Here is a 283661-nt window from a genome sequence, read left to right as displayed (position 1 = left end):
AAATCCTCCATATTCCCTCTTCCTCCTCTGAGAAATGCTACTGGATCCCAGCCAACTATCCCAGGAACTAGCTTCTACTGTCAACATCTTCATCTTGAGGGAGGGAGAGAGAGGGAGACAAGTGGGGGGGGGGGTTTGGGGAGAGACAGAATAGAAAGGTGTGCGGAGGGACATAGACGGGGCAGGCAGGGAGAGAGAGAGAGGGGTGGTGGGGGGGATATAATGTCTTGAGCAGAAGTGTATGGGTTGACCACATTTCCCTATGGTGCCGTCAGATTTGAGAAAAACAAAGCAGCAGTTTGCCAAAGCTAAAGAAATGCACAGGGAGAAAAATAGGAAGGAGTAACTTATGTCCAGAGCAGCCTTTGCTTCCAGACCAACAGTGACACCCTTTCCCGGCCCTCTAGTCCTGACCAATACTGACAGAGGCAGGACAGGGAAAAACTGTCAGGCTGCTGTGTGGATCTCACCGTCAGACATGAAGGTGACCGAGTATGTTAGAGCAGTATGTTAGAGCAGCCTTAGACAGACCTCACGGGCCCCTATCTATGCTATACTGTAGTATCAAATTAGTACACTGTGATGTGTGGATGTGAATGTTACTCTGTTCTGCTCCATTTTCTCATTCCCATGATGGGGAGATATTTATTAACAGTGCAGAGCCTGTGTGTGTGTGTGTGTGTGTGTGTGTGTGTGTGTGACATCTGTCTCTCAAGTGGAGGGAAAGTGGGTCATTATTATTTCATCGCCTGCCACGCGTTCAGACACAACACGGAAGCGCTCGCCCTGCCCAGGGCGTGAATAATTCAGGCCCTCCTGGGTCTGCCGGACAGGCAGGAGCAGCGGTGCGGAGCAGGTCAGGGTCGTTCAGGATTTCCCCGTCGTCGCTAATACCGAACCTGTGGCCCAGGTGAGTGCGAAGCCCCTGCCACGCTGCAGATTCTACACTCCTACACTTCCACGCCCCTCGGCGCACCTCCGCAGGGATGAGAATGTCAGTCCACTCCTCACAGAGAGGTCAGGATCAATGCACAAAGCACATGTGAACAGGGTGAGAGTCAGGTGTCGTCACGGCCCCCTCCACGGGTAGAAATGACCTGTGACCTGTGACCTGTGACCTCTGATATGAGAGAGGACACAAAAAGGCTCTGTGAGAACGAGCAGTCTGCTCCTGCTGCCCCGGGGGCTCGTCCGCACAGGGGCCTGAGAATCGGACGTGAGCCTCCTACCATCCTAACAAGCCCCCAGGTTTCCTGATCAGCCCCCAGGTTTGCTTTCTTTTCAGTTCTTTGGACTTCAGTGTTCCTCTCTTCATAGGTTTGACATGTGTCATCCGGCCTTGGGTGAAGGAGTCCTTTCATGAGAAAAGGCTTTGAGGCTGAAGCAGGGGTCTGGCCAGACGGCCGCTGGAGTCAGATCATGAACAACGGTGCACCCAATGGCCTGCATCCATATTTCTGCTCCCTCTCACAAGTTCCGATTCACCCTCATCTCCTCCCTGCAGCAGAGAACAGCTCTCACGCACGAGCTCAGTTTTAACGCTGTGGTCATGGCGCCCCCCTCTCCTCTTCTCAGAGGCGTTGGTTGTGTGTTTTGGGCAGTTCTCCCAGTGATGTAACACAGAGAGTGAGGCAGGCAGGGAGAAAGCTGTTCGCCAGCTGACATGTTCGCCCTCAGGTGTGGGTGGTAAGATGGCGGGCATCCCCTGACACCGAGAAAGAAAATTCTCCCAGTGGTAGAAGTCTTCCATTACGGTAATGGGCCTCCGGTGTGCCCTCCCTTTCGCTCTCCCCTCTGCCTGGATCAGGTCTGAGTAATGGTTCACATGCCCGCCAGCAAAGGCTCCAGGTGCGCCCGTGGCTCCATCCCCACCTGTGATCACCCCACCGCCCCGGATCTGCAGCTGAAGGCAGCCGCCTCCCGGGAGAATCAGACTCCGTTTACCTTCCCCAGCAGCACTTAGAAAAGCAGGGAGGCTCAGCAAAGCAAGGCATGACAGTGTTGTCCCGGTGGTCCTGCAAGAATTTGGTAGACTATAGACTGGAGTTGTTTTAGGACACACCCCTGTAGGCTCTCTGTGATGTTGTAATAACATCCTGTTGAGGTGCGCTCCTCACAGGCCTCAGGTGTGGAATGCCCTTATTATCCGAAATGGGGCAAACGACACCTGTGCTGTCCACTGAGCGGAAGGCGGCTGAACACGGCCTGTGCTTAGCCACCACACCTGCCACTGTGCTGGTGTTTCTCCCCTGGATTAAACCCACAGCCAACGTTAAACATTCACGCCGCAAGGTTACAGATGCCAGTGATTAAGGGCTTATCCCCGAACCATCGCTACGCTATCATCATCCATTACCGTCACTTTCCTGGGCAGCTTACGTTTGGTGTATTATCAGTTTATTCAGCAGATATTTGCTGAAGCAATCCATTTGAAGTGTCTCACTCAAGGTCACCACGGCAGTGTCCCACCAGAGAATCCAACCTGTGGACGTTTTGGCTACAAGCCCAGTTGGACTACACCGCACTTCCTCCCCATGAGGAAAACGGCATACCACAGTATGCAGAACCTCTGGAGCCGTTAATTTAAGGTTGTCATGTATGAGGAAGTGGTATAGGAAATGAGGTGGAGTCAGTGGAGGGTGAAAGACAGTGAAGACTGCTCTGTATGCTTAATGCTTGGGCCTCTGTGCTCTCTGCTGAGCGGGTGGGGGCACGGGATGTTGGAAGGGAGAAGGTGGCTTTGTAGATTCAGACGTCAGGGCTACGTCAACAATGCTGACAGCTACAGCTGTCGTGATGATGTCATTGGTAGCTGCTATGTGTCCCTCGATGGTACAGTAGATGTAACGGTGAGAACAGCCGCAACTTTGCGTGTGTGTGTGTGTGTGTGTGTGTGTGTGTGTGTGTGTGTGGTATGCGGTGATGTAGGTCTGTGTTCGTCTGTGTCTTCTCTCTCCGCCTCCCGGTAGAGACACCAGAACAGAGGGAGTTAGTTTGTCAGAACCTGGAGCACTGTCACTGGTGGTTGTTACACTGGAGTTGGACTGTCAGGGAGAATCACACATCCAGTGTCTTGTTCCTCCAGGCCGCCCCCCACGCTCACACTGTGTTAAATGCTCCAAGCTGCTTTGGATTAAACGCACCAGCCAAACAAGTGTAACTGTTGCAGAATGTCTGAATACGAGTAAATCGGAACAATGAGGATTACATGATGCTCAGAACAGAATGTGAGAGGTTTATTAATGAGAGCGGTTTGAGTTACAGGCAGCAAAACACCAGAGTGCATGTTGCAGAATAAATTCAAACTTTTAACTTCAGAGTGTAGCATCCTTTGTGAGCACCTGATTGGGTGGGAGGTGTGTTCTCAGAATGTCTACATCTGACAGTTGGGAGATGATGTAAGTGGGTTTCTAGCAGCCACACACTCCCAAGCACTATTGTGATGATGCAGTCTGATGTGCCTGCGATCAGATGCCCCGCGCAACTCCCATGGACAGGCCTACCCTGGCTTCTCTTATGTGTGCTCTTTGCTTGTAGCATATTCTGAAAGGGAGGAGGTAGACAGAAAAGTACATCTTTCAAAACTGTCTGATAACTTTTTGGCTCTTGCTCCATGTTTTGTTTCCAGCACAGAGGGTTTTCATTATTCTTTTTAGGTCTTACATTCACATTTGGTCTTTTGGCAGACACTCTTATCCACTGTGACTTAGCAAACTGCATTCAATATGGTTAGGCAATTAGCTGCAAATATACTAAAGATTAGTGCCATCCTTGAAATTTGGTGCTATTGTGTTAAACTTTGCCATAATGGGATTAAGTGCTGTTAAAAAGATGTGTAACCTTGAACTATTCCTGTACAAAATTAATTTTAAACTATACAGCCTTAAATGTCCCAGGTCTGTATCATCACTACACCTTTGCAGCTGAGCTTATGTTACAGCTAAAGCTGGAGGTGCCACAACGATTTTATCTTTTTGGTAAAATCGCAAGCAGTTTTACAGCTACTAGCCGGTGTTAGTATTAGAAAGGGGGGGAGGTTTGTTTTTGGTCTGCGATGGAAAGCGGGCAGTGAAATCCTACAGTTCTGACAGGAGTGGAGAGCTTGTTCCTCCACTTGGGGGCAAGGGTAGGGAAGGAAAGAGCTGTTTATGTCTGTTACGGCATGCGGCACCATCTGGCGCGCGTAGGAAACTCCGAGGGGCTCTGGCAGTACAGCAGGTGGATCTGCTGTTCGCAGGTGCAGATCCGCTGTAGGCAGACATACAAAAATAATGCGCCGGATTCAAAAGGATTTGACTTCCTTTCCTGACCTCGCTCTGTATTATGGTCCGAGAAGAATAACACAGAGTGTCTGGCAGCTTCCTGTATTTTCTCGGTATATATCGTTGCGAATGGGGCGGATGTCTGAGAGCGCAGAAGAGGGATCAAAGTTAAGGAGCTGCTGGGGGCGAGGATGGGGTGAGCGGTCGCCATCGCTCTCACGGGGCGTGACCTCGGGAGGCCTCAGGGCGAGGGGGGGTGGGGGTGTTGGGCGGATCACTCCCGGCCCGCTGGAGACATCCTGTCTGTGGGAGGGCTTCAGGAGGCCCGCGTGGGCCTGGGAGGGCGGGAGGAAGCCTTCACACAGAGCGTGTTGTTTTTCCCGGAGAACGAGGGTCGGGCGGAAACCGCAGCGTGGCCCCGGGGGGCCAGGCCTTGCTCAGGAACTGTCCCCGCACACATGTCCTGCTTGCCTCACCTCTGTCTCCTGTGGGGCCTTCCTCTGTGCTTTCCTAAATGCGTCCCTGTGACTGAAGCCCTTGGGGAGGGTTATGGATGTAAGGACTGGGGGAAGAGGAGCCCCCCACCCGCCCTTTACAGCAGTGGTCCAGGGCTGGCCAGCTGGACCTGGTGTCATAGGATCCCTCTGAGGCCAGCTTTTCTCTGTGTGCGACAGAGCAGGTCTGCCCCTCCCCTGCCTGCTCTCTCTCCTGAGACAGCACTGAGAATAGCTCTCGTGTGTGGGGGGGGGGGGACAGGGGCAGCGTGACGGGGGGTCACATATCAGTGCTTGTCATCTCGTCTTCCTCTGTCACCCACCAGAAACGGAATCCATGATGCATGCGTTTTTGAAGAAAAGGCCAGGGCCTGAATCTGCCTCAAACCCATCTGTTGGTGTCTGACAGTCAGGTGACTCTGTTTCCACTGAAGCGAGGCCCTGCTAGTATTCACACGGCTCTCATCTGGTCGATCTCAGGAGTTTGTGCACACCCCTTTCACGTGTTGGAGACATTTTCATTTGATTAGTTAGTAAAGCGATAAGTGTATTGGATACAGAAAAGGGGCAGTGAGAGCTAGCATGACAGCCAGGCAGATCCTACTCCTTAATGATGCAGTCCACAGCACTGGATCTCTGGGTTGACCAGAACCCCTCTCTCTGCCGTCTTTCAGGTTTTCCATGCTAACACAGACCCATCAGAAGTGGTTCTGAACCGCATCCCCCAGCCGGTTCTGGCCCGGTTCGTGCGCATCCGGCCACAGACGTGGAAGAACGGTATTGCCCTGCGGCTGGAGCTCTATGGATGTCAGATAACAGGTACGTAGAGTCTGAACAGGTGTTACAGTACCTGGCAGCATGCTGGTGTCCACTCTGAGATGGACAGGGAGCAGCTTTGGTCCATAGAGTCAGTGCCTCGACATCACAGGAGACGCTTCATCAACAAACTTATTTGTCCTCCTTCAGAACGTAATTGAGTTTTTTTTCTATTTATAGTATTATTGTGAATACTTACTTGGATATAATTGAGTTTGTCTCTCTCAAGAAGAAGTGAAAGGGATATTTAGCACTGATGCTATCAGCAGGTCCAGCGCACTCAATCATTATTATATTAAACAGCTATTTGTGCTGGTATTTTTCGACACTGAAGAGGATGAATGTGCTTTTTTCGTCTCCAGCACAGTGGCCAGAGGCAAATAAAATACAATACCAGCCACTACACTGCCCCCCCCCCCCCCCCCCCCCCCCCCAGTCCAGATAATCCAAAACCCCCATCCTCCTTCACCACCCCCGCCCACTCAGAACACAGGATACCGCTTTCAATGAAGGATACTGCTTATAAAAGCTTATAAAAGCACACATCAAACACCCACGCTCAGACTGCAGTAGGAAGAGATTTAGTTTAATCAAAGTTGTATTTCTTTCTTTCATTTTCTCTGTCTTTCCCTATCTCACTTTCTCTTCCTCAAGTAAAAATTTTTTCTGCTTTTGCTGTTCATATCGGGCCTCCTTTCTGCGCTTGGCTCTACTGAGTTATGAACAGAGTCCACAATCTATCATTTATTGTGATTGCTTTACTTTTTCACGCCTTATGTCACCGTGCTGTGTTTTAGATGCATTGATGTGCATTTAATTTTGCTGTGGGGTGTGAGGGGGTGTGAGGGCTGGGTAAGTGTGGTCCTCTCAGCTGCGGCTGAAGCCGCGTTCGGCACACGCTCCTCTCCTATTCAAGGGCACATTTGCTGGCTCGCTGCCACCGCAATCACCATAACACTGTTCCACCTCACCACCGCGTTCAGACCACGCTGTTCCGCATGTCCAGAAGCCTCCTCCGCCTCCTTTTCATCACGCACAAGCCATAAATACACTCATACACGTGCACACACGCGCACACACGCACACACACACACACACACACAGGCACACAGGCACACGCACACAAACACACGCATACGCACACACACACGCACACACACACACACACACAGGCACACACACGCACGCACACAAACACACGCACACGCACACGCACACACACACGCACGCACACGCACACACACACACACACACAGACACAGAAGCACTCAGATAGCTATGAAGCTAGATAGCTACACAGATGCTCACAGACACAAACACATGCTCTCACATTCACACATACACACACTCATATGCACACACACACACACACACACACACACACACACACACTCACACACGCTCACTTACACACACACAAAGAAGCACACAAATAGCTAAGCACATGCACTAACACACACACATGCTCACACATAGACACAAACACTCATACATGCGCACACACACACACAGGCACACACACACACACACACACAGGCACACACACACACACAGGCACACACACACACACAAACCTTCCCAAATATACCGCCTTCACAGACCAGAGTGAATGTTTCACTGTTGCTGTTTATTTATTATTTACACCTCTGGCCTGTGTGGTGACATAACGCCATGAAACATTGATCTCTGTAACCTTAAAATGTCAATCTTCCCTCCATCCACCCTCACTCTCTCCCTGTATCTCCCCTCTCCTCCCCTCACCTCTCCCACCCCCTGTTCCACACAGACGCCCCATGCTCAGAGATGCAGGGCATGCTATCCGGCCTGCTCCCAGACTCCCAGATTTCGGCCTCCTCCGTGCGGGACATCCACTGGTCCCCCGGGGCGGCTCGGCTGGTGGCCAGCAGGTCGGGGTGGTTCCCCAGCCCCACGCAGCCCGTGGCTGGGGAGGAGTGGCTGCAGGTGGACCTGGGGGTCCCCAAAACGGTGCGAGGTGTGATCACCCAGGGGGCACGCAGCGGGGAGGGCAGCACCAGCGCGGAGAACCGGGCCTTCGTCAGGAAGTACCGCCTGGCCCACAGCATGAACGGCCGGGACTGGAGCTTCATCACTGACAGCAAGACCAGCCTTCCCAAGGTGAGCCTTCATTTCAGTGAATCTGCAGAATAATGTATGCATTAGAATCAAACTGAGAGGTGAATGCATCAGAAATTTCTTCATGTAGTTTACAGTTGTAGGCAGTAAGCTGAAGCTCAATGATCCAAGCTAACATTAACTAACACTAACATCTATACCATAATTGTATCAGAACCAAGACCGAGATGATTGTTGAAAGACTGTTGTTGATTGTCCTTGCACAGATCTTCGAGGGAAACACACACTACGACACCCCGGAAATCCGCAGGTTCGAGGAGATCCCGGCGCAGTTTATCCGGATCTACCCGGAGAGGTGGTCTCCGGCCGGCATCGGCATGAGGCTGGAGGTGCTGGGGTGTGACCTGCCAGGTAAAAGACACTACTCTCATCCAATCGGGGCTCTGTCTGTCTCTCTGTGGGGGCATCCGACTGAGCCATTTACCCTTGTGTATCTTATCATGCATTTAGTGGCTTGGTATCATGTTGTAGTATGCTGATCCTCTTCATTTTAGTCACAGCAGCCATTTTGCCTGTTTTTGCTCTTTTTTCGGATGAGCTGAGAGCACAGATGCAGCAGTCTGCAAGGTCCTATCAGGTTTAAAATGCCCTTCCTGCCTCTATGTGTCATACCCAGTGGTGTGTGCACTAGTATTCATATGACACACCTCTTACCTGGTCACTATAGTTACAGCTCACCTTCCCCAAGGAACAGGCTAGTCCCTGTCATTCACAGTCTGTCTAACTCGGTGTGTGTCTGCGTGACAGCAAGGTTAAAGGCTGGCTATAAAAAGGTATCCCCAAGTGCTTCCTGTGTGGGCTGTAGCCCTAATGTGTCACATTAGCTCAGAGCAAAGCTTGGCGAGCAGCTCCTTTGCGCCGCCGGGGCCTTGAACTTGGCAGAACCGGGTTAAACATGCAGCTCTTGGATCCGGAGTGGCTCAGTCAGCAAGGTGCTCATCTCGAGCGCAGGCTCAGCCCTAGAGCCCAGGTTTGAAACCTGCTGTGTCATTGGCTGACAATGACCTGGAGCCCGCATCATCCAGAGTAATTGGCTGAACTCTGCTGGGGATGGTGTTGGGTAAGTTGTTTGGGATGTTCTCGTTTCTCCACCCTCAGACACCTTGTGAGTCTTCAGGCACCTGCAAGTTGATTGGATGACATCAGTAGAGTAGCATCTATCGTCCAATCAGTGCCCACTTCACTGAGGTGCTCTGTAGGACCTTCAGTAACTGTTTTGGCTTGTGTGTGATTGTGTCGGATGTTTGCATTCATCTCACTTGATTGCTCCAGCAAGACTGCAGAGGTGAGAAGAGCTTAATGTGCTGGTGCCAGTGCCACAAAATGGTAGCATAATGAGAAGAAAAATAAATGACAGCAGCTCTCTGCAGAACTGTGTTTGAACAAACAATGGACTTTAATGATCTGTCACTCTCTGTGTGGACACTGATAGTGGCGACCTAAATGTACTTCCTTTTTTGATGAAGCTGTGTTGAGTGTAAAGACAGCATATCAGGACAGGCTTAAGAGGTTTGGTTCACTTCCCGACAGTGAGAGAGAGAGAGATCGGAGGGCCAGAGCTCTGTGAAGCACCATAGGGCAACCGAGCCAGTGTGGAGTGACCTGCTGGTCTGGTCAGGCCCGCTCAGCAGATGTGACAGAGGCATGAGAGACAGACTTTCCAATTTGGACCACATCTATGGACAACTGTCTAACTGTCACATCTATGGACTCCAAGTAATGAGGCAGAGAGGCTTCCACTCGATCGGAGTCCTGAATGCACCACAAGCTTAAAGCTCTGCTCTTCCCCCCAGTCACCCTGCAGACAAGACCTCTGTGGCATAGCTGTTAAACATCTCCCTACACAGAGGACTGCCCGGGCTGGTGTTCAGGGCAGGAAGTGACCTCAGTGTTCCACGTGCATTCTAGAACTGCGCGTAGGGGTAGTCGTGCAGTCCTGCGGCTTACCGTTAGCCATCAGGAGTCTTGAACGACATGTAAACAACATCTTGTTTTCGCTCTGGATTCGTATACCTGGGGGAGCCACTGGATTAAATATTCAGAGAATTGCATCAGCTCCAGACCACTGAACAGGGCTGCTTGCTTCCAACAGACATCTGTTATCTCATTCAGCCTCCTGTAACACGCATTAGCTCCCATGTACAGGGCTAACAGTGGGAGAGAAGCCAGTCTTTCACACGTACCAGCCCCTTGGCTGTGGCCAAGTTCACACCCTTCCCAGACTCTCCATGCCCCTCCCCTCCAAAGGAAACTGCGCCCCACCCCTTCCGCAACACACTAGATTGGTAAGGGAAAGTCCGGCGTGCACAGCTTGTGCAAAACCGAGCGTGAAAGGCACACAGACCTCAAATATTCCAATCAACCGAGCTTTTCTATTATTCATCATTGCGCTGAACGCTGAGGGAGGGGTGTCACGCTGTGCTCACCCGGGAAGGGGATGGGAAGACAGTGACCTCTGCTGGGGACAGCGGAGATCACTCCGGGAGCGCCCCCTGAGGCGATGCGGGACAGCGTTGTGCTGCAGTGCGCTCCGAGCCTCTCGGCCAGGGCTGACCCTCTGCGGAGACTGAGCTGCAGGCTCACCTGGCCGATGATGCTGCACTGTACCAACTGCAGCAGAAGGTGGCAAAGTTCCATCTTGAAAAGCAAGATGTTCTTCTGTGAGAAAATAAAACCCGGGGAAAGTGTTTATTTGTGTGTGTAGTGCATTTTAGTTTGTTAATCAGCCTCATAAGGGTAATTGGCTTGGCAGGTGCTGGGTATGTCCAATTGAGCTCTTTATCTGGTGTTATTATTCCAGTTTAAGACTGCATGATGCATTTTGCAGGAAATCGCACTTTCATTTCCAAACTGGACAAACAGTTTAAATTATAACTGTGTAGTAGAGTACCAATTTTTTTTAAGAGCCCTATAAACAAAGAAAGAATAAAAAAGGCAAGCACAGAGTGTCCCAGGACTGTCTCATTGGCTGATCTTCAGCTGTATATCCTCCTCTCCTAATCTGTCTCCGGGAGTGTCACTCCTCCACGCCGGCTCCAGGCGCAGGTTCACACAGCTGAGCTGAGGATGCTCTAAAGCACACATCCTCACTGAGCCGGCCCTGCTCCTCACTGCCTCCTGTTTGCTCATAAAACACACTGTCTCTCCCTCCGCTGTCAGTCAAAGCTCTGTCTCATTCTCTTTGGTTTTTTTTTCCCCTCTTTTCCAAGTGCAGTTAGAAGCCCAGCATGACTGTATCTCATCTGTGGAAACTGGCTCAGTCAGAGACCTGAAAAAAGCTTCATTATTTTAGCCTTTCCTTGCAAATATTTTGGAACATATTAGTGTATCCATTTTTACATATTTAATACATGTGGTGGAAACTCTATAACCCATTACTCTGTTAAATAATGCCATTGAATACCAGTGAAATTAAGCTGGATCATAGGTACAATCAGCTGTTTTCAATAGCCATCATACCAGTCGCATGCCAAGTCAGTTTGTTTAAACCCTTGCAAAACTTCAGTAAGGATTTTGCCACCATTCTTTTTTTAATGTCACCTAAAAGTATCTCTGTATTTATGGCACATGTCAAATTAGTAGGATTGAGGTCTTGTAGATTTTTTTTCTGTGTCACTCTGTGAACAATTCATTAAATATGTATCACCAGTAGATAATTTGTTTTTCTGTGAAGCTGTGGGGAAAAAGCTCTTATCTCAGGCAAAGTAAATGTGTGAGAGAAATTAGTGGCAGTGCCTCAATCTTCCTGCCGCTACATGTTTTCCTATAGGAGAAACCAGTTATGGTCTTTAACTGAGAGTAAAGAATACAAAAGCACGATGCTGCTGCATAATTATACCTTCTCTTTAGATAATTAAAAACTAAAGCTATAATTGGCTTAGTGTTTACTGAAAATAGCTTTATTGTTCTGCATTTCTGAAGGGCTTTAGTCACATTTTTTAATGAAATGCTGAAAACACATTTTGTTTACTTGTAAATGAATGCTCTACAGTGTAAGTATTTAAACTCTGTACATACTGTATGTGGTTTGTATGCCTATGTGCATTTGTGCATCTGTGTGCCTGCTTGTGCGTGTGTGTGTGTGTGTGTGTGTGCGCGCGTGTGTGTGTGCCTGTGTCCTTACATGCTTGAGTGTGTGTGTATTTTTGTGTGTGCGCGCATGTGTGTGTGTGCGTGTCTGTGTGTGCGTGTGCGCGTGTGTGTGTGTGTGTGTGCCTGTGTCCTTACATGCTTGAGTGTGTGTGTATTTTTGTGTGTGCGTGTGTGTGCGTGTGTGTGCGTGCGTGTGCGTGCATGTGTGTGTGTGCGTGTCTGTGTGTGCGCGTGCGTGTGTGTGCGTGTGCGCGTGCGTGTGTGTGCGTGTCTGTGTGTGCCTGCTTGCACACGTGCGCGCGTGTGTGTGTGTGTGTGTGCACCTGTGTCCTTACATGCTTGAGCGTGTGTGTATTTTTGTATGTGCGTGTCTGTGTGTGCGCATGCGCGTGCGTGTGTCTGTGTGTGCGCGTGTGTGTATTGCATCGCACTAGCCGTGCATCAGTAGCGTGCCTCACTCCTTCCTCGGCTCCTGAGCTTGTCCCCGCTTGCGTCCTCTGAAACTGCAGGCAGGCTGGAAAGCAGCGCCCAGCTTCCCAGCATTCCTTTCTTCCCAGCTGCTGCTGCCAGATATACTGAGGTGTAGCGCCTCTGCCAGGGAGAGATTTACACAAAGGCTTTCTACATAATTGAAGGGGTTTTTTTTTCTCCCTCTAGCCCTGAAGTGCTGCGTCAGTGGGTTTGGAGGGAGATGTGGCCCGTCTCCAGTGGGGGAGAGAGCGGGGTTGAGTGGGGGCTGAGTGGGGCGGTGAGAGGGAGCCAGGCTGAGCAGCGCAGGAGCGTACCGCAATGCCTGCGTCTGCTGGCAGCTGGAGGCTTTACGACCCAGAACGGGACATGTGTTTCCAATCGCATCTCTCTCGCCACAACGCGGGCTGTGCACTCTCGGGGCACATTTTTGTGTCCCAGGAGGAAGACAGGGAGCTGGCAGGCCCCCCCCCCCACAACCCCCAACCCCAGGGGGGAAGAGGAGATCCGCAGGACTCAGGTACAGACAGTCCACTGCGATCAATCAGCGAGCGTGCAGCTCGTTGCCTTTTTTACTTCATCTAAAATGAATCTCGTTTATGGTCCTATTTTTTTTGTCCAGGCTGGAGAATGGACTCGGTTTTTTTTTTTTCGTTACCAGCAATCAGAATGTTGAATTGCTGCAATTGAAGGTAGCTAATCACCTTCGGAAAAAGGACCAGGGCCTCCTGCAAATCTCTGGTTACCGGTTTCACTCCAATTCAGGAAGTTGGTTCTGTATTCTAGAACAGGAAGCAATCAAGTTCCCGGGAGCTGGTTTCCTGCACAGGAGGACCTTTCCCTCTGGCTGTGGAGAGGGACCAGGACACGGGAGAGGGTCACAGCGACTCCCCTCTCTGGTCTCCCCTCTTGTCTGTCCCCCTGTTTCAACTGCCGAGGCCAGTGCCACTGAAAGGTCAGGATATTTACACCGTGACAAGGACTGACCTTTAGATACAGAGGGAAAGAGTTCTGATGAATCCTAATGGAGGCCTGTGCGTGAGAGAAGGGGGGGGGTCTTGTCTGTCTTTGCTAATTGTGCGGAGAGAAAGAGAGAGAGTGAGAGAGAGAGAGAAAGTAGGTAAGAAAAGAGGGGGAAGGACAGGGACAAGCCCAACGGCTGGTGAGGGGCGAAGGGAGACCGAGTCCACAGCGACATGGGGCTTGCTGGGGGGTTAATTGCATCGGTAAAGGGCACGACATTAATACAGTTTAATGTCAGAAATATTACCAGCTGGGGCCTCTCTTTCATGTGTGGATTTATGGACATTTATATAATTATATCTAAAGCCTTCTCTTTTCATCCTCGTACGAAGTGGATGGATGGTGATTGCTCCCCTTCACGTTTTTTGCCAATTAAATTTAGAACTCTGAAATATAGTGTCGCTAATTATGCTGACTACTCATAATCACTACCAAATTATTCCGTATTTTATATTTAATATTTTCCTCATAAACGTCCCTCCTTAGCGATGGAGACGTATGAAGACATTAGCATTTCCTGGTTTGTGCAGGTGCGCGTATGCTCACTGAGGACTGTATGTCCATGAAATGAGTGATGACTTACGTGTGCATTGCCCCCTAGCTCTGAGATGAAACAACATCCCATTGTTTTTAAATCGGTATTGATAACGTTGAAAAGCGTCGGGAAGGCGTCCCATGCGACCTCTGCTGGAGCCCACATTTCCTCCCGCCCCGAGGAGCGTCGGCATCTCTCTGTAATGAACGCTTTCATCTTCCGGGAGCCTCCGAGCCAGGCTGCGCTCGCGTTTCATTGGTGGAGGAGCGTACATGGGTCATGTGATCAGTGAGACACAGACGGACCGTGAGCAGGAGAAGCATGGGTTTAGTGTCTGCCAGCAGGGCCTGTATGAGAGAGGCGGTGGTTGAGAGACGCAGGTTGTGATTTAGGTGGTGGTCAGAGGCCCAGCAGTGGTGCGGTCGGTTTCTGATGGGTTATCCACGTGCCGCATGATTCTGAAGGCTCTTCTTTCCCTTACATCACCCCCAGGGCATGTCTTCGCCCTCTAGGTCCTTCTGCTTCCAATAACTGCTCTTCTCATCCCTGGCAAATGTTCTTTAAACTGTTTGCAGCGCGCCATGTGTTTTGAGTAGTTTTCCAGCTGTGGTGTGTGTGTGTGCGCGCGCACATACGTGCGTGCATGTGTGTGTATATATGTGCATGCCTGTGTGTGTGTGTGTGTGCGCGCGCGCATACGTGCGTGCATGTGTGTGTATATATGTGCATGCCTGTGTGTGTGTGTGTGTGCGCGCGCGCGCATACGTGCGTGCATGTGTGTGTGCACGTGTGAATGTGTATGTATATATGTGCATGCCTGTGTGTGTGTGTGTGTGTGTGTCCACGTATGTGTATGTGCGTGGTTCACTTTCTCTCCACATTGCCTGGGCATTTACTTGCTTGGTAATTACAGAGTGTGCTGTAGAAGCAGTGATCTATGATAGGGGAAGGAGAGTGACGGCCCTACAGCATGTCACTGCAGAGGCAGGCTGTGGGGAAAAGCGCTGGAGTCTATGGCTTGGCTGTATGTAATGGAGCATGCTAAGGTCACTGAGACTGCAACATCCATCACTGTGGGGAGCTCATCACTGCGGTGCCAGGCCAGTACACTTAGAAACACAGACACAAGCAGACAGCTCTCTCAGAGCGAATAGACAGAGAGCTGTGCAAACTAGCCAGCTCCCGGATGTGTGTTTTGTTAATGGTAACATCTGACAGGTGCCATAGGATCAGGTCCCAGAGTTAAGGCTCTTTTATTGACCTGGGTTTTGTGTTCTTTCCACAGAAACCACCTCCCTCGCTAACATGGCCACTCCCACACCCACATTGCCCCACCAAACAGAGAGTGCAACCCCCCCAAGAGTGGAGCAAGGTGAGTTATACCTCATTCCCAAAAGCCACTGCGGTGTGTTGGCCAAGATCAACTCTCAATCACTGGGGTGTATGAGCACAGTGTGAGTGAAAGTATATTTACCATGGTGTGAGTACATTTACAACAGTGAGTGAAAGTATATTCATTGTAGTCAGTGCATCTCAATGGTGAGAGAGTTACGCATTGATGCCACTCTGGCTGATCAATACCTGTCTGGGCCTGACACTGAGCAATGAGGGGACACAGACCTGGGAGGGTGCTTGTTTTTTCGATGAGCTGCTTTGGTCCTGTACCGCCCTCAGACCTGCGTGGGACCCAATTCATTTAAAAATGGAAATTAAGCCCTGCAATGCCAACGCAGAATTGTGTGTTTTTGTTTTTTTTTTCTTCCAAAATGGCACTGTTTGAGTAACTCATAGCTGAGATACAATCGCAAGCATCTACAGCGGCTATCAAAAGCAGCGCATGCAGGGATGGAATAAGTAAGACACCTTTAGCGTTAGCATAATGCGCAATGCGCACATCTCCTTCCCTCTCTCCGGGTTTAAATCGATAGCTGATCTGGGACCCTGGACGCGAGGGGTGTGGGGCTCCATGCAGATGAGGCCAGCTCTCCTCTTTAATCTCTCCGCTATCTAACACGCCGAGCTGGCTGGTGACAGGGCTCAGCGTAGAGGTGTGGCTTTGAATTCTAATGACCCCCCCCCCCCCCCCCCCCCACAAGCAGCTCAGGAGTCGGGGTGTGAACGGCAGCTGGGCTGGGTTAGAGAGGAGCAGACTCCGCCCACCAGCAGGGGTAATATCAGAGCAAGACAACTCAACAGGACAAGCTGTGGTCAAACAGTACACGTAACCTGTGGAGTCACAGCGTACAAGACCGCAGTTTCACGTGTCTCACCAGTCATCATGCCAGTGCCAGTCATGCCAGTTGGGCATGCCACTCGGGCAGCAGTGTAGTGTAGTGGTAAGAAGCAGGGCTAGTAACCGGAAGGTTGCTGGCTCGATTCCCCGCTGGGGCACTGCTGTTGTATCCTTGGGGATTTACTTAACTCACAAATATCCAGCTGTACAAATTGATAAAGTTGTATTCTACGTAAGTCACTCTGGACAAGAGTGTCTGATAAATGACAATGTAATGTATTTTCAGTGGGAATATAGATGTTAGGCTCTGGTCAAAGTGCTGAGGTCTGTTAATAGATGTCTTCTCTCCTCCTCTGTGTGTTTGTGGTTTCTTCTGTGTAATTTCTGCTCTGTTCTGTGTGTGTTCTGCAAGATGGCCGGATGTAAGGAGTAATGGAAATCTGTTTCTCCCCCCCACAGTCCCGGTCACCACCCCCTCCTCTCTGAGCGGCCTGTGTGACTTCGAGCAGAGCCTGTGCGGCTGGACCCACGACCCCACGGCCGACCTCAACTGGTCCCTCCACAGCGGCGGCACTGCCCCGGGTTCGGGACCCAGTCAGGACATCTCAGTCGGCTCTGAGGGTGAGTGTCACCCACGGGCCGCGTCAGTGCAGAGACTGCTTCACTCATGCGTGGTTATTTTAATACGCTTGAGTTCAGCTTGGATTAGAATGGACTCTAAGGTGTCTGGTGTCCCCCCTGTCCCCTCTTATACACATACCCTCACTCTGCCCACGTTTGCTCCTCCTATAGTATCATTCTGCAGTAGTGAATACAATAACTGCTCCCTGGAAACTGATATCTTGAACTCTCCCTCTCCCCCTCTCTAAGGCTCCACAGTTAAACTCCCATGGTGCTCTCGGCCATCATTCACTCCTTGCCGTCCTTGCGGTAGTGAATGTGTAATGTCTCTTCTGTGACCATATTAAAGAAGAGCTGGCCTCGCTGTCTTCTCTTCTCTGTTATTCTGTGCTCTGCACTGCTCTGCTCCGGGGCCTGTGTCCTGACTCCTATCCCTGAACTCACACCCTCCCTCCCCCCCCTCCCCTAAAAGAGAAAAGAAGCAAAGTCTGTTTTCCATATGTTTGGCTTAAAGAGAAATCCTTGACAGGAAGGAGAAGGAATCTCCTTCTGTTATGTGTTTCGCAGGGCCAGCAAGTGCAGCACATGCCATCCAGACCACTTCTAGGTCTTTTCCCCTCTGTTCTCTGTGAAACATGTAGCTCACAGCATGACTGGACCTTGGATCACCATACAGCTGTGTTCCCACTGACATGGAGGGACCCAGGCCCAGATTCAAACTACAGTGCGCGTCACCCTTATTCTTAAACATTCACGTGTTTTTCATATAATTTCAACGGCTGCTGAACTTGTGTTGTCATTTGCAGAAAAACAATCATGTCATAAATCTCTCGTTCAAAGCTTACGGACAAAACCCAGTGTGGTTATATTGCGTATGTTCCCTCTCTCAGTCTCTCAGCTGCAACTCGTTTAGACCCGGTTAGCAGTGAGTCTGAGGCTGATGAGGCAAAGAGGGAGCTATCTATTTGGGATTCAGCTCAGACTATAAACCCCTAACGCATTATCCTATTTCTTTGTGAAAAGTGGCTCGCCTGCCTGTCCAGGCTGAAAACGTTAATATTCACACTATGGGGTGTTAATGTGCGGTAGCTCTAATTAACTTCAGTAGAGTGGATTCCAGTAGAGACCCATACTCCCAGCGGGCCCATGCTGCCCCTTAGTTACCTCTAAGGCAGATCACTGTATGCTAAGCGCAGTTCCACGTACTTAAAGTCTCCTTGAAGAAGTGATTATTAATTTCCACTTCGTACACATCCAGGATCAAAAAGAAGAAGAAGAAAAAAAAACTTACCACATTAATAAAAGATGGGATTTATTTAGCCATTTTCACGGTCAGGACGAAGGCATTGTTATCCCAGTGTTGTTTAAAATTCATTTGTTCTGATATTTTTTTTAAATGGAGTCTATGAAAGATTTAGCAATCCAAGGCAACAGCTATACAACACTGTCAGCCATTCTGCACTTTTCCTTTCCCCCAGAAGGTTGGAGATGTGTGGTGACATCCAGGTATCAGATAAGAGGGTGCTGGAGGTAGAGGCAGTAATCTCTGCTGCCAAGATGAGCCATCAGATCACTCAGAAAGTTTTTCTCTCCCGCTTAATAGTCTTGTTCCCGGCATTGAAGTGTCAAGGATAACGATGACAATGAAAAGACAATTTAAACCAGCAAAGCATTTATACCCACACAACAAGAATAATGTTTATGGTTGTATTTTGAGAGCAGGGCCTTTTCTTCGGTTGCTGGGATGAGATGGCAAAAGTTATTAATATTTTATTCACCGCTTAGAATAAACACGTTGGAGACTTCCTCTTTTGTGATCTCTCTGCTGAACAAGCAGTGAACAGTAGGTGCATTATAAATAGAAGGTGGCATTTGGAGTTACCTGATGTGTTCAGGATGGAGGCTTCCGGCTGCTGTTGTTTCTGAGTGCATCTGGGTGAATGATAAACTGCTTTTCAACACCGCGGTGGGCCTTGGCCTACCACATGACCGCAGTGTGGTGCCGGCTGGGAAGACTACATCACAATCACCCCACAACTGTGCCCTCAGATAGATTGGCTGGCAGCACTGAAAGGGAGCTGGAGGAAACGCACACACACAGGTGTTTTAAATCAAAGCTACATTATTATTAAACAAACATATGTCAGGGTCAAATCCCAACAGTGCATATAGCCTATTAACCAAACATTCGGGTTTTTGGTTTTTGAATGAAATGATTGTACATTCTTAAGTCATCAGTTTTGCCACATAAAATAACAGTCGTCCACTGGTAAGTTCAATCAAGTTCACCCCAATGTGTTTTTGACCTCGCTGGGGTGCTGTGTATCTCCGTGCAGATTTCGGGAACTACCTGTACATCGAGGCGAGCCCCAAGACAGAGGGGCAGCGGGCGCGGCTTGTGAGCTCGGAGGTGGGGCCAGAGGCGGGGCCAGTCTGCCTGCTCTTCTCCTACCAGCTGCGGGGGGAGGGCATGGGTACCCTACGCATCCTGCTCCGTGACTCTGACCAGGAGGAGACCCTGCTCTGGGCCCTCAAGGGGGACCAGGGGCCCGTGTGGAGGGAGGGCCGCACCATCCTGCCCCGCTCGCCCAAAGAATTCCAGGTACTGCGGCCACCGTCGAACAACTGGGAACAGACAGACGAGCCGATAGGCATCGTGACAATGTTGATGGCTGATTTTATTTTAGACTTCTACTTATTTTTTTCCATACTGACATAGTTATTACTGTTAACTCCCTCTTCCAGAGCACTGACAGATTTTCCTTTGAGGGAGGCAGTGAGTTATAAAGCAGAGTCTTTGGTTATAAAAATGAAGGACAGAAAGCTGTCTGCCTCACTGAGAAAGAGTTGTGTTCTCACAGCAAAAGAGCTGTGACCTCACAGAGAATTCTCTTCCTCTCCACTGGCAGGTTGTCATGGAGGGGTACTTTGACCACGGCAACAGGGGCCACATCTGGATGGACAACATCCACATGAGCTCCAGCACGCCACTGGAAGAGTGCACTCGTAAGTGTCCCCCTCCGGAGGGTCCCCCTGCCTCCCCGCGTGCCCCTGCCCAGAACAGCACACTCTGTCCAGGGAAGATGCCACTCACTTCTCTCCCCTCCCATTCTCAGAGCCAGAGAGACATTCACACCAAAACCTTTCAAAGGCAAATTAAAAAGAAGAAAGGAGGAGATGAAGGCTCTTAATGTTTTTCTTTCACCAAAAAAAAAAAAAAATAGAAACTAGGCCACAGATGCCCCGTGGGCTCTGATCCTAATCTATGTTTCATTAGATTTCTCTCCCTCTCCTTTCTTATTTGTAAACAGAGCCTTCCAACCTCATCAGAGGGAATTACTTGACAGCCTGCTTCCCAGCCACGGCAAGTGGCGCGCTTATTATTTAAGCAGAGCGGGCTTTAAAGTCTTAAAGAGCTCAGTGCGGGGCTTTGCGTTTCCAGCCTTTAACAATAACGTAGAGCAGGCGGTTTGAGCGCCGCGTGTCCCGGGCCCCACTGCACAGCCCATTCAGTGTTTCCGTCGTCACATGTTTGTCCAGAACTCAGCCGCCGCTACCGTGGGGCCCCCGCGGTGCTCTGAGGTTGTGAAACTTCGTGCCGGCAGCCGCCGTTCGAGCACGAGCTCCGCCGCGATCTCGGGCCAGCATGCCAGCTTCCTTCCACGGGGGTCTGCTGGGAACGCTCTTATCAATTAATGCAGTTCGGGCTTGCACACAAACGCCAGAACACTCCTGCCAAAAGAACTCCCCGGGTTCCCTGCTCTGTTCTTTTTTAATTGTCTCCACATTCCAAAGATTCTAAATAAGCATTCTATTTTCTGTCAGGCTACCCTGCTCCCTTCCCCTTTCCCCTCGCAGTAAAAAACAGCTGGAAATCGCCGTGTTTTGCTTGCGTCCCTGGAACACACAGCGCGAATAGCTCCGATTAGCTCCAAGAATGACAATTCCAAGTTTGTTAGGATTGCGGTTAAATCTCAGAGTGTGCCGACTGAAACTGACAACACGGGCTTGACAGCGTATGTGTTGGCGTGCTTCCATTGAGTTTCCATTGAGTTCCATCGACTCCTCTTCTGAGTGCCGATGAGCAGCAGTTTAGCTCTTAGTGAGAACACTTTTGCCAGAATTGCATTCGGGGTCAGGTTTCACAAACAAATTACCGTACAGCAACATGGTGCCCGCAGCTGTTCTGGAAAAGCCATGTGTTGCTGAAGTACAACTGCACAAGCCATAAATAGTTTGTGTAAGAAGAGAGATGCAATGGCAGCAACACAAGAAAATCAAGGGCAGAAGAAGTTGAACATGCTAGAAGGCTAGAACAATAGTGTTTATTTGATCCATCCGCAGACATGACAAACCATGACAAACAACGGAAGCACAGAATGTGGAAAGAAGCAGCTATTTGGCTTCATGGGGACTCTACAATAGGTGATTTTGAATGTTTGGGTCTTGCACTTCCTACTAGGCCAGCAAAAAAAATTGTGAACTCGGCAGCTAATATCCAAAGTAATATGTGTAGCTGCATCTTGAGTTGGTGGCACGCACTCATAACTAACTTGTCTCGTTTAACAGGTGCGTTCACAGTACGCTAGCTTACAGTTTTCAAAAACTACGATCGGTGTTTTAGGCTTTACAGCTAAATCACTAGAATACAATAATTTTTTTCTCAATTGAGTCCAGTCCTCACAAATAATGCAGTTGAATGATGTAAATACCAATCAACAATATCCCTCATCTTCCTCTCTACCCTGATCAGTTTCCCCTTGGTAAACATCAGTGTGAGAGGTATTTACTGGCAAAGGGGTTGTGAATATTTCTGTTCATTTGCAAGCATTGATTGCTTATGTTTTGATCCGCAGACAATTACAATTCTCTGATCTCTGCCAGTTCTCCTAAAACCTGTTTATTTGTCTTCCCCCAGAACCCTTCGCTGCCTTCCCTCCAGACATGACCGGTGAGTCTGACCTCTTCCCCGTGTCCTGTCCCACTTCCTGTGGGAATGTTTGTGCGTCCTGCTTGGTGCGCATCGCAGCCTCCAGCATCTGACAGGGCCTCCGGCGCTTTGACCACGGCCAAGCCGCGCACACCGCTATGCACTCGGCTGCCTGGCCTGCACAGCTGCTACAGCTAAGCACACACACGCGCGCGCGGGCACACATACACACACAGAGCGGACTGCCCAGCTCCGCACCGGGCCGAAAGCAGGCTCAGGATGCGCGAGAGCTGCTCGCTGATCAATTGATGCTGCCGTGGTGACAAATTAAGAACGGCACCAGCGACATCAAGGCTCGGAGTCCCCAGCATGCATCCCAGCACGCATGACTTCAGTCACATTCCGGGCTCCCCCGCTGGTGTTGTTTTTATTCCTTTAAAGGTCAATACAATGTTAATTAAATAATCATAAAGTCCGAAGGAAATTGAGTTTGCCTTTCATGCAAAAAAAAAAAAAAAATGGTCTGGACGAGATTCGGTAGGGGTGTTTGTGCTGTGTTGTACGTCCACCAATCGGAATGGAGGATTGTGAGCATGTGCATTTGTGAGGTGTCGTGGTGTAAGAAACTCATTTATATCAGGTATAAATCCCCCCCCCCCACTCCCCATCTCCTGTGGAGGTGTGATCAGTCTGAGAGACTGAGCAGCACATCCACAGTTTACATTGGCCTGCATCTAATTAAGGAGTAGAGTAACAGGTATCCAGACGTTTCCATCCTGTAATTTCTTATTCCTTGTGTGTCATCTTTCACCCAGCTGAATTCAGCACCATACATGGAGCCATTTGCTTCGCTTACTCTACCAGAATAAAATGTGGAATTGGTGCCAGTCCAAGAGCTGTTTACCTTTTTTAGCTAAGTGTGCTGCATGATCTCTGAAGGATTGCAACAGACCCACGGAAGACAAGGGTTATATCTGAAATTATGAGCTGTTAGATAACAAGACTAGATCCCAAAGTGTCAGGTCTTAAAAGGTTTCTTTTTGGATGGGTGTATTTTGTGCTGTACATTGTGCTGTACTCTGTGAATGTGGGATGGGTGCACTGAATCCCTGTGGAGTGCTGTTGGGATTGTTTCCATGGAGAAGCTTGGCTTGAGGCGGAGGAGGCTGGTGGAGAACCATGCATGCAAGACAAACATTTCCCCTGAGAATGGCCGTGCCAAGAATTCACTCACAAACAACCATTCCTGTCCTCACAGACACAAACTACCCATTGTCATCTCACCCTAGTGTGGAGCCATATCACCTCTTCTGGGCAGTCTCAGTCCAACCCAAGGTGTAAATAGGGTCTCTAATTCTTACAGTATGCTTACAGCTGGTGAGGCTAGCCCAGTTCTATGCAGTGCTTTGAGTCTTCCCTTTAATATAGGGATGCAGCCGGGAAAGGGCTTAGGATCCTTTTCTGAACTGTGATGCTATATTAAGGGGTGTGTCTGGGCTTGTCAATTAGAAATGGTTAGCAAAGACCCAGTCTTCCAGTTAAGTCAACCTTAAGTTCAGCAAAAAGGTTGGTTTTTGCCTAAATCTCTAAAACAGGTCACACATTGAAAGAACTGTGTCTAAATACAAAGACAAAAGACCTCTGTTTTTATCAAAACAGTTTCATAAAATCAAATATATATGGAGATTTAAAAAAGCTTTCTCTCAAGACTCTCTATTTGCTTGCACTACCCCCCCCCCCCCCCCCCCAAAAAAAAACAGATTAAGAAAATCCAGCATGCATGCCTGTCTGCATGTCTATGTGCAGCAAATGTCTGTTTTGTTTGTATCCAAAACAACAATAAGTTTGAGAAATTCTCCGTGCCTCCCCTACGCAAGCCAACTCTTCTGTGTCTCTCCACCAGGGGGAGCCCTTCCTGGCGGGAGTGACCCCACAGTAGACACGGTGTCAGTGCAGCCCATTCCCACCTACTGGTATTACGTAATGGCCGGCGGCGGTGCCCTGCTGCTCCTGGCTTCTGCCACTCTGGTCATGGTACTCTGCTGCCACCGCTACCACCTTGCGGCCAAGAAGAGCCAGCACTCGGTCACCTACCAGAGCTCCCACTACCCCAGCAGTTCCACGCCAGGGCCCGGAGTGGAGCCCATGCTCACCATTAGGCTAGAGAAGGAGGACCGCAGCTCCCAGTGCTGAGGGCGTAGACAGCCGCAGGCTCCCCTGACAGCTACAGAACTCACTGCGACACCAAGAGATCCGCTCCCACACACTTGCACCTTTCCGATTGCTTTGGAGGGGGAGCTGGAAGGAAGAAAGGCTGTCTTTTTTTGTGATTGATGCCACATCGGAGAAAAAAAAAAAAACACACCTAAAACAATATGAATGAAGGGAAAAAAAAAATGTGTAATTTGGATGTGGGTTTTTTGGGCTTATTTTTTGAGGGAGAGATTTTGACATCCTTATGTTTAGTACTCTTAAGCTTGTTTACTAGAGAACGTTCAACCAAAAACCCCGGGTGCTAACGCTCCCCTGCGGACTTTTCTGGAGGGCTGGGATACGGACTCTTTCTGGGGGTCTTAAATCTTAACTCGTCACAAATCCAGCTGGAGGCTGAAGTGGAAGCTCCCATATGTCCAGAGCTTCAGTGAAGGGAGGTGGAGATGGACAAGAAGCAGAGGGGTGGGGTTTTGGGCGGGGCCATCCCAGCCGTTCATGTGTGGAGTGAACCGCCCTCCGGTACTCCTGATTTCCTGCGCCAGCAGGAAGCACTCAGATGTGGAGAGGTTGTGTCCATGGCGCTGGGGGTGTCTTCTTCTGAGAAAGAGAAGTATCAAAGCTGACCCAGCTGTAATAGACTGAAACCCCCCTGTTCTTGAAGGAGAGATCCACATCTTTACACTTTTTTCTGCTTGTTGTGGCAGGATGATCAGGTGTCTGAATGGACAGAGCTTTATACCGTCAACATCCTTTTTTCCTCCCTCCTTTAGATTGTAACTGGGTCTACTGTGTGGGGGCTGTTTGTTTTGGAATGAATATTTATTTGTTGAAGATCATTAAGCAGTAGGGAGCTAACCCCGAACACCTGTGTATCAACCATCATGACTGTGAAGAAGGAGCAGCTCCTGAAGAACTTGTGGAATAGAACAATTCTCACAGTGTCTGGGTGACCTTCCCCCTGCGAATAAGAAATTTCTAACGACTGCTAGACAAGTGACAGCCATGGCCGTGTGCGCACACCTGTTGATGGGGACGTTTGCTTTCTGATATGCAAAAGGATTCTTAACTTGCCTTATACAGCCTGACCTGCTACTCTCTTACATTGGCCTTAAAACTTGGTGGGATGGGAAAGGACAAAGTCCCTTTTATTTGGGGTTTTTTTTTTTCTTTATTTGTGTTCTTACCTTTAATTATTTGGAATGTGCAAGTGGTGTTCAGTAAAGAAGGACATTGTTTCACTAGCTGAATCGTGCCATATCCACTGTGTAGAGACCATCTTATTGGTTTGTTACAGTAATGGTACAGAGCAGGAAGTGGTTCTAGAACTGAACTAAGAGCTTTAGAACCCTCTCAATGTATCAGGTGGTTGGAACTCTGCAGTTAGAGATGCTACACTGGGAGAATGGAGGATTCAATAGCTACCGTGGCCTAAATCTGGCATCTGGAGTTCTATCAGAATATGAAACCCACAGAAAGTGTTTGGTTGGGTTTACCAAACATTTATAAATCTGCATTTTACAGACTATTTACTTGGTGTTGACATGCCAACTAAACACTTTCCATGGGATATATTTTCAAATGCATATAGACTTTTTTTCCCAAAAACTCCAGATTCATTTTTAGGTCCAATTAGATAGGCTGTGCTTGTTACATAATAATTGTCAGGTAAACTACTGATTAATTTTTTCAATGAACATCTTTAGCTGCCCTCCTCTCCCCTCTCCGCTTGTTTTAGTTTCAGTTCACGTTTAGCCTATATACTGCTCATTCTACCTGTTTATTTTTCTCTCTTGACAGTTTGAATGTCAGCTGTGTTTCTAAACCAAGCTACAATGTGCAGTCCTGAGAGACAGGTGATAGAGTTAAGGATCTCACTGTCTGTTGGATAGTTTGTGAAAATAGTATTCTTTCATAGTATTCAATCACGCTGTGGTGCTGTGATTGTCGTTTGAGGTTTTAGCATTAGAACCCATCAAGGTTCTCATGGAGCACAGAGCAACGCTCTCCACAGTCTGTAAAACGTTACTATCTTGGCTCACACTCACATCCTGCTTTTAAAGGAAAACAGCTCTGACAAAGGCACATGCATGTGTAAAATGACAAAAACACAGGTATTCACGAGGCAATTCTTAAACACGCCAGACAAGGTTGTGCTAGAACCGAAGGCCAATGAAAAGCATTTCATAAGACTTTTTTACAAGACAGTAGTTGAGGTGCAATTCCAGCCTCTCCGTATGGCCTTTGAGTTAAATCCACATATTCTATCAAGGGGTCTTTTCAGTTAGGGCCTGTTCAAAATCAAAATCCCGATATCTTGTTATGTCCTACATCTGGCAGTAGGTGATGTTAATCCCCTATCATGGAGAGTTTGGCCGGAATTCTACCTTTAATCTGCTGCTCACAAAAGAATATGTGAAGAGATAGGGAAAGATCAAAGAAACCCTCTCTAGAAATAGTCTTTTTCTCAAAAGCTCAGATAAGCTTGGATCTTAAGTGGTACGTCTAAAATACAAAAGCACATCAAGCCCCTTTCTGGCAGACAGAGACTACCTGAACCTCCCCCCACCACCTCTAATTCCCCCTCCATGAAAGACTCTTTCTCTGTAATCCTATACAGAGCACGTAACTACATTACTGCCCCTGTCAGTCACCATCTCATAATGAAACCAGCCACACGTCAACAGAAACACTCACACAGTTAACCTGTTGCTTTGTGGGTAGGGAGTTAAATGCATCAAAACCAGACTGTGGTAAAGAGTAGTGAATTGCTGAGGTGGACAATAAATGCAATCAACTATGAATGATCTAACTTCATGGAAACCGTTTAAAATTCAGCAGTTGCTTTGTCAGGCAACAGTAGATTATAAACATGTTTTTACCAGTTAACCGATAATCTTTACCTTTGGTCAATCCAAATTTACATTTCTCATGGTCACTATTTTATTTTTTGCAAGGTGCAGATTGTCTGCTCTACACAGCTCTGAATGCATATTTCCTGTACAGGCTTTTTGTTGCGGTACACCTGTGCGGTTCAAACTATCCTAAATTAATATATTACACCCCCCCCCCCCATTCACTGCTCCCAGAGAACTGTGTATCACGCATCTGCAAGACTGCTGGTTTAAACGTGTACAGATGTTTCTGAGCTCTCTCACAGTGGGGGAGTCTGAGAGGCTGAGGTGGTTGGACAGTTTGGCATGTCCTCACGACGGGCTTTTAAATCAGCTGTGGGTGCTGTGCCGCTTGCTGCAGATTCTTGCAGAGCTCTTAATATTTTTAATTAGTTAATGGACCAGAAAAGCATTTATTAAGCCTCCGCTGCAAGCTCTCTTTTGCAGCCCTCCTGCCCCCATCCCCTGCTGTCCCAGAAAGAAATATTAATGAGCAAAAGCACTCAGAGGGTCGTGAGCTCCACGGCGAATGGGCCACTGGCCAAACGGCCACTCCTGGCCCCGTCCGCACCAGACGGTAACACACAGGAAACAGAGGCGCTGTATTCATGCTGCTGCTACAGCACAGACTGACTGGTGTGTTTGATTCATGCCACTCAAAACTACCCCCAGCTGACCTCACCCGCGTGGGAAGAGGGTTTATCTGTTCCTTGTACAGCAGAACCTTCAAACAGAGAGGACTCAGGCCTTTTCCCCTCTTTTTTTTTTTGGCTTTCACGTTTTGTTGATTATTATTTCATCAGATCAACTTTGATGCGGTCTGTTCTGGTTTGGAGAAACGGTGAAAGAAAAACGACCCGACTAAACGGCACTGTAGCTGAGACAACCTAAAACCTCAAATCGCATCTCGCTCTGATTGTTCCGTGGTGAGCCGGCGTAGATTCCGAGCGGATCTGGATTCCGGCAGGTTTCTGTGCCGTGTGTGTTCTTTAGGTTCTCTCCGTGAATGTGAGGCTTTGACTGTGACTGTCTCACAACGTGAGCCGTACTCATGCTGCACCCCAACTCAGCCTGTTTGGAAGATAATGGTAAAAAAAAAATATATAAGGAATATTTTAGCTTGTGCAATTTCATGTTATTGGAAATATGTTGTGCGGAATGTAATAATAAAATGATATTTTTCTACAAAGTGGTGTTTGCGACCGTGCTGTCAAATCTATTGTTGTTGTAATGTGTCACTATCCACATCTGAACAGGAGTCAATGATGTTTGTTCAGTGAAATTTATGTGTTATATGTTTCGTCAAAAGAATTTCAATTGCATAAATCACTGTAAGTATTTTGAAATGATAAACTGTTGGTTATGGCCTACGTATGAAAAATTTACCACTTGTAGCTGAAATGATTTTAGGATTGCATAATCTGTGTCAATCCTAAAGTTTCATTTGGGTAGTGTTTCCATCTGTCTAAGCAAGCAGGATGTCCATGGTCCTATGCTCACTGATCACCATGGATCAGGAACATTTCAGGGCACAAGTTCCACGTGTCTTTTTTTCTCCCTTTCAGATCGGAGACTTGTTGACTTCGGAGACGAACGGCTTTTGAAGAGCAGAGACCACACAGGAGAAGGTAAAACAAATCTGCACTTGGCGCCATTTATACACTAACCCTAAATCTCTGCTTCTCTGGAGGTGTCTTGTGCACAGTTTAGTAAACTGCTCACACCTGCAGCTTCTCATCTGTGTTACCAACTAAGGAAATGCGGCTCTGATTTAGAGGTGGAGGTGGAGTCAGTCACGTTGGCCTATCTGCGCATTATTTTCCCTAATATCCTGAGAGGAATATGAGCAATAATCTTTGTTTACGCCCTCCCTTTGGATTCATTTCCACCGCGCGCAAGGGCTCTCCTGTCGGCTTTGTTTATCAGTCCTGTTCAGGTTTATAAAGACACCATATCGCACACTGGAAGACCATTGATGTCTCATAAGTGCATTTTGTCCCTGGAAAAAGAACAGCGAAACTAATCACAGACAGGAATCACATCATGTCCTTCTTCATCACTGTCTTTCTCTTGCGCTTTCTTTAAGAAAATAATGAAATAATCAGAGTCCTCTGCTTCTTTTGGCTGCTCTTCGCTAGATGACACATGTATTATTGCTGCCAAAGCTAAATTAGCCCTAAACAAGTGCCAGGGGTGTTTTTATTACCTTTGGCCCAATCATGGGAGTGCTGTGTTAGGTATTGTACTGAAGATGAAACGGCTGTTGTTGACCCACCAGCCTGATATCAGCCTAACACAGAGAGAAAGAGTGTATATGAAATTCCAGAGCGCAAACAGTAGTTCAGTCACATTTATTATTTCAATTTAGCGTCCTGCTGTCCAACTGTCAATCATCTTTTCAGCTGAACAGGAGACACTGTTCAATAAACGTTGCTACAGAGCCGTCGAGGGAGTTCAAAACAACTGATCTGACAGCGATGTGGAAGAGTTCATAGTGTTTTGATGACTATAACACTATACAGTTGTGTTCAGTGGTCCTTCTTGTTGAACGCTCTTTCGGTTAGAGTCGTAACTGTTAAAATATCAAAACTGTCCCCTCTTTCTCGGCCAGGTTTCCCCTTCCAGGAGTGGAGCACGCCTGGCCCCTCCTCGGACCCGCCCGTGACCCGGGTGTCGGAGAAGGACAACTCGTGGCTGTACACGCTGGACCCCATTCTGGTGACCATCATCGTCATGAGCTCCCTGGGGGTGCTGCTGGGGGCGGTGTGTGCCGGCCTGCTGCTCTACTGCACCTGCTTCTACAACGGCTTCTCCTCCCGCAGCTCCACCACTCTGGAGAACTACAACTTTGAGCTGTACGACGGCATCAAGCACAAGGTCAAGATCAACCAGCAGCGCTGCTGCTCAGAGGCCTGAGGGGGGTGCCGTCGAGTCTGCGACATACCGCGCCCGCTCACGCCGAGCCGAGGTGGCTCCTCCCACTCATCTCTCCCTTCACATCTCTCTCTCTCTCTCTCTCTCTCTCTCTCTCTCACCTGCGGGAGAGCACCTGTTCAACAGAAGACAGAACCAACCACACTTACACGTGCCGACCCAACCGCTACTGGAGCGGCGACGGGCTTTTTGGACCGGAACCGTAAGAGATGAGGGAAAATGAGGAGCTGCTCCCAGCACACTGCTCTATGGATGCTCCGAATAAAAAAGAAATCAAAACATATCAATTTAATGCCTATCCCAAAAAATTATTATACGATTATAGATTTTTAAGGATCTACTTTTTAAAACAGGTGACTGAACTGTAATGAGAGACACTGCGCCTTCTTAGATGGGTGGTCACTTGTGAAACCTTTTCCTTCATTGCGTGAAAACAGTGGCCTAGGATTGTTACTTTGTGGACTGTTGAGTTTAGTTTTAGACCCGTGTCTCTGTAACGAACCAGCTTCAGTTTTCCGCCATGCTGTTGTCCGTGCTATTTTTTTTTTTTTTTGCGATCATTCTCTTGTGCGTTGGCCACCAGTCTTACTGCTCTTTAGTTCAGAGTGTTCGTAATATTCGATGTTTTCGTTTTCTGGACTGTTGCCAGTCTTTAAAATAAGAGTCAAGTATTTTGTCTAAAATTAGAGACAAGACGTTCGGTTATGTAAGATAGATTTAGTCAAAGGATTGTCTTTGGTGTTTAATTTTTTTTAAAGAAGGATGAACACGCAGCCTAATGCTTTGTGAACCATGAAGTTTATTTCAGTGCAACCTATGGATTGCGGAGAGCTGGGGCCACAGAAGGGTCTGCCACCGATCGGTCTGCCACGTGTTTCAAAGGATGGAGAGAGAGACGCTGCTTTTTGCGTGGTGAGACATCATGGAGGGAGTCAACATCCTCATTCCTCTGCACCTCGAACACCAGCTCTCTGTGTGCCAGAGGAAAGAACTCAGAAACAAAAAAGAGACGGTCAATGGAAGCTGGCAAATGCAGCCGATTTCCTGGACACATTATTGAGCCTTAAAGGAACTGCTTTGGGAGGAGAGCCATTGAGAAACACCAGTTCCTGGATAATAACCACAGAGGCCTTGGAGGATTAGGCCTTATGCTTTCTTCATTTCACTTTTTGACTTTTTTTTTTGTTCTTACTTCAGTGAAACTGAGGGTGGAGTCTTACACCAGTTTGCATCTGGATTTCTTACTTTGTCAAAAGGAAAAAAAAAAAGGTGAACTGTCAGTCTCTCCACGGTACCTCAGCCTGGGTCTCACGCGGTCCCCCTAAAACCAGACGGGGGTGCGGTGGGCTGAACGGGCGCAGAGGTCGGGACGCCGGCAGTCAGATTCGTGGAGGCTGACTGCAGGGCGCTGAAAGACTCTGGAGGCGAAGATTGCGCCACTGTCTTGGCAGAATTGGCGCATTGCTGCTCCTTCTCAGCAGTCCCCCCCAACTCCACTCTGCTGACCCTTTTTCCAAGTGCCTTGGAGCTCACCTGATTTAACTTTCGTTGGGAGCTGAGGGAGTATTACCTCTTCTGTCTGGGACAGGGGGCAAAAACAGAGATGTGAAAATCCTGGCACTGCTCAGATATTCAATTGCTGTTTATAGACTTTGTACAGAAATGTTCTTTTTTATCGTTATTATTTAATAAAGGATTGGTAACATAGTAACGTGTGTTTTTGTGTCTTCAGTCATTCCTTCATACTTCCTACACCATGTGCCTTAAGTGTATAGGAGTGTGGAGTGTGTCTGTATTCTCGCAACCCTGGTTTGAGGTTGATTGCTGGGTTTGCGTTTTGAGCTGGTGCATTTGCCCATATTTAGTTCAGCACAGTTTACTCATACTCACACACACACACACACACACACACAGAGCCACAATGTCCCTCTCATCTCCCCATGGGGCCCCATTAGCCAGGACCTCCAGTCGGCTTCATTTGGGAGCTGGGCCTCACTAGATCAAAGGTTTGATGTGCCCTACTGTTCGTCCCCACATCCCCCTCCCCCGAATTCACCCACAACCCCTCCGCACCATCCTGTGTACCACCAGTGGGTCTCTGCTCCCTTGTGAATTTCTCTGTTCTCGCTCCCAAAACAGACTTTTAAAGTATCGTTTAACCATTAACACCCTGTAACCATACTGAATCTTAACAGAATATCTGAAAATAAATGCTGGTGCAAGCAGTGTGAGCTCTGTTTGGGTTGTTATTGGCTATTCGATGGGGTGAGGAGTTGCACAGTGTCCCAGACCAGACCACACAGGATTTCAGTTAGCAGACATAAGCCTCCAAGGGGATTTGGACAATAGACTAACATACCCCTTACACAGAACCCCAGGTTAATCACTGAGCTGTGACATAATTACTTTCCGGTTATTAATGATATTAACTGCACTCACAGTTTCCCCCTGGGAGATAAGTGTGTTATGAATGACAGGGGCAGAAAGAAAAGGAGCTCTCCCCAATCTCTATTTTAGAAATATGAACATAAGATTAAAATAATTTGGACATTAAGTATCATCATGAACATGAATGAATTAATTCGACAACACATTTTTTTACCATTGCACCATTACTATTTTACCATTGCAACACTGCATCTTTACCATTACCTCTCTCTTTGAGAAGAGATTAATAAAAAGTAAACAGAATTTTTACAGGCAATGTTATTCGTAAGTACATCTATTACACAAAATCTGTAATATAGTACAACACATGGACACCTGTGCTGTATGTCTTTAGAGAAACATCTTACAGAAGTGGCATCTGTTCCGGGAAGCTTTCAGACGGACATTCTGATCCGATTTAGAGAACTGGGTCAGAACTGATGGAGATGCAGTTCTGATTCAGCCAGAACCACGTACATCCATGACGCTGTTGTGTCCGTCCCGTTGTGTAACATGAGGATGTTACACGTCATTTAATGTGAGAGTCTGTGCCTGACTTATTAATGTGCCATCAGCGTCACTGGACCTTGAGGGTCCCCGCTATGTGGAAAAGCAATGCATATCTGCCATCTGTGCTCATTAGGCTGTTGATGTTTTCTGTTACAGAAATCTACCGAGCATCAGATGCACACGCAAATCAAATATGCAGCAGGATCAGTGCGTGAGAACAGGGAGGCTCTGGGCTCAACAGTGGATGAGTGCTGCCTGCCTCTCCAACAGTCTGAGTCGGGTCCAGCGCTTATCCTGGAGCTGAAACAAAACACATCAGGGCCACCAATCAACAGCTTGGATCACTCCTCTCACAATTATGTGGTGGAACGACAGAATGAGAACAGTGTCAAGTAAAGGAATCGGAAATCTGTGCCAAATACCCGAGCCACTGTATATCATAATTTTATTGCATATAAACTTTGTTTATGCAAGCAGAAACCAATAAATGAGTGTTTCAAATATAGTTTATTTGTTCTTTGTAGATTGCAAACTAATGCTCAGTGGGGCTTTCCTCAATAAGATCAAAGACTTATCATTCTGTTCATTTAGCACTAGTCATCAAAGCATTGGCTTTTCATTTATAATTAGATGTAAAGATACTCTTGGAGTTAGTTGCACAAACACAAGAGGAAATGTGGCAAACACTAACCTAATTACTGGAGAAATTATGAGACGGTTATTAGCAGTACATTGCTTCAGAGCTTCAGAGTTCTTTTGTGGGGCGTTTGCGGAGCATACACGGCATGAAATGATTCTGAAGGAAATAAATCATGAAGAGCTTCCCCCGTTAGATGAATTCTGAGAGTGTTGCGTCTCTGGACGCATCCGACACAGATGGCTGAGAGACAGATGATCCAGAGACGAGGGTGCGGGGATTGGACAGCTAGTCTGGGAGTGTTCTCCGGCCCCTGAGAGAGCCGAGGCTTTCAGCTGCGTCCAGGCCTGTCTGTGAGCTTCCTGTCCCCCCACCCCCACCCCCCAACACCCCCCACAGCAGCCCCAAAGCAGCCTGCAAATCCAGGACAGATCAATCAGAGCAGGCCTGTCCGTCAGCCCTGCTAGGATCTGAGAGCAGTTATTTGGGTCAGACCAAGAAACTCGGGCCCTGTGCTCCCAGTGAAAGCTGACAGCATCTATCACCGCTCTAAACATTTACGGACGAGCTGTTTCTTTGCTGGAGATTTATTTGCGCTTTGGCGCAAAAAGATATCTGCTCTGAGAGACAATGGATAAATAAAATGAGAGTGAAAACAAACAGCGTGTGTTTTCAGGCTAGCCTGGCCTCACAATGTTGCTACGTCCGATGTGGCGACGCTGTTGGTGCTGACAGGGAGAGTGTCTACTTGATTCACATGGTCTCTTTCCGCCCTGTTTGTTCTGAAAATCTCACAGCTCCCTCCTTTCCCAAATCCTGGAAAACAGACCCCACTTCACTTAACACCCTACCTAGTATCCCTGTGGTGTTCCAATCAGGTCACCTGTCACATATCTCTTCACAGACACACTTGTTCTCTGCAAAGACTAGGAATGACAGTTGGGTTCTGTTATGAGTTTATAAGCTGTTAAGCATTTTTATTGTACCAAAGGCCTAAACATTGCATGTAAAATGAAAAGCACCCTCCATATACTGTTCTGAGATGACTGTTGCTCCTGACATGCGAGGGCTGGTATTCTCATCTGGCTCTCTGATGGTCACTGTGGACACAGCACATCTGAACTGTGCCTCGTAAATATTCAGCCCGCTCCAACTTTAACAATCCTCAGATGACGTTTTACCAGAGAACAAATTATGTCCATTTATTAGGCTTATCTATCCACTTTTTACATGTTCATAAACTCCGCCTGGCGTGAGAGTATTACTGTCACATTTCTTTTTGATTGTAACGAGACCCATACAAGGGTTATAATTTTTAGCCAAGGCATCTGAATAAATTTAAAACACAGACTCTGTTGAATGTAGTTTGTTGCTCCATTGTCAAGTTCAAAAACACCCCAACAGTGACCTGTTTTTGTTCTGATGATGGATTGGTGGCAGCGGGGTAGGCATGGGTCCATGGTTTGCATTCTGTATCTCTTCAATAACACTGGACTGAAAACTGTATTTTCTGATATGAAAGCTCGTGGCTGCTGGCAGCAAACCCCCAGACATTTGTATAATATATTCCTCACCGTGGCCGTGATTCAGACAACAAAGGGGAAGCTTTTTAAGCTTTGCTTAAAAATACATCAGATTATTTCCACGTACTGTAATGTCATTTTATTATTCATATTCCCTATATGCAATTTCTGTTGAAAATATAGATCAGTTAAAAGCACCCAGAATGTTTTTAAGTTGAAGATCTGTTTTTGCAAGATACTATCAGTCACTTTTTATTATTTGAAAAGCAATGACTCACCAGTACTTCCAGTGTGGGCTTTTTGTTATTTATGTATTTCTCTCTCTTTTTTTGAGAGAAAATATACAGTACATAAAATATGATTTCCAAAACTGACTCTGACAGACTGTAAGAGGTTTTCAGTTGTGAATATTCCCCATCACATGATTAATTCATGTTTCATTTCTGACTGTTTATTCACCAGACAATCAAATTTAATGGTGCTTCCAAACTCAGCCAGTCCTAAATAAATGTCAAAGGCAAAGCTGGTGAAAAATAAAACCCTTAAAGGATAACTAAATTCATAGGTTTGGGTCCTCTTCAGAAGCTAAGCATCTAACATGCTCTAAATACCTGAATCACTTTGAGATTGCAAAGCATAGAGAAGTGGACTCTTCTCAACACAAAAAATGACATCCAAAAATATGTTCAAAACATTTTTTTAAGCAATAGTAAATCCAATGTATGAAATCAAAAGATACACATGTTCGCTCCAAGTGGGCTGAGAAGCATGAGCAGGAGACCTACCTGGACAGAAACTGCAACATCACTTCACACTGACACTGAAAAGTGCTGGAGAACACCATGCTTTGATGATTCATTTGTCTCAGGGAGAGAGTGAAGCTGATGTATCACTGTTGATAGTCAGACTAGCACATAGCTACAAACACGTATACACAGATGACTGGGGGATAGCTGAGTTGAATGCAAAATTGTACAGTCTATTGTTATGCCCACACAATTACTGTGAACACTAACAAACACACAATTTCTATCATATACTTAAATATTTAACTGTAGAATATTAAAATTCAGTGCCTGCTGGAACGCTTCTCTGACTGAAAAAGAGATCCTATGGGAAAGGATGTACACCCATATAATAGTTGTATGAAGCATATTATCAGACAACTGTCAATGAGCAAGAGCAAGAGCGACCGTTCTCATAGACAGACATTTGCGATGTGAAAATTAATATTGGCCTCCTTCTTCAACCATAACTGTACCCTAGACTTTTCAGCTTCATTTCTGCAGTCAATTAAATGTGGGCTCTAAGCATGTTAACATTCCCTCACTCTCTGTGTTTAATGCCAACATCACCTCTCACTACTGCCCTGGATCTGACGCAGTTCTGTGTGTGTGTGCGGAATTTTGAACCCTCTGAACAGTTGAATGCTGTGTTCTCTGTGGGTGGACACAGTCTCTCCATCCAACATTTTCTATTAAGCTGCAAACTTGATTTAGGAACACCTGTCCCTCCTAGTGATTATCACTATGGCCCACTGCTCACTCAGACATGTCGAAACAATGAATGAAAACATTTTAAGAGAACACAGAAATGGAGCCGGATTTGGCATCGGCAGCCTGCAAGACACGGGCAATATTTCAGAACATGTCAAGAAATTCTACATCTTGTAAGCATGACTGGAAAAAGCATTTGTGCTCTGAATTGATGTCTCTGTGCAAGTAATCCCTCCTTTGAAATCGCGCAGTCTGTGAAGGAGAGATGAAGGGGTTCAGAAGAAAATGTCATTCTCAGTTTATGTCTTTCCTTGGCTCACGGTTTGTTTCTGATGCCTTAAACCCTCGTCTCACACAGAGCTGGAAGGACACGAGAGCAGAGCGCTCTGAAGGAGCGCGGCGTACCTGTCTCCGGCGCGGATGCTGCTCTCTGGTCCTGAACCAGCTGCCTGTTGGACCTTGTGGTGATCCACGCCCCTCTGAAGATAAATCTCAGAAATAGAAACAATGAACAGGCGCTTGGGGAGGGGTGCCCTCTGCCTGCCACTTTGATCTGCGTGGGTGGTACTTTATGAGTTCCTGGCAGAGCTGGGCGGATGCCCGCCTTGGCCTCGCTGGGCTGTTGTGTTGGCACCGTGACCCTCTGCCACACAGGGATACTTACAGCCCCTCTGCATTGTGGGTAGGCTTGCATGTCTCCTGCCCCCCCCGGCTCGTCTCATTGTCCCTCTCTCCCTGCCTGTCCTGCCAGGGGATCGGCCCGGTGCATTCTGAACAGTCGGGGGAGGAGTCGGGGGGGAGTCACAACGCAGCCCCAATGACCCGTTCCCAGCGGTAGCGCCCAGCCCTCCGTGCTGATGTCAGGCACTTCCAGAAGGTTCTGTTGCTCTCTCTTCTCTCTGCGTTCTTGTAAACCCATCACCGTGGCAGGTCACGGGGGGGCCCGTGCGGGTGAGAGTCCCAACACGGCAGCACCTGTGCATGACACAGGAGTTAAGCCCCACCCCCCCCCAGGGCACTTGAGTCCCTGACCAGACACAGCGGAGCCCGAGGTGTGTCTGCCTCTCACAGCCATTTCAGCCGCTTTATGGATTCATTTCTTCCATTGCAATGACTTACCCAAGCTGTGGAAAGAGCCACCAACACAGCCCATGCAGAGTGCAGCGTAGCTAGGAGTAGCATTACCTAACTCCATGTGTTATCTATTTAGAGTGTGGGGATCACTGTAAGAGACATCCTTTCAATCAAATCGTCATCTGTACCAGTTTGTGGTGAGGAGGGGAGGGGAATGGAAGTGGGGGGGGGGGGGGGTGTTGTTCTTTGGCAATCAGGAACAGTCCTCCATGAATTAAACATGAACCCCAAGCAGTGGAGGAGCTGCAGTGTAATTATGGATCTGTGTGAGCTCGGCTCATTATTGATTCCCAAATGGAAATTGAAAGATTGTTCTTTATGTCTGGCTCAGAGGTATGGAATGGCGCTGGGCCTGAGCGAGGTTTTGATTGCTCTCTCTCTCCTCCTCCCGGCCCCTGTCTCTCAGACGACACTCTCCGCGCCGCGTGTTCCTGTAAACCTCCAAATAACAGCCCCCATGGGAGGCGGGTTTACTGCCCTGCCCAGCTGTTCCAAGCTTCGGTTTCATTCCCACCCCCTCACACACACTCCCATTACCCCCAGCACCTTCCTCAGACACCTTCCCCAGCCTGATTAACTCCTCATGATAGGAGCTCAGGGACCGGTAGTCTGGTCAGTCCCAATCACCACACACACATGCACACACACACACACCCACACACATACAGTTTCCCTAAATACACACATAAAACACCTCGAATGGGTCAGAAACATAAGCGTGCATACCGAGGGCCACATCATCACCGCTGTGCCTTCTGAGGCAAATAGAGATATGCTGACACTGTGAGTACCACATCCCCAAAGAGCTCTTCACCTGTTCCCAGACCTGCTCATTTTAACAATCTTTATTCCTAACTTGTTGATTGTTTTGTAAACTGTGATGTTTCTCTGTTTGCCTGTGGGTCCCCTCTGTTCATTAATTTCCATCTTCCAACTTTCCAAACAACAGATTTCCCTCCTTCTTTATTTACGTAAAACTGGATAATTGTTTGTTTGAGGTTTTGTGTCAGGAAGCCAGCTATTAGCTAATGAGTCCCACCTGTCTGAGTGAAATCTCATTTAATACAGGTGCGTGGCAGGAGAGTAGGATGCAAGTGGCTTTGTTCAGGCTGATTCCTGTGCTTTCAGTTTTAAGATAAACTGTTGGTTTTTTTGTGGTTTAATGTGTGCTGCAGCAGCTGCCGGCATCAGCATCATTATGAGAACCCTCTGAGAAACAGAGCTAAAGCCCCTGCATTCTTCCCCTGTGTGTGCCTGAAGAGCGATCATTTCCTGCATGCACTGGAGTAGGTGGGGGAATAAGACTGCACTGAATGGTCTCTGTGCTTTAAAACACAAATGGCCTCTTTTATAATGCGTTGCGTTTTCAATAAGAATTGAATTAAAAAAAAAAAAAAAAACAAATGTTGAAATGCCAGTGGCACATCAGCCATTGTGTTTTGGGCTGCATGCACCTCGTGTTCTTGGATACATGCAACATAAATGTGAGCTTAATGTCAGTGTGTGGTTTAGTCCCAGTTGACATCACAAGCTCAACTCTCTGATACTGAGGAAATTTAGCAGAGAGATGGGTGGGAAAAAATACCAAACTTAAAGCTGCGAGAGAAGAAATCTCCCCAACCAGGTGAAGATGGAAGTAGATGAAACGGTCCTCTCTCATATCCGGTTCATCAGTCCAGGCTGTAGGCGCCAGCACATCTGCAAGTATGCATATTTATTTCATTAGCCATGACGCATTGTTAATAGGAGGCATTAGTGGAGCTGGGGCTGGGTCTCTTGCAGAAGGAGAGAGAGAGTGTAAAGTCACAGGCCTGGGAGGCTGGGAGAGAGAGCTTGGGAAACCAGATGCAGCTCTCTCTCGCCTCATGCCTTCCTCCATCAGCAGCTGAGGGCTGCGCTGGAGGTAAGCGTGTCTCCAGGGCGCACGCATGTGGTCCGCACATTAACCAGAGCCATTTCCCACCCTCCTTCATGCTAACTCCTCTTTCCTCTTCCCAAATTCAGTGTCTATTAAACACAGCTAGGTGCATTGTACTGCATTGTGGGACGGTGGAATGTGGATCTGGGTAAAAAAGAAAAAAACAGTTTTTGAAATTACATTATTGTCATTTAGAAAACACTCTTATCTAGAGCAATTTACATAGATTACAATTTTTTACATATTAAGCATTTATACAGCTGGATATTCTGAGTTAGGTACCTTGCCCAAGGGTATCACAGCAATGCCCCAACAGGGGATCAAACCAGCAACCTCTTGGTTATGAGCCCTGCTCTTTAACACTGTCATCCATCAAGGAAATCAAGGAACACCTGAGGTTATTGCTAAAATAAGACAGAGTTGCCTTATTCCTTCATCTTGTTTTTCTCAATGATTATGAGTGATAAACACTTGTTCTTCTGTTGTTCTTTTTGCTCTTTTTTGTCACTGAAGCAAAGACACTTATTTTGGAGAAACAAAAGCAGCTAAAGTGCTAATTAAACTCAGCGGTACTTAGCGCAAGCTGTTCAGCTGAAGGCATGAGAGGAAACGCAAATGATTAATGCTGGCATACGGTCTGTGAAAACTGCCTTCTGCCTGGAACTTAAGACCCACCAGAATAAAGAGCTGCGAACTGGGACATGGCGTACATTACACGGATGCGAAACCAAAATAACGTGGGAAAACGGCCAGCTCTGAGCAGTGCCGCGTCGATTGCGTGAGCATGGCTTCTCCTATATTACATTCCGGTCATTTACCAGACGCTCTTATCCAAAGCAACTGACATAGTTTTTTCTTTTTTTTTCCATGTCTTTCATTTATACAGCTGGATATTTACTGAGGCAACTGTGGTTTAAGTACCTTGCCCAAGGGTACAACAACAGTGCCCCAGCAGAGATTTGTACCGGCAACCTTTTAGTTTACAAGCACTGCTGGTTACCACTATGCTACACTGCCACCGTATACTGAGAACAATTGTGTGCACATGATTCGGAAGAGGTCTTTGCAGAGTGGCCTGGGTTGTAGCACTGTTCTACAGGGTAGTATGTGGCCTCACAGTAAGTGAAGTACACGTGTGTGTGTGGAAGCCAGTCAGACGTGGAATCAGAGGTGCGGATAGAGGGGAATCGGAGGGGAAAACAACACCATAGGAACACGGCGGTGTTGTGCCTGGGGACGGGGGAAAGAAAGGTCAGAGGTCACACACACCTGCAGACCTGTTTCTGTTCATCAGTGCTGTGGGGTCATCCCATGGTCACCCCGCACAGCAACCCATTGCAGACGATACAGAAACAGATAAGAGATGAGGGCGGAGAGAGGAAGCCTCTTCCTGTCCTGTCGATGCATTTTATGTATGGATGCATGTTTGTGTATTTATTTGGAAGTTTAGTAGTTTAGTATGTCTGTTTATATTTGCCTTTGGCAATGCTGTACACCTGCATGGTCATGCTGATAAAGCTTGTCTGAATTTGAATCTGTGAAAGAAAGTGAGCGACAGCACCATGGAATTTGCGTGTGTGTGTGTGTGTGTGTGTGTGTGTGTGTGTGTGTGTGTGTGTTGTGGCTGCATCATTCACATCATTTCATTTTGAGAGGGATTCCCATTAAATTGAAATTTAAGTCGGTCGGTGAACGCATATTTAATTATACTCTTTAGTCATACTCACAAATAAGCATAACAGGCTACCTTAAGGTAAGCAACTTAAATCAGATTAGAATCAGACTCAGTGATTGTTATGTGCTGGGAGATCATGCACATATCCCATTACATTTCCATACTGCACCAGCTCTCTGCATTGCAGGATGAGGTGTTGTGAAATAGCCAGATAGCTGTGTCTGGAATGAGGGCAGAGGCATTTGAACTTGTTCTTTATCTGTGCAAATTCCAGGACTTCCTTGACTGGAAGAGTGCCGTACTGCGTGGGTGATGGGAGGGATAAGAGAATCGTAGGGGTGGCAGTTTGGAGATCCACCCCTGGTGACCTTAAATCCTTTTTTGCCCTGGCTCTGGCACAACAGCTAAATGCTTCCTAACAGCTCCGCTAAGACGACTTACCAGTGGCTGCAGTTGGCTGCATAAAGTTATCTAAACAATAACAATAATTCCACTGATGGATGTGGCACCAAACATAAGTTCCAGCGCCAGAGTTTTAGTAGTCGGTCTCCAGTCCTGGTGTTTTTTACCTTGCCACAGCAGCGTAGGTGAATATCAGGGCCTGTCTGTGGCTCATGCTTCTCCCCCATTGGAATGAACATGGCTCCCTGGTGATTTCTTGACCTGGAGGTGATGGGGTAATCAAAATTCAGTACAAAGTCTCTCTGGAGCGCTGTTCACTGTTGATCGATCATATAGTGTGTCTGACTGGAGCACCTGGTGCAGACTGTGTATTAGGAGCCCGCTCTCTCCACACCTAGCTGGGCCTGTCCTGGGCTGACTCCAGTACTCTTTTGTCATTGAGGTTGCTGTTCCATCAGATGGTCACTGCCCCCACTAGATGATGTTAATGTAGGTAATGTGGCCTTTGGTTCATTGTGTACTGTTGCCTTTGCTGAGCTCTTTTTTTTCCCCATTCACTCTACCATTCCCTGGTGAAATGCACCTTACAGATGATCAAGAATTCTGTCTCGTTTGCAAAGTTAGCTTCTTTTACCTAATCAAATGTCCTTTGTTTGAGCCCCGGGTAGAGGTCTTTGGGAAGCTGTGGACTGTGTGCTACAAGTAACAAGTTCCAAAAAAACTGAAAAACACAGCCTCTCTTAAAATCATTGCAAAATATATCCATTTTAATATCTATGTCAGATAGACATGATGCCAATGCAACTTCTGATATCTTGTGGTAAAGATCTGTTAATGCTGCATCCCACAGATGATTAATAACACTGTATTTGACATAGAGGGCCATAGAGGTAAGCCAATAGTCTTTGCCCTTTGATTGAGTGGTGGCTTATGAATGATAATTTACTTATACATTACAGAAAATTAAACAGGACCAATACAAAAAGTTTGGGTAATCCAATATAACATGTTACAATAACATGAGAAACATGATGTGTCAGTTGAAGTATTAGCTTTTATTATTGGTAGCGTAGTGAAGCTCGTTCCTGGTATGTGTGCTTGGCCAGTGAAGAAAAAGCCTCAGTAAGGTTTTTTTTTTTTTTTTTTTGGCAGCCATTTTGTAAACAAGAAGCCTCTGTACAGGACGTCTATAAAACAGACAGGGTGGATGTAAATGAAATGAGCCTGTGTTCTATAACTGAAGCATTTGATTAGCTGATGGTATTGGTGAAGAACAATGTGTGTCAATCACTGTCAGCGCCGGCCCACACAGGCTGTAGCTCCACCCACTCGGTTCTGTGCCGGCTAAGCTGGGCGATGACCTCAGCGCTTCCGTTACAATTTACGGGCCCGTTTCTGAGGCGCGCGGCACGCGGGGTGTGTCTCTCAACGTCAGGGCGGGACCCGCGAATCCCACCTCGTCCCCGGGCTCTTCCTGCGAACTCTCTCCTGCCGTGCGCGCAGCTGTTGAGGTCAGGCGGTGCTGTCACATCGATCACACAGCAGCTAAGGGATGCAGCGCGAAGTAGCGGGGAGGCTAGGCTTGTAAACAGCGTTGCAGGTTTGTGTCTCAGAGGGGGCCGAGATGTTGCAACCTTGAGCAAAGGTGCTACAGCAACGGGTAACAGGCGGCCCAGCTTGCCTGAACGATCTGTGCTGGGGCAGCAGTGTAGCACAGTGGGAAGGAGCAGGACTCATAACTGGAAGGTTGCCGGTTTGATTCCCCACTGGGGTGCCGCTGTTGTACCCTTGGGCAAGGTACTTAATCCAGAACTGCCTCCGTAAATATCCAGCTGTATAAATGGGTAACGTAAAAAAAAACTGTAGCCTGTGTAAGTCTCCCTGGATAAGAGTGTCTGCTAAATGCCACTAATATAATGCAATGCTGTTCATATGGCTAAGCCAGTTCAGATCCTGCTTATGTACACAATTAGTTGTCACAGTGCAATATAACAACGTTCATTCCAGCACTATGACAGATGTGTTTCTCAATGTCATGGGTCATTAACTGGGCTGTTCCCCAAGTGGCTGATGGAAACCATCCAGGGCAGCTACAATATTGCCTGTGCGTGCAATGGGGGAACAGAATGGATGATGGTGGCCTTAATAAGTTATGAGCATTGTTATGTCAATACCCTTTGATGTTTCGCAGTATATTTAGCGTGTGTTTATCTGCTATGGCGGGCCAGCCATTATGTTACAGCACATGCTGCAAAGTGGGAAAGGACATGGAATTTAAGCCTTTTATGGCATTTTTTTTTCTCTTGTACTCATTTGAAATGCATAGGCTTTAACCTCTGCCTGTAAAACATTTAACAGTGAAACATTTCACAGCTTCTCGAAAGAATGCAAAAAATATCACGGCTTTTCACATGCGATTCTGCGGTGCCATTCGCATGTCAGACAGGATTGTTCGGGAGCAGACGGTCGATATTTCCCTCAGTGTGCTTTTTTTGTGTGAGGGGAAAGGAGGGCTGGCGCTCCACGCTAGCTTTGGGTGTCCATTAGGAGAAGAATCGGGGAGAGAGAGAGAGAGAGAGAGAGAGAGTCGACCACTGTAATCACAACTGACTATTAGATTGATGAGATTGCGCCGCGGCTCTTTAAATATTTATATCTGCCGCTGAGGAGCGGCAGAGAGGGGAGAATGGCATGTGCTGGCGATAAAGGGAGAGAGAGAGAGAGCGAGAGAGAGAGAGAGAGAGCGCTTTTCTCAGGCTGCCTCGGCCTGGCGGGAATCACTCAACGCCGCGGCGTGGCAGCTTTCTCACTCTCCCCTTCCAACGTCTCCGCCCCCCTTTCTCCTCGCTCCATATATGGCGCGCCCTGCTCAAAGGAATTATTATGTTTAAAAGCTGCACCGCTTCAGCGTCCGGAGAGAAAGAGAAATCGTGCATGCCGTTTTGCCCCCTTTATATCGAATGTATCTCTGCTCCCTTTTTCGCGGAGATGGGGTGGGGGGGGAGAGGAGGGGCCCTTTGATATTTATCTGTGGAGCGGCCTGGCACTCTCTCAGACACGCCCTCAAGGCAAGGCCCCACTGTCACCCCCATGCTCCTTTCTTCTCCGGTAGCCTCTGAGTCCCGGCTCTGCCAAAGGAGTCGAACCTTTCTTCCCCTCATATCCATGTCCTTTGTATGCAGTTAACTCGGCCTTTTAGAGTGGGATTGGGCATGCTAGGGTGCGAGACTATGCCAGTTGGCTTTGCTTAATGTGGGTGAGTTGGAGTTGACCGGGGGGTTCAGTAAAAGCGTCAATAGCGGAACGTTCGGTTTTCGCTTGCAATAAAGGGGGTTTGTCATGGTGAGAGCACTTACCCACAACCCCTTGCTCTCATGTGAATGGCAAATTTGGTATCGCCAACAGGTGGCTGAGAACCTCGCTTCACCTGGACGCTTCACATTGCACAACAATGCAGTTGCTAAGGTGTTGTGCTGTTAATGAGATACATTTTCTACGCTCAATTTAAAAAAAATAAAAAAGCTTTTGAATGTTTTTGACGCTTCCTATCCGGACCACCTCCTTTGTGCCAAATTTACCATCAAGTCGAAGATCAGAGAGCGGTCTGGGAATGCGCTGAATGGATGTGCGTCTGTGACAGTCGCAGATGGGTTAGACGAGGGAGGGGGCAGTCTCAGAGGGAGGATGCGGTGACTGGAGGGATGAAGTTAGAGAAATGGCTGGAACAGACGGCAGCCCTATTCTCTCTCCCGGGTAGCGTTGGCCGTCCTTTTGTTACATCGTTTCTTGGCCCGTGACACTGGAACTGCTTGTTGCATTTTGTTCCATAGCTTTCCCACTCACTACCCAGAATGCACTGGTGTTGCGGCTAAGTAAGATTATTTCTCCTCTCCTGATACAGATCACATCATTCGTGAGCACTGGATAGTGAAGGTAGTGTTACTAAAACTCGGGAGGCCAGCCGTGCTTGTTTGTCTGATATTGTTCGTCAATACAGGCCTGCTGCTTGCTAGGTGCAAAAACAAAGCTGAACTGGGGCACTCTCCCCAGTTTTTCATAAACATCTACTCGCAAGATAAGCAAACTGCATAGACGCACTTCCTTTTACAGCTGGCCTTAGCACAAAAGAGTTTCCAGAGTTTCCATAAATACACACAAGGCCAAAAAAGAAACCAATAAACACTTGGATTTCCCAATGTTGTAATAACACAACAAATGTCCTAATATTCTATAAATTACATTAATATCCGGTCTTTGAATGTCAACAATTTACGATTCATCTCAAAGATTTTTTTTTTTCCAGAAATTGCATGAGTACCCAAACCCTCAAAGTCCCTAAGGGGAGATAAGGAGAAAAATATGTATCTTGATAAAATAACTTAATATACTGAGAGATTTATTCATGCATTAAGTGGAACTAAATGTCTCATGTACAACTTAATACAGACTTCATGTATGGTCATTCCATCCAGACATGACGTCATTCCATTGATATATGAATGTCATTCTTTTGAGTTATTAAATGATTTTCACATGAAATTTAAGTTCTTCCCATGATATAAGGATGACACACCCATGAGATAAAGATGCTGTTTCCTTAAGATATTAAGAAGTAATTCCCATGAGATATTAAATTGTTCCCTCAAGATAAATAATTTCTTCCTAACTCCATGTCCCCTTACAAAGCGTAGGTCTTATGCAAAAAAATTCTTTTGTGGAATCCCCTGTGGCTCACATGGTGAGCCCTGTTCTACCAAAGCCTCATCTAGTTTTCCACACTCGCAGAAGATTGTGTGTCATCCTGATGTTTACCCTGTATTTTCTTCACCTCTACTTATTTTAAGAGACCCATTTTTTTTTCCAAGAGCCTCTTTTATTTCCACACAGTATTTTACACCATGATTAAAATTCATGAAATCATCAAAACACACTGATACCTATGTGTCACCAAATGTGGAGTCCAAATGATGTGCCCTTGACTGGTTGACACTTAACTTCCCACAGAGATCAGCAGTTGAATGCAGTCTGGTAAAGGACGTGAACTGTGCAATGCATGAAAGTCAAGATCTCAGACACAAGATCTTAATGTTGCTTTGGCCTGCAATGACAACGTTTCATCAGCATGAGCTCAACCTGCAGAAAGCCAGTCAGGGGAAGGAGCAATGGTATTCATTTCAATCTACCCTGTTATTTTTATTCAGATGCAACTATTCACTGTTAATCTTTAACTCATATGGCTGTTGTGTGAGATCCAAGAGAAAAATGTTCACTCCTACAATTTGACATTTTAGTTTTTTTGTGAACACACGGGATTTGTGTCAATAAATGCACAGCACTAACAGTGGTTTTCTGGTGTTTCCATGAGTACATAGATTTCTACAATATTGAGGCATTGGATATCATTTTCAAGCAGGACAGATGACCTGTCAGCACCAGAATAAAAGATAAGGCCTCGTTCATTAGAAAATTGCCAGCTCACTTATTGCAAAGGGGCTTGTATACAGGAATCATTTCTGAAGAGACATTAGAGTGAGCTATCATTTTGATAGTGTCATGTCAGTGGCAATGATTTTTTTTTTTATATATATAAAAAAAATACATCGTGAGGAAAAAGCCTTCACATGGTATTAGCCGATGTGCTCTCGGTTAAAATGATACATTGGTGACATTACCCAGTTCATCACAGCGAAGAGGTCTTCTCGGGGATTGTTTTCCGAGTGGCACACACTTCTCTCTAAATCTTTGATGCTCAACAGATTGGAGCCGTCTTGACGGTGGTCGTCATGGAAACGGCAGTTGGTTTTCGCTCTGGCACAGATGTGTGAGAGTGGAAATGAGACTATGGCAGCCTGGGAGGGACACACAGGGATTCCGGGGATGAGACAAAACGGCATGGCAACCGGTGGAAATATGGGGGGGGGTGGTGGCTTATAAGGATCAAAGAGGTGATTGTGTGGTTTTCCTGTATTATTCTTCTATTTTAAAACAGTCTAATATGAATATGTGAGAAATTAAATCACCTATGCCAAATCCAAGGTTAAACAAAGACATTATTGCTCTGTAGCTGGTTCACGTACCATGGGACACAGAGTATACAGCCAATGCAAGTAGGGAAAAATTTTAATTGCCATACTGGCAATTACATCTTCTTCGGTTCTTTGCATCATTTCCCTGCACTGATATCACCATAATATCGCCATAATGCACAGATATCATCCCAGAAAGAAATGCCATAATATCATCACTGGAATAATGCACTAGTGTCATTTCTGCCAGGACTCACCGATGTCATGACTGGTACTGCAAACCTAAATCATCCCACCGACAGTGCAGTAAAGTCATCCCCTGCAACGACACACTGATATTATCCCACACCGATACGGTCCCTGCCACAGCTTGGTGATGTCAACCCTGTTACTGTGCGCTGACAGCGTTCCACGCCGATACCTTCCCTACCACAACAGGAACAGCAGCAGCCGGTCCCCAGCACCGCCCCCCCGCTGCACTCAGCCTACGGCACCGACAGCGCAGCAGCGCGGTCTCCCCGAATTCCTGTCTGCCTCCTGACTGCGCAGCCCCCTCCTGTCAACAAGCAGCTGCCGGCGTGCTGTAGTAAGCGCTCACACACACACGCGTACACGCTGACGCACACACAGGCACCCCACCTCCGATGGATCTGGTCTTTTCTATAGAGCCGAGGAACACGTTAGAAAATAGCTGCTCTGAAGATGCCTTTTGTTCTCCGGCCTACCTGCTGAGAATGGATGGGCCGGCTCAGGAAGCACAAATATAGCCTTGGGGTGCGTTTCCTGTGGGAGGCGAGGGGGAGTCGCGTGGTGCGCTCGAACCTGACGCGCATCTGTTGCAACTGAGCGAACGGAAGAGGCCCCGCCCATGCATGTGTGATCCGGTGTCATTAGCACTTCCCAACCTGGGAAGGAAATCCGGATGACACGGATAACATAGTCACAACACGGTACTAAACTCTCAGATATGAGATGTTTCCTAACCAAAATAATATGCTCCGAGTCAGACCAGACAATATATTCATTTACATTTTCATGGGAATTTGTGTAACTACTTAACATTATTAGACTACTCAGAAACTGGACTGTCAGGTAGCAAATGTTATGTGCTACCTTTTACACACACACACACACACACACACGTGACTCCCACCCCAAAGACCACATCTGCCTTTCCCCAACTCAGGAACAACTGAAAATGGGCCATGCAAAGAGTGCCAAAGCCGGATGGCAGTTTTTTAAAAGGATAGAATTTTAAGAATGACCATTGTTATTGTAATCCATTTCGGAGGTGTCAAGCCTAGCAAACACCTTGGGTGCTGGCATATTGGAATGTGGCCCCCACAAATGTCAGCGTCATCTTTCAAAACGTCCAAAAGTGGCACATTTCGAATGTCGAAAATAAACAAAGAAATAAACACATACGTGTGAATATGCCTCTCCTCTGTGTATTGCATTGTTATGATTAATGTGGCGAATTCAATGGCGCTGTCATTTCGGCGGACAGGCTGACAGCGCTGGTGCGCTGGAGTGATTGACTCTCTCTGGCTCTGACAGCGGACCCCGCTACGTTATCATCGTGACCCACGCGGCCACTGTCAGTCAGGGCCCTGGCAGGGGGCCAGGTGTCACTCAGACAGACGGACAGCAGTCTGCGGGGGCACGCGGAGGCGGGGGCGGAGGGGGCGTTGGGGGCGGGAGGGCGAGGGCAGCGCCTCTCTCCCCAGGAGCTGGTGCCGTGGTCAAGCTAGATAGGTCAGAGGCGCGAATGAAGAGATGGGGAAGTGTGTCTGAGAGGAGCTCTCCTCTGGGAAGCAGCAGCTGCTTATGGGGACGGAAAGAGTGACGTTGCTGTCTGCTGCTCTGTGTAAGCTCTCCTTTAAAAAGCCTGACCAGTTAAAGCATCCGTCTCAAAGAAAACCTGAGCAGTTAAAGCATGTATCCCAGAGAAGACCCGATAGCCATATAGTTTTGTCCGCTCAGAATGTGGCTTTAGTTCTTATTGACCTCCCCATATCTGCAACAGTGCAAGCCGTTTTACTATAATACGTAATCCTGTACAAATCTAACATTCTGTGAAAATATCTGACCAGGGTTTCACTGGCACAGCCACGCCCTGGCAAACTACCACTGCCCATCCTAAGATTCAAACCCAGAGCTTGAGCTATGTTTAGTGATTACTCATCTGTATAGCTTTCCCTACCCAGGGCACTGTGTGTGTGTGTGTGTGTGTGTGTGTGTGTGTGTGTGTGTGTGTGTGTGTGTGTGTGTGTGTGTGTGGATGCAAAGAAAAGCTGATTGTTTTCAAGGTGAGACGTGTGTAGAACCACGACGCTCTTGATCTGTGTGCTGATAAAAGTGGGGTCTCACTGGCAATCTGTGAAGCTTACCCAGCATGCTCTGCAGTGTGTGAGGTGGTGGGTGGGCAGAGACAGAGGAACACTTTGTTCAGGAGTCGGGATGTCTCTCACTGAATAGGCCGAAGACTGCATGTCATAATCACCAGCATACTACAGCCACTGAGCATGAAGACCCAAGAATCTTGAACATTCCATTCAAACGTGAGAAAGAACAATATCATCAGCAGCAGAAAATCAAACTGGAATACTTATAACTCTTTTTCAGGGGCAAAGGTTTGCCAGGGGTCAGGTACACTATGGGATTTAACTATAGATCTTTGCTATATAGTGTGGCATTGTCCCCCTGCTGACCAGCTACCAATGGAGACACTGAGAGTCTGAACGTAGTTACCTGGAGCAACTTGAGGGAGTGTGTGTGTGTGTGTGTATGTGGGAAAAGGGGGAAAGACTGTGTATATGTCCGTCTGTCTGTCCTGTGCCTGTTTGTCTACCTGTGTGTGTGAGAGAGAAGCAGAGAGAGTAAGAGAGCGTGCCTGTGCCTGTGTGTGTGTGTATGTGTGTGAGAGAGAGTGTGAGAGGGCGAGTGTGAGTGTGAGTGTGTGTGTGTGTGTGTGTGCGTGTGCGTGTGCGTGTGTGCATGTGCGTGTGTGTGTGTGTGTGTGTGTGTGTGTGTTTGTGTATATGTGTGTGGGTTGGGTGTCTGTCTGTGTGTCTGTCTGTGAGTGAAAGACGCAGAGAGAACTGATCAGACCCCCGTAGCTGTGTGTGGAGCACCAGCCGGTGTGCTGCTTCAGGGAGGAATGCTCTGCTGACGGATTGATGCTCGGCGGTCCATGTCCCAGTCACCGCTGCAGCGAATCCAAACAGGAGGAACAGGAGGAAGAGGAGTGGGACCAACAAATGTTTATTTATCAGAAACCGGCTTTGCCGGAATTCCCACATCTACACAAACAGCAAATACTGATGAATATTTATGCAGATCTCTGTCCCATCTATCCTCTCCAGATGTTCAGCGTTTTGTTCAACTTCAACGTGAAACTTTTCAATCAAAAACTCAGAATGGAGAAAAATGGCCTGCAAATGATCTTCTATTGATATGAGGAATGGCCCTGGGTCATTCCCTACTTTGGGCTCATCTGTCTGGGAGTTCTGCCAGAAGTATTCAAACTCTAATATTTGTGCACGCCGATTTCCAAACTGATACTTGCTAACCCCCAGAAACATCCCACTAGACCAGACAAAAGTTGGCCCAAGGCAAAAATCTACCCCTTATAAGAAATCACTCTAGGCCCACTTTCAGTGTTACCATCATGAATAGGACCGCAATGAAACTGTATAGCCCAGGGGTGCTGCAAATATACACCCGATGATTCCAATAATTTTTTCAACGGAACCATAAAATGTAGAATACAATGTTGTATGTTAAGTTTGATACCCTGGAAAACTGACAATACAGTCACTTTACTCTTCCTTCTGTGGCATGAGTCCTTATCGACACTGATAGACAATCTTTAGCTTGCACAAGCCTCCGTTGTCCCCGGTTCTATGCAGTCATCATATTGCTGTTGAGTCCAGCTTGGTGTTCTTCAGAGCAGGGAGACAGAGAAACTGACATGAATATGGAAAGACGGCATCCTTTTCCCTTGTGTGACTCCAGCACTGTCTTCAGGTTCATCAGCCAGCCCTTCCAGGACGTTATGGAGTTAGTCACCCTCTGAGGGGAAGCAGCAAAGCGTCTCATGTGCCCACACGTGGGTTTAGATTGCCCCCTAGTGAGCTACATGGTGTATTACATGATAGAGCAATGAAAGATTACGTTCCTGTGAATTTCCCTCTTTGGTAGAGATACAGATGCAGGGGTCTCAGATGACCACCACCTGTGAGAGCTCTCCTCACCCCCACATTTCTGCCTGTTGACCCGTTGCCTGTCATCCCTCAGGCAACAGCACCCTGACTCTGACACAGAGAGGGGATGTATACTGGCCTTTGCAGGAGCACAAAAACCCAATTGTAGGAGTGAGCAGATGACTGTTGTGTATCTCTGTAAGCAGTCTCTTTGTCTGTCTTCATTCTCTCTCTACCTCTCTCTACCTCTCTCTCTCTCTCTCTCTCCCTCGCTATCTCTCCTGGATGTGTTAATAAGGGCTGTTTGTGATGTTATCAGTGCCTCCCAGTGATGTTCGGAGTGCGGTTGAGGCCGGGACAGTTCATCACCTGTAGAGTGGGGCCCCATTGTCCTCGGCAGAAAGAGCTTGACTAACAGAGATCTTATCGCACCTGCTCCGTACAGCACGGAGTAACGCCATGTACATGGGTGTCCCGGGTTCACACTACAGTCACCAGCAGCCCAGTACTCACCGGCTGCGACTACCCGCCCGCTCGCCCTCACTCAACGCCATCACGGGAGTTTAAGCATCTGATAGGACAGAGAGGGGAGGGGTGCGCTGGGTTTGGGGAGAGCCCACACCAGGGTAACAGCGCTGTATTGTAAAACGGAGATGTTTTGATCTTGACAGATCTGCTCTCCGCACCATGAACCGCAATGCGAGGAGGCCCAAAAGGAACAGGGGGTGCTCAGGCTCCAAATTTCTTCCTCTATTTCTGTGCCTATCGATTGCTAACCATCAGGCGAGGCAAACATCTGAGAGCTGAAGAGCCAGTCCTGTGAGGGGGACAGTGACTCGGTCCTGTGTGCTGACACATTTCACGCTCACTATGCTTTTACCCTGTGTGTTCTCAGACACACACTGCTCTCTGCACTGACTGTGCTGAGACCTCGTCCGGCCTCCGGCCTCCGCAAAACACACCTCCAAACCTTTCCGGCATTTCCAGCCATGTAGCTGTGCCCTCATGAGACTGTAATGGCAGGGCAGACATGCCCCTGAGCTTGTTGAATTGGGGGAATTTTAGCAGCACGGTCAGTGTTGAAACAAACAGAGCTCAGGTTCCTCGGGGAATCATCTGCCGGCCGCTCTGTGGGTTCATTTTCTCCACACCTCTTCCCTGCCCACCAGGAGAGTGATGGGCCTGTGATGAGTGCCTCTCTTTCAGAAGTGCCTCGAACACAGACAGACAAACAGCGCGATGTCACTGAGGAAGAAGAGGGGAAGGGCCCTCTGTAGTGTAAATGCCACAGAGTGAGGTAAGCCGGTGCAAGTGGTGTAAATATAAACGTGAGGGGGAGAAAGAGGGAAAAATCATCTCAGAATGGACAGAGAGAGAAAGGAGAGAGAGAGTGCATACGGTTGAATAAATCTCCCCTCCCTTTGAGACGATGGCGAATCTAAAATACCAATCATTTCCGAGAGGCTCTGCTCTTCACTTCCCCCGTCTGAGGCCTCTCCCGAGGATCAGATTGATGCTTTTTTCCCTACCTTTTTTTTTCAGTCCTCTCCACCCCTCTTTTATAAATTGCGTTTTCTCGGCTCGGACGGATTACAAAGGGAAAACGGGGGGCTGCGAGGGAGACAGAGAGGTAGCACCGCGAATCGCCGCGGTCCCAGCGGGCCGGGGCGGCGAGGCAGGAGAGCGGAACAATGGGCGAGAAACGAGCGCCGTGACGGACAGCTCTCCGCCACTCTCCGGGACAAAGCCCCTGGTAACGAGCAGCTGACAGGCAGAAGGTCCATTACCGCCCGCACAAAAGAGGGGAAGAGATAAACCAGATCGGCCACTGTCCTGCCATAGAAACTGGCCCATTGTTCGGCGGAGATGATAAGATTTACCCTTATGGTCCCTGCCACACACACACACTCGCGCACGTGCAGACACACACACACACACACACACAATTTCTTTTTTATTTTCTTGTTCTCTTTCCCCCCCCCTTCCCTTTTGTGCAGCTGAAGAGTGGCAGACGCATTCCCTGAGTGGGATGATAAAAGAGCTGGGATTGGAAAAGTAAACTGGAGAAAGAGCTCTCGGGCTGGGCTTTGTTGTGGGAGCTGGGAGTGAAAGCGAGTCTGCTGTTGTTCCCTTTTTCACAGAGATTACCACTCTCGCCTGATATAGGCTCTCAGCGCAAACAATGCGCAACGGTTAAAATGCAACACAACCCGCTTATTTTCCCTTCATGAGGCCCTCATTTGAGCCTGTGTGTGTTTGTGCGTGAGTGTGCTTGTGTATGTATTCACGTGTGTGTGTGTGTGTGTGTATGTGTGTGTCACAGACAGGGAAAGTCTGTATGTGTGTATGAATGTGTGAGTGAGTGTCTGTGTGCAAATGTGTTTGCCTCGCACCAGAACCTAACACTTTCTTCATTTATTTCTAAACCATTGATAAATATGATTTATAGAGAGCTATAGAAAGGCTATCAGAAGCATCTGCAAATGCTTAACAGTGATGGGCACTGCTGAACACTGTGACTCAGGAAAGATACAATACAGTGTGTATGCATTCTGGTACAAACATGTAAAATCTGAGCTGTGATCTTCCCCGAGTTCTAGCCCTAATAAGGAGTCCTGTTTACAGCCTCGTTATGACTAAAAGCAAACGTTTTTGGTGGTGATTTATTTTAATATTATAATGGAAACATTTGGAGGAGCTGTTGGTGAGAATATCTCATCAACATCGGTAGACTGTATTATGTTATGTCTTTTAAAAGTATTTTCTGTGCCGTTTATGACACCTTTGAATGGCCATTAAACAGTCTTCAGTAGAACAGGTTGAGCTTAGGCAGCAGGAATAATGAGTGCAAGAACAATCAACAAAGAGTTTTAATGAGCAAGGCAATTGAGCTCATTTCCAACACTCACAACACCGTAATGATGGTTCCATTATTTTTATTATGTATCTGTTTGTTGTTTTGAAACCGTGTTTAAATGATGAGCTCATCTTCGGCTTCTGTCCCTACGGAGGTCATAATAACAATAACACACAATAGATAGGTGTCACAATACAATTCATTTCAGTTCACTTGGCAGGTGGAGGAAGTGAGTGAGAACATCATTTCCATTTTAAAAGAGCAACGATAAGATCTGACGACCAAATTCTGTGGAGATGCATTAAAATCACGTTGTAAATAAAAACGATAAAAGCGTTTGGCAATATAAAGAGAGTAGAGGGAACCGAGAGGGAGGGGGGCTTGGGGGGGGCAGATTAGAAATCTTTGGCAGGTAATGACTGCAGATTTGATGGACCTTTAACTGTGTTTCGAGATATTGGAGGCCTTTATGTCAGTTTGTGAGGAGTTCCAGGGAGTTATGGCCCAGAATACTGATTGTGCAGTGCTGCAGTTCCATGCACAATCACCCTAGACTGACTGTCTGAGTTTCTTTTCTCCCTTTTTTTCCTGTTTGATCTCATCATACTTGGTACCCAGTTAATATCCATCCTCTCAAGTGTTGTTCACAGCAACAGTTATGTACTCTTTTGAGAAATTACAGAAAACTCATCAGCTTTTAAAAATGGTAGCTATGGTGTCATAATGTGGTTTGCAAAACTTATCAGGATTGCTATGCATAAATACCTATATGTTGGATCATTGACACTTACTTCAAGAATTAAGGCATTCAGTTCTGTTTATTCACTATTTCTTAATCAGTCATACTGCATTCTGGTTGTGGAGCACTATATGTGAGTTAATTAAACTGTGTTTGGCAGTAGCATACATTTAAGAGTTGTTCTTGTTCCTAATTCTAATTTGTTTTTGATCAGAAAAGTCATTTCTGCATGTATGTATTACTTCAATACTACATATGTATTTTGATAGCATAAATATGCTACAAATGAAACACAATTCTAAACACAGTTTAGAGTTTATGAAAGCACTTTTGGAAAATATTAAATGCTATTTTGTTTGCAGAGGAATGTCGTGTGTTTTCTTGCAATAGCAACATTACTCCACGAGGTGGCAGCAAGAAACATTTACCTCTGCTGTGACGAAGAACAAAAACACCTATTTCCAGCAATACCACATACTTACACTGGGTGTCAGCACACAACAGTGTATTTTTAATGTAACTCCTGGAAATTCATAACCAGATATCATCCATTCATTTCTTTTTCCCCCATCGTTTTCCGAGATCATTCAAGAGACCTTGGCGTTCAATAGCCTACACTCCCGCATTTTATTTAACTATTTTTAAATTTTAAAGCTGCATTGTCTCTTGTTACATTTCATTTTCTACTGAAGCCACGAACTAACCGTAGGCCTACCTTCCTATTTTAGGCTCTTGTTTTCAAATTTCCTTCAATTCATAATTTCATGCATCGTAGTTATTTTCCACTTGTGTGTTTCTATCCAGTACACTGTTTAGTTTGACAAGCAGTTGTCCAGTTACATTCCCTGGAAATTTTTCAGGTTTAAACCTGATGTGTTTAGAACTTGTGTTTTCAGTCTGTTTGAACACATGTACATGACATTCAAGAACAGAGCTTGTAGAATGGAAAAGTAAATTTGATCAAAAAAGTAAAGTTAATGTAAACAACAACCACAATGTTGCTACTACTACTACTACTACTACTAATAATAATAATAATAATAATAATAATAATAGGACTCTTATCCGTTGCACGTTACAATGCTAATAACGTCACAACCGGAAACATACTATTACAGTGCATAAAAAAGAGACTTCATCGTTTTATCACACAGTCATTTATCTGTGTGTTTTCTTTACTTAAGGAATGACAAGACTAGACAAGACAGGATAAGACAATTGGTGGATATTAGGACCCAGGAACATACTAGAAAGTTGCGTAAGTGTCGATTGCCGAGTCATTGATGGCGCCGGCCACAAGGTGGACTGAAAGTAAAGGGCACATAACGCGCTCGTTTTGCAAGATGTTTCTTATCACGTTTTCATGTTGCGTCCGGGTTTAAATGGATCACATAGATGTTATGCATTTTTAAAGGACTGACGCGGTTTTATTGAAGGATTTACTAAAATAACTTATCTCTTGAGAAGGTGAGTCTCACTGCATACCAACAACATATAAACATTTGTTAGCTAGCGTTCAGGCTAAGTCTGTTGATAACTGCAATAGCTAGCAAGGTGTGTACAGCGATAAGATAATCTGCCTGGTTATTGCTTTGCCCGTTGCATCATGCTTTATATTCCAAAACAATTAGTATTTGTGTGATCATCGGTTTCGAATGACAGATTATCTCTTAATGTCACCAATAACTTAAAGAAAAGCTCTTCGTAATTGTGTAACTGCGTTGCTTTTGGGTCGCATGTTGTGTGTTATTACTGTGCACGGTGGTCAGCGCTGCTTCACAGATCAGGAACGATTACGTCGTTATTGTTTTCAGAATGATGTGCCTGTGAAAGCAGAATTATGTCCTGCGTTGTCAGAATGGGACAGCTGAGAGATATTTAGCGAAGCCCCTCTCAGCTAGTGCAGATCCGTGTTGTGAGTCATAGACTGAGAATGGCAGGGAAAGATCACTGCCCGAATTAGAAAGGAAGCAGGCGGAATCACGTACTCAGCTTACTGTACTCGGGGCATGTAAACAGACCAAACACACTTAGACTAAATACGCTGTACATGTGAGTTGAAGCTGTGGTCCAAAGCTATGCAGCTTTTTGTGTTTTATTACAAGGCAGCGGAGATGGTTGCCAGGGCAAAGTTGTGATGCATAACATTGTAGGGAGATGCGTTAAGAGAAAACCTTTATATTCCAAGTGTGTAGACATCACCAAATAAGGAAACAATCCTTTCTTTGTGCAGGACTTCACTTAAGTTGCATTTAATGTATATGTTGAAATGTATATATTGAAAAACAGTGACACACTTTTGATCTCGAAACTTTTCTCTCCCTGTGTGTGTGTGCATGTGTGTGTACATGTGGTGTGTGTGTGCGTGTGCGTGCACATTTGTGTGTGTGCGTGTGTGTGTGCACGTTTGTGTGTGCACATGCGTGTATGTGTGTGTGTGTGTGCGTGTGTGTATGTGTGCGTGCGTGTATGTGTGTGTGTGTGTGCGCGCGTGCGTGCGCGTGTGTGCGTGTGTGTGTGTGTGCGCGCATGTGCGCGTGTGTGTGTGTGCGTGTGTGTGCATGCATGCGTGCGTGCATGTGTACATGCGTGCGTGTGTGTGTGCGTGTGTGTGTGCTGTTCAGCCATGGCAGTCCTGGGGAGTTACTGCGGGGGCGATGGCTCGATGCGCGAGGCCTGGCTGGACGGGGGCCTCTCTCCCTGCTTCTACTTCACCCTGGTGCCCACCGTCCTCCTCACCCTGTCCTTCTTCTTCGGCACCTTCCACTGCGTGTGCTACCGGCGCTACGGCACGCCGATGGAGCCCAAGTTCATCCCGCGCTCGCGGCTGTACGGGCTGCAGCTGGCCGTGTCGGCGGCGCTGCTGCTGCAGTTCGTCGGGGGCGTGGCGTGGCGGGCAGCAAGGGGCGGGGCACTGCCCGGGTACGTGCTGCTGTATGGGTGCCTCTCCGTGCTGGGCTGGGCCTGGGCCATCGCCCTCCTCAGGCTGGAGCGCCGGCGGGTTCTGGTGCGAGATCGGACCCGCGGCCACAGCACTGTTCTGCTGCTCTTCTGGGCCGTGGCGTTCTCCGCGGAGAACCTCGCCTTCGTCTCCTGGGCCAGCCCCCTCTGGTGGTGGGGCCTGGGAACTACACAAGAGCAGGTAAGGGTGACAGTCAGTTTTTACAGGTTGTTTTTTTGGGTAACGTCAGTCTGTGTCATGATTAGTCCGCAAAAAACGGGGGGGGGGGGGGGGGGGGTGTTTCTCAACTGAAGCAGTTCCCTTTGGAACAATGGATTGTTCCTGGTTCACGTCAGGCTACTGTTGACTACTTTCTGAGCTCATCATTGTCAGTTTTATTCGGGGACAAGAGGGATTTGGAACATGAGGCTGAATGTGCACTTTGCTGAGATGTACGTGTACATCAGAAACATTTTGCAGTGTTTCTCATGGCCATCAATACCATGAGCATGAAAAAGCTTTGTCAGAATGATATATTATTATGACCAAAATGAATTCACTTATGCATTTTAAGGGTGTGGTTTCTGTTGAAAAAAGGAAAACAATGTGGGGAATGCTAACCCTGCCTTAATGGGCAAGAGAGCGGCAGGCTTTGGGTGGGATCCCATGACAAAGCACAATGGGACACAGCGTGACAGAGAATAAGCATATCATATTGCTGAGTCACAGGCTGACATCTCATTCTTCAGCGCCCCTCCCCTTTTTTTCTGACTCCTCCCATAGAATGCCTCTCCATTATCGGTTGGCTAAAGCCTCCTTGGAAACCACTCCCCCCCTCTCTTTGCTTTCTGGTTCAGCTCAAGGTTAAAATGTTGTTAATAACATGTTGGTTACCCTGTTTCTACTGCCCTTGTCTCCTGCAGTGTGACATCATGTGTTCTGTAACCCAGGGTCAGCTAGAGTATTGAAACCCTTCATGGCAGTGACTTATTTTCTGTAAACTATGTGCGTATTACATTCCACCGGAAAGTGAAAGTTACCATAGTGACATTGTAATAGCTGTAAAAGGAAGAGCACTGAAATATTGTGCCATGAACATGACATTTGCCTGTATAATAACCATAACGAGCCTGTAGCAATAATTTGTTTAATGAGTAATGGAGTGCAAGGCACAGCACAGACTTAATTGCTGCCCATTTATTTTTATTTGATTTTTTTATTAGACAGGTATTGATCATCAGAGATACCGGCTTTTAAGTTTATCCAATGAGACCATTTGTGTAATACATACAGTCCCTTGTAAAATTATTCAGAATCTTGACCAGTTCTCACATTTTACTGAATTATGAGTGATACCTTGAAAGTTTTTGTTAAACAGAACAGTGTTTTATCGAGAAAATGTGAGTTATTTTATTGATTCATAGGTAGAGGCCAGTAGGAAGGCAATTGTGTCCTCATTAGGGCAGTTTTTTTCAATTATGTCCATTTGTAGCTTCCAGAGGACAGGGGTGGAATGCTGATTTATCTTGATATATCTCAATCTGAGCACCAGCGTGAGTGGTTGTGGGTATGAGTCACACCTGTGGTGTTCTAAGTTGAGGGGCTTTTTGTGTTACTCCAGGTGGACTTTGCTCTCTGGTTGGTCCGTTACATTGGCACAGGGACCCTCTTCATCATTGGCATGAAGGCTCCAGGGTTGCCACGGAGACCGTACATGTTGCTGATAAATGAGGATGAGCGTGATGTGGAGCATGGACAGGTAACTCACCTGTGTTAGTTTAGAGAAGTCCAAAGTGCAGGTTGTCATGCAATGTGTGCATTGTCTTATGCATTGCTTTTCTGCATGTTAATATTGTTCACTTAAGGAAAATTAGAGGCAAACATGCCGCTAAACGGATAGGAGCAAAATAGTTTGTTAGCTGCAACCTTTGACATGTGAAATCAATTCTGTATTGAAATAAATGCGTTTTTACAGATTTTGTAACCACGCTGTATGTAAAAAATTTTAAGCATTTCAGTCTCCTTGCCTTTTTGCCTTGACATTTGCTTGTCATAGATATGCTTTGAATATTTGAACATACCTTAAGAAAGTGTCAGTTTAAATTTGATCAAATCTGTATTAAACTGCAGGTAGGGTTTCTATGTTTTAGGCAACCCAATATTCCGTTCTTATGGATTTATCTTATTAGAAAAGCTAACGTTAAGTTTTTCTTGGAGTTTGCCCAATCCTTATTTCACACTCAAATGTTTATGTTTGCATAATATTTGCTCGTGTAGAGGGAACGGCCAGAATGTTAACATTATGAACTACACTCATGCAACTCGAAGTGTCTGACAGTTGGGTTAACTGGCTGAAGCGCTAGGGTGAACCTCATTTTTAATGTATTTATTTTTAACTAAATGCGCTTTTAAGATGTAACAGAGGACTCGGCACAAGCAAATGGCGTTATCTCTGCACGTACTTTTGTGAATGTATTTTGGGAAGAGTGCCGTTTGAAATCGCGCTCTGGGAAACACGCTGACGTCTGCGGTTTACAGCGAAAGCCTCGAAAAATCTCTCCACATTCATTTTTACTGACTATTACAACGAGCAAAAACAAGTCGAGGGAAATGCAAGAGAAACAGTGATAGATCTCTGCTTCGGAAATTCGTGCCACACGTCAAATGTCTAACAAATTCTCAACAAAGGATGACGTTGTCGATTCATCTTTTAGGCTGAGGATAGAGGTACTACAACGCTCGATTTTATTTATTTATTTTATTAAGTAAACAGTCTATATAATATTGTGTTATGTCGACACGCCAGTGTGGTGTTTTCTAGTTTTTTTCTGTAGACATTGGCGGTGATATTTGAGCCACAGGCCGTGAATAGTGAGGTGTCGAAGTTTTGGGACCGATGTAGTTAACGAATTGGTGAAACTATGTTATAATAGTGCAATTGTGTTTTAAAATGCATGATTTTTAAAGCGGATGTTTATATATGTTTGTCACATAACATGTATTTCTCAACGTTTTTAGAACCGATTTATGGATCAATTTATACCAGCATTGCTACTAACTCAAGATAACAATTATTAGCGAATTATTGAAAATGCATTCAAAGAGTATATCAGCTGTGTAAACAAGCAATTTAAGGCATAGTGTCATCAGCCATTTGTATTATTTGAAACGTTCTACTGCCACCCGAGGTCTCCTGTTTGCGCTCTGTTCTGTGGTGTAATTTCATATCAGCTATGTGCCCTTGATCCCGTCAGTCTAACCTCTGAATGTGTATCGCAGCCACTGCTGGGAGGGACGGAGTCCCAGTCCACATGGAAGGATTTCGGGAAGAAGGTTCGCCTGCTCGTGCCCTACATGTGGCCCCGGGGGAGCATCCTTTTACAGGGCGTGGTGCTGATCTGTCTCTGTCTGCTGGGCCTGGAGCGGGTCATCAACGTGTTCGTGCCCATCTACTACAAGAATATCGGTGAGCTCATCTTCGTAGCGCGATGGGAATAATGTTCCAGCTGCCCTGCGTCTCTATTCCAGTTTGTTGTAGTGCTTTTATCTGAATCGCATCTATGCCTTAAAACGTGCTGTGCATCGTGCAATACCCGTTTTGGACAGCAGGGAGCAGAATAAGATAGCATATTGATGGTCCGTTGGTATAGCGTCAACAACTTCGTATAAAAGACGCCACACAGATAACCACACTACCAAGAGGTCAATTTCTTAAGTAGAAGCAGGTCTACTTCTTAAGAGTGGAACATTAGTGTTACAGTTACATAGCAGTACTTAGTGCACAAGCAGAAACAGGGGAATTACGGATTATGGATTAAAGGATTACGTGTTACAATTCTGCATATTATAAAGTTAATAATTGAAAATGAATTTGGAAGACTGTATGGCCGTAGGAATGTTACTAAGATCCTTCACAGATGTGTAGATATAACAAATATGGTTGTGTTTTCTTTGCAATGTACAGGACATCAGGTCACACAACCCATGCCACGTGTTAAGTGGCAGTTAGGTTTAACTATACAGAGATGACTATGACTACCATAATGCACCATACCTTTATTAGGTTAACTGAACAAAACAAATTGGTGTTGTTGCTAGAAACTAACAAGTGTTTTTGAGGTGCACGCCCTGCTCCTCTTTTGCATCATCCTGTTAGCCTGCTCTTCTGGAGAGTGGAGAAGGTGATACGCTGTTTGAGAAAAAAAGGTTTTACTTCAGGATGTATGATTGTGGTTTTCTGAATCATAGCGATGATGTCATGTTATTGTGAAATCATCAGCTGAATCTTCAGTTTGACAGTCAAGAGAGTGCTAAACCATGGTAGAAAACGTGGTGTTTATGAAGACTAAAGTGTATTATGAAGGTGTTAAGAAACGTTCAAAGTAGAATTAAAGAACACTGTTACTCTCTTACTGAGTTTCCTCAATACAGAGCTCAAATGCAGGGTAGATTGCAGCTTTGTACACCTGTGCAGTTTTACTTAAAGTACCTGTGAATACAATTGTGGCACCTCAGTTGCAAAGACTTTGTCTGGTAATGATTATGTTGAAATTGGGGTTGTACAGTAATTACTATTTTCACTTTCTTTGTTGTAACCCAATAGAAAGTTTTGCAGTTCTGTTGTCCATCTGGTAGTTACAATACATGCTTTGTGCGTCTCTCTTTTCCGTCAGTGAATGAGCTGTCAGATGGAACCAGCTGGAAGACTCTGGCGACCACCGTCTGTGTGTATGTCCTCCTCAAGTTCCTGCAAGGTGGTGGAGCAGGTAGGCCAGGAGACACACTGCTGTAACCATTCTAACCTGAATGTTCTCGGTTTCCCATGAGCCTCTGCGTTTGATCATTATTAAGGTGTGCTTGGGTCATCCTTTTTTATCAACTGATCTGACTCTTGTCTCTGACTCTCTCTGACTCTATCTCTTTCTGACTGTCTCTCTCTTTCTCTCTCCCTCCCTTTTCTCTCTCTTTCTCTCTCTCTCTCCCCTTTCTCTCTCTCTCTCTCCCTTTTCTCTCTCTTTCTCTCTCTCTCCCTTTTCTCTCTCTCACTGTCTCTCTCTTTCTCTCTCTCTCTCTCTCTCTCTCTCGCTCTCTCTCTCGCTGTCTCTCTCTCTCTCTCTCTCTCTCTCTCTCTCTCGCTGTCTCTCTCTCTCTCTCTCCCTTTTCTCTCTCTCTCTCTCTCTCTCCCTTTTCTCTCTCTCTCTCTCTCTCTCTCTCCCTCCCTCCCTCCAGGTGCCTCAGGGTTTGTCAGTAACCTGCGCTCCTTCATGTGGATCCGGGTGCAGCAGTACACCAATCGCGTGGTCCAGGTGCGTCTCTTCGGCCACCTGCACTCCCTATCGCTGCGCTGGCACCTGGGGAGACGCACTGGGGACGTGCTGCGCAGCATAGACCGCGGCACCTCCTCCATCAACAGCCTGCTCAGGTGAGTCTCCTGCTTTCCTGTCCTCAGCCCCCTCTGCTGGTGGGTCGGGGGTAGATGCTATCGCGGTTGGGTTAGCGTCAGCGTCGTGCCATTGTGCCTCTCTCCCGTGTCTCCGCAGCTACATCGTCTTCAGCATCTTCCCCACCATCGCCGACATCGTCATCGCCATCATCTACTTCATCTCCTACTTCAACGCCTGGTTTGGCCTCATCGTCTTCATCTGCATGTTCCTCTACCTCAGTGAGTAGCATGGTAGATCTGGAAACAGGGAGAATACCTGGCTCCATGTGACATGTGTTGCTTACTAACGGGTCATATCCTCACCCCCCCCCCCCAGCTCTTACCGTCATCATCACGGAATGGAGGACCAAGTATCGGCGTGACATGAACACTCAGGACAACAATGCCAAGTCCAAGGCTGTGGACTCCCTGCTGAACTTTGAAACGGTACTGAGCCAGGCCTAACCTTGAATAGCACTTTAGGCAGTATTATGGAAAAAATGGAAACTTCGGAGCGTGTGTTTTGGCATGCAGATTTTTGACGTTCCCTGACTTTGAATATGCTTGGCGCATTCAATGCAACACTTACCCTGGGTTTATTGCAAATACATCATACCCTGTTACAGAGGAAGTATTATTCACTGCAGCTGCCAATCAGATAGAATTAAACATTACCTGAAAGGTAATCCTGGCTGACCTCCTGTAACCCTGCTCTTCTGTTTTCTCACTTTTTTATCCAGGTGAAATACTACAATGCAGAGAGTTACGAAGTGAATCGCTTTCAGGATGCCATCCTCAAGTATCAGGTACCAGGGAGACCTCATGAGGCAAAATCATCTGAAAGCATATGTACGGCATGCGTATCTATATATATAATTGTCAGTTGTATTGACAGTTATCCCTGTCTCTCCTCCTTCAGGTCTCTGAGTGGAAGACCAATGCCTCCTTAGCCTTGCTGAACCAGACACAGAACGTCATTATCGGGGCTGGACTTCTGGCTGGGTCACTCCTCTGTGCCTACTTCGTCACGGAGAATAAGTTCCAGGTATATGCCTCACCCCAAGACCCCTGTAGTCATACCCTTTGTCCTCTTTTTTTTCTTTTTTTCTGGATGCATTTTTTTCAGGCTGCTCCTTGTAAACGTTTGTTTTCTTCCTGAAGCATTTTGGTGCTCGGATACCATCTTCCTTGGCCTGTTTCTCGCTCATCTCAGCCTTGTAGCTGTTTGCTTATGCTCATCATGTTTGTGAGTGAGTGAAGTATGAGTCAGTACGTGAGTGCGGAAGAATTTCACTTCTCTGTGTTTCACTCCAATGCTCTCCTCCCCAGGTGGGTGATTATGTTCTCTTTGGGACTTACATCATCCAGCTGTACACCCCACTCAACTGGTTCGGTACCTACTACAGGTGAGAGGCCAGAGACAAAAAAGGTGTTCCTACAGTGACAATGCAAACGGAGAAATAACCTTAACATTAAAATGAATGTTTATACATTGTTTATCGCACAGGATTCAGTGTTTATGAAGCATCAGGCACAGAACTGACAAATTAAACAGCTTTAGCCTGCCCTCACATCTAATGTGAAATGCAGTGAGTTTCACACGGGGTAACAGGAAATTGCCATTTTTTCTGGTATCTATGGTAACTAATAGGTGAAGTACAAAGGAGATGTTAGGGAAAAGAGAGACAAATGTAGTATAGTGGGTTTGCTGTGACATCAGAAGTCTACCTGGATGGATGGATGGATATGTGGCTACACTAGAAGCACATGTTCTAGTGTAGAAGTTGTGTCACTAAAGTTGCCATGTAACAGAGTTCACTGTCTCTACAGAATGATCCAGAATTCCTTCATTGACATGGAGAGCATGTTTAAGCTCTTCACAGAGGAGGCAGAAGTAAGTATTTTCTTTTCTTCTGGCTCTCATGTGTAATTTTGTGTAAGCATTATAATGATTCATTGAAGGAAGGAAACCTTTTAGTTTGTTTTTGGGTTTGTAGCGCATGTAGGCTGAGACAGCGCACTATGATTATTTGGTTTGATACAATGAGGAAGAGGTTTGTCCCACTGCTGTAACTGTGTTTTGGAGGGGAGTAGGGTGGGTTGCATTGCAGACAGCTGCTCCAGTTCTGCCCTCAGACTGGGCCAGGGCAGGGATCGTCTGTGGAAAAAACTCCCTCAGACACCACACGCTCAAGATCCTGCAAAGCACTCCTCAATCAAAGCCTCTTTATTTCCCCTTGATATGTTAATGGGCGCAAGAATCAAAACAAAGGAATTACCGGATGTTGAGATCTCTCCACTGCGTTTGCTTTGGAAAGCTGCTGCCAGAGTTTGATGTCTGGGTGGGTAGCTGAGGGGTGACCACATCTCTCATCTCAAGGTGGAGGCATACTTTGATCGAAACTTCAGGGTGGTCGTGAGGTGACCCACGCACACACACGCAGGCACTCACACACTGTTCTGGTCACGCACAGGTAGTTTTCCACAGGTATCTCCTATATCACCCCTCCATCTCTCCCCAGGTGAAGGATGATGTCAACGCAGGAAACTTTCTGTTCAAGCAGGGGAAGGTGGAGTTTGAGAATGTGCATTTCAGTTACGTTGACGGGTAGGTCATCACCGGAACTGAACCCTCATTTGTCACGCATTTATGACCTGAAAACTCTGTTAACATGGAGACAGATTTGCTCTACTAATGTCATGTTTAAGTCTTGGAGAGATTTTCAAGGTCGTTGTGCTTGCTATGTTGGCTGCTACACATACGCTCTTTTCTGTTAATTATTTAGTTCTGTTGCATCTCATTGTTGCAGGAAGGAGATTCTCAGGGACATTTCCTTCACCGTAATGCCTGGCCAGACTGTGGCTCTGGTAGGTCCAATGCATCACTGTTCTCCAACCTTCGAGCTGTGTTTTTGTGAAGAGCAAGAAACGCACACATGGCAGTTGCTCATGGCAGTTGTGATAAGAGATGTTTTTTAAGGGCTCCGTGAGGTTCAATCTAGTCATCAATCCATTTCTGAAGTGTTTCTCTGTTGGCATTTTCTAAAAGCAGTAATAAGCTCTTTACATTACCTTACATTACTTCCATTTAGCAGGCACTCTTATCCAGAGAGATTTACATCGATTACAGTTTTTTTTTACCCATTTATACAGCTGGATGTTTACTTAGGCAATTCTGGGTTAAGTACTTCACCCAAGAGCACAGCAGCAGTGCCCCAGCGGGGAATCGAACTGGCAGCCTTTCGGTTCGGAATCCTGCTCCTTAACCACTATGAATGTTGCGGGCTGTGATCTAATGCGCTTTTATTTGTAGTCTGTGACTTTTGACCACCTGTCTCACCTGTCCATGTTGGTCGTTTCCAGGTCGGCCAATCAGGGTCAGGTAAAAGCACTATCATCCGACTGCTCTTCCGTTTCTATGACGTCCACGGGGGCTGCATCCGCATCGATGGCCAGGACATCTCCAAGGTGAGTGGGTGGGGCTGGTGGAGGGCCAACTGACAATAGTGGGGCTGTTCCTGGAGGAAGCACCAGGCATGTCAGACTTTCCCTGTGTCACTGTGTGTAGTTTAGCCATTAATGTTGCCCTGCTCAGAGCTTAGGGTATCAGAGCAGGTAGGCACTGAAAATTTTTGACTGATGTGTTGCTTCTGTATGTATCAGTGAGGTATCGCTCATTATTTCTCTCACTAAATTGTCTGGGTGTGTATTTTCTGACACTGATTAAAGTGTAGCTTGCTGACATTTCAAGTAATTATCCCACCCAGTAATGACTACAAACCTTTTTTGTTTTTCCTGGTTGAGTTTCTGTCTTGTCTTGTGGAGGAGGAGGGGGAGGGAGAGTAGGAGGGGGAACTCCCTTTCAAAATTTAATTGGACATAATCTTTTTTTGTGTTCAGATCAAATGCTCACCACATCAAATGGTGAGAATCAGGTTAGCCTTTGAAGCTGCTTCCGATTCATTCAGCTCCCAGAACATTTCCGTCTGGTGTGATGTCTGTATTTAGTGTACATGTATAATTTATCAAAATCTTCCATTTCTATTTTCTGAGCATAGTTTTGAAATTGGTCTCAACTCCATTATTTTATGTAATACCAGGCAAAAAGTCTTGTACATAGCCATGTCCAGCGAGAAATTCACAACGAAGTTAGCGCTGTAGTGAGTACTGTCAAAGCTTTACTGCTGTGATTATTTTGCATGTCCAAATTACTGCCAGGTTGATGAATGGCATGAGCTTCCTCAACTAAACCTGAGAGGGGCAAGACAGCATCCCTCATGTTGAAGAGTCACTGTGTCACGTGTGCATAAATCATTTTGAAAGCCTGGCCAATAATGAATTGCTAAGTTTGGGAGGCAGCTTCTGTTTCGAAGCTTTGAGGAATTCTGAATCCATCACCGTGCCATGGGTGGCAGTGTAGCATAGTGGTTAAGCAGTAGAACACAAAACCGAAAGGTTGCCGGTTCAATTCCCCACTGGGGCACTGCTGCTGTACCATTGGGTAAGGTACTTAACGCACAACTGCCTCTGTAAATATCCAGCTGTATAAAGTGATAACATTGTAAAAACCTGTAACCTATGTAAGTCGCTCTGGATAAGAACGTCTGCTAAATGCCAATAATGTAATGTATGTTTCTGGGAAACTTTGAGTCAGTGTGCGGTGAGAACACTTGTCACCCTGTATGAGCTGGTTGCTGAGGAATCATCGGAGTCTGGGCAGACATACCACTCTGATTCAGAAATTGTGGAGTCATGGTACCTCAGGGTGTCGCTTTTGTCATGAGTACAGCATTGGCAGGGCTCCAAGGGTTTTGCATGCCAGTCTACTCAGCGTGCTTCTGCCTCCTGTACAAGTGCGGCGGATACTAGGTGTGAGGCTTGCTTCATGTACAGTTGACAACTACAATGTAAGCATCATAATGGGGGAAAATGGGGAAAAAAGAGGACATTTTTCCAGGCTTGCGATTTTCTGATATCACTTACTGCTTCTGTCAGTTACATTACACGATTATACTGTCATCTTGAGACCTGTGTCATCAGCAAGACTGAAGAGTTTCATAAATCTGTTTACAAATGGAGAGTGAGGAGACCATTGTTTACGGTGAGACCTACCTGTCATGGAAGATTAGAGACTGGAACTTTGTGCTTTATAATTACAAGGCTGAAAAGCGCCTAAATTACGCAGTGAGTTTAGCGTTGACACGCAAGTGAAAGAGCTGTGTTTACACACCCGGGTATGTTTTCATTTCGGTGGATTTATGGCTCTGTAAGTCGGATCCCTTTCCAACTCTCACATCTCTCCTTTCCTGGAAAAAAACCTAAAAAACCTTTAGCTGCAGGTCTGTGGTAATTGCACTTGTTTTTGTAGCAGTAAAGAGGTGTGGGTTTAGGTGGTGGGGAGTGAATAACATGTTGTCAAGTTGGTGGTGCCGAGGGTGGTTTTGCGGGGTGTGGAGGACGTGCTGGTGGCGGGGGAGGGGGGGGGGGTGTTTTGGAATACTTGGCTCACTGTCATTGAACACTTCCACACATCAGCCACATTTCTCTTTAATGCTTTTAATGTGACAGTACAGCTGAGAGGCCTGCATGGGTAGTCAAACTGAAAGCTTCCCGTAAATCACAGGACATCACAGGATATTGTGTTTGTGGCGCTGCATTTTATGTATTTACTTTGGCCTCTGCGGTGGCGGCTGCTTTGTTGAGTCACTACATCACTTTTTATGGGCTGTGTTGTGTTACTGAAACATATTAGAATGATGGTATGTGTGAGGAGTCAGGAGTACTGAATGCCGTTGCTGCCGATTGGAGAGAGGAGAGCTCACAGTGTTGTACACAGTGACGCACCTGGCTGACCTGGGCATTTGTCATCACATCCCAGAGGCTTTTGGACACTAAAACGCGTGTTCATGTAATTAGTGGCGGTTAGTTTGTGAAAAGTGGATTGTTGACTTGACGGTGCCCAACATCTGACACTGAAGAAAGCCCCTCAGTGGGCTGCTGCCCACATGGGATCACATTCATCCCCTAAAGAGGTCTGTCAACATACTCCCTGCGAAAAGGCCAGCAGAGAGTGCGTGATATGAAGCTTTGATGTGTCGTTTAAGTAATTATTTCACAACACGATGTGGTCTATCCTGTCTGTGACTTACGTGGTGAAGCAGACGCGTGTCGTAAAGGAGGTCAGAGAAGAGGAGGTGCGGTGACATATTTCTTTTGAAGGGGTTTGCTGGTGGTATTAGGATGAAAATAGTCATTTGGGATGTGAAGATAAGACCCTGTTTTAGAGGCATGCTTTTCCAGAACTGAGCCCCATAACTCACTGGGTGTGAGAACAGCGTCCGTCTGAAACAGCCCCAGCAAGCAGCCGGTTCCGAGACTGTTGCAGATAAATGGCGGCCCAGAAACAATAGGGGGGGCAGGTCAGAGATCGGAGCGGCACGCTAACGAGGCCGGAGATGAAAGGAGCGTGAAATATTTAACATTTTTATATAAGAACGTCGGAGGGTCATAAACGTTGCCTTTCAAAGGAATTACTCGGGGCCTTTTGATGGTGGGGAATCAAAGTTGTTTGGCATGGTGCTGGAAGGGGCAGCCTGCTGGGCCTCATTGATGTTGTTAGCGATGTGCGCGGAGGAGGCGGGGCTGGGAGCTCCCATGCAGGCCGCTGACAGGCCACATGTTGGCTCCGCACACGTGTGCGTCTGCTGTCCCGCTCTCTCCGCGGCGCACCCACGCCGGCAGCGTGGCTAAACGGCTGGGTGGAGGAGGACCCTCGACCCTCCGCTCTGCTCTGTACTGCTCTGGTCAAAAATGTGGAAGGTTCCCTTGGTTCAGTGGTTCACAGTAGCTTCCATATAGTGACAGGTAGGAAAGTAACTCTGTCCATTTATGCTTAATACGGAATGTGGAGGAGAACATATCTAGCTTGTGGGGATACAAGCCATAGCTGGCCAGGTAGCTGTTTGTGAATATAGAGTCCTTAGGTGGGATAATAACTGGTGTGTGTGTGTGTGTGTGTGTGTGTGTGTGTGTGTGTGTGTGAGGAACAGAGACAGAGAGACAGTATGTGTCTATGTGAGGAGGGGGCAGTTTGAGTGTGTGAGGGTGCGTTTGTCTGAGGGGAGAGGTCAGTGTGTTTGTGGGTGAGTCTGTGTGGGGTTAGAGGGCAGCGTGTTTGTGTGAGGGGAGAGGGCAATGTGTTTGTGGGTGTGTCTGCTTGTGTGAGGGGATAGGACAGTGTGTTTTTGGGTGTGTGTGTTTGTGTGAGGGGAGAGGGAAGTGTGTGTGTGTTTGTGTTAGGGGAGAGGGCAGTGTGTTTGTGTAAGGGGATAGGGAATTGTATTTGTGTGAGGGGAGAGAGCGTTGTGTGTAAGAGCACTGGGGTAATCCTTGACAATGCTCCACACTAAGGCTCATCATTGTTCTCAACCTGCCTTTTCTCCCTCAGGACAGATTGAGTGCAAGTGGCTATAACTGGCACATTGATGATAGCCATAGCTCTTTACATTCTCCACAGATGTTCCGTAGCGAAACCACCCCTCAGATATTGCCTGCATATATCAGGCTTTGACGTTCTTCCACCCCAGTACAGCAGGAAGCGTATCGGAGAGCTGCCCTATTTCAACCCACGTCTGAGAGGTGCTGCGCTTTATTACGCAGCCCTTGATTTAGGAAAGAACCGAGGGAGCGGGGACTGGAGTCCATAACAGGTCTGTGAAGTGCTAAGCAGAGCAGGCTGTGGAGATTCATGTAAACAAGATGCTTTGCATACATTTGGTCCAGGTTAGGCACACATGGGTAATGTGTGTGTTTTTTTTTTTTTTTAACTTCTGAGCCCTTCTGTCCATGGAAACTAAATGGTTGCAGCCCTGGCATATGCACATCTGGTCTGAAACGCAGACCTAGAAACCAAAGGATGGCTCTCGCCAAATGCGTTCGGTTTTATTACATTTTATGACTACATGCATCCACTTTTCCTTTCTTTATGAAGCATTGCCATCCTCTGCAACATTGACCTCAGTGAAGGAGAAGAATTATATGCATAGATCTGTGTTTTCATATACTGAATGCAGATTTGTGTAGTCTTAAGTGTTGTTAAGTGCTGCCAGGTATCGAGAGAGATTGCACAGTTTTGCCATTGTTTTGTTGTAGGTTTTCCAGACTGAATAATTGCATATGAGGGTGTAGATTTGCATTTACCTGCCATCCCTTCTTGTGTAGCATAGGATGAGGGCATGTCCTAAAATGACATCATTACACACTTCCCTCATCCTTGTGGGACAGGTGTGGGTGGCCTTGAAAGGGGTGTTCAAATGCACTGCTGCTTCCTTATCGCAGGTTTAACTGTAGACACATTGGAAGAGACCAGTCAGTCATTTCTAGTTGAAGTCTTTGCCCCAAGGGAAATGCCAAAGGCAAGCAAAGTCAGGTTGATATGAAAGAATTGGGAACATAAGAGTCATAAACGTATGGGTCGTTCGTAGCTTTTGTTTCCACTTTTGAAAATATCCATAGCTGGTCTGAATAGCAGTTTGAGGTACTGAGCAGACAGTGAACATTGACAGATTTTGAAACCAGCAGGCCAGATCATTTTTTTCAGTGAAATCATAAAATGAAGGATGAACAGTGTACAAAGGGAGGATCAGGGGGACTATTCTTACACCAAATTATGTATGTGTCATAGTGTTTTATAATGCCTTACATGTGAGCAAAGGTGTCTTGGCTTCTGCTGTATATCAGGGATGTTACACAGCACACCAGCTTGCACCATCAGCATTAGTTTGCAACTAACAATCTTTAGTCTTTAATTAATAAGTCATTCATTAATGTGAATAATAACAGGAAATAAAATCAAAGCGTGCCCAAGTCTATCGAAGAAAAAAGCTTCAAAAGAGGCAGATGACCTGTTTGTGAAGAGCTCTGTAGAGCCCATTTGTTTTTCATTTGCTTTTCTGTAGGCCCCATCTTGCCCAGCTCTGTCTGATGTTAATTAATTGATAAAGACATTGACTTTGAGGGAAGAGGCCCTGGGAGGGAATGAAAAGAAGAGGAATTAAGTGTCTTAAAAACACACACACACACCGAGGCCTTCAATGGAAAATCTGATTCCCCAGCTGGCCGTTAGAAGTGGGAAGGCCACACATAAAAGTTGGGTCCTAACACCGCACAGATCGCCGTTGGTGATTTCTGCCAGGGACCAAAGATTTCTCACAAATTCACTGCTGAAGTATGTGTAGAACCAAGACCCCTGTGCTGCTTGGTGTTTTTAAAGGCCCTATCCTTGTGCAGTGCTTTGTGTGTTTGGGCAGTTAAGGTTGTAATGGATCACCTCTGTCAGCAGCACCCTGTATAGTACATAACTGCGCTAGTGTCCCATCAGTTCTTGCTGTTGGCGTAAGAATGGTTGCATTTGACCCATTTGTCTTCTGTTGTAATCTCTTTTGGAAATCGCAGGTTAATTGGATATTGACCGTGTGTGGCGTTTCTTTATTCCAGCTTAAGAAATGTGGCAACTGAGCGAGCCCTTTGCCTCTCGATCGATACTGTAGATAAGGAGCCTCAGCACCACGCTTGTCAAAAGAGGGGATAACCTCTGATTTTAGACTGTGGTGCACAGTCACAGGTTTCTTCATGTTTATGGGGAGCCAACATCAAATGCAGCCCACCTAAAGCCTGTTTCACTGTGGAGACAGGCAGTTTCTCCACAGCAATGAATACACTTAAAGGGCAGAGAGATGTTTCAGTGTAAAGAGAGAGGGGTCTGTCCTTGGTAGACCCTTAGCAAGTGCGAGAGCCTATGGAGGACAGTGAGGCTGTGCTGTCGAGTGCCAAGAAATTTCTCTCTCAGTCTATTTTCATCCACCCCTATTTATTTTTGTTCATGTGGTATATGTATAGTATGAGTGTACCAGCTGACATGAAAACTGACATCTATAGTAGGTAATGAATGAAGAGGACTGCATTGACCTTAAATATATGGTCAGGGTACTAGTAAAGGTTGCATGAGTGTAAAGATAAAAAAAAAAAGTAAAAACCTGGAAAGGTGACAGTTTTATTCTGCCATGAGTTTGTTGTTTAAGCACGTGTGTCAGTAGTGCACTGTATGTACAGTGTGGCTCAACAGTCCTGGAAGCATGTCCCACATCACCACAACACATGCAGTGCTGAACGGGGGGAGAGGTGGGCCATCACATCAAAAGGTGCTTATTAGAAACAGCCCATCTGTTTTACGCTTCTGAAAATGTGAAAAGTATCCAAACGTAGGACGTTGATGTTGTTAGTGTAATGATATTATTTATAATGTCACAGAGGATTTTGTGGGCACGATTTTGCCTACACAGATGCTGTTTAAGTGCCAGCTATGGAGATATCTGCATAGTGATGAACACATGGGGGTGCACTGCTCATCCTATAGGTGAATCAGTATGTTAGACTGTAAAAAGCAAGAGTTCCTGAAGTCCATTTGTAACCAGTGAGAGGGGCAATGTAGTGATTTCACATTATCATCAGACTGCCCACATCTTCACCTCCAAAGACTTCCTCCCAAGAACCAGCAATTGCAGCTCCATGTATAGGGAAGCGTTTACTCATTTGCTTCTCAGTGTTCTGTCTGACCCGCCCAGTGTCTGCCTGCTCTCCTCTCTGTTCTGCGTCCAACCCTAAGCGTTCTGCCCACCTCGGTGTTTTCCCCATGCTCCTCAATGTCATGTCTGTGATCCTTAGTGTTACAGCTACACTCCTCAGTCTTCCGTCAGCCCTCCTCAGTGTTCTACCCTTAACCATTCAGTGTTCCATCTACGTTCCTCAGTGTTCTACCCCTACCATTCAGTGTTCCATCTACGTTCCTCAGTGTTCTACCCCTACCATTCAGTGTTCCATCTACGTTCCTCAGTGTTCTACCCCTACCATTCAGTGTTCCATCTACGTTCCTCAGTGTTCTACCCCTACCATTCAGTGTTCCATCTACGTTCCTCAGTGTTCTACCCTTAACCATTCAGTGTTCCATCTACGTTCCTCAGTGTTCTACCCCTACCATTCAGTGTTCCATCTACGTTCCTCAGTGTTCTACCCCTACCATTCAGTGTTCCATCTACGTTCCTCAGTGTTCTACCCTTAACCATTCAGTGTTCCATCTACGTTCCTCAGTGTTCTACCCCTACCATTCAGTGTTCCATCTACGTTCCTCAGTGTTCTACCCCTACCATTCAGTGTTCCGTCTACGTTCCTCAGTGTTCTACCCCTACCATTCAGTGTTCCATCTACGTTCCTCAGTGTTCTACCCCTACCATTCAGTGTTCCATCTACGTTCCTCAGTGTTCTACCCCTACCATTCAGTGTTCCATCTACGTTCCTCAGTGTTCTACCCCTACCATTCAGTGTTTCATTTACGTTCCTCAGTGTTCTACCCCTACCATTCAGTGTTTCATTTACGTTCCTCAGTGTTCTACCCCTACCATTCAGTGTTCCATCTACATTCCTCAGTGTTCTACCCCTACCATTCAGTGTTCCATCTACGTTCCTCAGTGTTCTACCCCTACCATTCAGTGTTCCATCTACGCTCCTCAGGGTTCTGTCTATGCCTCTGTGTGTCTATAGAAGCCTGGACAGAACACTGTCAGTGATGCTCCTCTGTGTTCTACCTGCAGTTGTCAGCGTTTTGTGTGAGTCGGGAAGTGCTCTGTTTCGGCTCATCATAGTGGCCTGCCTGTCCTTTGCATCGTACTCCTTCCTGTTCCTCTGGGGCCTAAGTGGAATGCGATGAAGCCGTAGTACAGCAGGCACTGCTGGAGAGAAAGGGAGAGAGGGAGGCAGAGTGCAGCTGTTGCAGCCTTGTGGCCCAGCCCCGCCCTTCACCACCCTCTGTGTTCAGCCCTTGATGTCACCTGGCGCTACCCTACAGCGTCTGCCAACCTTTGGATCTCGGCAGGGAACTACCTTTACACCCCTCTTAACACTCCCAGCCAGCGAGTGCACCGTTACAACTTTGTCATCATGCGTCATAATTGGGCTTCAGATTTTCAGGGTTCTCAAGCTCTCCTTTTCTCCCTACATTTAGCTTTATGTTTGAGAGTTGAAGCAGAGAGCCTTCTGAAAGTGTGTATCTGTCTTCATGGCACCTGTTGGGACTTCATTGGTCTTTGCAGGAGTTTGATTTGATTGTTCCTCAGTTGCCTGAAGTGGTCTTGGTGACATACATGAACCTGTCAGCCAGATTCAGAAATGGCAGATGATAATTGTCAGTCTTCAGTCTGTCTGTCTGTCCTTGTCCCTGTTATAGGTGAAACAGTCGTCTCTTCGGGCACACATCGGCGTGGTCCCCCAGGACACCGTTCTCTTCAATGACAACATCCGTGACAACATCCGCTATGGCCGTATCACCGCTAGCGACCAGGAAGTGGAGGTGGCTGCCCAGGCGGCAGACATCCACGACAAGATCTTGGCCTTCCCTGAAGGTATGCAGCTTCCATAATGCTCGTTAAATCCTACATTATTGATTTTAGAGCTGGTTTTAGTTGTACAGGATCTCTGAAATATGTATGTACAACTGGCTTTCCATAGCACCTGTGGAGATGGGTGTGGCATTGCTGACACTGTCTCTGTCACTGTCACCCCTCAGGGTATGACACCCAGGTGGGCGAGAGGGGCCTGAAGCTGAGTGGAGGAGAGAAGCAGAGGGTGGCCATCGCCCGGACCATTCTCAAGGCACCTCAGATCATCCTGCTGGATGAGGTTAGCATGTGCAAAGGAAGCAGTTTTTTTTCCACATGTTGTCCATTTATACAGCTGGATATTTACTGATGCAATTGTGGGGCAAGTACCATGCCCAAGGGTGCAGGAGCAGTGCCCCAGCAGAGAATCAAACTGGCAACCTTTTTGTTTTCAAGCCCTTCTCCCTACCACTGTGCCACACTGCTGCCATGTCTTATCAGTCATGTCAGTCAATGAGGTTGTACTTTTAGGGACTCAGAAAGTAGAACATAACGCTCCCCTTTGAATGCGCCTCTGTCTGGAGTGGGTTGTCACTGTGATGTTCCCTCCTCGCAGGCCACGTCCGCCCTGGACACACAGACAGAGCGCAACATCCAGGCGTCCCTCGCCAAGGTGTGCGCCAACAGGACGACCATCGTGGTGGCGCACAGGTAAGGCTCCAGGGACAGCATTGTGGTTGGGAGAACTGGTCCTCAAAGGGATGAGGTCATCCGCATTTTGATGCACACAGCTCTTAGTTACACCACCTTAAGAAGCCCCTATGGTTGTCCTCTGACCAATGATCTACGGTTTACCATTCATTTTGTGTGTCCTCTACAAGGTCATCAGGAAGTGGGAAAATGAACCCTGGGGAAAGTGCTTATTTATATGTGGCATGCGTACACCAGGCCAGTTACTCAGACCTGATTGATTCAGATCTTTCTTTCTATTTTGTATAGAACCACCCAAGGTGATTTTAAAATGAACAGGAAGGAAAAAACAAATTTAGACAAAGTTACAAAAGACACATTTTCAAGTCGTCAGTGCTGCCAGACAATCCTACAGCCTCTAGAGCATTAAAACATAAAAGGAATACAAATAGAAATCACTTACTTAACTGCTTTAAATCCCCAGCTTTATCTGACAGATAACATCATCTATTGATGGAGACTTCAAGGATACCATCTCTGGATCTTTATTGTTGTTGTTAAAGATCTTCACTGCTAATTAAATTGAAGTGCTTGTCCTTGCACCACCGTGAAAGGTTGATGCAAAGTCTTGAGTGTTTGATGTGTTGAACAAGGCATGCGTGGATATGTCTTTAGCTTAGGTACTGTATGAAGAAACTCGGAGCTGTCTGTAACGGAATGTACCCAGCCAAGCCCAGCCTCTGATTTTGTAGTTCTCACTGTTATGACTTCATCAGCGTCAGTCATTAAAGAAAGTTCATTAATATTTTACACACAGCTTCGACACCGTTTCACTTGGAGTCCTCAACGCAAGTCTGGCACTTCAACGGAAAACATGTGTGTGCCTGCAGGTTATTAGCGAGGTGTTATTTCGCGTTTTATTTTTATGAGAAGGTTGAACGCATTTGACACTAACCGCCAACAGCCTGAGCATTTCTCCTCCCTATCTCTCTGTATCCTTTTTTTTCCCTTTGTCTTTTCTTCAAAAAGAACATTGTAAACACATCCTGATCCAAGCGCCCCCTGCGCTTTGATCCCATGCAGCTTTCTGGGCTCTGAGCTGCTCTTTGATCTGGGAGGGGGGGGGAGAGAATGATCAATAAAGTCTCCTAGCTTTGTTTGAAGATGAAGTGGGTAGGGGTGAGGAGGTGGCCTGGAGAAGAGGTGGGGTGTGGTTTACAGGAGGAGGGGAGTCGGGGTGGTGGGGGGGGGGGGTTTGGAGGAGGGTGTGGAGTGACTGTGCATGAGTAAAATTACTGTAAAACAAACTCTTAGCCCTGTTTGATACTGTGGTGCAGACGTGTAACTTAAGAACTAGTGGGATTTCCATTTGAGAACGAAGCTGTTGGGTCAGTGTAAATTCGGGTTCCTGACTGTCTTCAGAGGCTCTTGGGTTAAAGACACAGAAGACAGGCGTTGATGTTAGAGCAGAGGTTTACACAAGTGAACCCTTCATGACAAAAACAACTCCCACGTTAATCTGTGAGTCATCTTTCCCACAGACTAACCTGCTCTAATGTTTCAATTCAAATGATGGGTCCTGGGGATATGATGTTCCCTGTGAGGTACCAGATCTTAACAGTATTGTAATAATTATGAATAGTACTCAGTTTATTGTTTTATTAGTCATTATATTATGAATAATAAGAATAGATATCAAAGTGAAAAGGTATGGGTACATCATGTGAAGGGTACTAGATTGGTTCTATGCAAGTATGTTAGCACTTTTTTGTTCTTTCTTAATAATGAAATAGCATGCTGAGTTAAAGTTCAATATAGTACAATAGAGGTTTACACAAGAGAACCACTAATTAACCACATTACTTCATTAACCCCTCATTCTATATCAAAAAGAGCTGTCCCTTTAATCTGCAAGTACTCTTAAGGAACACCTGATGAGGAAACGGGAACATTTAAACCTTGCACTCGTCAAAAAAAGTCAGTGTTGTCAGTCACCAAAACCATTATGAGATTAAATTAAACCGGATAGTTGTGGAAATAGCAGTTTAGCTAATTAAATGTCCCTCTTACTGTCCGATCAGTCTCCAACAAAAATGCAATTACTTGTACTTTTGTTGCTATTAACTTTCATATCAACACTTAAACAGGTTCTGGACTGCTTTATCTGTGAGTTAATATACCTTGATGTTCCTGTGTATTAGGTGTTGTAGTTTTAGGCACTGCATTTACAACGCTCATCAGGAGTTTTATGTTCAAAGATGACTTCCTGGTTGGTCTTGTTGAGGACGCTGTTTGTGTGTTTCAGACTCTCCACTATCATCGGGGCTGATCAGATCCTGGTTCTGAATGAAGGCCAGATTGCAGAACGAGGGCGGTGAGTATCAACGAGTCAGGCAGGTGCAAAAAAACGATAAAACATCTCACTCAGTTACTGTTTCCAAGGCATTCATTCAAAGAGGTTTTTCAGACTGGTTCAGTGTAGTCTTTTCAGTACCTGTAAAATGTTTAGACACACTTTACTTTCTTTGTTTTTACTATTTTCCACAATTTAGAATAGTAGTAAAGACATCAAAACTATGAAATAACACCAACAGAATTATGCAGTGACCAAACAAGTGTTAAAAACAAATCAAAACAATCTTGTGTTTTAGATTATTCAAAATAGCCAGAAAATATTTTAAGTTAAATGTTTTTTTGGAAGGAAATTACATAGGCATCAACTTCATTATTTATTTTTGTCTATGGAATTTCACGCATTTAAGCATAAGCCTTCAATCTAAATGTCTTTGAATGCATGTTTCCCATTATCTTAATCAGGTTTGTCCAAAGTTTTGACTGGTACTGTACGTTCAACAGTCTGAGGATCACCAGTATTCGGGTGACACAAAGTGACATGAACCGTAAAAGCGTATAGATGTGAAATCAAAGAAAAACCGTTTCATTGAATGCGCACATGATTGCCTCCGGCTTCCTCAAAAGGAAACCTTCCAGAGGCCTACCTATAGACCTGCCTGGGAAACAGGGGTGAAATCAGTATCCTGAGTGCCATCATGCTGTTATCAGTGGATCAGTGCCTACCTCAGGGGCTGTCTGCGTCTGCACTCATCTTCAGACAGGATGTGTGCTTTTTAGCGACCATACAGATCACTCTCCCCGGACCCGTCTCCTCGTCAGCCCCGAGGTGCAAGCCCCCCCACCCCCCCACAGCTAATGGCTCCTGCCCATTTATCTGGCCCGGCTGAGCTCAGTGTAAACAGCACACTTGAGCCGGCAGTATGCTTCCGTGCGATTGGGCCTTTGATATACGAGCCCCGGCATACGTCCCTGCGGGCCTCTGTGGTGTAACCCCACACCAGGTCCATTCAGCCCTGACTGACAGTGAGGCACAAGCACAACGCACAGACATTTAACCTGGAGGAGCAGCAGCAGCCAGGGGTGCACACGCAGGAAGAGACGGGGCCGTGGTGACGAGGGAAGGGTGGGGCACCAAGATGCTTTTAGAGGAGGCGGTCTGAATAGCGACTTTTTGTTCCTGTCCTGAGGCTGTCTCTTGGTTTTATTTATTTAGCTGTTAAGTCCAGAATTTAAAGCCTTCCCAGTACATCCCTGCATCCATGTTAATAACTCCTGCTTGGATTATTCATTTGAAAAGGAGAGAGGTCTGCTTTTTTCCAAGACTGTGAGCTGAGAGAACTTGCATGGCTTTAGTGACAGGCACACAGAGATTTGCACATAGCACTTATTTTTGTGTTGGGTAGCAGTACATTGTGACTGAGGGAACTTTACCTCGAGTGAACTTTGGCAGTTTAAAACGGGAACAAGTGTGACAGGGCAAGTAAACAGGAAGTGGAGTTAAGGTTGTAGAAGTGATGTTTCATTGTAAGGAAAGAGCTTTTTTTCACCCTCTCTTCCAGGCATGATGAGCTGCTGGCAAAGGGTGGTCTGTACGCCGACATGTGGCTGAAGCAGCAGCAAGCCCTGGAGTCAGACTCGGCCTCAGATACAGAGGCCAAGGACCGCCAGACCGAGAAACTGCAGACAGCTGCAGGCCACAAGAGTCACTGAACGGGAGTAGCAGTGGCCAGGACTGAGGAGGGGAAAACGCAGGTTGATTTCTGTATATTTCGAACTGACAAGGTGCCTACTGAGAAGTTGTTTGGACTAGTTTTGAGATTTGTCATTGCGTCCGTTATGTTTTGATCAATGTTTTATCATGTATTTATTGGGTGTTTTGTATGATTTTGAAATATGTTCACCATGTTCTTATTAAGCCAGTTTTTTTTAAAGATGAGGTCTTAACCTTGTCTGCTTTGTCTTGGGATCCCTCAAATATATACAACTGCATTTTATTCTGGAGAGATGCATACCCTGAATGTATTCTGGTCTTTGATCTAGAAGACAGCAGTGTGTTCTTGATCGTTTTGTTGAGCGGCACATTTGATTGTCTCATTTTGTTTGGTTTGTGAGGAGAAAACCATAAAAAGGTTTCATTTTTGAGCCAAGCTGAACATGTTCCACAACCATAGTGGTGTCCTGAGAAGCTGTGCACTTTAGAAGGCAAACCTGAGGAGGGTAAGATCTCTTAGTCCCTTGTTCAGCATTGTCTATCTGAATTAAGACTTTTAACTCCTCAAAAAGTGAATTTTGTTGCTTACTCTTAGCTTTCAAATATAACTAAATGAGGCAATAATGCAAAAAGCATTATTTGGTTTCTTTCTGGAGAAGGGAAGAATCAGTCAGCATTTTGTACCACAGTTCTTCGGTTCAGATGTCTCATTCCTACTCCTAGAGACCCACTGTGGGTGGTGTCTGTCTACAGACTACAGACTACAGTCTGGGCCTTGGTCAGGCTTTTTATTTTTTTCCTTAATCGTTTTAAGGATGATTTAGGGAAATTTACGCTTTGAGCAGTCTGTCAATTAAGAAGTGCAATTAGTTCTTAGATTTAAGAATAATTGTTGAGAGAGCAATACAGTCCAGCCTGAACATGGCTGTCTTTTTTTGTGCAACAGTACTCAAAATGTCTCAGGCATGTTCAGGTGAGTGCTGAATTGTAGATCAATCATAAGTATAAAGGAATATAAAGGAATCACTGTCTATGTTGTACTATATAATGCTGAGTGACAGGAGAGTCAGTGTTGTAGGTGTTTTAAGTATTTTATATACATTTTATTCGATGGCTATTGAGATTCATTAAATAAAAGGTTTGCAAAATTTAGTTTCAGATAGACTGACATATAGAGTTGCCTAAATATACCCTTTGCAACATTCCAAGGATTAAAACGTAACAGTGAAGGAGATATTTCTAATAATCAATTTATCTGAGGGAGTCTAGAGTACAGTATGGTATGACTGGTAGCTAGCATGCAGTAGGCCTCTGGGAGGAGGATTGTGAAGGACTTTCTTAGAATTGTGTCTCGGTGTATAGTCAGAATGCTTTCAGGAATCACACATATATATTTCATAGGCATCCTTTGACCTGTGATGTCTGTCGACAATGACTCCTCCTCAGCCTTGACCCCTGACCTTTGACTGGGTCATTTATCACACCTACATCAAGGTTAGGAGGAAAGCAGGAGCTCTCGTTTGGGAATGGACCTTCTGTTGTGAGGTTTTCCGCATTCTTTATGTTGAAGAGTGGGAGTGGCAACATTGTTGTAGACATTTCGAAATGTGCTATTCAGTGTTCGTGTTCCTGCCTCGCTCTACAAAGGCAACATGGAGTGTGGAAGTGTACATAATTATAGTGACTTACATTATATACCTTTAATAAGTAGGTCCTCAAATAGCTGCAAAGGGAATGTCAGCACAAAAGTAGTATTCATATATTTATAGATTTCTTTTCAATAAGAATGGGAAATGAATATAGGGTTTCTTACAGCTACTTGGGGCAAAGCACTTGTCTTTTTAGTCTCAGGGATGGGACAAGATGGGGCTGCATTTTGATCATTTACAGAGGGAGTGATGTCAGCAAAAAGTCAGCAAAAAAGATTGATATGGATGTGGTTTGAATATTGTTTCATGTACTCTTTCTGGTAAGTTCTCTCCAAATATTTGCTTTAGAAACTGTCAGTCAATCAGACGCTTGACGTGTAATGGTGATTGACAAGCAAACTGCCAATGAAATTGGCAGTGTGTACATCCTGTCGAAGCTGTTAAATGATGCACTGACATCACAAGAGGATTATCGTAATAATTTGGTAAAATTTTGTAAGGTTATAATAAGCTGGGAAGAGACCACAGGACTCTTGAGTGGCCTCTGATTTTCTGATTTTCATTGACTGTTCATTCTTTAATGGATAATTGCTCTTGTGCGTTTCAGGTTGCCTATTTTGTCTGAAAGGGAACATTTGTCAGGCTATCAGAAGTATTGCTCTTAAAGGTTCAATTTGACACTCTACAATGACTCTTTCTGCTGCCTTCGAAGCTAGGTTCTATGAATACTTGTCAGCTTAAAAGGTTTTATTTATTACATAAAAAAATAAACATGTCATTTTGAAATGTTTTTCATGTGTGATTATTTATGGACTACTTTGCAAATTATGTCAACCAAATTTACAAGTTATGTCTCATAACTTGAAAATTTGGTTGAGGAAAAACTTTTTGTTTTTGTGACAATTAGGAAGGTTTGGATATATTAGCAGCACTTTGCCAAAATTTAGTTTTTAATTCTACTTATGCAAGGATGAGGTGTGCTTGATTTGGAACTTGGGAATATGTTTAACAAGACATGTAACTCCTTTCAGACATTAATCCCCTGTTATCTATGCATTTTAGGCACTTTATACATATGCATGGGAAGAATGCACACATATATGTACAAAAGTTAATTTATTACAAGTATGTACAGCCGTCTACACAATTCCTGGTTTAAAATGTATAGAGTAATGATTATTATTTTGAAATCCCATATACAGTAAGCAATCAATTAGCATTCAAATAAAAATATGATACACAACAACAGATATATATATATACAGAGTAGAACATGATACATTTTATAACCCGTTAACTCATTTTCAACACAGTTGCAGTGCTTACTCCATTTGAGTTTCCAGAACACCTTGGATGTTATATTGAGCTCAGCGGGTGGAGCTCTAACAGTCGGGGTGTATGGCAAGAGTTTGGCGGCAGAATTACAGGGCATGACTGACTGACTCATGTGTCTGTGAAATACCGCTACACCACAGAGATCTCTGTTGCTCTCCATTCCCGCAGCACAGGCTTCATGGTCAGTCATATCCGTTGTTGCTGTTCATTGTTACTATATATGTATATATATATATATTTTTTTTTTCTCTCTCCTTCACTAGTGTGAGGAAGGGGTAAGGGTCTGGCCTGTGAGTCTGAATGCTGGCCTTCAGCAGTCTGGCACTGCAACAGAAAGCTTTTTTATTTATTTATTTATTTATTTATTTTGTCCGGCACCAGCCTGGAGCACACTCCATAATCATGATTAAATCATGGTGATGTCATCAGGTGATGGGGCATTATGGGAAGGGGAGGTTTGTCCTGGGATGTTAGAAGGTACGCGGGGAGTGGAGAGGTGTTGTCACCGCTTTCCGCGCCTTGCTCAGTGATCCGGGAAGAGCACTCTTTCGAAGTGAGACGGCATTGCCCCCCAGCTGAACCCCCCCCACAGGTACCGCCGCACTTGTACCTGACAAACCCCACGAGACACCCATTAACTCAGTGTCACCGGTGCTAGAGGGGGTGTGCCTAATGCGGTTTAGAGAGCGGATATCAGAGACACCCTCTGCTCCAAAGTACACTTTTACGTCTGTGTCGTTGCATCAATATCCAGTGGTGTCGTTAAAGCATGTCAATAAGTGCACACAGAGAAAGAGGGAAATACGGTGCAGAGAATCCTGTGTGTTTCCTTGCTCTGAGCTGCTGGATAGTGGGGTTGGACAGTGATCATCCTTGGTTTGTGCATTTGGTATTTGGTATTTGTACTTTGAATGACAATGGTAAACAGGAAGGGTGTCCTTTTAAAGCTCCCCTTGCTCCCAGTCCGGTTATTGCCAAACTCATGATGTGCAGCCGCATGCTGGAGTGATGGAGACATGTTATAAAGTGGGATTGCTGAAGGAGTATAGGCTGTGTGCCTTAGTGCCACTGTGTGTGTCTGTCTGTGTGTGTGTGTGTGTGTGTGTGTGTGCGTGTGTCTGTCTGTCTGTGTTTGAGGGTGTGTGTGCATGTTTGTCTGTGTCTGTCTCTGTGTACGTGTGTGTGTCTGTCTGTCTGTGTGTGTCTGTCTGTCTGTCTGTCTGTCTGTGTGTGTGTGTGTGTGTGTGTGTGTGCGTGTGTCTGTGTGTGTGTGTGTGCATGTGTCTGTCTTGTCTGTCTCTGAGAATGTGTTCATCTGTCTGTCTGTCTGTGTGTCTGTCTGTCTGTCAGTCTGTGTGTATGTGTGTATGTGTGTCTGTCTGTGTGTGTGGGTGTGTGTCTGTCTGTGTGTATGTGTGTCTGTCTGTGTGGGTGGGTGTTTGTCTGTCTGTGTTGTATTGCTGCAGGTGAACACAGCCGCTCAGCTCCTCCCCTCCTCGGGCCGGCGCCGGCTCTGGTACCAGAGAGCCGTGGGCAGGTTCTGGCAGCCCATGTATTCCCTGCGCATCTCGGCCTCGGTCAGAGGGGGCGTGGCATTGCAGGGCGCCCCAGCAAGTGTGACGTTCAGGAGCTCCGCAGCAGGGCCACCAGGGTGGGGCACTGTGGAAGACTGGGAGGAAGAGGAAGAGATGTGTGAAAAGGAGGGGAGGGGAGAGAGACATGATGGGCACATGATACATTTAATCACATTTTTTTGCATGCGCAGTTTTACATGTATGTCATTGAGCCACATGGTGTGTTGTGTGTGTTTTTCACAACCATGCCCCATTCTCCAGTACCTCTCCCCTCTCCTCACCTTACTGAGGTGGTCTATGAGACACTGCGCAGGGTGCAGAGATCCCCACATCTCGGTCACCCCCATCCAGGGGACGCCGTTGATCAGGACCACGTTGAGGTGTTTAAGTGACCCCTTCAGTCTCTTGCCCAGGACGTTGCTGTAGCTCTGTTCCACGAACAGCAAGACCCGGCTCGCCTGACACCCCGCCAAGTCTGCCAGCAGCTCTCCCACCGAGTAGCGCTCCTTGGAGTCCGCCTAAGGGGAGAAAGAAATCATAGAGGGCTGGCCACCTCACAAATGGAGGCGTAGCATTCTTCTCTTTCTTATAGTTCCTCCTGCATACAGCTCAATTGTAGCTTTACAGCAACCTCCAGCACAAAGTGGTCTGGGTACCAGTTCTGAACCATGCCTGTCTGATTTATATTGAAATAGTGCTAGAGGAGTACATCAGGTTGCCTTTATGGAGTCTAAGCGCGCGCACACACACACACACAGTTTCAGTGCTGTACTGTCTGATGCTCCTTATCTTGCATGGTTCTTGTCTCTCTACGCCCTATTGTCCCTCCCTGCTAAGGGATCAGGTTCTTCCCTGTGTCCCTGGAGGGTGTGTGCTCATTGTTACAGGGGAAGGGTTTACCGCCGAGTTCAGTGACTCCATCTGGACTGCAAAGAACATATGGCAAGGATTACCGAGCACCTCTGGAGAGGAAGGTGGGATTTTGCCGAACTGAAGTGAAAGGGGGGAGGTGAGCGCAGTTGAAAGACAAGAAGGCAATATAATTAAAAGTTAAGGCATTAGCAGTAGATGAAAGAGGGATTTTGAGGATCTCGGTGAAGGTTGTCAGTGGGTGAGAGTAGGATGTGTGCATGTCTGTGTGGTGGATTGTTTGCTCTTTAAAGAAACTCCAGGCTCAGTGTAGCTTAAGAAGTTTTTCACCTTGTCATCTAGCTCCACCCCCCTCTTTTTTTTTTCAAAACAATGCAAAGATGTTCGCTGCCTCTGATTATCTGAGCGATTACGGGGTGATCCTGGGTTCACATTGGGGTGTAATTATCCAATAAATAGATTGAACAGACAAGAAGGAGGCGTTAACTCCTCTTATGTGGTCAATCGCTTCCTTGTATCTTCTTTGATTTGTTGGTAACAACTTTGAAGTGGTGGTGATGATTTATACGGAGACATCGTGTTTATTAACAGGAAAAGACCGTCATTCCTCCATCCTGGTGCTCAGCCCATTGATCTCCTACCCGTGCTTTTTGCTACCTCACTGTTGGACACGATCACTTACGTCCACCTACTCGCTGGTTTCAACCGTAAGGTGAACAAGTTCCGCTGTGGGAGTACTCCTGCTTTGATGTATTGTGAGTCATGCGGGGGGGGGGGGGGGGGGGTCTGGTGGCGCTTTTGTGTGGACGGTCGCGTCCGTTTGAGGGGGCACACTCACGATTCCGTTGTAGTTGCTGTCCCAGAGCAGCATGGTCCCGTCGTTCCGCGTGGGGCTGTTGAGGTACAGCACCAGGGAGTCGGCGCAGTGGTCCTTGCGGCAGATGTAGGAGATGTGGTTTCTGATCACTTCCTTCTCTGTGGCAGGGTGCACGCCCTCTGCCTCCTCCTCTGCAGAGACCCGGGAGATTGATTAAACAAAGACAAAGAGACACGTAGAGGCAGCGTCTTTCGCTGTGAGTTTTGGTGGACTTCCTGGCCGCTTCTCAGTATGCTCATATTTCAAGTATGCAGTTGTTTAATCAAAAAAGATGTGGTTTGCTTATATTTGTCCTGCATTGAGTTAAGCTGGCGTTTCACAAAGTGGGATTTCCCACAATGTGAAGGGAGAGCTCACAGCAATGCAGTCAGAAAAGAAAGGATTTAGATGTATGGAGAGGAAGAGGAAAAGGGAAAGGAGGAGTACACAGAATACAGAGAAGAGGGTAAAGCAGAAAAACTTGCAGTATGTTTTTTTATGAACGGTCCTAGCTGCTTCTCTTAATGACCTCTTTCCTTCCACAGTAAAAGTAAAAGCAGTCAGCATTCTCAAAGGCCACCTCCTCATTTCATCCCCACCACCATGTCATATCGGGTGATCTATTGGCTGTCTTCTCTTCTATCTTCTCTGTGTAGTCCTCACAGCGACAGGTAGGATACAGGAGGGGTATTGTTTTGTATCGTCTTCTCACCTTGTACCTGGCCGTTGCCTGCAAAGAAGGTTTTGATGTGGTCCTTGTGGAACCCGTTATTCCTTAGCATCCTGTAGAACACCCGCAGGTTCTGCACATGGTATTGGTAGGTTATCTGCTCTTGCCAGCCACCTTGGACAAACACAGAAAAACCACGCATCAGGGAGAAGCACCCCCACGTGGCTTGGATGAGCTGTGTCACTTTACCTGTCCGCAGTGCACCTGTGCACCTGTTGACCAGGCCTACCTGAGAGCAGCACAGCATGGTCGCAGGTCTGGTACAGTCGGCAGGACAGGTGGGAGGCCAAGGGCTGCTGGTGGCAGCGACGCGTGTTTTTGTTGAGCTCACAGCTGGACGTGGGGAGGCTGGGTTTGGAGACGGGCAGAGGCCGCGGGCACGGGGCAAAGCCGGGGTGATCTGCGGGAACATCAGCGTGTGGGTACACACACACACACAGAGAGGCAGGCAGGCTCACACACCACCGGCAGAGAACTCACCCACACAGTGCAGACGCTGTGTCCGGTTGCTGTCCCTCACACCCACCACCAGGGGGAGGAAGTGTATCTCGCAGGGGCCGGCGTTGCGCTCCGCTCTCCCGGCATGCGCCCCTGTTCCCCTGCGGGCGCGCCCCTTCTCTCCCGGGCGCTCGCTGCGACTCTGGCGGCGCTTCAGCTGGTTCTGACAGCGGCTCTTCAGCGCAAGGGTGAGGCACTCCTCTCCTGGGGCACCACAGAGTCGTACGGGATCGCCACAGTTACAGGACACAGCAGCACAACATTACACTGCTCTAACCACACAACATAGGTACACAGCATCACAACACAAGCATACAACAGAGGAAATAATCCTGTTTAACTAATCAAACCTACTGCTTTAACAACAAATCTTGGTGAACAAAAAGGTGTGATTCACTGTACTGTACAGTATTCATGCAAGAATACACTTGTGTGTCTATGTAAGTATGGGCATGTCTGTTTTCATCTGAGGATGTGTTTCCGAATAAGGCAAAGAGAGACTGCATGTGTGTATTTGTATGCATGTGTGTCTGTGTGAGTAATCACAGATTTAACTGCCATTCCTTTCCCTTATTAAACCAAGGCAGTGGTTTGATTGAACTTGGTAGATTGGAATGTATTGAAGAAACTGGTTTCAATGAACCCAGGTTTCACTGACTTCAGGGCATGTCAAAAACACAGATGTCTTCATATGCTGCACACAGTGGGCTCTGGTTCATGTGTAAGGAACGGTTAACCAGCAAGGGACATGAAAATCAGGCTCCTTCCACATCTTCAGACGAGTTTGTCGAGGTTGAGTACACTTGAGCTTTGAGAACACATCCAGGTGGTGGCCTAATAGGACTGGCTTGACTGTGTAATGATTATTTTTCCCTCTCTTGCTTTTATTTTTTTTCTTCATGTTTTTCATGTTTGTGGCCTCCTGTTTGGTTCATGTATCTTTTCTTCTTTTCACTTTGATTTAGAACAAACTCTAGATGATTCCTAATCAGTAACTTTTGTCTTCAAACACAGTTTCACTTATTCTTCATTGTGTATTTCAGTACATTGCATTGCATTACACTGCTCACATTTATCAGATGCTCTTATCCAGAGCGACTTACATGGGTTACAATTTTAACCATTTATACAGCTGGATATTAACTGAGGCAATTGTTGGTTAAGTACCTTGCCCAAGGATACAACAGCAGTGCCCCAGGGGGGAAGTGAACCAGCAACCTTTCGCTTACTGGCCCTGCTCTTTGGCATTGCACCACATTGCTGGCTGGTACAACAATTTATAAAAATGAATTATTTTCTCCAATTTATACAGCAGCCATACCACCCTGTAACTCTCTCTAGCCTGATGGCTTAAGCTCAGCAGGGATGGGGTTGGGTAGTATCTGCATGGGAAATCTCCTGGGAAAACCAGGTTGCTACTGGAAATTGTACTGGTAGGACAGTAGGGGCCAGTCTTCCCTCTGGATTCACCAATGCCCCGGTGTAGTGATGGGAGCACCGATTTGTTACACATGCCATCTTATGGATGAAATGTTAAAACCAAGGTCCTGTCCCTGTGATCCTGTAGCTTTTGTCACAAATTACAGGGGCTTCCCCAGTATCTGGCTGTTGGATCATACCCCAGTTTAATTGGGTAAATAATTCCTTCCCTCTCCACCTGAGATGATGTATGGTGAGTGTTCTAGTGCAAAAATGGCTGACATGCATCACTCAGGTGGCGCTACACATTAGTAGTGCTTAAGGTCAGCCACTCGCCTTCATGGTACAGTGCATTGAGAGGCTTGAAAGGTTTAAATGACTTACAGTAATCCTTTATTATTGTTATAATACGGGATTTGGCATAGGAGCAAAGGGACGATTAGTCTGTATTATGTTACTAATACTGTTAATGTGGTTTATACACAAATCCAAGAAATTCACAGTGTATTGTAATAGCTTGCCATTGTTCTAATATCACAATTTTAAAAGGCAAAGGTACAGTAGCATGTGCTGGAACGTGTGATAATCTACACAGAAATAGATAGATGTGGGACATATACAATTAAGCCAACTGAAAAAGGTGGTGCTTGTATTAACTAATAGCAGAGGGGATGTCAATGCCAGAAACCAAATATGGGAGTGCAATGAAGGAGTTTCCTTTTGTTGAAAGACAGAGACCACAGAAACTAGGTATCCCTTCTCTTTAACTAGGCGGTTTGGGAGCGTCCCACGCTTCCAGAGACAGAGGGACAGGTTTTGGTTGTGTGGGAGTGTGCATTGATGCGGGTGAGTGAGGCAGAGGGAGCGGGGTCAGATGAGAGGTGGGATGGATGGAGAGGGGGCAGTTCGGGGGCAGGGTGTGTCGGTGCACCCAGCGGGACATCCCGCTGCAGCGGGGCGGAGGGGCTGTTTGGGATGGGTGCTGAACCCGCTTCCGAGGACAGACGAACCTCGGGATGAATAATTGACCGATCCTATTGCAAATGCATGACTCCTGCCTCGGCAACACGTCTGCCTGTCCAATCTCCCTGCAGGGGAGCCAGGGAAATGACAGCTCCTGAGAGCTCTCAGTGCAACGCTCACACACTACAGAGGCTGTGCTCCCACACTGCTTTCCCCAGCACTTCCCTTCCCCTGAACCCCAGCGCAATGGCAGACAGAGCACCCAGAGCAGGGAAGAGAAAATGGGGTTCTGGATTGCATAGCACTCAGAGCAGGGAAGAGAAGATGGTGTTCTGGATTGCATAGCACCCAGAGCAGGGAAGAGAAAATGGGGTTCTGGATTGCATTGTATTGATCTTACAGGTTGTCTATCCCCTTTCCTGTTTTTCAGTTGTTTTTTTTTTAGTTTTCCTCTTCAACAAACTGTTCCATCAAATGGATATTATGGATATGTATTTCATCTTTGTATGATTACATAAAGAAATTAAATTAGAAAAGTAATGTTTTCGTGTAGTGCACCGCAAGGTGTGATGTTCTGTTGTAATAGCATTAGGGTACACAATCTCCTGTGGCTTAACTGAATTCCACCCACAGGTGTTGTTTTTAGGATATGTCAGAAAAGAGGATAATTACATGTAGCTTTATCTACCTTAGCTAGCTCTGAAATCATACAAAATCCCACTCAGGCATCTTCAGCATATTCCTTTTAAATGTTAAATTCACTGCTGTGAATGATGTCACTGATAGGATCTAGTTCTCCTTATAGTATTAAGCAAATTTGAGAATTGGGGAAAAAAAGAATTCCAAAAGGAAGAGTTCTAGTGAATGACTGAGTCCTGACTCCTGTTCCTCTGAATCTGTCATACGGAATAATAATTATCGTCACAATAACACGGTTGATTTTCCTATTGAACCAAACAGATAGGCATGAGTCTGTTCAATAGTCATTTTATAACTCATAATCCACCTTGGTTTGGGACGAATTGCCCTCTAGCAAACAGAAAACCACTGTATTATCTTTATTGAGGCAACAGTGCATCATTTCCTGTAAATGTTTAATGCGGTAAGATACATATTCTTTTTTGGGGCAGAGGGTTCGGTGGCCCCACGTGTGATGCTTCAGGGATGGAAAGGGAAAAAATTATAGATTGGAAACAGGTGGCGATGCAGGGACCCATGAACATCTCATGCCTCTACGATTCCTCGGACTCTCTAAAAATCCCTCTCACCTGAACAATTAAATGCCGACCTGAACGTCAACGTCAGAAAATAAATTGGCTGTAAAGGTATATAGTAGTTTAATATGCAAAAATTCCAGATCACTTATTACATTGCACATGTTTGTAGTGTAAACTTACAAACACAAATAATATGGCAGGATAACGCAATGACCACCTGGGATAAAGTATTCAAAAATAAATTCTTCAACTTATTAACAGGTCTTCAGTTTTAGATGTGAGATTGATGTACTCTACTTTTGTCGCACAACTTTCTTTCGTCTCTATCTTTGTGTGTGTGTTGATAGATAGATCACCTTTACAATAATAATAACTACATTCATAAGTCATAATTATTGTCCGAATGCATAAACATATTTTGACATTGATCATTATAGAAACACTTACCTATAAAAATTCCATCTCTGTGTCCACATTTTTTCTTGGTCACGTTGAAATCGATATAGAAAAGGACTACGGGATGTCCGAAACTTTCCCCGGGACTGGGATCCAGCACCAAGACGGCGTCATGCGCAGTGGACCCAAGCTGAGAGTCCTGTGGTCTCTTGCCATCCTCCAGAACCGAGGCTATCTCGTAACCAGCCTGTTTAGAAGCGTGCGGTCCGCTTGAATATGAGTCCGGGAGAATCGCCAGCACTTTCTCATTGTTGGGCTGGGAGACATAGACCGCCACCCCACTCTGGTGAAGTTGGGACAGCCTCTTACAGTCGCTCTCCGACAAGGAGGAAACCCTCCGGCACAGGTTCAGCTTGAAGTAGTGGAATCCGCTTTTAGCCCACCGATCCAGTCTACCAAACTTTCCTTGAGAACCCCGGCACTCCACCATGAATAGAGCGAAAATCAGTAGAGACACACGTATTGGCACAAACTGCATACTTAGGATGCGTAATGAAAGTCAACAGCGATGACAAAAAATCTTTCGAGCTGTATACAAAATTAAGACTCAAGCTTCTTTACTTTGGCTACAGAGTAACTTAGTCTAAAATATATCGCTATACTTGTGTATTATTTTATTCAGGACTTCCAAGAGCTCTGGAGACGCAGTCTGGTTCAAAGAGAAAGAGAGCAACTGGATTTTGCTGGCTTGTCTGAGTAGTTGCGGACCCTCTTCATTTAAGCGAGACTTCACACGGGTCAGACCAACATCCAGATGAAAAGTAATGCGCGATAGTGACTCTATCCCACAGGCACTGACATGCCATTATACACAGGGGGAGGGGGGGGGGGGGGGGGGGGAGTGGGATCCAAGTGCGGCATGAGCATCCGCACTCCCTGTCAAAATAAAGGCACCGAAACCTAGGCGCGTGCGAGCGCACCTGTCCACCGCGTCCGGTGCATTCAGAATTAGTCACAGGACGTGTATCCTGAAGGCAAGTGAATGTCCTACATTTGGACAAGGAGTCTGCATGCTGAAAGGTCCTTAATTTAGTAAATACAGCTTGGCAAATGTCAATTAAGTGAAAAGCAGGAACAGGTAATGTATCCTAATGAACTGGAATACAAACAGGCATAATCAGTGAATATACATATATACATTGCACCTCATTTACAACACACGTTATAATGATTAACCGTAGGCCTATACAGTGGGAAAAACCGGGACTCATTCCTATACTTTTGTTTATAAACTAATTATAACAATTGGGGCTCACAACTTCTAACATGGTACTCGAAGGAATATGATTGGATAAATTACTGAAAAAATACATTACAACTTGAAAACAGTGAATGTCTTATCTTGTACAAATGACCAGATAAAGTGGCCTATCTGGCACGTTTAATCTTGCACGTTTGAGATGTAAATTACGTTTTTTAGGTAACTGAACCGATGCCAGTTGACATGGCAAGAATAAGAAAGACGCTTTATACAAATGAAAAACACCGCTTTTTGGGTCTTATGAAATAAATTCTTCTTAAAATTCGGGCATTGCATAGCCTACCACTGTCTAAACTTCTATGATGAACTGAGGAGGCGTCGCATCCCGGAAACAAATGCGAATTTGCAGGGTAGCCTACCACAGCGCCAATTATCATGGACCCTTAAATTAATCCAAGTGAGTGAAACATTTCAAACTATTTAGAGCTTTCATTTAGTTAAGGACGCTGACTGTATCTTGTACTTGCACAATGACAGGCAAGTGAAACATTTTATATTACTGAATAAAGGATTGTATAAAAACAATGAACCTTTCAAATACGTTTTGTTACATGTGTGAAGACCGTAGCGACGAACATTCTCTTTACATTTAGAGTGTAGATAGAGTGTAGGCCTATAGATGAAAATGTTGTTCAAGCGTTCATGTTATCCCTTCATTTGGAACTCCGCTTTCAGGAATCAACTTCTAATAAGAATCAAATTGCCCTGGACGTCCATTTACTTCATTAATTGTAGGTCAAGGGGATTTTCCTATCAACATTATTGCATATAAATTGAACTGAGCGCGTTGCTATTTATTCTTAACAAGCTATATATAGTATTCTTAATATTCTTTATTACTGTAGATTTTCATGCACCTGTGGTTTTATTATTATATCCAAAAGTTTGCGTTTTGTGCCCTCTAGAGTAATATGAAGAGAATAGCAGTTATCTTAAATGCGGTTAACTTCATAAATCGAGTGCTCTTTCATTTCAAACGTTTTGAGTTAAAACAAATAGAGAGGTTTCACCACACTCCTCATCCTTCATCACAGTCACAGTATCACAGTCTTCCTCAGAATATGCCCAGCTCTATTCTGAAAAGGAATGAGCTGATATGGTTCATCGGCGTTTAACCTAAACCTGAATAAATTGCTTTGCACGTTAATTGTAACTACATTTCAACGCTTGCGTTATGTAGGCCTACTTTCATAATTCAGTGTAATTTTACATTTTACATTTTTATCTATCTAATATACTTTGTAGTATTAGGCTATAGTTTATACTATTATACTTTCAACTGTTGTTGAGTCCTTATATGGCCTTTTGCTTGTGTTGTTACTCTGCCTCACTTTTAAGTCGCTTTGGATAAAAGCGTCTGCCAAATGAATAAATCTAAATGTAAATATAGATTGATTTTTCAAAAGTTTTTCGGCGGGATGAATTGCCATTATCTGGCGGATGCCATTGTGTGCTCCAGTAACATTAGATGATTCTTTGACAATATTGCTAGGAAGCAGAATACAGTTATACAGTAGGCTAATACTCCGCCTCTGTACGCTTATTGTTGAGAGTGATGTAGTGCAGAAAACTTAGACCATAAACTGTCAAATTTGTGTTGCGTAACACGTTTCTTTCAGCGTTTCCGATAGCGATCGCTAGGGGTCGCCGTTTCCGGAGCAAGTAGAGTGAGGAAGGGAGGGACAGTTGACGCCCGCCGACGTGTTTTGCCACAGCTAGCTGTATTAAATTTTCACGGATTAATGTTGAGCCCCTAAAATGGATTTTGAAGAATTATTCGACGAGCGGACGTTTCCCTTTTCGGACTTTCAGGAGTTTACGGTATGTAAATTGACGTCAATTTGGGAAATAAATCGTTGTGTTGGTTGCCCGATTACATGCCCTTGAATACGAGCTAGCTAGCTTGTAGCTTAGCTGGCCTAACTCGTTGGCTGCTAGTAAACAGTTGTCGTTAGCTACATTTTGGGCCCAGTTCGTGTCTCGCTTAATTAGCTAGACTAGATTACATATTAGCTAACCACCTACAATTTAACTTTCTCTGGACTGCTCAAAATGGACCATACAAGTGTTTTTTAAATACTGAAATTTCTTAAAAGACGGGTCATAGGCTTCACTGGGCCCTTTGCTGGTTTCGGGACCTGACACCCAATGGCCAGTTAGCTAACGATACGCACTGATGGGTAACTGGCTAGGCTAAGCTGTTTGTTGGCTACAGTCTGCATACACTCGCAGTAAGCTAACCTTAGCGAATACGAGCCATTTATGTTAAACATAGCCTACATTTCGGAGATCCTCCGTAACGTTTGAGACCTCGCTCGCTAGCTTCGCGAAGCGCACTGCGTCAGTTGGACAGTGCTTGCAAGCGAAGTGCTAGTTTAACCTAATCAATTTACAGTAGTCAACTAGCTGGCACTTCTTTGCTTAATTAGCATGTTAGCAGGTAGTTGTAAAGTGGTAATTTAATGTAGGCTTGATAGCCAAGTAACTGGTTGACATGCATAATAAAAATGTCCTTCATTATTATGTGTTGCTAAGTTCATAAGCCATCGCCCCGAAGTGGTAGTGGTAGTGGCTAGGTAAATGAGTTAGCTACCATTAGCCACAACGCGTTGATCGAGTCATTCATGCTGAATTTATTTTTGCATTGCTAAATATGTTACAACAGGATGAAAATAAGACTTCTTTTGGCGTGCAAAACTACCTAACATTAGCCCAGTTGGCTACGGATATAGGCAACTAACTGTTGCATTGTCATATGCGGAAGCACTTTTTATCTCTTTTGGTTTTGTCTGTTATGACAGCTCATGTTACCCTAGTTACCTACTTAGCTAACGCTAGCTATTGTGTAATGTTACTGATGTGTTTTTTTGATAACATTGGGTTAGGGTAAACAAGCTGTCGTATATTTCAACAACAAAACACTTACTTTCAGCGTTTACACATTCCGAGTTACTTAAATGAACAGGTCGTAATGCTCACAAATACGTTTGTAACAAAGGATTTCTGCAGCTAAGGTTAGCCAGTCAACCAGGTCTAAATATAACCGCAACTTACGATTTGACAAGTTAGCCATGACACAATTAGCTCATGCTAGGTAAAGAACGCTACCATGTGTTTCGTTTCTTCTGTAATGTGTTTAATTTGGACAGGCCGTTGTTTTTGATTTCCCATGCGAAGAGAACATGTGTGTAAAAGTTACGGTGTGATATAACGTTAGCACTGTCACATGCAGTAATGTCAGCTGAGAGCTGGTGCGGTTCCGCATAATTTGCTAGACTATTTGAGAACATTTATGTAACAGCTGCACGTGAAAGTGGCTGACAGTGTGTGTCTTTGTGAGGTTGTGGCTTCTCCCACTGTTTCGTACCAGCCGGACAATTTTTTTCCTTTCCTTCAACCATTTTGTCCAGTATGGAGTGTCCTGGATTTTCAAAATCAGCATTGTTAATAGAGTCAGGGGAAAAAAAAATACTATAAACAATTATTTGATGCTTTTTAATAGTAAGCAATAATATGGCAGCTGGATGTTATTGTGTTTGAGACGTAGATGCCTTTGTTTTAATGTCTGTTCTTTGGCAAATGTTAGAGTTGTGTACATTTACTGTTTTCAACAGCTGAGACCTAATCTAAATGAATGCCATTGTATTAACACAATTAAATTGTTGTCAAAATTGTCTGTTAACACGTAGGAGTTGTGGAGGTTGTCATGTTTGCTTCAATGTAGGGTTTTTTTTTGTCTGCAGTTTCTGCCAGGACACCAGAAACTGTCAGAACGGGTTCGAAAGCGGCTGTACTATGGATTAGACAAGGACTCCTCACTCGATGCTCTCTCCTGCCCTGTTACAGGTTAGTCAAAATAAAGGAATGGTGTATGTACAAAGGCCAATATGAAGGCGTAGTCAGTATAGCGTTGCAACTGTCGATATTTCATGTATGTCTACACGTCAGTAACCATGTAATCATTTCAAAGAACTTGCAGTACTTTTCTAAGCCAAACTTGTCATGTTGGATGAGTAAAAATCAGTATTACATTACATCACATTATATTCATTTAGCAGATGCTCTTTTCCAAACTGACTTCCAGCACAATAGAACATAAGTGTATTCATTCAAGTTAAACGAGTAATTAGATCGCAGAAACACCCAAAACACACTGCAATACTTCACATAAAATAAACAGCAGGTACTAGAAGTAGCAGGTGTTAGGGGTGGGGATTGCAAGCAAGACACAAAGTGCAGGTATTACAAGTCACAGCTGAAAATGGGCAAATGTACAGTTTAAAAATTTCTTCTTTACTCCTTCCTCCCCAGACATTGCTGTGGAATTGCTCCAGAAATCTGCCCCAAGTCCCATTCGAAAGCTCCAGAAAAAGTATGCTGCGCATGTGGCCAGGTTGGTACTGAGGAATGACTCCTTAGGATGAGGTCCTTTTCCCTGTACAGTGTAGCAGGTGTGTGAGCTGATCTGAACCTGCTTGGATCATCTGAAGCTGTTCTGCGCTGTGTTCCAGGGAAGCCTGTATCTCCCCCTGTGCCATGATGCTGGCCTTGGTTTACATTGAAAGACTGCGACACAGAAATCCTGAATACCTGCAACAGATTTCCTCCTCTGACCTCTTCCTGATCTCAATGGTATGTGAGTCCCAGGTCGCTAGTTTGAGGGGAAAAAATGCATTAAATCTTTGTGATTCACATGGTCTGATACAAAGCTTTCTTTTGTTCAGAGCATGTCATTATCAAAATGACAATTTTTCACTAACTGCATGTAATCTGTGGCAAAAGATGGATAGAAAATGAATGGAACATGGACAGCTATGACAGTAATACAGGAGTTGGTGTTGACCCTCAGAGCTTTTTTTGTGTCTTTTCAGATGGTTGCCAGCAAATACCTGTATGACGAGGGAGAGGAAGAGGAAGTGTTCAACGATGAGTGGGGTGCGGCTGGGAAACTGGATGTTCACACTGTCAATACCCTCGAGATGAATTTTCTCAAAGCCATTGTAAGCAGGGCTTGTCTGTGCAGCTCCCTATACAGCGGCACAAACTTACATCTTAATTCCAGTCTGCCTGGCCATAAACATTGTGTGCTGTTCACTCACTATGGGTTCATGTCTTCCAGGACTGGAGCCTCTTCACTGAGCCCAGTGAATTCTTTGACATATTGAATCAAATAGAAACCAGGTAGGTTTATCCTGTTTTCACCACTTGAAATTTTTGAGGTTCTAGAAGCTGATGTTGGAGTAGAGCTTGGTTTTGGTACCCCACTTATCCTTTTCACAAGGAAAACAGGAAATTGCCAAGTAAAAAGCCTTTTGTAACATAACAATTACCCTAGATTAGACAGGGTGGGACAACATATTTTGTTGTTAGCTGTCTTCCAGTTCCTGAATTTAACTGACAGTAGTTCGCATGTACTGTCCTTTCTGCGGATAAAGATATGGAACTACGTGGTTCACAGTAACATTCCCGACACATCAGAATGGCCACATACACAGATTCTAAACAGCAGAAAGAAATAATATGAAAGTTCTGAAATCTATGAACACAAAATAATTCAATTTTCAAATGTGGAAAGCTTGCCAAACTATTTGGTCAGGGTAAAATTTTCATTTTGAAGCAGCTCTTCCTCTTAACAGGTGTGTTTTAATATCCTTCTAATTTCAGAGTGCTTTGCCACTTGACATTGTAATGGATTATTGCCCTTCCAGCTATCAGTGAATCTAAACTGCAAAGTAAAAGAGGGCTTGTCTTAATCTGGCTGAATGTGTGTGTTTGGAAAATTGCCAGTTAAGGCTTCTTGATATGACAGGAATTGGATAGCTTGGGAAATTAGTTGCCATGTGTTTTCAGGATGTTCGGTTTCTATGGATAGAAGGTGCCTGTTTTTAACTCCCCTCTCAAGCCTCAATTAGAGTTAATTAGCGGTAATTACTGTTCTAGAAGTAACAAGATCTTGTGCAGCAAGCCAGTCATCTATTTTTCCATCTCTGTATCAGTTACTTTTTATTTGATACCTCCAGTAGAGAACTGTCAGGTATTGTCCAGTATTCACAAATGATCTTAGTCAGAAATGTGCTCTCCACATCCGTTTTTCTTTTAGCTGTAAGTGTATTTACTGTTGTATTCACTCTGTCCGATCTCCAGCATAGCGGAGAGGGAAGGTTTGAAGCGTGGCTGGTTCACCTATACTGATCTGTGTGTGCTACTGGAGCAGTCAGTGTGGCGACAAGCCTTCACTTCAATCTACCTGCACTTCACCAAGGTGAGAAAGGTTGAGTTGGTACTCCACAGAGCACTGCAGTGAAAGAAGCAATATGTGTTTCAGAGGTGGTGCACGGCAAAACACTCAGACTGACACTGGCCAGTTGTGGAGAAGTTGTCCCATGGGCCATCATACAGTAATCTCAGTCGGCACTGTCAGAAAATGTTCACATTAAGGGTGATGGGGCAGGTGACTGATAGGAATGTAGCCTATATATTTCATATATTTTATATATATATGTATAATAGTTTTCATGTATATATTTAATAGTTACTATATATTTCCACTCTTGATCAGCTATAAAGGTTGAGCACAGCAAAATGAGTCATTATAATTGAAACCAGAATGGTATTAACATATTTCTCTTTCTGTAGTTGGCCTGTATGCTGGGATTGGTCTACCTGACCAGTGTGGCAGGACTCATCGCCTCCTCCGCCGTGCTGCAGCAGGTTAGCTGTCCCAGGAGCCATGGGACACTCTGCACCGTCAACTTCCAAAGCTCAGCTGATCCTCCTGGCCTGCTCCTAGACAACATCACCCCCGCCTCCAACCTCCGCTGTTGCATCCTGGGAAATGAGAGCCAGGAAAAGCGCTCAGGCACTTCTCCCTCCTCCACCTCACCGACCTCGGCGCTGTGCTTCTGGGGCTCTCTTTTTACCTCGCTAGCCTATTCTGACCCAGAACCGGACAAGGACTCTTCCACCCCAGCTCAATTCTGCTCAGGCTACCTGGACCCAACCTCCTCTTTGCAGTGTGGAGCTCATAATGGATCCCTTACCCATGCTTTGCTATCCGCTGTCACCACCCCTACTGTGCCCCCTCAAGTTTACTCTCTGGGACCCTTTTTAGGGGACCCCCAACAGAGCAGCCCCAGAGTCTGGCCCTGCTGTTCAGAGACAGTTGTCCCATTTGGTAAAGTCCAGACATTCCTCATGCCCATTTAGAGAACCTGGGCGGAAAGTGGGCTGTTTTGAAGGACGTTTTTTTGATAAACACAAGACATGTAACTTCTTATAATTACACCCATAATGAATATGTATACTGAATTGTAATTCCACATTTAAAAGCGGATTATGGTTGTATGTGTTTTGGAAGGTTGGAAAGAGCGCACATGGACTGAGTGTAAATAAGTGAAACTCCTTCACCCTTTACTTTCAGTACTGATGATCAGTCAATAACAGCATGTCTGTGCTATCTGAAGTATCAGAAAGCTTTGTTTTCCAAGATACTAGAATGCACTGAATTCTTTTTTTGCCAAAAGCTTTTGAAATGCCCTTATATTTTGTGAGTTGACACTTCCTAAAATAAGAAAAGGATATATAAAGATACAGCTCTATTGTACTTTTTTTCAAGTTTTGATAATATACTGCATTATTTGCAAGAAAATAAGTTGTTGATTAGTTAAAAGTAGAACTCGGTAAGTGGACAAAGTCAACACAACAGCAAAGAAAATATTTTGGAATGGTGAACAATATGTTTGCAAGGAGCATAAATCTATCAAAGGTCAATGGTGTGCCAGCGCTATGACTTGCCTAGTTTAAATTGCAAGAGGTTTGTTACTATGCATATTTAATCCTGGGTGAATGCGGTATGTTGGGAGTTGGTTACTCGATTCTACTGAAGATGGTTATGGCAGAATGGAGGAGGGTGTTGGGTTTGTTTTGAAGAGGAGCTCAAGTGTTGTTTAAACACCACTGTTGATAGCTGTCTCCTGTGGGTGATTGAGGAGTTCGGTATGTGACAAAGCCAGATGATTTATGCTCCTGAAAGCAAGGTACCATATCAGTTTTTACCTCCAACTTTTGCATGTTGGTTTGTTTATGGGTCTTATAGAGGGTAGTAGCCTACAGCTGTAAGGAGGCTACAACTTTGGATGTGTTCAGTTAGTGAGGAGGAGGTAACTGCTTACGTTGGAATTGTTTAACTTGAAAAATTGAAAATTGAGACGAGAGTTGACCTCCTTACATAAGCCTTTTTTATTGAACTTGCAGGGTATACCTTATCGAACTAGAAAGGGTTTGGTTGTAAAGTTCCATCCAGAGGGAACTGGCAGAGTAATGTGGAATTTGGTGTTGTAACAATAGTGTAGGAAGTGCTTTTAATTTGCACTGCATTTTCAAGCTTGCATATGAAAGAACCTCCCTTTACTCTTAAGTAATCTCTTTACATATATTGGGCCTGCATTATATTGTTAACTGGGAATTTTCTGGTAACTTTAATGATTATAAAAATGGGGGAGTATACTTGCCAGGACATGTAAACATAGAGTTTTAAAGCGAGCTGAGCCAGAAAGGGTAGATATCAATATGATGCTTATTAAAATAGACATCGCACAGAACAGTCCTCATTACTGACCAAAGGTAGTTGTGCAGCATGTGCTGTCTCGTTTTTCAGTTTTATATTTGCAGTAAAGTTATTTAAAGAAGTAGAAAGTAAAAATCAAGGGAGTGTAATGTTTTTTGAAAGATAACATCTTCATGTTAACTGAGGTGCTGGTCCATGTCAATTTGTGAAATACCTTATCAGTTAAATGGTATGAAGGGAGTTTAAAGGTACTTAAGCTTTGTGTGATTTGGATTTTATGGTAAGGACTGTGCTGTTCTGTGCTTGGTCTGATGCTTTGTTTAATGTGAAAATATCTCATTCACAGTTGTTTTTGTTTAAATGCTATCATTTGAACACATTTGTTAGTTTTGAAAGATCTCTTTCAGCATGTCACTGGCACAGTGGCATTAATGATTCATGCACTGAACTTGAAGGGCACCCAGGGCTGTTCTCTGAAGAAAAAATATCAGTTTACATTGCAATTATCATGTAATGGCTTTATTTAATTTGAGCTTCAGATTTTCAGGAAAAAATAACTGCTTGAAAATGATCCCTGCTTAGAACATCTAACTAAATACTCAGTGGTGTTCATTTGTCATAGTCACCAAGGTGCATTTGAAGTAAATTTAGTGGTGGGCAAATGTTACTGTCATCCAGAAATACAACTCAAGGTGAACCACTTTGTGAAAACCTTCAGTGGATCAAACTGCTTTTTCTTTTGTGAGATAAAACCATTCATATTGTCTATTTTCAATGCAAAAGACTGTGTAAGTGATGCACCAAGCAATATAATATATTTTCAGCAAAGTTGAGTACAGCCAACATTTAAAAAGGTCAATACAGAGGATTGTACAGTTTACAGTTAGGTAAACAAAGGTTTACATTTATTTTTCAAAACAGCTCAACAAACTTGAGACATACCTCTTGATTTTCTCATCATTTTTAAGGAACAGTGAACATGTCCCTTTTTGCTATAGCTAAGAATTCAAATGCTGAGTACAGTATTGCTTCCCTTCTGTATTTCTTAGAATTCTCTGTGAGGGGAGAGGTACCATCATACCCCCCAACAACTGTTTCATCTTCCTTACTGGAAAAGACTGGGCAGAAAAGGTCAGATTTATTTGATGAGAGAAAAGATCCTTGCCCTCAAATTTATTTACCTCACTTAAGACAAATTATTGAAAACCTGTGATTTGTTTTAAAAATTATTCATAGTTGCCACAGCATACTGAATTTACTCATTCAAAGTTGAGTGTAACATTTACAATGTTGAAGTTAATCCTGATCTTTTAGGATGATACAAAAGATCCATGCTGTGATTTTTCTAGAGGTCTCAGTTTTGAGAAATACTGTGAGGGAGTTGATACTGTGCACAGGTACTCAAGATTTCTGTAAAAAAAAATTAACCCTTTACCCTTTTGATGGATTAACATTTAAATGCTCTTAAACCGTGCACCTTTGTGGCACAATCATTTTTCTTAAACATGTACAAATACATAAAATGTATAGAATTCTGTTAAATAAAATAAATGCAAATCAAATAAAAGCATTAGCTACATTTGATGTTAATTTTTTTGTTTCTTAATGTTACAATGCACAGTGCTTTATGATTTTTTTTTTTCCTTTTTTAAATAAGCATACCAGATACAGGTTTTGAGTCTCTAATGCATTTCACTATGAATTCTCCTCATATATGTGTGATGTAAATCAATGTTTGATGCTTTGCAATATCCAGGTCCAAGAAGGATGGAGTCCAGAGGCTTGCTATGGCAAAGGAATATGCATTGTAAAGCGGTGGATAAGCACCATTAACAGTTTCCTCTCCTATACTACACACCTGTCTGTATACCCGTATTTAAATAACGTCAGCATTTCCTCTGCCATTTCATTTTCCTTTATTATCACATAATTAAATGTCTTTAATTTACCAAACATATATTTTCAATTATAGACATTATTCCGGAAATAACTCATTTCTTCTAACTGCTAATTGTATTATTTATAATGCAATTTATATTGAAAGTTTCAATATACAAATAGAAAAAGAAAAGACGTTAAAATAGTTATTCGATTGTGGGAGCTTGCTCGGCGGACTTGTTTGACGGGGATATTGTATCAAAGTGCATGTAGATAGCCAACTAGTTGGCTTTTACTAACCCGAGAGGAAACCACGTCGAGGCATCGCAGTTGCTAGGAGGTGGTGAAAAAATGATTAGAACTGCGACCTCCCACTCCGCATAGTCACTACAAAATCAGGTGAAGTTTTAGCACATTGGCTGTCTAATTAGAGCCAATACAGCCCCAATTGCAAATGTGGGGGCAGGTGGCTGGACTTAAATCGTTAAGGAAGAGGAGTCACACACAGTCAGACAGTTTTCTGCGAGGCTGCGAATGAAACGGTTTTAACAGCAAACATTCTTAAATTAGTCGCTTGGTGATGCCCCGTACATCCATGCTAACTTGGGTAACGTTAGATTGATTATCTGTAAACCTTGGCTACGTTAGCATAAACTTCGCTAACTTGTTAACATTTGTAGGTTTTTACCCTCTCTGACTAGTAAACAAATTCAGAACAAGTTGTAACATTAATCGGGTTGCTGTTTAACTGAATTTTACATTTTGGTTGTCTAACTTACCGAGATAGCTGGTTAGCCAGAAACCTAGGAACATGGAAGACACATTTGAAAACAATACCACGCCAAGTTAGGTGATCGGGGTTGCCGAGTTAACGTTAACTGGGTAGTCAGATGATTAAAGTTATAATTTGAAATTTACTTAAGCAACTGGGGATTAAGAGGTTGCTAGTAACTCATTATTCACATGCTAGCTAAAATACGGTACCTGATATTGTTCAAATGGTTTCGGTTATAGCTTAGCTCGGAGTAAGTGGCTCGTCACACAATAATCAAAGTAGCAAGATCTATGATATTTAACGTTACAGAGTTTCACTCAAACGGCGCCCCGTGTTATGTCCCAGAAGTGCATACTTTGTTAGCAACTGCGAATATAGTGAGCACGCTATCGTTATTTTTTTACATAACATTTTCTGTTTTAAATTATTCGATTGCTCTAATATACCTTAAACGAAACGACATAGCTAGTGCTCTGGGCAGTGTTATTATATAATGTTAGTAGATTAGCATAAAGTGTGTTACACGTTGTTGACAATTGACTGGATATTTAGACTCGTAATATTACAAATTGAGCCTAATTTTAGGATTTTTCCCTGCATACCAAAAATTGAAATATGGATTTGTAATGATGCACCCGAAATAGGTTAGGTTAGTCATGTTAAATAGGATTCAGTCTCAAGCATATTATTTTACTGTAACGTTATTACATATTTGGCGGATGTAAGTATTTCGCGACAACTCAGGCTATCATGACAAGATGCATTGCCAATTGGCTAGCTACCAAGCAGCAATAAATCACCAGGCTTTGTCTCCTTTTATATAGTATGCCATTAAAAACGACTCATTTTTAAAATAAACTGAGTAATGTTACAGCAATTGAATAGTGTTGTCTATACTGGAATATACAGTCCACCCTTGACATTCCCTTGAACAAACCAAAAGCAAGACTTCCCTTCCAAGGTGGTTCCATGTTATTTAGTGTGTATGCTTAACATGATACAATTTGTGTAATGCCCATTTTACTTTACTGTTTACCTCCCATTGTCCAGCTTGGCAGGTTGATCTACCCCAGCCTGCCAAGTTAATGCCAGGAGGGTGTGAGATGGCAACACATGGCCTCCAATGTAGCTGAAGAAGTAAAAATGCAGGCCTTTGGCCCAGGCCTTGCGGTTCGAGCCAAACCTGCGGTGATACATGCATCCAACAGCCAGGATTCCTCCAGCTGTGTGGAGAGAAAGGGACCCAACACGCAGGCCCTGCGTAGCCCTCCCGTCCAAACCAACATCAGGATGGTACAGGATCGGCAGTTTTGTGTCTCTGGAACCCCCCTCCATCGGGAATACCTTTCTGTGCCTGCCTTCAATGCTGCAGTGGCCAGGGCTGATAATATTTTGAGTTATGGCTCTGGCCGTTCTAAAGGTTTTGTTCATGGTGGCAGCACCTCCAATGTAATGTCTAGAGGGCCTCAGTGTCCCAGGATCCCACTCGTTGCCCACTTCACTCCCTATCAACTTGCGACAACTAACCACAGCTACCGGCCCTCCTGGTACTTGGACTCGCTCCGGTTACGCTCAGGGCTGCTGGATAAGAGGACTCTTTCGTCCCAGTTTGCGGTCAATCCAACATGCCCCTCCCTGACAAAGGCCAGTTCTCAGAAGTCCTCAGGGATGAGTGACATCATGTCCACCAACCAGTCTGTCCCCTGGAGCATGTACAAGTACAGGGGCAACAGGAAGGAGGTCGCACCGCAGACTAGCGGCAGAAACTCTCCCCAGCCACAGCAGGAGCCCAGTTACCATGGCAAGACTCTTCCTTACCCTTCCCAAAATGCTTCCCACCCCTGCACTGCCAGTCATGCTCCTCCAGCCAATCCTGAACCACACTGCTGTGCCTACGGTGATAAGGAGTCGTCCTATGTTCCCATGGAGACTCCTAATGCCACTGGCATTGACACAAGGAGCTGCTGTGGTGCCACAGTTAACCCTTCTGCTGCCAGGTGTAAGCAGAGCAGCACCAGTATCAGTGTCATTCCCGGGGATGCAGACAACAAGACAGCCAATCATCAACAGCCCTTCATTGACTCAGTAACCATGCACCTCACTGAGAGTGACCCACTCCCCTTCAAGTAAGTGCCTGTCTCCTGCCTGTCACACCACTGACAATCAGAGCAAGGCAGGCAAAGCGCACAGTCTTTTTGAAAGTGTTTGATGAGGGTCTGTCCTGATCTTTACAACAGGGGATTGTCCCTGAGATATTTTGTCTTTTATCGGAAGTACCCAACCTCTGTGTCAAAACTGGCATTGAGGTGGGTTGTGAGAGGGGTGATGGTGGATCAAGACATACATGTTTAAAAACATGTTGGCTATTTTTGGCTCTTTTCATGGTCTCTTGAAGGAACAAAGTGTGAAAATGGCAATATAGTATTAAAATAAGTGTATTTTACAGGGTAACTTCCTGCCTTCTCCCATGGACCAGTCGCAAGAGATCAATAACTGCTTTGGTTCCAGCCATATTATGGGCACACAGGCAATTTGCTGTAGGCTGGCTGAACTTTGCCATCATAGTGATGTTTCACATAAAGTATAGAAAATATCAGATAGTAGATTTTGACCAGTGTGTCCTTTCAATAACCTAGAAAACAGGTTCATGAGGGTGGCATTCTGTAAGGGCACCAGAAAATCAGAGGTTACTTCCATCAGCATATTACTAGTCTGATCGAAAGAGCAATTATGTATTTACATCTTTGGCTCTGTTTAGATATAGCCTTATGTTTATAGGCGTACCCCGGCACTGAATGTTTACACTCTTGTCTGTGCCCAGTCAGGAGTCTCTTGCCATGCTACCAGAATATGGGGAGGAAGAGGAGCTGCCTGACGAGCTGGAGAGCCAGTGCAGCGGAGATGAAGAAGGTGAGTGCCGCCATGCTCGCTTCTATCGGGAGGTCACATGACCAGTGCAGTGCAGTGAAGCCGTCTGTTGTGTGATGGGACAAAGCTGCGCATGTTTGTGTCCCTTTGCATCCTCAGATATATTCCTGTTTATTAGTTTGTTCTGACTGTCTTTTTTCATTTCTTCCCAGACGAGTCTGATTGGTCCTCGTTGAACAATTCAACAAATTCCATGGATGCTTCATTAAAGTAATATGGATTTTTTTTTTCTCTGATCATTTCCTTCGGGGTTATTCTGACTGAAATGTGCCACCGTCACTCAGGTCCAGATTCAGTCTGTCTGCAGTACTCTTAACATTTTTCTTTATTTAATTTTGGGAAGCAAGTGAAACACACACTTATCCTGGTCTTCAAAGTTAAAGACAAAGAGCTCTATGATTTTGAGTCTGTGCCTCACTGTTTTTGTAAAGCATTGGTAGTGTCTTTAGAAATTACATGGCAGTACTTAAAAATGATTTCAGTTAGGGGGGTTTGACTCCGTAAGAGTATAGTAAGCAGTGGGTGCAGTTTGCTGCTAGATTTCTATATAGACGACCTATCCACACCATTGACACTTTTTACATCCTTTCAGAAAGTCCATGCAAACACAGGACATAGCTGTGCTGGTAATGCACTGAAGTGAGCCCAGTGCTTTTGTTCTAGGGGTTACACTATGAAAAGCAGAGATGGCAGTAGAAAGGTCTCCCAGTTGTCATTCACTGATAAAGGCAGAACTATCCCTCAATAATGGGGACATCTTTCTGTGGCCAAATTTTCCTAGTCCTGGTTGACTGACTATTATGCGAGTTTACCATTTAATTTATTTTCTTTTATTTACTAGGATGGCTAATTGATGATCACCTAATTGCAATATTGTGTCTGGACCGAACAATACTGACATTTGATGTATTTGTTCATTTGTAATACACTGTAAACTGTCAAAAATGTATGTATATGTGTATGCTATGAGTAATGCCTGTAGTGTGTGTGTGTGTGTGTGTGTGTGTGATGTCTTGTCCGTTTGTGATGACCTCCTGTGGTTGTTAGTATCAAGGAGCCAGTGACCTCTGACTTATGCGGCAGGGAAAAGAAGCCAGCCCTGGTGCCAAGCCTGTTCCCTCGCAACCCCCCTACGCTGTACTTTGGCACGGCCAAAGAGAACGGTCAGGACCTAGAGCAGTAACCATTAGTGTTATAGCTGACATCTGTTAGCTATTCACATCTCAAGTCCCACAACATTTAAGCATGTGTACAATAATACTTCAGTGTGCGGTTTGCAGTTTAATTACTATGACATTTGTTGTAAGGAAGGCAGTGTAACTCTTGCTTGGCTATATTTTTATTGCTAATATTACTTTATATTTCATTTTTATTCAGTGGTATCACTGTAGCATCTTTGTATGCCTTTGTTTTTTGTAATAGAGTGTATTCAAAAAGTTATACTAGCTAACAGTTGCACTGTTTTCTGGTGAAAATGTAAACAGTGTTTGGTTTCGTGTACCAATGCAACTGTAAGTGTGTGGTTGTATTTCAGTATAGCTGTGAGTGTGTGGCTGTTTTGCAGTGGAGCTGTGAGTGTGTGGTTGTATTTCAGTATAGCTGTGAGTGTGTGGCTGTTTTGCAGTGGAGCTGTGAGTGTGTGGTTGTATTTCAGTATAGCTGTGAGTGTGTGGCTGTGTTGTAGTGGAGCTGTGAGTATGTGGTTGTATTTCAGTATAGCTGTGAGTGTGTGGCTGTGTTGCAGTGGAGCTGTGAGTGTGTGGCTGTTTTGCAGTGGAGCTGTGAGTGTGTGGTTGTATTTCAGTATAGCTGTGAGTGTGTGGCTGTGTTGTAGTGGAGCTGTGAGTGTGTGGTTGTATTTCAGTATAGCTGTGAGTGTGTGGCTGTGTTGCAATGGAGCTGTGAGTGTGTGGCTGTGTTGCAGTGGAGCTGTGAGTGTGTGGTTGTATTTCAGTATAGCTGTGAGTGTGTGGCTGTGTTATAGTGGAGCTGTGAGTGTGTGGTTGTATTTCAGTATAGCTGTGAGTGTGTGGCTGTTTTGCAGTGGAGCTGTGAGTGTGTGGTTGTATTTCAGTATAGCTGTGAGTGTGTGGCTGTGTTGTAGTGGAGCTGTGAGTGTGTGCCTGTGTTACAGTGGAGCTGTTGCCGGTCGAGCAGAGGAAGCTGCTGAAGTGGAAGATGAGCTCTGTCACCCCCAGTGTGGTCAAAGACACCCTCACCAGGTCACATTTCAAAGCCAGCAAGAGTAAGTGTGCCTTGTGGTGTTTCCCACTGTGGAGATTCTTTTGCACATTGGACCACAAGGCCCGGAACCTAAACAGAGGATTGGCTGATTTGATTGAATTGCAGAAAGCCACGACTGGCTTGGCTGCTGGGGTCAGCACTTGAAGTCGCGTGGATTCAGGACCATCCGAGAACATCAGAAAGTAAGTGGGAAAGTTGTGCAGGTCATTAGTTTGCGTTGCTTTTAAGTAGTTGAACTCAGCTCAAGGGAGTTGGTAGGTGTCCATAGCATTATCCAACTTATGTATACAGCTAAATTTAGGGTCATCTAGTCACTCATATTAAATGAGTTGTCTGTTGCTCTGATTTGTCTGTTAATGCGTCACTGTAATTTTCTTTGAACAGTACTGATCTTTTCTCTCTCCCAAACCTTCCCGTAGTTGAATCACTTCCCAGGATCGTTTCAGATTGGCCGCAAGGACCGGTTGTGGCATAACCTGTCCAAGATGCAGACTCGCTTCGGCAAGAAGGAGTTCAACTTCTTCCCACGATCCTTTGTGCTCCCGCATGACGTCAGGCAGCTGAGGGAAGCATGGGACAAGGGGAGAGGCCGGCGGAGATGGATCGTCAAACCGGTGTGTGAGAAAAATGAAACAGGCTGTGGAAATCTCACAGCAGGTACAGAGGTACATAATGATGAATGACCTGTAAAATGACAGGCTTTTCTCTTAATATCCCACCACCATGGCAGCCGGCATCAGCTCGAGGAATTGGGATCCAGGTGATTCACAAGTGGAGTCAAATACCCAAGAGGAGGCCCTTGCTGGTGCAGAGGTAAGCTGCTTTACACTGTCTAGGTTCTTAGGGACGGTTGTGATTGGGTGTGCTTTAATGGAAAGGGCTATATGTTTTGGGTTATAGATTTTCATTTGATGATTGATGAGGGAAGATTTAAGACTTGCTTTCACAGGCTCTTACATGTTCCAGAGAAATTAAATCTGCTTGCCGTTGTTGTGCAGATACATCCACAGGCCATACCTCATCAGTGGGAATAAGTTTGACCTGCGGATCTATGTGTACGTCTCCTCCTACGACCCACTGCGCATCTACATCTATAGCGATGGACTGGTTCGCTTTGCCAGCTGCAAGTATGGACTCTTCTCTTTACTAATGGATTCATTTAAAGATATGTTTATATGCGTTTTCCCCTGTTAGCATAAAAACGTATACTTTGTTTACCAATGCTCGTTGGTTAAAAAAACTCTTAAAGGTGAGGCAGTGAATCCCGGTGTTTTGTTGCATTCATTGACTGCTTCATTGTTTTAATTTGTCAGGTATTCCTCTTCAGTGAAAACCCTACGGAACAAGTTCATGCACCTAACAAACTACAGTGTTAACAAGAAGAACTCCGACTATCAGAGCAACAGCGATGACAAGGCCTGCCAGGGCCATAAATGGTAAGAGAGGGAGAGGGGTTTGCTCTCGCACGGTGGGTGACGTTAGGCGTTTAAGAGGCATTGGCACGTGTCCGTTTGTTCCATGTAGGTCTTTGAAAGCTCTGTGGCAATATCTGGGCACAAGGGGAGTCAACACCATCTTGATATGGGAGAAGATCAAAGACATTGTCATCAAAACCATCATCGCGTGAGTGGCAGCGGTTTTGTGTGTGTGTTTCCTTTGCAGCTTGGGGTCTGTATTATTTGTGTTTGTATCTGAGTAGGTCAGAGCCATACATTAACACGCTGGTGAAGATGTATGTCCGCTCCCCCAACAACTGCCACGAGCTCTTTGGCTTCGACATCATGCTGGATGAGAAACTCAAGCCCTGGCTTCTGGAGGTCAACATCTCGCCCAGGTACAGCTCACACCTTCAGAGAGGACTGAAAGTAAAACGAGTCACCTCTGTTTACTGATTGGTTGATTTGTGTATTTATGGACCCTTTTTTAACTAAAATGTGCAGAAAAATGAGTCGGGGAGTGAGTGGTGCACAGTTGTCTGATCATTTAACATTACGTTATATTATTGTCATTTAGCAGATGCTCTTATCCAGAGCGCCTTACATATGTTACAGTTTTCACATGTGACCCGTTTACACAACTGAATATTCACTGAGGCAATTGTGGGTTAAGTACCTTGTCCAAGGGTGCAACAGCAGCAGTCGAACCGGCAACCTTTCGGTTACAAGCCCTTTTCTGTCTGACGCCCCAGCCTCCACACCAGCACGGCGCTGGACTTCAGCGTTAAGGGCCAGATGATCCGGGACCTGCTGAACCTGGCAGGGTTTGTGCTGCCGCAGCATGAAGACGCAGCTCCAGCCAGCAGCTGCAGCACCAGCAGCTCCGCCAGCAGGTCTGCTTTCACACACCACCGGGCCCACTGCAGGAACGCTGCCTTACACTCTGTAGCAGTCTGCAGGAGGCAGAGGCCTTGTGAATCTGTTTTATATTTGCATGCGTATGTGAGAATGTTGTTCCTTGCAGTTTGTCAGGAGGGGAGAGGGACAGATCCAAAATCTCCACAGAACACTTACTTGATGACAGGATCAAGAGGGCTCACTTTACTGGCCAGCGAAGCATAAATCAGGTAAACTCAGATACAAATGCACACAAATGAACAAATAAGTTTAAACCTAGGATGAAAATGAGAGATTTTTGTTACTGACTGGCTGCATAGAAGATTTCTGCAGAGTCTGTTTATATTCTAAGAGCAAAATTTAATCAAAAAAATATTTTAGCAGCAGCTGTATTTGTTAATATTAAATTGGTCAATAATTCAATGTCACATTGAATAGAAAACAAAGAAAATAAGGAGTTGAACTAAGAAAAGTGAGCGGTTTGTGTAAGTGTCCTCATGGTCACATGCAAAAAGTGTCTGTCTACAGGCCATTGTGTCCTCTCCTGCAATGTAGTTATCGTAGCTATACTATAAACTCTAACACAGTAGGGAGGTGATCTTAATGAGAATCCACATGACATCAACAGCACTTTTTGCACTGCCTTTACGAAGTTGACAGAAGTCTGACTTGCCTAACATGCTATGAACTCAGACGATGCCAGTGCCAAAACAATACAACATGCTGTGGGCGGGAGTAGGTTTTAGTAACAACTGGCTAACTGCCATAATGCACCGAATGTGTGAGGTTTATTTAGAGCTGTATTGTGGACAGAACATGCATTCCAGCTGTGCTACTCTGTGCCCTCGTAGACATTCCTCTCCACTGTACTGACCGTCCTAACTCCCAACGATGTGCGGGTGCTGACGCAGGCCGAGGACGAGCTGAACCGGCGCGGCGATTTTGAGCGCGTGTTCCCATCCTCCATCTCTGGCCGCTACCTGCGCTTCTTCGAGCAGCGGCGCTACCTCAACATCCTGCTCAGCCAGTGGGAGCTGAAGTACTGTAACAACAGGAGCAAAGGTCAGAGGTCAAGTCTGTCCGTGTCTCTGCCTCGACTGTGTCTGTTAACTTCGTAAGTCATAACTGCACGTCTTGCGTAGTTTAAAGTATTTCAGAAGTGTGCTGACCTCCGTCTCTGAATATTTAGGCATCGACCTGCTGAGGAGTCTCTGTCAGAAAGGTGTTCACCTGGGCAGCAGCTGCAGTTCAGAACACCTGGTGATTACTGCCTTCTCTTCCATCTCTCCCATCAGCCTGCCCTCATCATTCTCTTCCATCTCCTCGGAGTGCAGAACTGGCTATTGTGCCCATAGGCCTCTACTTCGATCTGTTATATGTGCATTTAATAAGCTATCAAAGCCCACTACCACTTCCTTTTGGATACAGATTCTGACTTCGGGGACAGTACCATTGATTCAAGATTGATTAAAAATGGTGGCTTTTTTTTTTTCCCGCCCTGGGAATTCTATTCTATTTTCATGTTGTCTGTGTGCCTTAATAGACAGTATTGTGCAGACATTACTTCCTGCAGTTACACAGTCATGAATCACAAGCATGAATGGAGTGTATGCGTGTATTACAGCTGCTCAAGTTCTGTGATCCATGAAATTTTCTGTAGTTCTTTCAACTCAAAGTTGAGGGTCTAACTAAGTGTTTTACCCTAATTATGCACGTTTGTTTACTTTGTGAGTTAAATGGCATATAGGAGTTTGGAAATCAGGGTTTTTTTCTGGATTTATGTATTTTTTGGTATGTTTTTCTCTTTGCGTCTCAGTGGTCATCCATGTCTACCTTGAGCATCAAGTCGGGATCCCACACTAATCTCTCTCTGAAGGAGGAGCCGATCAGATCTAGGTAGGTACAGCTACACTCAAAATCCCTCTGCCTTGTCCTATGGCCCGGTACTGTATGCCTGTGTCATTCAGCGCAGAGGGATTGTATGTTTCAGCAAGCTGCCCTTGTGAACAGGGAAGAGTAGTGCTCATACTGACTGTGTCGGTTGCTGTCATCATCATTATTTATTGAAAGGGCCTCCTCTGTCCCTCCTCCTTAGAGCGGCAGTCAGTCAGAAACAGAGTCCCCAGCCAGATGACGATGACGTGCAGTCAGAGAGGTCCAGCTCCCCTGATACAGGGTCCATAACTTCCAGCTCCACCCTGTCCAGTGAGAGTGTCCACACCAAGGACTTAGAATGAGAGGCATACCCTCTGTCCCACACAGCCCTCCCCCTGTCACTGCTTACCCCCTGGGCTTCCAACAACTTAAACTGAGGAAGAGGGAGAGGCAGTGGTCTGGGAACTCTACCAAGTCTGACACAGCTCTCCTTCCTCTATCTGTTCTCTCGCTGAGAATTATAGCTAACCCAGGAGGTGGAGAGCAGGTGGATCTGATGTGTGAATCGCTGCAAAAATTGCTGACCAAATTAATGAGCTTTTAACATTGTATCAGTTGTACTGTCACAGTCTTATTAGGTGATCTCAGTGGACCCAACGGATAGAAATTTCAGAACACTTTTAGCAAATGAAAGGAAATCTTGACAGTCGTCTGGTTTCTTGCTTGGGGTCTGTTTGTGTATAGTTGTATGACTCGATCAGATCATTTTGCTTCATGTATGGAGTTGCAGGTATAACCATTTGACCAGTCATTTCCAAACTCTACATATTACATGTGAATTTCTGAACAGAAATTAAATGGTAATAATTGTATTTTTATCATTTAGTTAATGTGTCTTAGATGGCAGCTTAGGCTGTGGTTTCCAGGTGACATCTGAAATAAGCCTAACACTAAATACCCATTTATTTGTGCAGGACAACAGCACATTGCTGTTGCTATTTGCAAACATCATAATTCCTCATTATGTTAGCCTTGCTTACCCAAAGCAGACCTGTGCACTCAATAGCATTCTCTAGGAGCACATTTTTCATTTCAGTGAGCTCTTACACTATTAGCATGGGAGTTCTGATATGTCAGCAGGTATTTAATGTCTTGAATGTTTCCCAAAACCCACTTTTGTTGTTTCTGGACACAATTCAAGGCATTGTTGAGAAACCCTGTTGTTCACTTTAATCCATATTACTGCTATCCAAAAAAAACAAGTGTCTTAAAAAACAATGATAAAATTAGAAGCATCCCTAGGTAACTACGAACAAAGTCCTGCAAAAATAGTCTTCAGCATTCTTTTGTCTGGATATTCACAGGAGTCTTCTGGACGTTTATAGAATCTTCCAACTTTAATGTAAACAGAACGCTACTAGCCCTTGGCAGCAGACTTATATGTTGTGAAACATGGATCAATCAAGGACACCATGTGTTGCAGTCATTAAGATCAAAATCAAGGCTATCATGCTATATTGGCCACTGTTGAGTATTAGCCAGCCAGTCGTTGAAGTGATTTATTCTGGTTGGCTGATAAAATATGGCTGCCTATTGTTAGCTATGACTTTACAGCTGATAGCTAGGTTGTGAACTCTGGCTAATTTGTAAAAAAAAAAAAAAATAGCTGGCAAAGTGGGACCAACAAATGGCTACACATGTAAATTCACCACATTGAATGATAGCCCATTCATAGTGACAACCTAACTTGATTCTTTGTCAGTAGTGTGAGGTTGCAGTGGATAGAGGGAACTACTAGTTCACCAACAATAAATACACAGACAAAAATAATTCTGTTCACTTGAGTGGAGCACCCACATCTGATGTCAGAAGACGACATGTTAAATCTGCATTTCAAATTATATGGTGAAGGAAATGTGACAGATAAAATCAAAGGTCACTGTTTATAAAGTGAATAGTGTTTTTTCACCCCACACAGGGGTAGTGCTAGTTTACAGTATCATTTTTATGTACAATATCCTTTTGCTAAGGCTGGTAGCATTCTGCAGGCTGCTTTTGCACTTAAACAACATGTCCCTGTGCTGACAATACACATCAAAAGTCTTGAGAGCATCAAAGCAAAAAGCCCTTACTACCTTGATTGTTATGCTGATTGTAGAGTTTAGTCATTTGTAGCATTACTAATGAGCTAATGGAGTCCATTAAGGCCACCTTCAGCTGTCCTGGATTGATTAATGTCAGTGTATTCTGTGACAACAACACCCCCCCCCACCATGCAAACCCTATCTGTGACCGTAGCTCCAGGCTGCTAACCGGAGCCCTGTAGCCTTTCCTGCCCTTTAAACTGCGGCCTGAAGCGGCTCAGAGTTGTTGTGTACACACAGCCCCTCGCTGCTACAACATCTGCTGCTTCCCCACCCCCCCCGCCCTCCAACTGGGCCAGTCCTCCGGATGCCAGCGCCGTGTCCCGCTCCCAATTTAGACTGCGCAGCTCTCTGGGACGTGAGAATAGCTGGAGAGTGTTCCGGATGGAACAGCAAAGCTCCTTGACTTCTGCTGCGGGGAGCTTAATCTGACTACTCCACAAGACAGACCCCTACTATGAACCCACTTACACAGGTAAGGTGGCAGGTATAAAACTGTGTGTGTGTGTGTGTGCGCGCTCACTCATGTGAGAGAGCGAGAGTGAGAGAGGGCAGTTCCTAGATTACGCATATCTATTGGGATACTAATGCAAAGGCCAAAGTGTTCTACTTGAATCACTTCACGTAAACAACCTCAATACTTAACACTCGCCCTCTAGTAAACGAGGAAGTTATTTTTTAAAGCAAGTAACTGTCTAATGTTGTGTGGGATGTACAGTACCAGTCAAAAGTTTGGACACAGCTGCTCATAGAAGGGCTTTTCTTCATTTATACTATTTTCCACATTTTAGAATAATACTAAAGACATCAAAACTATGAAATAACACAAATGGAATTATGCAGTGATGTAAAAAGTGTTCTATAAAACTATCTTATATTTTAGAGTCTTTGGATCAAACAAAAAAAAATTTAAGAATTTTTTTTGGAAAGTTCATAAGTAGGCATCAACTTCACTATTTATATTTGTCTAAGAAAAAAATTCAAGCATTTAAGCATAAGTCTTCAGATCAAAATGTCTTTGAATGCATGTTTCCCGTTATCTTAATCAGGTGTGTCCAAACCTTTGACTGGTACTGTATATTTTTCCTTTGTAAATGTAATTTTTTTTGTCTTAAGAAGACAGGTCTCTGTACCGTTCACATGTTCCTCAAACACTACGGTGTTTGTATCTGTTCAGTGTGCTGGGTGGGATATACCTCTCTGTCTCTGTGGGCATTAAATAGACTCTAGTCCGCATCCCTTAGCCATCGATCCAGGCTAAGTTCCTGGTCCTTTCCAGGGCACTGGGGGCAGTTTCCATGTTGGGGTAGCCAGGGCTAGCTGAGGGGGTGGAGCCCAAGTAGGTCAAACAGAGAAGCTTGCATGTCATTTCAGAGAGAAGGTGGGACAAAGGCAGAGAAGGTTTTGACATCAGTGAAGTAAGTCAGGTGATATGTTTCTGCAGCTGACAGAGTTTACACACCTCCTGCTTCCCTGTTTTGCCCTGTTAATTTGGGATCTCTTCTCACCTCGGCCTCGGTCTCTGTGGCACCAGTACTGGCAGGCAACACTACATGACTCATGTCTTTGAGTGCATGCCATTAGATGGTATGCTGCAGCGTCAGAGATATATGTATGTGTGACTCACTGACCTGGGGATTGCATCATATAATTACTCCCACAAATAAAATAGTGATTTCGGTAACTTCCAAAAATATTTTACTATTTTTTTGTGAGTCTAGGGCACTGAATTTTCAAATGTGACAATACTGTAGTGTTCTAAACATTTCATTTGGTATTCAAACCTGTGTTTGTTGCTGAGAGGGTCAAGTCAATCCCTTGCCTTTCTATGAGGTTGTATTTGAGGAAATTCTGGGGAGTGTTGCTGGGGTAGAAAGACATCCAGACTGGTTGGTTTCCACTCCCTGTTCTAGGTTCCTGTTCCTGACAATGGGTTCACAGTAAAGAATACCAGTAAGTACCACATGTTAGTGTGTGTATGTATACTGTGGGTAGCAAATTACTGCTAACTAAAGTTTCATGAAACATATTGTAACTCTGGTGTTACAACAGAGTGTAGTATAGACATTTTTACATTATTTTGTGAAAAATATTTTAATGCTCTTTTGATTAATCTGTCCATACTCTGGGTCTCTAGGCAACGAGGCAAACAAACTTTTCAACAGGGACAGACGGTTCAGATTCATACAGTGTTCCCTTCCATTGACAAAAGTTAAAGCTAACAGAGTGTAGTTGTCAGCGGTAGTTGAACTGACAGATGGTGAGTTTCATATCAGCGAACCCCTGCAGGTTTCAGAAGACGCTGTAAGGAGAGACGGACGGATGGACAGACGGAGCCGGGACGCTGTCATACACTGACCGACATGCAGCAGGGTTCTGCCTCCGTGTCCCTCCCCGCAGCCCCAGACCCAGACGCTGAAATCTACATGGAGTTCATGAAGAGTCACTGCTGTTACGACACCATTCCCACCAGCTCCAAACTGGTCATCTTCGACACCACTCTGCAGGTGAGCCTGCTGCTCCAGAATACACCCCATCACACACTCATTTGTCCCTACGCAGATGTGTATTTTAACATACACAGAATCCTAATATACACACCAGAACCATCTGGAACCTATTGTAATGTTTTATTGGGTTCGAAGTGAGTGTCTGTATGTGTGTGTGTTTGTGTGTGTATGCTGTGTCTCACCTGTACAGGTGAAGAAGGCTTTCATCGCTCTGGTGGCTAACGGTTTGAGGGCCGCAACACTCTGGGACAGCAAGCGGCAGTGTTTCGTAGGTGCGTTCACAACCTGAGCCGAGCGGTGGCTGTCAGTTAACCTTTCCAGTTCTGTAGGTCAGCTATGCTGTAGATTCAAATTACAGCCGCACTGTAACTCCAGTACAGCCTTTCTCACAAATACCCGTTCGGCATTCCACAGTTAAGCTGGGGGACAGGGAGCAGTCACGTCTGACACTTGGACTCTTGTCCTGTGGCATGTCTTGAGGGATCCTGTGAATTTAAATGCCTTTAAAAAGAGCCACTGAAGTTGTGACACAGAAAAAAAGCAGTGGAGGGAGAGGCCCAAAGTGAGATTAAATCTAACTGTACACGTTCTGTGAAGAGTAGATTGCCTGTCTGGTTTTGCTTAGCTGTTGGCTGATGCAATGTAAGCTGTGCTAGATATATAAGTCAAACATATGTGCCATGATTAGGTCTCCAAAGCTACTGATGGTGCAAAGGGATCATTGAAAGGCAAATGTCCTAACCCAGCCAGTCAGCCCTGTCCGCTCTTCAGCACTGTATGTGGGATACCTGGGCCCCAGTGGCTTATGGGAACGGTCAGAAAATCTCCTGTTTCTATCTCTCATCAGGAATAGATGGCGAGATACAGGGTACATGTGCATGATGCATCTCAGCTTGTCTGTCTGTCTTTTTCACAGAACCTTTCCTGAGCTACTTTCCTGTTTCCCTTCCAGGAATGCTGACCATCACAGACTTCATAAACATTCTGCACCGGTACTATAAGTCCCCCATGGTGAGTACACTCCTTACAGAGTACCACAAGGTGAAATCGGTGGCATCGTGCCAGAGGTTGCTACCACAGTCACAGCGAGAACAGAAGTGGTATCCACTTTCAGTCTTCATGGTCTCAGAGTTTTAGAGATGCCTCAGCCAGTTGTAGTTATGCTGGAGCCAGATGCCAACTGACAGCTGAAACAACAGTTGATTCGAAAACCCATCCTATCAATAGATCTAATTCAGTTACAAAGATCCAAGCTGTAGGGAAATACAGATCTCCAGTGAGCGTCGCTGGTATTTCTCCAGTCTGACCTAGGAAAACACTCCTGCATTTGAAAACTATTTGCCTCTTACCCTGTTTGATAAATGTGCAAACCCATCACTGGATACCACCTACAGATCATATTATGAATGTAACACATAGTGAATGCAGCAGCAGTTGCCTGAGGCAGTCTTTTTGAAGCCCAACATGTGCTTGCGTCTTACAGGTGCAGATCTATGAACTAGAAGAACATAAGATTGAGACGTGGAGAGGTGAGCCAGTCGAGCGTAAATAAACAGATGAGTCCAGTTCAAACAAGGCCATGAAAAAGATGTTAACTCCTGTGAGCTACCTGTGTCTTTCTCCTGCTGCAGAGGTGTACCTACAGTACTCCTTAAACCGTCTGATCAGCATCACGCCTGACGCTAGGTAAGCAAGCACCTGTCCCCTCATATGTTTAGTATGGCTGAAAGTGTGTTTCCTCCTTCATTGCCCCTGAGATAGTTGACGTTTTTTAAGACGGCAGTGATGGTAATAACAGCAGGTCGCCTCTCCTCAGCTTGTTCGATGCTGTCTACGCTTTGCTGAAACACAAGATCCACCGGCTTCCTGTGATCGACCCAGAGTCAGGCAACGTCCTGCACATAATGACACACAAACGCATCCTCAAGTTCCTGATGATCTTTGTAAGAATCTCCGACTTTCTTTCGCCAGTATTTGCATTGTTGTATTGCTGTTCTTAAAGACTACCCATTATCTGTTCTACTGTCTTTGCGATTTCGTGTTTGGGCTGTAAGGTATTTAATGTTTATTTTTCCCAGGGCTCAAATATCCCAAAGCCACGTTTCTTGCAGAAGAAAATCGGTGAGGTTGCGATTGGAACATTCCAGAAGATTGCCATGGTCCAGGAGACTGCTACAGTTTATGATGCCCTGTCCATTTTTGTGGCACGGCGGGTATCTGCTCTGCCTGTGGTCAATGAGCAAGGTGAGTATACTACATTAGTACACCTGTCCATGTTGAATCATAACTACACTGTACTGCTTAAAAGCACGTGAAATGTTATGTAATTAACAAGCCCCCTTTTTTTGGAGGATTGTCCATCAGTTGTTGAGATATGATAGATTAGGAAGTGGAATGTCGTTGTGAAATTCTTCATTCTTCTGTTCTGTCTCAAGGGAAGGTGGTGGCACTCTACTCCAGGTTTGATGTGATTGTAAGTACTGCAGCACTGAGGGGCCTATAAGGAGACAACTCACATTGGTTGGGACTTCCTACCCACCATTCCTTAGTTTTCATGATTTTTAGAGGAAGCATTGTCAATTCAGTGGTTATGTTCAGGGTCATTACCTCTGTGTTACAGTACACGTTCAGTCGTATTCCCAAGGTGTTTTTCAAAGAGACATGCAAGAGTGATATTGTCCAAAAAAACCTTGCAGCTGCAGTGTTGCAGTTTTCCACAGGGGGGAGTAGCAGCAGGCTCTTTACTGTAACAGACACGTATTCCACTAAAATGAATAGCACATCAATAAATCGTTCATTTTTTTGAAAGCTGACCAAAGCGATGCCACCACTTCAGCCTGTCACTGAAAAATTGTCATCTTGATTTATCCCCTCAATGTACTGGGACAGAATTTGGCAGCCCAGAAGAACTACAACAACTTGAACATGAGCATGCGGGAGGCCCTGCAGAGGCGGGTGTGCTATGTGGAAGGTGTGATCAAGTGCTACCCCCACGAGACCCTGGAGACCGTCATCGACCGCATCAGCGAGGCAAAGGCAAGACATCCACCCTGTGTCTGTCTGTGTCTGCAGCACACGGGAGGGTCTCCCTGCAAACAGCGCAGACAAACCAGCGTACAGCTTTGAATGCACCTTTAAAATCCCTGAGGGGTTGATTTTCAAAATCTGGTGGCATTTGGTAAAATGTAAGATGACAGTTGTTCATTGCGATGGTATGTTTTAGATAATAAGGTGAGAACAGCATGGAAATTTAGAGTTTTAGACAGATTATTGCAAATGGAGAAGTGACACTTTAATTTTGTCAGATTTGTTATTGTTATATAATATCCTCCCTGACATTCTCACTGGGTTTAAATATCGCATTTTGGACCTGGATTATATGAGCTGTAGAAGGTCCTCAGCAGTATTGATATGATTTTGGTGGTTTCATTCTGAGTGAAATCTCCCCCACTTTGTCAGAACCAGACGGTGCAGTTGTGACACTCAAATTTCCTTCGGGATTAATAAAGTATTTCTTATTCTTATTCTGGAATTAAACAGGGAAAAACGCCCACGCAGCTCTTTCTGTATTTAAGGGACTTCTGTTGCCTTTCTTCTCGTCCCGCTGCTGCCCTCCCTCTCAGGTTCACCGTCTGGTGCTGGTGGACACGGATGATGTAGTGAGGGGGATCGTCTCGCTCTCTGACCTGCTGCAGGCGCTGGTCTTGACTCCGGCAGGTATTGACGCCCTTTTCTCTTAGCACCTGGGTTGTGTCCGTCCACCCTCATCACCCCACAGTCCTTCCCCAGCCCAGGTAGGCGCCGTGCCCTCTCGCAGTGCCCACTCTTGCGCCCGTTGGCGTCCAGGCGTTTGCTCAGCCAGAGAAACCGCCACGGCGCTCTGAGCGTCTGCTTCTTGTCTCCTCCTCTCTGCACCCCACTGTCCTAGTTTAGTGGCTTGTGGACTTTGCCAATGTAAGAATCCATTCCAGCCTCTGTCATGGATGCACTGTGCCTTCACATCATGCTTGGAATGACTCTGTTGTGGTCAGGCCAAACACACCTGTAGCAGGCGGAAGGTTGCAGCTATGGATGACCTGTGAGGATTCTCTGCTTGGCCTGCTTCATTTGCTATCTGCATGAAGACTGGCAAATCAACCTGCACATTAATGGTTGTCTCAGGTGTAAAAAATTAATCAAATCAAGCAGTTCTGTAACCATTATAATGAAATATTTAAAACTGATACCAACTGATAGTGTCCCCGATTTGCATGAATACATGTTCTTTACAGAAATCCCGTTATAAAGCCAATGTAAATAATATAAGTAAATAAATTACCTACATTTTCATCTTATGAAATAAGTTTTGAAGTTGAAGATGAAAACGGTTTGCCGCAACACTTCTCATCTCTGCTGTCAAGACTGACACCTGCTGGCTGAACCATGGAACTGTTGATAGTCCCCAAGAAAATAATTGTTTCCCCATAGGTAATAGAGGGTTCAGTTACATTAAAAGTGTTCACGTTTTAGAAAAAGGGTGTGATGTGTGTGCAGGTAATGCAAATGGATGTTTCATTAAAATGATTACAGAAGAATTTCCAAATTTGATTTCAGTAAAAACTCCAAATTACCACAGTGAGCAATTAATATTAATTTGTTTTATTCAGCACATTTATAATTTTGACGTTTCATTTTATATTTCAGAGATCTGAAGCATGTCAGACTGTGCTCTTTGAAAGAACACAAAATGGATAATGGATGAAGACACTGTACATTAGGGCAAGGTTGTATCTCGTGCATCAGTGGCTACTTCAGAAATAGGGAAGGTGCTCTCTGAAACAGGACATTAAAAAGTGAAGCCAACTCTTTTTGCCTCACTGAAGAAAATGTACAGATTTGTATTTTTTTAAATGGAACATTCAACAAAACTTTTTTTAATGAACCAAACAGCTTTAACACAATTATTTTGTCCACGGGCAAAACTGTTGCTGCACTTTGATATTTATACTGCTGTTTTTTTTCCCCCTTTGATGCCTTTGTTTAATGTGTTCATTTGAATAACTTTTATGGAATCTTTGACTGGGTTATCAGATGCTGATGCAGCTGTGTTGGTCCTTAAAGTTGATTCACATGATGAACATAACGATTGATAGCATCACTTCACTAGTTTGCTCTGTTGTCTGGATGTGTTTTTTTCATTGTTTTCATCATAACCATGGTGACTGGGGACAGGAAGCTGGGGGAATGGTTCCAGTTTTTTTTTTTTTTTTTTTTTGTACATTTGGTCATTTTGAATTTCTTCTAAGAACTGGGAATTGGCTGTGATTAAATTATTCATTTCATTTCAGTATCTTGTTAACCTCTGAATAAGAACAACTACAATTTACCTATAAATTAGATATTATAAACCACTGGAGTTGTCACCGGCTGGGGTCGCTGGGCTACGACCTCTGGGTACTGAACTCGAATTTCTCCATTGAATATCCTGCTGTGTAAATGGATGTTGTAAAAAAACAAATGTAAACCATGTAAATTGTTCTGGATGAGAGCATCTGCTAAGCTGTAATTACGTTTACTGTGGGTGTGACAGCTAAGGTTATCAATGTCTGTAATGCAAGCATGAGGAACACAAAATGCAAAAATGCAATGCAAAATTCAAATCCTTAAGACACAGTCCTTTCAGTACCATTTTCTGCCTCCTGATTGTATTTTTTTTATTTTGTTGCATTGTGCAAAATGGCAAATAACTTTCTTAATACAGTGATGTTCTTTGCTTTTCGTTTCCATGTGTAACTACTGAGAAGTAATTTTTAATTATTCGCCTTTTTTGTAACAGTACAAGCGTTATGCTTTTGTGTACGGAGAACTTTGCTGCGACAGGTTGGACGTAACATGAATTATTTTATTATTGTTCAATAAAATATATGGTGAGAGACTGGTTCGGGTGTTGAAAGAAACCCGAATGATGACCCCCCACCCCATAGACGTCCTGATGTAGCTTGCTAGCAGTTTCGCTAACTGACCCGAGTAGCTTTGGCCCGTCTGAGACGTAAACAAAAAACACGTGATGGGGTGGGCCTGCGAGGTCTGCTGGCGCTGTTTTCATCGGTGACGGCCTCGGCGGACCCTCCCGACTGAACCCCGTGATCAACCAAAGAACACAACAAAAGTGGGAGGAAAAGAAAGATGGCGAGCGGGGAGGAGGCTGGACACCACTCCGTTTCCTCCTCTTCGGTGGGTCTGGAGGCCCTGTTCCCTGCTGAAGAAGACGATCAGGCTGGCGCGGATGGAAACCCGGAGCTGCAGCGGCTTCAGGAGAGCCTCCAGGGCTGGCTGTCGCATTACGAGCCCGTAATCTATACGGTGCAAAGGCTGCTGGTGTGGGAGAGGCCCCTTCATAGCATCTGCGTTGCACTCGCTCTGAATACCGCGTTCTGGTAAAGTGTCAGTAGATAATCTGAATGCACCCCAATATGATAAACAAACGTTGCAGTACTTTCTCAGTTCAGTTAATTGCCTACTTGTTAGCAAGTGTGCTAGCTAGTTGTTAATAGACGTAGTACTACAATCTTGTTTGCCAGTTATGTGGTGTTAAGGACCGGGGTAGTATAGCTATTTAGCTAGCTGCCATATCGCGATGGACCTAGTGTAAATCGAACGACACACATCATCCATTGTAAAATACTACATTGTCATTGTATTAAGTTAGCTAGCTAGCTAGGGAGTCACACCCACTTAATTCTAGATTGAGAGGATTGATGGGTAGCTAGCTAACGTGTTTCATTGCGGAAAGCATGTCATTGTTGGTCTGTATGATATGAGTTCTGTAGCGGACTAGCTGACTTCTCAGTGATTTGAAAGGTGTTACGGTTGCTGAACACTTCCTAACGTGAATTACAACATTTCCCAGCAATGATGTACCTCCATCTGTCTTTGTCGTGTTGTTGCAGGCTTCTGTCCTCCACGTCCCTGCGACCTATTTTCCTCGTGAGTGTCTCGGTTCTCGGACTCTTGCTTCTAGAGAGATGGAAGCACAAGCTGCCAAATCTCTCAGGTGGGCTCCATGATCTAACTTTACATACCCGCACGAATGGTAAAATTACAGAGAAGGATTTACAGAGAAAATTACTGACACTTTTTATAACCTGCTGCTCGGTTTTTTATTTACATGACATGACAAATAAGCATAATGACACATCCACCATTGATCAATTCAGACAGACGCTTTGTAATTTAAGTAGGGCTACAGTCCGGGTGGTATTTTTTTGTCATTGCACGATGAATAAGAATTACGCTTCTTAGCTAATGAACCTCTAAGCACATGGCTTTCTTCCAGATCGCTTGTTAAAACCAGGAATTGACACACCTGCTGTAAAAAACCTGTGTCTGTATGTTTAATGGAAACCTAACTGTGCATGTAATTTCTCCCATTATTGTCCGTCTGTCTCTGAAAATTCAGTCCAAGGCCCAGCCTCCGTGAATGAAAGGTAATTACACGCTATGAGTGGGAAGTCGCAGTGGAGGCAAAAGCTCTTATTGCTCGCCATTCATTTTCACTCCAGAGCTTACTGGCTAACATAGTTAAGGAAGTGCATTTATAACTGACATTGTTGCCTTGAGCAGGGGACTTACGAATAATACTGATGCAGTAAATTGAATGTGCTGGGCATGAGCTGTGTTAATGGCACACCTTTATGCATATATAAATGAACGCTGTGTTTGCTGGGAGGGTGTGTCGGGTGTGTCGGGCGTGACAGCACTGTCACGAGTTGCGTCCCTGTCTCCAGGGAGAGCGAGGCAGGGCACCCTCGGCTCCTCAGCGTGCCGGAGCTGAGCCACCACCTGGCCGAGAGCTACCTCACCTGTAAACTGTACCTGCAGGAGGTGCTGCAGTACAAACAGCTGAACCACGGAAAGGTGAGTCTCTCTCCGGTCCTGCAGGTGTACTTTTTCTGAAATGTCTTCAACAGTACTACGATGCTGTTTCTTTGTGACATGGCTATTAATCCTTTACTTACTTGATATCAGGGTCTCCTTTTCTGTCAGATATAGGCTGAACACAAAAACTTTAATATATTAATACAGTATATAGAAGTCCTGCCTAGCAATACTTAATTGTTGAGATTCCCTGCTATTTAAAAATATATATATATATTTGATTCCTTTCCATTACCTTCTTCATCCCACTAATATGTAGTAGCTAACAAGTGTTAGTTTACAAAGCTCATACATCTGGTGTGTTGAAATGAGGATTAAATGGAGTAAATAGACTTAAATGGCAAGTAATTCCAACTACCTCACAAACTGTTTAGAGTAGCTTCCTAAAGCAGGCTTAATATTTTCATCAGTAATAACAGTTAAACAGAAGTTTGGCTGACACTGGTCCTTGTTTCTTTGTCTCCCAGTTCTGTTTGCTGATGTGTGCAGGGTGCCTGGTACTGGCTGTGGTGGGACACTACGTACCAGGAATCATGATTTCCTACATTATATGTGAGTGTAATCGTATGTGCATCAGTAGCTCAGTACTTCTACATGTATGTACAGGGTCGTGCATGATAAGTAATGGCACCCCCTAAAAAAGCTGCTCTGCTTCACACAGCTGTTGCATAAAACCAAAATCAGGCAGCTGGTCAATATGCATGGTAATGGAGGCAGCATAGTGATTACAGACCTGAATTTGTAAGTAGAGGGTTGTTTCACTTTTGACATTGGCGAAAGATACCTGAATTGTTTTCAGATACACAGAGCTGGTACAACTGAATAACCCATAAAATGTAAGCTATGTAAGTCCCTGTGGATAACAGCGTTTACCAGGTAAGGGTATGTTAAAAACAGTGTTATGGGCCCCAAGGAGCTCAGTTGGCAAGGTGTTCACTTTGAGCGTAGGCTGAGTCCTACAGCCCAGTTTTGAAACCGGCCGTGTCATTTAGCTTCATATGTTGGCCAAGGCTAACTTGTTTCACCGCTCTCAGGCACCCTGTGGTTCGTTAGGCACAACCACGAGTTGGTCAGATTATGCCGGCAGAGTGGCGGTTATGTTCCAGTGAGTGAGTGAAAAATAGCCGTTCGCTGCATGTGAGCGTATCGGAGTATTGGAGCCTCACATTTGTCTTGCCTCGGTGCTCCTGCCCTAGTGCAGAGTTCATTGCCGCTACTCAAGCCTAGTGTACAACTTGTGATTGCAAAACAGGGTTGCGTAAAGGGTGGAAAATTGTTTATTTTAAGTGTTGGCTGTATTAAGTGTGCTTTATGGCCTCTTTGTTTCGAGCTTCACGGCCGTTCTTCCTGTTGTTTTGCTGTTCATGCCTCTTGTTTGACTGCGGTGCAGACTAGTAATCAGCCCCTGATACAAGACATGATCAAGGGCTACGAGCCAGCACGAGCGCTGAGCTCTCGCCTCTGTGTCCCAAAAAATACAAGGGCAGCGTCTCTCGGACCTGCCTCTTCTCAGTACTTGCTCCTCACTGGCGGAATGAGCTTCCTGCTGAGATTCGTACAGCAGACACCCTGGGTGCCTTCAAGAGAAAGTTGAAAACTCGTCTCTTCAAGCTGTATCTCTAGTCTACCTTCCTCTCTGTCTGTCCTATCTATCCTTATTTTCTATTCACAGAAAACGCATTCTTCGCTAGTTAAGCATCTGAATGACCTCTTGTAATACTTCTCGATAACTGCTCTTAACATAGTGATGCACTTATTCAGAGGTCGCTCTGGGTAAGGGCATCTGCTAAATGATGCAATGTAATGTAGTGTAATGCAGTAGAGGTTGATGGATTCCCCTGTCCTGTGTTCAGTGCTGAGCGTGCTACTGTGGCCCCTGGTGGTGTACCACGAGCTGATCCAGAAGATGTACACTGGCCTGGAGCCCATCCTCATGAAACTGGACTACAGCATGAAGGTGGACACTCAGCCCCACAAGAAGAGTGAGTGCTTCTCCCTCTCGGCAATGTCACTTACCGGGATTAGCATCTCCTTATGATTAGTCTATACCAAAGCAGTGTAGCGTGGTGGTAAGGGGTTGGGCTCGCGACCGAGGGGTTGCTGGCTCGATTTCCTGCTGGTGCTACCGTACCCTTGGGCAAGATACTTAACCCACAGTTGCCTCTGTAAATATTCAGTTGTATGCATGGATATAAACAGGTATAAATGGATAGAATTCTAACCTATCTAATTCTCTTTCAGTAGGAGCGTCTGGTAAATGACAATGTAATGTGATGAATATAAATGCTATGGTACATGCAACCGTTTTATTGCCATAAAGACCATTATTTACAGTTTGCAGGGTTTGTGTAACTACATCTTAACTCACTAAAAAAAATCCAGTTAGCAGTGCCCTTCATAATTGATTAATTGATTAAAGTGAGCCTTTCAAGTGTAACATGGTTCCTCTCCATCTCGTGGGTGTGTATCTGTAGAGGTGAAGAAGGAGTCAGAGGAGGGGGGTGAGCCGCAGGTGGAGACGGAGAGCGAGAGCGAAGAGGAGCTGTCCTGCTTCGCTCCCACGGTCAGTACCCTTCCCATGATGCACTGGGTCACGCGGCATGCTCGCTCAGATCACTTGCTGCCCCGCCGTGTCTGCGCTCTCCAGGGGGATCAGATTATCCGGGGGTCTCGTGACTCACGCGCGTACTATGCGGCTTGCAGAGGGGCGTGAGATCACAGCGAAAGAGACTCAGATGGCAGTCAGCCCTCCCTCTGAAGGATTACAGCAGGCATACGCTGTTAAGACCCCGCACACCACCGTTACATTCTAATGAGGAAATCTGAGGAGACCTGAGAGTTTCTTTTTTTAATTGGTTTGTCCTGCCGTCCGGTGCATGACAAGTGCTTTCATACTGTCAACCACGTTCAAATTTGTCAGCTTGTGTTCAAGTAATGAGACACACACAGAGATGTAATCATGTGATTAGCTGATATAACTCGTTCAGGCCGTGCCCTTGGCATTCCAGAGAGCATGAGACGTGTCACTAGCAGGGGGCAGTGGATCGCTGAGCATTGGCTCTTCATTAGACCAGTGAGAGCAGAGGGACAACTTATGTAGGAGTGATTCTGATTCGTCAGTGCGAGTCAGGTGATGGTCTGAGAGCAGTGGCTCACTGAGTGGTGCTTGCTGTTGGACAGGTGGACGTGAAGACCACTGCCTTGGCAATGGCCATCACAGACTCTGAGCTCTCTGACGAGGAGGCCTCTATCCTGGAGAGTGGGGGGTTCTCTGTGTCCAGAGCCACCACACCACAGCTCACCGATTTCTCCGAAGGTACTGCGTCACAGTAAACGTGATTTGACAATCCATTGTTTTTTCCTTACAAAAGCACCATATCTTAATATATGTTTATGTATGTGTCTGTCTTTAGCTGACACCAGTAAATGATGCATCTTTATATGGGCAGTATCTCAATCAATAAACACTCCGTCTCTGAGTTACTTTCTCATTCCATGGTCCTGCAGACCTGGACCGGCAGAGTGTGAGCAGTGAACAGGAGGAGACGACTTCCACTGACCTACCAGAGTTTCCCTCTGTGGACGATTTCCCCATCGAACAGGCCCTACTCCACTTTCCAGTGCGGTCGCCTGGCCACGGCGAGGGGGCGACCACAGACCCCCAAGGACAGGAGCAGCAGACCCCTGCCAGCCTCCTGATCCAGCAACTGGCCTCCCCGCTGCACTTTGTCAACACGCACTTCAACGGGCACGGCCAGCCCCCAGGCGCGGCCAGGCCTGCGAAGGAGGCCCCGCAGACCCAGACCCTGTCCCTGGAGGCCCTGAGTGAGGAGATAGTGAGCACGGCCATCTCTGCTGTGGTGCAGAACACCCGCTCGGCTCTGCTGCGGTGCGGGGAGGCCGGCGAGGGTGGGGCCATCGCTGAACCCTGCCCAGCTGGCCCTCACACAGCCCCGCCTACTGAGACGCAGCCCCAGCATGAGCACCCAGAGTGCAGTGCCACAGAGATGCCCACGGACACGCCCACTGACACGCCCACACCCGTCGACACGCCCACACCCGCTGAGGAGGACTTTGAACTGCTGGACCAAAGCGAACTGGAGAAGGTGGACAAAGATCCGCGCCTGGGTTCTGAGGAGCAGGAAACGGACTCCACCGAGCCCGCACAGACGACTCCGCCCAGCCAACACACCGAGGAGTCCTAGCTTTCCCACCACTTCTAGTAAACTTTCATTTATTTATATACATATACATGTATACAGTTTACTTACATTCTCACTTACCAGAGGTTTTTTTTTTTTTTGAGGATTTGAAGTTGACTACTGTCTGTCTTTTTTTTTTGTGACTGAAGACAGGTTGGGGACCGATTCTTAACTGAATACCTACACTCTGACCTTGAATTTGGGGAGTGACAGCAGCTTGTGTTGCATGATACCTTAACTTCTATTTCCTACTAAGGGATCATGCGGTCAAAGCGGCGGGTCATTGCTAGGTTTCAGATCAGCCCGTCAGGTCATGGTCTCAGTTCATTGTGAACAAAATGAACAGATCAGAGCTGTTGATATATTTTAAAAAACAAAAATGCCCATAGTGACTAAACCAACTTTGAAAACTGAAATACGGAAAACTAGTGTTTACACAGTTGGTAAGTATCTAACCTAAAGCTGCAACAGCATGCTGTGTGTATATTGTACAGAGCTGGGATTCAAAGCTGTCTGTTTTTAAGGCGTTCAAGGGGTGATTAGCTGACACGTGTTTTTCCTCATATTTCTGTGGACAGTCATTGCTTTACAGTTGGGACAATAATAAACACAGCTTACGTAAATACTGCACTACTCTGACATACCCTAAATGTTTTTGTGAGTGTGGTAGTAGACACTAGATGACTTCCCACATTGCTGACCCAAACATAGTGCAATGGAAGTTCAATGTAAACTTATTTTTGCCTCTTAAGTCATCATGATCATTAAGTCTGAAAACATACCATGAAGATCACGCTCTGTCTAGATTTCCAGGTCCTGTGTAAAAAGGCAGTGAGTTCCTACAAAGTGAAACTCTGAACAGTTTTGTTCAATGACCATCTCATATCCACAATAGCTTTATACGGAGTGAATATCTGCCATTCTGTGAAACATTTAACCCTACAGTATTCTGTACGGTCACGTTTATAGAGGTATTTGCTTTTTACAGAGGACATCTGGATCCATGTGGAGCCTGTTCAAAGGTACACGCTTATGGTGATGTTTCATGCTACACTGGAAGTGGAAAAATCTTAATTGTAAACTCATTTGACCCAAACTGCTTCTTACCCAGGGAAGCTCTTTTAACTGATTTTTTGGTACTGTAGTGAAAAGGGCAAGGGAACATTGCATTGGGAAGGCATTGCAAATCAAAGGGTTTTTTAATACTGACTAACAAGCTCTCTTGTATCCTGTGATGTTGCTAATGAAGCCACTTATCCCCATGGCAGTCAGTGATGCGGTAATTCCACCTGGATATGGATATGATGTTATGAATTCACTCGATTGTCACAAGCACCTCGTACAAAAGATGGGGATTCTAGCACAGGTATGGATTGAAAATCCTGTTATTCGGAGACAGGAAATAAATTTGGCACACAAAGTGTAGAAATGAAAGTTGATGGAGGCTGTAGGTTTGAAATGTAGATGGTCAGAAGATGCTTCTGAATGTTTTGGCTGTACCACTGGGTGGTTTTGGAACCATATTCTGTGTGTGCTGGAATCAAAACTTCAGCCATTGATTTTATGGCTTACATTCAACTTATTTCCATTGTAACACTCCCACAGCAGTAGTTTAACAAAGCCATTTGATCAACAGCCATCCAAGATAAGGCTTGGACTCCTCATATGGATGTGGTTGGTCACACAGAGGCTGAGAGCCAGTAGCATCACATGTTCTGTGTAATATATAACCAAGTGTATACAGCCTCACTTCTTGAAATGTTCAACTCAAATGCAGTCAAATGCTGGCTAGGTGTATGTAAGTAGTCCAAATTATACAGGATCTACAAAGAAATGCATATTGTGTATGGAAATGTGCATGGTTTGCAACATTTGATAAACATAATTGGGTTTTCAGAAAGAAAAATGATTGTTTACATCCAGTATGCAAATAGAAGCCATATTTAAGTCTGTTCTTTTAATCGCCACAGTTACTGATATCCACCAAAATGCACAAACATGGAATGAGTTTTGTCTGTCATATTTGTCTGTATTAATATTGAAGAGATTTTCCCTTGAGCATTTAATTGTATTCATTTTGTGACTCTAGGTTTAAGAAGCAATTTAAAACATTTTCATATTTATGTATTATATAAATGTGCTTGTTTGCTTTTCTTCTTAATCTATAAAAGCACTTAAACCAGACGTTTTGCTGAATGCTGAATCAATATCCTTTATAAATATATATTTTCTAATTTCTCTTGACTATCTGAGAATAACAGATATTCTCTTGTGTTGTCTCATACCTAATGGGGAAAAGGAAACATCTTAACTTTGTTGTAATTGGGTAAGACTTTGTGAAAATGGTATTAAAATGGAACTGACCCTCATTCTGCACTCAGAGCATACTGGAATGAAGGTGTAGAGCATGACTCAGTGATGTACTGTGGCTTTGCTCCATGTCACCCTCTTCCAAGTTGCCCAGCCTCCTTTGTAGTGGCTTCCTGGTTCTGCTGGTACTCTGACACCGGGTCGTTCACGCTCATCGCTGCCTCTGTGAGCTCCCGTCTCGTCCATGCCCTCCCCGGTGCAGCAGTGTAGGAAGGCCTTGTGGCAGAGCGTGACGGAGAACTGCGCGGATACGCGCATTAAGGGCTCCTCGATTGCGGCGCTGTTGCTGATGAAGGCAGTATGTACCAGACGGCAGTTTGAACGCTGCTGCGGAGCTGGTCCGTGAAGAAGCTGCTGCTGTTTCTGCGTGTTCAGCAGCTGCTGGTCCGCCTCCCTCACGCACAGGTTGCCCAGGGCAGAGTTCACAGGTGGTCGTCATGTTCTTCACATCACTTCTAGCACAGTGATGGCATGGTACTGTGTATCCTTTCTGCTGGTGAGAAGAGAGAAGAGCAAATCCAGGCATGGGGTAACAGATGGGGGAATTGGACCGTAATAAGGGCCAGTTTTCACAGGTCTGCTCTGAGCTGGACAGGGTAGGGCAAGCATGCAGTAACACCACTCATAGTGTCTGACACCAAGCTGTTGAGCTCTAAAGGTGTTTTTTTTTCTATCCAGTCCACAAAAGTGACACCTTTTGGAGGGCTCTTTCTTAGGATTGGATCCTGGCAAACGAATGTTTTGGGGACTTAATCGATCACTCACTTTCTCCTGAGTGTGAACACCCCAAACAGTTTCAGCTCTTGTCAAAAGCAATATTGCATTCTGTTTTTGCCTCTCCAATATGGCCACCTGTTCGCTACTACATGGCCTGGAGTTATAGATGGCAAACCTTTTCATGTGAGTGTTCTTTGGTAAAATGAGGACAATAAAGCTTGCTTTAAAGCTTGCAGTACGCAATCAGCTGCAATATGTTTAGAGACATCAATTAATGTGAACAACATGTCTTTTTAGTACTTGTGTACTTATGGATAAATCCAATAGGCTTCAATTTTTATTGTACAAATTTTTTGTAATTTTAAATATTTTCTGAGACATGGAAGTCTTAGTAAATTACTTATGAAAAATATGAGAAGATATTGCTGGCATTTTGAAAGGTTAGCATTATCATTTAATGACATGTTTTACCGACAGATGAATGAACTTGTGTAATATACATATGAATTACGCCATCAATCGCCTCTTGTCTCTGAGACAAGCCAGTCTTTGTTAACTTGATTAGCTGTATTCTGTGGAATATTTCTACTTTAAAGAACAGACTTGGTAGGACAAGTAAATTCTATAAACATTAAGATAATTTATATGATTATTTTTTATATCATATTAGTCTTACTTTGCTTACAAACTGATTCAGTTTGTATATGTTTACATTTTATTTTCTTGCATATGTACAGGTATTTCAAGCCATTGTGGGCCATAATACACATTAGGCTTACTGCATGTCTCAATTCAACCAACTGGCCACCCATCACTGCCCTTATAGAGGTAGCTGCAGCAAAAAAAGCTTCTTTTAGGCATCCAGTGCAAGGCTTAAAAATCATGCATCACTCAAGCCACAACACATCCTGACTGCAGGCTAGGTTTATTCCTCCTAGCGGCTGATGCATGTCTCCCACTGTCTTATAGTGAGTTTCTGGAGCAGGCGGTTTTGTGATTGCTGTGCTTGTTTAGGAAACATTATTTTGCTGCTGTACATGGCATGCTGATCTGCATGAAAGGTTTTCAAACTGCCTGTTTACCAGAGGTGTGTTTGTTCATGTCTTACATCCTGTTCCAACGAAGCTTAGCAAACAGTGTCATTTAGCAGGCATAAAAACAGCAGAGCACTGGAATTTCCAATAGAAAGTGTCAACCTGTCTGTCTTGCAGTGCATCAACATGTGGTCTCAAAACAGGTTAATCCTAAAGTTAAACATATTTTTTGTACTGAATGTAAGAGGCCTTAGTTATAGTTTAGGGAGGCGTGTTTATATACTAACTGATAACACTCAATTATATGTGTGTACAAGTTGTTGACTGCAATTTTATGAGTATTACTTACTGATATATATTCATAGTATGTAGCTTATTTTCAGGAGAGATACACATGAAGCAGCATCCAATACAAACAGGATTTTGAGTTACCTTTTATTTTACATGACACAGAGGCTCTGTGAGGGTTTACTGCAACTACTATTTTTGGTTGTTAGATCTTCAGATCTTGAATTGCAAAGAATTTCCCTGTAAATTAAAAGGAAAGTGAATATCGTTTTATTGGTTTTACAGCTCCAAGTTCCTGTGAAAGATGCACAAGTATTTTTGAATCTGGTAACTCGTGAGACGAGAGATTGGGAACCATATGTTTTATTGTTTTATGTCCTCAGTGACGATTTGAAAGTAATGCCCCTAAAGCAAACATCAGCTATGGAGATAAAAACATCATTGCACCACTTAAATGATACATATGTATTTTTGTCTTCATGTCCTTTTCCAGAGACAGAATGCAGGTGTAATGAAAACCCTTTTCCCTTTGAAGTGACATGTTTTTTATGGATTTAAATCTGAAATAATCTGTTGTTTTTTCATCTCTGAAGCACTGAAATCTCATCCGTGGGAGCCCACTGTCACGGTAATTCATGTGTTTTGCTTTTTTTCGCCTTGGAGAAGCTCTTTTGAGCATTGAGGCAGCATAACATCATTAAACTAGGAATAATTACATCTTCTTCTTACAATGTTCTAATATATCAAAGTAGGCAGATTTTAAAGACAAAGATGCTTTTTAAAATTCTCACCTTTAAAGACCAAAAAATTTGTATCTTAGTGCATTTATACAAATTATATAAAATGTATACAAATTTTATTTATACAAATATCAAGTATCATGTTAAATTCATGATGCTGTGTATGTATAAAATGTGACTTGCTTGTTTGATTAACACTCTTGATTAAACACAAAGTACATTGTGATTGGAATGAATCTGGACATTGGTCTGAGTATTTTTAGCCAGACTACGACAAGCACAGTCCAAAGGAAATCTGCTGTGTACCACCAAATCAAAGTAAAAATTGGGAAATAATATGAGGTTTTATGTGAAAATGTACAAACGCTTTGTATATGTAGGATATTGAGTGTGATTTTCTCTCTTTAATTCTCTCAACAAACATAATCACAGCCCAAGCAAAAATAGCCAATTGACTTTGTGATAGGTAAAAATACATGTATTTTAATGTATGTATTTTTAGTCCTCATACACTTTTGTCATGATTAGAAGGATTTGAAGAGTGTAAAAGAAAATTATAATTTAAAATGGATTCTGCATCTTTATATTGTATAAAAGGTCCTATACAGTATATCGATAAAAAGTTTGATTTTACATTGTGCAACATAGTCCTACTTGTGAGATATCTCCAAATTCAGACAGGTTCTAATCAAATGTGGTTTATTGAAGACTAAAAGGTAATCACAATGTACAAATACACCAAGTACCACAAGGTAGGGCAAATACCAAGAAATGTTACATTGTGAGTGCCTTTATGCTTTACAGGATCCACCATGATGGTCCACCCACAGTTTAAGAACAAAGAGACTGATAAACCTAATCACTCGCTCTTCCTAACAGAAGAACAGCATTAATGCATGGACCAATGCATGGTTTGTTGTAGATAGAAGTTTCTGTAGAACCCTCATGAGACACCAGGCTCTATTGTATGTAGTTTAACTTAAATCAGAAAAATACTTAAGGACACTCAGCAAATCATATGGTCATTATTCTTTGAATCAGTATATTTAAATATGATGTTTTTTCATACAATGATTTGCTGTTGTGTATTTACTCTTATACTCATTGGAGTTTATCCAGAGGCTGATAATTTAGTCTCCCTCCGCCCGAAGTGAACTTGTTTGACAACATTTCATTTTTTTACATTGTAGCACCTTACTAGTCATGAGAACGATTCATATGATTAAAACTGGTTCAGGTTCTGTGGTTTACAGAAGTGGGCAGGCCCTCAGAGTATCTAGTGTACATATGCGCTATAGTGGAGATTGTAGACCCAGGTGCTACACGTATCACCTAACCACTGAAAGTCAAACAAACATTTGGAAAAGAGCAGGAAGAGTGCAGGTTTTTTATTGGCTCTGAGGGAAGGGGAGGGAGGTGCTATCATGCAGGGTGGGGTCTAGTTTTCCTTTGGGATACTCCAGGTCATATCTGTCACACTGAGCTGTGGTTCTGCACATCAGCGGTTCCTCTGTGACCCTTACCCATCAACTAGCTGCAGCAGTGGTTGGGTTAGTGTTGCAAACAACTGAATGTGTCAGGACAGTGCAGGGGAAAACCTGTGCACGTATTCACAAGCAGAATGGATCAATCCAGCCAGAGCCCATCCCCGCATCGGTAAGAGCAAATACACAGAATACTGGTGGCTTATAATAATCGTCGGTCGTGTGATTTCTAATCGGTCGTCATTCGTGATAATGCTTTGTATGTGCACATGTGAGAGTCAGTATGTCTGTATATGCTATTTACCATACCCTGCTTATGTCCTTCTGTGTGCCCCACAGGAAAGGGATGTTTAAGCTCAAAAAGAAGAAGAAGAAGGATGCTAAGGAGGGTCTAGTCTTGTCAAACAAAGGAGCTCTGGGTAAGGCCTGGAAAGCAAACATGTGTGCCGTGCATAGCGCGATGTTGTTGACGCTAGTCGCTTTGCTTATATTGTTGTCCGCAGAGGTTACTGCTGCTAACCTAAGTTTCACCAAATGGTGAGTCATAGTCATCTGTGAGCCACATTCTCAAGAAGTCAGTGGTTTAGACATCATGTGACCCTTTAGTCACCTGGCCACGCTCACTGGTTGGCCCCGGTGCTGAACACCATGCAAAGGCTAAACTGGGTCTCTCTCCCAGATGGCAGCGATGCAGAGACCAGTCCTGGGTTACCAACTGGGACTGAGGCAACTGATCTTGAGGATGGCAGCCAGGGTGGCCCTTCAGGAATGTCTGGCAAGGAGACGCCTGTTTATAAGAGGTACTTCACCCTGTCTACTCTTCTTTAATGCTCTGAGCTATTGATTTATTAACCGTGAGACTTGTAATGATGTACACCATTCTCCCAGGTCCAAACCGGTGGCAAAGATTCAGGACAGTGAGAGCAAGCCACAGAGCTTCCAGGTGGGGCAGTGTGATGTCACAGAAGATACTCAACGATTGTAGGGTGGGAGGGAACAGACCTATCAGAACTGAACTAGTTACATGTAATTAACGCTTAGGCTTGCCTGGGTCCTCTCTTACCTAGATCTCCGTCAACATCACAGAGGCTAAACAGCTGGTGGGGGAGAACATCGATCCCTGCGTAGTGATAGAGATCGGGGATGAGAAGAAGCAGACCACGGTCAAAGAAGGGACAAACGCCCCCTTCTACAATGAGGTGACACCTCACAGAATCTTCCTGTTGTGAAGAGAATGATAGCCAAGCTTTACGTTTTCAGTGTCAATGCAACCTTGTAACCCTCTGTTGTTTTATGTCTTTGAACAGTACTTTGTCTTTGATTTCTTCGCACCGCAGGAGACCTTTTTTGACAAAGTCATCAAACTTTCAGTAAGTTGAGGCAGTGAATCAGGGAATCGGTAATCAAGAATCAGTGGTGTCCTGTGGATAAGCAACTGGGGAAATATTTAAGTTACTATACAGATCAAGCTTGCCAGCTATAGAAAGTGCTGCCCAGCAGTAGTTTATTCAGTTTGGCTTGATTCTGCCTAAACCTGTCATGTCAGTATTGTTATAGATGCTTGAGTCTCTTGTATTTTGATCTCTTTTGGGTCAAGGTGGAGTTTGGTGTTTGCATTGTATAGTCGGTTAAGCCATCCTTTCTTTAGCGTTTAAAGCAGTCTGTGATGGCAATATGGTAGGAAAAATCCAGCATTAACAAAATAAACTATCTGCTATTAGAACTGGCAGACACAGATTGCAATAAACCCTCAAATACATTTGTAGGGGATCAAAAGAATGCATTGATGTGGAACACCTAGAAACAGAAAGGTCTTAAAGTTTAAAGAGTTTATTATATAATAAAAAGTTTTTTTTTATATAATAGCCATACTGAAATGATTACCACACATGCGAGGGGTAATATGGTCACATACGCACTCTTTCTATTAAATCACTTACTGAAATAAGTAAAACTTAACTTTAAGATTAAAACTAGTTGTTATTTCATGTAGCATAATCTCTTTACTGTAAATACAAGGATTCAATATATAGTGCACACAGGTAATGTTATTACATTGTGCACAAATAAATACATTTTCATAAGGGTTGTCATTATGATAATTGGCAATCTAGTCAGAAAAAAACAATTACAAACAGGCTCAGGACAAACGTAAGGTAAATTTTTTCTTACCTGTTTCTTGTTCATGGGCCATCACTGTCAGAATGTGACACTAGCTTGATGATGACATCAAGCCACTTCATAATATGGTTGATAGTATTAAACACCATTTTGGAAGCAATAGCACAACACAGTAGATTGAATTGAATTTTTTTTTTGCGCCCTATCAGGTAATGCACTCCAAGATCATGCGTAGCTTCTGTGTGGGGTCCTTCAAGCTGGATGTGGGGACAGTCTACAGGCAGCCAGGTGAGCGTTACCCACCAAACACTCTCACTTCCTCCAGCCGCTTATTTCACTCTACATCACTGCTCCCTCTCTGGCTGCAGGTCACCAGTTCTGCAACAAGTGGGCAATGCTGACCGACCCCATGGCCATCCATGCCGGGGTCAAAGGTTATCTGAAGTGTGACATCAGCGTGACGGGGAAGGGAGACGCAGTGCAGCCCTCACAGAAGTTCACCGATGCGGAAGAACAGATTGAAAAGTAAGAGAAGCCAATATGCTGTGCCTTGGTCTGCACAGGTAGGCCACAGAGACCGAACAAAGAGATTTGTGTTTTTCATTAGTGATATCACTAGAAGGTGGATACACTGTTTTGCAGTGCCTTCCCTTGCTTGCTACAGGTAACATGGTGTGGTCATAAATTATTGCACTGTGACTGAATGAACAAAGGTTGACATTGTATTGCTGAATTCTGTCCAAGCAGCATGTGTGTTCTGTTTAAATGAATGTTAGGATAGTAGTCACTTCAAACACACCTACAGTTAGACAAAAGGCTCAATAAAGGAGAGAGTAAATATAACTTCACTAGAAAGCACGATTCTACTCATAGAGGAGGATTAAGGCTGTATGTCCTGTCTCCTGCATGATCTAAACAGAAATATCTGTATGTTTAAAAGGTAGTTTCTTTTTGTGCTCATATTGACCCCCTTCTCCACCACTGGATACCATTTTAGGCTGGCTCGTAGATGCTGCTTTGAACGTTGTCCTTTTCTTGTCCCAGAAACCTGCTGCTTCCCCAGGGCTTCCCCTCGGAGCGCCCATGGGCTCGCTTTTACGTGAAGGTATACCGGGCTGAGGGCCTTCCTCGAATGAACTCCAGCATCATGGCTAACGTCACCAAGGCGTTCATCGGGGACAGCAAGGACCTCATTGACCCCTATGTGGTGGTGTCTTTCTTCAGCCAGGTGGTAAGAGCTTATGCGTAGATTGCTATTGTTGCAGGGATGATAGTCCTGGAGCCAGAAGACAACATTGTCTCTTCTCATCTGTTACATTATTTTACATTGCATTCATTTATCAGACACTTTTTCCAGAGCGATGTCCAACACAAAAGAACAGAAGTGCATCCATCCAAGTTAAATGAGTGACAATGTCAGATTAGGCTAACAACACTGCCACACCAGCGAGTGTGAGCACAACACCATTCAAGCGCTACCACGTTAACTTGTGCTAATGTGAAACTAGAAAATTGTAAAAAACTAAGGGAAGTCAAGTACATACACTCCCCTGTGTCTGAATGTCACTAGATTGCAATATCCATAACACATCAAGGTAATACTACAAGTAAAAAAGCAAGCAAGTAATACAAGTAGCAGGTACTAGGAAGTGGGGAGTGAAGTGGAACTGAGATGCAGTCTGAAGAGGTGGGTCTTCAGTCATTCACCCTCCAGCATTTCTCTTCCTTTCTCATTCCCTTCCTCTCTTTCCCTCATGGATGTGACAGGGCCGGACCTCGACTCAGAAGGGCACGGCTGACCCCGTGTGGAACGAGCAGATTGTGTTTAAGGAGATGTTTCCCCCTCTGTGTGGGCGTGTGAAGATCCAGGTGTGGGATGAGGGGAGCATGAACGACGTGGCCATCGGGACACACTACATCGACCTGCACAGGATCGCCAACGAGCAAGATGGGGACAAAGGTGAGTTCCTCAGTTAGGAAGCTGTATGTCGATCCTGTACTCTGAAGCAGTGCCGCATGGAATTCCTCATTTCATGCCGTATCGCATGCCGTTTCCCATCTAGGTTTCCTTCCAACCTTTGGCCCGGCCTGGATCAACTTGTACGGCTCCACCAGGAACTTCACGCTGTCGGACGACAATCTGCTGAACGAGGGTGTGGGTGAGGGGGTCTGCTTTCGGGGGAGGGTGTTCCTCGAGCTGGCTGTGGAGATCCTTTCGTCTGCAGGGGCGGCCGAATCCAAGATGTCCCGTCTCGCCAAGGATCTAAAGAGCTCGCTCAAGGATGTCAAAGGGGGAAAAGCAGGAGGCAAGGAGCCTAAAAGCCCTCAGCCAGCAGGAAGTGGAGGGGGAGGAGGGGGAGGTGGAGGAGCTGGGGAGGTGGAGGAGGGCTGGGCGCTGGGCGCAGAGGTGATGCCAGTAGAGACACCCCCACAGGTGAGAGGAAGAAAAAGAGGATGCTGGGATTTCACATGAACACTCTGTTGACCATATCTTTGTTTTCCATTCTGGGAACAATCCTGCTGAACATCACAGTTCTGTCATGTGTCTTCCAGGTCAGAGAGGAAGACAAGGAGAGTTTTATGCTGTTTGGTGCTGTGTTTGAGGCAACGATGATTGACAGGAAGATAGGTGACAAACCTATCAGCTTTGAGTTCACTGTTGGTAATTATACTGACGTTCGTTCCCTTCCTGTTCTCTGAAAGTCTCAGTATTTGTCAGTTACAGTTTATTTAAATGGTCACAAACATGATAGTAAGCATTACTCTTAATAATGCAATGTTATGGTCAAAAGAATGAAATGTATTTAATGTATTTAAGGTTACTATTTATCCCAGTACTGTCTCTAACTCTTTAGGAAATTTTGGGAACCTTCTTGATGGGTCCTCCCCAGTCACTACCAGTAAGAAAAGAGTGGACCCTCTGGAGCATGAAAGCGCCCCCTTGTTGGACCCCCAGGAGCCAGAGCTGTGCAAGTCCACAACCACCCCCAAGAAGCCACTGCTCATGGAGGGGCACAGGTTCTCTCTATCCCTTAATCCAGGCACTTACTGGATTGTTGGCTAAGGGTTTTCACTGGAGGATCTCATCAGTCACTGACTCTGATCTGTGTCTGCAGGAGTTACTTGTACCTGCCGATCTTGGACAAGAAGCCGTGCATCCATGTGCTGAACCACTGGGAAGACTGCACATTCCGCCTGTACTACTCCAACATGCTGGAGAACATTGCGCTGACGTTTGTGCGTTCCCCTGAAATCCTTTCAATTGGCGCATGTTACTAGAGATGTGTTATGCAGTGTGAATTGTTGCATTGTGATGTAATCTAGTTTAGCACTTACCTCAGTATCTTACTGACCTCTTGTAATACTTCTCAATAACTACTCTTAGCAGTGAAGCACTTATTTTGAAGTTCCTCTGGATAAGAGCATCTGCTAAATGATGTAATGTAATGTAATGTAATCTCAATGATTTAATACCTCTACCCAACCCAGGAGGAGGGAGTGGCTAAAGTCAGTGAGCTGAACAAGCTGTCAGATCCACAGGCAGAGCCTCTTCTCCTCGCTGTATTCCAGGAGTTTGAGTCCAACAGCAGGTACCCAAGACACCTAAATCTCCACTGTATCACATAGAAAGTCAACTTGAGTCAGAAATACCTGCACACTAACAATCACAATCTCATTTATATGCTGAATCACAAAGTTAATGTTTGCATGTACACTTTGCACCCCCTCTGTAGAGAGTTCATCGTCTTTGCTGAGAAGAAAGTGAAGGGAAACCACCTGACCGTGCTGGATAAAAAACGCTTGACGTTGTGCAAACAGGAGCTGGTAAGGAGAAATCAGACACTGTCCAATAGGATTCCACGGGGAATCATTGTTTTCAGGGAAATTGCTTATTTATATATTCTTTTAAGGAGAAAATTGGCTTGAAAATGGTAAAAGTGAACATATAAGATACCACCAATATATTTTATAGTGGTTTTCTATTGTTATCCCACCAATACTGGTTCCCATTTGTAAATGTGATTTCTACTTTGGTGGCTGAGAGCGTTTTCCCTTCCATAGGAGAGTATGGTGAGTGAGGTGAAGTCTATCACTGACCAAAAGAAGAGGACTGTGAAGAGGATGCTTCAGGAGGCTCTGAAACTCACACAGAGGCTGAAGTTCCTGGTGGAGGAGGTTAGTGTGTGTGTTTCTGTGTGTCTGTATGTCTGTGCATGTGTCTACAGTAAACAGTTATAGAGATGGGCTAAGACGCTCCTCTCCGTGCCATCCCCCACCCCCCAGCCCCAGCACACCATCCCAGACGTATTCATATGGATGCTGAGCAACAACAAGCGTGTGGCGTACGCCCGCATCGCCGCCCGGGACCTGCTGTACTCCCCCTGCCCCGAGGAGAGGGGGCGAGACTGTGGCAAGATCAAGACCCTCTTCCTCAAGGTACTAACAGGACCCTGTGAATATGACATGCATCAGCTATAACCTAACCTAACCATAACCCCTAACCCTAACCCTAACCTAACCATAACCCCTAAACCTAACCCTAACCCTAACCACAGACAGTCATTATGGGGAAGCCTAACATATAATGTGATGATTTTTCCATGATTAATGAGGAATTTGGTACTGATACACTCTGGGGGGCAATATAGCATAATGGTAAGTAGCAAGGCTCCTAACTGAAAGGTTGCTGGTTTGATTTCCCACCGGGACACTGCTGCTGTGACCCTGGGCAAGGTACTGAACCCACAATTGCCTCAAGAAATATCCAGCTGTATAAATGGATAACACGTAAAACTAATCTGTGTAAGTCACCCTGGACAAATGCACATGTTAAATAACAATAAAGTAATGAAATGATACGAAATGTTAGAATGCCTCCATGCTCTGTTGCTCCTGTAGATCAGCGATACGGTAGAGGTGTGTCACTGTCTCTCCTCCACAGCCCCCAGGCAAACGTCCGACTGGCTGGACAGTGCAGGCCAAGCTGGACGTGTACCTGTGGCTGGGAAATAGCAGGTACTCCTCCCACATGCTGGAGAACCTGCCCACTGGCTTTGAGCTTGTAGGTCTCTCTGCAGAGCAGCACAGCACTTTCCCCCCTGACCAGCTACTCTACCCGGGTACGTCCGCCCAAAGACACCCAGCTCTGGCTGTGGCTTCTACCTTTCAGCTCAGCTGTCAAAAGCTGCTTTAGGCATCCTTTTTGCATTCTATTCATTGTATGGTATGATTTTTTAAAAAAATTTGATGGGCGCATCATGGTCCTCTCTCACAGCCAAGCACAAGTTCCAGCTACGGGCCCACATGTACCAGGCCCGAGGGCTGATCGCAGCCGACAGCAGCGGCCTCTCCGACCCCTTCGCTAAGGTGTCCTTCCTGTCACAGGGCCAGACCACAGTGGTGAGCATTTCCTCATTAGAATTACATTATGTTACATTACCTTCATTTAGCGGACTCTCTTAGCAAGAGCGATTTCCAGCGCAATAGAACATAAGTGTATCCATTCCAGTTGAATGAGCAACAGTGTCAGACCAGGCTACCTCAGACCAGGGGTGTGAGCATAACACTATTGAAGCCCTATCACAAGTTAACTTGTGCAATCTGACTAGGCAATGGAAGGCAAGTATACTACCATACCAATCACTAGAACACAGAATCCAAAGTACATCGCAATAATACACATAAAACGAACAGCAAGTATTAGAGGCGTCAGGTGTTAGCGGACGGGTTAAGGTGGAACTGAGATGCAGTCTGAAGAGGTGGGTCATCAGTCTACCTTGGAAGAGGACCAGTGATTCCACTGTCCTGAGCCCTGGTGGGGAGTTCATTCCACCACTGAGAGGATGCAGCATACTGCAGACAACCAGAGAAGCGCGGAGCTGGTGACCCTGCTGATATCGGGGGTCTTATTATTCACTGTTACGAGTTAGTTATGTCTCCTGTGTGTTGCAGATCATTAACCAGACGCTGACCCCCACCTGGAACCAGATGCTCCTGTTCAAGAGTCTGACGCTCAACGGCGAGCTGACCGAGCTGGCCCGGGAGCCCCCTTGCATCGTCATTGAGGTGTACGATGATGACGCCCTGGTGAGCAAGAGCCGCTCGCTGCTATGACTGTTACAGCAGTTAACAGCTGTCCAACTGCGTTACAGCCTCAATGCATACAGCCCTCTCATGTTGGCCACTTGAAGAAAATGACAAATGGATTTTCTGAATCAGCTGAGTGAGCGTGATGCTGTTCATGGCCCAAGTCTATGATTTGGTTGGCAGTGTAGCGTAGTGGTAAGGAGCAGGGCTTGTAACTGAAAGGTTGCTGGTTTGAGTCCCAGCAACCTGGTTTTGCTTATCCCAGAATTGCCTCCTATATGTAAATATCCAGCTGTATAAATGGATAACATGTAAACATTTTAACCTGTGTAAGTCCCTCTGGATAAGAGCGTCTGCTAAATAGCAATAATGTAATGATTTGCATGAATGCCTGGTTTCTCCCCACAGGGCAAGGCAGAGTACCTTGGCTCCACGTTGGCAGTGCCAGTGGTCAGGCTGGCTGATGAGCCCTACTCCCCTCCCCAGCTTCAGTACAGCCCTCTCTTCTGTGGCAACCAATCCGGAGGGGACCTGCTGGCTGCCTTCGAGCTCATCCAAGTATGACATGGAGAAAGGGAGGGGGGGGAAAGGTCTTCTAGTTCACCTGTGTAGGAGGGTAAAGGTGTATCCCTTCAGTCACCCAAATCAGAAAGAGTGTGTTAGGGTTTAAGGAACACATAGATGTTGATGCATCAGTCAGCTTTTAGAGGAGAAAAGAAGAACCTGCTGTCTTTATGTGGCTGTTGGTGCACTGCTCTGTTAAATTCCCGTAGATACCAGAGTCAGGAGAAGAGTCCCTACCTGCAGTGGACGAGCCAGATGGAATGGTCTACCCAGTGCCTGCCAACATCCGGCCTGCTCTCAGCACATACCGCCTGGAGGTGAGAGAGAAAAGAGAAACTCTGAGTTCAGCTTCAACTTAAACACCACTGCTACACAATAAATACCTCATAGGCTGTATATTGATGTTGATGTGACCTTAGTGATTCTCCAAACAATCATTCATTTATTAGTAACTGGTCAATAATTGATTAGATCACACTATTAACTGACATTCTTTAAAACCAGTAAAAGGGAATACTGTGAGCTCACCTCTGGAAAAAAACACACATCATAATTCATAACTATGTTACTGAAGCAAAAGGAACTTTGCTGAAGGAATCAATATTGTTCTTTAACATGTATTTGTGTTTTCCATATGTTGTTCTGTAACAGCTGGATTACTGTTTAAGTGTTACTGTTTAATTGGTGTGAGCATGTACCTGGTGTTGCTGTTACATTTATGTATGTTATCCAGGTGTTTCTTTGTAACAGGTATGGGTGTATTGTACAGGTATTGCTTTGTAACAGGAAAGTGTGTATTGCACAGGTGTTGCTTTGAAACAGGTATGTGTGCGTCGTGCAGGCGTTGCTTTGTAACAGTTACGTGTGCATTGTGCAGGTGCTGTTCTGGGGCCTACGGGAGCTGAAGAAGGTGCAGCTGCTGTCTGTGGACAGACCACAGGTGTTCATAGAGTGCGCAGGGAAGGGGGTGCGCTCCTCTGTCATACAGAGCTACAAGACCAACCCCAACTTCAGCGTGCTGGTGGACATCTTTGATGTGGTAATAGCCCTCTTTCATGTGCTATGCTGTGATTATCTTTCAGTTAACTGCAGATGATCAGGTCATTTTTAAGCCAGCAACACGTATTATTTGAATTCTTTAAAATCACAAGCATACTGAAAGTAACCCTAAAACACATTGTGAGAGGGCTACAGCAGAATTTGGCGAGCTTGTGTGTAATATCTTGGCAGTTTGCAGGAATGTCCCTCCTTTGTAGTGGTAGCTGTTTGCAGATGGATTAAATAAAGGTTCATGCTCTGGCCAAAGCCCAGTGTGTATTTCCGGCTTGCTGTTTGCATTTCATCTTTCTTTCAGTTCCCTTGCTCCTTTTTGCAGGCTTTTGATGCACTCCATTACCGAATGGTTATTCTTCATTTTTTTGGTCCCTCACTGCTTGTGAAACCCAACACTCAAGTTTTCAGACTGCTTCACATTTCCAGACTGTTTCATATCTATTTGCAGCTTGTAACGTGCTCAACAGAGAAATTAGTGTGACTCATCAGCTCCTCCCCTATTATGCTATTTCAGTGTGTAGGCACTTAATTTCTCCATTAACTATGGATAACTTGTAGCATCTCTCTTTCAAAAGAATTAGGATGAAAAGTATTAAAATCAGGAATTTGTGTGCTAGGCATCAGGGATATGCTGTACAGTTGCCAAGTTCACATATTTTTAAAGGAGTGTGGGAGTGACCTTTCACTTCTGTTGACCTTTCACTTCCGTTGTCACATGACCAGGAGTTGCCAGAGAATGAGCACCTGCACCCGCCCCTCAGCATCACTGTGGTGGACTGGCGCGCCTTTGGGCGGAGCACGCTGGTCGGCAACCATGTGATCAACAGCCTGAAGCAGTTCAAGTACACCCCTCTGCCTCTACCCCCCGCCCCCCAATGGCATGATACCCGGGCCAGAGAGGGTAAATTTAGATTCGTGACTGTGTGGCATCAGAAGCTTGGTTCTGCTTGGTGTAAGGAGATGGATGGTAACATCCCTAGCGTTGGGTGTTGTGTGTGAACCCAGGTATGTCCCGGCCTGCTGTGGAGAGCAGCTCCATAGAGGTCCAGTCCTCTGAAAGCATCTACATCAGCATTGATCTGGAGGAAGTGCCCAGGCCTCCGCCTACAGTACAGCCCGGGTCCCCAAGGAGAAAGGTACCGTGTGCTGTGCGGATTCCAAAGAGACATCGCAAACTACCCCCATCATGGTATATTATTGCCTAATTTTATTCACTAAAATGAGAAAAGAAAATCTAGGTCATGTGAATCAGTCAGAGTTTGGGTACATGGAATGTCCCCAATTACATCATTAAAAAGAATGGTTTGTTCACATGTTTAAACTCTGTGACAAGGTTTGGCTGAAACAATTAAGATATAACCCAAGATTCTGCCCTCAGCACTGTGCTGCTTGCTTGCAATCACAACCGGCTGTTGTCAAAAGGAAATAGCTGTGTCACTCTGTGTGTGTGTGTGTGACAGGGGACCAGAAAGAGCACACGGAGGTCCACCAAGAGGAGGAGGCGCACCATAGCGGATGAGTCTGCAGAAAACGTCATCGACTGGTGGTCCAAGTACTATGCCTCTGTGGACAAGTTCCAGCAGGCAAGACCAGCCCAGACAGACAGTCGTGGACAGCTCACGTCCTTACTCCTGACACTTTAAACATGGTGTTTTACTTTATATCTCTTAGGCAAAACAAAGGGAAGCCCATGAATTTCCTCACATATATGACAATGGTAAGTTTCCCCTCACATATATGACAATGGTAAGTTTTCCCTCACATATATGACAGCTTTATTTTTTTTCTTTTGAGGCCAGAGTTTCCTTAACAGCTGAAACTATGCTTTCAGGGGCAGAACAGTTTTATCCAGCCCTGTGCTTGAGGCAGGGCCCTGCGTTAGGTCTGTGTTTGTATATTTAATCCATGTTGTGGGTCCTCACCGCACACACACACCGTTGTGTATTGCAGTAACCCCACTCCAGCACTTGGTCTCGGATGGAGTGCAATCCCTGGGTAAGGATCATAGGACCTCATCCATGGTTTGGTCTCTTACTGTCTCTTCAGCTGTGTGTCAAAGCTGGCACAAAGCATTAACACAGCAGTAAAGTTATTCAGGCTTTTGTCCACAAAATGAAAAACACAATGGTCAATTCAGTGCACGACAGGAATCATCCATTTTGTTTTCTGTGCACGAAAGTATGTGCCCTCTTCAGTATTTCGTGGACACAATGCTAACGCGTTTGTGTTTTTCTTGGACAAAACGCGTTGCGGTGTTACATGGTTTCGTAATGAATTTATGCGTTTCGTAGCACAGAAGGCATTGTGTCTACGAAAAAAACCTGTTACACTTGCCGCCCCGTACCAAGCAAATCTGTCTGCTGTTGGTGGTCAGGTTCCAATCCAGCAAGACTCGGAGGAATTCATCACCACGGCAATAAACAGTCTTTTATTTAAAGGGGCTGTTCTTATATGGAAATATGTTTTGATTGTGGTGCTGTAAGATGCAGATTTGTGTTTGTGCAGGTCAGGTGTCAGACTGCTGGTCTTATGTGTTTCCAGTGAGAGGGCAGAAGGACCAGTATGCTGTGGCAACCAGGGATGGAAACAAGAAGAAAAAGCAGGTTACCATAAAGGGTGTGCTGGGCCAGCCAAAGCTTGCAACACTGCAGGTATAGACCAGCTGCTGTTACAGTTGTACTAAAATGAGAGAAACTTCACAAAACTCTGCTGTACATGTCCCTATGGCTCTACAAGCTGTATGAATCGTGCATTACATTACATTATTGTCATTTAGCAGGCACTTTTATCCAGAGCAACTTACATAGGTTACAGTTTTTACAAGTTATCCATTTTTACAGCTGGATCTTTACTGAGGCAATTCTGGGTTAAGTACCTTGTCCAAGGGTACAGCAGCAGTGCCCCAGTGGGGAATTGAGCCAGCAACCTTTTGTTATGAGCCCTGCTCTTTACCACTATGCTACACTGCCAGCTCTACAAGCTATAATGATCATGCTGCGCTTATAGTCCGAATCCCCTCTGTCCTGACACTCGCTCTGTCATCCCATGAACCATTACAGCTGTATGATAAGGAGCTGGAGGCAGAGTTTGGTCCCTTCAGTGACTGGGTCAACACCTTTGAGCTGTACCGGGGTAAGGCTAACGAGGAGGAGAGCTCCAGTGAAGAGAGGCTTGTGGGGAAGTTCAAGGTGAGTGTTTGTGTTGAGAAAGTTTCATTAATTTTGCAATTTGGTAGTTTGCTCGATTGATTTTTTTTTTTTTTTTTTGTTCAGGGCCGGTTCTGCCTCTACAAGCTCACAGAGAAGGACCACGGTGACGGGGTTCAAGATTCTGGCCAGTTTAAGGTCACCCAGGGAATCCCTCCCAACACCCCCATCAAGGTTCTGATCCGGGTTTACATCGTCTCGGTGAGTGCACCCCTTCCTCCTCAGTCCAGTCTGCAGGATGTCATTTCCGGCTCGTTGAATGATTGCACCTTGATTTACCTGTGCCTTCTTAAGGCTTCCAACCTTCACCCAGCTGATGCGGATGGGAAATCTGATCCATACATCGTTCTAAAACTGGGTAAAACAGAAATCAAGGACAGAGAAAACTACATCCCCAAGCAGCTTAACCCAGTGTTTGGCAGGTAAATGTACATTTTCTGTAATTCTCCCTTTCATCCTAGTGGTCAGTTTAAATGTCTTTAGTGAATTAAGTAGCTATCTGATTGCATCAAGTACGTTTTAATTCTTGATTCAGTAAGATAGTCCTATGGTCTCTCCGCAGTGTTTGGTTAATTCCCTCTCACTATCAGATCCTTTGAGGTCCAGGCTACGTTCCCCCAGGAATCATTACTGACTGTCCTCATCTATGATCATGACACAATTGGGAGTGATGACTTGATTGGGGAGACCCAGATAGACCTGGAGAACCGGTTCTACAGCCGCCATCGGGCCACCTGTGGGTTGCCCACCGAATATGCCATGTGAGTCGAAGAAGTCAGACTCTTAGTGTGCACTGCCCTCTTCTCTCAGTTCAGCTTCCACATCTTCTTATTGGTTTTCCTCTCACTACTTCTTGAAAAGAAGGCATTTTTTGTTATTTTTCTCTATCTGTGGTACCAGTCAAAAGTTTGGACAAATAACATAAATGGAATTGTGCAGTGACCAAAAAAGTGTTAAACAAATGAAAATCATCTTATATTTTAGAGTCTTCATAGTAGCCAAAAAATGTTTTGAAAGAAAAGATAAAATTCACGCATAGGCATCACCTTCACTGTTTTTATTTATCAAAGAAGCACATTTCAAGCATTTAAGCATGAGTCTTTAGATGAAAATGTCCTTGCTTGCTTGTTATCCCATTATCTTAATCAGGTGTGTCCAAACTTTTGACTGGTACTGCATGTGTTTCATCTTTGAAGCAGCTCTAACTGTATCTGTCTTGTCAGCGAGGGGTACAATGCCTGGAGAGACTGCATCAAGCCCTCAGAACTGCTGGTAAAGCTGTGCAAGGATCATCATTTGGACGGGCCACGCTTCCAGCCTGGCCGGATAATCGTAGGGGGCAAGGTCTTCAATGGGAAAACTGTCTTTGTGGATGAAGGTAGAGCCTTTTCATTTGGACAAACACATGCTGTTTTTGCTCTTCGTGGAGTGTTTACTGGTTTCACATAGGGCAGTTCAGGGCCCATATTAGTAAAAGCTCTCAGGAGAGAATAGCATGGAAAATAATTCTGAAAGTGATTCATAAAGTGATTCATAAAGCGATTCATAAACACCTTTTAGGACTTCAATGTACCGTTAAATCAGAACACAACACACACTGTTGGATGCTGCAAGCAGGTGGCAAGCTAAAATGTTCAGTTTGCAGCTTTCGTGAAAGCAAGAAGCATAGAAAGAATGAATTTTAACCCAAAGAAAACACTAAAATGTCTTATTCAATACAGTCTTGATTGTAATGTCTCTGATTGGCAGAGAAGTTGCTCAAAAGTGCATTATTTTATATGTAGATGCCCACCCTATGCCCATACATGGTTAAAACTTTTTGTTCTGTGTTTATGAACATCACATTGCTTTTCTAACAGCCACACACAGTGGCTTAGTCTTAAGGGTTTCTGTTATGAATTTAGTGAAAATTATTAGGCACATTATGACTACACTCCACCTCTCAGATAAGTCATTTTTGTAGTTTGATTGTAGTCTTGATTGTATAGATTGTATAGATTGTATGCTTAGTTACCCTAAGATTATGGGTCAAAGTCTTATTGTTATGTATTGCTCTAAATGGGTAGATATTATTTCTAGAACTGTGTGTAACATAAGGGATATGTGCTGCTGCCATACAGAGAGGACGGTAGAGTCCTATGAACACCTGTCGCTGAAGATACTGCACCGGTGGGCAGAGATCCCGGGTGTTGGGTGCAAACTGGTCCCGGAACACATTGAAACCCGAACCTTGTACCACAAGGATAAGCCTGGGATGGACCAGGTAATCTGTGGTGCTCCCTTTGTTCTGACCCACTGCTTGTTCCCTCTGAGTCACTTACCTCTTCACCTAATGCGCATCCCTCAGGGCCAGCTGCAGATGTGGGTGGATATGTTTCCCATGGATATGCCGCATCCAGGCCCCGCGGTCGACATCTCTCCACGAAAACCGAAAGGGTGAGACCCTTAATTGTGTGTATACAGAAACAATTGGACCACACTTCTTAAGTCTCTCTTTTTTTATTGCCTTTAGGTTGCGTACATTTTATCAGTTTTGTCTCTCCAAAATTTGAAGGTATGAGCTGAGAATCATCATCTGGAACACAGAGGATGTCATACTAGAGGACACCAACTTCATCACAGGGCAACAGTCCAGTGACATTTACGTCAAAGGGTGAGCGTGGCATCTAATTTGTGTCACTGTTTTGGAATTTAATTATTCCTAAAACATTAAGTCTCTACATCCATGAGTATCTGGGCATAATATACATTTAGAAACATCCGCTGTAACACTGCAATCCCTGGTATAAACACATTTGTGGCTACTGCTATAGTACAGGATTGACAAAGCACTCTCCTTCCTTTACCCTGGCTGTCTCACTTCCTCTTTTGTCTCTCTCCAGGTGGCTGAAGGGCCTAGAGGACGACCGCCAGGAGACAGATGTCCACTACAACTCGCTGACCGGAGAGGGCAACTTCAACTGGCGCTTCGTGTTCCCCTTTAACTACCTGCCTGCAGAGAAGGTGGTGGTGGTTAACAAGCGGGAGAGCATCTTCGCGCTGGACAAGACGGAGCAGAAGCTGCCAGCCGAGCTGGTGCTGCAAGTGTGGGACTTCGAGAGGCTGTCCTCTGACGACTTCCTGGGTGAGTAGCATATTGTGTGGTGGCCATTGAATAGGACTCTATCCAGGGTGACACGTTAAGTGTAACCTCGTAGGGTTGATCCCTTTTGTAGCAGCTAGTTCGCTTTACCTGTGAGTGATTCTGTTCTGTAGCAATCCTGTCTCTCTCCCTGTGGAGCAGGGCATCTGGAGCTGCTCAGTAGAGTTGGGGATTGTTCTCTCTGTTCTCAGGTTCAGTGGAGCTGGACTTGCACGGCTTTCCACGTGGAGCCAAGACAGCCAAGGCTTGCAAGATGGACATGCTGAGTGACATTACGGAAAAGATATCCATCTTCCAGCAGAAACGCTCCAAAGGGTGGTGGCCCTTTGTCAAGGCTGGGGAGCTCACGGTGAGGTCATCTCTCCCTCTTTCATCCCCCTCTCCTCTCTTCTTCCTTTTCCTCCCCTCATTCTTTTAATTTTTACCTCTCTACTTCTCCAGGGTAAAGTGGAGGCGGAGTTCCACCTGGTGACATCAGAGGAGGCGGAGAAGAACCCAGTGGGGCGTGCCCGCAAGGAACCGGAGCCCCTGGAGAAACCCAAGTACGTCTCATCATGTGTTACAGGCACAGTGAGCATGCTCAGTGCCTGAGCTGCTCTGGGTGAACACACTGATCAACATTCAAGCGATTTAACACTCCAGTACATATGAACAGAAAAACAAATAAATGACAGTCACAAATTATTATGAAAAAGTGTCATCAACATTGATGGTTTTAGAAGTTAGCAGCAATTCGGTAATGAATAGTGGTGTTCGTCAAAAGCTCTACTCATCTGGACTGCATATTTATTTTATTTTTTCACTCTCTCCATCTTTCCAGCCGACCGGACACCTCCTTCGCCTGGTTCATGAACCCCTTTAAGTGCTTCTTCCATTTGATCTGGAAGAACTATAAGAAGTACATCATCATAGCCCTGGTGCTCCTTATCACTGCCCTGTTCCTGGCCCTGTTGCTGTACACACTGCCAGGTGCCATCTCTCAGCACATCATCAACGGCTAAAAGAAGCCATGCCCATCGGGTGAACAACATCCAATCCTTTTAAGCTTACAAAAAAACTGACCATTTTGTATGGAATTCCTGTGATCCTGTTAGAGTTTATTTCTGATAATTGAACATATAACAATGTTGTAAGGAACTGTATGGTATGTAATGAGTATATCCAGTCCGATGTTTAAAACATAAAAGACACAGGCATCTCAGAATGTTGCTTTTTTCTTCATTACCTATTGCTATTTTACAAAAGAATGGCCATTTTTTCACCATTAATATATATTCAAAAGAAACAAACCAGTTTAAGTCTGTGTGCCAAGTGATTCTTAAATTGTACATATATCTATACGTAACCTTTATCACTCACTTCGTGTGACAGTGGAAAATAAAAAATCTTTAAAATAATACCTAATATTTTTGCCAGTTTGGAAACACAGGCTTTAGGTGGTAACTGGCATACTCATGTGACCATGTCCTACGACTGATTGGTCTTTTGGACCAGGCAGTGTAACACTTTAAAATGGATTTTTAAGAAAGGTGGGGGAGAACATGAACTCGGACTAAACAATGTGTATATGAAAAACACATAGTTGCATACATATATGTCCCTGTACTGTAATTAACACAGAAAATGGAAACATTTTGACTTAAAGAATTTAAAAAGCTATTGCTCATACCCCCACAAAATATGACACACTGAACCATGCTCCTTAAAAGAAACTTCTGCATCCCCTCACTTAATAATCTGAATACTCTGAAAATGTTAGGTCCTTACACAAAAAATTGTATCCTTTTTATTAACGCAGTTACCATCACACATTTTAGAGTATGAAACTTGTCAGTAATCAGCACCCAACAGCAGTAAAAAACTGGTTCACTCAAATATTTAACATGTCTGCACTCATCTATTAAATACTCTACAATAACACCTGACACTTAGTTACACAAGTTCATCATAGCTAAAAGTTCCCATATATCTACATATATGAAGCCAGCAGGTGTTAAAGTGCTAGCAGCTTATCCAGATTCAAAGATAAACAGATGATTATAAAAAAATTCGAGGAGCAGGTTTAAATAAATTATTCAAGACATTTAAATATGGAATTTCCCCCCAAAACATCTGTGTATCTTAGTTTCCCATGTATTGCCCCACTTCCTTTGTTCTTCTGAAACAGCTACAGTGATACGTCTTGCTAACTTCAATTCAGTTGAATCTCCCTGTCCTGAAAGCTGTGCCTTTTCCACAGCTTCTTTCATGAGCAAAAGATCCCCCCCCCCCGGTCACAGAAACCTGGAAATCTCAGTTGTCTGGACGTGCTTTATTGGTAGAGTTCAGAGTCTGCTCCCAGAATGCCCTGCTGTGAGGACAGTGTCGCCCCGGGTCGTCTGACCGCGCCTGTTATGTGTCGTGCCTCAGCCCTGGCAGCAGAGGGTTGGAGCCGAACGGCAGGGAGGAGAAGAGCGTGCCGTTCTCACAGTGCGCGCTGCCGTACAGGAGGCCGCTGGCCTGCGGGGCGGCGCCATACTGCGGGTGACAGTGCAGTTTGTCGTTCTGCTGCGCGTGGCCCGTCTGCGCGGGGGCGCAGCCGAACGGCGCGGCCTGGGGCACCGCCAGGCCCGCCTGCAGCTTGCGCTTGGCCCGCCAGCGCGCCACGCGGATGCGGTTCTTCTCCCGCCGCTCCCGCTCCAGCGCAGCCAGCAGCGGCTGCGGCAGGCTCTTCTCCCGCTCGCGCCGCCGGTGCTGGCTGCGCCGCTTCAGCTCCGCCTTGCGATGCCGGTGGTCCTCGTACAGGCCCGGGTCTCGCATCCGGTGCCGCCACCGGGCCTGCCTCTGCGCTCCTGCGTGCTTTTCTATGTCCCCATCTGAGGATGACAAAAACAATACCAAAAAAAATTATAGTTAATTATCAAAACCCTTTGTTATCATCAATAACATTATATTATGTTATTGGAATTTAGCAGATGCTCTTATCCAGAACGACTTACATCAGTTTTCTTTCAATGTTATCCATTTATACGGCTGGCTATTTACTGAGGCAATTGTGGGTTAAGTACCTTGCCCAAGGATACAACAGCAGCGCCCAGAGAGCAATCGAACCGGCAACCTTTCAGTTACAAGTCTTGCTTCTTAACCATTATGCTACACTGCTGCAATAATATAACTAATAAAATAATATCTTCATATCATCTACCCAAGGAGGAGAGAAACCAGTCAATTTGCTTCACAGTACAATGGCAGACAAAAATTTTTTACTGTATACTTAAATCAAAAATTTTGCTTGTGGAGTATCTTCGATCCCACTATTTAAACAGTGACTGGAAGCCTTTTGCAACACTAAGAGGAAACACATTGAAGCCTTGTGATAAAATGGTCCATGGATTCAACATCAAACATTCAAATTTAGACCACATTCATCTTAGAATACAAAATCTTTAGAATACAAAATTTTTGAATCAAGTATGTTCCACCTGGAATATCTTAGATATATATATATATATATATATATATATATATATATATATAACTACTCAGACAGTGACTGGAACTCCTTCACCACAATAAGAGGAGCCACAGTGAAAGTGGTCTTTGTTCCTTGTGATAAAACGGTCTGTGGATTCAGCGCATGTCTTGCTTGAACAGTCTGGTGCGTGATGATACTCACACATGAGGCCGCTCATGGCGAAGGCGGCCTCTCTCAGCTCGTCCGCGTCCTCAGTGTCCGGGGGCATGATGATGTCCAACGGACTCCCCTCCTCGCTGCCCTGGCCGGGGCATTGGGGGATCACTGGGTAAAGCTCCAGGTCTTCAGGCTCCTCCTTGATGCAGATGATCTCGATCTCCGCCTGCTCCTCCTTGGCCTGCATGGGCGTGTCCCAGGCCGTGGAGGCGCTGGCCTCCGCCACGGCGTTGGCGTCCGTCTTAAGGAGGGAGTGGGTGTCCGAGCTGGGGGACGCCGGGCGCTCCCCCTGCGAGCCGCTCAGTTGCCTAGCGCCCCACGCTGGCTCGGAAGTGTCCTCCTTCCCTTGGCTGCCACTCTCCCCCTCTGGGCGCTCCCTGCTCTCCTCTGGAAAACAGCGAGTCTCAACAGAAAGGAAACTAGTACAACAAGAATAAGATGGCCATTTCACATTTTCACTTCTGTTGATACCTCGCTGTGATGGTGGGTTTTAAATATGGAAAATTACAAGAGTTAACATACTTTGAAACATAAACATTAAACATACATCACTGTCTTGGTTACAGGTTGTTAAATGAATGCATTAAAAAGGACTATAATTCACTCAATACTACTATATAATGAGTTAAATAGTGGCACGGTCTTTGGTTTTAGGCCTATCCTACCCTTCAAACGTGCCGCATGCTCCGACGCTTCTCTTGAACCGCCGTGACTGGTATTATTGTGCGAGTCTTCCCTCCCTCTTGTGGCAGATTCTTTGGCGAGATCGGGGGTGCCTGATGGTTTTGTAGCCGATCTGTCACTTGAAGATAAGGCTCTGGTTGAGCCCTCAGATGCGTAGGCACTTTGATTCTGTGTCAAAGGGTTATGCGCTTTCGCATTAACGGTCAGCCCGCCGTCACCCCCCTTATTTGTCCGTTTAGCACCGGGAAGAAGCTGCGACTCTCCTGCTGGTGGGCGGTAAGTCCTGTTCGGTTCATTCTGTTTACACACACTGTTCCTTTGACTCATAAGGGCATGTCGCTCGTCTTTGGCGATCACAGCGCTCAGGTACTTTCGCATGGTTTTCATCTGGCACTGGGAAATCTCCAGCATTTGCCTGATGCTTTCGTTCTCCTTTTCCTTCGCCGTCATTTCCTTACTGTATTCCTCCAGCTTGCACCCCACCACTCTGACCATCTCCCCCAGCACGGTTTCGACAGCCACGGTCACCGCCTGTTCGATCACGGTCCCCAGCTGATCTCTCATCAGCGTCACAGTCAAACTGACATCCATGTTGAAGTAGATGATAGACTGTTTTCAACAGACAGATTGAATGAGTATTATGGTGACGTTATTTTTATAATTAGGACAAGTTCAAGCACCCAGCCCACCGGCTCGACATCGATAAATAAAGCCAACTAACGTTAGCTAATGTTACCAGCTAACGTTAGCTATCCTCGCTAACGTAAACTGTCTTCAAAGTCGGAGTTACTGGTCAGATTCCGACGACCAAATACAAATGATCGACACACAAAAGTACACCTAAAATACTGTGCTTAGTACAACTATTGGTGTATCCTGTGGTAGAGAGATAAATAATCCGGTTTAGTGCACCTCCAAAAGTTGGTCCGACAAGATGTGTAACGGAAGCAAAACACGTCGCCTGCCTGACAAAGGGCTTCTCCGGTGTGACGAAATATCCGGATCACGTGTACTGTCATGGCTGCGCACTACCATGTGAATGCGAATGGTATGGGTAGGATCACTTAACACAAACGTTCTTGAATCCTTCGTTTCCAACATCATGCTTGTGATGACTGTTATACGTATGTGATGTGTTTAGTTAAAGTTATTTAGCGAAGACTGAATTGAATCTGTGCTATTCACATGTATTATTTTCGTCTTAATGATCTATCTAGCGAAGCAGGTTGTTAGCCAGCCAGTTCTGCTTTCAGAATAGTAACCATTAGTAGTCGAAACATGTCGCTACTTCAGATCTTAACTGTAAAAATCAAAATGGTTCATTTGTGACATATCAGCTTGCAATAGTTAGCTAACTAACGTTAACTCAATTCTTGCGAGGAAGCCAGCACAGCGGTCATTGGTACGTCAAGGACAGTCCTGCAAGGAGCGTAGCCGACTGTTTTGACTGTTTAACTGACCATCCATGTGAGCGTAGTAGTGTATTGTGTATTTCTAGTGTGAATGTATATACAGAATGATGTGGTTATTATTTGAAAAGGAAGAATTTTGTCTTTGGGTTTGAAAAGCTTCAGTAAAAACAAAACGATAGATACTTAGAGTTGACTTAACGTGTTCTTGTGCATGTGATTATCGATGTGAGTTTCTGACTCTCCATGGATACGTTTTTAATGTGTAAAGTGTAGTACTGTTTGCAATTAAACAGAAACCCTCAGTTACGGTGCATCCACCCGGGCCTTACAATTTTCAGGGCAGTTTTGTGTTTTGCTTAGATATTACAATGTTGACTGTACTTAGATATTCATGTTGAGACTAATTCCACATTCTGGAGATACGTGTTTGTGTGTGTTTTTTTTTTTTAGCGTTTTCGTATGGGCAAATGGTAAATTTTGTCTATGTAATTGTATTTTGTGTTAAAGGATGACCATAACCATAAGTGATGAAGGCTGTTACCCAAATGTATGACATTTCTCGTCTCTGTGTGTCCAGGTGTTACTGACTGCTGTTCCTGTGATGAACCACTTCCTTTGTCTTTGGTCTTTGTGTAGAATATTAGGATGACAGCCCGCAAATTAGGAAATGAACTCTTTCGGCTGGCACCGCTGCTTCACAGGGACAGATCGCTATGGCAACACTTTGGTACCCACAGACAAGGAAGCAGCTGTGTGCTGTTCAGTGTGCAGCTCCACGGAGGAGTCTCTCGTTTATGGGTGGGGCACGGGGCGGGGAGGCCGTCGGTAGGTTACCATAGGAACGCTGTGAGATTGTACTCGCAGGATGGGACAGGGTGGCAGGGTCTGAGTGAACCCAAAGCGCTGTCCCGCAGCTCCGAAGACGCTGCAGACTTGCAGCCCTTGCCAGAAGAGGACAGGAACGCCGTTCCTCCTGGTGGGGTGGGGCAGCGGGTACTGTTCTACAACCAGCTGAAGGCGTGCCAGTCCCCCACGGACGTGCTGGACCTGGTCAGCAAGTACACGCTGAGCTGGAGGAGAGTGAGCAACAGCCTGACCCGCCTGTGGGAGACCGCCAAGAGGATATCGGAGGAGCAGAGACGCTACGAGCTGCAGCTGATGTTCGAGCACCCCGTCTTCGGGCAGCTGTGCCGGCAGGTCATGCGGGACGCCCCCCGGATGAGGAACGATGACGTCGCCTACAGCCTATTGGCCGTGGTGAAGCTGGGCGTGCCCCAGCGCAGCCGTGTGGTGCAGACTCTCCTGCGCACCATACAGGTAACCAATCAGGAGGTACCAAGTAACTTCACATTGACGACTGAGGTGCACCCATGGGCTGCCCTTTTCATCAGTGAAGAATACCGATTTTTGATTTCTGTGTCATGATGTTGCTTCCTTATCTACTGATCCAATGATTTTATCTTTTGTCTTCTAGTATTACAAAGCTTCCGTTGACAGATCCTCAACTTTTAATTATGAAAATGTTTGATGTCTTTCTGTAGTGCTGCGATACTGTGATCCATGTTAGAAGCCATGGGCTTCCCTTTTCCTCAGTGCATAACACTGATTTCTGTTTTCTTTGTCATGGTATTTCCACCTTGTCTACTTATTAGATGAGTTTAATTTGAGCTTTTGTCTTCTAGTATTAAGAAGCATCCATAGACAGTTCATAAAGTTTTAATTGTGTAAACTTTGCTGTCTTTCTCTAGTGGTGGGATACTGTGTCAGCAGCAGCAGGATGTAAAGGTGTACACAGGTAGCTCTCTTTTGTGTCTTTACAGGAGAAACTGAACGAGTTTGATGAAAAGTCCCTGTCAGTGCTGGCCACCTGCCTGGAGGACATGGACAGCTGTAAGAATGTGGATGCGCTGAGGGAGGGCCTCAGGTGGGGAGCAATCTGCATAAATATGGCTCAGGCCAGCAAGTATTACTGCATCAGCACGGTGTTCGGTGTGATAAATGGGAAACTCTGTCGAGGCTATAAGTACGGCATGGAGTAGAGTTTAACACATGTTTTAATTGCATTACATTATTGGCATTTAGCAGATGCTCTTATCCAGAGTGACTTACATTGAGTACATTTTTTTTTTTACAATGTTACCCATTTATACAGCTAGATATTTACTGAGGCAGTTCTGGATTAAGCACCTTGTCCAAGGGTACAACGGCATTACATTACATTATTGACATTTAGCAGATGCTGTTAACCAAAGCGACTTACATCAGTTACAGGTTTTTACAATGTTATCCATTTACACAGCTTGATATTTACTGAGGCAATTCTGGGTTAAGTACCTTGCCCAAGGGTACAGCAGCAGTGCCCCTGTGGGGAATTGAACCGGCAACCTTTCAGTTACGAGTCCTGCTCCTTAAGACTACACTACACTGTATTAATTTAAGGTACATCAGTGTTAATTTTCTTTGGTGCCTGTAATTGTGATCCTAGACCTGCCTGTCCCCATGTGTGTGCAGGCTGCTGGTGGAAGGTCGAATCCCCGGGATCCGGAGAGTCATGACGCTGCAGACTCTGATGCGCTGCGTTGGGAGAGACGCGCCGACGAGCCTGAAGAGGAAGCTGGAAGTGAGGGCCTCTCCCGCGTGACACAGTGACTCCCTCTCTCTCTCTCCCTCTGACCCACGGGGCCCCCCCATCACTCTCCTCTGCTTTCCTCCAGCAAAAGGCCCTGTCCATGACGGAGCAGTTCACTCTCCCCAACGCCCAGTACATGCTCGTCTCGCTGGCCGCCATGAACCATTCCTCCAAGCCGCTGTTGGACATCTGTAACAGCAAGATAGCCGGTGAGAAATGACGTTGGCATTGTTGAAAGAGTTAATACGTCAGCCAGTTCGTCCGTATCCCTGCAAACCCGTACGCCGAGCACCCCTTTACATTTGCATTTACTCATTTGGCAGACTGTTTTATCTACTTACAAGCGAGGCAGAGTACAGCACTAGCAAATAGCCATATGAGGAGTCAACAATATTAGAAGCACTGCATGATCAAGTTTCAATAGTTGGCCAGACAAGGTACAAGCTTGATGTTAGACTCAAGTGCATGAAGCCATAGATTTGAATTTTTTTAAGGAAAACAAAGATTAAGACATAAAGTGCTTTAGGGGGTAGTGTTTCAGGTGTTCAGGTGAGCACGGAAAAATTGTGTCTTCAGATGTTTCTTGAAGACAGTGAGGGACTCAGCAGGTCACTCCCTTCCCGCACATAATTTTTATGTTCTCACTCGTTAGAGAGCGTCCATTGCATCCCGTTCACGAGACTGATTGATTTGCTGAGAGCCAGCAAGCAGCTGCAGTATAGGGATGTCCACCTGCTCTCGGCCGTCGCAGAGTACTTGACGTCCACCTTTGAAATGTGGAACACCAAGCAGGTGAGACTGTCACAGTCTACTTTATTCATTTTCCTTTTTGCGATCAGTTGTTAATGTTATCCAAGCACAAGGAGTGCTACTTACATCTTATAAAACAGAACAGAGAAAACTGTCAGTCTTTATTTGTTCTTGCCAACAGTTTATCTCAACATGTCTGTCAACACATTTAATGTGAACATTTACACATACGAACAGCAGCAGTAGGACAAAAGAAATACTTACACAGTTATTAATGTAATATTTAATTTACATTAATGTTTATATTAATTATGTACTTACTGTACATGAATACATGAAGAGTCACAAAGAGGGTTCTGCTGTGTTTGGTATGTAGGCTGTTTCTTTCAAAGATAATCAGTGAAGTGTAATTTCACTCGGCATACTACTGTATATAAGGAACTAGCATTCAAAAGCCAGAAGTTCTGCTGTGATGCTACACCCAGGGTCAGTGAATGGTTGTTTTTGAAACTGAGCTTGAATCCGACGCGGTCTGTTCTGATCTTGTTGGGTTCCAGTTGGTCCTCCTCCTCCTGTTGTTTGAGGAGATGGGTTTCCGTCCAGTGGCTCTGTTGGACAAGGTCTCAGAGAAGATGATCCGAGACTCAGACTCCCTCATGCTAAAAGATCTCCTTAGCTTTCTGAAGGTCTACTCCATGCTGAACTACATTCCCCAGCAGCACACGCCAGAGTAAGCTTCCCTTTCAGACAGATCATTTGTTGATCACGTGTGTTGCAGTTTTAGCCTTTTTTAAGTTAATGCCAGCAAAGCGAGTGGATTGGACTGAGCTGATGATGTGACGGGTTGTGTTTCCCTGCAGGTTCCTAGAGAGTGTGACTCGGGTGTTGGAATCCTACCTGCCAAAGATGGCCCCCACAGAGCTGCTGAGGGGCATCTTCTCCCTGTGCATTCTGGGACACATCCCTCTTGCCCTACTTGAAAGATTGGTGCAAACAGAGACAGTGCAAGAGCTTCGCACTAAAGGTCAGGCCTGCAGTTTGCATGAAAATGCTATCCCACACTCCTCCCTCAGACGACACTCTGTCCCGTGCAACAGCACTGTCTGTGTCTCATCTCCTCTGAGTTGAATATCCTCTCCTGCTGCCTGACCCCTGACCCCTGACCCCTGACCCATATGCATTGTGTATACGCAGATGGCAAGTTCTCACGGATGAACCAGCAAAAGCTGCACTATGTGAACCTCTGTTTGCATTTGGATCTTGCATCTCTGCCCCAAGACCTCACGATACCACCAGTTACCATTCCTCCACCCTCCAACAGCAAATATGTAAACCAGAGCCTGGTGAAGGCACTCCAGAGCATTGTGGGAGAAGGTGCAGTGGAGGAAGGGGTGCTGCTGGAGAATGGCTACTCCATAGGTGAGAACATCTTCATATACAGTATTAGCTGTCATTGATTATGCCATTATAATCATTAGTCATTAATTAGATACTAACCTCTTTTAACTAAATGTTTTTGATGTATCTGTGGTAAATAAATGAAACCATAGGGGTGTATACAAGTTTGATAATAGTATAATTAGTTGTCTGATTATATGTGTCTGTACTCATGTGTCCACTTGTGTGTGCTTCAGATTGCTTGGTTACGTTGTCCCTGAAAAAGCCTGACTTGTGCTCTCCATCCGAAGAGGAGTCTGTTTCTCTGGAGTCCGTCCAAAGGTACTCTCCCCTCATCACAGGAGGTTGTCTGTGTACATTTTAGTCTCAATGAAAATATCTGTTTAGGTTCATAGTGATGCTTGAATATGCACTTTTAGAGGAAGTTACATTTTGTTTAAAAGTCCCAGTGTTTATCTTTGGTTGCAGTTGATCAGAAGGCATAAGTCATGAAGCAGTGATATACAGCTAGTGGTGTTACTCAGTTGCAGATAGCATTTTTATTGTTAATGTGTTTGTATAAGCAGCCTGTTTTCCCAGGCTATGTGGAGACTACTAAGCCTGGACATAAATGTCTCAGCCCAATGCCCATGTGGTCTTTCTCTCCTTTGTTGCAGGGTGGCAGTGCTGTGTCCTCCAGGGTCCTTCTTTTGTCTGGGGACGCGCCACCCAAGGGGCATGCTGGCCATGAAGCTGCGTCACCTGCAGGCTCTGGGATACTCCCCTGTCCTGGTGAGTGTCCTGTCCCCTGAGTGGGCAAGCGCCAGCCTCCTACTGCAGCCAAATCTCACATTGTAGTGTTTATTCTCGGGTGACGTGCTGTCCATCCAGGTGCCCGAGCCCGAGTTGGTTGCGCTGTCGGAAGAGGAGAGGGCCAAGGTTCTGACAGACCTGATCTTCGGAGTGAAAGGGGAGGACGCGTCGGTGAATTCAGAGCAGGAGAGGACCAGAAGGGAAGAGAGCTAAGAGCATGAGGTGGGGAACCTCACCGCATTGGCTGTGCTCCGAGGGGGGCGGGGCACTGCTGTATTCAGCACAGAGATCCTGACCTCTCGGTGCTCTCGTACCCTGTTCACCAGGGTCTGAAGTGTGCAGCGCAACGCCAACAGTGTCGTTCAGATTAAATCGGAACAAACACGCTTTTCACACAAGTGTTTGGGATTGTCTGTGTCATTTTTCTTCAAACAAAGAAGCAGAGGTGGTGTTGTGTAGGACAGGTGTGAAACAGCACTGCTTTGGTGCTCTCTGGGAGAGTGTTTCCATTCCCCCTCATTCATGGGGGAAATTCACACCCAGCCCACCTGCACCATTCTCATCTCAACGACCACCTACAGTGCTGTGTGTCACTAAAATAGGATTTTTTTTGAGTAAAGGTCTGTTTGTAAATGGTGCCAAAGGAAAGCATGAAGTTTGATATGCCGGTCATTAATACTTCAGCCTGGTATGAGCTCTTTGGCCAATTTCACTGGGGTCAGTTTGTCAAAGTGCTGACCTTTCAGGAAGGTTTGAAAGTTAGCTTTTGCTGTGATAGCCAATACAAAGATGTTTTCTTCATATGAGATATGCAGGGGTTCTGCCTAAAACAATCATTTTGCTAGTGCTTAAATTGGGGCCCTGGGTGGCAGTGTAGTATAGTGGTAAGGAGCAGGACTTGTAACTGAAAGGTTGTCAGTTCAATTCCCTACTGGGGTACTGCTGTTGTACCTTTGGGCAAGGTATTTAACCCAGAATTGCCTCAGTAAATATCCAGCTGTATAAATGGGTAACATGTAAATAATTGTAACCTATGTACGTCACTCTGGATAAGAGCATCTGCTATATGCCAGTAATGTAATGTGATGTAAATTTATTTTACATCTAATGTTGAACAAAATAAGTAATCAATGCATCAGTCAATGCATCGGTTTTTGCATTTATTTTATTATTGACATTGTATCAGCTAATATATCCTTTCAAGCTACAGAGCCCTGGTAAGAATGCTTTCTCAGGTTCCAGCAGCAGCAGATGGTTAGGTGGCACAAGTATTGCAAGTATACATGCGCTTTGCCATGAAGAAATGAACTGGTTTCCTTGCTACCACATTGAGGAATCTGCTGGGCACATGGATTCAGTATTAGGCCTGCCGCTTGCTGACCAAAACAAAATGCATAATTGAACACATGTAGTTGTTGACGTTGCAGTTTAAAACAAGCTAAATCTTGAAATGGAAAAAAGTTCATCTGTGGTTAACTTCACTTCTTCTCGCTTCTAGGGGATAGATTTGATAATAACTGTTTATTGTGGTAAATTGATGGTAATGTGGAAAAAATGTATCAGTGTAATCATCAAATATCACACTACCTGATATTGTGATCTATCAGCCCAACTGTTGTCACACGAAGGGGAAACTTGTTCCATTTTCCATGAGGCAGTTTCATTCCTAACGTCTTTATTGCACAGATGCTGTTGGTCAGCTTGGCTCAAACTGAAGGTTCCCATAAACACCCACTGGAGAGAGCTTCATCTCCAGTGTGTTCTGTGTACATTATTATACATGCAGATTTACAGAGTCGTACATTTACAGTTGAAATGCTGAAAGATGAAGCAGGGACTGGGTATACATCTCACAGCAAAAATAACGGGCACACAGAACATATTCACGGTTTAGCACAGATGTTTGACAGTGGATTCCTACATCTCTCACACCTCAAAACAGTCTTACGAAAATCACTTCACCTAATCTCTGGAAATAACGCAGCTTTCCTGTTGAAGAGCGAAACGGCAGTAAAATAAACTGATTAATAAAATGAAAAGGATCATTGCTTTGCCTTTCTGAGGTTCCTGCTGATTGAGATCGATCAGTCTGGGCTGTAATATGGGTTGTATATGAAGACTTTGTCTGAGATCCTGCCTTCTGGATGCACTTTCTGAAAGTTCATGTAGTCGCTGATGCGCTGTGGGCCAGCTCTCCCCTGAAAGACAGCAGTTTTTTATTTATGTCTCAACTTTAACTGGAGCAAAATGATCTGCCTGTCACAGCACCACTGTAAGACACGCATGGTATCTTATTGAACAGATTGGCCCACTGCTACTCTTTGATGGTTCATCCCATTACAGGCGTGAAGTGTTAGATAGGGGGCTACATTTGTGAATGTCTTAGTGTACTTGCTGATGTTTGTGTTACATTAAATTACGCTGAAGGCACCTCATTCAAGTCAGAGTGCAACACATCAGCACATGTAATAGTCGGAGCTGTCGTATTGCCCTGTGAGGGAACATCTACTTTTACAGAATTTCCTTCATTAAAATACACAGATATATTAATGCTGTCACATAAAGATGATGATCAGAAGAGCAAGGAAGGTAAACTAATGTGTTCCATTGTTTTTATGAAATAATAGGATTCAAAATCACCAGTAGGATTGTTAATATCAGGGTATCGTTTTAAACAGACCCTATCCTTCAACTTATTCTTTTTTTTTTGGTGAGATGATAAAGTTGAGTGCACTGTTGTGGGATTCTCACAAATGTCATGGCACTGTCTGGTATGTCGAGAAGGTTCATCATCGTACCTGCATGGGCACATAGACCGGTGGATCCTCAATCTGTTTGCCATGCAGAATCTGCACAGAAACATTGAAGAAGTCAGCATGTGAAAGTAGAGATGCATTTTAGCATTCGAGAAACGGAGAGGAAGTTGACAAACTCCAAAGTAGAGCAAAAGACCTGACTTGCACTGTGTTATCTGTCTGGAATAGGCATGTGTGGCACTGATATCTGTCATCTGTGACATCTGTCGTCTCTCCTCAACATCAGATAGTGGCTTCAAATCACTAAACTCCTGGAACTTATTGAACCTGAAACCTGCTGTGTATCAGCACTTCAGGGCTGTACGTGTTGATCTTTGCATTTTTGTAGGTTAACCCAGAAAGGCATGTTAGAATATTGTATAGTTGACAAGCCACCAAGCAGCCATCTTTTATTATATTTTAATGTAATATAATTTAATATATAATGGCATATATTGCATATTAATATTATATAATAATATATTTTATTATATTCTTACTTCTATTTACAACTATTAGCTAATACTCAGGTCTAATTAGATTGCCAAGTAGATTTTTCAGTTTTCAGGAAATGTTTAGTGAGTAATTGAGAAAAAATAAGTAATTTGCAAGTGAACCCCAATAAACATACTGTTCTGGACGTGCCAAGCAAACGCCATCCCTGTTACCCTTAGTACAGGAAGCTGATTTACAGGGTCTAGATTCAGCCAGCTGAGACCTTGCCCTGGATTTACTTATATAGAAAACAGGTAGATGTTTATGGAAGTTTCAGAGATCCTCACCCGCAGTTTAATGTAGGCTGAGGTGGCGATGAGGTTGCTGATGCAGAAGAACACCACCAGTCCAATCAGAATCCAGTTAAATGGACTGGCGTCGGAACACTGGGATTTTCTGGGCTTGAGTGAGACTGGGGTTACTGTAGTATCTGAGGGAGAGAGACGCACACGCGCGCGCGCACACACACACACACACACACACACACAGGATTAGTTTGCGTGCTTTTTCCTGACTCTTCATTAAACATCCCATCATATTCCATATACACATTCTTGTAGCTTTGACAGTTACTGCTCAAAACAACTGGGGCACTGGTTATTGTATATCACATGGGTGTAAATGAAACCGATGGGACCTGAATGAGTGGAGGAGGGCAAACACTGACCTGGGATCAGCAGGGTGCCATTCCCCTTTCGTGTCAGGATGGGACGGGAGGACGTCCTGGCCAGCTCGCAAACGTACAGTTCCTCGTCACCTGGCTGCACGTTGAAGAGGGTGAAGAGGGTGCGGTTCCACACTTCCTGCCTCCAAATACAGTCCCGGGATTTCCTCGTCGAAGCCTGGCAGACCACACTGTCGTTGCTTTTCCTTTTCAGCTTGGTGTCCATCGTCCAGTTCGCCTGGCCGTTTCGGAGCTCGCACGCGATTGTGACCGAGCCGTTGTGGCCGACCACCTGCGTCTGGGGCTGACTCACCTGGAAGTCTGGAGGGCGAATCAGAGAGACAGGGAGAACGCTGCACGTTGCGGATGGTATCCGGTTAGGAACCAAAAAAGTATCACTGAAAACCTGACGTAATGCTACTCACATTGTTCATACCAGAAGAAAAACAGGTTATAAATTTTTAAACATCTTTGCTGCTTAAGCTGAAAAACATCACAAAGAGAGCAACATGCTACATTATCACTGCAACTTTGGATACAACATGGATGCTTCAGCGAATTATCAGTTTTCTGGTGATGATGATGTCAGTATCCTCCACTGTGTAATGTATGTGTGTATTACACATTGTGTATGCGCAATGTCTAGGTCCTGGAATTGACTGGATTTTCTAACTGAAATAAGTATGAATTAAAGGAATGGAAAATGGATTAAACCTGGCTTTAGCCTAGAATACAAAAAGAATGAGGGATCACGTCTGAGTAAGAAGATGAGAGGAGTCACAATCAGTGTTGGTACCTGTGCTGTTCCTTTTTTACGTAAATTACTTGCTGTTCCATTATTTATCTACTGTTGCTTATTTACATAATTATTTATGAAGAAAAAAAAAGTTTTTTGGAAAAAAGTAAAGAAGCATTTCAATTTTTTTTAAATTTTAAAGCGATAAAGTGGACTGTTTTCATTTTAAATTGATGTAATTAGATGTTTTTTTTTCACTTATAGGGTTATTAGGGTGAGTAATTCTTTCACTATGATTTACAGCAGAAGCAGAGACCCTTATGTATTCCAGACCAGGGTTGACAGGGCATTAATTACACTGTAGACTGTCGATGAAATTACAAGCTGAATGGCGTGTTATCACATGTTAAACTTGTCAAACACGAAAAATAGATAGGTATGTGAGATGACTGTAGCATCAGCTATTCTGAATTTTAGGTTTCACCTTGTTGTAGTGTATGATAAAAAAGGTCAACGTGCAGACAAAACATCAAAGCATTTCAACCCATTTCTCTAGCATTTATTAAACAAACCTCCAGATGATTTCAATATATTCAGTATATATTTAATATACATTTTCTTCTAGCTTTCTAGCTGATTTTTTATGCTAATGTTACAGCATGAGCCTTAATATTAGTCTGTGTTGTTAAATAGTTAATATGTTCATGCGTATCTATGTATAAACATGCACTTTGTTGCACTGACATCACATAGAGGGCTTTTTTATCCTTTACATTGTGCCTATACTCATACATGATTGTGTGTTTACACTTTACCACATAGCGATAGCAATACTGTGACCTACATAGAGTTGGCTCTGACCGTTGACATGTTTGTCATGGCAAACAACTGTAGATTTGCAGTTGTACATTGAATAAATGAATTCATTTTAAATTAATTAAAATTTGAAACGATTTATGGTGGTATTTGTGCCAGTATATGAGCAATAACACCCTTGAACTGGCAGCCTAGAGAAAATATGTTCAACCTATGGCACCAGACTGTGAGCAATGGCCGTTAAAAGTTGTAAGGATGTATGCGTATAGTTTATTATAATGCATTTATCACTCAGACAAGGAAAAAGGAGGGTATCAGGAATCTTGTTTCAGGCCGAAGAGGTTGCTTAAAGATGTCTATTTGCCTGGGCTCCTGCCTGTCTATTGTCTACGCAGTGAGCAGCAATATTGGAAAGAAGTGATCCTATCAATAATGATGGATTGAATAAGAGTAGCTTGGCAATTGCTTACCAGTTTTAAGACTGAGGGCCAGGGGGAAAAGCAGGAGCAGCGTGCAGAATTCAATCCTCATTTCTGCTCGTCTTCCTCAGCTCTTGATGGTGACACAACTGGGACAGAAAGGAGCAGAACCTTGCCTGCAACTGCTCATTCAGTCTTTATGTGTGTGCGTGTGTGTGTGCGTGTGTGCGTGTGTGCGTGTGTGTGTGTGTGCATGTGTACGTGGGTGTGTGGGTGTCTTTCTTTCATTGAGGGAAGAAGACAGGAAACGATAAGGATTGCCCTTGAAATGTTTTCAGTTTTCAGTTTTCAAGTCTGTCAAATGTCATTTGTTAGTTTGAATCATATGAAGGATCTTAGTATATGATCTGCTCAGCATCATCATGCAAATAAAAACAGTATGCTATTTCACTTCCAGTGGAGGTAAAGGTCCACGATTTAAGAGGTTAGCAACAGAGGAAATTTATACTGACTGGATTAACATCATACCTGAATAACATCAAAATGAAGAGAGAGACGTACTGTCTTTTGATGGTAGCGGAGTCAATGAGGCAGCACAGAAATCATTACACACAGGCTGTGCGTGGGTGAGGGAATGTGTGGGCAGGCTAGCCGTAACTCAAAGCTTTTTCCCGAATAGCGGATCATAGTATTCTCAGGTAAGCAAAATGATTGTGTGAACTGTGCCGTACTGAGAATTCGCAAGCTAGCTAACTAGACGAGAAATTCGAATATGCCTTTATAATAAGAATAATTCCGCAATGTTAAAATACTTATCAGTTTCCATGAGGAGACTGACGCCTTCATAAGGTACCTAATCATGGCTATTTATGTGTATATACCCACAGTAAAAGAGCCTGCAGGGCCAGAATCTTGGCAAAGTGGAACAGGTATGACGAGACACATTAATCACAGGTAGGCTTTAGTACTGATAGTAAATTTTACTCAAAATGCACTTGCCCTGCTGTTTCAGAGGACTGGACTGCTTCTCAGTGATACTTTAAAGACCTGCTGTTTTTAAAAACTGGACTACAGTGATGCTTAAAGGCCTTTGCTGATAGGGTTTTCTTGGGGATGAATCTGAGAAACCGTCTCTGTCAGTACATACTGTACAGCCTGGTCTGTCCCTCCCACATCCTGTTGTCGGAGCCTTTGAGCGTGTCATGAGTTGTGAGGGGCAGATACTGGGGACCACAGAGCTGGTAATCACGATTCAGCAGTAGATGAAGGGTCTGATATACCTCTTTTCGCATCACATCCTGTTTTTCAGATGTGAAAACAAGGCGTTTCTTTAGCACTTAAATATGGCAGGTCAGCTGTTATCGATAGTGAAGTTTTCAAAACCAGCATGCTTTCCTTCTATAGCAAGACACAAAGACACAGAAGAAGACACAAATCTCTCTCATAATAATGCAAGACTACTCTCTAAGTTAAAGCGTTAAAAAAAGTCTTAGTGGTTCATAGATACCCAACTGACTCATGAAAGCTAATAAGAATTGTGTGAGTTATAGTGAAAAGAATGAACTTATTCAGTAATTCTAATTTAAGGTTAGTTATACAGGGTACAGAATACATTGCTCTAAACAATCACATAATTCTATAAATCATATACATAGACATTTAGCTGACACTCTTATCCAGTGTAATTAGTGATCACAGCAAGAAATATGAATAAGACTAATTTTGAATAATTTAGCTCAAATTTTTTCTCATTTTTATGATTAATCAAGCTCTGGCATAAATGTCTGATTTTTGCATCTGATATGATAGATGGCATATATCATTTTTCAATCCATGCTGAGAAAAAGAGACTGGGAAAAGCTGGGAACTGTGATGGCATTCTAGCCAGTGTTGTAGAAATGTACATTTATTACATTTATTCATTTGGCAGATGCTTTTATCCAAAGCGACTTACAAGTGAGGCAGAGTACAACACAAGCAAATAGCCATATAAGGACTCAACAATATTAGAAGCGCTGCATGACCAGGTTTCAACAGTCATGTCTTAAAGGGGCTTAATGGATTAGCCCCCCAGTACATACAGGACATGATCAAGGCATAATCGTTCCTTTACCTCAGGTCACCTCTGTGTCCCGAAATACAAGGGCAGCATCTCTTGAACCCGCCTCTTCTCAGTACTGGCTTCACACTGGTGGAATGAGCTTCCTGTCAAGATTCGTACAACAGACTCCCTGGGCGTCTTCAAGAGAAAGCTGAAACTAATCTTTTCCATCTGTATCTCTAGTCTACCTTCCTCTCTGTCTATCTCTGTCCATCCTATCCCTATTTTATATTTTTAAAAAAAGCGCTCTACACTAGTTTAGCACTCAACTCAGTATCTAATACTAACCTCTTGTAATACTTCATGATAACTACTCTTAGCATAGTGCTGCACTTATTTGGAAGTCGATATGGGTAAGAGCGTCTGCTAAATGATGTCATGTAATGAAAATGTAGGGGATTTGATGGCACAGACAATTATTTTTAGTGTCGGGATTCTGTGATCTAGTGACTGTGATGTGTGGTAGTATACTGGGCTTCACTGGACTAGTCAGGTTGCTCAAGTTAACTTAGGGCTTGGTAGGGCTTGAATAGCGTTTTGCTTACACTCACTGGTCTGGGAGTGTTGGGCTGGGCTGACACTGTTGCTCTTTCACCTTGAAGTGGATTCACTTCTGGTCTTCTGTGCTGGAAGTTGTTCTGGATAAGAGTATCCGCTAAGTGAATTTAATGTAATAATGTAATGCAAAACCCACATTTTGGAATGGACGAGGGGCTGTTAGCCGGTGGAAGTAAGGAGGAGTTAGATGTATGAGCACTCGGCAAGGAACGGCTCCTTCTGGATGAGGTACAGGGTTCTGACTGCACTTGCAGGGGCGGAGGGCCAGGGCCTGAATGAGGAGCTGGGTTACGCAGTTGGTGAGGAAGGGGCAGATTTTTCCGGTGAGCAAGAATCTGCAGGCCTTGCTGATGGACACTTCAAAGTCGCTTTGACTTGGTGGTTTGTAGGAAATGACCCTATTGATTTAATTATTGCAGGGATTTTTTAAAATGCCAATCATGAAAAATGTAACTTTGGTGCTTTATGGTATGGATGTTAAAAAAGCAACATTTTATACATAGAAGAAAGGAGAAAATGTTCATCGATGAAGCATTATTTGCAGTGCTGTTTATTAATAAGCTGCCCCGCTTCTGGTCAGTGTTGTTCTTTTACTCTTACACAAAATATGATAAAAAGGTGTTATCCACAATACAAGATATACAAGACAGAAATGACACAGCAAACAATGCCGTGTGTGCTACAGATACTTGCCTTTACTGTTCAGTTCCTTATCACAAACAATACCTACACTTCTGTTCTCTTGTGCTGAAAGTCGCTCTGGATAAGAGCCTCTCCATGTAACGTAATGTACAGGATTGCCTCTGAGAGAGTGGGACTGCCCTCTAGTGGCACAAACTGGTCCCACTTTCCCAAACCCAAGAGAATATATTCTCATATAGGCACTCTGATGGCAACAAGATATTGTAGGCAGCTATGTTAAATAATAGTTCATGCATATAATATTATGGCAGAATATTAGTTGAATGTGAAAAATACATTCTGTAATATTAACATGTTTTATACACATAACGCATCTCATTCCAAACCTCCTGTCCTTCTGTTTTTATAAACATATGCTCATTGGCATATATAGTACTCTCAGACCTCACATTGTAAAGAACATTAAAACACTTTATATGTAACATATAATGTTAATTAATGACAAAGTTGAAAATTTGCAGTTCTTTTTTGTAATGCTCGTCAACGTTTCAGTTTCTGAAAGAGTCAACTTCACAGGAAATTCTCATAGCCAAATCGACAGTCCACTCGTTTCGAGATCACTGGCGCCATGCTTGCATACATCCTCTTCCTGTAGTCCATGGTGATCATCTGTATGGAGAACAATGTTTTCAGGGAGAGTTATTTTCAGAGGAAATTAAGGCACAGAGAACCCTTGCCCACAGCTTCTACAGAGAGCTACATTAGGCATTGTACATTGGGTTTTAAAATGAAATACAAAGGCAAATTTGGTAATTAACTATATCACTGACTTCACTTAAAAAAAAAACACTGTTAAGACCTGTTAAGCACCTCAAATAACTTCAGAGCACATGTTTTAGCTTCATGTGAGTGCATCGTTGTCACAAGCTGAAACGCACCTTGTAAGTGAGTATGATGATGATGAGGATGAGGATGAAGAAAACCAGCGCCGCTACAGGTAAGATGACAGTAGCGCTGTCTGAGTCAACCACGGTGTCTGTTTGTGCCGCAGGAGACGGGCAGTCTTCCTTCGCTGTGGGACCTCAAACGATCGAAGAGAGGTTTCAGAATCCAAGCTTTGATTGGCAGGGTGCAGCGGGTGTGTCACCTACTGTGGCTTTAGTTCGTTACAGCTGACAGTTTGACCTTTGTTGAGACAAAGGTAATGACGCAACCTTGGTGGACTTGTATTCATTTCAGGGTTAAAAGTGACGTCTATGTGTTATGTAGCTGGGTAACGCTGGTGGCGGGGGGCACCCCTTCTCTCCAGGAAGAGCAAAACCACATAACCGCAGTGAGACTCCCTGACTGTCAACATTCCATTTGCGTGATCTCTGTTCTCATCTCAAAACTGCAGCTTTTCTGGCTGGAAAAATCTATTCATTCTACATTTTACAAAAGTAATTTTCATTTTTTATTCAGAATTAGAATTAGAATACTTGGGGTTTAATTTCCATTGAAAGGACTGCCAACCTCCTGCTCGACTCTGTGCTCATGGCAGGATGTGGTCAATAGGCACTTCATTTTCGGTCATGAGGTCTGTCTTTCTATCCTCGTATTAAAATAATGACTTTAGTCCCCAAGAGCAAAATGATTCAGTCAGTCAAGCACACGAATATTATGTACATTACTGCACTGCGCACAGATCCACAGTCAGACAGGACACGTGATGTCAAACAGATGCAGTCTCACCTGGGATGAAGAGGAGGGTGCCATTCCCGAAGTTCGCCATGTAGGGCGGGGGGTACAGGAGCTCCACCCTGCAGCGGTACAGGTCTGTGTCCTCCAGCGTCAGGCCCCAGACGACAAGGTCCACCCCGCCCGGGCTCAGCTCTCCCCTGCACTGGACGGCTCCCTCCGTCTGGTGGTAGGACTGAGTGAGGTTGAAGGAGGAGGCGCACACCTGCTGCTCCCCGTGCAGCCCCCGGATCAGCGCCACACGCATCTCCTCCGCCGTGTGCCGCACTCGGAAGGAGCAGCGGAGCCTCACCTCTCCGTCGACCGCTACCGCCCGGTAGGGCTGGGTCACGCGCAGCGCTGGAGAAGAACCGGGGAGAGAGGAAGGGCAGAGGCGACCCTTTATTTAACCCCACCGTTTAAGCACAGAGGTTGGAAAAGGTGCTGTTTACACTTACAGGTGGACACGTGAGAATGAACATCAAAACATGGTGAGGAGCACAAGCCAAACCCAATACGTAACCACAATGAAACCAATCAAAAACCCCTTCAAACGTAAAAGGTCGGAACACCAGTTTTGGTTAGTATGTCACTTCAATTTCTCAGATTTCGTAACTTCGCACACCATAATACTTCCTTGCTACAGAACTCAAAAGATTGTCCTTTATTTAATGAATCACAGGTGACCAGGGATTTCATCGGTGCAGTACAGTGCAGTTACTGGCTCCTGTTATTCAGAGCTTCCATTCTTGCTATACTAAAAATAAGTACAAATCTTTACTGCACTTTACTCTACATACTCGACAAACATGTTTTTGAGACACATTCCTTCAACCTTGACATCCAAACCTCTGGAAGAGAGAGAGACAGGGGGTGTAGATGAGAGGCTGTTATCTTCCCCTGTGGTGTTCTAGTTTCATAATTTCAGTTCACTTGTTTAGATTTACCCAACTTGTTATATAGTTGTTCTTTTGTTGTCTGAGAGTGTGCAATGGTCTACTCCTGACTTGCTTAACCTATCCAAACATAAAAACATAACTATACCTTTCAAATGATTACACCCGCATAGTGATCTCTGTAAACCTCCACACCACAATGTCCCACTGAATGCAGTGCCATGGTACTGCTCTGAGTTGTAGTTGAGATAGGATCAGAAGTCTTTAAGTCCCTAATGCTATTTTGGAAAACTCAAACATTCTTTTGTTATCTATTTAAAACAACATTGATGCTGTTCATACTTCCATACTTTAAGGTTAAAGGTCAAAAAAAAAAAAAAAAAAAAAATCAGCAACTTGCTAAGAAGTGTAGGTGTTTGTCTGCTGTGAAGCATATTCAAGCCGTTATGAAATTCTTTGCAGTTCCATTTATCTCTTTGACAGCACAGAATGCGCTTTTCAGAACTGAACCCTGTTGACAAACAGACAATAAGACGCACAGTAGGAAGGTTAAGAAGGTTAGCGAGGTACTCACCTCTCCCTGCATGGGCGCACAGGCTGATGAACGCGATTAGTTCGACTATCATGGTTGTTAGAAACTCCTCTCGCGGTCTAGATTCGGGCTTTTATAAAGCTGCAGTGTTTTGGAACACCGTGTGACATCAGCGGTAGTTTGAGGCTCTTGCAGGAAGTGCGAGATCTGCCGGTAATGTCCTACAGAGTGATAACTCTGCTTCGCGATGCGCTGCTGATGATACGTTTGCCTTTACCGCACGGAAAATGCAAAATCTGACAGATGAATATTAAGCAGTTTTAAGCGTCAGCGCAAGCTTGTGAAATTTTCATCAGTGGAACATTAGGCTGAAAATGCAGATTTTGAGGTTTTGTTTGAAGTCATTTCACGCTTCTTTCTCTGTGTTTTTTCTTTTTCCTTCTCACAAACTGCTTGCCATTTGAATGTGTTAACTATGTCAGAAGAAAGGTTCCTTTCTATGCATGATGTACCGATGATGCACACTCTCTTTTAAGAGACTGTGCTTGTTTCAAATATGATTTTTCACAAATGTGTTTCTATATTTTTTCCATCCCATATTTTTATTGTCATATCTTGCCGAAGGTCCTGAAACATATTTCTGCTCTTAATAAATAGTCATTTTTAGAACTTTTTTTGTTTAAATAAAAAAAGTAATTTTACAAAAAGGTTGTGCAACGAATCAGTGCAGCAGTTTTTATTTTTTTTCCCTATTTTATCTTGTTGGATAACAAGTATGTCCTGCACAGATCATTTGGATCACCGGAGTGCAGCACAATTTCGGATGGGTATGAGAAAAAAAAGCCCATTTCAGCTGCATCATTTCCAAACACAGGACCCTCCATTTCTCTCCTCATTTTTAAAGGGGGTAGTTCCAAAGGGTGTTTTTTTATTTTTTTATTTTTATTTATTTTTTTTTTTGTCAAAAAGCAGCTCATTAAATCCAAGGCTTGAAAAGTGTTATGTTCACACTCACTGGTCTGGGAGTGTTGTTAGCCTGCTCTGCCACTATTGCTCATTTAAATTGAATGGATACACTTATTTTCTATCATGCTGTAAGTCACTCTGGATAAGAGCATCTGCTAAAAGCATGTAATATAATGTAAATCCCTACTCTGGCATTTGCACAGAGGGCTCACATGTTAATGTAGCTGTTTTGTCTCAATTCCTCCTGTAGGGGGCAGCATGGGAAAGGTTGCTTCAGGTTGCTTAAGGTTGATCCACACAGGTGCTGACGTTGTTCCCAATCGACATATTACCTATACAAGCTAGCCTTCTTTGGTGGTGGTGGTGGAGGAGGTGGTGGTGGTGGTGGTGGTGGGGTGGGTGGTGGGGTGGGCGGGGGGGGGGGGGGGGGGGGGGGGGGGGGGGGTTTGCATTGTAGTCACAACAGACCAAGCTGTGTTAAACTTATAGACTATTTTGGTCATGACTGGGTTTTACAAGTCTGCTTCTATATTTGTCTTTTTTTGTCTTAGCTATTTTTAAAATGGTAATATCACATAATATTATCATTAATACCATATAAAATTGCAAGAAAATTATGACATCCAATTAAGTAGTTACACACATAAACTTTAGAATGAAATGTGTTGGGTGTTGACTTACAGAGCTTTTGCAACAGCTTTATATGTTTTCTTGGCAGGTGAAACAATGATTGCATTTTAAATAGAAGACGAAATCAGGTTTGCCTTAGGAAGCTGAATAAAATTGTCTGACTTAAGGTCTGTTGATGCTTTATTCTCTAATGGGAAGAAAGAAAAACAGAAAGGATGTGAATTAGGGTAATCGTATTGTTTCTCAATATGGTTTATGGTTTCTTTTTAAATATTTTCTGCTTACTTAAGCAAACACAAAAACTGTTTTTGAAGTTACCAGAAACATTTTAGAAACTGTTGCTCTGCAGATCTGTGGCAACCAAAGGAAGTGTGTTAGGTTGGAAGTAAGTTGGACTATGATTCATTGCTGAAGGCTGTAATTAATGCTGCTACTATAAGTATTTCCTTGCTATGGTTAGGAAATGTGGGGTGATGATATCTACAGAAGAACAAAAACACAGCATGTTGCAAAATTATTTCAGATATTTAAAAAAAATTCCCTGCAGTTATTGGCACGAAAATCTGTGGGTCTTTCTTCACTATTACGTATGCTATTAGTAGCTGCCAATAATGTAATTAAAATTACATAAGGGTAAATACAGCACTACAAGAGCCCTCCATATTTTATATTGTTGTTGAACATCTGAAAATATCTATCTGTAGCTTTTAATTCCTTTCTCAAAAGTTAGTTTAAAAATGATTCCCTTCAGTTACTGGCATGAAAATCTCTGGGTCTTTTTTTCACTATTACTTATGCAAAGTAACTGCCAATAATGTAATTAAATTAAATATAGTACTTTACATTACATTACGTTACATTACATGCATTTTGCAGACGCTCTTATCCAGAACGACTTCCATCACAATAGAAGATAAATGTATCCATTCAATTTAAATGAGCAACAGTGTCAGACCAGGCTAACAATACTCCCAGTCCAGTGAGCGTGAGCAGAACACTATTCAGGCTCTACCACAAGTTAACTTGTGCACTCTGACAAAAGCTAAGTATACTATGATACAGCAGTCCATAGAACACAAATTCATAATACACCATAATACTACACATCAAGTGCAAGAAGTAGCAGGTGTTACCGGGTGGGGATAGAAGTGGAAGTGAGATGCAGTCTGAAGAGGTGGGTCTTCTCTCTGTGTCGGAAGATGGCCAGTGATTCTACTGTCATAACAACTGTGGGGAGTTCATTCCACCACTGAGGGACCAGTACAGACAGGGATCACGTCAGAGAAGAGCAACCCTGTTGGGTCGGGACAGTCACTTGCCCTGTGGATGCAGCGGAACATAGGGAGGGAACATAGGGTTTGAAGAGGGGTCGTATATATGAGGGGGCCGTCCCATTCACTGACCTGAAAGCCAGCACCAAGGTTTTGAACTTGATGCAAGCAATAACAGGAGGTCAGTGAAGTGAGATGAGGAGGGGAGTAACTTGACTACATTTAGGGAGATTGTAGAAGAGTCATGCAGCTCCATTTTGGTTTGATTGCACAGGCAGGAAGGCAAGCAAAGAGAGAGCTGCAGTAGTCCAGGCATGAGAGGACCAGAGCCTGAACTAGGAGCTGTGTTGAATACGTTGTGAGATTGGGGCGGATCCTTTGGATGTTGTAGAGGAAGAATCTGCAAGTCCGACTCACCACTGGTACCTGAGCACAACAAGACCTCTCCATTTTTTTATATTTGTGCTGAACATCTGAAAATATCAATCTGTAGCTTTTCTTTTTTAAATCTTAGTTTAAATGATTCCCTGTAGTTACTGGCACAAAAATGTCTGGGTCTTTTTTCATTATTATGTATTGCATAAGTAACTGCCAATAATGTAATTAAATACACAAAGACACATATTGCACTACAAGAGCCCTTTGTATTTTATATTATTGTTGAAAATCTGAAAATATCAATCTTCAGCTGTTAATTTCTTACTTAAATGTTCAGCAGAAAGGGTTGTTAAATTGGCCATTTCTAGAATAACGTTGCATAGAAACAGTGGTAACATGCTCTGTCTTCACACCCACACACACCCACCACCCTCATATAACAGACAAGCAATCACAGGATGTGTCAGCCTCTTTCAGAGAAGGGTGCGTCACTAACCTTACAACTTGTTCATCTTGTTGTCTGCTCCAGTATATCATAAACCGTAATCTTCTGCCTCAGAATACTACAGTGAAGTTCAGTGGGTAACCCTTTCACAAAATTGCAACGTGTGGAAAATTATAGACATATATTTACGTTAAAAGATTACTTGCAATTTTACGATGTGGAAAAAAGAAAACCCCAGAATGTAATCGTATTAGTATACCGTATATCTTGAAACCAAATCATCATTGGTATTTAGTATCTCTTCAGTTTCATTCTCATAAATTCAATTTTGTTTAACCTACATGATTTATGTGATACAGCTGCTACTTTCTATTTAGCTGCACTGCCTCCTTCTCTTTTAAATTGGGAGTTGGAGCGTTCAGCTCCAGTTGCAGGCCTGGCTTCAACTCTCTCCTTACATAAATACAGAATGTTCTACTTGGCAGTTCTTTGATCTTATGTGATATAAATAATAATCACCTAGCTAATACCACAGGTCTCTTAATGTCACTTTTTGTCATAACCACTTGCCACGCCACATTATTTCTATGTTAGATTGACTCTACATTACCTCATATAGTTTACAGACATAACCTATATTGTTCATTTTACATTTCCCAACTGCATATCTGAACACTCAAAATGTACAGATTGAGTCTGTAAAATTGTACAAAAGGTTCCAGAGTTGGAAAAAAAGCAAAGCCCTATATAATAAAAACACCACAGTTACGGTAATCATGGCTTAAATAACAGAAAGCCACATTTAGGAGGGAAAAGCCTGCAGCGTGCAGTGCAACACGAACTGTCATCTTTTTGCTATAGTATGACCATGCACTTTTACAAACGACTTTTGTGGCTTAACATTTCCTGAGAAACTCAAACAGAACATAACAGAAAACACATTATTGGTGGCATATATGATGTGCATGTTCCTTTAAGTGAGGTAGCTTCTTAGGATTATATTTGTAATATGAACCAGCGCAGTAATTCAGAAACGAATACATATCATAACCAGAAGGAGACGGGGCTGTATTCTGACCTAATCTGCCTGGCTAACAGAATAACCATGGTCATTTTTCTGATTTTCAGATATAGTTTTGCACAATGGTTACATATATATGTGTTTGCATGAGTATTTATTTTGAATATTAATCTAATTAATCTAAAAATTTGCTGTACATAGAGACAGTTGATATTGATCATGTTTAAGGTATTGATGATTAACGACTCTGTTATTCGATAATAGATATATTTTACTTCTTATAATTTTAATAATAATTGTATAAGAAGATACCATTTACAAAATGTGTAAACAAAACAGAATTTTACGTTACGTACCACTAAAAATATTGGCGTTTGGGGATGTGTAATTGTAATGCAGTTTGATATTTAACAAAGTGTATTCACATAAATGAATTACAATCTATAACCTGTCGCATTATTACATTGCTTTATTTTGCTTAGCAGGTTCCTAATATAAAGGTTCATAATATAATTTAAATACCATCCATTTCTACATTTTTGGGTATTTTCTGAAGCAATTCCGATTAATTCTACCCTAGGGTACAGTAGCAATGGCCTACATGTATGTGAATGTGTTCAATATGACTGAACAAACAAATGTGAAATTATTTATTCTGGAAAATCGACTTACACGAGTGAAATGTATTGGTCACATAAATATAATTCTTTACTGGCCCAATGATCAGACGTAATAATTATTGTCATGTTCACGCAACTGCAAAGAAAAAAAGTGCTTTTGGAAGAATAAATTTCATCGCCATATAAGGTGAAATAATTAACATGTGAAATAACCGGGCATAAGCATTTTTCAGCTCATGGTATGTTAATTACTGTTATCGGGGTTAGCGTTGCTCTGAAGCAGAGGGAGGCGTGAGGGTGAGGCATCTCTCGAGCATCTGTGGTTAGCACGGCGATCATAGGCCCGTCATCGTCTGGTGTCGGTTCACGCAGCTGCTACGTTGGTGCTTTGGGTACAATCAGGGCTCTTTTTGCTCATTCTTCTAGTTGCCTTTTTTTTCTTTTTTTGCTGCGGTTGAGCGGAATTTCCCTTATACTGCTAATCTTCCACTGTCTCGCAGCTACAGAATTTATAAATATTACGTGAAGGCATATATGAGTGATCGTTTGTGTTGTAATAATAATATTGTGACTAATACCATGAAACAGATATCTGTGTAATAATCAAATTGATTGTTATAGTTAGATAAAGAGATAAACTTAGTGACACATTGAAAATGGGTTTTGTTTCTTTTACTGAAGTAGACAAAATGAATACGTTACTGCTATGCAGTATTATACTCCATTGCATACTGCCTGAGCTCCAGCCTGCGTTAAAACCAAGGTAGCATTGTCCTGACTGTTGGGGAGCGTGTTAGCCGTTCTGAGTGGCTCAGTGGGCAAGGTGTTTACTTGGAGTCCTTTGTAGCCGCCTGTGCCATTTGCCAACAAGGCCTGGGATCCCGCAGTGCTGGACCATATCGGCTTCTAGCATATTGTTTCCCTGGGGATTGGGTAGGTCGGCAGGGGCTTCCTCCTTTCACCGCTTGCAGACACCCAGCAATGTTGGCATCTGGCGCAGCAGTCCTCTGGGGAGCGCCCACTCCACTGCAGTGCGCCCTGCGGCTTGCAATGCGAGAAATGGCTGCCGGGTTTTGCGTGAGTGTTTCGGAAAGTTGCCTTGTCTCTCGGCTCAGCGTTCCTGTGTGCGTGCAGATGTTGTCACTGTGAGCCTGTAGGGTAAAATTGCCGATTCCAAAACAGAGTTGCGTAAAGGGGAAATCAGCATCAATAAAAAGATAACGTGGTGAGAACGAAACCATTACAATCACGCGACGGGGCGGCAGTGTAAGCGTAGTGGTTAAAGAACAGGACTCAAGATTCAAAATTCAAGATTGTTCATTGCCATGTGTAACAAGTACAATGGAATGCTTACTCCCCACTCACTCCCGCAGTAACACAATTCTAAATTTCTAAACATAAATTGTAAACATAAATTCTAAATTCTAAAATGTGGTAAAGGGACCAAGTGCAGATAATAGCAGCATAATAAATATTAACAATAAGGTGGTAATGGCAAAAAAAAAGTGATATTTAGGCAACAATATAATGAAACGATAAATGATAATGATAAAGTGACCAGTGCAGAACAGTGTAGTGTAATGATACATGATAAATGGTAAGTGGCCAGAGCAGTACAGCACAGTGAGAGTGCCTGTGTGTAGCCGAGTTCCTAGTGTGATTATGAGTCCAGTAATCGAGTGATTGGCAGTTCATTAGGCGCACTGCCTGTGCGTAGAAACTGTTCTTGAACCTGCTTATCTTGGCACGAATACGTCGGTACCGACGACCGGACCGCAGGGGGGAGAACAGTTGGTGCCCAGGGTGATTGTGGTCCTGTGTGATGGAGCTGGCCTTGTTCCGACACCTGGTCCGAAAGATCTCCTCGACGGATGGAAGTACACCCCCGATGATCTTTTCCACTGTCTTCACGACCCTCTGGATGGCTTTCCTGTTCTGTGCAGTGGTATTGCCATACCACACAGTGATACCTCCTGTCAGAACGCTCTCTATGGTGCCACGGTAAAAGTTCACAAGCCATCGCGTGCTTATGCCACATTTCCTAAGGCACCGTAGGGGGTACAGGCGTTGGTGTGCCTTCTTGAACATGACCTCCGTGTTGTGGGTCCACGTTAGGTCGTCGGAGACCTGTAGGCCCAGGAAACGGAAACAACTGACGATTTCCACTGGTGTCCCGTCTAGGCTGATGGGGGAGTGGGTCCCTCGGTGGTTCCTGAAGTCCATGATGAGCTCCTTAGTCTTGCTGACGTTCAGTGCAAGGCTGTTGTCCTTGCACCACCACGTCTCATACTCGAAAGGTTGTTGGTTCGATTCCCCACAGGGACACCACTGCTGCACCTGTGGGCATGCTACTTACCCCACAATTGCCTCAGTAAATATCCTGCTGCATAAATGGATAACATTGTAAAACCCTGTAATTGATGGAAGTTGCTCTGAATAAGAGCATCTGCTAAGTTAAATGCCAATAATGTAATAACCTATAGTTCTAAATGGTTTGTTTTGTTCATTGTTTTGAGTACTAATATGAGTAAACAGCCAGCACAGGTGTGGCCAACACCTCTGAGATAAAAACCACGACTCACTTCCTGTAGGGGGCTGCTCAGAGACACCGATACAGGGTCTCCTATCGGTCTATGTGTAGCTGTGGTTTCCTCCACCACAATCCACCCACATTTCTTTTTAACATCTTTGATGTGATGAGTTAGTGTTGTTATTGTGTGTGTGGGTATGTTTGAAGTGGATTGCTGTGCTGGGATTGTAACATGTAGGCTCTTCTGGACTGGTGTAGCCACGTGTTCGTGCGTTCAAAGCTCTCTCCTCTGCTTGGGCTTGCTAAGCACGGGCTCAGGCCCGGTTAATCCAGAGTGAAATTTCACAGTTTCCGAATGTTCGGTGAATTTTATCAGTCCCTTTAAACAAGAGACTGTCAGGGTCACCGGTGCTCTGATATCGGGACATGTTCCCTAGCTGTGACAAGGCCGCTACAGGAGCCTTTTCAGTGTTTCTATGACAACATTGCTGATCCATGTAATGTGTGGTGTGATGGTTTGCCTTGCAAAGGCTGCCACCAGCAGGAGGCTAAAATCAACTGTCAACAGCACTGAAGCTACCATCTGAGTCATTCAGTGACAGCGAACCATTGTCAAACGTCAGTCTGCAGTTGTTATGAACACAGTACGGGAGGAGGAGAGGTTGTAGAAGATGAATCTCTTCCAAAACATGTTAACATACATGACTTACTCTACTCACAGTGTTTTTAGTATAAATAGGCATAATTTTTCTCCAGAGGCCAAATGGATGTTGGAGCTATGATATTACTGTAGTTAGTGATTAAAATGATTTGTCTCTAATGACTCCCGGGTGGCTGAGTCAGTAAGGTGTGAGCAATGTCATTTGCAGATGGTTCCACAGCAGTGAAACAAATTTGTTTTTACCAGAGAAAAGGGTTGGTAAATTGGCCAGGGCTTCCTCTTCTCACTGCTCTCAGGCACTTTGCGATTTGTCAGGCGTATGTGAGCTGTTCAGATGTAGTGCCTACTCTTCAGTGAGCACCCGCTTCACTGTGGAGCACTGTGTGACTTGAGGTGGAAAAAATAACTGTTGGCTGCGTGCAAGCATCTTGGAGGATTGCATTTGTCTTGCGTGAGTACAGCACTCAACAAATCTAATGTGAAATTAGCCATTCCAAACATGGTTGCATAAAGGAGAAAAAAATTGTCTCTAGAATGAGATTTGTTAGAGTTATCTGAAGAAGAGAGAAGCTGAAACCAGGCCAATGTTGATTATGGAGATTATCAGCCAGATGGGGGCACTCTTCCCCTCTTTAAGCCTGAGCAATATGGTGCATGATAATGTAGCACTGACACTTACATTTAGAGGCAAACTCAGTGTTAGAAGGTATGTGGTTCTCTCATAATCTAACAGGAATGCTGGGTATACTGGGAAGAATTCAGAAACCAATTCAAAAGCTAAACAAGTAAACACCGAGAGGGATGTTAAACTCACAAGCACAGCTACTGTCCTATTGTCCAACACCGCCCCCCACCAAATTATCATATTTGTACTGAATCTCTCAAATCAGCGGAAAGAGCAGTTTTAAAAAGAAGAATTGAGAGCAGACATGCAGACTCATGTCTTTTTCACTCCTGAAATATACGCCACTCATGTCTTTTTATGACTGTGCACACCTGCAAAACTTCCCATCTTCAACTTGGGCTTCACATCAAAAGGAGTGTATGCACATGTAACCATAGTCAGGTTGCTGTAGGAAACCTGGACCTACTTTCTTATTTTCACATAACATTATAGAACCACACCATTACTTCATTCATTAATTAATATATTTTTATTCAATTATACATTTATTGTCTGAAAGCAGCAAGAGTATTTACATTTATTTTTTAATTTAATGTTGAATTTCAATTATTTTACTGAGCAGTGACAAATTATGTACTCACTCTTGAAAACAAAACAAAACAAAACAAAAAAAAAAACCCCACAAATGCACACATACAAATACAGATGGTGATAAATGTAAGTACAAAAACTAACAGTAAACTTAAAATGAATCAAAGATTTGGAGGTTACTAGTGGCTATGATAGAACTGGCATATTAATACAATTAATTTATGTTTATTACAGGCACGACAATACAATTAAAGTAGATTCATCTGCAATAACGGACTTTGTTAAACCATGAATAATGTAATCATTTATGTTTAAAAAAGCAATGGGACCTTATATATAAAATATTTCCCAAATCAATCTCTTCCATGTATGATGATTCTAATGAAAATTATTCATTTATAGACTGAGATGAATTGGTCAGAGAATAATGTGAGTCTATTTGGTCTGTTAGCTGTGGTTAACAGGAGCTAGTGAGAACCTTTTGTGTACAGTTAAAACTGTAAAGGACCCTGTTATTATCTCATAGGCATGTAACTGGCCTGGAGGCTATTTTCTTGTTCTGTTCCACTCTCTGTGTAAAATCAATTCTTTTTTTTTTTTTGGATAAGTTTTAATGGCTTGGGCACATACACAGAGAGCATCCAGTATGAATTCTCAATGGTTCTGGCTTTCTGCTACAATGTTCCAATGTCATATCAGCATAAAATAATACATAATGATGAGGGCAGGCCACTCAATTTTACCACCTTATCAGCCTATAATATACAAGGTACTTATCACACTGCGGGTTTTGTGGGCTCTTTAACAGTCCCTGAATTCACAAGTCCACCACAACTACATTGCTATACCAGCAAGTAGTTCAATGTATTTACAGCTCTCTAATGTGAAGAGATATTTTCTGGTAACAGAATAAAATGTATTGATTTCACCTTGTGTTCTTTTGTTCACTCAACATCTCATCTCAGCTTTCATGGACAACCTTGTTAAAAACAATAAAATCTGAAGTATTGCAATCGCCCCTTGGAATTATTTTAGTGAAAGTAAAGTGGTACCTCAGGTCTTTTGTCATGAACAATTCCATAGAAGACCTGGAACTACTGAAGTTTCCCTGATGATTTTAACCTATACCAGAGTTATGGATCTCATAATATTACAGAAACTGAATGCACTATTCTGAATGCGCTCCAAAGCACTGTATAATTGTGGTATAGCCTCCTGTGGCTTTGACAGAATCATTTTTGTCAAACACCCACGAATATTTGCCTTTTTACTGCTTGAAAACATGCTGTCTAGATCCTTAAGAATGAAATTTACTTTTTTGTTTTCAAGCTGTGGACACTAACTTCACACTCCACATAAAACATGGACACACACATTTCTATGGCCCGCTTCAGATCTGATGCTTCTGAGTTTCATGTGTGTTGAGTTCTGTACACGTTTCTATACTGCTGATCCCAACACCCATCCTTAAGGATTCCATTTCCTAACCATTCCTACTTATACACAATCACACCATTTCTCTTTTCTCTCTGTGTCAAAGGCATTAGGGAGAGTACCCTTTCCGTACACATAGCTTTTAGTTTGTAAGCCACCCATGTGACACTGAACAACCAACTATGCAATATCTCAAGCTCTGTTTTTTTTTTATTCTCAAGTTCTTTAAAGAGGTCCAAGAAATTATTTCTCCATGATCTCCCTTATGCTGACCATCGCTTATACTGCAGTTTTTTTTCCAAGAACAATCCTACCGCCTCTGTAAGAAAAAACTCCAATATTTCAATATCAGGGGTCAGACTGGCTCAGGAAAAAAAAAAAAGCTTGATTCCACAGTCCTCATGCATCTGGGAAGTCCATGTCAGCTGCCAGCGGGCTGGTTGTTGTTTGGAGAGGTGTTCAGTACCTGCCCGATCTGTGAGGGTGCTGCACTCCCTGGTGTCTTTTAAATAAACGGTTTATATATCTGGGCTTCATATTTATGTAGTCTTGCTGGAGATATTGTTTATTCCTCAGTTTTTTCTGAAAAGCAAACACAACTGAGAGTTTTAGGATGCGGGGTGTCCACTCACGTTGTTCTCTGATGCAGTTTTATCCATTTCCACTGCCTGAGCAAAAATGCAATTTTTAAATCTTTTTATGGATGATAAATGTTGGTTTTCAAAAGAACGATTATCATGTACTCACCCAGAGCGCCCCGGAGACGGCAGTAATAACAATGCTATAGATAAGCAGCACACTGCACACTGCCAGCCATATCCACAGGGAGATGAACATGGAGGCGCTGTCTGGTGGACAGACTTTTGGTTCCTGTGGTGGGCACTGCGGTTCTAGACGACGCATGGAGAGAATGCAAGAATCAAGGGTCGGGTAGTGATGTGTTTGTAGCAAGGTGGAGGTTTTACAGGTAACCACTCTAATTCTTAATTCTGTTTCTAAATCCTCATGTTGGTTAATGTCTGAAGGTGTTGACCAGACACGTGAAGGAGCTCCTCCTCCCAAATGTAACAGTCTGACACCTCATTGGACAGCCACTCACAGATTGCACTGGAGTCTCAGTGAGGACAGTGAGGTAAGGATGAGAGAACATTAAAATGGGTCAGATCAAGATAAGGAGATTATATCAAAATTAGGGAAAGGTTGCTGAACAGTGCATTCCCCTTTTGGCTTTTTTTATTTTAGAATCCATAGAAAAAACAAAAAAAGAACACCTATGCCATGCACTATAGCAGACAAAGGGGGGCTATTCAGACAAAACTAACCTGTGTATAGTTATAGTCAATCAATTCAAATTGATCATAGTATCACTTTCAGTCATTACTTTGACATTAATTCATTTTCATCCATTATGGTTTTTTCACTTTGAAGCAGGGCTCTCCAGCTGACACATTGCATGAGGATATATTGGACTTGGTGACTCTATTCATCTCACAGCAAGGACTGTACACTCCTTCCAACATTTTCCCAACAATCAAAAGCCTCACAGGAGGCAGTTTAGCATTGTGGTTAAGGAGCAGAACTCATAAACGAAAGGTTGTGGGTTTGATTCCCTGCTGGGGCACTACTGCTGTACTGCTGCTGTACTTAACCTACAATTTCCTCAGAAAATATCCAGCTGTGTAAATGGATAACATTGTTAAAAAAAAACCCTGTAACCTATGTAAATCCCTCTGGATAAGTGCATCTGCGGGTCTAAAAGGTAATACTGTCAAACTGTTTTCCAGTGACCTGCGGTGTTGTAACCGTGGTTGAAGCAAGACACGTACCTTCGACCGAGATCATGACCTCCTGGCCATGGGACGTCCTGTAAGGCGGAGGATAGAGCACCTCGGCCTCGCATTTGTACAGGCCGGAGCTGTTGGCTTTCAGCTGAGAGAGCAGGAAGCGGGCAGCCTTGCTGTTGTTGACCCAGTCCATCTGGAAGCCCACCCAGAACAACGTCACATTGTCGTTGCCGTTTGTCTTGTTGATGTTGATGGTGCTGATCATCTTCCCGCACCTGTTCAGCCTGAACGTCACCTCGTCCCCGCTCACGTACGGGCAGGGCACGGTCCCACTGGTGTTGTGTTGCACCCGCTGAACGGGCACGTTCTTATCTGTTGGGGGGGGGATACAGGGGACGGTCAACGTTCTCAAGCAAACGCCGACGGATCAGAGCCGAGCGAAGCCCCAGAGCAGCCGCGCTGCTCACGATGAGCTGTGACATTACTCTCACAGACACGCTCAGGATGTGGTTTCAGTAAGCCTGTTCCCACTTGCTTCTTCTCCCCGGTGAACTATGATGCAAGGCTTTAAGCCTGAAACTTAAGAACTGATACGGCACTGTTCCGGAACCTGCTAGAATGGTTCCAAAACAGACTCTCTGCATGCTTACAGCTTATACCGTCTCTTTGTTTCTTTTCCACAAATCAACCTACAGTAACAGCTCTGAAGCTTTGATGCTGAAGAAAGAAAAGTTGCTACAGGGTCCAGCACTGAAAACAAGTGGAAAAGAAACTCTGAATCATCAAGTAAAGTGATAACTGCTTTTTTTTGTTATATATCTTTTTATTTCTCCATCTTTAAGTGAGATCCATCTTTACGTGTTTCACAATTTATTTCATCCTTTAGGATGTTTGCAAAGGACAGCGTCTCTTTGTATCTTTCACATTAAAAATGTTTATTTTTTAAAATACTTTTTAATTACTTTTAATATGTGTATTTTTAATTTTTAATTTATTTATTATTACTTTGTGACATTTACAATAATTTTACTGTTGGCCGCTCACAAGATATTATGGAAGTAAGAGACCAATCCATACTGACTACTTAGGCTACTGACAGCAAAAGCACACCCAGTTGATATGAACTAAATCTACGCTGTGAGTGACAAAGTGCTGTCTAAGTCTTGTCTGAACAACTTATACGCCACAGTAATATAGCTAAAATATATTTGGATACATCCTAACATTCAACTTCAAGTCTAAGAATGTTTAAATGCCAGAGGACAGTTTAGCTGTATAAATGGCAATGTCTTTTGTTTTTCTTTCTAATCAGACAAGCACGAGAGAAAGCAAATGGGAAAAACTGTTGACAGGTGACAGATCTAGAATTCATAATTCTGAATTAATTTATGTGTGCCATAAGTTTCAGAAATATTTATATTCCCTATCTATTATGTCACACCAAAAAACAAGTGGAGTGCTAGGTAATTTTCCATCTTAAATATTATTATTTTTATCCATATTCAGGGTGATTTACAATTATATTTTATAAATCCAGTATTTCATGCATGCAAATTATTTTTTAAGGATTAAGGATTAACTTGACAAGCACCTGATGAGACATACCACTAACCCAAGTAATTGGTCATGTGTTTGTGTGTGTGTGTGTATGTGTGTGTATGTGTGTGTCTGTGTGTGTGTTGCAGGTGACGGGGTTCACTATATTATTAATTTGTTACACAATACAGTCTCTTTCACACTTGGAAATTTTAAGGCCTTACATACCATGAAGGAAAGTAAAATTCAATTTACAGTTCATTACATTACATGTACATTACACAATTTAGTAAGCAGCAATGAACAAAGACAAATGAACAAAACCAGTATCACTGATTATTTGACACATTTAAATACTGTCAGGTGACATGTGTTCACAGACAGGCCACTTTCCTTGTGATTAACTTAACTTAATTGAGTTAATAATCTGTCAGTTAAAGAAAAAGTACCATTATAACACAAAACAGTGTAATGGGATCGGTGAGGGCTAGACTCCAGCCAGATCTACAGATGCTTTAAACATTATGGTTTTGCAGGGTCCACAGATTGAACTCTTCAGAAAACAGAGTGTAGTCAAGCAGATTCAGAGAACAAAGAAGCCAAGCTCCAGGGATCCATATCAGGTACTAAAGCCCTCTCCATCTCTCCATTTTAGTTTTATCACCATAGAACCTTTTTTAACATGCTCTCATGAATCAACTGTTCACTGCTCACATGGTGTAAAAAATATAAGTTGATAACATGATCCTCGTTTCATGAAAAAACAGTAGCCACTGAAACTGAAACTGTCAGCTGTAGCAAAGCACCTCATTTTTTGTGTTATTCCTCTAAGACTCCAAAAGCTTTGTGTGCAGCGTTTTATAACTACAACGAGTGGTGAGAAAGACGGTGTCGAGCGGGGCGCTCACCTGTACAGCTGAGAGAGTGTTCGGCGTTAGCAGCGGCAAAGAAGAGGCCGAGAAGCAGGAGGAGCGGCGTGGGCCAGGAGGCATTCATCGTGTCTCCGCTGCAGCTCCGAAATGAAACCACAGCTCACGGGCTCACCTTAAAGAGCTGCCGTCGGGAGGAAGCGCGGGGTGTGATGCCACAGCGCGGCGATCTCTGCGTGGCACAGAGCAGCAGCACAGAGATTCGGGCGGACTCACAGTCCAGCGGTGGCGGCACCCCTAACCCCTGAACGGGCCTACGTGGTTGTGGAGAGGACACCCTCAGTCAGAACCACGCAGTCTGTACCGTGCGATAAGGATCTGTATGATGACAACAGCCCAGGTCTGACGTATAGGATGTGTGAGGGCAAGAGGTTTACTCACACACAGCCCAGAGGAAATCTGTTAAGCACTGCTAATTACTCCCAAAATTTCCACACTGTCAGCTGCTTGCTGTAGTCCTTGTTTGTAATTGAAAATATCCCATTGGAGGGAAGGACAGGCGTTTTTTTAAGTCAGGCTCCTACCTCACTGAGTCTGTCTAGGACTGAACTTCTTAAAGACCTAGCCTCTGTTGACTCGTGCACCCATGGGTCATGGCGACCTGTGAATTTACATATTTGTATAGAAAGTGTCCCCTCTGTGAGTCACGCCCAGCAACGTTCCTGTGAAGTCGTTGTTTCTCATCATCGCGACCTGAAAGCATTCATCACTCTTTCCATCACACTGGCTCTGCTGTTTGTTTCAGAGCTGCTCGTCCGTGCAGCAGAGGGTCAGGTAATTGCTTGGGCTCTGTTGGTGTGGCCACAGTATCAGCATGTTAAATGTGCTGAATGGAAACCCTCTGAAGCCGGAGCACAGGGCTCTGGGTGATGTTCGCTGTCAAGCGCGAAGTAAGAAATGGTGCCACATTCTCAGAGAACACAATCAGAGGAAGTGAATACTAGAAACCACAGCATAGCGGTTTTTATTATTCTCTCAGGTGCTTCAGTTTTGACTGTTGATACATGTCAGCTGAGGGGTGGAGACGGGAGAAAGACCACCATACACACCTGCCCCCGCATCAAGGTAAGCCTTAGAGGATGCCCCTCAGGGCTTCCCTGTGCCCCTTTCAACAGGACCATGGCTGTGATGTTTCCCACTGACAGCAATGTGGCTCTCAATGGGGGTGAACCTGCTCAGGACATCCAGTATCTTGGGTGTCACTCCTGGGTGACCCATTTTACAGACATGTACCATATATATGTGTGTGTGTGTATGTATTTATGTATATATGTATAACAAGAAGTTAAACTGAGAAAATTAAACTTTGTAGTGAGTTTTAAACGATAACACAAATAATAAAAATGAAAATGACATTTTTGCAGTTAAATAAAAAAAGAAAATATTTCAGCAGTGTAACAATCAATATCATTGTACCAGGGGCAGTAATGTGGCTTTGTGGTAAGGATGGTTCCTAACCAAAAGGTTGTTGGTTTGATTCTCCACTGGGGCACCGCTACTGTACCTTTGGGTACTTAACCTACAACTGCCTCAGTAAATATTCAGCTGTATGGATAAAATTGTAGCTTATGTAAGTTATTTATATGTCTTATGAGTGTAATGAATGTAATATGAAGTCGCTCTGGATAAGAGCGTCTGCTAAACGACAGTAATGTAATGTAATCTGATATTAGTTGTCTAATGAAATTCTTATGAAATCTTACCCCCCTTATCTCTTTCCCTCTTTCTCTTCATCTTTCCCTCCATCTCAAAAGCCCAGAGAGAGCCCGCAGATCAGAGAGGCAGACAGAGGGGTGCACACTCTGCGCCTCCTGTTTCTCTCGTTCTGACGCGTCTCATTCCCAGAAACCGTAGGTGTCGCAGAAGACATAAACGGAAATAAAGCTCACGTATGCAAAGTGACTGGGCACAGGTACGCCGGGGCAATGGAGGCGACGGAGAAGATGGGGTGATAGAGAGGACGGTGTGACGGCGCTGTCGAGACGGGAGAAAAAAAAGCACTGAGGATTCGACTCCCCTCGTGGTGTCCGCATCTGGTACTCTGCTTTTTGAAGGAATCCATGTTTCTAACTGACTTCGCACACTGTTTCTATTTTAGTTTTTTTTTTCAGAGAGAAGCAGAGGCAGAGAGGAGCTCTTTGTTGTTGTTGCTGATTAAGTAGGCCATTTCCTGTTTTTTCACACCCTTTTTAAGCTTAGCGCACATGATCATACAGTTCATTGTCATATCCTACAGTATGCACACCTCATGTACACTGTCATTTAGACAGTACACTTTTCTTCCATGCAACACATCAGTCACGAGTCGTGACACAAGATAAAGTGTCCTTTAGTGGGACAATTATAAATGCATGCATTGCTGCATAGAAAACATGAAAAGTTTCCAACTAATTAATTCATGAATGTCGACAGTCCTGTGTGGTAGAATTCATTCCCACCCTTTCCAAAATCTGATTTTCTGTGGTGTTGAAATCTGAAATGTTGATAAATGGCTTCTCTTCACTTGACAACAGAGATAAAAAAATAAATAGATAAAATAAATAAGATACGAAAATACTTATGGGTAATATTGGTTGTGATCAAAATTTAATTAATCAATTTTTGAATTTATTTTTAATCTAACAAAGTGTCAACGACTATCATTATATAACTTATAAGTTTGGTTTCCGATGTCAAAAGAAAACAGCAGAGAAAAAAAAAATCTCAGACCTTAGTTTTCTAAAATTAGAAGTGGTTTCTGACCACTGCGTGGCGCCCCCACGAACAACATCCTCGCGAAAACCGCATTTGTTACACAATAACAGCTTTCTCCCCTTTTACACAGCCCGTGACACAGATTCAGCCGTAACAGCTCTCCCGAAATGAACAAGCTTCCTTTCAACGAGATGCTTTTACCCGTTTGTTTTCTCCCTGTTGCTCTTTGTGTATGCAGGAGCTGGCGATCCCATTAAAAACACCAGAAGAACATATGGATCCACAAGGTGCTGATGCCCTTTTCACAAGTTCATTTTCGCACTTCTGCACTACAGGAACTTTGGGTACCATTTATTTTTTTTTTAACGCTTTATGAACTGACAGGGAAGTGAAATTGCGGGAAGCTGAACGAACACGTGCTCGTGTCGTTCTATGAAGTGAAGTAGTTTGTTTAAACCATGAACAGGTAATACCAATGCTAGGTTCTGATGTGCTTAAAATGTACATTACATTACCATGCATTGAGCAGAAGGTCTTCTCCAGAGCATTACATGCATATAGCAGACGCTCTTCTGCAGAGCTCTTCTCCAGAACATTTAAGCAGGTCAGATCAGAAATGTACATGTCTGGTATACTGAAACCTGAGTGACACAGAGGACAAATGACTAAGAACGGTGAGTAATTATTATTCCTGAAAATCAACTTCTCAGAACAATATGTGAACTCCAGCATTGTCTGCGTAAAAAGGGAAAATTATTGTTTTATTACATTCCCAAAAACATGGACAATCCAGAAGAATATCCTGCACAACCAGCTACCCAAGAGTTGACCAATACTAAATTCAGTCTCGCAATCCTTCATCCTCAGTGAAATTGCAATAATCATGTCTTAATTTGAGTCTAACTATATTACCTTATGACAGTAAATAATTCTTGCTGTTATATGGAAATTAATGGGAGGTGGGGAGGTTGGGTCATTTGGGGGGCATGCTCTAACATATTCAGCCACCAGGGGGCAGACGAGATCGCAGGAAATTTATATAAATCCAGCACATGCTGTCCTAAATGTCTTAGCTCAGCACTGTTGCGTGTCTGCTTCTATGCAATATGTTGAGAGGCTGACACATGTGGCATCTGCTCATGCTTCCCGACCACAGCTTGCAGGACTTTGATTAAGAACACAACTAATGAGAGATTACTGGGTGCAATGGGTTCTTAAGAGGATCTATACCAGTGTCCCCTCTCAGAGGTAAACACATAAACATGTTTTATTCTGTTTTATTTGATTTATGTTTTTTCTGTCCCTATCAAATTACAGACCAAACACATTTGATTGTCACAAATTGAAAGAAAAAAAAACGTCATTGTACTACAGTGTATCTGACACCAGACAATGGTTAGAACAAGTCTCTCTCCATTTCTCTCTCTCACACACACACACACACACAAAACATGCTTCAGCACATGTACACATGAGTCAAGACTCAGCTCAGACACACCAACACATAGAAGGGACCCTTATCATCACACACAAAAATCACACAAAACCTTCAACTCAACGTTCCCTGATTCTCAAAGACAGGAAAGGGAAGATTTACGGGTACTCTGAATCAAAGGGGTTTTTTGAACTTGTTAAGCATCCCCAGCTCAGGCCCCTGGGTCATGGTGTTTCATTACTAATGACCTGTTTGATATGGTGGGTTTGAGACCCCCCCCCCCCCCCCCCCCCCCCCCACACACACACACACACACACACACTCCTGTCAGTACATCTCCACACCGCTCTCACATTTCACCCTTTCTGCAGAGGCGACACTGCCCCAGCCCAGGTGCTACACTGCTGTAACATTATCGTAGGTTAATGGACACTGGACAAAGGCCAATAACCTGGGACTCATTGATAATAATCAGTGCTGGATGCTCCGGTCTGGACACAGTTTCAAGAGTTTTTCCAACCCCCTTTCGACACAAGTCATTTGCACGTGTTCATTTTTCAATAATTCTTCAACACAAATTAAATTTTTCCTCAGGGACACAAACTGTTAAGAGGAAACATACATATTTATTTCCCCCACCCACTCAAGTCAGTCCCTTCAAATATAAATTTCTGTAGGCATATGCTGAAGGTGTTTGGGGTTTTCATGATTACACATTACCTATTTCAGACAGGGAATTGTATGCTTGTGTTTGAGAACCTTTGTCACATAGCCTACAACATGTTTTAATAGGCAGACAAGTGGGTGCACATTTCTTGGCTCACTTTTAGTGATGATAAAATGTATCAAATAAAGAAATAGCTCTGATTCATCACTAGAGATGATTTTTTGCTAGCCAAAATAGTTCTGAATACATGGATTACTTGCCAAGTTAGAGAAGACCTAAAACAGTCGTGCAGTCGAGATTGCTGGCCCTAAAAATGAACTGAATAAGAAAGAAATTAGAGATTAATAAAATCCTATTGCAAACATTTTTTTCTGTGTATAAATCTCATGGTGGTGCCCTTTCCCAACCGATTGGGGGTACTACCGGATCGTTTCTCGGAGACAGGCATCGCGTCCCTTTTATTAGCCGGGTTGATTAGTCGAGACTGATTTCTGGGCTGGACAGGAAACGAGACGCGGCGAGCGCACGGCGATCCCGACTCCCAGTCTGACTCAGAGCATGGAGCTGGGAACGTGAGTCAATGTGTCACTCCGCAAATACGACTTCCAAAGCAACGGAGTGGACACAAGCCGTGATAACCGTTTCCTCTCAAAACCAACACGCATAAATTGATCTGATTCCTGCCCGGACAACTGGATTTGCGTCAACGTTTGCGCTGTTGTCTTTTTCCTTGGGAAACAGAAGTGGGACGCGTTTCTAACAGTCCACACCTCAAGGATTTCTGACAGTAAGTAGCTAACAAAATAATGTGTTCGAGTGTCTTCTGTTTTTAAGATGGATATATTTGACGAGTATCCTATTCACTCTTTTATAATTCATTCAACGCTTCTTAGGTAAATATGGAATAAACTGCATTGGAATCGTTCTTAAGATCGGGTCTTGGTGGGCTTCTGCCCAATGCCTTCGTTGAGAAGAAAAGCCTGGAGAACATGCATTGAAAAATTGAATGGGAAGAGAAAATGCAATGCAATGCAATACTGTTTCTTTATCGGGTGCTTGAAGAAAAGCAATACGTTATGTTCTTTTGAAGTCGTTGAAAGGTGTCTCGGCAGTAGCCGTGCGCTGATCGGCGGTTTGTGTTGAGGGTAACAGGCTGGGTCGGGAGACGCTGGATTAGGCTGTGGTGGAGTGCTGTGCGGTCGTCGGTGCGTCCTTCTCATAGCATGCGAGGGGCGCAAGTCGGTGAGACCGACACAGGAAAAAGCCGCGGATGTTTCCCGGCCTGTGGAGAGACACCGGGAAAATGAATGGGGGAAATAAATATAAAACGTAATTGATTTTGAACGCCGCGTTTCTCTTACCAACGTTATACCTTTCCTCTGAAATGATAACACGCTGGAAAATGCGGTCGGCTAGCTATAATAGGCGAGCTAATTTGGAAAGTATGGGCGTGTTCTTACTCGTGCATTCTATTCATTAAATGTATTTATTTATTTACTTTAATTCCCAACGCAATATATTAAACCAATAACCACGAACTCGGTAGACTTTTGATTTTTGAATACCATTCGTATATTTTCAGGTCATTGGACCCAAATGAAAAACGGTATTTGGACTAGATCTCCACCCCATGCAGCCGTGCTAAATGTTAGCCTGGTGGCACAGGGCTTGTCACTAAATGATGCTGAGTCTTTAGTCGACTTGGTTTGAATATATTCAAATCTCAACGTGTTCCTTGTAGCAGGCTGTAATGCTGGTAGCCAGTCGGAGTTGATGACATCGGTGTTTAACGATTCTGTTTTCATTCCCGCTGTACTGTGACCTAGCGAGGGCGATGGATCTTTTTTCTCCACCCTGGGAATAGGATAATGTTAAAAATTTGGCAGATGGAGCCTACTGTATTTTCGATAAGGAAGGCCCTTGACGAATCCGTAGCTCGAAAAAAAATGGTCACACAATAACGACAGTACCCAGTGGTGTGTTATCTTTTACTTGTTTGGGTAATCCAAAACTGACTTAATTTGCATGAACGGGTGGGTCTAGCGTACGTTAACAATGCGGGTGGTATAATTGTCAGTGTCTAGAGTTGGCCAATACATCTGTGTTCAGTACGATGTGTATAATCCGTTCATTCATAAATCCCATATGAATCATGATGAAATGCACAGAGGAGTAGTATTCTCGCCCATCCCAGTCAGCATGTCGCGTGTAGTCGACCTAAATTAAGATGTCAAGAAAAAAAAAAAAACCCCGAAACTACAGTGTTAACAGATTGCCCTCTAATCGCAGGAGCCACGGGGAACGTTCTGACGTCAAAGGTTTTGCTCCGTTATGAAGGTTCAGCATAGCAACCGACCTGATCATGCATAAATGCTTAACATCTTCCTGATTGTCAGATGAAGGAAAGAATGCCCCGACCGGCTAATGGTGCACGGTACGAGGGATACACAACTCATGACTGTTTTATTGTACAAAGTATGCGCAAATTTAGAGTCGCCACACACTATTTTGCTGGAAAAGGTGTGTGCAAACACAAGAATTCATTGTCTCTTTCTTTTCTGTCTTGAATTCCCACCTAAACATTAACACATGTTTACCATATTAATTCAACATGATTACATCATTGAGTTTCTTCTGACTCGGGGTAATGCAAGGGGATGTGTTAGGTTATTCATGTGTCTCGAGATGTGTATGCATGTGTGTGGTTTCATATCATCGTTTACCACATAGAGCCCAAGAAATTTTGAGCAATGCAAGCAATCATCTTTGCTTTTTCCAGTGGCGTTATTCAGACAGCAGGATGAACTGTACTGGCAGCGTGGGGCGGGTTGCGATGTACAACATCCCGACATGGTGACTGAGCTAAATTAAAACGGGGGAGGGAAAGTGTGTGCCTGCATGTTACACCCACCTGTTGGGAGCAGCTGCAAGACCAACACAGGTATTTAGGCCTGTTCGCACAGGTGCGGTGTTTTCACTTTTTTCATGTTCCTAGGGATGTAATGCATGTCAAATGTGCTGCGGATACAGAGCTAAGGAAAATGTTAACCATCCCCAGTGCTGTTACAGTTCTGAAAACAGAAACTCCCTGCTAACTGCCAATAACACAGTCCAATGCAAGCGAAGGTTGATCCTGAAGGCCTTGAGGTTGAGTTTCAGGACTAAAAGCAGCAGAGGGTCTGAAGTCGTATGCTGGGGTTTTTATGAGAAGCATGGGTCGTGCCTCCAGGATGGGCAGCTTTGCTGTTGGCCTTTTGAGTGAAAACACGTCCTCCTCACACAGTGTGGGGCCCAGGGTTGGGGGTTGTTCGCGCAATTCCTCAGCCGCCATAAGCACGCTTGACAACAAGCAGACAACAGATACTGGGTGAAGTCTGGCATTGCTCATCTACATACATGTCTGTCCATTAAGCCACTGTGTTCTGCAATATGGCATGAGAGACATCAGAGGAGAGGGAAACCGCGGCGACTGTCTGGGCACCATATGTCTCCGGCAATCCTCTTAGATTTGAGAGCAAATATGTGCTTGATGTGCAGTATTTACACTCACAGGGCCGAGACTCATTAAGGCTTTGGTGAAAGTTTCCCTGGTAATTGGGGGACACAGATGCTGAGGGCGTTTGGGCTGGGCCTATGGCAGAGGGAAGCTCACTGCAAGGAATTATGGGAGAAATGCCTGCCTCTTTTTTTTTTTTTTTTTGTACAGTTAGCAAGACACTCACTGGCCTGGATGAGGTACTCAGGTTTGGTGGAGCAGCTATTTTTAATGATGGTCTTGTGAAACGAGTTTCGGCAAAGAAAGCCATTGGCGGAATGCATTTAGGAAGTTGCCTCAAACAGACAGACCTTGCAGAAATGTTCAGTGTGCATTCAGTCATTTTAAGGACAAGTGTGTGCTAGCAGGCTTTGTGTGTGTGTGTGTGTGTGTGTGTGTGTGTGTGTGTGTGTGTGTGTGTGTGTGTGTGTGTGTGTGTGTGTGGCTTATATATCCCTAGGCATTTATATCAAAAGGAGCAGACCAGGTTTAATGTTTTCCACCAAACAGAAAAGAGAAATTGAAGTAGAAATGATGGCGTGTGCTGCGATTGATCTCTGGTATTTACAGCAAGGATGGTATGCTAGATGGGCCACTATAAATGATTAAATGAAAGATCTGCAGCCCCAAATGCAGCATTGTGGAAGGCTCAGTAGTGCTGCTTGCTCAGTGCAAGTGAGAAACGGGTTATATGAGGATGGGTGAAAACTAGAATCTTCTTCAGCTGCATCCTTCCTCCATTCTCTCTGTCAGTCTCTCGCTCTGTCTCTCTCTCTCTCACTCTCTCTTACTCTCACTCTCTCTGTCTGTCTGTTTCTCTCTCTCTCTCTTTCTGTCTCCCTCTCCCCCCCCCCCCTCTTGGGACAGATGCCTAGCCAATGGAAAAATTAATGTTCCATCAGGAAATTCCTTTTGACTCCCAGGCAAAATGCGTCAGCCGCTTTTTTTGTATAAAGAGCGCAGATGCACCTCTGCAGGATGTCTTTAATAATGAAAAATCGGCACGTTATTTTTGGGTGACTTTGACCGCTGGGCGTGTTTGATGTTTGAATTACTCTGAATTCCGCACCCCCCCCAACAACCACCTCCCCCAGTCATACCGTTGAGGTCGTGGCAGAAACGCGTGTATATTTGGCATGCGACATGTGTCACCGTCCATAAAACTTCTCGGTTTTCAGCGCCTCTGAAGGGAAACTGACTGGGTGAAACGTTTGATGCAGCAACACACAGGCAGTTAAACTAATTGTTCGGATGAGTTTTGAAGCTGCTAAATGATGTGTGGTGGGTTTTGGTGCTCTCCGTGTTCCAGTGAGGAGGTAATTGAAGGAGGCAGCTGCTGCTGACAGCCAGGTTGCAGGGGGTGGTTACTGATCTCAAAGCCATGGTGTATAATGCTGTTTTCTGGCCCTGTGATGATATTCCCATGTGAAGGAGGAAGGAGGAGTGAGGGAATCTGCACTCCATTCTGCTGCACTGTGTAAAGCCATTATTCCCCATTGGTTTGCAGGTGAACTTGTGTGCTCATGCCATCCTCTCTGTAGACACAGCCACTGATCTGTTAAATCTGCTTTTAAAATGAATACCTCAAATTATTCATAATTGTACATACCAATTCACTCAGCTGTGTGAATATCCTGGAGCTGTTACATTATTATATTGTATGGTTGTTGTAAAGCTGTAAGTAGCTGGTTGACCATTTATCCTGCTATATGAGTTTAGCAGTGGCACATGGTCTGATTGCTACCGTCTGTAGTTCGTAGTAAGATTAGTAGTAAAGAGACTGAGTTTAACAGGCTTTTTTTAGTAACTCATTGACTGCCGTTGGCCTTGGCCTGTGGTCACTGCCAAATACGCGTAGAGCTAGGGAGGGACAGCTTTAGCACAGCGTTGGCGCTTCGACAGGAGAGTCCGCCTGCTGTTGGCACGGAGCGGTCAGGAAGGAGCGGGGTGCCTCCGGGCTGGCTGGACCCCCAGGCTGCGGGTTTCCCCTCAGCTCTGGATAGCGGAGTTGCGTTTTACTCCTGTGTGCTGCTCTGGCTCTTAGAGCAGCATGAGATAGAAATAGAGCATCAGACCCCCCCAGTGCAGCCAAATCCAGGGCAGGGGGCCACCTGGCGCTTTGGACTGGACTCTGATTGGACACAGCGGGATGCCAGGCAGGCAGCCGTTTGGGACTCTGGGCTGGGCTCCGATTGGGTGCGGTGGGGTCCCGGGAAGGGGGCTGTCAGGTACTGATTGGGCGCAGTCCAATGGTCCAACACAGACCCCCATCATTAATAGAATCCTGCTCCTGTTGTTGCTTGCTGACCTTTGCCGGCAGCTGCAGCGGCCGGGCCAGAACAAACGCTGATGCCCTGTCTGCTCTCAGAGGACCGAAATAGAGGTGCCCACCGAGACCTCCCACACAAACACACAGCCTGAGGGCCGGGGGGGGGGGGGGGGGGGGGCTTCTGGGAGGATGCCTCGAAAGACAGACGAGTATAAGGAAGGATAAGATGACTGTTATCTTTGCTTTCTTTTCACCGCCCTCTGTTCTAAAATTCACAATAATTTCATCTGCAGTGTAAGTAAACCACAGAATTGCATTAGAAACGAGTTAGTCTCAGTGCTGTGTGAAACCTGTTCAGGAAGTAGGTCCTCCAAAAATAAACCCTCTTTGTGAGAGGGAATGAAATTTCAGACCCTGGGGGAGTTTGCGGTGTCCTCTGTTCATGTGTCAGCCCCCCTCCACAAAGACATGATGGAACGCTCTAAAATGATGTGGCTCTGCTCTGTCTTTTTTAACAGATTGGTGCGGCTGGTGGAAAGGCTCAGCGCAAAATCTGGGTCCTCCCCGTAAAGTGTGCCAGTAAGCAGCTTAAACAGTAATGAATCAATATCAGAATACTGCCAGGTGGGTCTTTCAGCACTGTGTCCTCAAAGGTACTGTGCTAGCCTTAGGCAGATGGTGTTGGGCTCTGCAAGCCCGCTATTGGTTGTACAGTGATCACGTGACTGCAAGTGCCACACTCAACAAAGACCTGGAAGTCAGTGATGGGGGAGCTGAACTTGTAGCCATTTATTGAAGCAAGGTGGAAATCATGCTGCAGTGTTTTCAGATTCTTGACTATTTAATATATGCATAGAACCATTTTTATAAATGGAACTGAGTATTTAGAAAATGATTGGGTGTTTTTCATGTCACACACGTGAGTGTTTTTCTTGTGTGCATGCTTTCAAATGTGTCATGAGACTGAACACTTGCACATATGCCCAATATGACGTTCAAGATGAAGAGCGTGTTTTATTGAGTAAAGGGTTAATGGTGGAATTGAAGAAATGGTCAGTGATCTAGCGTTTTGAGCAGGAACAGAATGTTGTATCGAAGGGTGGACTTCCATCACCCTCAACCCCAGCTAGTCTCGGGTTAAATTTTTTTACCCCCTAAAAAGTAAGGGTCAGGGGTCAGAATTCCACACGGAGGGGACATTTTACAATGAAATTCCAGCTGTAGCGTCAGATGTCTGGAGAGAGTGTCTGCTGGGATGGGGGTGGGAGGTAGCAGTGGATAAAAGAGAGTGTGTTCTAACTGGTTCCTCAGTGGCCCAATGGGGGCTCTTCTGTTAAGCCCAGCTTGGTAGGAGTGGTTCCGTGGGCCTGAGGTGGAGCGGTTCTGTATGGCTCAGCAGGGGGAGGGCTCTGTGGACCGTAGTCGCAGTGATTAGGCCCTGCCCATGTTCCTGCTCTCCCTCTGGCCTTTGCTCTCCTGAGACCCGACCCGGTGTGACCGCACAGACCTCCCTTGGTGACGTCTCACTCGGCCAGCTGGCATAGACATCATCGTCTGTGGCCCGCTCTGTTCGTCAGAGCGCCCAGAAGACCGGCACAGAGGGGGAAAAAAACAAACAGTGGTGGATTTGGTGTCCAGATGCCCGTTAGCCCAGTGTGAAGTGTGCATTCTTCTCGCTTGTTTGTAAGTTGTTTATGTGCTGTGGCTGGCTCACATTCCACTCCTCATTCCAGTGACGAGGCAAAGACATCAGTCTGGCAGTAAAACGCTTCGCTCTCGTTGCTGCATCAGTCACCGCCTAAGTGACTGTTACATAGGAAGAGCAGTACGGGCGGCGGGAAGTGTGAAGATGCCGACCTTGTCTTAATCCGCCGTTCTTCAGCTCAGTGAGCTGTGCGTTCTCTGACGCTCGTTCGGTGGATGGGTCCAAGGACTCCCTTATCCTTTAGCCCTCCTCCGCTCCCACACCGACGGCCGTTTTGTCTGTGTGGCTCGTTCCGTTTGTTTCCGCCTCGGTAGACGCGCTAACGAAACGCAGACACGCTGCCTCCCGTTCCAGTGCCCTCGCCCTCTGGGGTGGCTAGCCTGGCGCTGGAGGGCTAGCAGGCCTTTCAGAGTGCAGCCAGGTCTCTGTGGGGGGAGTGCTTTGCTCTCTTCTAATGGTGTAACGGGGATCTGAGCTGGGTGGCAGGTGCCCAGCCTTTCCGCGCTCTGTGTGTGCAGTTAGGGGGCTCATGCTGGACATACAGGGGAGTGGCATTCCCCAAAATAATATATAGAGAGGCGTTGAAGACACAGCAGACATTTACAGCTCAGTTTTTGCTAAACTAGAATAAAATGGAATTCTACAGCAGGAAAAATGGACCATGGCAGTGATTTTTTTTCCAATCAGTGTTCAAACAAAAAGACATGAAATACAAAGGTCCATGTGCTTCTTTGAAGTTCAGCATGATTTGTGTCCTCTGTTTGCCGCTGACAGTGCTCGCCCGGGATGTGGCATCGGTATTACAAGTGTGATTATTTCTCTGTGTGAAATCGTACCGCGCTCAGAGGGAAACGCTGCACTCAGCTGTATGCGGTCAAGCACAGAACGCTGCACGCACCACTCCAGAGCGTCGGAGACATGCTCTGTTGGGTTGGAACGTGGAACGTGGAACGTGGAACATACACTGAGGAGTCTGCTGGCTGTTGGTGTGATACTGCGTCAGGTGCACTGCATTGTCTGGTGTGGTCTGAAGGAAAATTGCTTCCAGAACTTCTGAGTGAAGAGACTGGAAATTCCAAAATGATTTACGTGGATTGGAAATGTGGAAAGATTCACGAAGTGTCTGACAGAAGATGTGCATCCAGGCTGGAACCGCAAGCTACAGTGCAGATGTAGACCATACAGCGCAGTGCTGGGGTGCAGGAGAGGGAGCACTACTGTGTTAAAGGAACAGTAAAGGACCAGTAAGCCCCCTCTGTGAGCCAGCCGCTTCCTCGGGAGACGACGCGGCTCTGCAGGGATGGAGGGAGCAAAAGTGGAAAAAGGGAGCAGGGGTGCAGATTCCTGGGATTTCTCTCACCTGTCCAGACAGGGAAGTGTGGGCGTTTGTGTCTCACCCTGAACATTGCCTGTATTTTCCACTCGCAGGGCGGTTCCACCGGCACTGCCCAGCGCAGACCTGCTCTGAGTGGCACGTTATCCTTGGGCAGGGTCATAATTCTGTTGCCTCAGTCCTGGGCCCTGAGAACCCCAGCTCTGTGTGGGCTGTAGCCTCCTCTGAGCCTGCAGTGGACAGACTGTCACATTTACCAATGGCACATCATCACAGGCAGAACTGGAAGGGTGGGAGGGTTAAAGGTTAAAGGGTTAAAGGTCATGTGTAATCCGGGACAAGCATTCTGTTTAATCAGACCCAGTGAGTCACCATATTGCATTTTGTCTTCAAATTACTGTGGATTTCAGCATGAGAGGACAGTGGTTGTTAAGATGTGAGAGTTGTGAGATGATAGGTTCCTGATTGAGGCTTTAAAGGAAGAGATGTAGCAGTACTGAGGAGGCCTACAGTCTCAGGCTTGATGGTTATAAAGGGACAGCATTTTAAATAGACTTGACGCATTGCTTTTGATGTAATGTTCAATTTCATATGAGAAAATTTCAGCTCGTTCTCAGTTATTTTTTTTTAAATTTCTCTCTGATCCCAGAGATCCAAGCCAAGAAAACTGCTTCTGCATTTACAGCCACTGTACATGTTTTTCCCCAGTTGATGAAGATGAAGGGTTTATTTTACCAGTAAAATATCAAAAAACTCAACATTTCTCAGAGTCCAGACCGTGTGTAAAGAAACTGGAGAATATCCGGAAAAATAATTTTCCTTGTGCTGTGTCTACAGTCATATTTCCACTTACAGAAGCTATGTCTGGTCTGTGTGAAGACTCTGTGGGTGTTGAAAGTTTATCTTTAAATTTGCTTTTCTTTTCCTGCGGTACTGCCGGATGTATCGAAACGGTGGCGGTATTTATGGTAGAAAAATGTACACTGTCATCAGAACAGGTTGTGAGGGCCTCTGCGTGTTGTTTTGTCTCTAAGCAAGGCTGTTTCCAGTCAGACTCATCCTCTGAAGGCTAAACAGCGCTTTCTCCAGGTCAGAGAGGAGGTGGCCTGACAGCAGGGTGTGGAGTTGGTGCTTATTACTCGGCTTTCGTGCTTCTCCCCAGTTAGGTCTGTCCAAGACGCCTCACTGAACCCTCTTCCCCCCTCCCTCCGTACTACTACACCTTCGGGGTCTCTACACGGCTGTACCACCAGCATGGTTTTTCTAATTATGCATCAACCAGTGTTGGTAAATAACCAACTTTCTTATCAGATTAAACTGGCTCAAATACAGTCTTGCTCTGTTCGTATTAATCTTACAGACAGCAAACTGCAGAGCAGGATACTTCATATATTGATTTTTCTGGCCTTCCATATGTTACTGAAGCGCGTCCTCTGATTATAATACTATATATTGCTATATGCTATATTTCTTGTTTGTTTGGGGGGATGTTGGGACAAACTGCAATCCTGTAAATTGACTATGGTGAATGTTTGTTTTTTTTTGTATTTTCAGTGTTTTTTTTTCCCTCCCCTGTATCCTGGTTTGGAATTGCCAACTGCACATAAGGCTCGTTTGCAACAGTCTGTGCACCTGAGCAGGAGTGCTGAAGCGAGATAATTACACGCCTCTGATGCACTCACACGCAGCCAACAGCTATTTTTCTCACTACAAGTCAGCACCGCGGTGAGCCAGGCGCCGGCTGTAAGATAGGAGCTACTCCACCAACGTCATCCAAGCAACTCGGAGACGAGGAAACCTGGCCGACCTTCCCACCCCTACCCCGGGTGGAGCAAAGCCAGTTTGTTCTGCCCCTGTGAGCTCTGGGTCATTGTCGGCAGGTGACATTGGTGTTCTCGAGCCCAGGCCGTAGGGCTCAGCCTGCACTTGGGAAGTGCAAATTGCTGACTGAGCCACTTGGGAGTCCCTCGCTTTTCTGCATTTTTTGACAACAGTGTTTATTTTAACGTTTTAAATCCAAGCGTCTCACTCTGGGACTAAACTTCACTGGGATATCTGTGATCAGGGTAAAATTGTGGTGAAAACAAAAACCTGTAGTTTAAGATCATTTCCAAGCGCCACCTTGCTATAACCTTGTTGTAACCTACACCAGCCTGGGCAATAATTCTGTCTGCCACCAGAGCCAATCACATTACAGCGGTCACAGAATTCCGTCCCACTCACGCTCAGTGAAAAACACATTTAAAAAAGTTCTTTGAAGGAATTACAATTTGATATATTGTTCATTACTTGGTTTTGTGTCACAGCAGTCTGTAATGGACCCCACTACAGCTCACCGGCCAGGAGTTATTTGTGATATAAGTGTACACTCTATGGGCCTGTTTGGCTGCTCTCTGTAAACCTTTACCCAGTAAGAGGATCATATTGGATAATCACCATGTATGAAATGCCAAGACCAATGCTGTGTGGAAACTTCTTTTTTTTAAAGTTCTCCAACACACTCATAACAGTAAAACCAAAATGACTGTTTTTGGTACAAACAGTTGATGCGTAATGTAATTTTTTTTTTATGCTGAGTAGTTTGGAGTTGCGACACACCAGTGGTGGTGATTCAGAGAGTGGCTGCAAGCGCACTGCCGTCGTAAGACACAGCCATGCGCAGATGCTATTTATACTCTGATCAGAGGTACCGCCGAGCAGGCCCACCTTCCTCGGTGTATGAGTGTGCGGGTTAGGCGGTGAATCGCGGGGTGGCGGAGTCTCTGTGAGTCAGCAGTGTTGTGACCAAAGCGGGAATCCACAGGTCAGCATGATGTCCAGTCATCGCTGCTGGCCCGCTGCCCCCCATCTCTGTGTGCACTCACCGGTACCTCAGGGAGTGAGTGTGTCACCCTGCGACTCACACTTTGCCCACTCAGCCCACCGATTTGATCTTTAATTATTTGGTTCGTTGAGCCAGACAGGAGATGCTGGATTTTTTTGCTCTTATCAAAAGGCTGTGGCGAGTTCCACGCAGGCCTGTGATCAGTCATCGCGCCGCCGTGCCGCAATGTTGCTGAGAGTCTCGCCGATCTTCAGCTCTGTTCACAGTTGAACAGAGTCGATCAGAGTTACCTCCGACGAAAGGTGAACATTAAAAGCAGAAAATATTTTGGGTAAAATCAAGTGCGTCAGACTGCTTATGAAACATGACAGGTTCGTAATTAGGCACAGTCAGGAGTTTCCTGCCTCGCTGTTGTGTAAATGGCAGAAATGAGGTTGAACTCTCGGCGTAGTGGAATGACCCAGAACATGAGTCGTTGTCATCAAATCGGTCAGCAAGCTGCTTGACACGGTTTTCACTGTTAGATTACATTACATTATCGTCATTTAGCGGACACTCTTATCCAGAATGACTTGCATAGATTACAGTTCTTACATGTTATGCATTTATACAGCTGGATATTTACTGAGGCAGTTGTGGGTTAAGTACCTTGCCCAAGGGTACAACAGCAGTGCCCCAGCGGGGAATCGAACCAGCAACCTTTCAAGCCCTGCTCCTTGCCACTACACCATACTGCTGCCACTGTTTCGTGAGTTTATGAATGATATTTCTCAAATTGACCGGTAGGGTGGTGCTTGGCATGGGCACGTTATAGCATCCTTCATTCTGCTGACTGCGGCATTTTGATTAAAGAATTGCAGGAGCAGTGGAAGACAGTAGAACAGGGCGGGATTGACTGCTGCTCCCCCTTGATGTGCCCCCCCTCCCTGTCCCCATTGGACAGCTCCCTCAGACTGTGGGTGTGTCCTGGAACAGCCCCTCCCCTTGGTTCTGAGCTGCTGTGTTAATAGAAAGATGAACAGTGTTAACCCTTGTTGTGCTCCTCTCCGTTCCTTGTGTTGAGAAGTTCCGTTGTTGTCCCTTCTGCCACGCAGCCATTGGTCTGGCTGTTGGAACACTCGCTTTGGCTGGTTAAGGTTAGCCTGCATCCTGCGATTGCACAGAGGGACAGAGAGGCGGAGTGTTAAAAATAACCACCGAAGTTAATGTCGGAATGTCTGTACACTGTGAGATGAAAGGAGTCCTTTGTGTCTCTTTGCCGCGTGTGAGACAAAGGGAATGCATGGCCGTGTGTGAAATGAATACTCTGAGCATGTGCTATTCTCTGCGCCCATGTAATGGATACATTTCGTCTGAAACACGGCAGCACCCTCCCCCATCCCACGGAATCCGGCCCTCGCTGAAAAACTCCCTTTACAGTCGCTGCGTGAGGTATTATATAGCTGGCACTCAGAGAGACATGCCTGAGGGGCATGGATATATGTCAAGGTCACGCAAATTGTGTGTGTGTGTGTGTGTGTGTGTGTGTGTGTGTGTGTGTGTTTGTGTTTTCTCCTGGTGTGGTTGTGTGGGGTGAGAGTAGTGATCATCCACAGCAGTGTGGATCATGCCTGGTTTCGCTAACAGCTCCAGTACATAAACCCCACATACAGTGGCTGTAACTTCACTGCCTGCCGCCCTCACTGAAGTCCATTTGCAGACGGGTTAGTTTAAAGAAGAGCCGTACGTTTACTCTGGCCATGTGTGTTTGGTCAGGCCACGTGGGTATCCGTGCGGTAGCCCGTAAACCCGAAATGGATCAGACTTCTGTGGAGTGGGAGTCGCTCTCTTTCTGCGGTTAAGGCAGGGGTGAGAGGGCAGTGATCTCGTCGGTTTGGCGGGAGCTGACCGCTCCGGAACGCCCCAGCGTCGGGCGGAGCAGTCGCTTGAACCGCCGCGTGAGCGTGAGAACATTCCTGCTGCCTGCGCGCTCCCTAATTCCCTCCATGTGTGCGGAGCCTGACCCCTCAGACCCACTGCGGGGAACGGTGTGCGCAAAATAATGAACTCCGCTGGCGTGGAACCTGGGCCCCCACACGCTGTGTGTGAACATGCTCCACTAAGTGTGATAGAGGGGCCAGGGCTGGGAAGTGTGTGTGTGTGTGTGTGTGTGTGTGTAGCTGAGTGGTAAGGAGCAGGGCTTGTATCTGAAAGGTTACTGGTTTGATTCCCCACTGGGGCACTGCTGTTGTACTCTTGGGCAAGGCACTTAACCCACAACTGCCTCAGTAAAATCCAGCTGTATAAATGGATAACATGTTAAAAAAAAAAATGAAACCTATGTAAATCGCTCTGGATAAGACAATAATGACAATAATGTAATTTGTGTATCTGTGTGCGTACATGAATATAGAAGGTTGTTCTTGCTCTGTTCTCTGCTGTGGGTCAGCCATGTTATCTGGAAGTCCGGCCCTGATCACTGTGAGTGGCTGGGATCCCGTCCCCTCTATTTTCCAGCTGTTTTGGAGTGTTTCCTGCATCAATACTAATGTCTTTTGCTGCTGCTGTTTGACTTGACTTCTCATTGATTCTCTGGTCGTGGTCACACTTAACCGCGTTTGCATGTCTGATGGCCGTGGCAAGGGTCAGGCTTTATGCTGACCTTCGGTTATTACCGAAGTTAGCCGTTGCTGTTTGATCAATACTGACCATTGCTATCCTTTATTGGCTGGCCCACCCCGTTCTTGATTGTGCTGTCATGAATGTGACTGTTTTCATCAGGAATATGACCGTTTCCATCATGAATGTGACTGTTTTAATCTTGAATATGACCGTTTTCATTATGATTATGAATGTTTTCATCCTGTTGGGACAGATAATGGAAAGTGCAGTCAGGGGGTCATTTCGAGTCAGAAACATTTTTTGCCCTGTCTTTCTGTCTGTGTTAGGAGACGCCCGTATGGTACCAAGAGCCTAATCTGGAGCAGGAAGAGTGAATGTTCACACATTTTGGATAATGAGAGATCCCTCATCCTCTTCCCCCTGCAGGATCCCCTGCCTCCTGCCCCTCTGAATCCGTCTGGCAGAGCCTCTCACCTGCAGTGCCACAGGCCTTCATTTACAGGGTGCTAATCGTCTGCCTCGCCATCACTCCTGTGTGTTAAGACCTGTGTGCACAGCCCACGAAATGATCTGACTGCCTCACAGCCGTACAGATGATGGGTCCTGTGCACCGCAGTGCTTCCTCCCCTCCCTGCTCACGCGTTTGTTCTCCCGTATCTAACTGTTAAAAGTCTTATCGCGCAGTAAGCGTTTTCGTGTTGTCCTTGGCTTACGTCTGTCGGAGCTCATTTTCTCAGGAATGTCTTTGTTGACCCTACGCTGTTCTCGTGAGCTGATGTAGGGGGAAACACCCGTGGGCCTCCTTACAGAAACAAGAGGACGGTCAGGCAAGTCTCCAGGCCCTGTGGCTCATTGGAAACCCCCAGCTTTGTGTACGAGGGGAAGACCACCTTAAAATCCGGAGGTTTTTGACGTGTGCTTTGTGTGGGAGCCCTCACAGAGGTCACAGTTGGTGCTTTGGGTGTCACTGTCAGGGCTTGTTGGCTGTAGTGTGCATGCAGCATATCAAAACTGCACCACTCCTCCCTAGCCCACACATGTCTGCAGCCTGCCTGTCTCCCATCACTCATACAGAATAGGAGACTTTGGCCTCCGGCAGTCTGAACTGAATCCATTGTTGCTGGTAGCCATGAGCTATCAGGTTTCAAAAAAAGTCTAACAAAAAAAGGTTGACTTGTAACTTATGACCTAGTATTTCCAATGAAGAATAACTCAGCCTTTCTAAACTGAAGTGATTATATTACTTTGCTGGCTTTATGGTAGTGTTTTGACTCTGTTTTGGCAGTTTTTTTTCCCATGGTGTTTATCATGTACTGCTGGAACAGAACCTTGAGCCCTGGCTGGATTTGAACCTGCATCTCTCAGTTCATTTCCTGTAGGGCCAAAGCCTGCTGCTCTCCAGGGTCACCTCCTCTTAGCTTCTTCTCTCAGCACTCCATATGCAGGGTGGTGCGTTTCCCTCCACAGAAACCCCTCTAAGCCAGTCCTTAGGACTGCAGTTTGTAGTCCACTTCAGCGTGGTAGGAAACATCTCAGCTTCAGATATCACCCTTGTAGAGTGCTGTTTGGAGCTCTGCACTCAAAGGGAGAGACCTCATGAAGTTCAAGACCAAAGCTGGACAAGACAAGTTGTTGCTTGACTCCAACATGCAGTTCCTCATAAGGTTTGCTTCAGGAACAGCCGAGCTGCTTCAGCGCTTTCATGTGAAGTGGTGTGTAAATCGCTATACATAAAACCAGACGTTTTGCCACTTCTTTATATCTGAGCAAAGATAGTTGTGTAAAACTGTTGTCACCCATTGGTTAAAGCTACACACTCCACACACTACACAAGACTGCTCTGCCTAGGTCATCTTCAGCAGCTCTGCCGTTGAATATTTCCATTTTCATATTTCCAGTGCTGTCAGAAGAAAAATGGAATGCTCAAAAATGTCTTCCTGAGGAAAGGTTCCGTTGGCTTGGGGAGATTTTGGTCTCTGTTCAGGATGACTGTGAAAAGGCTGGCAGAGTGAATGGGAGCTCTGGGAGCGAGCAGTGGGCCCGGGGGCCGCTCTGTAACGAGCACGGCCCCAGTGTGGATGGCCTTGGCTCCACAGCCCGTCCGAGGGCCCGCCGCCCGCTGAGGCCCTGCCAGTCCTGCATGCTCAGAGGCGTCACGCTGGGGGTGGAGTGCCCCCCCCCCCCCACCACCCCCATTCTCTCTACTCTGAAAGGCTTGTCTCAGCTGAGGAGCAACGGCGTACAGGCAAGGCAAACAGTGCCAGGCTCTCAGTGAAAGTGTCCCAGAAATGACAGAGTGAGGAGGTGCTCTGGCATGAATTTTCTCCTGGCTTTTGTGCTCTGTTTCTGGTTGAATGCAGATTCACACAGATTCACATGAGCAAGTCTCCTGTCCTCTTGGTCATTTGGCGGGATATGCATTGATACTGAAAGTATCTGCACCTTAATAATAATATGAGTTATTTTCTGATATGACTGGTTAGGGGATCCCTGTGAAATCGCCTCCTATTTTTGATTATGCTTCTGTCCCTCAACCTCAACAGACAGGCGGGGTGTAGCAGCTGCGGGACACAGGGACTGGGGGAGGGAAGTGTGATGCTGGCTTTGCGTAGTGTGTGTGTGTGTGTATGTATGTATGTATGTGTGTCAGAGGTTCTTGGGTACCCTGATGTGATGCAGTGGAGGGGGGGGATGTAAGCAGCCCTGTTTTTCCAGATCAGTGCTCTCCTCTCCTCCATGCAGGGGTGTGCAGGGGTGAGCAGGGGGGGTGTGCAGGGGTGTGCTGGATCCCTGATTCAGCATGACAGCCTTCCTGCAGCCAGGCCTGGCACAGCTCTCAGGAGCACCACTGAGGGCCTGACATACATACATTACAAATACCACAGAGTCAGTCACGATAGCACCGACTCACACCCCTATACCTGGTGCACAGCTGAGGGCCTGCCGCATATATATAATATATATTACACATACCATAGAGCCAGGCGCAATAGCACCAAGTCACACATCTGCCTTTCATCACAAGCTCATATTATCTGAAATACACTGTCCAGTGTGATTCGTTTGAGTCAGGAGTGAGTTCACAGGTGCTCTTTTAAGGGGCCGTAGTGCTAAACCGCAGCAGGTGGTGCTAAGTTGTCTATTTAAACCAGATATACTGGAAAAAGCCTGACTGAGGCTAGGGGCGGAGGTCTGGCTGAAAGCGCCGTTTTGGCAGCAGGGATGGGGGGTGCTTCCTCTGAATGGACGGTGTCCGTGCCGCGCCTTGAGGGGGGAGCCCTGTGCGGTGACATCACAGCGCTGGCGGCGGTGTGTGCAGCGTGCTGACCCGTATCAAAAGGGGAGTGGGGCGACCGCAGCTCCGCTCTCTGGAGAAGAGGGGGGCGCCCGGCCCTTTGGGGGGGAGGGAGTAATTGAGTCTAAAGCCCCCGGGGCAGAGACGCTGGCTTTGAATGGAGGATAATGGGTGGAATTGAAGGGGGGAAGAGGAGGAGGAGGAGGGAGAGAGAGATGTGTTGGAGGAAACTGAGGTTGAAAGATTTGTGTGAGAGGGTGTTCTGTGAATGCGTCTGCCATGGGGGTGGCACATGTTTAATATCAACAGCACTGCACAATTTTAGATTTTATGGTTTTTATAATGTGTTGCAGGATCATTTAGCAGCCTTCTTGGTTAGGGTTTAAGTAATGTGCATAAAAGGCATATTGTACATGAGACTGAATCTCTGAACTGGAACAGTGGTGTGTATGTATGTGAGACCTGCTCGTCCTGCAGTGTCTCTCTGGAGGAGCTGGCCGTGGCAGTGTCCCTCTTGAGGAGCTGTCCACAGCAGTGTCTCTCTGGAGGAGCTGGCCGTAGCAGTGTCTCTCTGGAGGAGCTGGCCGTAGCAGTGTCTCTCTGGAGGAGCTGGCCGTAGCAGTGTCCCTCTGGAGGAGCTGGCCGTAGCTGTGTCCCTCTGGAGGAGCTGGCCGTGGCAGTGTCTCTCTGGAGGAGCTGGCCGTGGCAGTGTCTCTGTGGAGGAGCTGGCCGTAGCTGTGTCCCTCTGGAGGAGCTGGCCGTGGCAGTGTCTCTGTGGAGGAGCTGGCCGTGGCAGTGTCTCTGTGGAGGAGCTGGCTGTAGTTCATGGAAGATACTGTTGCGTTGCATGCTGGGGGGAAGAGCAGGCATGCCCCTCCCCTCCCTGACACCTGGCAAAGGTGTCATGGTTGTTTTTGTGTCTTTAATCGCAGAAGCGGAGCGGGATCACCTGCAGGCCCCGCGCGCAGAAACGCCGCCCCAACCCTGCATCTGCGCATATCTCAGTATCATGTCTCTGCGTAATGGGTGTCATTGTGTGTGACAGCGTGATAATCAGCCCTGTTTCTGCAGCGCTCAGCGCCTTGGGGGGGGGTGGGGTGGCGTGGAGGGGGGGGCCTCGAGATCTCGACCGGCTCGCTCCTCTCCCTGCCGTGACACATCACTTTACACTGGGAGATCGCCTCTGAGTCACACTCTCACTACCTGCGGTTTACATGAATGCCAACAACGGGCACTCTCCTCTGGGAAGAGGCAGAAACACTGACACTGATATGATTTATTGAAACTGCACAATAACACAGTTTGTTTTACTCTGATGTTTTGAGAAGCATAAAGATCTTGATTCAGTCATGTGGTTTCAAGAACCAAAATCGGCTACCTACTATGTCCAGAAGTTGTATTATACTATTTTTATATGTTTACTTTAAAATAGGTATGTAAAAATAAATAGCATTTTTCAGTGGTTTTTCAAAGTTAAAATGCACAAAATGTCCAATATTTTGCCTAGGCAGCCTATGTTCTGAGTTCTCTTTGCTTTGAGGTAGCTTGACAGTCATATAAATACAGTGTTGACTCTTTGTTCATAACTTCAGGGGGAAAGATTGTCAGAGGAAGGCAGATTTATTCTAAATATAAAGTTAGACGAATAGATGAAACACAAGCTTGAATAAGGATGGAGAGCAATCACAGCCTCCTGGTTTGTTCCAGCACGGAGGGGCGGCGTGTCCCATTTATCCTGGAGGAGCTTTTCCGAAGCAGAGTCTGCTGGATGGCGTACGGTGACCGTGGAGGCTTCACTTCCTCATGCCCCGTGTCACATTGAGGGGGTTTTCTGGGGGTTGACCCCAGCAGCAGACCATGTGACAGGGGTCAGGGCAGGAGCTGTTTCTGGAAGTGGACTTAAACAGGACAGTAAGACCCCGCCTCATATGCGTGCGGGCTTCTGTGTGTGTAGTCAACTTGTTCCTGGGAAATCGGTGAATAATCCACTACGAGCCCTGTCTGCTGAATCAGATGGATTCTTTGGATTCTTTACAGTTCACCTCTGCCTTAGCCACTGGTGAAAAAGAGAAGTCGATCTCTTGAATGTGTGGAGAGACTGCAGGTGAAACCATGTGAGCAGTGTACTCTTACACGAAGGCGACTCCATTTTAGTAGGTAGTGCCTGCAGGAGAAAAAAGGCCCTTGAAAATGCACTCTCCCATTGCTCTCAGCATAATGCAAGTATAGCATTTCACAACACTGTGTGCAGTATTGAAAGGGAGAGCAAAAAGTGCTTAACTTTACAATAACCAGTGATCATATAGAAAAACACTAAAACCACATACAGCGCTAACTTTGTATAACTGCCTAATGTACAACTGCCGATCACAAAAAGGTGGGTGAAGAAGAGGGGAAAAATGCAAAAATATACGTAAAAAGAGTGATATGGGGATGTTCAATAACAGTAAAGCTGAAAGCTAATATGCTGCTCCATCACATTCCCAGATGATGTGTGTATATCTATCAATTCACAGTATATAATAAATGTGATAGCCTGCTGTCATATCAAATATCTTTAACAAAGGGACACCTGCCTCACAAGCAGAAACTGGTTTCACAGTACTGTGGCTGCAGGTAAATGGCACACCACATGTGAAAGCCGAGATGAAAACATATTCAAAATGATGTATTATGACCTGCAGCTCTGTCTGTTCGGGCTGAAGGTTGGACTGCCTTTCTGTGGCCATCAGTTAGATGCACTCTCTCCTGTGATACTGGTAAAATGGTTCACTGAGGATTGTGGGTATTTAAGTGTCTGAGTGAATTGCTGGTTTTTAAATTTTGAGATAGGTGACAACAGCTTTCAGCAAGTTCAGCCCAAACAAGATGCCAATTTTATAACCACTACAAATAAATGGATTTAACTATAAGGGTAATTCTTGGCAATTGATCCAGCCTTGTAGGCTGGTTTTCTCCTCTTTTCTGGGAGGAAAAAGTACCTTCAGGTCAAGATGTCATTTATCTGAACACTTTTCACAGTTAGAGATGTGACTTGGTAAATGTCAGCCGAAAGCGGGGCAGGTCACTTACTCTGTAATGAGAAAACAAATCGTCTTGTGCTGTTGCCATCATATGTTGTTACTATATCGTCTGATGAATTTTTGAGTTTTTCTCAACGGTAATAAAGCGTGCAGCTGCAAAGTTGCATTTTCACACATTTTGTCCCAATATTGGATTGATGTTTCTCTGTTCTCTTCTGGAGGCTAGCATTCCATCAGTTTAAGTACCGCTGTAAATACCTTAGGGAGCGGTCTTCCATGATGAGATTAAAGTACCATTGATTTGACGTTGTCATTAAACATTTTGCATGGACCAATGGTTGCTCTGTAGTAAACAGTGATAGAGCGTGTTTACAGTGGCATTAACTTGGAGGTTAGGGATAGGAATGTCACTGTAGACCTATATTTTTCCTGTGAAACATCCACCATCATTGTGAAACGCCAACGTTAGGCACATTCGCCACAACAGCTCTGTCACCGCATATCAGTTTTAACGGGCCAAGCATCCGGGCAGCTAATCAGACTCGGGGATGAGTTTCAGAGCCAGAGCCAGAATGTGAAGTTAACTCCCACACTCCCTCGAATAAGTGACTTCATCTTAATATATCATCCAAAACATCTGGAGATTTTTCCTTTTTCCTGTCTCATTGTTTGTAAAATTATGGTTGGCTGGGTTGTGAAAGTGAGACATTTGGAACTAGCTTAAGTGACGTAGAAACTAAAACGGCTCCCTCTATGGGCGGGATGAGTGTCCTGGGTCAGTCTGTTTTCAAGTGCAGCAAGAACACCGGGGCTATTAGAGAATGAGAGCAGGAGAGGCCAGCTGGGATGATTCTTTTAAATTGGCTTCCTATTACAGATGTAGTGAAATGGATCTGGGGAAGTATCTACGCCGGTAGAATACTTCCCTGCCAATTTTAAAGCAGTATTACAGATATTAAGGGAAGTGTTCTGCTTGAGTGATGCTGTGGATGTTGAGAGAAACAGAGGCGTTCTCTAAGACACGTTGCGCTTGACTGTAAGAGACACACGAACGGAGTTAAGCCCTGCTGGAGCTGAACAGCCAGGGAAGCAGGCCCCCTGTGATTTGACAGACTGTGCAGTTCTTCTGTGGACAGCTGCTGGCCAGAGAGGAGGAGGTAGGGGCTACAGTAGGTGGGGGACTCTGAAGTAGGAGGGGTGAAGGCTGGGCGGTTGTTTTACGCTTACTGTTTTTAACTCCTTCGTCCTTCGTTATTCATCCGTACACGTTGATATATGTTCGTATGCACACGCAAGCCCGTGTGTGAGCGCATTAATCCAGGGCAGTGCTCCATATTGTCAGTGAGGGAGCGTGTGCAAATACCTAGAGCAAATGAGAGGGCTCAAACCCTGGGAGCCGACAGCGTTTCCCTGCACTAAATGAAAACACTGGGCCCGCTGCTTATGACAGACGCCAGACAGTTGCTGAGAGCAGCGTTTTTTTTTTTCTCATACTTCTGTCAGACGGTTTCTGCTTTACCCCAGGGGGACCCACCATCAGCACTGGGGTTGTAACTCATCATTGAAGGGAGTGAGTCAACCCTCTGATGTGCTCCCAGCCCACAGCCCTGCTACCTCCTCTCTGAGGAGAGGGCTACATGCTGCGGCTTCAGGACCTGCCTGTACAACGGCTGCGACTGGTTGCTGAGGCTGCCATTATAGTGTGGAGTTTAAGGCCGTTTTTTAGAAAGCGTAAAGTTTTAGGGGTTCTGGGGGGCTCTGCTTTGAAGTTTACTCCTGGAACCAGCTTAGGGCAGGTGAGGCTGTTGTCTGTCCTGAATTGTACCCCAGTAGGCCAGGGAATGCAGCAGTCTCATGTCGCTGTGGTAGTGCTGTCACAGGCAGTATCGGCAGGGCAATTTATCTGCGCACAGTAAAGCGTTCAGTACGCTTAGTCTGCAAAATACAGGGAATAAGTGGATTGGCTTTCAGCTTTCCTTTGAATGTGTGTGAATTATGGTGCAGGCTACTTTAAATTTGACATGTGGGCCTATTGAAATGTGGATGTTTTGTAACCATTGTGCTTTTATATTCTTTTCCTCAGGGAGGCATTAACAGTTTGTCCACCTGTGAGAGGCCCACACCGGTCTGGACATCTGTGGACCCTGAATTGAAGGGAAGGGAGATCAGAGCCAAAGGTAAGCACAACTCGGTCTGTGATCCACCCAGAGAGCACTGGGAATCATCCATTTTCCAATCTCCTCAGAAAGAGTGGATTTTTGCTAGTCTTTAACTAACGCTGGTTCAGAGAGGCTGCCACCTACAGAAGAAGAAGGATGTTGAAGAAAGATGCTAATGAGCCGAGATGAGCCCCTCTCTCCCTCCACCCATCTCTCCTTTTGTCTTTTCCTGCTGCTTCAGGGCACTTCACTTCCTACCCAGCTGAGATATTTCTCTTCTTTGTTTTACATACTGCTGTTCCTCTGACAGTATTTCCACATGGAAATGACACCCTGTGTCGTAACACATGTGCAAGTGGTCATTTTTGAAAGAACAGTTAAACCAAATAGGACCGAGGGGGTGCTTTGGTTTTGAGGAACATCAAGGGTAAACAGAAATCAGAACGCAAAAAAAAAAAAAAAATTAAGACGGAACTCTTCCAAGAGTAGTGTCAGACGGCTTGGCTGTGGGGGAGATTTGCATATGTAAGTGAAACCATGTGGTAATGTAAGGGTGCCTGAGAGCGGGTTATAAATATGTTCCTCTGGACTGTGCTGAGCCTGGAATTACAGCTCTCTGTGTGTGACTGCTGCTCTGTTATCACCGCACAGATTTTCACACGTGCTTCCAGCCACACTGTCATTAGCCCAAACTAAGCCCTGAGAAGGCTGTCCGTCCGTACTAAAGAAGTGAAATGTGTGTGTGTGTATGTGTGTATATGTGTGTGTGTTTGTATGTATGTATGTATGTGTGTGCCTGTGTGCGCGTGCGTGCGTATGTGTGTGTGTGGTTACATGTGAGTGCGTGTGTTTGTGTGTGTGTCTGTGTGTGTCTGTATATGGGGAGGGGGGGTTACTGTGGTCATCCCGGCGCAGAATCGGCTGGTTTCACTCTCAGATAATGAGAGGAGGCATCGGGGGAGCTGTGCTACGCTCGGCCCATCTGGGTGTCGTCCAGCGGGGAGTGCAGCTCTCGCTCTCCTCTGTATAAATAATACATTCACAGCATTGAGAGGAAGCACCCGGTCTGCGCTACAGAATGTAAATGAAGGAACCCATCTCAGGTGGAGATAACAGGTATGCAGATTTCATCTCATGTTTCAGGAGCTTTGCCGGCGGCGCGGGCGTGCCTTTGCGTCCCTGCCGTCGCAGTTTCCCCGGTGTCTGCAGCACCGGGCTGTGTGTGCCGGCTGGCAGAGTGAGCGTGCGGGCCTGCACTCCGCAGTCTCTGCAGCACGATCCCTCCGGGTTTCACCGAGGGATCAGCCTAGAGACAGACTGAGGGCCATTAGCGGTGAGAAACAGAGGGGTCATCCTCCCGGGAGTGGGGGGTCGGCCCGCTGGGGGGCTACCAGCGCTGATGCCGAGGGACGGGGGGGAAGCGGGGTGTGGGATGCGGCGGGGGGGGGGGGGGGGGGGGGGTGATGTACGGGGATGACACAGTGGCAGCGCTAACAGGACGACGCGCTCCTGAGCCCAGCGCCAGCCTCCCTCCAGCTGTCAGGAGCCAGGAGTCACGGGGGAACTGTGTCAGGCCGAGCTGCGCAGGACAGGAATAGCAGGAGGCAGGACGAGCAGAGAGCTGAGAGCGGACTCCGCCGCGCTGGAACCTGCAGAGCTTTCTGGGACGTCTCCTTGGCGTCTCCTGCTTTGAAAGGAGGTCATAAATGCTGGAGACGCAGCTGCTCCTCTGCTTTGCGCTCCGTTGAGAATGTGCGGCGGGTCGCTGTACTCGCACGCGCACTCGGAAAGCTGGGATAGTACATTACATTACATTACATCACATTGCATTACATTCATTTAGCAGACGCTCTTATCCAGAGCAACTTCCAGCACAACAGAACATAAGCGTATCTTTTCAAACTGAATGCGCAACAGTGTCAGACCAGGCTAACAACACTCCCAGACCAGTGAGTGTGAGGATGGAACTCATCAAGCCCTGCCACAAGTGCAACTTGTGCAACCTGATTAGATATGTTGGGCTGCTGGGATAGCGTGGTGGCTGAGCAGGGGGCCCGGGAAGGCTGTGGATACCCTGGAGGAGTGAGGGATTGTCGGGCTGGTTAATGACCGCGTACAGGTGGGGCAGGAGGTCCTGTTTGAAATCCTGCCCTTTTTCTCTTACCAGCGTAAGATGAGATTCACAGCTGCTCTGGGAACCCCTCTGATCGTCTCAGCCTCCCTTGGCTCCTGGTCTGGTGTTGAAGGCCCACAGTAAGCCGATTTCCCCCCCCCCCCCCCCCAATCCTCAGCGCCCGGCAGCTGTCGGCCACAAACGGCGCATTGTTCCAGCTGCGGCGGCCAGTTAAGCGCGCGACCGGTTCCCTGACCCGGAAGTGGGTCCGAACCCAGCTGAAGTGTGTAACTCTGTGTGACGGATCCGTGATCTCGGAGACACCATGGCGGTAACACACACGGGAAGCGACGGAATGGTGTCACGGTGCCCGGGGGGACGTGCTGTAACGCTTGCCCAGTGCTCTCACCCCCCCCCCACCCTCCTCTCCCCCTCTCCCCCTCTCCCCCTCTCCCCACCCTCCGCAGACCTCCCGGTCTGCCTCTCCAGAGTCACTGACCTGGCAGGCTGCTCTGGCCCTGGAACTGGTGACTGGCTGAGGTCACAGCGCAAGGCCTTCTGGGAGAATAAGCTGGCTGATGATACCTGTGGGTGGGAGGCAGTTCAGACCCACCCAGAGATATGATTGGTGGAAGTCTGAATGGGTTCGTCTGCTTCGCCTGTTGGGCTGTGGCAGGCCAGCGTATTTCTGTGCATGCAGCATGTTATTTTATGCATGCATCCGCAGTTGCCCCCGCTTTGAAGGATCCAGTGATTCTGCTGTGCTTGAAAGCTAGTCTAAGGATGATGAAGGTGGTATGTATTTCACATAAAGGTTTGTAGGATGAAGAGCGAACAAACGGACGTAAAAGGACATTTTCGTGTTGGCAGAAGCAGTATGTGCAGCAGGGCAGAGCCAGAGAGCAGCAGGGCTGACGCCTGCCTCCGAGAGCTCAAAGCCAGGTGTACAGCCCCTTGTGACCCCAGGGTCAAAAGCATGCCTTTCACGGAGCTCGGCTGTACAGTAACAGAAGCTGATTTTCACAGGGTTTTAGTCTGAGTGTCTGAGAAACAGTCAGTATTTTACCGTGATATGCTAACATGTTTTACAGTGATGTGCTAACATGTACATGGAAATAAGTCACACGAACAACAGTATCTATAACTGGTCATACAGCACCAAGCACACACACAGTCCACGGCCTGTACAAGGCTCTTTTACGCATGCTTTTTATGTCCAACCAAGTATATTCCCTCGGTGTTATTTTCACAGAGCCCTTCTTGGAGCTGTTTATGCCTTTTTTGATTGGACCACGCCAGACATGGAGTTGTAATACTGTAATAATGTGCCAGATGGGACCTGATGTGGTGGTCTGTGAGCAGGCCCAGTGCGGCACAGCGGGTCCTTATTTGGCATGGCATTCCCTGCAGTGTAACAGTGTGAGGAGATAGAGGTGTCTGGAGGCTTGGCTGTCAATGCAGACTTGTGGTCTGGTGCCTGTTTCTGGCAGCGAGACGGTCATACCTCACTGCCCCGAACAGGAGGAAAGAACACGCCCCTTCCTTGTCGTTCAGGGCATGTGAATGATCGGGTTTCACCGAGCGTGAGCGTACAAGGAAGTGTCTCTTACATTGGCTTTGTGGACGTAATTTACTTATCAGACCAAACCCAACAAGGAAGATGAAATAAACCGCAGTCCTTGATTTCTCAGTTTAGCGGCTGGAAATAAATGCGCACTCAATGGAAAGGAATGAATTGCGAGAAGAGAGAGAGATGGAGAGAGAGAGAGTGAGAGATGGAGAGAGAGAGAGAGAGAGAGAGAACGTTACGGCCGAGACGCAGCTGGCGTGCCGCGATAATTGTCTCCTCTTTTCCACCAACTGCCCGCCGCGCTGCAGCGTTAATTTGCATCTGGCTTCGCGTCTGCGCTGGAGACGGGGGAACGGCGGAGGGAGAGCAGGCTGGGGGAAGGGGAGCGGGAGGCTGTTCCGCTGCAGAGTCTCGGAAAGGGCTGCAAAGCGCTGCGTTCATCAGCCCCCCCTCCCCGTGTAATTGGCACTGTTGTGCAAATGCTCGGCTGTATTGTGTGTGCGCGGCCGGGGCTGAAAGGGGAGCCGTGATCCCTGATGCTTATTTACTGCAGTTAGTTGTGCGTGAAAGATGACATTAGAGCTGCCTCCCCGTGTCTGCCGAGAGACAGCACGGGCTCTGACGACCCCCCCCTTCCCCCCCGTCCTCTCTGCTTTCCCCCTCCCTCCCTCTCTTCTCTCTACATCCCCCTTTCCCTCCCTCTCTCCCTCTTGGACTCCCTCTTATCCCCCTTTTCTCCTCTCTTTATCTCACCCTCCCTCTCTCCCCCCTACCCTCTGCTCTTCCCACTTTCTCTCTCTCTCTCTCTCTCCCCCCTACCCTCTGTTCTTCCCTCTTTCTCACTCTCTCTCTCTCTCCCCCTCTCTCCCCCTCTCTCCCCCCCTCTGTCTCTCTCTCTCTCCCTCTCTCTCGCCGACTCCCCCCTACCTCCTGATCTCCCCTATCTCTCAGTCCCTGTCTGTTGCTTTTCCTCTTTAGTTACTTTCTCCTTAACCTTCTCTCCCTCTTCCCTTCATCCCTCCCTCTCCATCTCTCTCACTATCTGCCCCATCTCTCTGTCTCACTCTGTCCGTACCCCTCCTCTCCCTCTCCCTCCCTCACCTGTTCTTTTGGCACGTCCTACTCTGAGACTGACTGGATGTATACTTACAGTGCTAGTCTGGACTCCTTTCTCAGTTTAGTGTCTAAAGCAGAGCTGAGAAAAACGATTTGACATGTTTCTAACCTTCAACACTCACCATCCATGCTGGCCTATTTCGGAATGATGACGTTTGGCTCTGTTCAGTGTGAGTGTGGAGTCCAGGTGCTCTTTTATGGCATGTCGGAGTAAAACAATGCTGTCAGCCTCTGATAAACTATAGCCCAGCTTGGCCGCTGTCCTAGCTAACACAGATTAAACTTGCATGTGAACTTTGATCCCAGAACAGCAGCTGACTTTACTTGTAAAATGGCTTTGCTTTGATAGAGGTAATGGTTTAAAAAAAAATCACTCTTTTTGATTTTTCTTTTTCACATTGTTGCAGTAAAAACATTATTGCTATGCTCCTGTTTTACTCATTGAGAAAACATCTTTAAAAGATGTCATTTTAAAATGTACTTAAATAATGTCCTTTAAATTTGGACAGTGGACAGTGGGTACCCTTCACTCCTCTCTTTGGCTAATAAAAAAAAAAAAAACACTAAGCGTAGAGTGTCCTGGAAGTCATAAAGTAAGGTTATGAAATGTGATGGCTTTGCTCGGCTGTGTTACCCCTCTGCACTGTGTCTATGAAGGGTCATACTTTCCACAGTGAAAGTGGTGCAAACCGAGCAGCAAGCCAGAGCTATAAGACCTTTCCCACAGACTGTACTGTGCACGGGACACCCTCTCCCTCCAGGAATCCAGATGGACACGGCCTCTTAAAAAGCCCGCCTCCCTGCTTTCCCCGCTAAAATGTAGCCTTTGCATGTGGTTTATAGGAGGCTATTTATTCAGCCGCTTGACGTTTTATGACAAGAGTGCATTTACTTGAAAGGAGAAGGGAACAGGAAGTGGTGTTCTCCTGGTCAGGCGTTGTCTTTATTCAGCTCCTAAACAGCTGACAAGAATTGCGAAAAGATGCTGCTGCAGACGTACTGTGCTGAATGGCACTTTTTGGTATTGTCCGGCACGCCTCTGACCTCGTTCACCTCTGCGGTGGCTGTCTGGCTTCTGCCTGCCTCCTCCCCTCCCCTCCCCTCCCTTTCACAGACAGGACACCATGTGACCCAAGTGGAGCGTGCCCTCACACACTTTTAATCTTATTGCTTATATTTTCTTGCTTTGGACAAAGGGACTCTTTCATTTACGCTTCTGTGTGTGTGTCGCATTTGTGTGTGTGTGTGTGTGTCTGTATATGTGTGTATTTGTGTGATTCTGTTTGTGTATGCGTATGGGTGTGTGTGTGTGCGTGAACTGTGTGTGTGTGTGTGCGTGAACTGTGTGTTTGAGTATGTGTGTGTATGTGTGTATGGCTCTTTCTGTGAGTGTGTGTGTGTGTGTGTGTGTGTGTGTGTGTGTGTGTGTGTGGCTCTTTCTGTGAGTGTGTGTGTGCGCGCGCGCGTGTGTCTGTGTGTATATGGCTCTTTCTGTGTGTGTGTGTGTGTGTGTGTGTGTGTGTGTGTGTGTGCGTGTGTGTGTATATGGCTCTTTCTGTGTGTGTGTGTGTGTGTGTGTGTGTGTGTCTGCGTGTGTCTGCGTGTGTCTGTGTGTATATGGCTCTTTCTGTGTGTGTGTGTGTGTGTGTGTGTGTGTGTGTGTGTGTGTGTGTGTGTGTGTGTGTGTGTGTGTTTCTCTGCTGGTGCGTTGTGCTGCAGTGAGCTCAGCGCGGTGTAGGGCTGCCAGGCTGAGACTCTCTGCAACACTGCTGGCTCTGAACTTTATTCCTCAACGTTTTGGACGAAGTTTGTTTATCCAGGGAGGAGATGTGGAAATTACAGGCAGCACTAAAGTGGGAAATCTGACTGTGAATAGAGACATTCCTTTCTCTGCAGTTACGCACACACAGACACTTATTTTACCTCGGGCTCAATCAAGGTAAATGCGTAAAAAGGAGTCCAATGCGTCTAGACCTCTCTGAGGGAACATTGTGCCAAAAGGCAGCCATGTTCTGCGGCTGTGGGCTTCCAGTCATCGTCAGCAGATGATACAGCTCAGGCTCAAACCCGGGTTTGCGCCGTAGGGCACTGCCCGCGCTTTGAAACGCTCCTTAACTGACTGAGTCACTTGGGAAACTCCACCTCACCCCCCGCAGCTCCACTGAAGTATGTGTTGGGTCAACACTCCGAATTGCTGCTTTTTGACTGGAAAGTCAGCCCACAGCTCTGGGTCACTGGGCTTTGGAGAGATTTTGTAATGACATTAATAAGTGTCAGCTGTGAAGCAGGATGTAGCAGTTTGCTGGAGACCAGGAGGGGTCAAACTGTGGGATATGACTTCCTGTAAAAGGGTGATATTCCTCATCAGAGGAAATATTGATATAGAATGAGGGGAAATATGAAGCTGAGTAAAACAATATGGTCTTCAAACACGAACCGGGAGAAAGGAATGGGCCTGGTCTGCTTTGCACTTAGGCCCAGACCTGATCAAAGCTGGCCAGTCGTAAAATGCTTGTCTTCTGCTCTTAAGCTGAGTGCTCTGTAGCGTCTTGCGTCACAGAAAGGTTTGTGATGTGAAAGTGAGCCTGAAGCATTAGTGCTTGTTTTCTCAGCATGTGGACAGAAAGGCTTCAGATGGTGGCCCTGCAGCTGCTCAGCCAGGGGCCCTGTGGCCACAGACCCGTTCTGTGCCCAGCCAGCTGAATGGCTTTCCTGGTGTGCGTGTGCGTGTGCGTGTGCGCGTGCGCGTGCGTGTGTGTGTGTGTGTGTGTGTGTAAATGCTTGCATGTGTGTGTGGATGTCTGCATGCGTGCATGTGTGTCTCTGCGTATGTGTATGTGTGCACATCTATGTTTGTGTGTGTGTCTGTGTGTGATTGTGTGTGTATATGTGGATGTACGTGTGCATGCGGACATGTGTATGTGTATTTATGTGTGCGTGTGTCTGTGTATGTGTGCGTTTGTGTGTGCGTGTGTCTGTGTATGTGTGCGTTTGTGTGTGCGTGTGTCTGTGTATGTGTGTGTTTGTGTGTGCGTGTGTCTGTGTATGTGTGCGTTTGTGTGTGCGTGTGTCTGTGTGTGTGTGCGTGTGTCTGTGTATGTGTGCGTTTGTGTGTGCGTGTGTCTGTGTGTGTGTGCGTGTGTCTGTGTATATGTGCGTTTGTGTGTGCGTGTGTGTTTGAAATCCCAGGCCAGCACTGATGGCAGTGTATGAGCAGGATGTTTAGAGAGTGCTAGCTGGATGATTAGATTTTTATTTGAAACACGTTTCGGCTTGACGTGGTGAGGCTGGTGCGGGCAGCCACAGTCCCAGGCTGCGGGGACGCAGGCACGCCCTGCGTGTCCCCTTCCCATGGGAGAGGCATGGGGGGGTGGGAATAATGGGCATACTTTCTCAGTCACACTGCCGCGCTGTTTGTAAGTGTTTGTTTGTTCTTGGTGTTTGGAAAGTTTGCTGCAGCTCCATGAGGTTGCGGGGAGCCTTCCTGCCGCTCCGTGGCTGCAGTCAGCATTCTTAACAATGGCTGATTGTTTGATTAGATCGATTCGCTCCGTTGGCTTTCTGTAAACTTTCTGTAAAAGGCAGGGAAGAGGACCTTGGAGCACAGTTTTGGGGTAGGTGGTGATTGGGGAATATTGTATAATATTCTGACAGGTGACTGGTGAAAGTCGCACACTACATGTCGTGTCTGTAGCTATTAGTCTGTTGTCATGGAAACCGCTGGCTTACCTGAGGGTGCTGTACAAGGAGGTGGGTGTTGTCATGGAAACACCAGACCCCCCCCTATGAGGGCGGCATGCAGGAGGTGTGTGTTGCCATGGAAACAGATGCCCCATCTGAGGATGGCGTGCAGGGACGTGTGTGTTTAGCTTTTCCGGGTGTCCTGGCCCTGCTCTCTGTGAACTGGCTAAAAGCAAGAAGGGGGCGTACAGATGACCTTCACTAATACTGAAATAGATTGACACCACACCCATGTAGAAGTTTATTTCACAATAACGTGTATACTGAAGATGTACAGTGTTGCATTGTGGTCTGGGAACTGGACCAGAATGTTTCAGGTTTGAATCTCAGAAGGGTTATTACTTTAGTTATTATCTAGGTATATAATCTGTGTGAGCCATTTAATTGTGCATTTAATTATAGTTCAATTATAGCTCCTTTGCTTTTTTCATGACGCCATGATAGATGAAGATAGGTACACTGTACTGAATCAAGGATCTGAAGGAAGTGCTGTAATGTATAAAACCACATTATGACACATAAATGCCCCAGGGGTGTCATTTTTGTATTCCCTCATTTTTGACTTCACTTTTGATTAGAGATCAGTTTACCAGATATAATTCCTGAGAAACAGTTGTGCTCAGTCAGCGGTTTGTTCATGACTCCCAACTCTGCACTCCACCTTTTCCCATGTCCTCAGCCTGTGGACTGGGTCAGGGGGAGAGGGAGAGAGTGAGTGGGAGACAGAGAGAGAGAGAGCTGGGAAAGACCGGGATCTTACTCCGCTGATCGGAGCGCTGTGGGGAAAATATGAAGGATTTACCACAGAGCACAAGAGAAAGTGAAATGCAATACAAACAGAACCCTTGGATACTGGATACTGTACAGCAATAAACCACCTTACTTACACACACACACACACACACACACACACAGGGCCTGAATCGTGAGTACCCACAGATACAGTACAGTACTGAACCCACAACCCACATTTTCCTTGTCATTTCTCATAACAAGGAGCCAGTTTTGTTGTAGACATGCCCCACTCTGGTTCTTTTTCCAACATTTTTCCACTGTGTGGGGTAGTGGTTGGGGTTCTGGACTTGTAATTGAGGGGGGGGAGAGGGGTTGTGGGTTTTAGTCTGACTTTTCCCCGCTGTGTATAATACCGTATATCATATGAAAGTCATACCAAGCCACCCAGTGTAAAAGGGAATGCTAAGCAAATAATCAACAAATGTTCTGTTCCCGGGATGGAAAGTGAATTAGGAAAGCTTGTCTCTCTGGCCGGGTGGAAAACATCATTTGATTTATGATGTAATGTCTCCCCCTCCTCCTATAGATAGCCCTGCGCATCTACAGTGCTCTCAGATGCTCGGATGGAACCGGGCCAAATGGACCTCTTCATTCGGTTCCTGGAATAGCTGTGCGCCGTGGCATGCCTGTGCCTTCCGGTGTCTGGACCCCTCCTCTAAATCATACTCTGACAGGGCTGCAGAGCTGGAGTTGGACTTTTCCAGCGCCGGTCAGCTGTTCTCATCTGTAGCTCTCCTTGCATTCCACTGGAGAAATGCAGAGATGACAGGAGTCAAGCTTGGACAGGGTTTTTAAGCTACTGGTACAGATAATTCCTGGGGTCAATCCCGCAACCAGTTGGACTGGGTTATTGCGGGCATTAATGGCGGTAATTGATGGTCATGGGATACGGATTACTCTCGTCGTTTACGGTCGCTGAAATTATACGTTACTGAAAATGACATAACAACATTATTAAATTGAGACATCAAGAGGTGGAGTAGCAGTGTTAACACTGTTTTCATTGGACCGGCCTACAAAGCCAGGTCCTCCTCCTTTCTTTTTCTTTTTTTTTTTTTTACCGTCGAGGAACCGAAATGACATTGTGGGCCTGCCTATTTTCGTCGCTGGTCCGTTTTATGTGAGGGTGTGTTCTGGATGGGCTCGCCGGCCGCTGTGGTGTGGCCGTCGCTCGGAGAAGACGGGAAAAGCGGCATGGGAAATAAACGGCTCGGCTCTCTCTTTTGAAGATCCCCCGTGCGGTTGTGCTGGCTGCATGTCGCTCCGTGTGGACAAACGCATGGCACTCGCCCTCGTGTTATTGCCGTGTGTGTTATAGCCTCCCGAGCTAGCACTGTAAACCCCCCATGCCCCCTCTCTCTCTCTCTCTCTCTCTCTCTCTCTCTCTCTCTCTCTCTCTCTCTCTCTGTGCGGCACAGTGGCCAACTGTCAGTTTCCACAGTGAAAGAAGAGAGGAGGAAACAGGAAGTGTGAGAATAGAAAGGTCACTGGAAGGTTCACTGCAGTTCTTTCCTCTTCAGACTTTTCACTCCACCTGCTTTTTTGGTTTTGCGGATGGCAACCACATCAACAGCGTGTTTGCCCATTAACCTGTGTCTGTGTGTGTGTCACTCTCTGTGTGTGTCTCTCTCGCTCTGTCTCTCGGTGTCTGTATGTCTGTCTGTCTGTGTGTCTGTATGTTTGTGTGTATGTGCGTGTCTATGTGTCTCTCTCTCTGTCTGTTTCTCTCTGTGTCTGTGTCTGTCTGTGTCTGTGTCTGTCTGTGTGTGTCTGTGTCTGTGTCTGTGTCTGTGTCTGTGTCTGTGTCTGTGTGTGTGCGCGTGTGCGCGTGTGCGCGTGTGCGCGTGTGCGCGTGTGTGCGTGCGCGTGCGCCTGTGTATGTGCCTGTCTGTGTTCTTCGCCCACATCTGGAAATGTGCAGTTGGATTGTACATGCACTCAGCCCTTTTTTCATTCCCTTTTCCCCCCCCTCACTGTCTGTAGTGCTCCCCACTCTCAGAGCATCAGAGGACATTTGTTTTTCTCTTCAAATTATGGGGGAAGAGGGGGGAAAAAAAAAGTCTGGATCTAATTTGAAGCCGTTTCCCTCCGTCTCCAGCACAGTTGAGATGGAATGTGCTGGAAGCGAGTGCCGCGCTGTCCTGCGCTCCCAGTCCGTCCTCCACTCACTGTAAGGTCATCCAGGAGCATGGGCGTGGGAATGGCAGCGGTCAGCACTCTGCGACTGTATCGGAAAAGTCCCTTCTCCCCCCTCAGAGAGATGAGCTGCCATAGAACGGCATTGTTCGGCTGCCTCTGCTCCTGACTGGAGTTCAGTGCTCTTTTCATTTGGAAATGAAAGGAGGCTGCTTCATAGACTCGTTTTCTTTCCCTCTGTTTTGCCCGTGTTTTACCTTTTATCCTGCGTGCAACAGGAAAACAAACATATGACAGTGTATGCCGTGAGTGCCGGTGAAGTGCATGACCTCCTTTGAGAATACGCGGTAGCGCTTCCTAGTTCAGAACTCAGTGAGCTGATGAGGTGAGAATGTGTTATTGTGGGAATTCAGAGCACGTGGCAGTCTGTATAAACTCACCTATGAATTACAGCAACCTGCCAATCAATGCTCACTATCAGAGTGTGTGCTGATGAGCTTACAGCGATCCACATTTGCACATTCACAATCTGGCACTTCGACATGGGGCATAGGAACACGTCTGAATAATCTCATCCATCTTTGTCATCCTTGATTTCTGTCAGTGAATTTTATGTGTCAGTGAAATGGGATAGATGTTAGTGTGGGTGAGGGTTAAATATCCTGATCTGTCAAGTGTCATAGTGAAAATCTCCATTAAAAAAATTGATTATGACCATCAATATGAAAAAACTGAGAAAGTCAGTTAAAGTGTATCGGCTGTGGGAAGGGACTCCCTGTAGGTTACATAAACCTGCAGTTATACCCCTGCAGTCACCACTACCCACTCCTCCTTACCTGAACACACTCTCTCTGCCCCTCACGCTATCTCTGCAATACGCCCACATCACTAAAGGTGGCGCTACAGTTCTCTTCCCACTGTACATGATGTCACTTTGTCACCAGGTTACGGTGGCCTGGATTGGCCTGGATTTGCCCCGGCCAGCCATTTGTTCCTGAGTCTGATGGCCGGCTGTCTCTCTGCAACGTTTCCGGGTCCTCTGCCTCCTTCAGTTACATGCTGAAATGCCGAATTGCTCAATTTATCTGTCCAAGTGCCTGTTTGTGCAGGTCCTTACACCTGTTTATTTGTGCAGTGGAGTAGTTTGAGTGTCCATCCCTGTCCTAGTTTCCAAAATAAGATCATTTTACCCCTGTACCCCTGTGTTAACTCTCCACAGGCCCACCCCCACCCCCCACAGCACATGTTTTACAGAGTAACCTGGGTTAATGTGTTCTGTTTCACCCTTAGTGAGTGCAGTCAGTGTAATCTATGACATGGGGGAAATTGTCTTGCCAAACACTGTTTGGTATTAATAGCATTCATACAGCATATTCTGTCCGAATACCATTTCAAGAAGAATCACTCATTCTATGTGAATGTGCTGATATAAAGACAGACACACATGCAACCTTTTAACTCTCATACAGAGGAGGGGAACTGTAAGCTGAGTGTGTTTTTACTTCTCTTTGACTCCTGAAGAGGAAGAGAGTGGCTGCTCTGGCAGTGCTTTGCTGTTGGTGAGGCCCTCCACCTGTCTGAGGCACAGCAGGCAGGAGGGGCCGTGTCACCTGAGGTACTGAGGGTCTCACACCACTGCCGTCTAACGGTGACGCGGCAGGGTGTGTGATCGAGTGCTTCTGTAGACTTCCTGCTCGATCCTGGCAACGGAAAGATGTGGGAGCAGTGGCGGCCTGTCCGTTCACTCCTCCGGTCCTCCATTCCCTCGTTCCTTCATTCCTTTGTGTCTCCGTTCAGCTGAGACATGACGAATGAGTTTCTGGTAGCGCGGCCGGAGGAATGCAGGGGTCGCGACTCCCAAACTGGTCACGCTTTTCCACATGTAAGCAACGTGAGACCAGCTGGGGGGTTTCGGGCCTTCACAGCGCAGTTGTTTTTATAATAAATGCAAGGTCTATTTTTACAGGGCGGAACGATCACAGTGGACAGGAGCCCGCAGAGGCCGCTGAAGCGGGCAGTGAGATGTGGGGTGGTTTGTCTTTTAGTCCTGTCTCAGCCTTTGTTTCCACACTGAGAGGAGGAGGAACAGTCGAACAGTGTTATCAGACAGCAGGCAGTAGCCAGGAGGACTGGGCAGTCAGGAGATGGCATGTGGAGCACAGACAGGACTTTGCATTCCCACAGAAGCAAAGGGCCTGACACCGCTGTCCCGAACTGCTGACCACTGACCCTCTAGGTCATGAGGTCATGGTATCATACTCGCGGGGGTACCCTGAGTGGCAGAGAGAGGGACTGCAGTCTGACCTGTACTCGCTGCTCTGACCTGCTGCCTATGCTTACACTGCGGCCTGAAAATGATGTATGATGTAAAAATATGTAATGAATGCACATTGTGTAATATCCATAAGTACACACGCACACAGAGAGAGAGCTAGGGGTGTTTTGCCTTCGTGCTCTGAGTTGGTTTGTGGAAGTGGAGCCGGAGGGTGGCTGTGTCAGTGAAGGGCCAGAGGGCTGTTTTCAGTGATAACACACATTTGCTGCTCACGCGATTCCGCTGTTGACTCTCACTTTCTCCCGGTGCAAAACAGCGGGAGGGGATCCTCTCAGCCAATCAGCGCAGAGCGTGACGTCAGAGTTTCGTTCAATTGAGCATGCCATTTACCAAGACTGTAATTACATTTGAAGAGGGCCCTGGCTATTTTGGCCCAGCTGTTGGTGAGGCCATTGTGCTGTGGCTGGTATCGTCCATTAAAAGGTGTATTTTTAACACGGGTGAACGATCCCAGATTGGCCTTGATGGCTTTTCTCTGCCTCAGTTCGAACGGTAGCAGTTGAGTGTTTTCAAACGGAAAGGAGGCTAATTTGATCCCGTTTTTCCCCCTCTTCCTGCCCCGCGCTGCCATGGATGATGTAATGGTTATTGAAGCCCCGCCCCCGGTGCCGTTCGTGCGGTGTGGCAGGGGTGTTGAGGGGACAGCTGGAGAGCCTCATGTAATGACTCATAAGGGAAATGAGGAATGCACTCTATCCAGGGCATTTCCTGTTCAGACCCCCCCCCCCCCCCCCCCCCACTCTACCCCCCACGCAGGGCTGAGCGCTGGCAGTGCGTCCAGGGCCACTCCTCTGTTCTCTGTTCCTCTCCCTTTAGTTGAGGATACGAGGTCATTGAGGATGAGCTCTGTTTTTTTCGCACTGACGACTCAGAATCCATCACTCAGCGAGTGGCAGCAGAAACCGCGTCTCTCACTGGCTGGTGGCTCTCCAACCTTGACCACATGCAGCTGCAGTATGTTTTGTCCATAACTGTGTGTAACAAATTTAAGTATGTATTTCATGTCCCAGACAACATTTTTTAGTGAGCTCGACCTCATCGTTTCCTATAAAAAGTAAGTTTAAAGGACAAAGTGTGTTGTGCTTAGAGGCCCTGATTATATGTAGGAGGGGAAGCTGTGTGCTGGATGCCTGTAAGCCGAGCGGCCCGTAAACAAGTGTAGTTCAGAGGTCACTCCAGTGTGTGTCTGTGTGTGTTTGTGTTTGTGTTTGTGTGTGTGTGTGTGTGTGTGTGTGTGTGTGTGTGTGTGTGTGTGTGTGTTTGTGTGTGTGTGTGTGTGTGTGTGTGTGTGTTTGTGTGCGCGCGCGTGTGTGTGTGTTTGACAGTTTAAAAGATGATTAAAGCCCCAGGCTTTTCAGCAGGGCTGAGTCTTTGAGGATGGATATACTGTGTTAGCATTAATCAAAGCGTGCTGCTATGAGATCCAAACAAGTGTGTTTACTCTGCAGCTATGACTGAAAAACAAAGATCCCGGAAACAAACATCCAGTCAGGTCGTTCATCACTGACGCTTTACAAAAGGCAGACAAATGCAGAAAGACATTGCAGCTTATCTGAGCAGTAATGATAGTCACGGATATCAGCATGCATGGCGGATGCTGTTATCCAAGAGAGCTTACAAGCATTACACTGAACATACTAAGTTCTATGGGTAGATATTGGAGCAATTCAGGTTAAATTCAGGTTCGTCTGTGCTGGAAGTTGCTCTGTATAAGCTATGCTGGCTAAATGAATGTGATGTAATGGTTGTGAGTATAGCTTGTTTCAACTCCTCTGGAGTGACTCAGGTTGGCTCGCAGGAGGAGATGTTTGGAAGATCCTCACAGAGCAGGCTGCTGATCCCAGACCTGTACGGTGGGCAGTCCTGCCTGTTCCAGCAACCAGACTCTGGGACCAGAGATCTGTGTTTGAGCCAGAACAGGCTCGGCCCACGCCTGGCCCCTGCTAAACCTGACCCAAATCCCAGGCTGTGGAACCGCAGGGAGGTAATTATAGCACAGCGCTCTGAGAAGCCACTCTTTAATTCCTCTCCACTCAGTTCTCCTCACTCTCTCCCCCGTCTGGAGAGAGGAAATGTCTTTGAGCTGCCGAGGGATGAGAAAGATGGAGGAGAGTGTAGAGCAGAGAGAAGCAGAGATGGGGAGCGAAGCTGGAAGTGAGAGAGACGAAAAGGGGGCGGCTTTGTGCCCTCTCTCCCCGATGTCAGCAGCAGTGGGGCGGTGGTGTGGCGGTGGTGTGGCGGCCTTGTGGCGTAGTGTTAAAGATCACAGCTGGTAACCGGAAGGTTGCTGGTTCGATTCCCCGCTGGGGCACTGCTGCTGTACCCTAGGGCAAGGTATTTAACCCAGAATTGTCTCGCTAAATATCCAGTCGTGTAACTTGGTAAAAATTGTGACCTATGTAAGTCGCTCTGGATAAAAGCATCTGCTAAATGCCAGTAATGCAAAGTCAGCCTCATTCCCTTCTGTAAGGTGTTAGTGGGTTCCTGTAAAGAGTGGGCTGTGTTCCTGTTGGGGTCCCTGGGTCCTCCTCTGCTGCAGATTCGGCAGACTCAGGTCAGGCTCCGCTCAGTGACTCTGTTCCGGGGGCAGATAGGTGCAGTTTGTGGTGACTTTAGGAAATTGCTCACGCTTGTTGTCTCCTTAGTTCCTTCCCATAGAGACAGAGCTCATTTCCTTGTGCAGTGATGTGGGCACAGTAAGCCGGTGTCACACAGTCAGGAGGCATCTGCCTGTTTGGAGGAGAGGCTCCAAATGTAAAAACGACAGCATACCAACCAGGGAAAAACCCCCAGATTAGCAACAGAAGAGCAGATGTGGAGTCTAGCAGGAGGTAAAGAGGATGGCCCATGCCTCCGGTCCTCTTCGTGTCGGGAGAGGGGCTGGCACTGTTAAGCTCCATTTTTATAGCTCTAGTGAGTCACAGCAGACTCATTTCCTTTAATCAAAGTCATAGAGTGGAGACACTGCAATTATCAGACAGTTACTGACCACATGAGCTCTGATTTAAAACCATTTTTAACATGTGTTGAACCTTAATAATTAGAGCAAGCTCACTCAAACATTTACAGCATATGTCCGTAGAACTCAAAAATGTAAATATGACATTTGACCTTCACATGGGTGTGGCTCTTCCCCTCCCCCCAGCCTCATTTCTGTTTGTGAGAAGGACCTCTTCAAACAGGATCTGTAATAGTGAATAGAGCGCGCAGACTAACTAATCAAAAATGTACTGTGTGCACACTGCAGTTAAAGAAATTCACCACATCCCTGACAGTGGCCATTGTCCGTGTTATATACACAGTGCACTCATTTAGAAAGCAAACACCAGGCCATGCGGTAGACCAAGTGTGAAGAATGATATACCTACTTATCAGGGATGTCAGGTATTTCTGCAGCAGTTTTCATGTTCCTCTGACAGTAAGTGATTTTTGGTGTGGTGCAGTTCAGACCTCTGCAAGTATGTTAAGTTTCGAATGCTGCAGACTTAAAGGAGGTAGGCGAAAATATAGAAATGAAAATATAGATACGAACTGGCAGAGAATTTCTATTTTTCATGCATAAAAATCTTATCAAATTTGTCTGCGGAGATGAAGAGGCGTGGGGTGTTGAAAGCGGGTTGCAAGCTCTTCCTCTCTGATCCCCGCGTGGAGTACGAGCCGCTCTGTTCAGGTCTCCGGAGTGTTCATTAGGATCCTGCCATAGCGGCAGACTGCTGTGTCATGCGCCTGCTCGCTGGCTGCTGCAGTCTGTTGGTGGGTCTGCGTGCTGGGCCTCAGCAGCGCCCTCACCTGGCGGGGTGGGGGTGGGGGGACGTCTGTCTGTCAGCTGTACGGTTGTGCCGGCTTGAACCTTTCAGGTGCTGTGGTGAACGCTGTTTAGTTACTGTTAGTTTGAATGTCCTATTTCCACTGTAGTGACTGTCATCTCAAGGGTCCGCAGTGCAGCGCAGGGCTCGTAACCGAAAGGTTGCTGGGTCGATTCCTTGCGGGGGCACTGCTGCCGTACCCTTGGGAAAGGTATTTAACCCAGAATTGCCTCAGTAAGTATCAAGCTGTATAAATGGATAGCATGTAAAAATTGTGACCTATGGAAGTCGCTCTGGATAAGTGTCTGCTAAATCCCATTAATGTAATGTAATGTAATGTAGTGGGTCACCCCCCTCCCTGTCTGTATGTTTGACGGGGAGGGTTCCACGTCCTGGTACAGCCATGGCATTGGGATTATACCACTAGAGCCCATGTGGGGGGCACACAGGCAGAAATCACTTTGAAGAACTTTACTTCAAGGAGATTAGAGGATTATCCGTAGCTTTGTAAAAGTTCCACTCTTTCGCCATGTAACTGTACACTTTGTTAGTGTACTGTATTGAATGTCACGGGAGTGGCCCCTTTTGTTTAAGTTTGAGTTTAAGTAGATTAATAATGCGCATCTCTCAGAAAGAGTAAGTGTTTGTAAGTAAGTCCTGTTTGAAAGCCCTGCCTCAGAGACGGATTGCTGCGCTTTCTGTTAGGACGCTGCACGGATACTGTTTGGAAAGATGAATAAACCTGCTGCTGATGCATATTTCTTGGTTGAAGTGGTCGTGTTGCAGGGACTCTGACACAGGGCAAGCATTGGCTTTTCCACTGAGACCATTCTGCTCTGTGTGTCTTTGTGACGCTACTACATTTTAAAGGCATGCCGTTCCTTGTCATTGATTAATCATGCAAAACCATTAAATTGCAGAACAGCATTCCTGTTAGATAGTGTATTGGTTTATGACGCTGTGTAAACATCCTGTGGTCTGGAAACCTGACTAATCTGACCAAAGACCTTTTTGAGGAAGTGATGTCATAAATATCAGAGGGAACTCTAGATTTACTTGTGCTTTGACCCTGTGCCCATACTCTTTTCAGTAATTTGTGGTTTGACCGGTCTCTGGGGTTTTTTTCACAGCTCAGGGACTGGGGAGTTATAACAGTCTCCACTAGGTGGTCCTCTTTCACAGCTGTTACAGCTTGCGCGGCACGAGCATTGTGTGTTTGACTGGCGCTGCATGCAGAGCATGAAGCCTGTACCTCACAAGCTTGTCACGTGCCTCCTTTGATGCCATCTGCGCCAGTGTCTGGCAGGCAGCCAAGCCTGGCGAGAAAGCTTTTCAAAATACGCACGTTTTAAGGTGTTCGTTAAGTACACCAGATTCCAGCGATGCCCTCATGACATTGCGTGTGAGGAATGTGTGGTCGAGCCGTTGAACGATTCCAGAGAATGCGACACATGATAGAGGAACACGTGTTCTTAATTTTTCTCGTTTCCCAGTTTACTCTCTTTGCTGTGAGTGGGAGCACTGGGTGTAGACATACAGGGAATGCAGCCGTATGGTTCAGATTGTGTTTGCGACTGTCACCGACCCGGATGCCAAGGTTCTGCTGAAGAAAGGCTCAGCAAGGAGCTCCCAAAACATGTCGAAAGGGCTAACAGATGTATGGGTGCTTCGTCTCAGCACTGTAAAAAGAGGAACACCAGACGTCACGACAGAACGGTGTGGTGATGCTGTTTAGCTGTGTAGCTGTAGCATCATTTAATGAGGAAAAGAGATCAATCTCTAACCGGCTCATGGAGAGGCCAGAGGCTGCAGGAGCCACCTCTGCTTCCATTTACATTTACATTCACATTTATTCATTCGGCAGTCGCTTTTATCCAAAACAACTTACAAGTGACCTGCTGCGACTTGCATCCTCGCTGTGCCGTATGGAATAACCTTTTCCTTGAACAATTCCTCTCCAGCGCCTGTCGGTAACATGGTTGTTGTCATTGGTATTGCTGTTGATATTGTGAGCGGTTGCATTTTTGTTGTTAGTTAAACTGTATGCAGTGTCTGTAAGAACGAGCTGGCACCAGTCATCTGCCAGTCCTCCGCCTGTCTGTCTTCTCATAGCTTCACTGTACCAGTACTGTGTGGCCATGACAGCGGGCCAAGCTGCTGCAATGTCCTGCCGTCAGTCACAACACAGAACCTAAGGACTGCCGAGGTCTGAATGGCCTTGCTTCTGTAGACATGTCCAGTGTCCTAACTGAGCTGAGCCCAGCCACAGTTCAGTCTCATGCTAGTGCTGTTAACTGTTTAATCTAATCTGTCTGGAGTCCTCAAGTGGAAGTCACTGTCTGTGCATTTAATGTTGATTGAAGTGGTTTGTTGTCATAATTGGAACCTTTCAACTCCGTGACTTAAAGCCCTGGGGTTACACTGTGGTGGTCTGTTGACGTTGTGGCATGTTGCTGAGGCCTCAGTCAGCTCGATGACGCTACAGCTGCAGCTCACTGTAGCTGACCTTGTGCTGTCTCTTCCAGATGGAACAGCTTTCGGACGACGAGCTGGACCATGCGGCGGAGGAGGACAGCGATAAGGAGGATCAGGACCTGGACAAGATGTTTGGAGCCTGGCTGGGAGAGCTGGATAAACTGACACAGGTACGCCTGGCAACAGTATCTTAGCAACTGCATCACAGCAAACAGAGTGGTGTGGGATTGTAACGCTGTAGAAATGGATGGCACAGAGAATGGTGCTGTTGGTGATAATATCTCTGCCACAGTTGACTGTAATAAATAAACAACAGATGATGAAGATAATGATGTCTTATAATTTAGGGTGACTAAGTAATGAGATTTGAGGCAGCGTGACAAATTTAGCTTTGTAGCTGTCATTCTGTTATAAATAGCTAAATGAGAAAAGAAATCCATTATTTCTAAATGCTGTCTGTGCCGGTCTGCTGTGAAGTTATTATTATCTGTAAAGGAGGACACACACACACACACACACACACACACACACACACACACACACACACACACACACACACACACACAGTAGTGTGTTCCTAGATTAGCTGAGGTTCTGCACCAGGTCCTGTCTCACTCCCTGTGTCCCGCAGAGTCTGGATGATGGGAGGCCAGAGAAAGTCCAGAAGGCCCCCCTGAGACAGGAGACCAACCTGGCCAACTTCTCCTACCGCTTCTCCATGTACAACATCAATGGTGAGTGCCTCTCAGTACTGCTAATATCCCAGTGCAGCTAATACCCCAGTACCTGCACTCCAACACCACACACTCTGGAGGCTTCTAGACCCTTCCCTTCACAGTGGGGTGAGGGGCGACAGTGTAGCGTAGTGGTAAGGACAAGGACTTGTAACTGACAGGTTGCACACATTTGTACAAATCTCTGCTGGGGCACTGCTGTTGTACCCTTGGGCAAGGAACTTAACCCACGATTGCCTCAGTAAAATATCCAACTGTATAAATGGGTAACATGAAAAAAAAAAAAAATTGTAACCTATAATAAGTCGCTCTGGATAAGAGCGTCTGCTAAATGCCAGTGATGTAATGTTAATGAGCTGGGGGAGATGCGTCTCTCAAGGCAAGAGATTGAATGCCTGGTGCTGCTGTTTCAGAGGCGCTGAACCAGGGGGACCCAGTGGACCTGGACGCCCTCATGGCAGACCTCTGCTCCATCGAGCAGGAGCTGAGCAGCATCGGCAAGCCCAACAGCGGGACGTCCCGGCTGACGGTGCCCGGGGAGGCCAAGCTGCGGCAGAAGCCGCCCGCGGGGCGCAGCGGGAGCGGCAGGCAGGGGGGCGGGGGGAGCAGCAGCGGGGGCAGCGGCAGCAGCAGCACCCGGGCCTCCCCCGCCTCCACGGTCCGGGGGGGCAGCGGCCACACCCGCCCGCTGGCCTCCAACTACTCCCTGGACGACATCACGGCCCAGCTGGAACAGGCCTCCCTCAGCATGGACGAGGCGGCCCGCCAGAGCTCGCCTTCCTCCTCCATCTCCTCCTCCTCCTCCTCCACCCTGCGTCGGCCCTCGTCCTCCGCCCACCACCGGCGCACGGGCTCGGCCGGCGCCGTCAGCGACCGCGAGCTGCGCTCCATCGCCCGCTCCTCCCGCTCCAGCATCAACTCCGCCTCCGCCTCCGCCTCCAGCATGGACTCGCTGGACATCGACAAGCCGCTCAGACCCCCCGAGGTGGACGGCCTGCAGCAGCCCCCGCTGGGACAGGGACCGGGGCCGGGCCAGGAACAGGGCCAGAGCCAGCCCAGCACAGAGGTATGGCTCCCCATCCTCAAAATCTCCCACGCCCCACTCCTATCCCACAATACCCCTCTTCTCTTTCACGGTCCTTTTGCCTAACTGACTGTTTCTTCCACAGCTGAACAAAATTGGTCCCCCTTAACAGGCCAAGTGCAGATTGGCAATGTGTTCTGTGTCTCTGTCTGCAGGTACTGTGTGAATTCTCAAATGAACATTTTGAGGAATAAAAGAGAAGGGGAAAATATTTTGCAATTCTCAGTCTCTGAAGGCCGGCTCTTGTGGAATGTTTTATAGATGCAGCAGATCTGACAGCAGGCTTTGAACAGACAGGCTGGCAGGGTTTTATTTTTAAAGATGCAGAAAATGCGTCCGTGGGCCTAGCAGAGCTTTGTCACAAGAGTGCAGGAGAACAGTGCCTGCAAATAAAAGGAATTCCACTGAGGAATGCCAGCCAGAAATGAGGCTGACATTTTCCCTGCAAACTGAAGTCCCACCATTTCTTTTTGTGGAGATTTATGCCTTTATGAAGAAAATGGAGCTCTTGGCTGCGGTCTCTGTAATGATGGCCATCTGTGTGCAATAGTATTACATATGTAATAATGACTGGTGGGCAGAATCTGCGATTTACATCAAGTATAGAACTGTATCCATATTGGAAGACCTGTTTCTGAATATTCAGGAGAAAATGCCTGACACAAGCATGCACACACATTCACACATGCAGAATCCTTCCCAGTCTGTACAGACGACATGGCTTCTCATATTTGTACTGTCTCCTGACTGCATCAACATTGTGCTCACATGGAAATATCTAGAATACCAGTGGTTTGTTTAGAGAACAAAATGGAAATGTCGTTTCTGTCATGGAGACAATATCCCTGTAATCATGAGAAGTGGACCATCATTTCATGATTCTGTTTCCCTCTAAACTGCATACTTTAAGACAAGTGCGGCTCCAGAGAACTACTGTGTTTACATACAGTCTTACTCACACACTCATGCACATATACACACACACGCACACACACAGCTGATAGGATTACATGTAGACTTGCATACAAGCTCATGTTTGACACCATGACATCAAAGGAAGCACTTTGGGGGAAAAAAAGACCGACAGAGGTGGAGAGGGATAACTGTGTTATTCAGAGAGAGTCTGATCTGTGGATTGGTCTTCTGTGGCTGAGATTGCTCAGCAGTGCCACTGTGAGGACACTTGCTAGCAGTGCGCCTCACTCCACCCCCCCATTCACTCCATGTCAGTGTGGCTATAAGTAAGATTAGAGCAGCGCCATCCACAGGCAGACCCCAGTGATTTTTACAGCACGAGAACCTTTCCTATAGTCCAGCACCCAGATAAGCTCTGTGCCAGTTTACCAGTCTAAACCCAGATAAAATAATCTATCAGCAAGACCCCCTACCAATCACCAATGACAGACCTGTACATGTCTTTATGGGATTGATGTCATTGAAAATCATATCTAAATGTGAACCCACATACACTAAAAGTAACTGGAGTATTAAGAAGAAACACTTTCCAGCTCAAAGTAGTACTCCTGTTAAAGGTTGTGGTTTTAGATGACCACAGGGTGGAGATCAGTGGCTTTGTGGTTAACCTGAGCGAAGGCACAGCTCCATACCAGACTCTTCCCTACAAAACTCTCAGATAGGAGTCCCTCACCGGGCCAGAACCCTGCTCTCTCAACACTAGAACCAGCACCACAGCACTACAGGGTTCCCCATACAAACATGTGTATTAGGGAGCAGAAGAGAACAGTCTGGAGTTCTGATCACAAGCCAGCAGTATCACTGAGCGTGTGTGGAGTGAGTGGATGTTTCCGGCAGGGTGTTGGGTCTAATCCCTCTGTGTGTAATGTGGCTTTGTAAATACAAAATGTATTTATTTGTGCCTCGCATATAAATATATTTTGTTTGCATTCACTTTGAAAAAAAAAAAAAAATCAATATGTATGCAAATAGATGTTGCATGTGTCAGCTGATCAAGAGATGCACCAGGTGGGTTGCATGGAGTAATCTGCTTTTCACCTGACTGCACTTAATCTGTGATGTGACACCTGACTGCTGTGTACCCCCACCCACCCAAAAAAAAAGAAAAGCAGTCCAGCTGCAGCTCAATCTTTACCACCACGATTGCACTCCCACTACTTTCTTAGCTAAATCAATCTGCTCAAATGCCAGGGGAGTTAATCATACCCAGAGGGGTCTCATCTCTGTTAATGAAGAACAGGAAAAGGCAAAAAAGCAGATCTGATCTGATGTTTATGTCTGGCAGTCTAGGCGTGAGCAGAGAGGAAAGAGGGAGACCAAGATTAAGAAACTCCCCTCGGAGCTCAGAGAAGGAGACCGAGATTAGGAAACTCCCCTCGGAGCTCAGAGAAGGAGACCGAGATTAAGAAACTCCCCTCAGAGCTCAGAGAAGAAGACAGAGAGAAATGTACAGGAAAAAAAAATAATTTTTTTGATGCACATTGGTGATGGAAATGCATTCTGGGATAGTCCACCACATTAAGGTAGCAATTTCCACGATGTGACAGTGAATTGGGCCAGGATGCATGCTCATTTGTCCAGGTTTGGGGGTTTGTTAGGACACACACATCAGGCAGATGCTGTGCAGACAGTTGTGCGGTTTATCAGATACTCCCGTGCTCTGGTGCTGTGAGACTGCAGAGTAACAGCAGTCCTTCTCCGGCCTCCCCACGCCCAGCATGACCGAGCTCCAGTCTGCTTGCACCGCCCTCCCTCTCCTCCTCTCCTCCTGCATGCTGAAACTGTGTGTTTTTTCCCCCTTTGGTTTCTTCTCTCCCCACCCAACCTCCCCACACTGTACCCACTCATCACACCCCTTTCCCAGCATGCATCACTTCGATGGCCCGGCGGTAAGCAGGCCAGGCGGCACCTTGACTTTTCCTCACAGGAAGTGGATCTGAACACTGTAAGTGTGCATGTGCGGAATGGCTTGTTTTGTTTCATGGCCTGAGCGTAACCTTGGCATGAGGTGTCTTAAAATCGTGTTTTTTTTTCTTTTGTTTATATCAGACAGTAACTTTTGTTTTATGTTTTACTTTTTACTTATTCTATCCCAGTAAAGATAATTTTTTAGCATTGAAGTGTAAATGTTAAGATGCTGTGCGTGCGTGCGTGCGTGCATGTGTGTGCGTATGTGTGTGTGTGTGTGTGCGCGTATGTGTGTGTGTGTGTGTGTGTGTGTGTGTGTGTGTGTGTGTGTGTGTGTGCGCGCGCGCGCGTGTGCGTGTGTGTGTGTGTGTGTGTGCGTGCGTGCGTGTGTGTGTGTGTGTGCTCTCCTCTAGTGAGTGAGAGAGAGACGGAGAGAGAGGTCAGAACCTCAGCCCTAAGGACAAGCCACATGTAGGAATTGAGACAGTTTACACAGATGGGGTCTAGTTTATGAATGTACCAAAATTAAATTTACAATTAATGGAGCCACGATATTCTGGGGGCTCACAAGCACTAAAAAAACAATACAATGTTTCCACAAAGGTTTCCTGGGTGGTCCCTGACTGGGACATCATATGGTATTTCTGAATGGGAAGGGGAGTAATTAGGGGGGAGGGTGGTGGTGAGTCTTCCATGATAAGTATTGTTGTATTAAGTTTTTTGTGATTATTGAGTTATAACTGCCGCCACTGGCAAGGGGAGCGGAGGTTATCTAATCTCCCCTGTGCACCTCTCTCTTTGTTCCTGCCTGCTGCAGTAACGGTTAACGTTGGCAGTGATGCAAGCTACATAGCGACAGTGTTTCACTGTCTCATTAGCTTAGCGGGTAGGGAGTCATCTCACCAAGTGTTGCACTGAAACGGATGAAGCTTCAGGCCATCAGCTAAAGCTGCTGCGTATGTCTGCCTGAGCAGAACATTAAATATCAGTGTGAGTGTAGTATTTGTGCAATAGGATTTTATTGGTCTGCAGGACTGTTGCTTTGGGAAGCTGGGGTGGGAATAAGGGGACTCTTCTCTGCCACATGTTGATGACCACAATCAATGGCCCAAGCAGCGCTGGATTTCTGTGCTTCCACACTCTGAGAGATCATATGCATTTTGTATTGATTGACAATCATTGCATTGTTGTCTCTTGTCTTTTCTTTCCACGTTTCTGCACCAAGCACTCCTATCTGGACAGGGAAACCTCCCTGATTCTGAAAAACATTGCCGGAAAGCCCTCTCACTTGCTGACCAAGGTGACGCCTCCTTCGCTTTTTTTTTTTTTTTTTTTTTTCCCCTCCTCCTCTCTGTCTGCGTTTGATTCGTCCACTTAGATTCAGCTTGTCTCTACTGGCTGTTTGTAACCCCACCCGTCCTCAGGTGTTGCTGTGTGTTTCTGTGAAGGGATAAGGAGGCAGAAGCTCCCTCATTCCTCCCTCTCTTGCAGTTTCCTATGCACTGGCTCTCTGTCCAGCATGACCGCTGTCTGTTTCATAGCCATCGTCTCCTGTATGCCCTCCTGCTTCTCCCTGTCTTGGCTTTCAGAAATGGGCGATGTCCCTACCCATGTGTTCCCCTCCTAGCCTCAGCGTTCCCTCCTTATAAGAGAGGGTAGATATGCACAGAGTGATGTGTTCTGTATCCCAGCATTACTCCGTACATATGTCAATCTGGCTCTCATAGAAAGTTGTCTTCAATTCGTGCTGCAGGGCTCATGTGTTTGGTATGAACTGAAACATGAGAATGCTGCTCAGACATGCAAGGTTATGGAGCATGAAAGCATGTCAGTGCGCACCATGGCAACGAGGCCATGGGAACCATGTGCTTGAGCTGAAGCTGTCCGTTTGTCTTCACTTTATACGTACTGCCTTCAGAAAGGAAGAGTGGTGTTTGACGGTGGGGTGAGGGGGTCATTCAATTCGGGTGAACCAGTGGTGTGACAGCTGGGGTCCTTGAGGGTTTTTTTTATTTTGGGGGGGGGAGGGTTAAATAAAGACCATTCAACTGGAAACTAGTTTGGGACAACCAGGTGGTATTTGCATATATGTAGAGCATTCTCAAAACACAGCCCATGCCGCACCGAGAATCCGACACCCCGACAGCCAAGGACCTGAGAGCGCCCTCCCCGCAGAGGACAAAAGAAACGTAGTGTGTCCCTCACCGCTGTGAAGCAGGTGGTGTGCAGGGGCAGCCAGCAGTGTTTCTGTGTGAGCGATCATGGAGCAGATGGGGTATTCAGGCGGATCGCATTTCACTGGAGAGGTGAAGCCCGGCAGGCTTTCAGAGAGAGAGGGGAACCTGAGAGAGAGGGGTCCGCTCCGGGGGACGGGAGAGGGACAGGGCTTTCCTGTGCCTTCGGGGGGGTTGCTGAAGCGTGGCAAGGTACAGAGTTAAGCAGTGTGCGGCGCACTGCAGGGATTGCACTAAGAGGGATGCCTAGTTTGTGTGAGGCGGTAAGTGGGTCATTGGCTGAGGTGGATGCTGTAGTCACTGAGTGGCACACTCTTGATCTGCTGTGTTAGGAAGACGGGGGTTCCTCCTGCAGGAGAGACAGTGAGATCTCTAATGAACATCACTTTGCTGGATAAAAAAGCAATTCCTGCGTGGTTATGTCCAAGCACTGCAGTGACGTAGCGCATCCATATGTACAGTACCAGTCAGAAGTTTGGACACACTTTTCTTTCTTTATTTTTACCACATTTTCCACATTTTTGAATAATACTGAAGACACCAAAACTATGAAATAATGGAATTATGCAGTGACGAAAAAGTGTTATAAACAAATCAAAACTATCTTATACTTTAGATTCTTCAAAATAGCCAAAAAATATTTTTTTCAATTAAAATGGAAAAAAAAATTGGGAAAGAAATTCATACATAGGCATCAACATCACTATTTATGTTTGTCTATGGAACAGATTTCGAGCGTTTAAGCAATACGTCTTTAGATCTAAATGTCTTTGAATGCACGTTTCCCATTATCTTCAACTTTTGACTGGTACTGTATGTTCATGCTGTGTTATGTAGATGCCCTGTCTGCAGAATTACAGTCAGCAGGGCTTGTAAGGTCGGGGAAACAGAGTCTATGGCTGCCTTACTGTGCTCATGTGCCGAAAAGGTGAACACTGGGAAGGTTAAGCGGGATTCCCGTCTGCATTCTCACTTATTACGGAGGGTTTAGTCTGTCTGTGTGTGCTGTCTGATATCACCGGGCCATGGAGTCCACGTTGGCTCTGCTCCCATAATCCTCTTGACCTCAGAGAGGGGTGAGAGAGACGTCCCACTGGAGGGCGGGTTTTCTCTGTCTGTGTTCGCATTTCCCTTTCCACCCACTCTGTGTTTGTGTCTGGGACAGCCTCAGGTTTGTCTTCTGTTCCAAACATTTGGAATTCATTGAGTTTTCCTTGTTTGCCGTAGCGGTTTGCATTTTGGCTGTTATGGAAATTGCACTCTACACAAACTTTCAAAATTATTTCAGTTTTTACTTCTGAGTACATAAATAGAGCTGACATTGGTGGGATGTTTGCATTGCCAGATTTTGCAGCACAGATAGTCTTGAATTTCTCCTCTCTGGCAGTCTGTGGAAAATAAAGCCTGTTCCAGCCAAAAATCACCAAATATATGCTGTTTTATCACTGCATCCTAATTAGTCCTCAAGACGAAAACACAACAAATCCAGGAGCCGTTGTAGATTATGAAAAATGCAATTACTATACACCAAGTGTTTAATTACACATTGTCCCAGCAGTCCCTGTATCCTCGCTCATTAGAGCAGGAATGCTAGCAGAGGTAGCATCGGTTAATTAGCACAGCTGTTTGTCTCATGGCATTCATAAATAACCATCCAGCTAATCTGACTCCCTTTGATGTTTTTTGATGCTCTGAGAGTATTGCGGTGTTTCTGTGCATCGTGTTTTTTTTTTTTTTAATTAAAACCTGGGCCCGTGCCAAAGTGCCCGTTTGATAGGCAGCCCCTTATCTGAAGGCGGCGTCTCCGGTCTCCGGACGCTCGAGCGCATAGCGCACTCCCTGTGAGAGCCTCACTGTGTCAGTGTTACGCTGTGCTCAGCAGCGGCCCCGCCAGCGCGCTGACAGCACACTGCCCCACTTTCACTCCGCCAGTAGGGAGACCGCGATAACGATATCTCCGCAAGCGAGGGTTGTTTTAGCAAGCGTGGCAAAAATGGAGTACAGTGGCGACTGGTCTAGAAGCCAGGATATCCATTTAAGCCCCTTTTGCATGTCTGCTGTCTGATTACTTCATTGGAGGTCTGTCTGAGAGCGGTCTCTGGACCTGTCACCTCAGCACTTTGCAGGCTGAATAAACAGTGTTAATATATATGTAATCCCCCTCCTCGGCCATATTACCTTTGACACCCTCATAACAGCTGGCCGGGCATGTCTATCTATTGATGCGTTCATTTCATTTTGCTGTTGCTAAGGCAGGAAGGCAGCTGGACAGGGAGGGGGGGGATTGTGGGGTGGCGCTGATAAGAGGCTTGGACCTTATTTTATTAATACCCCAGATTTTCGTCCTGGACCCTCTCTTATGGTTTATGGGGGTGTTGGGATGGCGAGTGGCTTTGCCGTGATTGGATCCGCTTTGCGCCCCCTGTCTCTCCCCCCACCCCCCTGTGCAGGCCTGTTTGTGAGGGGATTACCCCCTGTGACTCGGCACGCTCCCAGAGACGCACAGCTGTTCCAGGAGATGAAAGGAGCCGAGAGAAAGAGAGAGGGAGCGAGAGAGAGAAAGAGAGAGAGAGGGAGAGAGAGGATCGGAAAGGGGAGGGGTCATTGTTTTCCCTCCGGTCCCATTTTTAGAGTGGTGGAGTGGGAGCTTGGCACAGATTTCTCTCTCTCTCTCTCTCTCTCTCTCTCTCTGTGCTGAAGGGAGGCACTGCTCTCCTCTCACTCCTCTCTGGGATCTCTCCTGGAGTACATGTCTGCTGTCACAGGGATGAGAAGACAGACAGGCAGAAGTCAGCGCGTGCGTAAGAATCAGGAGCAGATCTGCCTGCGTTGCCACTCTGCGTTTGGAGGAACTCGGCCATAATTTCTAATGCTTGGATTGTGTGGCTTCTTCTGTTGGTTCTCTTCATAGTTGTGCTGAGATCCCTGGTGTTGGTGGACATTGAGCTGGCTATGATTAAACAGTGCCTGAGAGATGGACAGATAAGGAATCAGGGGGTATTAGCACTGTGGTGAACTTCACCCCTGGATTAGTTCTTTTTCTTTTTTTTTTCCTTTTTTGGCAGAAGGTGTTTCTACTGACAGCACCTTCTCGCATCCCTGCTCCAAGCTGTTCCCAGCAACACCCCCAGCCCCGGAGACTTTTCCATGCGGAAAGCAGCGTCATCTAATCTGCTGTGGAAAATTCGGAAACATTGGGAGCATCCAAATTTGAGTATGGGGGGGATATGCAGAGGATGAACTTCTCGCAGCCATATCTGAAAGGGATAGCTCTCCTGAAATGCCACCCAGATGAGTTTGCTGTGGTAGAAGCACCCGTCCATTCTCTGGCTTTAGCATAGCGAAAATTGTTTTTTTCCCTTCTGATCGAATTGACACACAGAAACACTGCCGGCTGAGGGGGGCAAACAGACAAAACGGTGACAATGGCGTTGTGTTGGAGGAGCCAGGTGAGTGAAGAGACCCGCGGTGCTTTGGATTGTGTCGAATTCCATGTTGTAGAGCTCCGTTTTGATCGTCCGGTGAGGAGAGGAAATGGTGAGGGAATGCAGGATTTGTGTTGCAGCAGCACTGCTGTTACGGTGCGGTTGTGGGTCTTTGTGTGTTTTCTGTGGGTGATGGTGTTGCTGTGTGTCTGTAGGAGGAACAGGCAGCCAAGCTGAAGGCAGAGAAGATCAGAGTGGCTCTGGAGAAGATCAAGGAGGCGCAGGTCAAAAAGGTGAGCACACTTTCCACAGACTGTCCAAGCCTGAATCCATACTCTTCTGTGTGCCTGCACTCACACATAAGCTCACGTATGTTTGCACACTCCTTCTCTTTCACACACACTTTCATACATCCACCACCTTCTTTCTTCTCATATGTAGACACACCTTCTTTAACACACACATGTTCACACACATGCACACACCAACACACCCTCCCTTTCACATACACATGTACACACACACACCTCCCTTGGACACAGCTGTACATACACCTCTCTTGTGGACACACATGTATATCCACACCTCACTTTTTGGCATAGTGTACACACACACACACACACACACCTTCCCTCCCTTTTGCACACACATCTACAGGCACATACAAACCTTCTCTTTCATGTACGCACGCACACACACACACACACACACACACACACACACACACACACACACACACACACACACACACACAAACACACACACACACACACACACCCACCCACCCACTCACACAATCACACTACCACAGCCTTCTTCATGCTTTCCTCTATGTACCGATCTCCCGGGCAGGTAACTGAACCGCTTCCCTCAGGCACTGTGCTGTAGCTCTGTCAGCTCTCTGACTCACGTCCTGCAGCACAGCAGATTTCCCATCCTCTGGTAGAAGTGCAGTGTTGCACACAGCGAAAATGGGTCACTGCAGTCTCTGCTCGTGAATACGCGATAGAGCCGCGTTTAAGCGGCAACACTTGAGCCTGCTCGTTCTCAAAGTGCCTCTCCGCTTCGAGAGCTCCAGATTCCAGTCCTCTCTCACTCATCAGCAGAGACGGTGGCTTTTGTTTGCTTTGATCAGCACAGTGTGGTGCAAATATACTGTATGTGCTACGGGTAAATGCATTCGGCGTTTAAAGCAATGAAAGCAGCAAAAATGCACACCTCGTGTTTGCAATGCAGCTTATTCATTTTCCTCAGCCGTTTCCCCAAAAAAGGGATTACCTCCAGTTTAACCAAGAATGGAAAGGCTTCATCTCAGGCTGCAGCAGCAGTGATTAAAGCCAACTCAGACAAATGACTCAGAGTGGATGATGGTGTAGTTGGCTTTAATATAAGCAGCAGTGTAGCATAGTGATCAGGGGCAGGGCTTGTAACCACAAGGTTGCTGGTTTGATTCCCCACTGGGACACTGCTGCTGTACACTCGGGCAAGGTACCTAACCCACATTTGGCTCAGTAAATATCCAGCTGTATAAATGAACAACATGTAAAAATTAGCCTGTGTAAGCTGCTCTGAATAAGAGTTTCTGCTAAATGACAATAAGGTAATGTAGTTGTGTTTGTGTGTGCAGTTGTTTGAGAATGATGTGTCCTGAATATGCTTCCCTGTATGTGTGCAGTGTTATGGATCAGGTGGTGAGAGAGCCATCCAGCTCTTTTCTGGGTCAGGTCAGTGTTATAGTCCATCTGAGCTCAGAATGCCCTTCCAGAGGCTCCCGTGATCCAAAGCCAACTGCTCAGCAGTCATACGGTCCCATCGTCTGTTTATTTACTGCCATTTATTTGGCAGATGCTCTTATCGAGAGCGAAATTTCAGAGTTTGTTGCTAATGGTAATACGAGTGGTGAAATTGGCTTACTGTCCACTACGGTGCAATGCAGGATTGCACCGCGCCACGTGCCAGCCGACCTCGAAATTGCTCTTAGGACCCCTGGCACGGGCGTCTGGTAATCTGCCCGTAAAATACAGAACTGTGCGACATTAGTGAGAAGTAACCGCGGGAGGGCAGAGACTGAATAAAGTGCGATTATCACAGTAATCCCGCTCCTCCTCCGTCAGGTCTGGCAGGAGAGCTGATTCGGTTATTTTATCCTCTCCCCCCTCCTTCAGTCTTGTCCGCAGTCCAGTGGTTTCTCCACTGCCTGGTTTGTCAGGCTGATGCAGTGGAGCCTTGCAGTTCTGGTCCCTCCACACTCGGTCCTCCGCCACAGTGAAGTGGCGCTGTGGTACAGTGAGGGCAGCACATCACTGTTGCGGTCTCTGCAGTCATTCACACCCAGGAGAATCCACAGAGCCAAATACCCTGTGGCTCTCAGGTCTGCCTGTAGAGTGCTAGTAGGAATTTTCAATAAGCATGGGGTTAATTTTTTGCTGCCCCTCCCCGCCCCCCCAAGCACAAAGAGACAAATTGCTAGGACAGTTGAAATCATTCCGGGTTTATCATTTAGCCACAGGAACTCCAACTCCATGGTTGCCAGGCCAGAGAGTCTTAAACACCCTACTGTCTTGATCTCAGAATGTTCAGTGTTGGTCAGGATACAAGATATTTGTTGTAGCCCCTGTGGAAGAACTCTGAGTAAGAATGTGTGATCTGGTGGGATCATGTGATATTAATGTGGGACCTTGCTTCATTGCTGCTGTGGTGTTGGACCTGTGTTGGATATTGAATTCCTTGTGATTGGAATATAGATTTATGTTTCTGCATTACTGGTGTGTATTGGTATTGGAGTGTGGGATATTGAATTCCTTCTGATTGGAGGATGGCATTATGTATCCGTGTTATTGGAGTGCAGGGTATTGAATTCCTCGTGATTGGAATGCAGAATTATGTTTCCATGCTTTGTTCGATGCAGGGTATTTGTAAGCATCATGCCCAATGTAGGTCAGTGGGTGAGATGAGTCCGTACTGATTGGTTTTAAGGATCAGTTTATAAACTTTCTATTCATGCATTGATTTGCTGTGTTAATACTCCACATGGGAGGGGATTTCAGAGCAGCTATGTAGGTTATTTCATTTGACTTGATCAGTGTAGCCTTTAACTGTAGTCAATAAGGATAAAGAGCTGCATGGAGTTTGTTTAATAATCTAAATAAGTTTACCGAAATGTCACAAAACCAGCGCTAAGCCCTGTTTAAGGGTGCGTAAGATAATGCTTTGCGGAGGTGCTGCTGCGTGGTGAGGTTCACAGAGAGGATTTGGAAAAGCTACTTTTAGCTAATCGCTCATCCCCAAAAAAGAGATTTGTTCAGTAGGCATGCGTACAACACAGCCATATCAAGGAAATTCCCGGTCTCATTCAAACCATGAAATACTGAAATATTCAGATGCTCCGTCAAATAGTTTTTTTTCTGCAGTCACATTGCACTTCTGTGACAGTTTTGTTGTCTGAATAGCTGTGTGTCCCATGGCCACCACAATATTGTTATTGCACTAGTACAACACTTTGTACAATTTCCGTTTGTACTCACACTCACGTACAATTTCCCATGCTTACTACCCTGTGAGCCCCCTCTACAAATGGTTAGGGCATGGCTTGTTGAATAGGGAGTCCTGCAGTTCCCCCTCAAGCTTTAACTTGGTTATTTAGTTTGGCCTGTATCTTGTGACATTACATCCAGAGTCCTCTTATACCTGATCCTGTTCATCAGTGAAGGGTGGAAATGTGACCCCTTTAACAGAGAAATACTGCTGACCTTCCACAGAATGATAAAAACAGGCTTTTACATACTTTTACCTGCCCCCAAACTTGGTTTATCACCCCACACTATTTTTCTCGCACTGCTTGGAATAGTTAGAGACCATTTCCGAAAGGGGAAAGATGAGGTCCCAGCAGCAGGTTCTGCGCATCCGTTAGCCGTTTTTCCTGCGAGGAGCTTATTACACACACATCAGCCAGCAACTGTCTGTCCATCTGCAACTTGTGGGGACTTTAAATGTCAAATCTGACGTGTTCTGCGCCTTCTCCTCCCAGCTGGTCATCCGGGTGCACATGTCGGACGAGAGCTCCAAGACCATGATGGTGGATGAACGTCAAACAGTGAGACAGGTGCTGGACAGCCTGCTGGACAAGTCTCACTGCGGCTACAGCCCTGACTGGTCCCTGGTGGAGACCATTACGGAGCTGCAGATGGGTGAGTGTTGCAGACAGCCAGACGAGCAAGACCACCGCCTGGTCCCGGTGTTCACCCCCTTGCGCTGTCAGAACACAGTGGTGAGCAGTAGCTTTGGAAAGTGGGTCCAGGTGTTTGCGTAATTGATGCCAGGTTGTGTGATTCAGTGTTGTGCAGTGTTGGTGGATGAATGTGCAGTCTCTGTCTTTGCTTCCTGCCTGCTGTTTCTGGGCAGCAGTGTAGCGTAGCGGTAAGGAGCAGAGCTTATAACCAAAAGGTTGCTGGTTTGATTCCCGGCTCTGGCACTGCTGTTGTATGCTTGGGCAAGGTAGTTAAGTACCTTAGTAAATATCCAGCTGCCTTACTGGATAAAATTATAAGTTGCTCCAGATAAGAGCGTCTGGTAAATGATGATATTGTAAAAATCTACCGTAGTGCCAGCTCATGTTCATGTCTGACTCTGAGCTATTGTGGCCTGGCTACAGCCACCGCCCCCCGCCCCCCCGCCGCCCATTCTCTCTGCCTTAAAGGGTATACCAGAGCCAAAGCTCACGGCTTCTAAAACAAATGATTGATTAAAAACACATACTACCCGGTTGCTCCAATGGAAGATGAGACAGAGAAATTGCATGGAGCAGAAAACGCACAAACCTTCCCTTCTAACGCAGACAGCTCTGAATTAGTGCAGAAACATAGTGTGGGTTTCAGCAACCTCTACAGAGACACTCCCTCTCCCTCACCACTGAACTGGACACTGTGCTCTAACGTTTCATTTTTCACTTATGATTTGTCTGTAAACATTGCATTGTTTTATTTGCTTTATCCCCCAATGTAGATTAGCATGAAAACAGAATAAAAATCCTCCCCTGTGCGTTTCCTGAAATACCAGCAGGATTAGCTGCTGCAGTTGTGTTTGCTCTCCGGGGAGGTGGGGGAGGGGAGGCGAGGGGAACGAGTCAGACGAGTCCAGTGATGTGCTGAGTGCGGCACAGGGGCACTGAGAACCATGACAGCTCTCAGCTGGTAACTGGTACAGAGAGACGCTGGAGGGATGTCTTTCCTCACGTGCCCCGCCCCCGCCCCCGCCCCCGCCCGCCTTTCCCCCTCTGGTTGTGGCATTGTGGGGGTGGAGCGGTGCCCGGCAGGGCCTCCCTCATCTCTTGGCTCTGTATGTAGGTCCGAACCGGTCATGCGTGTGACCTAACCTATATCTGCAGGGCTGCTCTGCTCTCTCGGCACGAGGAGACAATGATATAAACGCCAGGAAACGATTTTTTTTTTTTTTTTACCGAGCTGCAGCAGCCCCAGCTCTTTACGTAAAAATCAGAACGATTAATTTTGGTGGGGGGTTGGTGTTGAACTGACAGAAATCCTGACTTTGTGTGCAGAGATAGATGAGTTACTGTCAGCTGCGAGCTGTCTTCAGCATGTCACTCCACAGGGTAGTGCAAACCGCCCTCTGACATTGTGACGGCTCTGGGTTCTGCGGCGGAACCCTGGGAACAATGGAGCTGTGACATCACTGCTTTCTCCGTCTCCTAGCGCCACCCGTCTGTATGGCGGCTACTTTAGTGACCAGCCTGTGGTGCCGGAGGTGCTGATCCCAGACTGTCACATAAGTGCTCTGGGCCGGGTGGCAGCAAACTATGGGGCGTTCAGATACCACATGCTGTGTGGCTGCTTTCTGAATGTGGCTGTCTGAGACTCGGGCTCTGGAGTCAGGACCTTCAGACATTAGCTAGAAGAGAACAAGGAGAGAGAGGATAACTAGCATACCCAGCCAGAATAAACACATTGACTGTCACACTTACTCAGCACACATCGTAAATGTAAATCTGGCAAGTGTCACTGACAGTGGTGTCTTCCTAAAACTTCATGTCCTTGTAGGATTTCACCTCTAAGTGATTGGCTGACTTTGTATTTGTTTGGTCAGACTGACCTTTGACCTCACCATAACCAGAGTGGAGGGAGATGTGATGGTGTGGAATGCACACAAATCCTTATGATTAGAATAAGAGGCATACAGGATTATTAAACAATCCACATTTATAGAATTCATCACCTTCTGGTTTAACCCTGTAATCCTTCAGATACGAGGATTTGAATCGCTTCATTCGGAATGCGGTTGCTTTTAGTGTGCATGGCAGAGCGTGCAAAGCGCTAACTGTTTGACTGGATGGCAGTGTGCATCTGTGTAGCTTTTGGGGCAGGGAGCAGGGCCCTGTGATACTGACTTATAACAGTGTTATAAGCCTTTTTTCTGCTTCTTATGCTCTCATGTAGTGTGGGATTCAGCCATAGGACCCACTGGTCATGCAGATGAGGAGCTGAGAGATTTTGATTCATTGTGGGATAGCTAGGACCACCATGGCTCTGGCACATGATCTGCACAGTGCAGGGTCTGAGCAGAGTATCTCTGGAAAGGTTTTCTTCACTTTTCACTTTGTAAAACCATTTTTCCCTCTATTTTGCTTAATAAACATGATTTTGGTTGACGTTAGGAATTATTACCTATTCTTAAATGGATTCCTTAACCGTTGTTCCCAGGGTTTTATATGACCGCAAGAGGGTACTATGTCCAAGTATTCAACATTGTAAATGAAAACATCTGTGCGTCTTGCTGTGATCACCTGCCATCCATGCAGGCTCATCGGAAATGGAAACGGTTAAATGCCATGAGAGCTTACCGTACATCCCGAAAATATCACCTCCTCTCACAGGCTGCGGCCTTGCTTTCTGCCGTTTCCCTAGTAACTGGCCCTGAGTGGCGGCTCTGTGGTTGTGGCCGGTTGCAGTGTTTGTTGGGAATTCAGGTCAGCGGGGGGGGGGGGGGGGGGCTAGGCTAGGCTAGGCTAGCGCTTTCTTTTGAAGTGAAGGAAAAAATAACTGCTCTTTAGGCTGAATGGCTGTCTGTAAGAACTTGCTTAAAGGAGAGGAGGTACTCCATATGGTAGTATTAAAGCAATTTGTCAGTGCCAGTCTTATGGGGACTTATGGAATTCTTATATTATCTCACAGACTTCTGTAGATGTGGATTTTAAATCACTGAATGTAACAGTAGAGAGAACTGGAATTGCCTCTGGTTTGATCTGTAGGATATGTTCATGGTCTCTCTGTGTCTCTCACAGAGCGGATCTTTGAAGACCATGAGAACCTGGTGGAGAACCTGCTGAACTGGACCCGGGACAGCCAGAACAAGTTAATGTTCATTGAGCGCATCGAGAAATACGCCCTGTTCAAGAACCCTCAGGTGAGGGAGTCAGCAAAATGCTGAGGCACACAGACATATCACCCATCACACATAGACACATGCAGAGTGAAAAAGCTCGTATGTACATCCATCACACATAGACACATGCAGAGTGAAAAACCTCATATGTACTGCCGTGTAGTTACATTAACACACAGCCACAAGTAAGCCCAGCAGTTCAGGCACGCAGGCATCCTGCATTACATTACATTACATTACACTGTCATTTCGCAGATGCTCCTATCCAGAGCGACTTGCATAGGTTACAGTTTTTACCCATGCATGCAGCTTGATATTTACATGATGGTGCACACTCATACACTGACACTCACTCAAATTCACAGACACACGTTCGCACAGTGACAGAGCCGCATAGGCAGGCTCGAGCTGACCAGATGGTCTGCTCAGAAAATCTGTCGTGCTGGTTGGCCCTGAAAGGTTGGCCACCTTTTATTCTGCATGTAAAATGTGTAACTGCTGTTTCTTTCAGCATTCACTGTGCAAAAAGGAAGGGAAGCAGATGTGAACTGCGGTCTTACACACACACACACACACACACGGAGGCAGGCTCAGACCTGTGCTGTGAGAAGTGGGTCATAGTTCTGTGTAGGATGAAAGAGTCTGAATAATTGATTGGATATGAGATGGAGATGTGAGAAGGGTCTGCTCTCTGCTGCATTGCTGAATGCTGTTCCTGTTATAGTAGCATGAACATATCCAGGCAGAGTGTGTAATTAATCTTCAGTACTTATTCTTTCCTGTGAAAACTGACACCGGACAATAGATGCTAAAGCTAAGTCCGGCACCATTAATAGACCCTTTATCCACACATAACTGAGGTACAAAATGAGACCGCCCCCCCACAGAAAGCCACTGTAGTGACAGCTTTAGCTCTCTGGCTGTGCTGTTTTGAATAAAACGTTAAACACACTGTTCGACCTTCATGAACCTCTCTCTTCCTTTTTCACCCGGACGACCACAGAACTACCTGCTGGGGAGGAAGGAGACATCTGAGATGGCAGACAGGAACAAGGAAGCTCTGCTGGAGGTGAGGACAGCTGACGTGGAGGGCAATGCAGATACATATAGATTGCCCCTGCAGACACTGGAGCCTTTTTAAGATGAGGAGGAGGAAGATGAGGATGAAGTTGAGGGTGGTGATGATGATGAGGATGAGGAAGATGGGGATGGTGGTGATGATGATGATGATGATGATGAGTGTGCGTCTCTGCAGGAGTGTTTCTGTGGCAGTTCGGTGAGCGTACCGGAGATCGAGGGTGTGCTCTGGCTGAAGGAGGATGGGAAGAAGTCATGGAAAAAGCGCTACTTCCTGCTGCGAGCCTCGGGTATCTACTTTGTGCCAAAGGGCAAGGCCAAGGTGAGTCTCAGACAGGTCCAAACACAGGCAGACACATACATACACACGCACACATACGCACTCACACATACGCACGCTCACACACACACGCACAGGGAGACACACACACACACACAGGCAGGGGCACGGGCACAGGGAGACGCACACACCACACACACGTACACACACGTACACACACGTACACACACACACACACACACATACATAATTGATAAGGTCACTGCAGCTGAAGACAATTTCCCAGACTACAGATAGCATGCAGAGTATGATGATGAAACAATGTCAGATTCAAAGGTAATTTTCCTAGAAAGACAGTCGCGTAAACTCATGTGTGTAACATGTGGACCCAGATTAGAGATCACTGATCCTCACACCCGTAATCCAGGCCCCCAAAATGGTCACTTGTATGTAATCCTGGCCGTCTCCCACTTGATCTCCATTAACCAGCAGCCTCACAGGGACAATATGGTGGGGAAAGACCTGGATTAACACCCCCACCTACTTATGGCCACAGATGTGCTTTTTCTTTCCTTTTGTAGAAAATGAGGGATCCAGTTCTCAGATATCCAATGCAATTGTTTCTGCTGGACAGTTTTAATGACAGTTATTATAAATGACCCTGTTTTAATATTACATTTTTGACATCATTATAACTTTTTCATCTGGGCTGGTGCAAAGTAAATCGTACAACTTCTGGCTTTATTTTTGGTTCATTGAATACCGTATACAGTGTTGAGTGCTAGAGTTTTTTTTTTATTTATGTCTACTTTCCATCTGTGGTTTCATGTTGTAGATTTTCCATGCTCAATATTGATCATATCTTCAATGTACTCAGTTTTGTAATACTGGTTATTAAGTGTGTGAGTACCATGGAATTTTCATAGTATGTTTGATTCATTTGTCGCTGATGGGGCCCTGAACATTGTGTGCGTTAGGCCTGTGTGGGGGGTGGGTGGGAGGACAGAAATGCATGAATCCTCGCCTGCGGTATTTCCTGTTTCTGTTTTTGGATACAGTATCTCAGCAACCTCATGAGCCTCTCCTCTCTGCTCCCATTGCACCGTGGGTCATTAACTCCAGACAGTACAGTCCATTCCGGGTCCCCTCGGGTGTCTCAGGCGGAGAGTTCACACCAACATTGCCAGCTGCTCCCCCTGAGCGCCGCAGGAGGGCGTGGCTAACATTTAATCTGTGACCTCATCTGCAGGCCACGCCCTCATTGTCCTCTCACAATCTTTGCCTGTTCTTCTGTGTTTCAAGACGTGCAGTTGGCTGGTGGCTGGTGGCTGGTGCAGTGTAATGTGTTGTGAAGTGCAACACTTAAAAAGCCATTTCCTAAGATGGACTGTACTGTTGAACTGGTGACCACATTTGTTCGTTCTTCATTCAGCTGATACTCCCACACTATGTACTGTGCAACAGCTAGGCTAATTTCAGCCAGCTAACACTGTAACATTGTCTTTGCACTGTATGTGTTTTCAAAAAGCACCCTCTACATTTCTGAATATCAGTACATTCCCACTGTAATTCTCTCATCATACTCTCCATTTCTCTCCCCTGAGCCTCACTTCATCTTCCCATCCTCCTCTCCTCTCCTCCTGCAGCTTGCCTTCGTGTGTTGCTTAGAGCTCCCCCTTGTGGACAAAGTAGTGCCCTGAAAACACGACCCTTTTCTGGTGACGTGACAGATAAAAACCTAAAAAAATGACCTAAAAATTAGACAGATACTGTATATGTCAGTCTCTTTTTACTCTTGCAACCAGCTCCTGACATGCACACACACATGTGCGTGCATGCGCACACACGCACACACACATCTGACAATATCTCTTCCTGCTGTCCCCCTGCTTTTCCCTGCAGGCATCCAGGGACCTGGTGTGTTTCCTCCAGCTAGACCATGTTAATGTGTACTATGGGCAGGACTACCGCAGCAAGTACAAGGCTCCCACTGACTACTGCCTCGCCCTCAAGGTGAGAATAGGCATCAGCTCCACAGCGCTAGGACACAGCGTGTTATGTGTGTGTGCCTGCGTGTGCGTGTGCGTGCGTGCGTGTGCATGCGTGCGTGCGTGTGCGTGTTTTTTTTGTATATGTATTTGTTAGTATGTTGGGTGGGATGTGAGAGCTCAGACTTGGCCCCTTATTTTCCTACAGCACTCTTCCATATATTGTCAACACTAAGGCAGTTGAAAGTGCTATGTACCATAATAGCTGCATTTACAGAATGCCATATTTTGACATGATTCTTTGAAATTGTTAAAGTGCTGAAATCTTACTCACAGAGTGAACATTTTAAAGTAACCGTAAGTTACCAAAAAACATTCCCTACATTACACAGTAATTTATTCATCCTCTGTGAGAATGATGTACATTTAACAATATTATTTTGTATCTACAAGGTTTCTTTAGCCATTTATGTGTGGAATGTGTCAGCAGAAGTCTGACTCCTTTCGGTACTTTGTACTTGTCTTTATCTGCAGCAACAACAAAAAAGACAGATTAGGCAGCAGCAGTAAGGATCACATTGTGTAGCTGTGATTCTGAGCAGATGTAAGACTTGTGCTTCATAGGTGTTACAGCTTAAAATCATTGCACACTGAGAACTCTGAGATCTGAGAGGCAGGGATTTGCAGTGCAGCGGGTTCAGTGTCTGCCGAATGTTTAGCTGTGAGCAGGAAGAGGGAGAGAGAGTGGGTCAGTAGTGTTGGCAAGGCAGTGTGTGAGTGATGTCAGACTGTCTGCGCTGAGATGGCAGACTGTGGCAGATGTTGTTTGCTGCCCTCTGCTGGTGAATTGAGGTGAAATGCCTGGAAAAAAAGAGATCTGTTTGTTAGGAATCAGACTATGAGAGGAACCTTCAGCCCAGTAATAACAGCAGGTACCTGGAAAGTATTGAAATGCTTGTCAAATAAGAAAAAAAGAAAGAAATTACATTCATTCTCATCAAAATGCATGAAAGGAAGCCCTTGTGTTATTTAAAAGAATCCTAAATATGCTGAGATTTTGAAGTGTGTGGAAAAAGCTTAGTCTCTTAGAGCAGTTTGGGCTATGGAAGAAATTTTAGCTGTGAAATGTGTATTTTGTTGAGAGGGGAGAGATTAGAATTTTTCTGGTCTTGTGCTGCCATCTAGTGGAGTCTTATCTCTCAGTCCTCTTCAGCCTTCATGAAGAGAAAAGAATGAAGGACAGTGCTACTGTCTGCTTTTGTCTGCCATGTCTGTAAGAACCGGTGTTTCTCTGTCCAGCACCCTCAGATCCAGAAGAAGTCTCAGTATATTAAGTATCTCTGCTGTGAGGACGTTAGGACTCTCCACCAGTGGGTCAACGGGATCCGCATCGCCAAGGTAACTGTAATGCCACCAGCTGTCGTGTGTGTGTGTTTGTGTGTATGTGATGCTGAGAGGTAGAATTCTATCCCTGTTGTAAGGTTTTCAGTAGATAAAGGAGACTTCCTGATGTCCTTGTCCCGTAATAACCAATGTCTGTGTGTACCTGTGCAGTATGGGAAGCAGCTGTATGTGAACTACCAGGAGGCTATGAAGCGCACAGAGGCGGCATATGATTGGTCCTCCCTTTCCAGCTCCAGCATCAAGTCCGGTTCCAGCTCTTCCAGCCTGCCTGGTGAGCAAGCAGCTTCACATTGCATTGCATTCATTTAGCAGACGCTCTTATCCAGAGTGACTTTCAGCACAACAGAACATAAGTGTATCCATTTGAGTTGAAGGAGCAACAGTGTCTGACCCGGACACAGGAATGCACATAAAGCAGGGCAGCTCAACACTGAGTAGGGAAGCAAGCCACAGGCAGGGTTTAAATAGAGCACCAAACACATAGAGGCTAATTACACAGAGGTGAAAACAATTTAACTAGATTAGACACAAACGGTTCAGGCACAAACAGGAAAACAGTCCGTCTGGTGGAAGTTTGGGGAAGCAGCAGGCAACCAGGCCAGACAGGCTGTTACGAGGACGCCCGCTGGTTGTTTCAGGAAGCAGTCTCTGAAACCCTGACAAATCCAGTGATTCTGCTGTCCATGGGTCAGGACAGCGTAGCTTTAGACCACCCTCTGGGGCTCCACCTGCAGCATTGGGCGAGACACTCACGTCCCTCTGCTCTCTCCGCAGAGTCCCACTCCAACCACTCCACCCAGTCAGACAGCGGCGTGTCGGACACCACCTCCTCGGGCCACGCCCGCTCTCAGAGTGTGGTCAGCTCCATCTTCTCTGAGGCCTGGAAGAGAGGCACGCAGATGGAGGAGAACACTAAGGTGAGCTCCGGCCCCTGTCACTCCCCTCACCCGCAGTGTACCGAGCGACCAATCACTGTCCTGTCCCTCCAATTATGACATCACTTCCTCTCCATCCACTTGTGATGTCACCGTTTGTTCCGGTGTCCTGGTACCACATGGTGATTGGTGTGCACCACATGGGATTGTGATGTGTGGCATATTGCACAAGCTTTCACAAGCTGTACTTTCTGGTTTGTGAAATGCAAGTCATATGCTAAAAGCTATGGAAGATATACTTAGTGTTAACCTGTAGATGTAGTGCTTCTGACTCTTGCCTTGATGAGGTTCTCTTCTTTACTGTGTGTTTGAAACTTGTGATCGGTTGAGTGTGTGAGTGAGAGAATGTGTTTTATACAGGCTGTTCAGCAGTATTGTGTCCGCAGGACAGAGAGGGTTGGGGAGTTCATCGTCTTTCTCTGACTGCTGACTGTGCCCATCTCTCTCCCCTTGTCTACCCAGGGGTCGAAGGTCAAGTCTCGCAAAGCCATGCCCTTGTGCACTGGTGGGGATTGAGGTTAGGGATTTGCCAGCCCCTTTATTGTAACACTGGAACCCCATAATCTGCACAAAGATGAATAAAACTAACCGGTCAATCAGTGTCACGTTTGCAGTCTCACCCTGGCAGTGACTCCTGACGCCTGATGGGGAATATTGGTTTACTGTGAGATATGAGGGAGTGATTTTTTTTTTTCGGTTCATTAACCCAGTCCATGTGTGCAGCACCGGCGTTTTCGTTTGGTTTCAGTTCTGTTGGTGTGCTGTGGGCACTCTGGTGGATTAACCCAGTGCAGTATGTTGTGCTGTCCGGTTTGGTGCTTGTATTTTCCCCTCATCCGTGTGTGTCCTGCAGAGGTGTAAGAATGATGGGAAGGTATGCGGTGTGTGTGCGAGTGTGTGTGTGCGAGTGTGTGTGTGCGAGTGTGTGTGTGCGAGTGTGTGCGTGTGCGTGTGTGTGTGTGCGAGTGTGTGTGTGCGAGTGTGTGTGTGCGTGTGCGTGTGCGCGTGCGCGTGCGTGTGTGTGCGCGCGTGTGTGTGTGTGTGCGCGCGTGTGCGTGCGTGCGTGTGTGTGCACATGTTGTATACATGTGCATGTGAACATGTATGTGTGCCTATGTGTATGCCAGCATGTATGTGCATGTGTGTGTGTGTGTGTGTGTGTGTGTGTGTGTGTTTGCATGCACGCATGCATACGTGCGTGTGTATGACAGCCTATTGTAAAACAGGGGCTCAGGGCTGTTTGGGAGAGTACACACTCCTGCACATAGTGTTTGCCCCATGCCATCTATCCCTCAGGGTAAGGCCATTTTTCAGTTGATGGACAACAGACTAAATGGACTTCAGTTCAGAGTTTTGCTAGAATATTCTGCCTGTTCAACAAGCTTCTTATTGTAGCAGAGTCTTTGAGGAAGACCCCCCCTGCTGTTGTACACCAGTAGACTGACTCAAAAGTCTGGAAATAAGGTCCTTTTCACCGTATCTGTGCTTCTGCCCAACTCACTGACCGTTTCTTTGGTCAAAAATTCAACATCCAGCATCCAGGCCAGCAGAGCAAAGAGTCACTGCCAGGCAGCTGTGCTAATCAGAAATGTGTGCTTGTGTCTGTGTGATGAATGAGAGAGAAAGCCAATGCTAGACACAGTCAAAGCTGTGTCAGTGGGTCAGCATTAAGTCTGCGCAATGTCCAATGAGTCTACACAGCACCCAGCGCTGTACATCTCTCTACTCAATCACTCTGTTGCTGTGTCTCAGAACGCTTGGTCACAGGATAGGCGGGAAAACTGTATTTATAACACCTTTTTCCAAGCTATTTACAGGATTTGTAATTGGATTGTTATGCAGATAATTGTAAAGTACTTTTTCAGTAGATCCACGTGACACCCATTTCCATTGGACTGTAGAGACTGCGAGATTTAGCCAGGGAAGCTGTGTGTGTTGCAATGATGGTCAGCTTCTGTTTCAGTAGCTGCATAAAATGTGTGGAGTTCAGTTATGTAACAGCAGTTCTCGCCTGGCATCCGTATAGAAACTAGAATGCTGCGTTACCCACAGCCAGTGACACACACTCTACTCACCCCTCACCCAGATTGTGGTCAGACCCGTCTGTGTCAGCTGTGTGCATGGGAGGATGTGTGAGTGTGTGTGTGTGTGTGTGTGTGTGTGTGTAAGCATTTGAAAAGAAGTGACTGAAAGACACCTTGGTTCAGGCTTTCTCTCTGCCTTCTGATCCCCTCAGTGAATTCTCTGCGGAGAAATTCCCCACATTATTTTTGCTGCTGTGTATTTATTATGCGCTTGTGACGATTTTGTTCGCTTACCTTTTGCTGCATTTTAATTTGAATTAAATATGCTAGTGCTCTGTGATTTAAAATGTGCTGATTAAGACCAGTAACCTGTATTTTTTCGTTGTCTTGTCCTGAGCGTGTACTGTGTGACGTAATACAGCTTCCGTATTTATATCCTGTCATATTAATGCTATGAGGTGACACGTAATATTTATTTCTACTTCCTGTTTGTTTCTAATTTCCTGTTCAGGTGAGGGCGGAGCCTGCCAGAGGAGCCGGTCCCCCTCAGACCCGCAGTAGCCTCACTCACGCCTCCCCACAGCCGTCTCCGCCCCCTCCACCACCTCCGCCCCCGCCCCCGCCTCCCCCGCTCCCCAACCCCACCCACCACTCCGCCCCCTGCCTGTTTAAGTACAGCACCATCACCAGGCTGCAGAACGCCTCCCAGACCGGCAGCCACTTCAAGCCCCCTCCTCTGGGCCAGCAACATGGGCTCCCCGCGCCTCCCCCGCAGTCTGGCAAGCCCCACGCCAACGTGCCGTCGGGGGCCAACGTCCCGCCCCCTCCCCCGCCCCCTCCTCCGCCCCCCATGCCTGCCCCGGGCTCCGCCATGGCCGTCCTGAAGCTGGGACCGCCCAGCCCCGCCCTGCCCCAGTTCACCCCCCCACCGCCCCCCCAAATACAGCAGCCCCCGCCTCACACCCACCTGCAGAGCAACGGCATGCCCCCTCCCCCTCCCCCAGCCCAGGTAAAGTACCCGTCTCTGAGCAGTAATGGCCTGCAGCAGATCCTCGCCCAGAAGTTCCCCAATCTGCCCCAGGACTTCTCACCCCCCATCAGCCAGGCCGAGTCGCCTCCGCCCCCTCCTCCCCCACCTCCGCCCCCTCCGCCTCCTCCCCCTGCCCCTGCACCCCCTCCTCCCGCCCCCGCACCCCCTCCGCTGCCCCCCCAACAAGCAGCTGCTCCGCCGCCTCCGCCCCCAGCTCTGGTTAAAATCCCTCCTCAAACCGCGCCCAAACCGTGTGGCCCGGGTCTCCCTACATCCCCTGTGTCTCCGCTCCCCCCTCCCCCGCCCGTGGAGCTAACCCCACCCCCTCCTCCACCTCCTCCCCCACCTCCCCCTCCCCCTCCTCCTCCTCCAGCTCCCCCTGTCGCAATAAAAAAGCAGCAGAGTTTTTCGATGGGAAATCAGCCCCCTCCCACCCTGCCCAAGCAGCACAGCTTCTCCTCCAAACCCCTGCCCCTCTCCACATCCTTGTCGCCCACCCCCTCGCTGGTCAAGCAGATAGCCAGTCAGTTTCCGGGCTCCTCCCCGACCGCTCCCAACGCCCCCCAGTCGCCCCCCGTGGTTAAAGCTAAACCCAAGTGGCAGCCGGGGGGGCAGGCCCAGCCGCAGTCCCCCGAATTCCCTCCCCCACCGCCTGAGAGCAGTCTGGCATTCCCCCCTCCTCCACCGCCCCCTCCCCCGCCACCCGCCCCGACTCCACCCCCGCCCCCTCTCCCGCAAACCAAAACGGGGTCGCCGGTGAAGAGGTCCCCCTCGTCCTCGTCCACGTCTTCGTCCTCGTCCGCCGGGGGCGGAAAGAGGCCCCCCCCGACCCCCCAGCGCAACTCCAGCATCAGGTCCTCCACGGGGGACCAGGAGGGTAAGAAGGTGGAGAGCCTGCTGAGCCGGTTCGGCCAGCCCTCCACGTCTGCCTCCGGTTCCGCCTCCTCTCCCGCCTCCTCCTCGGGTTCCCCCTCCAAGGACTCCATGGGACCCCCTGCCCCTCCCAAACCGGGCAAGCTCAACCTGTCCGCGCTGCCCCTGGCCCTGCAGGGCAAAGTGGGGCAGCAGAGGCAGTCCAGCGGGGACTTCCCCTCCCCTCCGTCCGAATGCGACTTCTTCCCCCCTCCCCCTCCTGATTCGGAGCTCCTTCCCCCGCCCCCACTCCCCCCGGATCTGCACGGCGGGGCGCCCAAAGTGGCCGTGGTCAACCCCCAGCCCACCGCCACCTGGGGCAAGAGCTCCCTGAAGAAGACCCCACCCCCAGCGCTCCTCCGCCGCAGCACGCCCACCCCCGAGCCCCCGCCCCTCTCCCCCCCGGCCCAGCAGATGCCCCCGCCCCCGTTCGGCTCTCCCCTCCCCCCGACCTCCCCCAAGGGCAACCTGTCGGTGCAGCCCAACTTCCTGGAGGACCTGAACCGGACTCTGAAGAGGAAGTCCATCACCCGGCACGGCTCGCTCACCTCCTCCCGCATCTCCGCCAAGCTGGAGCCCGTGGCCACCATGGACGACATGGCGCTGCCGCCCCCGCCGCCCGAGCTGCTGCTGGAGCCGCACAAGCCGGGCAGCTACATGTCCGGCAACATCTCAGGCTATGCAACATTACGCAGGGGGCCCCCACCCGCCCCCCCGAAACGGGACCAGAGCACCAAACTGACTCGCGAGTGGTAGAGGGGCTGCCGGAAGCTGAACGTGTGCGTGTGCTGGCTGGGACTGCAGACTGAGGGCCCCTACCTCTCCTTCCAGAATATTCTGTCTCTCATCACAACTCACGCAGGGCTACAGCAAGAGCCCTGTTCCTCAAGTCCAAGATAATACTACTTTGTTCCATGAAGAAAAAAAGAAAAAAACGCAATCCAAAACCACCAGCTTTTCCGTGTGTTTGTGCCGCTCTGTATTAATTGTAGGTAATCATACAAAATATAACAACAAGAATGACTTTGCTGCAATATTATTGGTACTGCATGGACATCCTTATGGACACAGTGTAACATGAGAAACTGTTTGGGGTGGGGGAGGGGAGAAGACGTGGCGACGGACAGAACGATGCCATTGGACTTTGGAGGGGAATAGTTTTATCTGTTTTTTTTTTTATATAAAATTATTTAATACGTGAAAAGATTTTCTTATTTTAGAGTTAAGTTTTTTAAAAACCTGGAGAATAAAGGTTAGCCTGTTTTTGATGGTGAGCGTGTATGCGGAAATGTTGGCTGTGTGTATGTGAGACTGGCTCTCTGCAGCTCTCTCTGCCTGGTTGTAAAGGGCAAGGGCAGTTAATGTGGCAGGCACAGGGTTCACTCCTGTACCCACGATGCCTTGTGGCTCTGTGTGGCCTCCGTGTTTTATGAAGGAATGAGGGACTGGACAAACCTGTGAGACGTTTGCTCTAACGCACAGAGGAGACGCGTTGCCCACGACACCGAACTGCATGAAGCCCTTGAGAGGTGACTGACGTACAACTGGAACGCGAGTGATGAAGTGATTCAGATTACGTTGTGTTTTAGGGACTGTTTATATTTTCCTTTTTTTTTTTTTTTTTTTTAAGGTTTGGAGTTGAATCAAATGAAACGCCCCCTAAAAGTCCACCCACAGGCTGCTGGGATGTGTGATGTGGGTGTGACCTGCTCTGTTGTGTTTTGTGTCGGTCACATTGCTGTCTGTACATACTGCAGCTCCTGTCTTTAAGGGCTTCCTTTGGTCCTGTCACGGCGGGGTGGGGGGGGGGGGCGAGCAGAACGGTCAGATGTGTAGCGGTTTAGGGAAAGAGGTGAGGGGGAATGTGTCACATGTCCCGAACGCCCAGTGACGCCACCACTGCCAGCTGACGTCGACGCAGTGCGGAGAGAGCGCGCTCATGTCCCGGCCTATCACCTTGCTCTGAGAGCCAGAGAGGATCATGGGTACTGGAGTTTGGGAAGTCTCACAGTCATGCCTTCTGTCTATATTTCAAGGGTGCTAGAAACCGATTCTCTCAGCTGTAACAGTATCAACACAAAGTAAGCAGTCATTTTAAAAAACCAAACTGCACGACTTGTGACAGTCCAGCAATCCTGCGAGTGAATCCCTGCCGCGGAGACAGACCCGCCTGTCTGATCACTGTCTCAGTATTCATCCGCAGAAAGGGCTCGGTCACGGACTACAACACCTCAAAACCCTGTAAGAAATGAGCCAGAAGATCTGAGTTGTGATTTGTGATTCATACGAACATGTACACGTTGTTTCCTTACCTCTGACTTTGTGTTGATAGTTGTTTCTTCCCGTATATCGTTATTCTGTTTCAGGTTTTTTCGATTATCTACAAGTGAACTGAGTAATCATTAAATTATTGAAGTATTGTATCTGATCTCGAAGGACAAAGGAGCTCTTTAAAGTCAGGAACATCTCTGGAATATATAAATAAATTGGGAAATAAAAATGTCTCGCATTTAAACTGAAGATCACAATATAAATGTCTAAGTCGTACTTCCTGATGTGCCATGCTTCTTTTGTTGTTGTGGAACACTTGACTAATTATTATTGTCATAATTTCACTTTAATATAACAACATGTTCTCCGTTATCTTCAGTATTGCCGTTTTTGGTTTGGTTTCCTCTGATCAATACTGGAGGCAGAACGGCTTTGCATCTCCAGGGGACTCCACGTGCACGTTTCCTTTATGGTGCTAATGAGGATTTCATCAGTAGCGGCTTGTGGCTGAAACGTGCTGCAGTGGAGGGTGTGATGGATGCCTGCCGGAGTGAGGGGTGCACTGACCTACATTTCTCCTCCAATCAGAGCGAGGCTGAGCCTGTCAGAGAGGATCAGCAGACAGGAAGAGAGCAGCCAGAGCACAGGCACATCGAGCCAGTGATCAGCAGCGCTGTGCCCATGCCTTTGGAGCACAGAAAAACACTGCGCTAATGTTCTTTAGCAATGCTTGTATTCTTGGTCCTTTATTTTTTCCACATTTATCATCCAGCGTTCTTACCATAACGAAGAGCCCATTTGATTACATTGGAGAATGTGAGGGTGAAGAGGGATCAATACCTCGGCTGCAACATTTTCGTTTCGAAGTTGAATTGGTAGCATCTATTATAAAATATAGATTGCACATTTTTAAAAAATCCTATGAATAATTCATTCAAATGGCAATACGTTATGCCAAAGTACCTTGATACTTTTTATTTGGTTGTGACTGACTGACAAAGCAATGAGTGGGCATTCCAAAAACAAAGGCAAAGCGGGTGTAAACACTTAACTCTTTATAGCACCTGGTGAACATATGGACATAAGAACGAATGGGGTTTCGGCTGTTAATGAAACAGCAATGAAGGCACATCCAGCAGGGTGAGTGAAGATGACATCAGTTGCAGGATTTAAAATGCACAAGGGTGGTGACATCTCATGTGTCACAAATACCCACTGTGCCAAGCCAGCAAGGCATATCTCTGCTGTGTAGAGTAGCTCATGCTGGGGTTTTTGCATGAGTTTCAGCCAGGTGTGTAGTGTGGATGTTGTGCAGAGTAGTTGCTGGTTGGGGTGTTGGGGTTTTTGAATGTGAGGGACGTGGAGCAGGGCCATAGGGAGGTCAGTGTTTCTGGTTCAGTGGAAGAGGACGCAGGGCTAGCACAGGAAGCCTTTCTCACAGTGGAGGGCTGGAGTACTCCTGCAGGAGCACCCAACACTGTCTCTGCCAGGGACTATCTGTGGAGAAGGCACAGGTACCTCAGCCAGTCACACTGCAAGACAGGGTTTACATCATCACCAATCACTATTCGCACACACCTTTTGGAAGGGCCAAGATGGGATCGAAATAGGGGGAAAAAAACCACAGAACCTCACTTCTAGAAGAACAGGCCAAGGTGTGATGGCAGTGCTACCCAGGAGCTATGTGACCGTATAGTTTCCATATCTACATCTACATTATTGTCATTTAGCATCTTACATATGTTATTTTACACATTATCCATTTATACAGCTGGATATTTACTGAGGCAATTGTGCATTAAGTACCTTACCCAATGGTACAAGAGCAGTGCCCCGGCAGGGAATCGAACCAGCAACCTTTCGGTTACGAGCCCTGCTCATTACCTCTCATTCTGCTCATTAGCACTGCGCCACACCGCCGCTCGCCTGTCTGTGTTACCGTTTATCATAGTGCTCCTCTGCGGTCACTCTGAACGTATCCTGGAGCATAACCAAAATTTACCCAGTGCACCCTGGGGTCTCATTCCAAGAAGTTGCTCAGGTCGTTCCTGGCAAAGCTGTTTCGAGGCGCGAAGGTAGGGGCGGCAGGGGCTGGAGCTGCAGAGGATGGGACCACTCATTAGTCCTCATCATGATATTAATTACACCTGTTTGACATTTGATGTTTAGATAAAATCCCAGCTCTCGTTGATGATAAATCACAATAAAGTAAAGGCATTCAGCAGCTTGTCTCACCTCTGTCCAAGAAGCCATGTTGTCCATTCGTCCCCATCATCCTCATGGACATCAGCTGAAAATGGAGAAAATCGGCAGAAAGCCTTTAGTGCTGCAGTGTGTCTCTGCTGGTGAGCGTGTGTATTCATCCAGTGATTCACACTTCATAGGTCCCGCCGGGGAGAGTGGGCCGGGTCCCGCCGCGAAGGAAAAACAGCTCCTGGTTTATTTAGGCAAAATAAAGTGCATACAGTACCAGTGAAAAGTCCCTGGCGGGACCCGGTCCACTCTCCCCGGCCTGCGGCCCACTTTCCCCGGCGGGACCTGGCCCGCTCTTCCCTCTCCCCGGCGGGACCCGGCTCACTCTCCCTCCTCTCTTACCTCCCCGCTGCTGGACTCGGAGCTGGAGCTGGAGCTGCCCGCGCGGCCACACCGGAGGGAGAGGATCTCAGAGACATCGGCGGAGAGACGCACTCGACTGGCACAGGTCGCCTTGGGCTGTGGGCGGAGAGACAGCCGTGCTACTCTCATCCTGACTCAACATTAGCCCCAAACGTCACTGTGTTTACAGGGTGGCATTGCGCCTATGTTTACGTTCATTTTGCACTAACGGCACCGTGTTGGGAAACATTGTTATGGGAGAAGATAGCGAGGTGCTGAACTGTCATTGGCTGGTTTGTCTTTAGTCACACTTTGTTCCTTCGTTACTGGGAATTTCAGATACCAGTATGCCAGCAAACCCCTGGGCAGCAAGGTCAAGTGTCAAACACAGTGAGTCAGCGATGCTGCTCTCGTCCTCCCTAGAACATTAGTCCCGGATGTTGCAGTGCTTATCGAGTGGCATCGCACATATGTTTACCTTCATCTTGCACCAGCAGTGCACTGTTAGGAAAACCAGTGTGGGAGCACGTGGCAAGATGCTGAAATGTTGGACCTGGTCGATTCATCTTTAGTTACACTTTGTTCCTTCATTACTGAGAATTGCATCAAACCGGCCATCGGGTGCCAACATCAACAATGCGCTGCACTCTGCCAGGACGGAAAACCCTTCCAAGTGGGCAGCGAGGTGGAGTGCTGAACCCAGTGACCCCCGCAGTCACGCACCGATCTCGGGGAGAGACCCATGCGTACAGCATCAGATGTTTTCCTTTTTAAAAAACACATCATAACGGATCACCGTGGAACTGAGCTTATGGTGTCTTTTTCTGCAAACCTCTCCGTGTGTGTCCTACTTCATCAGACATACCGAGACGTGTCTGCACCGTCAGTTTTGTCTGCTTTTGGGAAGCTGGTTGACATTCAGCATTGTGCGATCCTTCTGATTACACTGCATTTGAATGGAAACCTGTTGCCGGTCTGCACACCAGGTTTAATTTGGGAATTCCATGTGGCCAAAGAAGTTGACTTTAGCGGTGAGAAACAGGGGTTGTCTGCCCTGCCTGCAATTGGTCACTGTTCAGTCCGGAACACTGTTCTATTACCAGTTTCTGAGAATCAGTACTTTATCATTCCAGGAAAAAAAGACATCGACCAACTCCCAGTACCATATACTTGGCAGTATGTCAGTCGTCTGATGCAACAAACAGCATAGGATAGCATTCTTTGTGTCAATGCCAATAATGTCAAAAGTAAAGTGGCAGTACTTCACTTTTGTGAGTTAGAATCAAGCATGTACAATGGAGTCCCAAGCCCATCTAACACAGGGCAACATTTACCACAAGGGGGGACCTTACCACAAAGAAGCCCGGGCTGAAAGGACACTGGTTGGGGTCACTTCCGGAGGATTTGGGGCACACTGTTTCCCTGATCCCAAAGTTGAGCATTATGTCGTACACGTTCATCGCCACCGGAATGACCTGGAGGAGGAAGAACAGATCAGAATATGAAAATGAATTGTGCACCTCTGGCAGATGTTAATGCTGCTACATACCAGTGACTCTATAACCTCTTCAGCTTCTTTGATTCTAACCCTTCCATTTGTATAGTATGCGTGCCAGGAATGTATGCCGTGAAGCGTATGTGATGTATTACAGTTCTGTGAGCACTTCTCTTTTTACTGGTTATCATGTAGATGTCTTGTGAAGGAACAGTTTATTCTTTTGTCAGACAGTGTTTTAAAGAAATCTAAAAATTTGTTTGCACCGGCTGTGTGAAAGTGGATATCTTGACTTAATCACATCTGCACGGTTCTCTATTACGGATACATTTTGTACAGTGATTTCTGAATCTTTTCTGGCTTGTTTTGTTTCCTGTTATCCTATTATTCCAAAATGAACATATGAACATATGAATATATTTGAAGATAAATGTTTCTTATGTCCTTCTGTACATAAAGCTGTCTCTCCATCCAGTCCAGCTGGGGGATTGTACAGCTAACCAGTAAGTTATATTCTTAATGACCACAAGATGGTGTCTGAGCTGCATTTTTGACATTAGGTGGTTAAAATTGTTGCTCAGTTGAAGAAGGTGTACAAGCCAGCGTGATTTTGCTCAGCTCAGTGTACACAACATGCAGACAGATGTCAAATAAGGAAATCTACAGAGAAAAGACAGGCACAGACTCACCCTCTTAACGGAGCTGCGTGTCACTCTGAACAGGTTGAGTCCAGTGGATTGGCCGTTCACCCTGGTGAGGGACGTGTTGAGAGCTCTCTCTGCGAGGGGGGACAGATCAAACTGGAAGAGGGGGAGCCCTGCAGAGTCAGAAGTCACAGTTATTACCCTCCTCCCAACAGAGAGACCCCAAGCACAAATCACTCTTCAAAGGCAGGTACATAATAAACTGAATATACAGCAGCAGTGTAGCACAGTGGTAAAGAGAAGGGCTTGTAACCAAAAGGTTGCTGGTTTGATTCCCTGCTGGAGCACTGCCATTGTACTCTTGGGCAGGGCACTTAACCCACAACTGCCTCAGTGAATATCCAGCTGTATAAATGGATAACATCTAAAAAAACTGTAAACTATGTAGATTGTTCTGGATAAGAGCATCTGCTAAATGACAGTAATGTAACGTAATATAATGTAGACCTGTCTGCTCAGCTGTTCCCCAGAACCTTCACTCACCTGAGCTGCATACCAGCTGTAACAGTATGAGGCAGATCACAGCCGGCTTCATCTTTCTAGCTCTAGTGGAACAAGTGGCCGCAAACATCTGTCGCCTTTCTTTAAATAATTACCCCTCTGTCCCCGTGTACGCATGTCCTGTCCTACTGGTTTCCTCCAATTGCGGCACCTGACCTTCTGTTCTGTTTGTCCCTGTCAGAGTTTCACTTCCTGCGTAAACAGTATTGATCCGCAGGTAAACCGATAAGCGCCGGAGTATTACAGAAATGCTGAGCTCTCTCTGCAGTGTAAACACTCTTCTGAAGTGCTCGTCGTTTGAGAGAGGAGAACGGAGTTGACCCTGATTCACCTCATTCTATAAATGAGAAACATCTCATCTGCAAAAGAGGGAGAGCCCAAAGCCGTTAATCTGTTGATATTCTCCCTTTAGTGAGGAGGTCTGCAGCACGAACAGGTTCCACAGATGTGCGAGTTTCCTAAGAGCCTCTCAGTGGCTTCACCAGACTGCCATGATTTGTTAGCATGAGAACATGAGGCACGAGGTGATGACATCATCGATTGGAGAGCCAGGTCCCTGCTCACGGTCGCCGTGGAAATGCTGGTCCGTGCCACTCCTTCCCTGAACCCACCCAATGAAGAGGTACCAGCACCAGCCCGTCAATCAGCAGGTCCCTTGATTCCTCCCAACACACACACACACACACACACACACACACACACACACACACACACACACTCCATTTCCTGTGTACACAATGTGTGCAACTCCAAAACAAACAATGCTGCCGGGGTCCTTCTGCTCGGCATGACGCCCCGGGTCTAGTCCTCACTGCCTGCAGTTTTATTCGTGTTTTCCACCCATCTGGACCTCCAACTGCAGCCAAGTTACACAAGACTGTAAAAAATAAACATGGAGAAGAGGCAAAAGGCCTGCTGTGTTCGGCCCTGGAGTATAATTCATATCCACAGCCAGCCCTCCATAAAATAATGTGCTTCCAAGTATGTCACATAATCTAAGCAAGGTCAAAGCTTCAAGCTGTAAGTAAGTTGTAAGTTCAAGTGTTTTAGCTTCATGTGAATGCAGTGGGCTCTTGACACTATGTCCTTGATCCATCTCACTTGATTGATATTCCACTGATAGTGGCCATCTCCCCAGGCCTCACCCAGATGAACCCTGCAACTCTACTGGGTGGTCACATGACTCAACCAATCCAACACATCATCTCTTAATTACATGGTGATTTATGCTTACCACTATGGTGTTAAAAAATGAATAATGCACCTCCACCCCAAGGATAATTTACATTTACATTTACTGTAAAGCATTGTTTATCATAATATTTCTTTTATTTGATATATGTTTGTAGTGTTCTCTTTACCTAAAGCAGATTTTTATTTTTGTATTGTATTTACATAAAGAAAATATTGTGGAGTTGATCGACCTATGCTTTGCCACACGGGGGCGCCAGTACCACTATAATATCTGGACATACATTTCAATTATCTCAAGTATTCTGTGTACAGCTGAGTTAATAATTTTGAGTAAACTAAAACCTGTGCAAAGTTTTTGTTTCTTCTATAAACAGAAATCATTTCTAAAATTTAAGAGAGAAAAAACTGAAATGAAATGAACTTGGATTTAGTAGGAGCATTAGGAGTCATAGAGTCTTTGAAAGAGGCAGCAGTGAAGGTGGATGACCTTGTGATTGGGCATGTATCCTTCCACGGATATGCATGTTCACTTGAACCTTCAGAGTTCTAAAAACCTCTTTGAATACCCTCTCTATTCTGAGATTTTTACAGAGTGTGAGGAATGATCTATAGCACCTTGTAGGATAATGTTAGGAACCTGGGAAACCACCCGATTATGGTCATGTGACCCTGCAGATGCATTCCAATGTATAACATGAATATTATCAGTCTTTTCTTTGTTTTTATAGGCAAGAATTTTCATAGATAAGGCATAGATCATCTTCAGACATGATCTAAGTGTTACCCATGGTCAATGTCCTGAAGACAAGAGACATGTATGCTTGACTCATGTCCCAGACATATCCCTAACTTAACACTGGATAAAAACTCAACACCATTGTTGGACAGGAAAACCCATGACAGCTCCTGGAAACCTGAAACACCCCTCAACCACTGTACAGGAGGCCCCCATCCACAGCCTGCAAATAACCATCCTTATGGGCACATAACAGTCTTTGGACTTAGCAAAGAACTGGTGGATATTTTAATTTACTGTCCTTTCTGTGATTCTGTTCCACCACTTTTCACTTCCCCAGAGTCTCATTCTCTGGAATCAGAAAATAATTTTCCAGTTTCTCCCCTAAGACTCTGGGTTCTCTAGTATTTGAAATCCATCTTCAATGTGCTTTGTGACAACTCACTCGTATAAATGCGCTGTAACAATGACATTTGGATCGATTGGCTGATTGAATTTCGAAGGCCGTGCAAGAGTTTATCTTGCATTACATACTTGATGAATTATGTATATTAAAACTGAACGACAACGGAAACATTCGCTCATGTTCGAATCCTGCGAGAGTGTGGTGCTGAAAGGACAGCGCGTGACCGTCATCTCAGAAGAACATAGAATCGGTCATCCAATGACTTCTGTTTAAAGTGAGCAAGAAACGTAACATTAAATATTTTAGAAGATATAATCAATTATATAGACAATAACAACAAAAAACATTAGCCATACTTTATTGTTGAATAACACCTATAAAATTGGACACTGACGATGATCCAGACTTGAATTGATTGAAGTGATTCAGTGTTTTACAAGTCAGTAGTGTCTTGAGGTTTGTAATTTACAAGTTTCATACATAAAGACTGCATAATTTTTTTATCACCCTTAACCTGTCAGGACTTCAGGTTATTACGTCAGCGTCTCTTTTCTCCTCATCTGGCTCAGACCAGGAATCGCTCGGAGGGGATCACTGTTCAACTCCAAGAGCACTCACGCAGCCAGCCATATGAACATGAACTCTTCCGATGCCTGCTCTGTGGAGCGTGGCAGTAGTGGCGCGGCTTAAACTGCCTTAGGTGAGCAAAGTTGAAGGTCAAAGCAAATTTGGTTTTATCTGAGGAAAGAGGGATCCCTTTTGGCTTTCACCGACTGTCTTTCTGCTGAAATCTTTCAACGCGCGCAACCTTTCACCATTGCTTCCAAAAGCAAAGAGGAATTTGGGGGGCTTGGTGCCCTGATTCTCCAGAGGAAGCGACTGGTTGCTGCTGTTTTGTGTATCGTCATGGTGCTGGTTGTCATTGTAGCAGTGCTGCTGCTGCTGGTCCAGACTTCGAAAACATCGGCACATTACGAGATGATGGGGACGTGCCGAATGGTGTGTGATCCTCTTAACTCTAAGCCCAGCGCCAACGCTTTGGAAGTTATGCAGGATCTGAGTGCCATGCCGCCTCCACCGTTCGCTCAGGGCATCAAAGGTGAACCCGGGCGGCCTGGGAAACCTGGACCGAGAGGTCCGCCCGGTGAACCAGGACCGCCCGGTCCAAGAGGACCACCGGGAGATAAGGGAGAATCAGGGAGGCCCGGGGTTCCTGGGTTTGTTTCGGGGACTGCAAGGACCGAAACAAGGGACGTTAGCACAGCGATGTTGGCACAACAAAGCACAAAGATTGCTTTTTATGTCGGGCTGAAGAACCCTCATGAAGGATATGAGGTTCTTAAATTCGACGACGTTGTAACGAATCTAGGAAACCATTACGACCCCAAGACCGGCAAATTTGTGTGTCCAGTGTCCGGGATCTATTTCTTCACTTATCATGTGCTGATGAGAGGAGGCGATGGGACCAGCATGTGGGCAGACCTATACAAAAATGGGCAGGTAACTGTCAACACCTGTAATTTATGTCGTATATAAAGTCAGATATGATGATTAGATAAATTTAGTAAAATGGGCGTTTTACTGACCCATGCAATAAATAATCTTTAAACAGTTATAAATATATTCTGTACAGCATACTTTTCAATTGCAAAAGTTTTGAGGGGGCATATTGGACCGTGGTTAGTGTCATGGCTCTTGCATATGCTCATTCTGTGATTTCAGGCACGGAAATAATAAGAACACTATGATTCATTTAACAGAAAAGGCTAATTCAGAGACTTTGGTGGTCAAGTTAATCGAGCAGGTGCAAACACCCGCGGGCGTCCACATCAAATTTAGTGCGTCAATCCCAAAACGCATGCGCAGGTAGACCACTACAAGACAGCAGTATGAAATATCTGCAAGCGCAAGACAACTTCCCTGTTGCTGTAGGATAGCTAAACGAGAGGGACGCGTAGCCTACATGAGGACTCCAGCAATCAACAGAAACGCGTGAGTTGTAATAATCTGCGTTTATTTGTGCAGGTTCGAGCTAGCGCAATTGCCCAGGACGCCGACCAGAACTACGACTACGCAGGTAACAGTGTGGTTCTTCACCTTGATTCCGGAGACGAGATATACATCAAACTGGACGGTGGTAAAGCGCACGGCGGCAACAACAACAAGTACAGCACCTTTTCCGGCTACATTTTGTATCCCGACTAACCAAATGCACAGAGGTTGCCGTAACTCTTCCAGTTCTTGGGGAAATATCCCTGGACGGGGTCTTTTATTTGATCGTTTTCGTTCACTGGAGAGAAGGAAGGACAGAAAATTCACCCCTTGTCCACTAATAACCAGTGTACAGAAGATTATTTAAATTCTTTTTTTTTTTTTGCTTTTGCTGTTTGTAGCGAGTTTCATGTAAAGAGTCCGTAGAAGTACGTGTAACAAAAAGTATCTATCAAGAAAAACAAACAAATGGACTAACCCATTTTTGTGTTCTGCCAGGGTCCGTATGTTAAGGAATCATCTGTATCGTCATGCCATCAACAAAGTGATCGTACTAATATGTCACTGAATATGCTGCGTTGTGTTTTTCCACTCGTGAATACGTTTTAAGATTGACGTTTTCGATGTTCATTAAAACATAAGTATTACAATAGAAAGGTGTTTCTTTGTGTCCTGTTCACGCACAAACATCTGTACTGTAGCTTTGCACTCCAACCTCACACTTTTAATCTTTGACGACATGCCTTTATTTACTTATTATATACTGTGCACTCCATATTTGTTAGTTCTCCTGACTAAATCAGAACAAAGACAGGACATAAAAGATAAAATGTACATGTTTATAGTACATATATTTTCTTCTTATTTCCCAATGTTGCAATGCTATCGTATAATCGTTGAACAGAACAGGCATATTGTACCCAAATTATGCAATTTATTCCAGAAAACAGATAATAATGAAAATGTGAGAAAATGTGAGGCTCATATTTATTCACACCCCTGTAGTATTTTGTACATCCTGCATTGGCATGGATTATATTTGCAAGATGCTTCTCATGGAGATTCATGAGGTACTGGCACTTCTGGAACTCAAACAAATGTATTACGTATGATCTTATTTTTGTTTGTGTTATAATAAGATTAAAGTGTAACATTTTCTAAATTTTTGAATGCAAGGAAGTGTTGAAATGGACAAGGGATCTTTATTGGGCAAGAAAAACAAGATTTGTGCAGGGAGCCCATAGGCTTTTTAGTTGTTAAGAAATGACTCCCTTCAGGGGCATGGAGGTTGTACTGTATCAAACGTTAACACACATCAAAGGTACATAAAGGGACGTCTACAGCACCTGTACTATAGCTGTAGGTGAAGTACACACTACAGGGAGGCTTTTGGTCATGACATACACCTAAAATGTGGGTTTTAGTTTGGATTTAAATATTTAGAGAGTTCGTTGTCTGTGCAACACATGATTACACAAATCGTCCCACCATTTCATTTTTCAAGAACACAGCTGATGCTTCTTTGAAATAGAGTTAAATGTTGGATATTTAAAAAGATGTCAATTCAGGACCACTGTTTGCCATACTGCAGTCATAAGTCTTCAGTAAATGTATTTATAGCAAAAGTAGCAACGGGCCTCCACTTCTGACATTTACTGCCTTTCAAAGTCAGCTCATGTAACTTTTATCAACCATTGTGTGCTGTGGCCACTAAGGTGTTTGCTGTCTGTCTTAAACTATTGTGGGGATTACGACAAAGCGCTGAGTTTTCCCTGTTGACCTCATTGGGGGCTGCTCGGAATTTATCACCATCGAACTTTTGCTAGGATCTCTACATCTTTAAAGTGATTGAAATGCAGGTTATCATTGCTGTGTGGTTCCAAAGGACCCCCATTTGACATGGTAGCTATCTAAGGAACTTTAAAGGACGAGACCCCAAAGACAATGATGTATGACGGCAAATACAAATAAATTGTAAAACCATCCCGGCATGCTTAACTGAACTCCAAGTGGTCGCTGCATTAAAATTATTAAATTAAGATTTAAATGGTGACTTTGTGCCATAATGGCTGTCAGATGTGACTTTTGTTCAAAGGCTTGATTTTTTTTTACAAAACAGTTTATTATCTTGTGGGACTCATCAATTTAGATAATTTAATCGTGAATCTCCTGCTCCTCAAATTAGAATTCTAAGCTTTAGTTATGTGGAAGCGCTCATCTAATTGCTTTGCTGCAATGTGTCTTGGAACATGTGGCTCCTGTGGCATTTGAGGACGCAGGCTCCAGCTGAATTATGCCTCCATCCTCCGGTGGTCCGGACTGATTTAAGACGAAGATCCAGTGATTCACAGGTGAGAAAATGGCTGTATGTGTCTCTGCAGTGTCAGTGGTATGCCACTTTTCTATTCACGCGCCCAGCTCATGGCAATCGTCTCAGGTGAGGGGGCCGATCCATCATTATAACTGCCCTTCTGAGGATGAGCACACCCTTCATATCTAGAGTTTCCCAGCATGCTCCTCTCCCACTGTCTTTGCATGCTCCTTGGCGTAGCCCACATCTGACACTTAAGCATTAAGCCCCCGTTGTTGCTTTGCGACTACATTTTAATTTTATCATCAACAATAAAAATACAAATACTCCTACAGTTTTACACCACAATAGAAGATTACAGATGGCAAAAAAACACCATCAAACAAGACAAGGGAAATCAGATTATACCACTGCCAACACCTACATATACAAAACAAACAGCAGTACAACGTGTGTGTGTGTGTTTGTGTGTTTGTGTATATGTGTGTGTGTGTGTCTGCATGCAGGTGGGTGAGTGGTAGAGGAGGAAGAAAAAAGCTTGGTCATTTTTTGATACTTTCAGTTCTTGTACTGTTGTCTCGGTCCTGCTCCTGTCCACAGTACACTGTTCCTTTTTTCCTCTGCAAATCTGCTGCTTCATTTCCACCCTTGATATTTGCTTACCTCATAGTCTGAAATCAACTCATCTGCGGGTAAACACATGCTTTCCAATTGTCATAAACAATGAAAGGCCGACACTATAAAACGCAAGCGTTTATTTTCTGCGAGAGGAGAGCAGTCTGAAACATACTGCTCACTCCAGCGCTGTTGGGTGACTTTCCCTGCGATGTCCATGGCGTGGCTAAGTAAAGACTGCAACCCTCGCCTGACCCTGGGCGGTGCTGGCAGGGCGGCAGCAGATGGAGACGGACTGTGAGTCACTGGCACTGACCTCCTTGGGCTCAAAGGCTCTTTGCACCAAGCTCTGTGCTCCTTGGGCTCAACGGCTCATTGCACCCTTCTCAGCTCCCGAGTTTCCTCTGGGAGTGGAGTCCCCAACAGCAGTGTCACAAACAGAACAATCCTATCTGCAGATGTAGGTGCAAATCCAGAATGTGGACCCAACAGATAGAGCGTGCAACACATCATCGCACTTACAGCAACACTCATTTCGTCATATTCAACAGTGTGCAACCTTAGATACCCATTTACAAGACATTAGACTGTGTAGTAGAGCATTTGGTATCAGACTGTTCTTTTGTTATCAGATCCTGTCCTTTCATGTGCCTAATGCTAAAGCATTACAGATAAACTTGTTCCACAATAGACCATCATAATCATTAATGCAGTTACCACGATCAATCTGAGTACTTGTTAATTCACAAATGTGTATTTTATTTGCAGTTATTATATTATATTTTCCCAGACATGTCCTCTTTTTGGGACGCATTTTTTAGGTATGATCACCCTACATAAGAGTTACAACCAAAAAGGACGTTTATCCCTGAATATGCGGAAATATACGCTAAAATGTCTTCTTAATTGCTTTT

General features: G+C 45.7%; 14 protein-coding genes across 20 annotated transcripts in view; 10 read left to right on the top strand and 4 right to left on the bottom strand.

Annotated features, from left to right (window-relative positions):
* The window catches only part of LOC118788725 (neuropilin-2-like), a 64715-nt gene extending 33435 nt beyond the window's left edge, over positions 1–31280 (top strand). The window contains exons 8-17 of one of the 2 annotated variants that reach the window (XM_036544754.1): positions 5431–5575; positions 7359–7708; positions 7933–8077; positions 15130–15216; positions 16537–16698; positions 19035–19300; positions 19608–19704; positions 21617–21649; positions 28299–28361; positions 29345–31280. In XM_036544754.1, coding sequence (XP_036400647.1) covers positions 5431–5575; positions 7359–7708; positions 7933–8077; positions 15130–15216; positions 16537–16698; positions 19035–19300; positions 19608–19704; positions 21617–21649; positions 28299–28361; positions 29345–29649 — 1653 coding nt within the window. In that variant the 3' untranslated portion in view covers positions 29650–31280. Of the gene's footprint in view, positions 1–5430; positions 5576–7358; positions 7709–7932; positions 8078–15129; positions 15217–16536; positions 16699–19034; positions 19301–19607; positions 19705–21616; positions 21650–23531; positions 23970–28298; positions 28362–29344 lie in introns of those variants that run through there. The other variant, XM_036544755.1, reaches the window with a different exon arrangement.
* A 25242-nt stretch (positions 31281–56522) lies between these two features.
* On the top strand, positions 56523–81823 carry abcb6a (ATP-binding cassette, sub-family B (MDR/TAP), member 6a). The gene is made up of 20 exons (XM_036545098.1): positions 56523–56683; positions 57841–58358; positions 59779–59916; positions 61437–61623; positions 62831–62923; positions 63387–63579; positions 63698–63819; positions 63917–64026; positions 64320–64385; positions 64499–64624; positions 64909–64985; positions 65410–65473; positions 66102–66187; positions 66390–66447; positions 66943–67047; positions 75857–76031; positions 76196–76308; positions 76624–76718; positions 79003–79071; positions 80612–81823. The coding sequence occupies exons 2-20, from the start codon at positions 57843–57845 to the stop codon at positions 80760–80762; spliced, it is 2544 nt and encodes an 847-aa protein (XP_036400991.1). The 5' UTR covers positions 56523–56683; positions 57841–57842; the 3' UTR covers positions 80763–81823.
* Positions 81824–95266: 13443 nt separating this feature from the next.
* Positions 95267–103662, top strand: cnppd1 (cyclin Pas1/PHO80 domain containing 1). The gene is made up of 8 exons (XM_036545989.1): positions 95267–95412; positions 97335–97437; positions 97903–97984; positions 98103–98223; positions 98463–98591; positions 98711–98772; positions 99736–99853; positions 100228–103662. The coding sequence occupies exons 1-8, from the start codon at positions 95350–95352 to the stop codon at positions 100795–100797; spliced, it is 1248 nt and encodes a 415-aa protein (XP_036401882.1). The 5' UTR covers positions 95267–95349; the 3' UTR covers positions 100798–103662.
* A 2816-nt stretch (positions 103663–106478) lies between these two features.
* On the top strand, positions 106479–114552 carry ttll4 (tubulin tyrosine ligase-like family, member 4). Its single transcript, XM_036544774.1, has 16 exons — positions 106479–106936; positions 107632–107720; positions 108779–108901; positions 109873–109983; positions 110088–110164; positions 110402–110596; positions 110713–110795; positions 110981–111109; positions 111296–111418; positions 111507–111605; positions 111682–111816; positions 112171–112311; positions 112443–112545; positions 113167–113377; positions 113505–113643; positions 114411–114552. The coding sequence occupies exons 1-16, from the start codon at positions 106479–106481 to the stop codon at positions 114550–114552; spliced, it is 2358 nt and encodes a 785-aa protein (XP_036400667.1).
* Positions 114553–116702: 2150 nt separating this feature from the next.
* On the top strand, positions 116703–123739 carry LOC118788885 (5'-AMP-activated protein kinase subunit gamma-1-like). 5 transcript variants are annotated; one of them, XR_005005443.1, is made up of 13 exons: positions 116703–116809; positions 118248–118287; positions 118624–118841; positions 119035–119116; positions 119761–119855; positions 120328–120373; positions 120476–120530; positions 120661–120787; positions 120923–121088; positions 121280–121317; positions 121734–121880; positions 122468–122638; positions 123528–123739. XR_005005443.1 is itself a non-coding variant. In XM_036545070.1 (13 exons), exons 1-13 carry the CDS (start codon positions 116792–116794, stop codon positions 123533–123535), a joined length of 1134 nt encoding a protein of 377 aa, XP_036400963.1. In that variant the 5' UTR covers positions 116703–116791; the 3' UTR covers positions 123536–123739. The 5 variants fall into 5 exon arrangements, 4 of the variants coding, with proteins under 4 accessions (XP_036400963.1, XP_036400964.1, XP_036400961.1 ...); XM_036545070.1 differs by having other exon boundaries at positions 122468–122561; XM_036545071.1 differs by lacking the exon at positions 123528–123739 and having other exon boundaries at positions 119797–119855; positions 122468–123301.
* A 1166-nt stretch (positions 123740–124905) lies between these two features.
* LOC118789582 (reticulophagy regulator 2-like) lies at positions 124906–131343 on the top strand. Its single transcript, XM_036546066.1, has 9 exons — positions 124906–125260; positions 125774–125877; positions 126283–126310; positions 126611–126740; positions 127229–127313; positions 128615–128743; positions 129236–129324; positions 129942–130077; positions 130269–131343. The coding sequence occupies exons 1-9, from the start codon at positions 125010–125012 to the stop codon at positions 130964–130966; spliced, it is 1650 nt and encodes a 549-aa protein (XP_036401959.1). The 5' UTR covers positions 124906–125009; the 3' UTR covers positions 130967–131343.
* A 6270-nt stretch (positions 131344–137613) lies between these two features.
* On the top strand, positions 137614–155880 carry fer1l6 (fer-1 like family member 6). The gene is made up of 42 exons (XM_036544978.1): positions 137614–137768; positions 137936–138015; positions 138276–138396; positions 138485–138539; positions 138664–138795; positions 138904–138966; positions 139927–140005; positions 140086–140242; positions 140762–140948; positions 141485–141677; positions 141781–142151; positions 142271–142379; positions 142573–142735; positions 142834–142954; positions 143207–143307; positions 143452–143542; positions 143780–143893; positions 144002–144154; positions 144660–144837; positions 144993–145117; positions 145670–145804; positions 146213–146362; positions 146578–146685; positions 147246–147407; positions 148145–148322; positions 148427–148557; positions 148882–149004; positions 149093–149138; positions 149372–149403; positions 149974–150072; positions 150481–150609; positions 150694–150828; positions 150922–151049; positions 151218–151388; positions 151851–152005; positions 152748–152890; positions 152975–153063; positions 153182–153280; positions 153510–153751; positions 153961–154118; positions 154211–154311; positions 154590–155880. Exons 1-42 carry the CDS (start codon positions 137734–137736, stop codon positions 154768–154770), a joined length of 5523 nt encoding a protein of 1840 aa, XP_036400871.1. The 5' UTR covers positions 137614–137733; the 3' UTR covers positions 154771–155880.
* Positions 155874–159045, bottom strand: LOC118788845. The gene is made up of 3 exons (XM_036544976.1): positions 158105–159045; positions 157425–157826; positions 155874–156624 (listed from the first exon to the last, which is right to left on the bottom strand). Exons 1-3 carry the CDS (start codon positions 158712–158714, stop codon positions 156161–156163), a joined length of 1476 nt encoding a protein of 491 aa, XP_036400869.1. The 5' UTR covers positions 158715–159045; the 3' UTR covers positions 155874–156160.
* Positions 159046–159114: 69 nt separating this feature from the next.
* Positions 159115–165992, top strand: fastkd2 (FAST kinase domains 2). 2 transcript variants are annotated; one of them, XM_036545495.1, is made up of 12 exons: positions 159115–159171; positions 160113–160852; positions 161356–161459; positions 162047–162155; positions 162250–162373; positions 162817–162956; positions 163472–163644; positions 163775–163938; positions 164109–164333; positions 164549–164633; positions 164969–165083; positions 165183–165992. In XM_036545495.1, the coding sequence occupies exons 2-12, from the start codon at positions 160181–160183 to the stop codon at positions 165315–165317; spliced, it is 2046 nt and encodes a 681-aa protein (XP_036401388.1). In that variant the 5' UTR covers positions 159115–159171; positions 160113–160180; the 3' UTR covers positions 165318–165992. The 2 variants fall into 2 exon arrangements, with proteins under 2 accessions (XP_036401388.1, XP_036401389.1); XM_036545496.1 differs by lacking the exon at positions 159115–159171 and adding an exon at positions 159177–159247.
* Positions 165993–166246: 254 nt separating this feature from the next.
* LOC118789480 lies at positions 166247–171177 on the bottom strand. The gene is made up of 5 exons (XM_036545923.1): positions 171081–171177; positions 169062–169379; positions 168682–168824; positions 167903–167953; positions 166247–167302 (listed from the first exon to the last, which is right to left on the bottom strand). Exons 1-5 carry the CDS (start codon positions 171139–171141, stop codon positions 167189–167191), a joined length of 687 nt encoding a protein of 228 aa, XP_036401816.1. The 5' UTR covers positions 171142–171177; the 3' UTR covers positions 166247–167188.
* Positions 171178–174792: 3615 nt separating this feature from the next.
* Positions 174793–177568, bottom strand: cd28 (CD28 molecule). Its single transcript, XM_036544773.1, has 4 exons — positions 177517–177568; positions 176062–176406; positions 175269–175411; positions 174793–174999 (listed from the first exon to the last, which is right to left on the bottom strand). Exons 1-4 carry the CDS (start codon positions 177566–177568, stop codon positions 174901–174903), a joined length of 639 nt encoding a protein of 212 aa, XP_036400666.1. The 3' UTR covers positions 174793–174900.
* Positions 177569–198195: 20627 nt separating this feature from the next.
* LOC118788849 (ras-associated and pleckstrin homology domains-containing protein 1-like) lies at positions 198196–270421 on the top strand. Its single transcript, XM_036544982.1, has 17 exons — positions 198196–198478; positions 220360–220453; positions 240573–240692; positions 241154–241256; positions 241670–242322; positions 245180–245260; positions 246449–246523; positions 251098–251175; positions 254910–255069; positions 258177–258298; positions 259281–259346; positions 259533–259676; positions 261537–261647; positions 262922–263020; positions 263177–263297; positions 263801–263943; positions 266497–270421. Exons 3-17 carry the CDS (start codon positions 240573–240575, stop codon positions 268681–268683), a joined length of 4263 nt encoding a protein of 1420 aa, XP_036400875.1. The 5' UTR covers positions 198196–198478; positions 220360–220453; the 3' UTR covers positions 268684–270421.
* Positions 270422–271147: 726 nt separating this feature from the next.
* On the bottom strand, positions 271148–275576 carry LOC118788848 (secreted phosphoprotein 24-like). Its single transcript, XM_036544981.1, has 7 exons — positions 275476–275576; positions 274978–275105; positions 274146–274268; positions 272794–272910; positions 272434–272488; positions 272201–272295; positions 271148–271695 (listed from the first exon to the last, which is right to left on the bottom strand). The coding sequence occupies exons 1-6, from the start codon at positions 275561–275563 to the stop codon at positions 272219–272221; spliced, it is 588 nt and encodes a 195-aa protein (XP_036400874.1). The 5' UTR covers positions 275564–275576; the 3' UTR covers positions 271148–271695; positions 272201–272218.
* A 3138-nt stretch (positions 275577–278714) lies between these two features.
* Positions 278715–280034, top strand: LOC118789346 (complement C1q-like protein 2). Its single transcript, XM_036545727.1, has 2 exons — positions 278715–279329; positions 279855–280034. The coding sequence occupies exons 1-2, from the start codon at positions 278736–278738 to the stop codon at positions 280032–280034; spliced, it is 774 nt and encodes a 257-aa protein (XP_036401620.1). The 5' UTR covers positions 278715–278735.
* The last annotated feature ends 3627 nt before the right edge of the window (positions 280035–283661 follow it).

Source organism: Megalops cyprinoides, chromosome 14 (assembly GCF_013368585.1).
Source record: "Megalops cyprinoides isolate fMegCyp1 chromosome 14, fMegCyp1.pri, whole genome shotgun sequence".
Taxonomy (NCBI): domain Eukaryota; kingdom Metazoa; phylum Chordata; class Actinopteri; order Elopiformes; family Megalopidae; genus Megalops; species Megalops cyprinoides.
This window is presented reverse-complemented; position numbering and strand designations above follow the sequence as displayed.

Bases quoted from the DNA above. Each gene is read 5' to 3' on its own strand.
- LOC118788848 (XM_036544981.1), bottom strand. From the start codon at position 275,563: ATGTTTGCGGCCACTTGTTCCACTAGAGCTAGAAAGATGAAGCCGGCT. The intron at 275,106-275,475 runs GTGAGTGAAGGT...CTGACTCTGCAG, and splicing joins ACAGCTGGTATGCAGCTCAG to GGCTCCCCCTCTTCCAGTTT. The intron at 272,296-272,433 runs GTGAGACAAGCT...CATCCTCTGCAG, and splicing joins ACATGGCTTCTTGGACAGAG to CTCCAGCCCCTGCCGCCCCT.
- ttll4 (XM_036544774.1), top strand. From the start codon at position 106,479: ATGAGTGACATCATGTCCACCAACCAGTCTGTCCCCTGGAGCATGTAC. The intron at 111,419-111,506 runs GTAAGAGAGGGA...TGTTCCATGTAG, and splicing joins GCCTGCCAGGGCCATAAATG to GTCTTTGAAAGCTCTGTGGC. The intron at 113,378-113,504 runs GTCAGAGGTCAA...CTGAATATTTAG, and splicing joins CTGTAACAACAGGAGCAAAG to GCATCGACCTGCTGAGGAGT.
- LOC118789480 (XM_036545923.1), bottom strand. From the start codon at position 171,141: ATGAGGATTGAATTCTGCACGCTGCTCCTGCTTTTCCCCCTGGCCCTC. The intron at 169,380-171,080 runs GTAAGCAATTGC...TTCGCCCTCCAG, and splicing joins GGCCCTCAGTCTTAAAACTG to ACTTCCAGGTGAGTCAGCCC. The intron at 167,954-168,681 runs GTGAGGATCTCT...GTTTCTGTGCAG, and splicing joins CAGCCTACATTAAACTGCGG to ATTCTGCATGGCAAACAGAT.
- cd28 (XM_036544773.1), bottom strand. From the start codon at position 177,568: ATGATAGTCGAACTAATCGCGTTCATCAGCCTGTGCGCCCATGCAGGG. The intron at 176,407-177,516 runs GTGAGTACCTCG...GTTCTTCTCCAG, and splicing joins GTGCGCCCATGCAGGGAGAG to CGCTGCGCGTGACCCAGCCC. The intron at 175,412-176,061 runs GTGAGACTGCAT...CGATCGTTTGAG, and splicing joins CACCCTCCTCTTCATCCCAG to GTCCCACAGCGAAGGAAGAC.
- fastkd2 (XM_036545495.1), top strand. From the start codon at position 160,181: ATGACAGCCCGCAAATTAGGAAATGAACTCTTTCGGCTGGCACCGCTG. The intron at 163,939-164,108 runs GTCAGGCCTGCA...GTGTATACGCAG, and splicing joins GCAAGAGCTTCGCACTAAAG to ATGGCAAGTTCTCACGGATG. The intron at 165,084-165,182 runs GTGAGTGTCCTG...CTGTCCATCCAG, and splicing joins TGGGATACTCCCCTGTCCTG to GTGCCCGAGCCCGAGTTGGT.
- LOC118788849 (XM_036544982.1), top strand. From the start codon at position 240,573: ATGGAACAGCTTTCGGACGACGAGCTGGACCATGCGGCGGAGGAGGAC. The intron at 242,323-245,179 runs GTATGGCTCCCC...CCCCTTTCCCAG, and splicing joins AGAGCCAGCCCAGCACAGAG to CATGCATCACTTCGATGGCC. The intron at 263,021-263,176 runs GTAACTGTAATG...GTACCTGTGCAG, and splicing joins ACGGGATCCGCATCGCCAAG to TATGGGAAGCAGCTGTATGT.
- LOC118789582 (XM_036546066.1), top strand. From the start codon at position 125,010: ATGGCGAGCGGGGAGGAGGCTGGACACCACTCCGTTTCCTCCTCTTCG. The intron at 126,741-127,228 runs GTGAGTCTCTCT...TTTGTCTCCCAG, and splicing joins AACAGCTGAACCACGGAAAG to TTCTGTTTGCTGATGTGTGC. The intron at 129,325-129,941 runs GTCAGTACCCTT...GCTGTTGGACAG, and splicing joins TGTCCTGCTTCGCTCCCACG to GTGGACGTGAAGACCACTGC.
- LOC118788885 (XM_036545068.1), top strand. The intron at 120,374-120,475 runs GTGAGCCAGTCG...CTCCTGCTGCAG, and splicing joins TAAGATTGAGACGTGGAGAG to AGGTGTACCTACAGTACTCC. The intron at 121,089-121,279 runs GTGAGTATACTA...TTCTGTCTCAAG, and splicing joins GCCTGTGGTCAATGAGCAAG to GGAAGGTGGTGGCACTCTAC.
- abcb6a (XM_036545098.1), top strand. From the start codon at position 57,843: ATGGCAGTCCTGGGGAGTTACTGCGGGGGCGATGGCTCGATGCGCGAG. The intron at 65,474-66,101 runs GTAAGTATTTTC...ATCTCTCCCCAG, and splicing joins TCTTCACAGAGGAGGCAGAA to GTGAAGGATGATGTCAACGC. The intron at 66,188-66,389 runs GTAGGTCATCAC...TCATTGTTGCAG, and splicing joins CATTTCAGTTACGTTGACGG to GAAGGAGATTCTCAGGGACA.
- cnppd1 (XM_036545989.1), top strand. From the start codon at position 95,350: ATGGATTTTGAAGAATTATTCGACGAGCGGACGTTTCCCTTTTCGGAC. The intron at 97,438-97,902 runs GTTAGTCAAAAT...CTTCCTCCCCAG, and splicing joins TCTCTCCTGCCCTGTTACAG to ACATTGCTGTGGAATTGCTC. The intron at 98,592-98,710 runs GTAAGCAGGGCT...CATGTCTTCCAG, and splicing joins TGAATTTTCTCAAAGCCATT to GACTGGAGCCTCTTCACTGA.
- fer1l6 (XM_036544978.1), top strand. From the start codon at position 137,734: ATGGATCAATCCAGCCAGAGCCCATCCCCGCATCG. The intron at 151,050-151,217 runs GTAAATGTACAT...TCTCACTATCAG, and splicing joins CTTAACCCAGTGTTTGGCAG to ATCCTTTGAGGTCCAGGCTA. The intron at 152,891-152,974 runs GTAATCTGTGGT...CGCATCCCTCAG, and splicing joins ATAAGCCTGGGATGGACCAG to GGCCAGCTGCAGATGTGGGT.
- LOC118789346 (XM_036545727.1), top strand. From the start codon at position 278,736: ATGGTGCTGGTTGTCATTGTAGCAGTGCTGCTGCTGCTGGTCCAGACT. The intron at 279,330-279,854 runs GTAACTGTCAAC...TTATTTGTGCAG, and splicing joins ACCTATACAAAAATGGGCAG to GTTCGAGCTAGCGCAATTGC.
- LOC118788845 (XM_036544976.1), bottom strand. From the start codon at position 158,714: ATGGATGTCAGTTTGACTGTGACGCTGATGAGAGATCAGCTGGGGACC. The intron at 157,827-158,104 runs GTAGGATAGGCC...GCTGTTTTCCAG, and splicing joins GCATGCGGCACGTTTGAAGG to AGGAGAGCAGGGAGCGCCCA. The intron at 156,625-157,424 runs GTGAGTATCATC...TGTCATCCTCAG, and splicing joins CGCCATGAGCGGCCTCATGT to ATGGGGACATAGAAAAGCAC.